This window comes from Podarcis pityusensis (assembly GCF_964106645.2).
Source record: "Podarcis pityusensis genome assembly, chromosome: W".
Classification (NCBI taxonomy): domain Eukaryota; kingdom Metazoa; phylum Chordata; class Lepidosauria; order Squamata; family Lacertidae; genus Podarcis; species Podarcis pityusensis.
In genome coordinates, this window is record NC_138045.1 from 37430032 (window position 1) to 37718389 (window position 288358).

Sequence of the window (288358 nt, forward strand, 5' to 3'; positions counted from 1 at the left end):
TTCACCTTGAGACCCGCCGTCTGGAAACGGTGCAGAACGGTGCGGAGGCGGTCCTCAAACTCCTCTGGTGTGGGGCCGGCAATCAACACATCATCGAAGAAGGGGGTGACGCCAGGAATCCCTTTAAGGAGAGAGTCCATTATATTCTGGAATATGCCTGGTGCCACGCTGACACCGAATTGCAGCCGCTTTACCCTGAACGCTCCTCTGTGCGTCACAATCGTCTGTGCCTCTGCTGTGGCCTCATCTACTGGCAGCTGTTGATATGCTTGGGCCAAGTCCAGCTTGCCAAAAATTTTCGACCCAGCCAGGGTGGCAAGGACATGGCTGACCACTGGCACTGGGTATGCGTGGGCCGTGAGGGCCTTGTTTATGGTACATTTGTAGTCTGCGCAGATGCGGACCGAACCATTAGGCTTGACGGGTGTGACGATTGGGGTTTCCCAGGGAGCATTAGGCACCGGCTCCAGCACTCCTTGCTCTACGAGTCGGTCCAATTCCTCGTCTATACGGGGTTTCAAGGCGAACGGGACCCGGCGGGCCTTGAGCCTGACCGGTCGTACTGCGGGGTCAAGCTGTAGCGCAATGGGGGGGCCCGTATACTGTCCCAATTTCCCATCGAAAACCCCTGGAAATTCCTTGCATATGGCGTCCACGTCCACTTGTAAGCTAGTGTGGTTCACCCCGGTGACAGCTAGCCCCAGTGGTCCAAACCATGCCAATCCCAGTAAGCTAATGTAGGGGCCCTTGACCACAAGCAAGTCCAGTTGCCGCGTCCGCCCTCGGTATTGCACCCTGAAGGTCCCCACCCCCATTGTGGGGACCTTACGTTTCTGGAAGTCCCGGAGGGTGAATGGGGCCGGCCTGAGTTTGGGACCCCCAGTGGGACACAGTTTCCTTAAGGTCCTTGCCGAGATTATGGATAGAGTTGAACCCGTGTCAAGCTCCATGCGGCATGGGGCCCCCTCTATCTGTACCTCTACATAAATTTTCTCTACGTTGGGGTGGGGCAACTGGTATACCTGGAAGTCCGTGAGCTCCGTCGAGTTGCCTTGGTGCGTTGGGCCCCGGGACCTGGGGCTCTTGGATTGGTCATCTGATGCCTGGTGTCGGGTGGGCCGAGCCCGACACACCCGGGCGATGTGTCCCGATTTTCTGCACTGCCTGCACTCTGCGTTGCGGAAACGGCAGGTCCTCCTCTCGTGACTCTCCCCGCAGCTTGCGCAGTTCCCTCCTTCTCGTCGAGGCAGCTGTGGTCTGTGCGCTGCTTGAGTGCGCTGCTGTACTCGGTGCACCTCCTCCCTGTCGGATCCTGAGTCGTCGGTGAGGTCTTCATGGTGGACCCTCGGTTGGGATGGCAGGCTCGGCCGTGCCTCTTGGGTCGACCTCTCGGCAGCTTCTGTTGCCAGGGCCTCCTCCAGAGCGACCTGGAACGTTAGGTCCTTCTTAGCGTAGAGGCGCCGTTGCAGCTTCTCATCCTTCAGGCCACCGACGAGGCGGTCACGAAGCATGTTCTCCAGCTCTGAGAAGTTGCAGAACCGGGCGGCTTGGTGGAGAGAGGTCACAAACCCAGTTATGGTTTCCCCAGGGGCTTGCCGCTTTGCGTAGAAGGCATTTCGACGAGCCACCACTGAGGGCTGCGGCGAAAAGTGCCCCTTCAGCTGTTCCATTATTGTTTTGTATGGAACAGTAGCGACGTCTTCAGGCGCAAGGAGAGCCCGGGCGATTTCAAACGTCTCCTCTCCGCAGACGCTGAAGAATATCGCCCTCTTCTTGGCGTCTTCTTCGTCGGTGACCCCTTTGGCTTCTAGGAGGAAGGTGAAACGGGAGGCGTACGCTTCCCAGTCTCCAGATGCTGGGTTGAATGGCGAGAAGCTGCTGTTGGCTGCCATTCTGAGTTCCTTGTGCCCCGGAGCTGAAGCCTGGATACACGGTGCGAGGCAGCGGTGCGGCAGTTGGCGGTGCTGCGGTGCTGTGTGTGGCAGTCAGCTCAGCGGGATCCCATCCTCGTCGCCAGTGAAATAAGCTCAGAGTCGCAAAGTGATTTCATGCTCTTTATTCCGCTCATAGTGGTGAGGAGGAATGAATAAATGTCCCCTCACAGTATCTGCTTTATATACATTATTTACACAATGGGCTGCACATGATTGGCTAATTCTGGAATTCTACTGTAAGCCAATCAGGTTGTGGATTCACTTCTATCTGGAGCAGGATTGGGTGGTTCCTGCCAACCAATCATACTGCTGCATTGTTCTAGGACCAATCAGACTGCTGCATTCTGAATCCTATTGTTCTAGGACCAATCAGACTGCTGCCTTTTGGATCCTATTGTTCTAGGACCAATCAGACTGCTACAGTTTGGATCCTATTCAACTCAGTACATAACAAGTCTCAAAGCGGCTAACATTCTCCTTTCCCTTCCTCCCCCCCAACAAACACTCTGTGAGGTGAGTGGGGCTGAGAGACTTCACAGAAGTGTGACTGGCCCAAGGTCACCCAGCAGCTGCATGTGGCAGAGCGGAGACGGGAACCTCCTGGGAGGAGCAACACTTTTCTGACGGGACAGAAGCGCACGACTTCCCCCTCCCACTTGCCGCCCGCCCCAGTCTTTGCTCAGTTTAGCGGCTCATCCCAGGTGGGAATTCGGGTGGCGCTGCTTGCAAAAGGAGAAGTGGCTGGTGCTAGCGGAACCTCCCATTGTTCTTCTCAGGTAGGACTTCCGGGATCCAGACGAACGTTTTACCAAAAAGTATGGCTCGGCTACTGATTTCCCATTTAAAGGATGGCAAAAAAGCCTAAGTTTGGAGGACAGGTGAAAAAACCCACGAATTACATTTAAAGTTCTGCAAGATGCAAAGGAAAGCTTGCGTTTTAAACTTGTATTTTACAGCTTGTTGCTTGGTGCGGTTAACGGAATGGGGATATTGAGAAAGAAGAGACTTGGAATTAGAAGGTTAGGATTTCAGGGTTAGATGGCTTGGATATTTGTGGTAGATCAAGTCAGAGTAAATGCGCACCTTGAGAACCACTGTATTAGACGTGCGTGGTGTATTAAGAATCTGAAAATAGATATAAAGTTAGTTTATACACAAAGACTCTATTTTGGGTTTCACCAGAAGACACTTTTTATAGACAAAAGGGTGACGGATAAAGAGAAATGGTTTCTATTGAGAGTTCTTAAAGTGGAAACGGGGAGATTGTAAAATTTAAACAAGGGGTTTCTTTTTTACACTTAATAAAAGAGGGTTGGGGTGTTGTTTATGGGTTCTTTTTCTGGGGGGGGGTTGCTGTTGCTGATGATAATTTTTTATCTCTTTAGTTTGGATTATATGATTTACGTGGAATCTTACTATTTATGTGGATTTTTTTTCAATTTCGTTGTGTACTTTTTGATATTTTGTTCATTGTTTACGACTAGTTTTCTTATGTTTGCACTTATGGAATATTTTATTTTTTTTGTAAGCTGCCTTGCACATGGTTTGAAATTTGGAAAGGCAACATACAAATAAATAAATGATTGACTGATTGATTGAGAGATTCTAGTTGGAAATGAAGACTTGGGGTATGGAAGAGTGGAAGACGGGTTTTGAGATACAATTGTGCACATCATGTGATATCAAAAATGTACAAACTTTTGTTGAAATCCTAAATGGAAGAGGAACAGACTAAAAAGTGCATGATTAAAGGGGCAAGATTCTCTCTTTTTTTGGTTATATTGTACAGTTGGAATAGTGGGAACATATGTGGACTAAAGAGTTAAAATATACATTGAGTTATGACTTAAAATAGACTTTTAAATATATATATATTTAAGTATTGTTGGTATCTAACTCCCGAGAAGTTATTTAGAATACATTAAAACATACCAAATGTTTGTTGGAAATGTCTGCTTTAACGCCTCATTGCTGAGCAAAAAACAGTGTTCTTGGCCGTTCCTGTGGCATACACCCCTCCCCCCTTTTCTCCAGCTGGACGGCTTGTCTTTGGGGCGTTGAGGCAAAGCACAGCAGCGGGGATCCCCTCCCCCCCCCACTTTGTGGGAGAGCTTGCTTGCAGATAGGGATAGTGCACGGTTGGAGAGCCTTTTATTTGTAATCGCTCTGGTTGCTTAGAAGGGTAGTTGGTGGATGAAGTTAATCAAGCCAACTTTAATCGTTTAACCTGCCAGAAAAAGGGCCAGTTTAAAACAGCGGCTGTCTGGTTCACAGAGTTCCTGAACAAGCATGCATGGAAACACCGGTTTCTATAATAACTGAAATGTGCTTCATTTGCAACTAAGTAGAGCCTCTTTGCTAAGGCAGAGCACAATCCACAGCTTCAGGCAAGGCCATTTATATACCCAGAATCCAGAGCAGCCTTTTCTCATACTCCTCTGAAGTACCACCACTGCAACCCCAGCGCTTGGCCTTCTGGCACCTGCAGGCTAGGGAAAGAGCTCTTTAGCACCCTGGGGTGGAGCTCCTTCTCAGCAATAGCACTGTCTGCTCATTCCCAACTTCTTCAACCAGTGCCTCTGTGCCTTCTGTAAATGTCTGGAGTAAATGTCTAGCAGGAAGTGTCTGTCCTCTCCAGGATGTTGAAATACTGAAGAAGGCGCCCAAGGAAGCCGCAAGGAAGAGGTATTTTTGAGAACCCTGTCTTCACAAATTCCAGGGACATGGCCCTCCCGGTGTTAAGGTGGGGAGGTGGGGTTGGGAGTTTGCAGATAAGAGTCCAAAGTTAAAAATGTAAAGGCTAATGGAATTCTATTTAAAAATCAAAAGTCGCTGTGGTGATTCAAGTTATAGTGTGAGACAAAAGACAAGATGGAAAAGAAAAGATAAGGAAGAGAGAAAATAGATAGAGAGAAAAAGAAGAAAGAAAGAAAAAGAAAAAGAAAACACAAAAAATCCTACTGAAAATGGTTTGTTTGTTTGTTTGTTTGTTTGTTCAGAAAAGAGAAGGGGGGGAAAACACCATTGTAATAAGTAAATAGAAAAAGTGGGGGAAAGTGGGGATGGAAAAGTAGATATATATAGAATTCTTTAATGAGAATTTTTTTAAAAAAACTTAATTTGAAATGGGAACAACCCGCCCCATCTGTGCACCCCAGCGGTCTGTGCATGAGCTGGAAGCCAGCGGCCCAGCCAGCAGCTGACATTGGGAGGTCCAACCAAAGACCTTGGTGGTCCGATATGCTTTTCTCACGCTGCCCTCTGTTGTAAACCAAATCTGCCCTTCGTCCCTTATGGGGTATGCAAGAGCCCGTATAGAGTCCTTAAGTGGGTTCCCTATTGGTAGGAGAAAATAACAGAGATCAACCAGAGAATATTGAGAAGCAAAGCAGCTAGTAAGCCTGATCTTTATTAAAGCTGTTGCAACAGGGTGCTCCCCTCACACGCAGGAGGAGGGAGGAGGGCCCACAACAAAGGTGTGCCCACCCTTATATAGACATTTTAAATTGCCCGCCCTGGAGTCCAAGACCAGCCCCAGAAACATCATACATACATCACAGAAGGGGTGTAGCCCAAGACCACCCCCCAGATACATCTCGCCTACATCATAGAAAAGGCGGTCTACATCAGAAATCTGAGTGCGTTGTTTATCTCCTGTCTGGCAGGTTACCTGTTAATGGTCACTTGATTGGATTACCTGGGGAACCTGGCCAGTCCTCTGAGATGGTAATCACTTAATTCCTGGGACAATGGGAAGGTTCCCTCTCCCTCCTTGGAGAGAAACATTTGGTCAGTTTGGGAGTCAAAATGGTTTCAGGACTGTATTCCTCTGCTGCTCCAGACATGTGGTTTCTATATTTAGGCACGTGTTTGCTTGGTCCATTTATGAACATTTATGACCTATCTAAGACCTTCAAATTCTTATAAGACCATCCTCCAGATGCATCTTGGAAGCAGGCTGCTGGTGCAACAGCCCTCCCCAAGCTCGGAGCGCTGGGGATGAGGGGCCTGCGGCTCTCCAGAGGCTGCTGGAGCCTGGGGACCACATCTGGAGCGGAAGAGGCGCGCCAAAACTCAACTCCTCACCTCGGTCTGGTTCCTACTTCAGCGAGAACTTCTTGGTTTATGCTACAGATGGGTAGCCGTGTTGGTCTGCCATAGTCGAAATAAAAAAATTCCTTCCTGTAGCACCTTAAAGACCAACTAAGTTAGTTCTTGGTATAAGCTTTCGTGTGCATGCACACTTCTTCAGATACACTGAAACAGAAGTTACCAGATCCTTCTATATAGAGAGAAGGTGGGGAGGGGTATTACTTAGAAGGGTGGTGGGAATCGGAGATTGGCAGATAGCTGAGATGAGCCTGTTGACGACTCTTAACGACTGTAATAGGTCTTACAGGAAAAGGCAAGGGGTGAGAAGGTGAGAAATGGCTTAGTCATGTATAATGAGATAAGAATCCGATGTCTCTGTTCAGACCAGGTTTCTCCATTGTTTTAAGTTTGGTAATGAGTTGTAATTCAGCAGCTTCTCTTTCCAGTCTATTTCTGAAATTCCTTTGTAGTAAAACAGCTACTTTGAGATCTTGTATAGAATGTCCTGGGAGATTGAAGTGTTCTCCTACTGGTTTCTCTGTTTTGTGATTCTTGATGTCAGATTTATGTCCGTTTATTCTTTGGCGTAAGGTTTGGCCTGTTTGTCCAATATAGAGAGCTGAAGGACACTGTTGGCATTTGATGGCATACACAATGTTAGACGATGAGCAATTAAATAGTCCCGAGATGGTATGTGTGATGTTGTTGGGGCCAGTAATGGTGTTGTCCGGGTGTATGTGGCAGCAAAGTTGGCATCTGGGTTTATTGCAGGCTCTGGTGCCAGTGTCCGTGTTAAGTCTGGTTGTAGTATTATTGTGGGTTAGGAGTTGTTTAAGATTGGGTGGCTGTCTGTAGGCAATGAAAGGTCTTCCTCCCAGAGCTTGAGAAAGAGAACTGTCATTGTCCAGGAGAGGTTGTAGATCTCTGATGATGCGTTGAACTGTTTTAACTTGGGAGCTGTATGTGATGACTAGTGGAGTTCTGTTATTTTCTTTTTTGGGTCTGTCTTGCAGCAAGTTCTCTCTGGGTATCAGTCTGGCTCTGTTGATCTGTTGTCTAACTTCATCTGCTGGGTATTTTAGTTCTGAGAAGGTTTGCTGTAGATCTCTTAGGTGAGAGTCTCTGTCTGTAGAATTGGAACAGATGCGGCTGTAACGTAGTGCCTGGCTATATACAATGGACTGTTTGGTATGTTTGGGATGGTAGCTAGAGGCATGTAGATATGTTTGTCGGTCAGTTGGTTTACGGTATAAGGTGGTGTCTATGTGTCCATCCTGTATTTTTATAGTAGTGTCCAAAAAATGTATTTCTTGCATAGATTGATTCATTGTAAGGTTGATTGTGGGGTGAAAATCATTGAATTTCTGGTGAAAGGTGTCCAGGGTCTGTTGACCATGTGTCCAGATGATAAAAATATCGTCAATGTATCGTAGGTACAAGAGAGGTTTGAGTGGGTAGGAGTTTAGGAAACGTTGTTCTAAATCTGCCATGAAGATGTTGGCATACTGTGGGGCCATGCGGGTGCCCATTGCTGTGCCGCTGATCTGAAGGAACAGGTCATCACCGAATTTGAAGTTGTTGTGGGTAAGGACAAATTGGCAGAGTTTGGTGGCAAGGTCCGCTGTGGTTTTATCTGAAATGGTGTTCCTTATAGCTTGTAAACCATCGTTGTGTGGGATGTTGGTATACAGAGATTCCACGTCCATAGTAGCTAGTATAGTATTGTTGGGAAGATTATTTAAAGATTGTATTTTCCTCAGAAAATCTGTGGTGTCACGTACATAGCTGGGAGCACTGATGGCATATGGTTTCAGAACAGAGTCCATATAACCGGAGACACCCACTGTAATAGTGCCAATACCTGAAATGATGGGGCGTCCTGGATTTCCTGGTTTGTGTATTTTAGGTAGAAGATAGAAAGTTCCTGGTCGAGGTTCTGTTGGTGTGTTGGTGAGGATCTGTTCTTGGATGTGTGGGGGTAGCTCCTTAACAATCTTGTTCAGTTCTTTCTTGTATTCTTGTGTGGGGTCTGAGTCCAATTTTGTGTAAAAGGCGGTATTGGAAAGTTGTCTGCGAGCCTCCTGAATGTAGTCAGTTTTGTTCATGATGACGACAGCTCCCCCTTTGTCTGCTTCTTTAATTATAATGTTTGGGTTGTTTCTGAGATTATCTATGGCTCTCCTTTCAGCATGGTTTAGATTTTGTTGTAAGCGATGGTGTTTTCTGGTTACATCTGTTTGGATTCTGTGGCGGAAGCAGTCAATGTACAAGTTTATGCTGTGTAATTTATTGGTTTCTGCATTCGAAAATGGTGAGCCGCCTTGGGTTCCTTGGCCAGAAAGGCAGTGCGTTACAAATTAAATCATTCAGAAAGCTGGGGAAGGGACCTCCCAGCAAAGTCCCACCAATTCCTGCAAGCCGGTCGACGGGAAATGAGAATGGGGAGTTCAGGTGTGGTCGACCCCCCGTGGCCCGTCGCTCGCCGGACTGGCAGCCAACATGGCCGTGGGCTCCCCCTCTCTGCCACCTTGGGAAGTCCTCTGCCTACCGCTGAGTTTCCTCGGTGCCGCTAGCAAAGATGTTTCCGGCCTCTGTTATCTCCACCTCCCCGCGTCTCCAGCAGCCAATGATCGCTCGGGATCGGCCGCCGAAGAGTGAACCAGAAGCGCTTGAGGCTGCGTGCATCGAGGTCTGCGAGCACCCCTGCGCAATTATGCGCCATGCCAATGATGCCCTGATTCCTCGCGTCACTCCTGCTCTCGCGCACATCCTTCCTCTTCTTTTGAGCCCTTTAAGAGCGGCTGGTGTCAGCGCCCCCTCCCTTTCCTCTAGTCCTCCCAAATCACTACACTTTCATGTTGCCTTTTGGCGGGTCTGGGTAAAAGGCGGATCTACACGGATCCTCATGGATCCGCCACTTTTTTAAAAATAACTCCAACAAATGCAGTGTCAAATCACACCTAGAAGGCACGCCTACAAACTGGACTATAAAAAACGTTGATACAACACTTTGCCACGCTGCAGCACCACAAAAACATGGATCTGAGGCACGGATCCTCATGAATTCATATGATTTTTATATTGAAACAAATTAAAAACACCATGATACTGTAGACCACATCTTAGTCTGTAGGCAGAACCAAAAAAATCACGCATCCACTGTTTCGTGGTGCCGCAGTGGCGCAAAAACATGGTTAAAAAATACAGATCCTCATGAATCCTCCTGATTTTTGCACTAGATCAGCCCAAACTCACCGTCAAATTACATATCATGTCCAGGGGCATAGCCTGCACCACAAAAATCACGGATCCACGAGTTCCTGGCCATACCGTGGACCAAAAACGTGGTTTTGAAGCATGGATCTTCATGGATGGATCACGCTTTTTGCATTGGGCCATCCCAGACTCACTGTCAAATCACACATCATGTCCATGTGCACAGCCTGCACCACAAAAAACTCGGATCCACGGCTTCCTGGCCATACCGTGGCCCAAAAACGTGGTTCCGAAGCATGGATCCTCATGGATCCTCATGATTTTTGCAAAAGACCAGCCCAAAGTCACTATCAGGTCAAACATCATGACCAGGGGCACAGCATCTACCACAAAAATCACTGATCCATGGCTTCCTGGCCATACCGTGGCCTAAAAACGTGGTTCCGAACCACGGATCTTCACGGATCCTCACGCTTTTTGCATTGGGCCACCCCAAACTCACTGTCAAATCACACATCATGTCCATGTGCACAGCCTGCACCACAAAAAACTCGGATCCACGGCTTCCTGGCCATATCGTGGCCCAAAAACGTGGTTTTGAAGCACGGATCCTCATGGATCCTCACGCTTTTTGCATTAGGCCACACCTAAATCACTGTCAAATCACACATCATGGCCAGGGGCACAGCATCCACCACAGAAAACTGAGATCCACGGCTTCCTGGCCACTCCATGGCCCAAAAACGTGGTTTTGAATCACAGATCCTCATGGATCCTCACTCTTTTTTCATTGGGCCAACCAAAACTCACTGTCAAATCACATATCATAGCCAGGTTCATAGCCTGCACCACAAAAAACTCGGATCCACACCTGCCTGGCCATACTGTGGCCCAAAAACGTGGTTCCGAAGCATGGATCCTCATGATTTTTGCACTGGGTCAGCCCAAAGTCACCATCAGCTCAAACATCATGTCCAGGGGCACAGCATCCACCACAAAAAACTAGGATCCACGGCTTCCTGGCGACACCGTAGCCCAAAAACGTGGTTTTGAAGCACGGATCCTCATGGATCCTCACGCTTTTTGCATTGGGCCAACCCAAACTCACTGTCAAATCACATATCATGTCCAGGGACACAGCATCCACCACAAAAAACTAGGATCCACGGCTTCCTGGCGACACCGTAGCCCAAAAACGTGGTTTTGAAGCACGGATCCTCATGGATCCTCACGCTTTTTGCATTGGGCCAACCCAAACTCACTGTCAAATCACATATCATGTCCAGGGACACAGCATCCACCACAAAAAACTAGGATCCACGGCTTCCTGGCGACACCGTAGCCCAAAAACGTGGTTTTGAAGCACGGATCCTCATGGATCCTCACGCTTTTTGCATTGGGCCAACCCAAAGTCACTGTCAAATCACACATCAATGTCCAGGGGCACAGCCTGCACAACACAAAACTCGGATCCACGGCTTCCTGGCAACACCGTGTACCAAAAACTTGGTTTTGAAGCACGGATCCTCATGGATCCTCACGCTTTTTGCACTAGATCAGCCCAAACTCACCTTCAAATCCCACATCATGGCCAGGGGCACAGCCTGCACCACAAAAATCACGGATCCATGGCTTCCTGGCGACACCGTAGCCCAAAAACGTGGTTTTGAAGCACGGATCCTCACACTTTTTGCACTGGGCCACCCCTAAATCAATGTCAAATCACACATCATGCCATGGGGCACAGCTTGCACTGCAAAAAACTCGGATCCACGAGTTCCTGGCCATACCGTGGCCCAAAAACATGGTTTCGAAGCATGGATCCTCATGGATCCTAACGCTTTTTGCATTGGGCCACCCCAAACTCACTGTCAAATCACACGTCATAGCCAGGAGCAGAGCCTGCACCACAAAAATCATGGATCCACGGCTTCCTGGCAACACCATGGCCCAAAAATGTGGTTTTGAACCACGGATCCTCAAGGATCCTCACTCTTTTCACATTGGGGCTCCCCAAACTCACCGTCAAATCACACATCATAGCCAGGGGCATAGCCTGCACCACAAAAATCACAAAAATGACCTTACCTGCACTGTTAATGTCACCACTGCAATATTATTATTAGAGCCGATAGGAGAATATATGACTACCATATTTTTCGCTCTATAGGGTACACTTTTTTCGCTCCAAAAATTAAGGGGAAATGTGTGTGCATCCTATGGAGCGAATGCAGGCTCCTTGGCTTCAGCGATAGCAACACGAAGCCTCCGAAGCGCAGAGGAAGCGCTCCCTCCACGCTCCAGAGGCTACGCGTTGTTTTCGCTGAAGCCTGGAGAGCGAGAGGGGTCGGTGCGCACCGACCCCTCTCACTATCCAGGCTTCAGGGATAGCCGCCTGAAGCCTTTGGAGCACAGCGCAAGTTCCCGCTGCACTCCGAAGGCTTGCGGATAGCCGCCTGAAGCCTGGAGAACGAGAGGGGTCGGTGCACACCGATCCCTCTTGGTCTCCAGGCTTTGCTGCGCTGGAGAGGCGCTGCACAGTTTTTCCTCCCTGCGCAGTGCCCCTTCAGTGAAGTGGGAGGAGAAATGGAAGGGGCTCCGTTTCTCCTCCCGCTTCGATGAAAGGGTGCTGAGCGGAGAGGGGGAGAATTCCCCCCCCCCCGTTCTCCCCCTCCTATGGTTCGGTGCTTCCTATGGTCCGGTGCGTCCTATAGAGTGAAAAATACGGTATATATTGTACCAAGATATGGTTCATCTTCAAGAACAGATCAAATACATGCCAAAGTATTAAAGAGGAGAAAAAATATGAAACTGCTTACATACTGTCAACTAATATCCAGATTCAAGAAAGACTGTATGGCAAACAGTTAAATCAGTTAAAAGACAGAATTTGAGTCCATCATAACAGAGTTCTACCTTTTGGGTAAAATTTATAAACTATTACTCAAATATGACACCAAGCCCGAACAAGCAAAACCTTATATGACAAAATGGATGCAAAAATTTTAAGAGCAGTTCACAGTGGAACAATGCGAACAATTATGAATAAAGGAATAAAATTTACTGCAAGTTAAGCACTAAAACAAAATTGGTACAGTGGAACCTCGGGTTGCAGACATAACCCGTGACTGAGGCACGTTCGCAACCCACAGAGTTCGCATCCTGAAGCGCCACGTCTGCACAGGCACCGGTGAAATTTGGCGCTTCTGCGCATATGAAAGCGGCGAAACCCGGAAGTAACCCGTTCCGGTACTTCCAGGATTCCCGTGGTCTGCAACCCAAAAACACGTAACTTGAAGCGGCCGTAACATGAGGTAAGACTGTACAAAAATGTTCTTTCAATGGTATATAACTTTGAAAAATATACAGAAGATGAATAATGCAATGAATGGACATTGCTGGAAATGTGATAGACCTTAAGGAATCTTCTTCCATTTATGGTGGACCTGTGAAAAGACATTTATGGTGGACCTGTGGAACGGGCAGCTCACGGAAGAACCCCGACCAAACCTAAGAGGAGGCGTGTAGTGGTGATAGGGGATTCCCTACTGAGGGGAACAGAAGCAGTGATCTGTGGGCCTGACAAGATGTCTCGGGAAGTGTGCTGTCTCCCCGGGGCTAAGATCCAAGATGTAACTGAACAACTGCAAGGAATCATAAAACCCACTGACAAATACCCCTTCCTCTTGGTTCATGTGGGAACCAATGACACTGCAAGCAATAGCCTCCAGAAGATCAAAAGAGACTACGAGGCTCTGGGCAGGAAATTGAAGCAATTAAATGCACAAATTGTCATCTCATCTGTCCTCCCAGTTGAATGACGTGGCCCAGGGAGAGAGGGGAAAATAGTGGAAGTGAACAGCTGGCTTCGCAAATGGTGTAAACAGGAACAGTTTGGATTCTTAGATCACGGACTGCAGTTTCTTGAAGATGGACTTCTGGCAAGCGATGGGCTGCACCTCACAACGGTTGGGAGAAATGTTTTTGCCAAAAATCTCAGAAACCTCATCAGGAGGGCTTTAAACTGACTAATGTGGGGGAGGGAGACAGTGCTCCTGAAGGTAGGAGTCTATCAATTGATGAAGATGATCATCCAAATGTCATAGACCAAATGGAGCCAACAGCACACAGACCTAGTGGTGGGAGGAAAAAATCCTTAAATAAGAGATACGGGGGAATGATTAATGGACTTCAATGTCTGTACACTAATGCACAAAGCATGGGAAATAAACAAGATGAGCTTGAGCTCTTGGTACAGCAAACTAAATATGACATAATAGGCATCACTGAAACCTGGTGGGATAAGTCCCACGATTGGAATGTAATAATGGAGGGATACAATCTATTTCAGAGAAACAGACCAGACAAGAAAGGAGGAGGAGTGGCGTTATATGTCAGGGATGTGTATACCTGTGAAGAGATCCAAGATTTAGAACCTCAAAGCCAAAGTGAGAGCATTTGGGTCAAAATTAAGGGAGAGAAGAATAACAGTGACCTCATTGTGGGAGTTTACTATAGATCCCCAAGCCAAACGGAGGACATAGATGATGCCTTCCTGGAACAGATGGCCAAGCATGCAAAAGGAAGGGAGATAGTAGTAATGGGGGACTTCAATTACCCGGATATTTGTTGGATGTCAAACTCAGCCAAGAGCATAAGGTCAAACAGATTCCTCACTGGCCTTGCAGACAACTTCATTGTCCAGAAAGTGGGAGAAGCGACAAGAGGAACAGCCATTTTAGATCTGGTCCTAACCAATGTTGATGACCTGGTTAGTGGGGTAGAAGTGGAAGAATCATTAGGCGCGAGTGATCATGCTCTTCTGAAGTTTACTATACAGCGGAAAGGAGCAGCCAAGCATACTAGGACTCAATTTCTTGACTTTAAGAAAGCTGACTTCATAAAACTTAGGGAAGTGCTGGGTGAGATCCCATGGACAGTAATACTAAAAGGAAAGGGAGTTCATGATGGCTGGGAGTTTGTTAAGAGGGAGATAGTAAAAGCACAACGTCAGGCAATACCAATGAGACGGAAACATGGAAGGTGCCTAAAGAAGCCAGGGTGGCTATCTAAAGAACTTTTAACTGAGTTAAGATTAAAAAAGGATGTGTACAAAAAATGGAAAAGGGGGGAAACCACCAAAGAGGAATTCAAACAAATAGCCAGCACGTGTAGACACAAAGTCAGAAAAGCTAAAGCACAGAATGAACTCAGGCTTGCTAGAGAGGTTAAAAGCAACAAAAAAGGCTTTTATGGGTATGTTCGTAGCAAAAGGAAGAACAAAGAAACAGTGGGGTCACTCAGAGGAGAAGATGGTGAAATGCAAACAGGGGACACAGAAAGGGCTGAACTCCTCAATGCCTTCTTTGCCTCAGTCTTCTCCGATAAAGAAAACAATGCCCGACCTGAAGAATTTGGAGCAAATGATTCAGCAAAGGAAACACAGCCCAGAATAACTAAGGAGATAGTACAAGAATACTTGGCTAGTTTAGATGTTTTCAAGTCTCCAGGGCCAGATGAACTGCATCCAAGAGTATTAAAAGAACTGGCAGATGTGATCTCAGAACCACTGGCAGTCATCTTTGAGAATTCCTGGAGAACAGGTGAAGTCCCGGCAGACTGGAGGAGGGCAAATGTTGTCCCTATTTTCAAAAAGGGGAAAGAGAGGACCCAAATAATTACCGCCCAGTCAGTCTGACATCAATACCAGGGAAGATTCTGGAGCAGATCATTAAGCAAACAGTCTGTGAGCACCTAGAAAGGAATGCTGTGATCACCAATAGTCAGCATGGATTTCTGAAAAATAAGTCATGTCAGACTAACTTGATCTCGTTTTTTGACAGAATTACAAGCCTGGTAGATGAAGGGAATGCAGTGGATGTAGCCTACCTTGATTTCAGCAAGGCATTTGACAAGGTGCCTCATGATATCCTTGTAAAGAAGCTGGTAAAATGTGGTCTTGACTATGCTACCACTCAGTGGATTTGTAACTGGCTGACTGACCGAACCCAAAGGGTGCTCATCAATGGTTCCTCTTCATCCTGGAGAAGAGTGACTAGTGGGGTGCCACAGGGTTCTGTCTTGGGCCCGGTCTTATTCAACATCTTTATCAACGACTTGGATGATGGACTCAGGGGCATCCTGATCAAATTTGCAGATGACACCAAACTGGGAGGGGTGGCTAACACCCCAGAGGACAGGATCACACTTCAAAACGACCTTGACAGATTAGAGAACTGGGCAAAAACAAACAAGATGAATTTTAACAGGGAGAAATGTAAAGTATTGCACTTGGGCAAAAAAAATGAGAGGCACAAATACAAGATGGGTGACACCTGGCTTGAGAGCAGTACATGTGAAAAGGATCTAGGAGTCTTGGTTGACCACAAACTTGACATGAGCCAACAGTGTGACGCGGCAGCTAAAAAAGCCAATGCAATTCTGGGCCGCATCAATAGGAGTATAGCATCTAGATCAAGGGAAGTAATAGTGCCACTGTATTCTGCTCTGGTCAGACCTCACCTGGAGTACTGTGTCCAGTTCTGGGCACCACAGTTCAAGAAGGACACTGACAAACTGGAACGTGTCCAGAGGAGGGCAACCAAAATGGTCAAAGGCCTGGAAACGATGCCTTATGAGGAACGGCTAAGAGAGCTGGGCATGTTTAGCCTGGAGAAGAGGAGGTTAAGGGGTGATATGATAGCCATGTTCAAATATATAAAAGGATGTCACATAGAGGAGGGAGAAAGGTTGTTTTCTGCTGCTCCAGAGAAGCGGACACGGAGCAATGGATCCAAACTACAAGAAAGAAGATTCCACCTAAACATTAGGAAGAACTTCCTGACAGTAAGAGCTGTTCGACAGTGGAATTTGCTGCCAAGGAGTGTGGTGGAGTCTCCTTTTTTGGAGGTCTTTAAGCAGAGGCTGGACAACCATATGTCAGGAGTGCTCTGATGGTGTTTCCTGCTTGGCAGGGGGTTGGACTCGATGGCCCTTGTGGTCTCTTCCAACTCTATGATTCTATGATTCTATGAAAAATATACAGAAGATGAATAATGCAATGAATGGACATTGCTGGAAATGTGATAGACCTTAAGGAATCTTCTTCCATTTATGGTGGACCTGTGAAAAGACCAAAAAGTTTTAGAGGAAAGTTCATTTCGAAATGAAAAAATGTAAAAAAAAAACCCTTAAATTTGCATTGGACCCCAAAACTATGCTGTTGGGAATGACTCCTTCAGCTACTGTATTGTGAAATCATCAGTCGAACTATTTAGTTATATGACCACAGCAGTCAGAGTGGTGTTGGCCAACATAGGGAAATCTGACATATGTCCTGAAATAGATGCATGGAAAGAGAAACTATCAGAATATGCAGTAATGGCAAAACTCGAGAATTTAGTAAATAATTGACTCATCTTTATAATTTGTATACAACTTAACAGAACTGTAACAAAATGAACATCTGTAAGGATTTGTATAATAGACCTTAGTTACAAAAATATTTCCTGTTTAAAAATAGAAGCTTTGTGTGTATATGATAAAGAAAGAAATATATAGTAGAAGAAATCTTGTCTGTCTGATCTAGAAATGAAATCATATTTTAAAATAATTCTTGCTTTAGATTTTTATAATCATATATGGTATTTCTCCAATAGCAAACTACCTAGAATTGGAAATAATATTTAGTACACTAACCTTTGTTTAACTCTTGATAAATGTCAGCTTGCTGAGTTATTTTGTACGATTGTGATTCAATGTTATATTTGCGCTCAACAAGGGAAACCCACATGACCTGAAGGTGTTGCTGTGCAATGCTAGGTCAATGATTCATAAGACCACTGCCATCCATGACTTGATCGTGGATGGAGGACTTGACCTGGCATGTGTAACAGAGACTTGGTTGGATGAAGCAGTTGGTCCTGTCCTAGCTGCTGCTTGCCCACCAGGTTTCTCTTACACACAGCAACCCAGGTCATGTGGGCGGCGGGGGGGGGGGGGGTTGCAGTGATTTTTAGGAAGTCACTAGCTTGCATTAGGTGTCCTACTGGGAAGACCCAGTTCTCTGAGTGCATGTTCTGGAAGCTGGGCAATAGGGGCAGTACAGGATTCCTTTTGGTGTACTGACCTCCCCGCTGCACCAAGGATTCCCTGCCTGAGCTGCTTCAGGTCATGGCGGATGTTCTCCTGGAGATACCTAGTTTGGTTGTCCTAGGGGATTTTAACATCCATGCCAACATGACCTTACAAGGGGCTGCTTGGGACTTCATGGAAAGCATGGCCTCCATGGGGCTGTCCCTGAATAAGTTTGGCCCAACTCATAGTCACGGACATGCCTTAGACCTAGTGTTCACCTCTAGTGACATGGGTGATATGACACTAGGTAAAAGTGAAACAAAAGAAGTGCCATGGTAAGATCACTTCCTGGTGCAACTGGACTTCTCCGTGACCCTTCTCCTCTGCAGGGAGGTGGGACCAATGCGGATGGTCCGCCCCCGCCACTTAATGAATCCAAATGGTTTCCAGAGAGTGGTAGGGCATGCTTTATCCCATGTTGATGGCCTTTCAGCTGATTCCCCTGGTGGCCTGCTGGAATGCGGAGTTAACCAGGGCTATCGACCGTCTGGCTCCGAAGCACCCTCTCTGACTGCATGGAGCCCGGACAGCCCCGTGGTTTTCTTTGGAGCTGAGGGTGAGGAAGCAAACGCTGAGACGGCTAGAGTGCCGGTGGCAGAAAACTCATTCTGAATTGGACCGGACACAGGTTAGAGCTCAATGTCGAGCCTACCAAGTGGCGATAGCGACGGCGAAGAAGACTTTCTTCACCGCCTCTATTGCATCTGCAGAAAATAGTAGCAGGAGACTCTTTCAGGTGGTTTGCAATTTAACGGAACCACCTTTACCACCGGGGCCTTGTAAAGACCCCAAGATCTCCTGCAACGATTTTTCAAATTTTTATGCAGATAAAGTTGCTAATATTCGGAAGGAAGTAGACACCACCGTGGGAGCAGGGCTGGGGCGGGAGAGTGCTAGAGCCCTGTCTGGTCAAGTTGCATGGAATCAATTTCAATCCGTTACCCCCGAGAATGTGGACAGGCTGCTTGGATGTGTGAAACCAACCACCTGTCTCCTTGATCCTTGCCCATCCTGGCTAATAAAAGCAAGCCGGGAAGGGCTGGCCGATGGGCTCTGCAGGGTGGTGAATGCTTCCCTCTGTGAGGGGGCATTCCCAGACCTGCTGAAAGAGGCGGTCATTAAACCGCTTCTTAAAAAAACATCTTCAGACCCGGCCAGTATGGCCAACTATCGCCCAGCCTCAAATCTTCCATTCTTGGGCAAGGTGATTGAGCGGGTGGTTGCTGAACAACTCCAGGCATGCCTGGAGGATGCAGACAATTTGGATCCCTTCCAATTGGGATTCAGGTCTCATCATGGGACTGAAACTGCCTTGGTCGCACTGGTTGATGATCTCCGGTGGGCTAGGGACAAAGGTGAGAGCTGTTTCCTAGTTCTGCTGGATCTCTCAGCGGCTTTTGATACAATCGATCATAACATCCTTCTGGACCGTCTAGAGGAGCTGGGAACTGAGGGCACTGTTATACAGTGGTTTCGCTCCTTCCTCCTGGACTGTGTCCAGAAAGTGGTGGTGTGGGATGAGTGTTCAGACTTACTTGTGGGGTGCCTCGGGGTTCCGTCCTCTCCCCCATGCTTTTTAACATCTACATGAAGCTGCTGGGAGAGATCATCAGGGGGTTTGGGCTTGGTGTCCATCAATATGCGGATGATACCCAGCTCTACCTCTCTTTCAACTCAGAACCAGTGAAGGCGGTGAAGGTCCTGTGTGAGTGCTTGGAGGCGGTTGGAGGATGGATGGCAGCTAATGGATTGAGGTTGAATCCTGACAATATGGAAGTTCTGTTCTTGGGGGACGGGGTGGGCTGGTGTGAAGGACTCCCTGGTCCTGAATGGGGTAACTGTGCCCCTGAAGGACCAGGTGCGCAGCCTGGGAGTCATTTTGGACTCACAGCTGTCCATGGACGCACAGGTCAATTCTGTATCCAGGGCAGCTGTCTACCAGCTCCATCTGGTACGCAGGCTGAGACCCTACCTGCCCAGAGACTGTCTTACTAGAGTGGTGCATGCTCTTGTTATCTTCTGCTTGGACTACTGCAATGTGCTCTACGTGGGGCTACCTTTGAAGGTGACCCGGAAACTACAACTAATCCAAAACGCGGCAGCTAGTCTGGTGACTGGGAGTGGCCACCAAGACCATATAACACATGTCCTGAAAGACCTACATTGGCTCCCAGTACATTTCCGAGCACAATTCAAAGTTTTGGTGCTGACCTTTAAAGCCCTAAATGGCCTTGGTCCAGTAGACCTGAAGGAGCATCTCCACGCCCATCGTTCTGCCCAGACACTGATGTCCAGCACCAAGGGCCTTCTGGTGGTTCCCTCACTGCGAGAAGCAAAGCAACAAGGAACCAGGCAGAGGGCCTTCTTGGTAGTGGCACCTGCCCTGTGGAATGTCCTCCCATCAGATGTCAAAGAGATAAACAACTACCTGACATTTAGAAGACATCTGACGGCAGCCCTGTTTAGGGACGTTTTTAATGTGTGACTTTTTAATGTATTTTTATTTCATTTTTTTGGAAGCCACCCAGAGTGGCTGGGGAAACCCAGCAAGATGGGCAGGGTACAAATATATTAGTAGTAGTAGTAGTAGTAGTAGTAGTAGTAGTACTTTGTAGGATTTGATAATCTTTATAGGTCTCTTAAATTTCTAATCTATCTATCTATCTATCTATCCCCTCCCCCTTTTCCCTTTCTGTACTTCCCTATCCTTATAAAATTGAATATATATATATATATATATATATTTAAAATTTACGGCTCCACAGTTTTCTGGGTCGCCCCATATTCATTACCCAACCACCTATGCTGCTCATGGCCAGATCACTTTGGGGCACTGCCATGCTGTAAAAAGATTCTCATGAAGCACAGATCCCCATGGATCCTTAGGATTTTTATGTTTGGTCACCCTGAAATCACTATCAAATCACACATGATGTATATGACCACAGAATGAACCACAAAAACCACAGAGCACAGCCAAGGAACAAACACTATATTAAATACTTTAATCCTCATGGATCGGCATGATTGTTAAATGGACTCCACCAAATTATATTGTAAGATCACACCAATGTCCATGGAATGACCGAAATACAAACGCTATCTGAAATGGTTCTGCATTAGCAAGAACATTGTATTAAAATGACATTCATATTCATAGCTTCCACTGTGAAGAACTGCACCTGGAAATTTTTGACGCTGCTAAACCTCAAGAATATCCAAGGCAGAGATTGTGATGATCTTACCTGTGAATGTAAATTATCAAACCAACTAGATGGAGACCACCAAAGTAACTATGAAAAACAATCACCTGTCTTGCGTCAATTCAGCTACAAATGGTTTTGGGACAAAAGTTGGTTGCTTGGGGGGGGGGTGGTAATTATAAATGGAGGTTTAACTGCAAGTTTTCCTTGCCAACAGATTTTGTCAGTGCAAACTTTGAAATAGGGGGTTTCCAACGTGGTGCCCATGGGCATCATGGTGCCTGCTGACAGCTTTCCTGGAGTCCACCACGTGTTTTTAGAAAAAGAACAGGATTAGCGGTGAATTGTGCCCAGCATGACTTCAGATTGTTCATAGTACATTTGATTGACTGCAGGGGCATATGAAGGGGCAGCGGGGTGATGGTGCCCCGGGGTGTCATGCTGGGGGGAGAGTGACAGTACGGTCGCTGTACTGGCTGCCGCTTGTGCGGCAAATGTACAGGCAGCCCCTCTCGCAGTGACCGTATGGCCCATACGGGCAGCTGCTCTCGCGGTGACTGTACAGGCTGCTGCTCGTGTAGTGTCCGTACAGGCAGCCCCTCTCATGGCGGCCGTACAGGCTGTATGGGCAGCCGCTCTCCTGGCGACCATACGGGCTGCCGCACACGCGGCGTCCATACAGGCTGCCAGGACATTGTGTGCGCACCCATCATCCAGGACTTGTTACCATATTATAGCTGCCACAAAATCTATCGGCATGCCACCAGAACCAGGGAAGCCTTGCCAGTTGCAGCTCACACAGTTGAAGTGAAATAAAAGACAGAAGAGTAGATCGGGAAGAAAGTTCCCCAGACTGCAGGAAAAGATAACAGTAGCCCCAGTATCTGATTCATTGCAGGCTGCTGAGGGGTTTGACTCCTTAAGATCACCAACTGACTATGAGACACCTGGAAAGCACTCAGCCTCAGATGACCTCCACTCCAAAAAGTGGGAAAGAGGATTTAACAGTGACCAATATTGATTCTTTTGATAGCAGCCCCATATTCTCAACACAAAGTGAGAAGTGTGTAATGGGTTTAGGGGTTGCTCGTGCATAAGTTGCCGCCACTCCTGGCTAGGTTACCTGGTTGAACCCTTTCTGTCTGGACAGCCTCTAGCTTCATGGCTGTCTCAGTCGCTGGCAGAATCCGTCAGTGGGCGTTTCTTGAACTTCTTCCAGCAAAGAAGTTCTTTGACGCCAAGTCTCCTCCTACTCTCTCTGCGCGGAAGTCTTCTGCGCAGGGAGGGTGTGGGCAGCAGAGTACCCGTACTCTCTCCGCTGGTCTCTGGCGAGGAGTCTTGGAGCCTCCTCTCCGATTCCCCCATCTGCCCCCCTTCTCCATTGGTGTTACGCTGATTTCCTTCCCCAGCAGATGGGCTGCCTCTCTCCCTACTGGGACCCTCTCCGGCATCCCTCTGGAGCCTTCCCTCCGCCTCTAGCTCCGATGGCAGTTCCCTGACAAAGTGTTTGGACAAATCACTGATTTGTACATCAGTTCCCCCATGGCACAACTGTACCTTCCCCACACTCAGTCTACAAACCATGGGACTTGTGGGTTCAGTTGGCAACATCTGTGTGTATGACTATGACATAAACACACTGAAAGGATCAAACTGGATAAATGATCGCATAATAGATGCCTTTCTTGCCTCCAGGGTGATCATGGCCAAAGAGCTAGGTCACAATGGAACAATTTTCCCACTTACCGTACTTGCCACTTCATGCAGATATGTCAAAGATTGCCAGTGCAAGCTCTGAAGAACTGTTTGAGATTTGGAGTGCTAAAGAAAGATGTTTTGATTATTCCAGTAAATGACAGAGAAGTCCACTGGATACTGATAGTAATCATTTTTAAAAAGAAGACCATGCTCTATCTAGATTCCAAACATGGATTGAACCACTCTGTGATTGATGCAATAACATCCTTCTTAGCATGTCTGTATGAGATGGATTCAAAATATCCCTACAGTTTTGCGGCTGGTCCATTTTTGCACCAACTGATATACCCAGGCAAGGTAATTCCAGTGACTACGGTCCTTTCACATGTACCATTGCCCATCTGATTGCTTCTGCTGCCCAATTACAGTTCATACAAAAGGATATGGCTGCCATTAGACCCTGGATTGCAAAAGAAATAATACAGCTCTGTGGGAAAACCTATTCTGAAGGACAAGACAAATATTTTCAACTGGAAATTGATGCTGTTCCTCCCAAGAAGAGACAAATCTTGAACGAGAGTTACATTACTGTGTCTCAATCATGCCCAGAAGGATGGAAGGATACACTAACCTATTGCTCAGATATTTTACCTTCCTTGTTTGAAGGCTGCTGGTCACTATGTTTCTTGAAGGAACGGTGCAGAAGGCCCAGTGGTGACCTAACTATGGTTTACTGTGAAGGAAACTGCAAGGACTGGTACCACTGCTTTCGCATAGGCATTGATTCAGAATATCTTCCAGAGGTTTTCGTGTGTCCAGACTGTCAATCCACTGTGGCCAAATAGATTTTGAAACTGTGAACTGTCATATTCCACAGGTTGGTATAATACAGCAAAATCCAAACATATAGTTTTCATCATCATGGCAGGGATGGTCCTTTTCCATAGAATTCCTATTTATGGAGTTAGTTTTTATATCCTGCTTTTCTCTACTTGAAGGAGTCTCAAAGTGGCTAAAAATCTCCTTTCCCTTCCACCCCCACAACAGACACCTTGTGAGGTAGGTGGGGCTGAGAGAGTCCAGAGAGAAGTGTGGCTGGCCCAAGGTCACCCAGCAGCCTGCATGTGGAGGAGCGGGGAAGCGAACCCAGCTCACCAGATTAGAGTCCACCGCTCTTAACCACTACACCACAGAAACGTATCTCTTAAAACTCTGGAGCAAGCCGTTCAGTTCAGCCTCATAGTGATACTGATTTGTGGAGGGAAGGTTGGTGATGAGCAAGATCTGTTCCCATTTCCCAACACAGAGACCATAGAGCAGTTTCTTTTGGGGGCTGAACCTGCAGAGTGTTTCTGTTCAGAATTTCTGTGGCAGAAATTGGCTAAGTGCCTTTATAAACATTCAGCTTCTCAAATCGTACCCCATCATGAAACTTTCAGGTGTAGCTGTTGGAGGTGGAGGGCAGAGAAGGTGCTATTCCTTACCTCCCTCCTCCCAACCCCATGATCAGTTGCCCAATGGGCTGAATTTCAGGGCTTTTGCATGTAAAGGGCAAGCTTGTTCTTTACTTGTTTAGATCTTTAAACTTGGGAACAGATATTTGGCTCCATGACCAAAAGGGTCAGCTTCTAGAGGACTGGAAAGATCATGATTGTACTTCCCCTACCCTCAGCCCTAACCCCGTTGAGTATTTTTTGTTATGAGACTGAGTGTTTGGGGCTGATGCTGTAGCATTGTTGTCTGGGGGCTTGATGGAAAAACAGAAAAGTGACCCTCACCTAACTCTCCAATGCCCTTCAACAAGAATGCTGTAGGAAATATTGCTAAGCCCAAAGGGAGGCAAGAATTTGCTTCAGCTCACCTTGTTAATGGCAGAGCAAAAGCTATGCGTGTGTCATTCTCAATCAGTCTACTTTCAGGACTGATTTTAGAACCCTCTTATATCAGGCCACATGGTCACTGGAGGTGGCCCCATCATGCAAACATGACTATCCACACAGGGACCATCTATTTTTATTTTTTTCTGATACTGGATTTTAAGTTACAGTTACATCTTTTAAAACAGCTGTCAGTATATCACACTGTATTCCACTTGCCTTCCAAAGGAACACGTGGCTCTCCCCACATAGCGGGTTAGGTTGAAACTGCTGATCCAAAGTGATCAGTAATTTTTACAGTAATTACAATCCTGCTTTCCCTTGTACCAGCTTACCTTGACTTCAGTAAGGCCTTTGAAAAGGTCCCCCATGATATTATTGCAAAAAAAACTAGTAAAATGTGGGCTAGACAAAGCTACTGTTAGGTGGATTTGTAATTGGTTGACGGGCTGAACCCAAAGAGTGCTCATCAGTGGCTCAACTTCATCCTGGAAAAAAATGACTATTGGGGTTCCACAAGGTTCTGTCCTGGGCCTGGTGCTATTCAATATTTTTATAAATGATTTGGATGATGGAATGGAGGGCGTGCTAATCAAATTTGCAAATGACTGCAAACTGGGAGGGGTTGCTAATACACCGGAGGGCAGGGTCAGAATTCAAAATGACCTGAATAGCCTAGAGAGCTGGGCCAAAACCAACAATATGGAGTTCAATAGGGAGAAATGTAAGGTACTACACCTGGATAGAAAAAATGAAATGCACAGGTGGGGGACACTTGGCTTGACAACAGTACCTGTGAAAGGGATCTGGGAGTCTTAGTCGACCACAAGCTGAATATGAGTCAACAGTGTGATGTGGCAGCTAAGAACGCCAATGCAATTCTGGGCTGCATCAATAGGAGTATAGTGTCTAGATCAAGCGAAGGAATGCTACCACACTATTCTGGTTGGTCAGACCACACCTGAAATATTGTGTCCAGTTCTGGGCACCACAGTTGAAGAAGGATATTGTCAAGCTGGAGCATGTCCAGAGGAGGGTGACCAAAATGTAAAAGGTCTGGAATCCAAGCCCTATGAGGAGAGACTTAGGGAGCTGGATTTGTTTAATCTAGAGAAGAGAAGATTAAGGAGTGACATGATAGCCATGTTTAAATATTTGAAGGGATGTCATGTTGAAGAGGGAGCAAGCTTGTTTTCTGCTGTTCTAGAGACTAGGATGCAGAATAATGGATTCAAACTATGGGAAAAGAGATTCCACCTGGGCGCGGTAATCCAGTCAGGGAAAAAGGGAGGCATACTATGTTTAGGGCACCGTTTCCAGCCCCTTCCCCTTTTCGGGGTGAGCATAGTGGATCCTAAAAAGGGCTGCTCAGTCATGGATACAGCTGCTGAGCTGCTCAACTGCCTCATTCCTTGAGTCAGAACGACTGACCGCCCATGTGTCGGTTCATGACTAGGGGCTTCACATTCCTGCCCCCGTAGCCATTTAGTGATCGCCATGGGGGGAGGGTTTGGGGGAGGTGGGTTGGGTTTTTGGAAGACGCCTGTGCGTGAATTTGTTTTATGTGTGTAGATCAGTGCACGCTGACCAACGCACAGTCTTCGCAGTAGGGCTCTGTTCTGATGGCATGAGTAGTCACGACGAACTGGTGGATCCTATCTGCTGCAGCCTTCATCCGCCTTCAGAGCCATTGTAACACACTGCTTGTTATCACCCGCCTGTTCTGCCGTTGAGGACTTCTTGGATCATTCTTTGTCTAGCTCCTTCCCTGTTATGTACTAAGCTTGGATCCTAGAACAATAGGCAAGTAGGATCCTAGAATGCAAGAACTGATTGGCTTGCAGGAAAAGACCAATCAGGCTCCAGGAGGGAAGCAGAATCAGCCAGTCAGACGAGACTCATTGTGTAAATAATGTATATAAAAGCCTGAGGTTTTGGGGGGGAAATTCAGTCACTGTTTTACAAGCTGCAATAAAGAGCATGAAATCACTACAGGACTCTGAGCATATTTAATTTTCTTTGACCTTACCACCTCGGGTGACCCTGCTGGGAGCACGAGATTCCCAACGGCTTCGCTCACAAGGGTCATAGGAATGTGCAAGCGCACTCACCATGACAAGTGAGAGAACTGAGATAGATTGCACTGAGCCCTGGTCTCGTTAGACAAAGCGTTCCACCAAAAAGGCTCTGGCTCTGATTGAAGACAGCTGGATATGTTTTGGGCCAGGGACCACCAGTAGGTTGCTGTTAGATGAGCGTCATACTCATGGGGGGTGTATTGGAAGATAATTCCCACAGATAAGAAAGGTCACAGCCTGTTTAGGGCTTTAAAGATTAGCACCAAAACATTGAACCTGATTCGATACTCCATCTGGAGCCAATCCAGCTGATGAACAACCAACTGAATGTGGGCTCTCTACAAAGTCCAAGTAAGAACTCATGCATCTGCATTTTAGACCATTTGGAGTTTCTGGAGCAGTCTCAAGGGTAGCCCTGCATCTCTCTCTCTCTTTCTCACTCTCTCTCTCTCTATCACATTTATACCCTGCACTCCCCGGCTCAGGTGTACAGCAAGTTAAAGTAGTCTAGTCTGAAGGTGACTACTGCATGGATCACCATGGCTAGGTTGGAAAGGGACAGGTACAGTACCGATTGCCTAACCTGACATAGATTCAAAAAATCCTGTTTGGCTACATTTGTGACCAATGCCTCCATAGAGACAGAAGCATCCAGGATCACAAAGGGACTCCTGATGGCAGCTACAGGTGACTATTGCACCCCATGAAGAGCTGGGAGCTGGCAAATCGAACTGAAATCATTCTGGCCCAGCCATTAGGCGCCCATCTTTAATGGATAGAGATTCAGCTGACTCCGTTTCCTCCATCCCAGCACACCCACCTAAAAATTGGCCAATATATCCAGGGTAGCATCTGGCCAGGGCCATGAAGCAGTAGATCCATGATGTTTGTGGTCAGATCTGTGGTTATGTACAAGATATTTGAATAAAGGGTGAATTTTGGGTTCCCCAATGCAAAAAGTGTGATGATCCATGAGGATCCGTGATTCAAAACCATGTTTTGGGGCCATGGAGTGGCCAGGAAGCCATGGATCCGAGTTTTCTGTGGTGCAGGCTGTGCCCATGGCCATGATGTGTGATTTGACGGTGAGTTTGGATTGGCCCAATGCAAAAAGCGTGATGATCCATGAGGATCTGTGCTTCAAAAGCACGTTTTTTGGCCATGGTATGACCAGGAAGCCGTGGATCCTAGTTTTTTGTGGTGCGGGCTGCGACCATGGCCATGATGTGTGATTTGACGGTGAGTTTGGGTTGGCCCAATGGAAAATGCGTGAGGATCCATGAGGATCCATGCTTCAAAACCACGTTTTTGGGCCACGGTATGGGCAGGAACCCGTGGATCCGAGTTTTTTGCGGTGCAATCTATGCCCCTGAGCATGATGTGTGATTTGACAGTGAGTTTGGGCTGATCTAGTGCAAAAAGCGTGAGGATCCATGAGGATCCGTGCTTCAAAACCACGTTTTTGGGCCATGGAGTGGCCAGGAAGCTGTGGGTCCTAGTTTTTGTGTTGCAGGCTGTGCCGCTGGACATGATGTGTGATTTGACGGTGAGTTTGGGCTGATCTAGTGCGAAAAGCGTGAGGATCCATGAGGATCCGTGCTTCAAAACCACGTTTTTGGGGACTTCTGAGGTGGCGCCATCGGCAATGGCGGACTCCCTCTGATCTGGAGGGACTAGCTCCGTGCAAAACGGGTCTTTTCCGCTACGGCGAAGCGGGGACCCTTTCAAAAATCACAGGCGGATGAAGCCTGTGACCATGGGACTCGGCGGGCACCCTTAGCGCCCCCCCAACCCGCAAAGGAACCCACTAACGGGCTCCGAAGCGAAGAGGGGGAAGTGGCGCGGTGCTGAGAGTCAACTGCTTTTTCCGTGGAGCGAAGCCGCATAGCCGTTGCCGGAGAGCGCTGCCTTTTTCCTGGGACAATTTGGCTTCTAAAATAATCACCCGTGAGTACTTAAATTTCGGACAATTGGACTTTAAATAAGGACTTGCGAGCAGAAAGGAATTGGACTTAAAATTTATTTTAATTTGGCACTGAAACGGGAAGATCTAAACAGGAAGTCAGCCTTCCGTTTTTTTTGTAGACAGAATAAAGCAAAGACAAGGTAAACTAGAGCTCAGAAAATTGCTTCTAAAAGATTAACTTTCATCATTTAAAATTGTTGAACCCCCCTTTGGAAGCAGGAGAAGAAGGGGGATCTTTTTCGGACTGTTTAAACCTGCAGAAGTGAGTTTAAAGTAAAGTAACTTTCCACTGTCCTGATCCTGGAGCGGGGTGTCAGACTGACGTTTGAAGCTCATTGACCAGAGACAAACGTTTTTGACAGATAGCTAAAAGAAGAGAAACATAGTGACGCCACTGTTCCCTTTCGCATTTTAAAGGAACAAATATTGACAAAATATCTCAAAAAGGAAACTTTGTTGCTAGATTTGTCCTTAAAAGAAAGAACAAATAGAAGTTTTCCCCCTAGAGGGAGACTGTGAAACTGTAACCAATTCCAGGGAGCTTGCAGCTGTTACAGATTACAATCGTGGGAATAGACTTGTGACCTTGTAGGACAATGTATTCAGAAGCTCTGTTGTGTGCTCTCTGTAAAACAAATGCCCTACTGGAACAGTTAAATGAGAAGACGGATTTGATGACTAATGCGGTCAGAATTTTTGAACAGGCAGTGGGAAACTATATGGAGCCCACCCAGGAATTAAAACAGGAGTGTGCCCTGACAGAACAGATGAGAGAAGAGGATGTTGCTGAATCTTGGGTGCCAGAGATGGAGGGAGCTGCGGCCCTGCAGGAACATGAGCTTTTGGATTTGACAAATGAACTTGGAAAAAGCCAGATTTGGAAAGTTAAAGTTTGGACTGGTTTGGAAATGGGGGGTTGGATAGACCCCCCTATGCAGGGATGTTTGGACTTTCCAAGTCTGGCAATGGGCCATGAGATGTTTGGGGCTGTGGGGGCTCTTAATTTTAGAGGGATTCTGAAACATGTTTTTAAATACCACATGGAGTTTAGTCTGGACTATGGAAAAGGGGCTGATTTGTTGAAAAGGGTCAAAAACATTACCAAGCTGGAGTTCCCACGAGTGAAAGGAGAATATGAAGAAGAGCCGCGGAAGGGACATGGAAAAGCCTTAAGGGCCTTGGATATAAGGTTACCAGGTTAATGCGCTAGATCAATGGGATAAAAAGGACTGACAAAACCCGGGACCAGGAGGAAGGGACGCTGGATGAAGATTGGATTGTTTTTATTTCTTTTTTTTTATTACTAGGATTGTTTTATAAAATTGATGAATGTTAGAAAAATGTTGGAACGAAATTACTTGGCTCTAGTAAAAATGTTTAAAGAATTAGGTAAGAATATTATGGTTATGAGAAGTTGGTAAAAATAAGATTTAAGTTTTAAGTTTTAAGGTTTTCTATAAGATAAGATGAAAATAGATTAAGGTAATGTAATGACAGAATATTATGAAATATGGAAAGGATTTGCTGCGATAATTAATAACCAGGATACAAAAAAGGGAGGAGAAGGAGGTCAAAGAAAGAAGGTAATGAAAGTTGAGGATTCGAGAATGATGGCTTTGTTTTTGTCTGTTTGTGGTGTATTTTTGTTTTTTTGAATTTGTATTGTTTGATGTGGTTTGTTTTTTCTTTGTTTTCTTTTTTTCTTTTTTTCTTTTTCTGCTTTGTTCTTTTTTGTAATTCTAAATTTTTTTCAATAAATATCATAAAAAACCCCCACGTTTTTGGGCCACGGTATGGCCAGGAAGCCGTGGATCCGTGATTTTTGTGTTGCATGCTGTGCCCCTGGCCATGATGTTTCATCTGATGGTGACTTTGGGCTGATCTAGTGCAAAAATCATGAGGATCCATGAGGATCCATGCTTCAAAATCACGTTTTTGGGCCACGGTATGGCCAGGCAGGCGTGGATCCGAGTTTTTTGTGGTGCAGGCTGTGCCCCTGGCTATGATATGTGATTTGACAGTGAATTTGGGGTGGCCCAATGCAAAAAGCATGAGGATCCATGAGGATCCGTGGTTCGGAACCACGTTTTTGGGCCATGGTATGGCCAGGAAGCCGTGGATCCGTGATTTTTGTGGTGGATGTTGTGCCCCTCACCATGATGTTTGATCTGATGGTGACTTTGGGCTGGTCTTGTGCAAAAATCATGAGGATCCATGAGGATCCGTGTTTTTTAACCATGTTTTTGCGCCCCTGCGGCCCCATGAAATAGTGGATGCATGATTTTTTTGAAGCTGTCTACAGAGTAAGACATGGTCTACAGTATCATGGTGGTTTTATTTAATTTGAAGGAAAAAATCATATGAATTCACGAGGATCTGTGTAGATCCGCCTTTTACCTTTTCCCCCTTTTGGCCTCTGTTGTTGAAGGAGCTCTTTTTAAGAGATCCGGGGTGGCATAGTGATTAGTTTGTCAGACTAGGACCTGGGAGAGACCTGGGTTCAAATCCTCCCACTTGGCCTCGAAGCTCCCTGCATGTGGCATTAGAGGCCAGTCCATGGAAGCCAACTCCTAGGGGTCGAGGTCCCTTTCCCCACCCCCTAATAAAATATTTGGGTGGGACAGTCGATTATGCGGGAAGGGGCTTACCTGCCCTCCCACAATATTTCATACAAGTTGCCCCCCCCCCCGGGCCAGTCACTGCTTGTCACTCTAGCCTACCTCACAGGGTTGTCGTTGGGATTAGATTGCGCCACTCTGGACGCCACGTGGATGTCACATTGAGCTCCTCCAAGGAAAAGAGGGGATATAAATGCACTTAATGAATGAATAAATAACACCCGACCAGGGTGTCGTGTTGAAATGTGTGCCCCTCCTTCTCTTTTGCTCCCTTTTTCGTGCACCCATTTGCTCCACGCAGAATAATAGAAGAACAGAAGAACGTGGGGCGGTTGCCTTTTGCCAAGTCAGAGACTCCTGGTCTATAGAGCTCGGAATTGTCTCCACTGACTGGCAGCATCTCCTCATAGTCTTCTCCCAGCCCTGCTTGCTGGAGATGTCCCTGGGGACTAAGCCTGGGACCTTCTGAACTATAGCCCTTCTCCGCCCCTCACGGCGACCCCTGGTGGATAAAGCCACGCGAAGGCCAGTCGCAAGGCATCACAGGGTATGGGCACTCTGCATGCACTCAAAGGCACTGCAATGGCATTGCAAGAGAGTGTTGCGATGGGATTCAATCGGGAAGGGAGAACCCTGTACCTCTGCCACGTTAAGCTCCTTGGAGAATGAGGTGGGATACAAATGCAAACAAAGAAATATTTTGGACTACAACTCCCATCAACCACCATCAGCTGGGGCTCAAAGTTTCATCACAGCTGCTCCGCCAAGGCACAGAACAGAAGAATCTGGCGGACACTGGTGTCCATCTAAGTGGGGGCACTTCACCACCGAGCAGATCTCCCCCCCCCCCATGGTGTCTGCTGTCAGAGGGGGCTCTGGCCAGGCAGGTTCTGCACAATGGGCGTGCCCAAGGGACTCCAGTGAGGCCCGCATCCCAGTCCACTGCTTGGCTGGACACTCAGTACTGCTCAGGATAGGAGGCTATTTCCTTGCAATGGTAGAAGAAGCTGAGCACCCGATTTAAACAAAAAATTAATAAACAATGTAGTATGTAATATGCATAGCATGTATCCAGGAAAAATAGAGCTTGCAAATTTTCTAATACACATGGGTCATCACTTCTTATTGCTGAGAATAAATTGAGGATCTTGTGTGACATTGTAATGTTTACGATTATGATTATATTTAGACCCTGCCCACCCAGCTGGGTTTCTCCAGCCACAATTGTATATTGCCACAGAAAGAAATATTAAAAATTAAGAAGTTTAGTTGTTTGCCCACAAATCTTTCCCTATAGACCAATATTTGGATTCTTCTTGAACATTCTCCACAGTTTGAGGAAGTTCCAGGCAGCTGTAAAAGTTATAAACAGTTCCATGAAGTTTTAAAAAGTGCTCATAGTTATGAGTAGTAACGTTACATATACGATGTTTCCAACTTTTTATTTTGGGGTGACCTTTTTCCATAACTGAGAATACTTAGTCCCTTTTCCAGTGTTTCTAAGCAAAAGTGCATCCCTTTATGATACAGGAAACTGTTTTGGGGGAAGAAAAGAAAAGTCAACAAGTTACACCCCTAGTGCCCACACAAACACACAGACACACCTTCTTAGCACTGCCTGCTTTCATCCACATGCCTTGGGATATGTATAGAGGGTGCTTCTGAGCATGTACAAAGTACCCCCTCCCCCATACACGAAAACCCTGTCTCCACCGGCTTATCCCACAGCTCACCCATCAGCATGCCTGAGTCTGGATGTGCAACTGGAGAGGGTGAGGGGTGTGTAGAAAAACAGTCACCCTGAACCAAATTTGAAAATTGCAATGGATAGAGAGGGGGGAGGATTAGATTCTCAATTATACTCTCTATTGCTTCATGTAGGTTACCAATGGAACCCCTGAAAAAGATATGGCACACAAACGATTCCCAAGGATGGGAATGAAATTTGGGAAGCGCAGCCCTTAAAATCTGCTTCCAGATTTCTTTGGGGAAACTCCTTGAAACTATTGTACAGATGGGAGAGCAGGAGCTGGTCGCTCGCGCATGCGCCTGGCAGGGACCTGGCCTCGTCGTGAGCAGCAGAGCTTCCAGCCGTGGAGCTCACGGCGGACTCCCGAGAAGGGCACGGAGGCTGCAGCGCCTGCTGTCGCTTACTCCAAAGTAAGTGTGTACGCACTTACCTGGGACTAGTTGGCCCGATCTGACTCAGTGCACTTACTTCTGAGTAGACATTTAGGGGAGGGTGTGAAATGTTGCGTGTGCCTGTTGCGCTCGGTCCTCAGCGCCAACAAGGAGAGGGAGCTTTCTTGCGGGAAAATCGCCAGGAAAGTGTTGTTCTTATTACACCTGTTGCTTGAGAGAACTGCCAGCACGGCAAGGAGGCAAGGTGCGCGCCCAAAGGGCGGCAGACCCGTGTATGGCTGCGCGTGTGTGAATGTGAAGTTGCGTGCCGTGGGCGAGAGACGAGACCTGCAGCCAGGGAGAAAGTGTGGTTCCCACAGGCTTTCTCATGGGAAGCGGGCAAGGCAGGGGAGAGGCGCTTGCCCTCCGAGGATGCAGCAGGACATGATACAAGAGCGAGCGCGCCAGGCACAGACGGCAGCAGCGGCTCCCTCCGAAAGCGAGGGGCAGGGATTCCTTTTCTGAGGGTATAGGCAGCAAGGAGCCAAAGACAGCTCCTGAGCGTGCAAAGGGAAGGCAGGGTGGTGTGGCGGATAGAGAGCTGGCCTGAGACCTGGGAGGCTGAACGTGGGGGCCGACCTGATCTTACTCAGAGCCTGCAGTTCTATGATTCTTGGAGAGCAGGAGAAGAACTTTTCCCTACCCACTTTCTCAATGCCATCCATAATTTTTTAAAAAAATCTTATATATATCGTACAACAGATCTTCTCATCTTATACAATATTTTAGACTTCCGTCAACACCTCTGATGATTTCCCATTCTTTATCACTTATTCTGCATTTCTTAATTTCTAGATTACATTTAATTATCCTTAACTAATAATGCTTTTCATAGACTTTTTTGCAGTATTTCAAACTATCCACCTTACCAAACTTCTTGCAGTCCTACTAGCGTAATCTGTTCATCACAATTACTTTTCAAATAGTTCATATATTTACTCCAGTCTTCTACGAATCTCTGATCCCGCAGGTTTCGAATCCTTCCTGTTAATTTATCTAATTCTGCATAGTCCATCAGCTTCACCCTCCATTCTTCTTTCGTTGGTAGTTCTTCTTGCTTCCATTTTCGTGCCAATAATATTCTTGCTGCGGTCATTGCATATAAAAACAACTTACAATCCTGTCTATTAATATCCTCTCCTACAATGCCAAGTAAAAATGCTTCTGGTTTCTTAATCAATGTCTGTTTCAACATCTTTTTCATCTCATTATATATCATTTCCTGGAAGCTTTTCACTTTTTTACATTCCCACCACATGTGATAAAAAGGTCCTTCCTTTTCTTTACATCTCCAACATTTATTACTTATTTTATACATTTTAGCTAATTTTACTGGGGTGATATAACACCTATACATCATTTTCATCACATTTTCTTTCAAAGCATTGCATGCAGTAAATTTTAATCCTTCCTTCCACAGTTTCCCCCAATCTTTTAACTGTATATTATACCCAAAATCTTTGGCCCAGTGTATCATAACCGACTTTACCTCTTCATCTTTCAAATGCCATTCAAGCAGCAATTTATACATTTTAGACAAACATTTTAATTATTATTCAATACATCAATTTCAAATTTTGATTTGTTATCATCAAATCCCTTTCCCCTCAAATCCTGTTTAAACATTTCATTGACTTGGCGATAGTGCAGCCAATCACTTACATATTCTTTAACCTAAAAGAATAACCACTTTAACCCAAGTGGTTAGCACGCTGTCCACCAGCCCAAAGAGTGCTGGATTGTCTGTGTGCCGCTTCTTCTCTTATGGTAGTCTGTTGTAACATACACAGAGCTACTCTCTCAACCGGAAAGGAGAGTAGAACACTTCAAAATGAATAAATTAATCAGCCACAGGTTTGCTTGATCTATAAGTGATACGTTGTGGTCTTAATATTGATCCCTTAATTGGTCTAGGGGTTTTCAATTCAGCTATGCAGTTGTTCCTCGCAATATTGACTTGATAAAATGCTTATGACGCTGAGAGGTAGTGCCTGGCCCATGGTCACTCAGTGAGCTTCATGGCCTGCTGTGGATTTGGACCCTGGTCTGCCCAGTCTTAGTTCAACACTCTTAGCACTACCTTTTACTGAAGAAAATAAACTTGTTCAGAAACAGCATAGTCAAAGAGCATACACCGAGTGCTCCTAGCAGCCTTCTTCGTCTTCCCAGAGGCACAGCTCTTAGTTACTGATTAACTGGAGTCCTGGAGCCGCTCCGTCTGCAACAGCACAACATACTGGCTGAGACACACACACTCTACACACAGACTGAGGCCCACAGAGATGGCTGGTTACATTTATAGGGAACCCAAGATGAGTCCTGAGTCACAGTGACGCAGCATTTGACTCCTAACACTTAGGCTTGACAGATTTGTGTAGCCCTCGTAGGCCGCGCTGCCTAGGCCTGGCCTGCTTCTGCTCTCAAGAACCTTTGTCTCCTGACAAAACCTCAGCCCTGTCCTTAAGCGCTTAGCCATATTCTTGGGTCTTGGGACAAGAGCATGCAGCTAAAGTGTCCCATCCTTGCTGCTCCTCACCAGTTCAGAGTCAGGCAGGTCTTTGGCCAATTTGTGGCGATGCATCAACTTTGATGTGATGGAGAGAAGTGAAGCTACTGCGGAACCATTGCTCTGCCAAGTCCTCAAGGGGCGGTACAGAGTTCTCCTCCCTCCCACTTAGTCCCACAGCCACGCTGAGAGGCAGGGACTGGGCATTCAGTGAGCTTCACGCCTAGTGTGGATTTGGACCCTGGTCTGCCCAGTCTTAGTTCAACACTCTTGCCACTACCTGTCAGAGGAACTGGCAAAAAGCCACAGGAAAAGATTTTGCAAGGATACAACAGTCTCTCAATCTGTGCACTTTTGCCCATGCTAGACCCAAGCAATGCTTATGCAGCTGCAGTAAAAGAGCCAGGATGCTTCCTTGGATGTTTGAGCATGGGCCATACTGGAGATCTAACTCCTTTTTGTGTCTCTCCTCCTGCTGTAGGTCCGAGGGCGGCTTCCAAAGAAGCTACTGGGTAAGTTTGTTTTACTTAAAGTCTTTGGAAAAGAGGTGGACAATATTGCCGCTGCTTCTGTGCAGTCGCTTTGACTGTGAGCCCGATCGAGATGCACAACAGTGCACTGCCGCCTTGGGCAAACGAGAAGCTATGGAGGGATCATGCAACTTTTTGTTCTTTTCAAAGTTTGCACTTCAAGACTTTTATTTTTTAAAAAAATCCCCTTTGCAAATTCGAGAAGTTTCCCCATGTTGTGCCTCAGCATTTGACGCTGCTTCTGTGCAGCCTCACCAGTGCACTGTGCTCACTGGAAAGACTCCCTTAAAAATCCATTCTTTGCCAAACTCATTTTGGCACCAATGCTCTCCCTGACAACAACAACAACAACAACAACAACAACAACTTATTATTTATACCCCGCCCATCTGGCTGGGCTACCCCAGCCACTCTGGGCGGCTTCCAACAAAATATGAAAATACAGTAATCCATCAAATATTAAAAGCTTCCCTAAACAGGGCTGCCTTCAGATGTCTTCTAAAAGTCTGGTAGTTGTTGTTCTCTTGGACATCTGGTGGGAGGGTGTTCCACAGGGCAGGTGCCACCACCGAGAAGGCCCTCTGCCTGGTTCCCTGTAACTTGGTTTCTCGCAGCGAGGGAACCTCCAGAAGGCCCTTGGAGATGGACCCAGGTGTCCGGGCAGAACAATGGGGGTGGAGACGCTCCTTCAGGTATACTGGACCGAGACCATTTAGGGCTTTAAAGGTCAGCATCAACACTTTGAATTGTGCTCGGAAACGTACTGGGAGCCAATGTAGGTCTTTCAAGACCAGTGTTATGTGGTCTCGGCAGCCGCTTCCAGTCACCAGTCTAGCTGCCGCGTTCTGGATTAATTGCAGTTTCCGAGTCACCTTCAAAGGTAGCCCCATGTAGAGCACATGGCAGTAGTCCAAGCGGGAGATAACTAGAGCATGCACCACTCTGGCGAGACAGTCTGCAGGCAGGGAGGGTCTCATCCTGCGTACCAGATGGAGCTGGTAAACAGCTGCCCTGGACACAGAATTGACCTGCGCCTCCGTGGACAGCTGAAGGAGAAAAATAATAATTTCCTTAATAACAATTTAAATAGCGTATTTAACTAAAACAATAAAATTATAGCATATGTATCCATGTTTGTTAACTAATGTGGTTAAACGTGTTGGGTTTTTTTTGTTGAGTTTTAGCACACATGAAAGACTTAAAACAAATACTTCTTTCCTGATGAATAGCCTTTGGACTATAATGTAACTTAAATAGAAAACTATCTTTAGAAAGATCTTTCCTCCAAAAGCATTTTATTTTAAAAATCCAATTTAAATAAAAAACAGATGTTTTAATTATTCTTTTTTAAATCATTGATTTTTATCCACCCTGTTGGGTGTACACATTGAATGTGTCATACCTGGAAAATACCTCTTGCAAGAGCAGCCATAGGAGGTGCGCTCTAGTAGAGGCAACTCCAATGATTTTCATTTAAGATTTCCCATCGTCCTCAGCTTGGCTATGTGCCCTGGTTCTTCTTGAAGAAGAGACATTCATCATGAGTTCTTCCCTTCTCCTTATCAGACTCTTGTATAAAGAGGACTGTCAAGGTAGGGAAAGATGCTCCACCTCGTAATAATCCTAATTGTTTTAGCTAATCTCTTGGCTGAAAGATAGAAAACAAATCTTGGTGTGCCTGCTTCTTAGCCTAATCCTGTTTCTTCCCACGTGAATGCAGTTCTATAGAGTAACACGAAAGACACCCTAACTCAGGCTTCCTCAACCTCGGCCCTTCCGATATTTTGAGACGACAATTCCCATCATCCCTGACCACTGGTCCTGCTAGCTAGGGATCATGGGAGTTGTAGGCCAAAAACATCTGGAGGGCCGAGGTTGAGGAAGCCTGCCCTAACTCCTCAAGGTGTTGAACTTGCTCCCAGCTTCGGAGTACCTGCTATAAAAGAGACAACTCTAAGAAAGTCACGGTGCTCCAAAGCGTCACCAGTTGCATCAAGTTGCTTTAGAGAGAGCATTCATGATCATCCTTATCACATTACAGAATTGCTTGGCGACTAAGCAGGGAGCAGCACACGGAGATAAGGGGGAAGCAAGTACTCTGCAGCCTGTGCCTCTCCCATCCCTGTGCATCATGAGTTCAACAAGTACAGAATGTAATGCAACCCAGCACAGCAAAAGCAAGAGGGGCAGTCGCAACACCTCCGCAAGACCTCCTCATACTCTGGACAAGATGATGGTGGGAACTGCTTCTGAACCCTGTATCCCCTCCTCCTCCTCCGCCTCCTCCTCTGCCTCCTCCTCCCTGCCACATAGCCTTAATGATAGAAGTATGGATGTGGAAGTAGTTGACCTCACTTGCGAAACTTCAGAACCTCTAGTTGTTGATCTTACGCAAGACGATTCTCTTGTGCTTGTTGGAGAGAGTGGGCAGCAGCCCGATAGAGAGTTCAGACGTCAGCCATTGTCTGACAGCCTCATATTTAGTGGTGGTGGTGGTGGTGATGATAGCAGACACACACAGAGTGGTGCTCTTGCCACTAGAAAGCTCCCCAGAGAAGTCGGAAGGAGGGAATTTGCAAGATCCTCAGGCACTTTGAGTTGTGGAATTTGCATAGACAGCTTTGCAGAGATTGTGCAAAGCGGACGGCTTATAGTGTCAACAACATGTGGCCACATCTTCTGTAGTCAGTGCCTCAGCAATTTTCTTAGGTATGCTAACTTTTGCCCAATTTGTAGGGGGAAACTCACTCCAAAGGAGTATCATCCAATTTATATGTGAAGACATGGGTGTTCCTGAACATAGTCTAATGTGGCCTTCATAAACATGAGTGAACGCCAAAGAACACACCAAGTACAGTATATATGACTTCAATATGACAGTTAGCAATTTCACTTTTTCCCAGTTGGCCTCCTTATAGTCCAGTTGTACTGTTTCAGCTTCGTTTTGCTTTAAGGTTTTTGCAGCTCACATTTTTTGAGGTCTGTAGATGTTTGAAGAACAGCTTGGAGGGTATGTCTGCTGCTGCCACATTGCTTTGTGCCGATATCTCATTTCTGTTCTAGTTCTATTGCTGCTTTGAGAAAAGACTGATGTTGAGTGAACTCATCTATTCATTATTAGGCTATTCATAGTCATCTATGATAATACAACCTGCAGCTTCTTTTTGCAATTTGCCTTGTAAAAAACCAAAGCCAACCACTCACCGGTGGAAGTCTGTTCCACATCTACTTGTTTTCTAGTGGCAAACCCCTCTTTCTGTTGCTGTAGCCCTAATAAAGACCAAGGTTTATACAACACTGTGGCTCATTTCTAACGCTGCATGCATAAATGGTTTATTACAAAGAACTCTGGGTGGTCCGAGCCTTCTCTTGAAGAGAATACAGCCATCGTGTTAGATCTGAGCAGCTTTTCCTGTCCAGGCATATGCTTAAGGAGCAGTTCATAGTGGAGTCCGTGAATAAGTTAAAAACCAAGGTTTTGGAGAAAAATTTAACACCAATGGAGAGAGAGAGGTTTCAGAATGAGACACGCTTAACAGTGGTTAAGAAAGTGAAATACCTGGGGATTAACATGACAGCCAAAAATGGGAACTTATTTAAAGATAATTATGAAAAATGTTGGACGGAAGTGAAAAAAGACTTAGAAATCTGGTCAAATTTGAAGCTTTCACTGCTGGGCCGTATTGCTGCGATAAAAATGAATGTATTGCCTAGAATGTTGTTTTTGTTTCAGACATTGCAAATTGTGGACAAGATGGACTGTTTCAAGAAGTGGCAGAGAGATATTTCTAGATTTGTCTGGCAGGGCAAGAAGCCCAGAATAAAATTTAAAATACTAACAGATGCAAAGGAAAGAGGTGGATTTGCCCTGCCAGACTTTAAACTTTATTATGAATCAGCAGCTTTTTGCTGGTTGAAAGAATGGCTGCTTCTTGAAAACACTGACATTTTGGATCTAGAAGGTTTTAACAATGTATTTGGATGGCATGCATATCTGTGGTATGATAAGATCAAAGCACATAAAGCATTTAAAAATCATATTGTCAGGAAAGCTTTGTTTAATGTTTGGATAAGATATAAGGACTTATTGGAAAATAAAACCCCAAGGTGGCTGTTGTCAATATCATCAGCTCACAGGCAGAGGTACCTGGCCTCCCCCGAGGCAATTGAGCGAGATACTGTGTGTTTACCGTCCGTCTGCGACCCCGGCAGGCTAGGTAAACAAACCCGGCGATCCTCCTCAAACGTGAGAAGAACACACCCTCCTCCTTCTCTCCCTCCCTGCACTCCCCCAGGGAGGGGAAGAAAGACAGACAGGAGTCCTTTCTACATGTTTTATTCCTGTCACTCAACAGTACATAGAAATGTGACTGCACCCTTCAGACTCCATCAGAAGAGTCACACACTCCTCCCCTGTACTTCCAGCACAGGTCAGATGACACACTGAGCTAACATCCGGTGCTCAGTACAGAGAATAGGCTCCACCTTTTCTCCAACAGTACATCTGCACTGTTTTGCATTCCAGCCATCTGGAGCTGGCTTTTGCCTTAATGCTTTTTCCTGACATCCTCCCCCAAAAGCATCAATTGGCAAAACATGATCCAGAGAAGAGAACAAACAGTTGTTATACATATAACAGTCCCCTGTTGTTTCAGTTCCACCCTTGGAACTCCCCACCACTGGTTTCACCAGTGTACCTCTCTGGTTGTCTGGCCTCCAAGGAATGAGTGCTTCTGCATTACCTTGGCTAGCTACCCTCTGTTGTGTCTTTGTCTCTGACTTAGACACTGCTTTAACCTGCTTTGAGTTGTTAACAATAGCAACACATGCAACAGCTAAGTTAGCAACCTCTTTTGAGTACCTCTTTGGTGGTACACCCTTTGTGACTCTCTCAGACCTACGTATGAGGTGCTGATCCTCTGTGCTCACTGGTTCAACCTTTGGACTCTGTTGAGAACCAGTAGCTATCAGTGGTTCTTCCTTCACCTGTGAAGGTCTATCCATTGTGTGAGATTTCCTCTCAATGACTGTTACAACTGAACTCTCTGAGCTATCACTGTCATCATCATCAGTACCACTGTAATCTGTGACATCAGAAAAATCATCATCATCATCTGAATCGTTTCCTGTGGGAAATGTCTGTACTATCCGCTCTTGCTTTGGAGCACTCTCTAGGAACTTTGTGAGAATCACCTGACCAGATTCAGACAAAATTACTCTGTAGAGACCCTTTTCATAACCCACAAAAATGCCTCTGGCATTCTTTACTCCACCTGGAGCTTCTGTTCTCACATGAGACCCGAAAACCTTAAAATAGACAACAGAAGGTTTTCTATTGAACAGCTTCTCAAAAGGAGAACATCCCAACTCTGTTGAGACTTTTCTCAACCACACATGAAGATAGGACGCTAGCGATTCGGCCCAATATTCATGTGGCAAATGTGAACTCAGCAATTGCGCATTCATCCCCTTTTGCAATTCTTTGTTCACTCTTACACAGACCCCCCTGTTCCACGCTTCTTGCGAAACTGCAACTTTGTGGTCTATCCCTTTTCCATCCAGGAACTTCTGAAACTTCTGTAACAGAAAAATTTGCTTCTCATCTGTGAAAAGACAATCAATGTTAGCATCATGCATATTTTTAACCTTGTCACAAAACTCCTGAAACTTTTCTAAAGTTTCTTGCGGTTTCTCCATCATATAAACCCAAGAATAATTAGTGAAACAATCCACACACAAAAGGTAATACTTTGCACTGCCTCTAGATGGTTCTAGAGGACCAATCACATCAGCATACACCCACTGAAATGCTCTGTCGACCTTCTTGGTCTTGGTCACCTTCCTGGTGCTCACACTAGTCACTCCTGCAAGAGAGATTTCGTTAGAATCAGAAGAATTACATTTCATGTAATCACTTTGATCAAAAGTCAATAAATACAGTCCATCTTTCTCTTTGGCAGTAAGAAACAGTTCTCCATCTTTGTAGATCTTACAGCTTTTAGCATCATAGGACAGTTTCAGTCCTTTCTTTGCAATCTGCGACACGCTCAGCAGATTAAATCTCAGATCTGGAACCAGGTAAACATCACTTATAGTCAAGTTCAGACTCTCAAGATACACAGTTCCAATTCCAGTCGCTTCCAACTCCTGACCGTTGGGCTGTTTCACAGTGAAGCTTTGCTTCCTCAACGTCGAAAATAGTCCTCTGTGTGGGCATAAATGTTTTGTACATCCAGTGTCGATTATGAACGAGTTCCCAACATCTGGCGTGGTTCCTTTCGCCATCATAGCCTTTGCAGGTTTCACCTGGCACTTAGTACGGCTTTTGCCTGACGCCTCAGGCTTCGTAGAGCTGCTCTTTGCTCCTCTTGACTGGCGCGGCTTCTTACAGTTTCGCTGTAGATGCCCAGTCTGTCCACAATTGTAGCATCGGACAGCACTCAATGCTACACCATGCTCCCTAGTAGCATCAGCAGTGGGGGAATTAGAACTCTGTTCTTCCCTCCCCCTGTCAGCAACACCCATTGCACCTTGTTCAGGAACACCAACAGTTCCAACAACCACAGTTCCTGCACTCTCCCCTCTGGGGTCAAAGCTCTCCTCAGCTTTCGATGAGCTCTTAGGAACTTGGCCAGCATCATCTTGGCTCACCCCTTCTGGGGTAGTTATCCATCCAGACCCTGATGAATAACTGTCTCTGGTCAGGGAGGTGGGTTAGACAAGTCTCCCCCTTTGTTGGCATCCATCTTGAAGCCAAGCCTCCAGCTCACACTGTCAAACAAACTGTAAAATCCAACAGTTGTTTTTTCTTTTCTCACGCAGCAAACTGCAAATTGTTTACGCTCTTTGCACCTGGCAGCTAAACTCAGGCTGCTATTGAAAGTCCCTTCCAAGGGCACGTAAACTTTGTAGCCAAAACATTCTCTGGTTTTGTTTCGCTTTCCCAGGCTGACACTCACAGTCCAGCCCCTTTGCCAGTAACTTTCCAACTTTCCGTTACTTAGCAACAATGCATTTCAATAGGACATCTTATCTTAACCACAAGAATTTGTGGAATGCAGGCCTCTTCTCCCGGAGCTGTATTTTTCCAAGACGCAGCTCCCCGTGAACCAGTGAATTTATCAGACTGCGTTCACACTTTTAGCCCGAAATGCAGCATACCTTGAACTTTGTTGCTCTGGAAAACACCTCTTCTTTCCACCAGCTGTCCGTTGAGCCTCTGGCTACTTTCAGACGCTTCTCTTCCTCCTTGGAGCAGAGGAGGACAATCTACCAGCCTCTCATGCAGATGTCCGATGAATCGCAACCATCCGAAGGCTGCCATATGTCAATATCATCAGCTCACAGGCAGAGGTACCTGGCCTCCCCCGAGGCAATTGAGCGAGATACTGTGTGTTTACCGTCCGTCTGCGACCCCGGCAGGCTAGGTAAACAAACCCGGCGATCCTCCTCAAACGTGAGAAGAACACACCCTCCTCCTTCTCTCCCTCCCTGCACTCCCCCAGGGAGGGGAAGAAAGACAGACAGGAGTCCTTTCTACATGTTTTATTCCTGTCACTCAACAGTACATAGAAATGTGACTGCACCCTTCAGACTCCATCAGAAGAGTCACACACTCCTCCCCTGTACTTCCAGCACAGGTCAGATGACACACTGAGCTAACATCCGGTGCTCAGTACAGAGAATAGGCTCCACCTTTTCTCCAACAGTACATCTGCACTGTTTTGCATTCCAGCCATCTGGAGCTGGCTTTTGCCTTGGTGCTTTTTCCTGACAGCTGTCTCCGATGGAAGCGAAAGCTCTGAAAAAGCTCAATATGGAGGTCAAATGGCCGAAATATTGGGAAATTTTAGAACAAGATGGAGATAGATTGAAACTGCAGAGTTTTGAAAAACTAAAAAACAAAGTGCGAGACTGTCTTCATTATTATCAGATAATGGAGGCATACAATTTGGACAAGAAAATCGGCTTCCAGGTGGAAAAATCAAAATTAGAAACAGAATTGTTAGAACCCAAAACTAAGATTTTGTCAAAGATGTATAACTTGCTGTTGAAATGGAACACTTAGGATGAAACGGTGAAATCTGCTATGATTAAATGGGCACAAGATGTTGGACATAACATAATGATGGCTGACTGGGAACAGTTGTGGACCACAGGTATGAAGTTTACGGCATGCAATGCCTTAAGAGAAAATATTATGAAAATGATATACAGGTGGTACATAACCCCAGTCAAGCTTGCAAAAATCTACCATTTGCCCGATAACAAATGTTGGAAATGTAAAGAAACTGAAGGTACATTCTTTCACCTTTGGTGGACGTGCCCAAGGATTAAGGTTTTCTGGGAGATGATTTATAATGAATTAAAAAAGGTATTTAAATATACCTTCTTGAAGAAACCAGAGGCCTTCCTCCTGGGCATAGTCGGCCAATTGGTGTTAAAGAAGGATAGAACTTTCTTTATGTATGCTACAACAGCAGCAAGAATACTTATTGCAAAGCAGTGGAAGACACAAGACCTACCCACACTGGAAGAATGGCAGATGAAAATGATGGACTACATGGAATTGGCGGAAATGACTGGCAGAATCCGAGACCAGGGAGAAGAGTCGGTGGAAGAAGATTGGAAGAAATTTAAAGACTATTTACAGAAATATTGTAAAATTAATGAATGTTAGAATGATGTTGGATTGGGCTTCCGGAGGCGGCGCGAAACAGCAATGGCGGTCCTCTTCGGTCTCTGAAGAGGGGCTCCGCAGGAAAGGGTCGTCCGCTGCGGCACAGCGGTGACCCATCAAGAAAAACCACAGGCAGAGTGAGCCCGTGGCCGTGGGACTTGGCGGGCACCAGGAGCGACCCCAAAAGCGAAGAAGGGACCCCGTAAGGGGCTCCGGAAACGTGGAAGGGGGAGCGGTGCTGTGAGTTCATCGCTCTTTCTGCGGGAGCGAAGCCGCGCGGCTGCTGCTGATGAGCGCCGACCTTTCTTCTTGAAACATCAGGCTCTAAACTACTTACTCGTGAGTAAGGATTATTCATTTTGGGACTTAAAATTTTAAATTTGGCTGAAAGCGGGAGACGATAAACAGGAAGCCCGTCTCCCGGCAGTGCTTTAAAGATCAAAGGCAAAGAGCTTAACAAGATGGAAGCAGTTTTAAAGGATTATAAATTTGGGACTATCGTGTGTTGAAGGAATTGGCTTACAAAAGGGAAAAGAAAAGACTTTTATTTCTAAGTGTATTGGACTTTAAATGGGACTTTCCTCCCCTTTTTGGATTATAAAGAAATAAAACACCAAACCTCGGACTGACAGGAGAAAAAGAGAGCTGTCATTGCGGAAACTGTATTTAAAATAGAAACTGTTACAGTTGAGTGTTGCTGGCAAGATACAATTAAAGAAACTGTTATTGGCACCTTTTTTGTGAGACATTGTGGCAATTTGGGAACAGCTCTGCAAGTTAAAAAAAGTTTATGAAGAACTTTTGGTTAAATTGTTTGGGACTGCAGGGACTTTAATGGCGGATAAATTTCTTTCCTTTCTATGAACTACAGTAATACTCCCCCTAGTGGAGTTTTGGATTTACAAGTGCCTGGGAACAAATTTTATTTTGACTCTCTGTGGCTTTGCTATTTACACTTTGGAACTGTCCTTCCCATGGGACAATATATAATTTGACCTTGACTCATAGACAGGTGTGGAATGAGTGGCCAACCGAAAACAAGATCTGCTAAAACGAAAGCAAGACAAGCCCAACTTGTACAAACAACTTTGACTACTCAGTCACGTAGATCATCTGTCCCAGCTGTTTTGGGAGCACAAGAAAAGGAAGTTGCACAGCCTGCATCAGAGGATATGGCTGAAGGAGGATCTGATACCTTCTTAAAACAAATGCTAGATCAATTTGCAATTTTGAATAAGAAGGTGGATGACCAATCGGCAAAAATTGATCAAGCCACATCCTCTATTACTAAATTATCTGACCAAGTTGCACAACATACACAAGTTATTGGGAACCTTAAGGAAGCAACTGTGGAAAATCGGAGATTGGCTGAGGCAGCAAATGAAAAAGCAGAACAAGCAAACCAGAAAGTTGAGGCTATAAAAGGGGAGGTAAGGCCACTACACAAGCACATCAGTGATCAGCAGGCCTACCTGGCTATGGTGGAATTGAGAAACCGGGAAAATAATCTGAGATTAAGAGCTATCCCAGAGCTTGAACAGGAAGATTTAATTGGTTATTTGACAGCAGAATTTTCTAAGTTCTGGGGTATAGAAGAGGACAAAGATTTTAAGATTACAACTGCGTTCAGATTGGGAAGAGTCGTGAAGAGGGACAGGCCCAGAGACTGTTTGATTATTTTGAGATCCAAGCAGGAGAGAGACAAAATATTAGGCCTTCACTTTAAGAAATCACTTGATATTCAAGGCAAAAGAGCAGAATTTTACAGAGATATTCCTAAACAACTTTTGGACCTCAGAGCCACATACACAGAACTAGCAAGACTACTGAGAGGTAACGCGATTCCATATAGGTGGGAGTTCCCCCAAGGCTTATCTTTCAACTTTAAAGGAAAGAAAGTTAAAATTAAAACAACAGAAGATAACCAGAAGTTCCTGCACGACCACGGAGAAGACCTTCAAAAGGGAGCAGCAGCTTCTTGGCCACCGCCATTGCCTGGAATAGCACCGACACCTACACCCTCGGGTTCAGAAGAAAAGGAAGACACCCCACTATAGGAACAACAGATTGACCCACGATGTCCCTGCAGCTGTACAGTTGGAACATAAATGGCGGGAATTCCCCGGAAAAAAGACAGAGGATTTTCCATATTTTGAAAAAAGAACAATTGGATATTATTTGTTTGCAGGAAACGCATGTGACTAGACTCCACAGGAAAGTGCTAATTAACAAAAGATTAGGTCAAGAATTTATTTCATCAGACAGAGTTAAAAAAAGAGGCGTGGTAATCTATGCAAAGGAGAACTTGTCACCGAAATTTTTATTTAAAGATGAGCAAGGAAGAATTTTGGCAATTGAAATACAAACACAGGGAGAAAAATTTTTGATATTAGGGATTTATGCACCAAATGAGGGGAAATCGGAATTTTACAAGAAGCTGCATGAGACAATGCTGGACTATCTGGACTATACCAACATCATAATGATGGGTGACATGAATGGGGTGGTTTCTACTCACATGGATAAGTCACAAAATCAGAACTTAACTAAAGACGGCAGACTACCGAAAACTTTTTTTGAACTAACTGACAACATGGACTTAATTGACATTTGGAGGACAAAGAACCCCTTAGGTAAAGAAGGAACATTCTTTTCTGAGGCCCACCTGACATGGACAAGAATCGACCAAATATGGACGACTAGAGGGCTGGCACCCAAGACTAGAAAAGTGGAAATCTGCCCAAAGACTTGCTCCGACCATAACGCCTTGAAAGTGGAATTGAGACTTACTCCAACCGGTTCTTTCAGATGGAAAATGAATGACACCCTACTAAGAGATCAGGAGATTGTAAAGAAGGCCCAAAAAACTTTAAAAGACTACTTTGAAATTAACCTGAACACTTCGGTGGAAAAGAGAATAATCTGGGACGCAAGCAAGGCAGTAATGAGAGGGTTTCTGATACAACAGAACACAATTAAGAAAAAACTCTGGAATGGAAAAAAGGATAAGATATTAGAGAAGATAAGAGACGGTGAGAAAAAATTGAGATTAAAACCAAAATCAAAAGAGGTTTTAAGAGAAATCAAATTCCACCAAGCACAATATGCGAAATTGATAAACCAAGAAGTGGAATGGAAAATTAAACAAATGAAACAAAGATCATTCGAATCAGCGAATAAATGTGGAAAACTGCTAGCATGGCAGTTGAAAAAGAGACAAAAACTGAATTTCGTTACAAATCTAGAGGTGGAAGGGAGAAATATTCAGAAACCAGAAGAAATTAGAAAGTGTTTCCAGAAATATTTTTAAAAACTTTATACACAAGGGCCTCAGGAAGTGTCTGAGATAGACCAATTTTTAAAAGTTAATGGTTTATCAAAACTATCTCAGGAGAAGAGGACAATCTTGAACTACAGAATAACACAACAGGAAATTGAGGGTGCCATTCAGAATATGCAAATAGGCAAATCTCCAGGCCCAGATGGACTTACCTCCAAGTATTATAAGACATTAAAAGACTACTTGATACAACCACTAATGGAGGTTTGTAATCAGATTATGGAGGGGAGGAGGGCACCGGAAACGTGGAAAGAAGCTTTCATCACATTGATACCTAAATTGGAAACTGAAAAGACTCAGCTTAAGAACTACCGTCCCATCTCACTCCTAAATGTGGATTACAAAATTTTTGCTGATATTTTGGCAAGCAGATTTAAAAAAATACTTAATGAAGTAATTCACAAGGACCAGGCGGGCTTTCTCCCAGGGAGACATCTGAGTGATAATACCAGGAACATTATTGATATTTTGGAACTTTTACAAACTAATATCAATACGAAAGCTGTGTTGATTTTTATTGACGCAGAGAAGGCCTTTGATAACATTTCTTGGATGTTTATGAAGAGAAACTTGGAAGGGATGGGAGTGGGTCGGGGGTTTGAAAATGGAATAGAAGCAATTTATTCTGAGCAAAAAGCTAAACTGATAGTGAACAATGTGGTGACAGATGAGTTCAAAATTGAAAAAGGGACACGACAGGGGTGCCCCCTATCCCCTTTATTATTTATTTCAGTCCTGGAGGTGCTATTGAACATGATCAGGGAGGACCGGTCGATACAAGGAATACAGGTTGGAGTGAAACAATATAAATTGAAAGCATTTGCAGATGATTTGGTTTTGACATTACAGGAGCCAGAATCTAGTACAAAAAGAGTATTAGAACTGATTCATGAGTTTGGTCGGGTGGCGGGATTTAAGTTGAATAAGCAAAAAACCAAGGTTCTGGGAAAAAACTTGACATTTTCAGAAATAGATGGGTTCCAGAAGGAGACAGAACTAAGCGTGGTAAAAAAAGTGAAATACCTAGGGGTTCATTTGTCTGCTAAAAATTTGAATTTATTTAAAGATAATTATGAAAAATGCTGGTCGGAAATCAAAAAAGATTTGGAAACCTGGTCAAGATTGAAACTTTCCTTGTTGGGTCGAATTGCAGCTATAAAAATGAATGTATTGCCGGAAATGTTATTTTTGTTTCAGGCCCTACAGATTGTGGACAGAGTGGAATGTTTTGGAAAGTGGCAGAAGGATATATCTAAGTTTGTCTGGCAGGGCAAAAAGCCCCGGATAAAGTTTAAAATACTAACTGAATTGAAAGAAAGAGGAGGGTTTGCCCTGCCGGACCTGAGATTATATTATGAAGCTGCGGCCTTCTGCTGGATGAAGGATTGGTTACTTCTTGAGAACACCGATGTCCTAGATCTGGAAGGGTTTGACAATGCTTTTGGTTGGCATGCATATTTGTGGTACGACAAGGCAAAGGTTCATAAAATGTTCAAAAATCATATTGTCAGAAAATCAATATTTATGGTCTGGACAAAATATAAGGACTTACTAGAAGGTAAGACTCCGAGGTGGCTATCACCAGCAGAGGCTAAGGCCTGGAAAAAACCCAATATGGAGGTTGGTTGGTTGAAATATGGGGAAATTATAGAAAAAGTTGGAGAAACTTGGAGGCTGCAGAGTTATGAGAAATTAAAGAATAAGGTGCAAAATTGGCTTCATTATGCTCAAATTCAAGAGGTTTTTAAAGTGGATAAAAAAAGAGGTTTCCAGGTGGAAAAATCGAAACTAGAGACAGAATTGTTGGAACCAAAGACCAAGGTACTTTCGAGAATGTATAACTTACTGCTTAAATGGAACACTCAGGATGAGACAGTCAAATCAGCAATGATAAAATGGGCTCAGGACATTGGGTACAACATTATGTTTGAAGACTGGGAAAGGTTATTGTCAGGGAACTGCCATCGGAAGGAAGGGAAGTGAAAGGGCTCACACAGGTTGGGAGAGACTCAGCAGCTGAAGAGGGAACCAGTAGGGGGAGAGGAGCTGAGCTGAGGGAAAGGGAGCTGGAGGGATGGCTCAGAGACACTTCCAGCGAAAACAGTGGGGAGGTTTCAGGACCTCCTGTAGGGACACCCACTCCTCGCCGGAAACTGTCACGCAGAGAGTCCAGAAGACGTGTTTCCGTTAAGGAGCTTTTATGTTGGAAGCGATTCCAAAAGCAACCACTGTCGGAATCTGCCAGCGACTGACGGAGCCATGTTTAAGGGGCTCCGTTACAGACAGAGGTTTGCAAACTTGACCAAACTCTGAGGGACTAGGATTTTACACACAAGCAGCTCATCGTCCCATCACAGCATTCCGACAGTCTTCGTGAGCAGCTTGTGCAGGAGAAGGCATCATGAGCAACCCAGCCGGAACCGGAGAAGCAGGAGCTGGAGCGGGTCCAAGCCTGGAAGAAAGGTACCGGGTGTTGGAGGTCCAGCTAGCGCTGCAGACGGCGAGGCTTGAGGAGAGGAGGGCTCAGGATGCAGACAAAAAGGGGAAAGACACCCAGCTCGTCAGAAAGGTACCAGGATTGGTGCAGAAGTTTGGGGGGGAGCCCAAAGACTATCATGGCTTTCGGACAGAGATGCAATATGCCCTCAATCTGCAGTTTGATGAATTCCCTGACGAGGAATCACGAGTGGCTTTCGTGATTGGGCATCTTGAAAAGGGGGCGAGAGACTGGGTTAGACCCCTGATGGCAGCGAATAGTGACGTCCTAAAGGACACGATGAAGTTCTTTCGCGCCATGGATCTGATGTTTTCCAGCGATATTGAACAGGGAGTGGTCCGCAGACAGTTAATGGCTTGCAAACAGGGGAGCCGATCTGTCCGTGAGTACTGGACTGAGTTCACCATGTTGATCCATAAATTGGGGTGGGATCTATCGGCGGAACCCATTCAAATGCTCTTTGAAGAAGGGCTTTCTTCGGCTGTGAAAGACGAACTTTCCCGGGCGCCCAGGGCGGAGTCTATGGACCAGCTGACCAAATCAGCGCTGACCATAGGAGCGCGCCAGGAGGCGAGAGCATTGGAGAGGCGGGAAGGGAAGGGGGAACGTTGGAAGGAGTTCCGCATTCCAGACATTCCAGAGCCAACTTTCCCGCCGGCAGAGCCGATGGAAATCGGAACAGCGCGCGCGCGCGCAGTTTCAAAGCCCAGTGAGGGGGGAAAGAAGGAGGGAAAAGGCGCCCGGAAATGCTATCTCTGCCAACAGCCAGGTCACTTTGCCAGAGTCTGCCCCCAGAGGAAGGAATGGCAAGGGATGGTAGGAGCTGTGGAGGGAAGAGAGGAAGAAATACCGAAGCAAGTAAAAGCCAACGCCTGGCTGCCACCGTCGGGGCACAGCAGCCAGGCCAAAGAGCAGTGAAAGTGCCCACGCCAGAACCTCCTAAACCCGCCCTAGTGATAGAAGTGGCGCTAGAGCTGCCAAACGGACACCCTCTAAAGATAAAGGCGCTGTTGGACTCAGGCAGCTCCTGCAATTTCATGAGCAAAGAGTTTGCAGCTGAACACCAGATACAGACGATCCCTTTAAGCAACCCCCTGCAGGTGACCACGATCGATGGCAGGGAGCTGTTGGGAGGAGAAGTCAGCTTGCAGACCGTCCCAATGATAATGAAGGTGGCAAGGCACACCGAACTGATAGCGTTTAATGTGGCCACCTTGGGAGGAGCTCCCATTATATTGGGGATGAGCTGGCTAGCGTTACATGATCCGCTGGTGGGCTGGCATCAGAGAGTGGTTTCTTTTGGTTCAGCACATTGCTTAGAACACTGCAAAGAGGGAAAGGGTTTGGCAGGGGCCCAAGCCACCCTAGCAGGGACTGAAGTAACGGAGAACGTGAAGGTACCACGACAATACGCAGATCTCCGCGACGTCTTCAGCGAAAGGGAAGCTGACCAACTACCCCCGCATAGACCCTTTGACTGTCAAATCAATTTACTCCCTGGGGCACAGCTCCCTGTAGGCAAGCTGTACGCCATGTCAGACAGAGAGATGCAGGAGCTAAGAGAGTTCATTGACAAGAACCTGAAGAGAGGGTTCATCAGAGAGTCCAGGGCGGTGGGGGGCAGCCCAGTGTTTTTTGTGGATAAAAAAAACACGAACAAGCCGAGGCTTGTGTGTGACTTCAGGGCCTTAAATGCAGTGTCAGAACCAGTGGCTTTCCCTATGCCCAGGATTGACGACATTTTGACAAGGGTCAGGAAGGGAAAGATTTTTACTAAACTGGACCTAAGGGGGGCGTACAACCTGATACGAATAAGGAAGGGGGATGAATGGAAAACCACCATGTTCACCCCTTTGGGGGCATTTGAATATTTAGTTATGCCCTTCGGCCTACAAGGAGGCTCCGCGTGCTTTCAATCGTTTATGAACCACGTCCTGGGGCCTTTGCTTTACAAGAATTGTGTGGCCTTCTTAGACGACGTGTTGGTGTATTCTGAGAATGAGGAGCAGCATGTGAGAGACGTCAGAGAAGTGTTGAGCAGGCTGCAAGCCAACCAGCTGTGGGTGAAACTGGAGAAGTGTCAGTTTCATACCAAGGAGGTGGAATTCCTGGGGTATCGCCTGTCAGACAAGGGATTGGCCATGGATCCCGGCAAGGTCCAGGCGGTGCTGGAATGGAAAACACCCAAAACAAGGAAGGATGTGCAGAGGTTCCTAGGATTTGGGAACTTCTATCGTAAGTTCATCCGAAACTTTGCCCACCTGACGGCGCCCATTACGGACTGTCTCAGCAGTAAGAAGAAGTTCGTTTGGACTGAGGAGGCGGAGCGAGCATTTGAGGAACTAAAAAGGGCCTTCGCCTCGGAACAACAACTCCTGCATGTGGATTTACAAAAACCGATGAGAGTGGAAACTGACGCATCAGACAGAGCTATTGGGGCGGTGCTTCTGCAGCCAGGGAAGGAGGAGTCAGAGTGGAGACCGTGTGCCTTTTTTTCGCGAAAGCTGAACAAATCCGAGAGGAACTACACGGTGTATGACCGAGAACTACTAGCCATTCATGAGGCGTTCCGGAGATGGAGGCACCTGCTAATTGGCGCACAACATAAGGTGCAAGTGTGCACTGACCACAAGAACCTAGAGTATTGGAGGACGGCACGAGTGCTCAACCAACGGCAAGTGAGATGGGCCCAGGAGTTCTCCAAATTTAACTTTGAGATTTGTTACGTGCCAGGCCCAGAGAACATTAGGGCGGACGCTCTCTCACGCAAACCTGAATATTTGGAGGGGGAGGGAGCACCCGAAGAGAGACATGTCATTCCAGAGGACCGCTGGGTGTGTGGGGCGGCATTGGTGGGACAAAGAGAACTGGTAGAGGAAACAGAGAATGATGAATACGCCCAGAATAAGCTCAGAGGTCTTAGGGGTGAGGGAGAGGAACCAGGGGGTTTCGAGGAAAGAAATGGAGCTTTGTATTACAAAGGGGCACTGTATATCCCTGAAGGAGACTTAAGGGGGAGGGTACTCAAGCAGTTGCACGACAGCCCCACGGCGGGGCATTTTGGACAACACAAAACCATGTGGTTGGTCACCAGGGAATTTTGGTGGCCTAAGGTGAGGGAAGATGTACGGGAGTATGTAAGAGGGTGTGAGCAATGCCAGCGAGCCAAAGGGGAGAGGCGGGCACCGGCGGGGCTATTAGAACCCTTACCAACCCCAGAACGACCTTGGGAGGCAGTGTCGATAGATTTTATGACTGATCTGCCGAAGTCCAAGGGGAAAACAGCCATCATGGTGGTGGTAGACCTACTAACAAAGATGTGCCACTTTGTAGCCTGCTCGCATGCAGTCACGGCGGAAGAGACAGCGAAGTTATTTGTAGAACACATTTTTAGGTTGCACGGAGTGCCATTGAGGGTGGTCTCAGACCGAGGAAAACAATTTACTTCCAGGTTCTGGAGGAAGCTCATGAGCTTACTGCAGGTGGAGGTCAACTTTTCGACTGCCCGGCACCCTGAAACCAACGGGCAGGCGGAAAGAGCAAACGGGGTCCTCCAGCAATACCTGAGGTGTTATGTCAATGACAGAGAGAATGACTGGGTAGAAAAGTTGGCGCTGGCGGAATTTGCCTACAACAATGCCGAGAATGTGTCCACAGGGATGAGCCCCTTCTTGGCTAATTATGGGTGTCATCCCAGGGCTTTCCCAGGGGGAGAAGGGGAGAGATGGGGTGTCCCGGCAGCCGAGCATTTTGTAGAAGAAATGGAAGCAATCCATCGTCAGCTCCAACTCAACTTAGAAAGGGCGAAGGAAGAATACAAGAGGCAGGCAGACAAGAACCGAAGGGAAGGTGAAACCATAAGGGTGGGAGATAGGGTGTGGCTGTCAACCCAAGGGTTGCCGTTCAAAGGAGGTTGTAAGAAATTAAGACCCAGGAGATTGGGTCCCTTTGAGGTCATTCAACAGGTCAACCCAGTGGCTTTCAGGCTCCGGTTACCCAACCACATGAAACTGCACCCAGTATTTCACAGGTCGTTACTGTCACCGTATGAGGGGGGACGAGAAGGGATGGCCACTCGGGGACCGGTCATAGAAGAAAGGGAATGCAGCAGCCATGTGGCAGAAATCCTCGACGCCAGATGGAAGGGGGATCAGGTGGAGTATTTGGTAGCGTGGGAAGGAGAACCGGAGTCAGAAAACACTTGGGTAATGGCAGAAGATATCAATGACGAGGTATTGATAGAAACGTTCCATCAAAGGTTCCCAAGGAAACCTCAGCCTGTGGAGAGGTTCCGGAGGGAATACTTTGGGACCACCGATGAGGAGGAGGAGTTGGAAGGATTCTCGGAATCGGAAGGGGAAGGGGAGATGGACTCTGAGGAGGAGGAGTACTTCGAGACCAGGAACCGCAACAGGTGGAGAGAAGTGTTCGGGACATCGGAAGATGAAGGAAGTTCATTCCGGGGTTTTGCCTCCTCACCGCCCGTAGAGGAGGGGGCGAGAGGGGATGAAGGGGGCCCTGGAGGGGAGGTGGATGTCAGGGAACTGCCATCGGAAGGAAGGGAAGTGAAAGGGCTCACACAGGTTGGGAGAGACTCAGCAGCTGAAGAGGGAACCAGTAGGGGGAGAGGAGCTGAGCTGAGGGAAAGGGAGCTGGAGGGATGGCTCAGAGACACTTCCAGCGAAAACAGTGGGGAGGTTTCAGGACCTCCTGTAGGGACACCCACTCCTCGCCGGAAACTGTCACGCAGAGAGTCCAGAAGACGTGTTTCCGTTAAGGAGCTTTTATGTTGGAAGCGATTCCGAAAGCAACCACTGTCGGAATCTGCCAGCGACTGACGGAGCCATGTTTAAGGGGCTCCGTTACAGACAGAGGTTTGCAAACTTGACCAAACTCTGAGGGACTAGGATTTTACACACAAGCAGCTCATCGTCCCATCACAGTTATGGACCACTGACATGAAATTCACGGCATGTAATGCCTTGAAAGAAAATATTATGAAAATGATATACAGGTGGTACATGACCCCAGTCAAGCTGGCTAAGATATATCATTTGTCTGATAATAAATGTTGGAAGTGTAAGGAGGCTGAAGGGACATTCTTTCACCTTTGGTGGACTTGCCCAAAAATGAAGGTTTTCTGGGAAATGATCTACAATGAGTTAAAAAAGGTGTTCAAGTACACCTTTCCCAAGAAACCAGAGGCCTTCCTCCTGGGCATTGTCGGCCAGAAGGTGTTAAAGAAGGATAAAACTTTTTTTATGTACGCAACTACAGCAGCAAGAATTCTCATCGCAAAATACTGGAAGACTCAGGATTTACCCACACTGGAAGAGTGGCAGACGCAATTGATGGACTATAAGGAGCTGGCCGAAATGACTGGCAGGATCCGAGATTTGGGAGAAGAAGCAATGGAGGAGGATTGGAAAAAATATAAAGATTATTTACAAAAATTTTATAAGTTATATGAATGTTAAGAATTCGCATGATTAGGGAAATCTAGCTCCAGCAATAAGATTAAGGTATGGTAAGCTAAGTTATATGAATGAAAGGATTAAATGTTTAAAATAATATTATATATGTTTTTAGTGTAAATAGACAATAAGTATTTTAAACATAAATTATAACTATCTGAAAGAGCAAAAGAATACACGAAATAAGGTTATAATTTGCTGAAAAATTTTATTGTAAAGAATGCACGGTGAGGGAGACGTGGGGAAGTCCGGTTGGTTATGGAAAAGTGTTTTGAAAAGATGATTTTTTCTTCTTTTCTTTTTTCTTCTTTGTTATCTCTTTGTATATCTGACTTTGTATCTCTATCTGGAAAAAGCGCAATAAAAAATATTTAAAAAAAAAAAAAAGAATGATGTTGGATTGAAGTTAAGTGGTTTCTAGCTGTAATGGTATAAAAGAATATGGAAAAATTAGATTTTCAATACGTAAAAACTCAATGCTATAATATATTAAGATTAAAGATCAGGATAAAATAAGGAGGGAAAGGAATTGCTGAACCAATAAATTGAACTGGAATACAAAAAAGGGAGGCATGAGGAGGTCCGGGAAACAAGTAAATGAAAGATAAGTGATGAAAAGATGGAATTGTTTTTAATTGTTTTCTTTTGTATTTTGTATTCTTCTTTTCTCTATTTTTTTTTTTATTCTTATCTATGTAACCTTTTTTTGAAACTTTAATAAATATCATTTTTTAAAAAAAAGTTCATAGTGGAGTCCGTACCAAGGTTGCCACGTGGGGCAGAATCCAATCGAGATGAGCTAAGCCATTTATGTGAAACACTCCTCAAATGATTGGAAGAGGATAAAGTAATTCTCTGCTTTTCAGAAAAGCTTTGCTGTGGGGAAGCTGCATCCATAGGGCTATGGATGCAGCAATCATGTAAGACTTGAACCTCGCATGATGAAGTCAACTTGAGTTGCGGTGACTCCCTTTCTCAGCCCTGTCACGTAGTCATAGTGGAACTATGAATGGCTTGACCTGTTGAACTTTTGGATGCTGCTGTACTAATAGGTCTAATTGCTTTAAAACGTTTTATGTTGATAACTCTTAAATGAAAGACTTTCTCTTAAATGTATAAAAAATGCCTTCCAGTAGCACCTTAGATACCAACTAAGTTTGTTCTTGGTATGACACTTCTTCAGATACATGAGCACACAAAAGCTCATACCAATCACAAACTTAGTTGGTCTCTAAGGTGCTACTGGAAGGCATTTTTTTATTTTGTTTCAACTACGGCAGACCAACACGGCTACCTACCTGTATTTTACCTTGAAAATACAGACATTTTGGATTTAGAAGGTTTTAACAACGTATTTGGATGGCATGCATATTTATGGTATGATAAGGTCAAAGCACATAAAGCATTTAAAAATCATATTGTCAGGAAAGCACTGTTTAATGTTTGGATAAGATACAAGGATTTATTGGAAAATAAAACCCCAAGGTGGTTGTCACCGATGGAAGCGAAAGCTCTGAAAAGGCTCAATATGGAGGCCAAATGGCCGAAATATTGGGAAATTTTGGAACAAGAAGGAGACAAATTGAAATTGCAGAGTTTCGAGAAACTAAAAAACAAAGTGAGAGATTGGCTTCATTATTATCAGATAATGGAGGCATATAATTTGGATAAGAAAATTGGCTTCCAGGTGGAAAAATCAAAACTAGAAACAGAACTGTTAGAACCCAAAACTAAGAATTTGTCAAGAATGTATAACTTGCTGTTGAAATGGAATACTCAGGATGAAACGGTGAAATCTGCTATGATTAAATGGGCACAAGATGTTGGACATAATATTATTTTTGCTGACTGGGAACAGTTATGGACCACAGGTATGAAGTTTACGGCATGTAATGCCCTAAGAGAGAATATTATGAAAATGATATACAGGTGGTACATGACCCCAGTCAAGCTTGCAAAAATCTATCATTTGCCCGATAATAAATGCTGGAAATGTAAAGAAACTGAAGGTACATTCTTTCACCTTTGGTGGACGTGCCCAAGGATTAAGGCTTTCTGGGAAATGATATATAATGAACTGAAAAAGGTATTTAAATATACCTTCTTGAAGAAACCAGAGGCCTTTCTTCTGGGCATTGTCGGCCAATTGGTGCCAAAGAAGGACAGAACTTTTTTTATGTATGCTACAACAGCAGCAAGAATACTCATTGCAAAGTATTGGAAGACACAAGATCTACCCACTTTGGAAGAATGGCAGATGAAGGTGATGGACTATATGGAATTGGCAGAAATGACTGGCAGAATCCGAGACCAGGGAGAAGAGTCGGTGGAAGAAGATTGGAAGAAATTTAAAGACTACTTACAGAAATATTGTAAAATTAATGAATGATAGAACGATGTTGGATAGTAACTAAGTGGTTTCTAGCTGTAATGCTTTAAGAGAATATGAAAAAAAAGGGTTATAAATGGGTTAAAATCTAATGGTAAGGATTTGCTGAACCAATAAATTGAAGTGGAATACAAAAAAGGGAGGTACGAGGAGGTCCGGGAAACAAACTAAAGGAAAATAAGTAACTGGAAATATGTGTGTTTTTAATTGTTTTTATTTTGTATTTTTCTTTTTTCTTTTTCATTTTTACTGTAATATTTCAAAAAACCTAATAAATATCTTATATAAAAAAAAATATGAATGGCTTGACCTGTTGAACTTTGGGATGCTGCTGTACTAATAGGTCTAATTGCTTTAAAACGTTTTATGTTGATAACTCTTAAATGAAAGACTTTCTCTTAAATGTATAAAAAATGCCTTCCAGTAGCACCTTAGAGACCAACTAAGTTTGTTCTTGGTATGAGCTCTCGTGTGCATGCACACTTCTTCAGATACATGAGCACACAAAAGCTCATACCAATCACAAACTTAGTTGGTCTCTAAGGTGCTACTGGAAGGCATTTTTTTTATTTTGTTTCGACTACGGCAGACCAACCTACCTGTATCTTAAATGTATGCCAGCCAATCTTCCGTTGGTAGAAAACATGGGCTATCCAGCTAATCAGCAGCATCTCACCAGGCCTTAATCGGCTGCGGTGAGTCTCATAATATTTCCCCCCATGTTTCTTGTTTATTCGATTTTAAGGCGTCTCGTAACATAGTGAAACCTCACCCGTGACAGCTTGGAGGGCCAGTGTTACGCTTCCAGTTCAGCACTGGATTGAACACCTTTTTAAAAAGGGAGGCTTCCTTAGTCTCCCCACAGCCTGCTGCAGGGGCCTAGCTGCACACACCCCATATTAGACTTGCACATAGCCTGTCAATCATGTGGCATGGTTAGGACTTCCACAGATGGCATTGTCTCCGTGAACATGAGCTGTGGGGATCAAATACTCTGTGCAAATGCGTCTGGTCTTACCAGAACCTATATGCATCCCCCAGCTTTCGAGGGGAGCTTAAGACAGAGTGCTCAACGGAAGGTCATTTCCATTCATCCCTACCATCACCGTTTCTGTTCTGTTTGCACAGGCACTCTTACTGAAGAACAAATGACACTTTGCCCAGGGAGGGACCTTGGTAATATGGTGCCCTCCTGGTGCCTTCCCAAAGCCAGGCAGGGGAGGGGTCAGGCTTGGGGAAGGATGCACAAGGCTCTGGTGGGGTCCTAGAGCCCTCTCATCTCAGTCCCAAAGCTGGGAGAGCGCTAACTAGGCTTGGGGAAGGAGGCAGGAAGGCTCCCTTCTGGCCCCCCACATCCTGTGCAGGGGAAGAGCTTCACTGCCCTAAATCCACCTCTGCTTTGCCTCGTGTTTCAGTCACCATGAAGGCATTTTACCCATTGGAGAAAGTTGCACAATGTATTTTGGAGGTCACTTCTCTGAGTCGTGATGGGAAAAACTGAATTCCTGTGCAGAATCCTTAATGCGCACCAAACTGGAGGGGTACAGCAAGCACTACTGTTGGACGATGCTGTATGGAACCTAACACTTCACCAGTCTAGTCGTTGCATAAAAGTTCTATCAAAACTATGTGTTCGGGTGCCTCGACCCTTACACAGTTTCCTGAATCCTTGCAGTGATCGGTTTTTTGGGGGGGTGGGGGTGAGTTGTCTGGTGGCAGATGAAAAACGGCACCCAAGTTAGCAAAATGCAGTAACCAAAGCTACATCTGCATAATGGACTGTTCTTGACGGTAGGCAGCAATTGCCATGTGATACCATGACAAGGATAGGAGAATATTTAGCAAGTGAGTCAGAGCTTACAGTTGCCATATTCAGATGGGTTATTACATGCTCTTGTTTGACTTGAGACTGGACACCTCCCCCACAGGACACTACACTATTACTTTTGGGGTACATAAATAACAGGTGGAATAATTGGCAGAATTCTCTGCTAGGTTTTGTGACCTCTGCCATTTCCCAAGGACAGGGTCACAGACATCTGAATACAATTTACCTGCATTTAATAAGAAACGAGTTCTTAAAGGACTGTCAGTGTTTATTTGTGGTTTTCCTTTGGTGATGTAGATATAATTCATGTTTGTGAGGTGCCCCCTCCCTTTTTACGTGCTCCTGGCTCCTAGTCAAGTAACCAGTTCATGTTCTGTAATTCACACAGAATTCTTCAGCACCACAGGGCAGGTGTATCTGGTACTGAACACTTTTTGCCTGAACAGATTTCAGAAAAACACAACAGCTCTTGGTATTCAACGTTATCTGTTGAGTTACTCTACTCTGAATGCCCTTGCTTAGTTAATCGAGTCCACTTTTCTGCATCAACAAAACACACTTTGCATCTTAAACAAAACTCCCATCAGGATTCCAGTAGGAACCAGTTTGGAAAGAGGGGACCCAAACCCAGTGGGTCCATTTTTGCTTGCGCTAGAAGACGTTGCTGAACTCCCTTAATCATGGTGAGTGCAAGGGTGTTGTAATCTCTGTATTCACACATCACCATCGACTTTCTGACTTACGGTTGCAAGATGCTTGTGACCATTGCTTCATTTCTCCCCCTTTGCTCCTGGGACAAGTAGGATAAACAAACCTGGAAGCTTTGTTTTCCCCATTACACCTGGTCATGGTTTGTTGCTTCCTAACGAGCCACAGTCAGCAGGCCAGCCATAAGCAGGGACTTCAGATTGGCTGGCAATTGTTGCTTATTATGATAAGGCCACAGTCCCGGGTTCAGACGTGATGTGGTGCCAAGGCCTTGTGCTTTGCTTCTCCTGCTTGCTCCAAGAGAGAACAGCATGAGGAGCAATTGGGCAGCATGTGCTACATAATGCATTATAAAATGACTCATGATGGCCGCTGTATGTTTACAGCGTCTAGGAAGCTGCTTTGTATGCAATCAATCACAGTCTTCACTTAGACTAATGTGCATAATAACAAATCACCATTTCACAGGAAATGCATGTTTTAATGCTCCCTAATGGCAAACTCCTTGCTTGTAGAAATATCTTTTTAAATCCTATCCAAATGGCATGTCCTTGTCTCAGCTCCTTGTCTCGGCTCCTAAATTACCATTACCGAAATGGAGATCTAGAAAATTTCCACTTCCTTTTTTTTTTTATAAGATATTTATTGAACTTTTCAAGATATTACAAAATAAAAATAGAAAAAAGAAAAATACAAAATAAAAATAGTTAAAAACAACTCAATCTTTCCGTTACTTATTTTTCATTAGCTTGTTTCCCGGACCTCCTCACGCCTCCCTTTTTTGTATTCCAGTTCAGTTTGTTGGTTCAGCAAATCCTTCCCCTCTTTGTTTATCCTAGTCTTTAATCTTAAAATATTGTAACGTTGAATTTTTACCTGTTAGTAATCCATTTTTCATATTCCCTTATAGTATTACAGCTAGAAACCACCTACTTTCTATCCAACATCATTCTAGCATTCGTTAATTTTACAATATTTTTGTAAATAGTCTTTAAATTTCTTCCAATCTTCTTCCACCGACTCTTCTCCCTGGTCTCGGATTCTGCCAGTCATTTCCGCCAGTTCCATATAGTCCATCAACTTCATCTGCCATTCTTCCAGAGTGGGTAGATCTTGTGTCTTCCAATACTTTGCAATGAGTATTCTTGCTGCTGTTGTGGCATACATAAAAAAAGTTCTGTCCTTCTTTGGCACCAATTGGCCGACTATGCCCAGAAGAAAGGCCTCTGGTTTCTTCAAGAAGGTATATTTAAATACCTTTTTAAATTCATTATAGATCATCTCCCAGAAAGCCTTAATCCTTGGGCACGTCCACCAAAGGTGAAAGAATGTACCTTCAGTTTCTTTGCATTTCCAACATTTATTATCGGGCAAATGATAGATTTTTGCAAGCTTGACTGGGGTCATGTACCACCTGTATATCATTTTCATAATATTTTCTCTTAAGGCATTGCATGCCGTAAACTTCATACCTGTGGTCCATAACTGTTCCCAGTCAGCCATCATTATGTTATGTCCAACATCTTGTGCCCATTTAATCATAGCAGATTTCACCGTTTCATCCTGAGTATTCCATTTCAACAGCAAGTTATACATCTTTGACAAAATCTTAGTTTTGGGTTCTAACAGTTCTGTTTCTAATTTTGATTTTTCCACCTGGAAGCCAATTTTCTTGTCCAAATTATATGCCTCCATTATCTGATAATAATGAAGCCAATCTCGCACTTTGTTTTTTAGTTTCTCAAAACTCTGCAATTTCAGTCTATCTCCCTCTTGTTCCAAAATTTCCCAATATTTCGGCCATTTGGCCTCCATATTGAGCTTTTTCTGTGCTTTTGCTTCCATCGGTGACAGCCACCTTGGGGTTTTGTTTTCCAATAAATCCTTATATCTTATCCAGACATTAAACAATGCTTTCCTGACAATATGATTCTTAAATGCTTTATGTGCTTTGACCTTATCATACCACAAATATGCATGCCATCCAAATACATTATTAAAGCCTTCTAAATCCAAAATGTCTGTGTTTTCAAGAAGCAGCCATTCTTTCAGCCAGCAAAAAGCTGCTGATTCATAATAAAGTTTAAGGTCTGGCAGGGCAAATCCACCTCTTTCCTTTGCATTCATTAATATTTTAAATTTTATGTTGGGTGTAGTGAAGGGTTAACCTTCTGTGTCTCGAGGCTGAGAGGAGGCGCTTACAAGGGAAGTAAGCCAGGACGTGACGAAAGCAGCTTGGAATGCTGTGAGCTGAGTGAAAAGTGAAAGCAGCTTTGTTCCGCAGCTGCTGCTGAGAGAGAAGGATGCAAACAGGGAGCAAAATGCAGCTGCAATCAGATGGTGTAAATGAACTGTAAATATGCTATTTTTGAGCAAATAAAGTGCTACTAGGAAAGAAGAAACGTGTGGGACTGTTTTACTGCTCTTTCTACACGGACGCTGTGCAATTCTGCTAATTGCTTTACGACCTGCAGAGGCTCGCAGGGGGAAGTGTGCTGGACGACAAGAGTAAAGCAATAAATCTATCTTAACATGGTTATGGGTCAACGTGAAGCGTGTAAGAAAGGGCTTTGAAGCTTTATCTGCTGGTCGTCAGTTTGATCGACTGCCAGAGACTTCAAAGAGTCAGATCGGAGGAGGCTGACGAGAGGGAGCTAAGAGCCATGACGTCCGGAGGTTTCCAGTTTGGCTGAGTGAGTACCTTTGGGAAAAGCCAACAGAAGGGGGCAATGGCTCAGCCCTGTGAACATGGCTTTGAGCTTAAACTGCCATGTCAGAAACTGACTAGCCAAAATTGGCTGCAGTGGAGCTTTCAAGTGGAGCTTTTGCTGGTGGGGGAGCAGCTGTAGAATGTAATTCACCCCACACAGAATGCAGCTGGGAAAGCAGAGGCTGATGGGGCTGCAGAGCAAAGTGAAGTGGAGAAGTGTGTGCTTGCTTTTTTGGCAGAAAGTGTGGATGCTCATCTGGTGCCTGTTGTCCTGGGTGCAAGAAGGCCAGAGGCCGCTTGGCTAGCACTCCAAGAAGCTTGTGGAGCTGGAGTGGGAAGCAAGGGCCGAGAAGGGGCTGCATCCGAAAGGGAGAGGCAAGATGGCGCCGGCCACATTCTTGAGTGCCGATACACAGCTGGGCGGAGCTGTGAGCCCCCACAGGGGGGCGAAGGGACTGTTGCTGTTGCTGTTGTTGTTGCTAGCAATGCTGCTTGTGCTTTTGTGGAGCCTGGGAGCTGTGTGGATGCTGCAACGTCTCTGTGTGAGGAACCTGAAGTGAGGCCAAGTGTTGGGAGCCCTTTACCCTTCAGAGGGGGTGCAGAAAAACGTCCTGGAGACCCTGTGAGCAGTGGGGGGGCAGTGAGCAGTGAAAGCTCAGAGATGCCTCTTTCTCCAAAAGCTGCCAAGAGTTGTTTACGTCGTGAGTCGGAGCCTGGGAAGCTGAAAAGGGCTAGAGGCTTCAAGGTCAGCCACCTGCAACAAGTAGAGATAAGAGCTTCAGAGTTGTGTGGGAACGCCGAGACAAGTCCAGTCTCCATGGCAACTGAGAGAGTTGCATCTACGGAAGCTGTCAAGGTCGTGGGCAAGTCTTCCTGCCGGGGGGAGTCTGTTGCCATGACAACCAGAGAGGACATCTGCAGAAGCCCCAAGGAGGGGGGTAGTGAGGAGATTGTTGCCCTGGCGACCCAGGAATGTAAACAACAAGACTTTCTCATTATAATCATTGACAGTGGTGCCTCAAATTCGTTGGTGCCATCTCCTGATCTTTTGAGGAATTGCAGGACAGTAAAAACTGAGAAGTATGTTACGTCTGCAGGTGGAAGCAGAAAAAAGCTGACAGAGACAGGACTGTTCTTCTGTCCTTTTCTTAAGCATGAAGTCAAAGCTTATGCAGTGCCCGGTTTAACTAACTGTTTGTTAAGTGTGCATGATCTATTGATTGATAATTTTCAAATTTCTTTTTCAGGTGACAAATGTGAATTTTCCAAGGATGGGAAACACGTGTACACAGTGCAGTCTAAAGATAATTTGTTTGCTGTAAATGTGCCTTTTTCCACAGGAGAGGATGACACCGAAGATGCGAAGGGCCAATGTGTGAATGTAGCGCCCCACAATGGTTGTTCTCATATTTGGCACCGACGCTTCGCTCATTTAAATTGGAAATTTCTCCAGAAAGCACCAGAGCTGACACAAGGGTGCAAATTTAATGTTTGTGACAAATTTCTAGATTGCAATGCATGTAAACAGGCGAAAGTTGTGACATGCTCATATCCAAAGTCAGAGAGGCAGACCACGCAACCCTTTGAATTAATTCATGCAGATTAGTGTGGACCAATGTCTGTTGAGTCACTGGGAGGTTCGAAGTATTCTCTGCTTTTGATTGATGATTTTTCGAGGTCTGCTTGGACCTTCTCTCTGAAAACGAAAGGGGAGGCGGCTAAAATGATCAGGGATTGGATCACCGCAGTTGAGGTAACCTTTTCCACCAAAGTTCATGGTTTTCAAAGTGACAGAGGTGCTGAATTCACTGGTTCTGCTTTACAGGATTTCTTTAGGGAGAAGGGGATTAGCCACAGACTGACCACTCCTTACTCTCCGCAACAGAATGGGGTCGCAGAGAGAAAGAACAGGACGGTGCAGGAAGCTGTGTCTGCGATCCTGTGGAACGCAGGGCTACCCCAGAAATTTTGGTCGGAGGCCTGGCACTATGTGGTCCGTGCCGAGAACAGAGTGTACAACTCTCGTGTACGAAATACACCGTATTTCTTACTTCATGGAGAGAAGCCCAAGGTGCACTACCTTCGTGTGTTTGGTTGTGAGGCTTGGGTGCTTATTCCAAAGGCTCTACGCAAGAAAGGTGAGCCAAGATCTAAAAGAATGATCTTTGTAGGGTATGAGCCTGGCTCAAAGGCCTGGAGGTTTTCGTACCCAAGTGGAGACCAGTCTAGGTTGGTTATCAGCAATAGCGCTGAGTTCTGTGAGCAAGCTGGTTGGAAACGTCTGCACGCTAATCCAGACGTGATTCCACAGCAGTTCTATGACTCAGACGAGGAGGAGGAGGAACTTGGAGCTGGGAACCACGGTCCAGAGGGACAGAGTCCAAGGCAGGGACAGCTCAGGATCCCTCAGAGGGGGGAACCTAGAACACCTCCTCAGGCAAGTGTCAAGTTTGAGCCAAAGAGTGAGCCTTCTTCACCTGCTGGACCAGCTGTAAGGCCCAAGAGGCGCAGCAGGTCAGAGGGGGAAGACACTGAAGTTGAGGATGATTTAGCTGGACCCAGTGAAGCGGCAGGGTCACCAGGAGTCACACTGAGGAGATCAGCGAGGACAAGGAGGCCTCCTGATCGGTACGACGCTTCAGGCGTCTGGGTAGGTTCTGCAAGATGTGAACCTGAATCCTTCGAGGATATTCAGAGTTTACCTGAGGAAGAAGCAGGCAAATGGCACAGGGCAATGGACAAAGAGATGAAGTCCATGAAAGATCTAGGTGTGTTCTCACTCACTGAGTTGCCACCGGGAACGCAGGCTGTGAGTTCCAGATGGGTTTACCGCTTGAAACCCACTGACGCTGGAGAGCCGCAGTATAAAGCCAGGTTAGTTGCTCGAGGATTTACTCAGAGGAAGGGAATACACTTCACGGAGGTGTATTCGCCAACGTCACGAGCGGAGACTCTGAGAATGCATTTAGCTTGTGAAGCACAGAGAGGCTGGAAGGTAAACCACTTTGATGTGGATGTTGCCTACCTTAACTCAGATCTCCAGGAGGAGCTGTACATGATTCCTCCTCCGGGGTTTGAGAACTCAAGGCAGGATGTTGTGTGAAGATTGCACAAATCCATCTATGGATTACGTCAATCTGCTAGAAACTGGAACATGTGCCTGAATGAAGCTTTGGAGAAGCTAGGTTTCAGGAAGAGTCTTGCTGACAGTTGCCTGTTCCTTAGAGGATCAGGAGACTCACAGGAACTGGTGTTGTTTTTTGTTGATGACGTGCTTTTCGTCTCAGAAACAGATGAACAGGCGGAGACGTTTGCCAAAGAGCTAGGTAAACGATTCAAGCTTAAACAGCTTGGTGCTGTCAAAACCTATCTAGGTGTCAATGTTGAGCGTGCACAGGATGGAAGTTTTTTGCTCAGCCAGAGAGGTAAAATTGAGCAATTGCTTCAGAAAATGAGGATGAGTGATTGTGCAGGAGTGAGAAGTCCTATGGAGACTAGTTTTGTGAAGGACAGCCAGCAAGTAGAACGCGCTGCGTTCGAAAATACTGAAGTGTTTCAATCAGCTCTAGGGAGTTTGTTGTACTTGTCCCAGTGGAGCAGACCTGATATAGCGTTTGCTGTCAATCTGCTCAGCAGGGAGGCATCAAACCCTAGTGTGCAAGCCTGGAATGGCATCAAGAGAGTTCTGAGGTATTTGCAGGAGACCAAAGACTTTTGTCTTAGGTTGCCAGCACAAGGAGAAGTCAAACTGACTTGCTTTGTGTTTTTTTTTTTTTTTTTAAATATTTATTGGGGTTTACAATAGAAATAAACATAATAAACAGTGTAACATATATCTTAACATAATTTCACATTTTCTTTGGACTTCCTCACATCTCCCGCTCCCACTTTCATCGTTATAGCATTTTGCCAGCAATTTATTATCTTATTTGCATTCTTATATCCCATCTATATATTTATAATCTTATAATTCTCAAAAAAGTTCATATTTTCTCAATTTCACTTATTATCTTAAATCATCTAGTTTAGTGGTGCTCAATTATTTGTGATCTAGCATCCTGCTTAACATTCACTCAAATTACAATGTTTTTGTAGATAATTCTTAAATTTCTTCCAATCCTCCTCCATCTTCTCTTCTCCCAGGTCCCGGATTCTGCCGGTCATCTTGGCCAGTTCCATATAGTCTATCAGTTGCATCTGCCATTCTTCCAGTGTGGGTAGATCTTGAGTTTTCCAGTGCTTTGCGAGAAGTATCCTTGCTGCTGTTGTTGCATACATAAAAAATGTCTGGTCCTTCTTTACCACCCCTTGGCCGACAATGCCCAAAAGAAAGGCCTCTGGTTTCTTAGTGAAGGTATACTTAAATACCTTTTTCAGTTCATTATAAATCGTTTCCCAGAACGCCTTCACTTTAGGGCAGGTCCACCAGAGGTGGAAGAATGTTCCTTCACTCTCTTTACATTTCCAACACTTATTATCAGACAGGTGGTAAATTTTTGCAAGTTTGACTGGGGTCATATACCATCTATATATCATTTTCATTACATTTTCTTTCAAAGCATTGCATGCAGTAAAGTTCAATCCAGTACTCCACAACCTTTCCCAGTCCTCAAACATAATATTATACCCAATGTCCTGTGCCCACCTTATCATAGCCGATTTGACCATTTCATCTTGTGTATTCCATTTTAACAGCAAGTTATACATCCTTGAAAGTACCTTAGTCTTTGGTTCTAACAATTCTGTTTCTAATTTCGATTTCTCCACCTGGAACCCTAGTTTCTTGTCATTTTTAAAAACTTCTTTAATCTGAGCGTAATGTAACCAGTCTCGCACTTTATCCTTCATTTTCTCCAAACTCTGCAATTTCCAATTGTCTCCGTCTTTTTCTAATATTTCCCAATATTTAGGCCATTTAGCCTCCATATTGGGTCTTTTTCGGGCCTTAGCTTCCAAAGGTGAAAGCCACCTTGGAGTTTTATTTTCCAGCAAGTCTTTATATTTTGTCCAGACATTAAACAGTGATTTTCTGACAATATGGTTCTTAAAGGCCTTATTTGCTTTAACCTTGTCATACCATAAGTATGCATGCCAACCAAAAGCATTGTTAAACCCTTCCAAATCCAACACGTCAGTGTCCTCAAGAAGTAGCCAGTCTTTTAGCCAGCAGAACACTGCGGCCTCATAATACAACTTTAGATCTGGCAGGGCAAAGCCCCCTCTTTCTTTCGCATCGGTTAATATCTTAAACTTAATTCTGGGCTTTTTGCCCTGCCAGACAAACTTAGAAATATCTCTCTGCCACTTCTGAAAGCACTCCGTCTTGTCCAAAACCTGAAGTGTTTGAAACAAAAACAACATCTTTGGCAATACATTCATCTTAATAGCAGCAATTCGGCCTAACAAAGAAAGTTTCAATTTTGACCAACTATCTAAGTCTCTCTTAATTTCTGCCCAGCATTTTTCATAATTATCCTTAAATAGACTTAGATTTTTTGATGTTATGTTTACCCCTAGGTATTTTACTTTTTTAACCACATTAAGTTCTGTCTCTTTCTGAAACCGTTCTGACTCTGTATCTGTTAGTTTTCCCCCAAAACTTTAGTTTTCTGTTTATTCAATTTAAATCCAGCCACCCGACCAAAATCATTAATCAGTTGTAATACTCTTTTCGTACTAGACTCTGGCTCCTGCAAGGTCAAAACCAGGTCATCTGCAAAAGCTTTTAATTTGTATTGTTTCTGTCCGACCTGGATTCCTTCCACCAACCGGTCCCCTCTGATCATATTCAATAGCACTTCCAGAACCGAGATAAATAACAAAGGGGAAATAGGGCAACCTTGTCGTGTTCCTTTTTCAATTTTAAACTCCTCTGTAACCACATTGTTAACTATCAGTTTAGCTTTCTGCTCTGAATATATCGCCTCAATCCCATTCTCAAAACCCCGTCCCACTCCCATTTCTTTTAAGTTTCCCATCATAAATTTCCAGGAGATGTTGTCAAAGGCCTTCTCCGCATCTATAAAAATTAAAACTGCTTTTGTGTTTATATCTGTTTGCAAAAGTTCCAAAATGTCAATAATGTTCCTTGTATTAGCAATCAAATGTCTACCTGGGAGAAAGCCTGCCTGGTCCTTATGGATTACTTCATTTAAAACTTTTTTAAGTCTACTTGCCAAAATGTCTGCAAATATTTTGTAATCCACGTTTAAAAGAGAGATGGGACGATAGTTCTTAAGTTGTGTCTTTTCAGCTTCCGTCTTTGGTATTAATGTGATAAACGCTTCCTTCCACGACTCCGGTGCCCTCCTCCCCTCCAAAATTTCATTGCTGACCTCCATCAAAGGTTGTATCAAATAGTCTTTCAATGTCTTATACTACTTGGAGGTCAGCCCATCTGGCCCTGGAGATTTGCCCAGTTGCATGTTCTGAATGGCTTGTTCAATCTCTTGTCGTGTTATTTTGCAATTCAGGATTGTCCTATTTTCTTGTGACAGTTTTGATAGTCCATTTTTTGCCAAAAATTGTTTAATCTCAGCCTCGTCTTGCGGCCCTTGAGTGTATAATTTTTTAAAGTATCTCTGGAAACACTTTCTAATGTCCACAGGATTCTGAATGTTTTTTCCTTCAATCTCTAAATTTGTAACCGTATTTAATCTTTGTCTTCTCTTCAACTGCCAAGCTAGCAGTTTTCCACATTTATTCGCCGACTCAAACGTTTTTTGTTTCATTAATTTGACCTTCCATTCTATTTCCTGATTTATCAATTTAGAATATTGCGTTTGATAAAGTTTAATTTCTCTCAGAGTTGGCTGTGACTTCGGATTTAATCTTAACTTCTACTCTAATTCTTTTATTTTATCCAGGATCTTGTCTTTTTTCTCATTTTGTGTCCTTTTCTTTACAGTATTCTGTTGTATCAAGAATCCCCTCATTACAGCTTTACTTGCGTCCCAGACAATTCTTTTTTCCACCGTAGTATTCATATTTATCTCAAAATAGTCCTTCAAAACTTTTTGGGCCTTCTTGGTAATTTCCTGATCTCTGAACAAATTGTCATTCATCTTCCATCTGAAAGAGCCGGTTGGTAGTAGTATCATATCCATCTTTACTGCATTATGGTCGGAACAGGTCTTTGGGCAGATTTCCACTTTTCTGGCCTTAGGTGCCAGGCCTCTAGATATCCATATTTGGTCGATTCTTGTCCAGGTCAGTTGGGCTTCAGAAAAGAATGTTCCCTCTCTTCCTAGTGGGTTCTTTGTCCTCCAAATGTCAATCAAGTCCATATTGTCTGTCATTTCAAAAAAAGTTTTAGGTAGTCTGCCGTCTTTTGTGACATTTTGACTTTGTGACTTGTCCATGTTAGTTGATACGACCCCATTCATATCTCCCATCATTATGATGTTGTTGTAGTCCAGATAATCCAGCATAGTCTCATGCAGCTTCTTGTAAAATTCCGATTTCCCTTCGTTAGGTGCATAAATTCCTAATATCAAAAGTTTCTCTCCTTGGTGTTGTATCTCAATTGCCAAAATTCTTCCATGTTCATCTTTAAATAAGAATTTGGGTGACAGGCTCTCTTTCGCATATATCACCACACCTCTCTTCTTCACTTTGTCCGAAGATATAAATTCCTGGCCCAATCTTTTATTTATTAACACTTTTCTGTGGAGCCTTGTCACATGTGTTTCCTGTAGGCAAATAATGTCCAATTGTTCTTTTTTAATATATGAAATATTTTCTTCCTTTTTTCCGGAATGTTACAGCCATTTATATTCCAGCTCAACAGTTGCAGAGACATCCTGAATTAATCTGATTATTTTTCAAGGGGTGGTATCTTGTTCACAGGATCTTCGGGTTCCACAGGTGCTGGTACTGCCGTTGCTCCAGGCCCAGGAGGTAATTCAATTCCTTTTTGAAGGTCCTCTCCGTATGTAGACAGAAATTTGTCTCTCTCTTCCGGTGTTCTAATTTTGACCTTTTTCCCTCTAAAGGTAAAGGATATTCCTTGGGGGAATTCCCACCTAAAAGCAATTGCGTTGCTCCTTAATAATTTGGCAAGTTCAGAATAGGCGGCTCTAAGGTCCAACAGTTGTCTAGGAATATCTTTGTAAATTTCAATTCTTCTGTCCAAAATGTCCAGTGACTTTCCGTAGTGTAGGCCCAAAATCTTGTCCCTTTCCTCCTTTGATCTCAATATTATCAGGCAGTCTCTGGGCCTCTCCTTTTTTATAAATCTTCCAAGCCTGAAGGCTGACACAATTTTAAAATCCTTTTCCTCTAAATTCCAAAACTTGGAGAATTCTTTGGTTAAAAACTCAGCTAGGTTTCCTTCTTCTGCTTCTTGTAGCGACCTAATCCTCAAATTATTCTCACGATTTCGCAGTTCTATCATAGAGAGATAAATCTGATGTTCCCCTACTTGTTTGGTGAGTGGTCTTACCTCTTGTTCTAAGTTTTCTAATTTTTGTCTGGTATCCTCAGCCAATTTCCGATTTTCTGCTGTAGCCTCCGTCAACTGTCCAATTGCCTGTGTGTTCTGTGCCACTTGTCCAGTTAATTTATTTAGGCATTCTGTATTTTGGTCAATCTTAGCCGTTTGCTCATCTGCTTTCTTGTCCAAAGCTTCCAATTTTTCAAAAATTTTCTCTAAAATAGAAGCAGATGCTCCTGAGGCCATATCTTCCAATTGTAACTGCTCTATTTCTCCCTCTTTTGCCTGTGACAAGGCAACTTCTTCTACTTCTGAAGGCAGAGTAGGTACAGATGATCTACGTGTCTGTGAGGCTGAGGTTAGAGTTGTCAAAGTTGTTTGTCTAACTCTTCCTCTTCTTCTTGTGCCACTCATTCCAACGTTATCTATCAGTCAAGGTCACACTGAGTTATTCCCATGGGAATAGAGAGGCCCAGAGAAAGCAAGCAGCCGGGGAATCGAAAGTAAATGTAAAGCCACTGTTTTAAATCTCCAATCCTCTAGAGGGAGCTTAAGATGTCTTTCAGAGTCTAATTTAATGTCCAAGAACCTTCAAATACAAGTATTTAGCAGAGTTGATATTAATAGTCACTTTGTTTCAAACAGTGCTTACTGGTCTCCAAAAAATGTTTCAAATTAGGAGGTCTAAGTACCCTCAGATTGTTGCAAGTTCCAATACACAGTATCCAAATCTGCAATACTGACAGCTCAGTCTCTCAGAGCTCAGGCAGTTCCGGACCCTGGGTTTCACCTTTTAATTGTAATCCAATAAAAGAAGGAAAGTCAAATGCAAATAATAATTCCAAGTCATAAACTTAAAGTCTTTACTTTAAATTGCAGGTTCAGTGGGTGCTTAGATCAGTAAAATTAAAAGTTCTTTTTTCAGCCTCCACTCCTCCAGCTCTTTGCTTTTTAAAGTTCAATGGCAGCGGAAGACGGACTTCCTGTTTCCACGTCTCTCCGCTCTCAGCCAAGTTCAAAGCTTTTAATTCAGCTTTTAGTCTCAAATTTAAAGTGTTTCAGTCTTTACTCACGAATAGGTTGATTTTGATTCCGGATCCAGAATTTGCAGGAAAAGGGATCAGCGCTCACCGGCAGCAGCAGCGCGGCTTCGCTCCGCAGATTGCGAAACGGCTCACAGCGCCGCCAGCCCCCTCCACGCTCCGGAGCCCCTTACGGGGTTCCTTTGACGTTTGGGAGGTCGCTTCTGGCGCCCACCGAGCCTCGAGACCACAGGCTCTTGCCGCCTGTGGGTTACCGGAGTGGGTCTCCGCTTCGCCGTAGCGGACGACCCAGTTTCTGCGGAGCCTCCTCTTCACAATTAGAAGAGGACCGCCATTGCCGTTCGCGCCGCCCCCGGAAGTGAAACTGACTTGCTTTGTGGACTCGGATTGGGCTAATCTTGAAAATCGCAAGTCTGTGTCTGGCCTAGTGGTGAAGTTTGGGAACTCAGTAGTTGGATGGAGGTCCAAGAAGCAAAGTCTGATAGCGCTCTCATCCACTGAGGCTGAGTTTAGTGCTCTTTCAGAGATGTGCAGAGAAGTAGAGTTCTATGCTTGTTTGGTGCAGGAACTCTGCGAAGTGGATTGTCTGCCGATACGTGTTTTCGAGGACAATCAACCATGCCTGCGTTTGGCAGAGTCAGGTCAGTTCAAGGCCAGAACTAAACACCTAGACATTCGCTTTCGGAATGTGTGCCAAAGTGTTCAGGAGGGATTAGTTGCGCTGAAGTATTGTCCCTCTGCCAAGAACCTAGCTGATGGGTTCACGAAGCCACTCACCTTCCAAAGACATGGGGAGTTTTGTGAAGGTCTGGGTTTGGGACGACCAAGGGTCGATTCTCCCCTCAGGCGCGAGACAAGAGGGGGTGTTGGGTGTAGTGAAGGGTTAACCTTCTGTGTCTCGAGGCTGAGAGGAGGCGCTTACAAGGGAAGTAAGCCAGGACGTGACGAAAGCAGCTTGGAATGCTGTGAGCTGAGTGAAAAGTGAAAGCAGCTTTGTTCCGCAGCTGCTGCTGAGAGAGAAGGATGCAAACAGGGAGCAAAATGCAGTTACAATCAGATGGTGTAAATGAACTGTAAATATGCTATTTTTGAGCAAATAAAGTGCTACTAGGAAAGAAGAAACGTGTGGGACTGTTTTACTGCTCTTTCTACACGGACGCTGTGCAGTTCTGCTAATTGCTTTACGACCTGCAGAGGCTCGCAGGGGGAAGTGTGCTGGACGACAAGAGTAAAGCAATAAATCTATCTTAACATTTTATTCTGGGCCTCTTGCCCTGCCAGACAAATCTAGAGATATCTCTCTGCCACTTCTTGAAGCAATCCATTTTGTCCACAATTTGCAATGTTTGAAACAGAAACAACATTCTAGGCAATACATTCATTTTTATCGCAGCAATACGGCCTAGCAATGAAAGCTTCAAATTTGACCAAATTTCTAAGTCTTTTTTCACTTCCGTCCAACATTTTTCATAATTGTCTTTAAATAAGTTCCCATTTTTAGCTGTCATATTAATCCCAAGGTATTTCACTTTCTTAACCACTGTTAAACCTGTCTCATTCTGAAACCTTTCTCTTTCAATCACTGTTAAATTTTTCTCTAAAACCTTTGTTTTTAACTTATTCAGTTTAAATCCTGCAACTTGACCAAATTCTTGAATCAATTCCAAAACTCTTTTAGTACTAGATTCTGGCTCCTGTAATGTCAATACTAAATCGTCTGCAAAAGCTCTCAATTTATACTGTCTAGCTCCGACTTGTATACCTTTGACCAACTGGTCCCTTCTAATCATATTCAACAAAACCTCCAGGACTGATATAAAAAGCAATGCGAAATTGGGCAGCCTTGTCGTGTCCCTTTTTCTATCTTGAATTCCTCCGTCACCTCATTATTAACAATTAACTTGGCCTTTTGTTCAGAATAAATTGCACCTATACCATTTTCAAATCCTTCACCCACCCCCATCCCCTGTAAGTTCTTCTTCATAAAGCTCCAAGAAATATTATCAAAAGCTTTCTCCGCGTCCACAAATATCAAAACTGCCTTAGTGTTGATATTCACTTCTAGTTTTTCCAAAATATTAATTATATTCCTCAAATTGTCAGACAAGTGTCTACCCGGGAGAAAGCCCGCTTGGTCTTTATGAATCTCTTCCATCAACACTTTTTTCAATCTCTTGGCCAAAATATCTGCAAAAATTTTGTAATCCACATTAAGTATTGATATGGGGCGGTAGTTCTTAAGCTGAGTCTTTTCAGTCTCTGTTTTCGGTATAAGTGTAATATACGCTTCTTTCCATGACTCTGGTGCCCTTTTTCCTTCCAATATTTCATTGCAGACTTCTTTTAGAGGTTGTACTAACCACTCTTTCAAGGATCTATAGTATCTAGAAGTCAGCCCATCTGGTCCTGGAGATTTGCCTAGTTGCATGTTTTGAATGGCACCTTCTACTTCTTGTTCAGATATTTTATAGTTCAACATTAATTTACTTTCTTGAGAGATTTTTTGTAGTCCATTTATCTTCAAAAATCGATCTATGTCAATTTCTTTCTGTGGCCCTTGTGTATATAATTGTTTAAAGTACCTCTGGAAACTTGTAGAGGTGCAGCCCCTGATAATCCAGATGGTCCAGAAGGACCAGATGTTGAAGCTCTTCGCTGCGACCCAGTATCTGTACGAAAGGATCTGCCAGACCTGGTAGTTTTTTCCTGAATCAACTCTAACTTTCCTCTTCCATCTGCCATAACACTCTAATTAGAATCCAAGGTCAGTCCCACGGCTAGGATTTGTTTTGAAGTGGAAAATTCCCCTGGCCCAGTTGTCATTGTAGCAATGTCAAACCTCCTCTAGGGGGACACGGTAGCAGTCAAAACTTGTAACTTTGAAAAGAAAAAAACCTTTATAAATCCCCCAATTCACAAAAAGACGACAGTTTCAATTGCACTTAATCTCCAGTTACTTTAAAACCAAAAAACCCTTTTTGTATTCTAGTTTAATAGTTATTTCAGCAAATTCTTTCCATCTTTCTCAATTTTTGTTATACAATTTATCTTAACAATTTAACCTAATAATTAAATCAACAAATCCTTTCCATCTTTCCCCATATTCTGTTATTCAAATTATCTTAATTTATTTAACCTTATCTTACCCCTAAGTACCTTAAGACTTAAATCTTAGTTTTCAAATATACATAGCTCCTGATAACATTTCTGCTAGAGTCGTATAGTTTCATTCCCACATTTTCCCTAATATTCATTAAGCTGATTCCAAAATAAAAAATTTCCATTATAAATTCTCTTTCAATCATCATCCAGTGTCTCTTCTTCCTGGTCTCAGGTCGTGTCAGTCCTTACTGTCCATTCCATCTAGTCCATCAACCTGGAAGCCTTATGTCCGAGGCCCTTAAGTCTCTTCCATGTCCCTTCTGCAATTCTTCTTCATCTTGTTTGTGCTTACCCTTTTCCTTGTCTTTTGTTGGTCTCTGTCTTAGTTTCTTTCCTTTCTCATTGAGGAGTAGGTCTCTGGGGAATTCCAACCCAAAATTGTCTCCATCACCCTTCATCCAGCTCGCCCATTCCCCACAGTCCCACTCCCCACAGTCCTCGATATAATCCAAAATGTATTTGAAATCAAATTTCAAGATCTCTCCAGAGCTAGGAATCTCCTCATCTCCAGACTCCCCTTGGCCCACTCCAACTTCAATCTTCAATAACAGCGGCTTATGCTCCTGTAGGGCCTCGGGTCTCTCCATTTGTACTATTTGAGGTGCAGCCGCATCCTCCTCCATTGTCATCTGCACTTGCCCAGTCAGTACAGATTCATAGGTTGGTTCCTGAATGATTTCTGTATCAATGTTCCCTGTTTGTCCACAGTTATTAACCACAACAGTCAAATCCATTTTCTCATTCATCAAGTCCATCTTCTCATGCATCTGTTCCAGCAAAGCATTTGTCTTGCATAGAGCAAGCACCCAGTCTTCCTCCCAGCTCATCTTTGTTCAAGGTCAGAAAAGACTGTTCCCACGGTCTTAATCTCACAGATATTGGGTCTCAAATATCCTACAGCAACAATTTAGCAAGCTCCCTCTAGAGACAAACTATTTGTATCCATTATTTTTTTTTGAAGACAAAGGAAAGTTACTTTCATTTTTTCAGATATTTCAGATGTTTTTTCAGATATTTTGTTTCTTTAAAATGCAAAAGGCAACATTAGAATCAACTTGTTTCTCTTCATTAACTATCTGTCAAAGTGTTACGTTCACAGTCAATGAACCTCTCCAACAGTTTCTGTCTCTGACACCCCGTTCCCAGGTTAGAGACGGTGGAAACTTATCCTTCTTCACTCCCTCTCCTGCTACGGTTAAACAGGGTTCCCCCCCCTTTTCTCCTACTTGCAAGGGGGGTTTCAGTAATTCTGAATGAAGGAAATTTAGTCTTTTTTGACAGCTTCCCAGCTTTAGCTTGCAAAATTTTTGCTTTAGTCTATATACAAAAAAGCGGAAGGCGGACTTCCTGTTTGCACCTTCCCGCTTCGATACCAAATTAAACAATTTCTTGATCCAATTTTCCGTTTCTACTCACGGGTACTTGTTTTAAGTCCAATTGTCCACAGGAAAAAGTCAGTGCTCTCTGGCAATGGCTGTGCGGCTTCACTCTGTGAAAGTAGCAGTCAGTTCGTAGCACCGCACTTCTCACCCCACTTCGCTCCGGAGCCCCAAGATGGGATTCCCTGTGAGTAGGGGGGCGCTTCTGGTGCCCTGCAGAACCCCACGTTCCCAGGCTTCCTCCGCCTGGGATTTCTAGCGGGTCCCCACCTTCGCCGCAGCGGGAAGACCCAGTTTCCACGGAGCCCGTTCCTCTGGTCGGAGGAACTCCGCCATTCACCAATGGCGCTGACCCGGAAGTGCAGTGCTCCACATTTTATAGCACATGCCTCATTAATACTCCCACAGCCACAGATAGAACCAACAGTCCTCCAATCAATCCAGGAGGGAGAGGGGGATTGACAGTTAACGAAACACCGTGGGACCGCCCTCCCCGCTTGGGGTGCGGTTGGTTGGGTTTTATCTTCTAGGGATACTTACCCTATCAAACCTTCACCTCTTCCCCTTACCATTTTGACCCAGGAGTCCTGGCCCAGGGATGACTTGTCAGTGAGGGGATGTTACTGTTGGGATACTGCCAGGGAGACAAAAGCCATCATGCCCCCATGCCGTCTCCGGACGATCCATCGATCTCCCGTAGATACAGTATCAGTCAATTAGCGACACGAGCCTCAGAAATAACATGCCACATTCCAAGGCTGGTGCACGCTCTTTCAGCAGAATTCGCACAACGAAAGGTGCACTCAGGAGAGCATTATTTACAACTTTATTCAGCGTTGATCAGAACAAAGAAAAAACATGACTGCCTGCTTGCGTGTTCAGACGCAGAGAGAGAAAATAAAATCTATGTACAAAACATAAACTTCCTGTGAACAGGAAATACGCAGGCTGTGACACAACAACCTGCTCCCTTCTTAAGGTGGAATGGAAATATCCTAACAGTTACCCCTCTATTGGGGAGGCTAGTATGGGGTCTGGGATTCCCACTATTGAAGGGCTAGGGAGGAATGGCGGTGGGGCTAGATATCACTATCGGCGAAGGGTTTTGAGATGCAGTGATGCTCGAACCCCTTCCAATCTACGCCCCATCCCAAGATACGAGGGTAGGGCGAGCAGGGATTACCCACCTCCGTCATTGGTGTTGTGCAATGCTAGGTCCATAGGCAACAAAACCGCCACCATGGGTGACTTTTTTGTCTCGCAGGGGATTGACCTGGCTTGCGTGACGGAGACCTGGGTACGGGAAGGCGAAGTAGTCTCCCTACATGAGATAACACCCCCAGGCTTCTCTGTCCTCCATCAATCGCGGACTGTGGGTCGGGGGGGGAGGAGTAGCATTGCTAATCCCAGAGGATTGCTCTTTCAGAGCTCTGCCAGCACCGGCAATCTCCGGCATTGAATGTGTTGGTCTCGTGTGGGGCACCAAGGAGAGCTTGGCTGTCTGGCTGGTGTACCGACCACCCAGCGCACCAGCAGCCACCCTGTCAGACCTGTTGGAGGTGGCGGCGGGCTGGGCCTTGGAGTTCCCAAGCCTATTGGTTTTGGGAGACTTCAACGTCCATGCCGATGCCGCCCCCTCCTCACAGGCTCTGGACCTAGTGACTTCCATGGCAACACTAGGGCTCTCCCAGTTTGCTTTGGGCCCCACTCATCAAGCAGGCCACACACTGGATCTGATCTTTGGTGCTGGCATAGATGTGATCATGCTCCCCCCTGTGGAAGTGCCATGGTCTGATCACTACGCTCTGAAAGCCAAGATTGACTTCCTGCTCCTCCCCTGCTCGGGTGGCGAGCCTATTTGGGCTCGCCCGCGAAGGCTGATGGGTCCTGATAGATTCTGTCAGGCCTTGCGGGACCCTGCTCCTCCTGGCGACTCATTAGATGACCTTGTCGAGGACTGGAATAACCGGCTCTTGGCAGCCATCGATGAGATCGTGCCTAAGCGCCCTCTGGGACCCCGTCAAAACCGGGCCCCTTGGTTTACTGAGGCGCTCCGGAAAATGAAGCGGGATCTCAGACGGCTAGAGCGGGTATGGCGACAGACTCGTGACGGAGCTTCAAGAACATCTTATAGGACGCTTATGAAAGCCTATGAGATGGCTATGCAAGCTGCTAAGAAATCTTACTTCGCAGCTTCCATTGCATCCGCTAGCTCTCGCTTTGTCAGCAGCCTTTGACATGGTCAATCATGATCTTCTGGACCACCGCCTCGCCGAAGTGGGGATATAGGGCATAGCTGTGCTCTTTTATCTCTGGTCGGGGACAGAGGGTGGTGCTAGGGAGGGAGATGTTGTCGTGCCACTCCTTGGTGTGTGGAGTGCTGCAGGGCGCAATCCTCTCCCCGATGCTTTTTAACATCTTTATGCGCCCCCTTGCCCAGATTGTCCCAAGCTTTGGGCTGAGCTGTGACCAATATGCTGATGACACTTAGCTCTACCTGCTGGGAGTCCAAGATGGCGACGGCTTGGCAGGCAGGCAGGCTTCGGAGCTCCGCAGATAACAGGACTGTAGTTGGCGTTGACTGTCACCCAGGGAAGTAGTTTTTCCTTTTTTACTTCTCTACTTTTTAACTTCCTGAGATTCTGGCAGCACCTTCTTGTCTATGCTGTGGGAGACATCCTGGGCAAGTTCTGTGAAGCATCCTGGGCAGGCCGCCAGCTGCTAGCTATTAACCGCCAACTCCCTTCTATACCTTGTTCCTGAAACTCCTGGCAGCCTCCACACAGAGAAGCTCTTAAATTGAACAAACTGAGCACTTTCTATTCTTTTCTCTCTTTTTTGGTTGGGGAAACCTCTCCCTGTTTACTCCCCACGGTGACGCTATGCCTGCTAGTAAACGCCACAGGGACCCAGAGGATGTAGCTCTCTCACCGGTTCCCAAACAATCTAAAATAGAGGACTTTTTTAACAAATCTGCTTTTACAGTTCCAACAAAAAACCGGTTTTCTCCTCTTGAAGATGATTGTGAGTGTGGGGAGAGTATTCAAGGTGAGAGCGTGGAACTGGATCCAGCAATGGGGCAAGCTGATCCTGTGCTCCTCAGAGAGGAAGGAATAACAAGTAGGGAGAGCACCCAATTAACTCTAATTGCAAGAACGGTTGAGCATATCTTCCAGCAAATTAGAGGTATTGCCTCTCAAATAACCCAGTTATCCAAAGAGGTCCACAGTTTATCAGTAAATAACAAGCAGGCATCAACAGAACACCATCGTACCAAAGGAAATTGGCGACAACAAGAGCAGACCCCTAAGCTCAACATAGAACGTGCAGAGGCTCTTAAAACAAACTCTTCTTATTTAATCTTCCAACCAAAAAAGATCTGCATGACAATTTGTGGAAAGCCAGATCAAACTCCTAGCTGGAAAGGTGCCCAGCGTTCCAAACGACATTTATCAGACTTACTTGGCATGGGACTTACAGAGATCGACCTCGTTAAGACTGAACTCTTGAGTACCACAAATCAAAGCCAAAAAATTATGTTAACTTTTTCCTCTACTAGACTGCCCTCACTGATTCACAAGCTGAAATTCAGATTGTCAAGCAGAGGAGTTTTTCCAACCCGGGTATTTCGCAATTCTATTGTTGCACCCTTATGTAAGATGAGGACTGCTGCATCAGAGGGGCTCACAAAACCAAAGCCTGGACCCCCAATGGAAGTAATGACATCACAAAAAAACTTGGCAGGTGGGGAGGAAACAGACATGCCTGAGTTGAATCCGCAGGATCATGCCCAACATCAAAATAACCAGGTGAGCCAAAAGGAACAGCCGATTCCTCTAGACAATCATCTTCAGGAATCTGAGCACTCTGTAAATCCTTTGGAAGAGGATTTTCTCAGCTCCTTTAGGAATCTCCCTCAGGAAGAGCAACAAACAGTTATCAAGAGGCTTGATCTTATGAGCCAGACATTGAAAGAGATTAAAGAACCGGAGGCAGAGATTGATAATAGATCCAATGGCCACAACAGAATGATAACTATGGAACCACCGGAGTATTGGACAAAGATGAGATATTTAGAAGAGGAGGAGTCAGGAAATACACCCAAGAAATCCCCATTGGCAAACAATTTGCAAAGAAAAGGCCCAGTGATTACAAATGTGAGCACTTTATGTACAACGACTGAAATAATCGAACATCTGGATTATTCCACTAGCATTAGCAATAACCTGTTGCCTCAAAAACTGGTAAACTCCGAGAGCACATCGGCCAACAATTGACTAAGAGTAAATCATTGTAAAACAATTAAACTTCTCTCATGGAATGTAACAGGGTGGACGAACAAGATCCAAGACAGTGATTTCTGTTCTTATCTACAAACACATGATATCATCTTTCTTCAAGAAACATGGGCAAAAGAGGGCACTATGGTTGAATTACAGGGTTTTACAAGTTACACTCAACCAGCTCTTAAAACTCTAAAGTATGGAAGGCCTAGTGGGGGGCTGGCGGTGCTGGTGTCAACCTCTCTTAATGTATCAATTCAACAGTGTCCCTCGTTGACCACCCCTAATTTTTTAGTGTTGTCCCTTTCTGATAGTCTCCTGAGAAATACTTATTGCATATGTGTGTATATACCTCCAGTAAAGTCTTGTGGGGAACTGAGATCATATTGGGATAAACTTGACCAACTACTCAAAAGTATAGACTCTCTGTCACCTAACCCTTGGTTTATCTTGGGAGGTGACTTCAATGCCCGGATCGGCCTTGTTTCCCCACAAAATACAATATTATCTGGTCTAAACTTGGAGGACGAACCTGAAATCTGTCAGAGGGCAGCAATGGACACCACCCCTAATCGCGCTGGGAAACATCTTTGTTATGCCTTTTGTTATGCAATGGGCATGGTCAAGGGGATCAAGAGGGTTATTTTACTTTTATCTCCCCCAGAGGATTTACTAGCACCATAGATTATATCCTAACATCTAATAATGTGCCAGTTAACCGAGATACCTTCAGGATAATTCCCAGAGCTGAAAGTGACCACTTTCCACTTGAGTTATCTCTGACATTATTCTTTTCTCCTGTCTTTCCTAAATTATTGGATGAAACAGAATATCTGATACTTGGAAATAGAAGGTTAAAATGGAATGCACAGGTCCAAGAAAAAATGATTCAGATCCTGGATTCCCATGAATTTGCTCTATTAAAGGGGGAAATGTTGTTAGAAACAGGAAACGTAATTGGACTTTATGAGAACATAATCAACCGAATGCGCCCACTGATGACCACAGCTAGTGTGATAAAAAACAACAAGTTTAAGAGACAGACTTGGTTTGATAAGGAATGTCAGAATAGCAAAAAATGCCTAGCTAGGGTACTTAGAAAATTGAAGTTAAAACAGGATAAGCACAATCTTGCCCTACAAGCTGAGGTAGCCCAGTTACGAAACAACTATAAATTATTACTTAAAAGCAAGAAACAAATATATTATGAACAACAGTGGAAAGAATTGGGAGACACAGCACTTCAGAAGGACTCACGGAAATTTTGGCATCTGGTTGCCCAAGGCACCAATGGGCTAGGCTACTCGTTAGAAGCATCTGTCCAAGGAAAGGATTGGGTGACATATTTTACAGAAATATATCGCCCCTGTCCTGACCTACCCCCACAAGTTTACTATACTCAGTTATCAGAACTGCCAGAATGGCCAGACCCAATCAGATTAAGAAGCTAATCGCAAGCCAACTAGCTAATAAAGCTCCAGGAGAAGACATGATCCCAATGGAGATCTATAAGATAAGACCTGATTTCTGGTCACCCATTTTTGCAAAATTGTTTTCATACATTAACAGCTCAGGTCATATACCTGAAGGGTGGAAGTTGAGTATAATTGCCCCAATATATAAAAAGGGCGATAAGAAAAACTCTGCCAATTATAGACCCATTAGTTTGTTAGATGTAGCCTCCAAACTATATGCCAGGCTCCTTCTTGGGAGACTAGAAGAATGGGCAGATACAAATAAGGTGATATCTGAAGTCCAGGCAGGTTTCCAAAGAGGGAAATCCACATTGGACCAGTGCTTTGTGCTGAACTTTCTGCTATGTAAATACATCCATAATTTGAAACAAAAATTATATGTTGCTTTTATCAATCTAAAGTCAGCTTTTGATACGGTCCCAAGACACGCATTGTGGCAAAAATTGGAAAAGACAAATATAGACCTCCGTCTATTATTTCTCATCAAAACATTATATACTGACACATCAATACAAGTAAAGGTGGATCTGGCTGGCCATCTCACCACTAGAATTAAGACCACTGCTGGAGTCAAACAGGGATGCATTTTGGCACCTTTCCTGTTCAATTTTTATATTAATGACATGGTTAAAGAACTGGAGGGCCTACAGTTTGCCCCTGTCACAATTCTCAACCAAAAACTCTCAGTTTTAATGTATGCTGATGACCTAGTACTTGTATCTAGAACTCAGGTGGGCCTGAGACGGCTGCTTGCAAAATTAAGTTCATATTGCATGAGGAATGCTTTATCTATAAACTATGATAAGACGCAGGTCATTGTATTTGGGAAGCGTTCTAAAAAGCATGTTTGGCACCTGGATGAACACATCATAAACCAAGTAAATACGTTTAAATATCTGGGATTGATTTATTCAGAAACGGCCTCTTGGAATACACAGCTATCCAATATTAAATTGCAAGCCTTTAAATCAGCAAAAGCCATTCTGAAATTCGCTTCATGTAAAGGTGGAAATCTGGTCAACCCAGCTCTATCTGTGTATAAAGCAAAAACAATGGCCCAGATTTTATATGGTGCAGAGGTTTGGGGTACCTCAAAGGTCTGGAACCCCCACAGAATTATTTTTTAAGAGTTCTTTTAGGTTTACCCAAAGACGTGCAATCTGCCATGGTCAGGTTGGAAACTCGCATGTTGAGCATAGAGAGCCAAATAGATAAAAGAATTCTCTGTTACTGGTTTAGAGTTCAACAGATGGACAACACAAGGCTACCAAAAAAATGCCTGATTGAGCTCTCAAATGGATTACCCTTTAAAAACTGGGTACATCATGCTGCCCAACTGATGGGCAAATATGACCTCTCAGTGACTGAGATTAAAGAACTCCCCTTATATTCACAGAAAAATATTTTTAAACGAACCATAAGGGCAGTGGCAACTAAAAACGATCTAAACTCTATGTGCACATCTACATGTGCCCCATTGTATTTTAAACTTAGAGAGGTCAATGAACACATATCTTATTTTAATGAATTGACTTTTGCACAGCTTCGAAAAGCTTTTACAGAGCTACGACTAAATACAATAAGCTCTGCTTATAGAGATGGGAGACACAGAGGCATACCAAAAAACGAACGTGTTTGCATTAGGGGATGTTCTGAAGTAGAGGACCTTATGCATTATATCTTGCACTGTCCGTTATATAATGATGCAAGAAAAAGATTTTTGGTACCTATAATGACAGGTACCTGGCCAGAACCCCCTTGATATGATGTTATATCTCCTTGCAGACACAGATAAGTATGTGACCTGGCGGGTAGCACATTTTGCAACTGCTGCTAGGAAAATTAGAGCAAATTATATAGCCAAGGTAGCCATTAACTGTAAAGGAGATGAATTTATTTGATCCTATCTATCTACCTCAGGCTATGCTCTATCTTTGTCACCAAACTCTGAGTATAAATTGCACACTGTATTAATTGATATTGTTTTTAACATTAGTGACCATGTGATGATTTTAGCTTATGAATTTTATTGTTTAATGTTTTTATTTGTACATTGGGGTACTTTTATAGCTTTGTTTAGAGTATGTAATGTTTTAATAATATAAATGTTTTAAGTCTTTTTTTTTACCAATTCAGTATATTTTCTTTTAATTGTCAAATATTTCTGTGTACATTGCGGCAGCCTTTGGCTATGTGCAATAAAACTGACTGAGACTGAGACTACCTGCTGATGGATGGCCACACCGACTCGGCCCCGGGCACACTGAGCAGATGCTTGGAAGCTGTGGCTGGATGGTTTCGTGGGAGCTGATTGAAACTAAATCCTTCGAAGACAGAGGTCCTATGGCTGGGTTGGGATGGCATGGGGATGAGGGACCAACTCCCTTCTCTTGTGGGGGCTCTATTAGTGCCATTGCCTTCTGTTAAGAGTTTGGGTGTAATCCCTGACGCCTCCCTTTCCATGGAGGCGCAGGTTACAGCAACAGCCAAGTTGACATTTTTCCACCTTCGCCGCATCAAGCAGTTGGTCCCTTACCTTTCCTGCCCCGACCTGGTAACAGTGATCCATGCGACGGTCACCTCCAGGCTTGACTACTGTAATTCGCTCTATGCGGGGCTGCCCTTGAAGTTGTCCCAGAAACTCCAGTGGGTGCAGAATGCTGCAGCGAGGCTCCTCACGGGGTCTCTGCCATGGGAGCATATTCACCCAGTGCTTTTCTAGCTGCACTGGCTCCCGGTGGAGTACAGGGTCAGATTTAAGGTGCTGGTTTTGACCTTTAAAGCCCTTCACGGCTTAAGACCTACAGGACCGCCTCTCCCGGTATGCCCCACGGAGGACCTTAAGGTCCATAAATAGCAACACCCTAGTGGTCCCGGGCCCTAAGGAAGTTAGATTAGCTTCAACCAGAGCCAGGGCCTTTTCAACACTGGCTCCGGCTTGGTGGAACGCTCTGTCTCATGAGACCAGGGCCCTGTGGGATCTGATTTCTTTCAGCAGGGCCTGTAAGACAGAGTTGTTCCGCCTGGCCTTTGGCTTGGAGCCAATTTGATTCCCTCCCCCTCTTTCTTTTTCCTTTCTCCTCCTGTGATGAGGCTGCATTTTAAAGTTTCAATATTTTAATGCTGTATTTTAATCTTGTTTTTAAGTTGTATTCATTCAACTTGTTCTAATTATTGCTTGTTAGCTGCCCTAAGCCTGGCATTGGCTGGGGAGGGCGGGGTATAAATAAAAATTATTATTATTATTATTATCTGGGCACAGATATCCTTGTAATCCTGGTTTCGGTGCTCAAAGTCTTCCACGTGGGCAGCAAGGTGGTAATTGACAACGCAGAAGCTGGTATTGTTGCAGACAAGCCTCACGGCCACACACCCCTTGTTACCCTGCAGGGGCGGAGCAAAGATGGCTGTTAGTGAGCAAGCAGGAAAGAGGGGGGAACTGGTTGGCAGAGATTAGAAAAACAGATAGACAGACAGAAAGATCGACGTAGGGAATTCCACTGTCAGGGTCTACTCCCCATCTTCCCCATGATGCCTGTGCCCACTGTCTCCCTCATCACTTCCTTGATGCGGCTGAGCTGGTCCTTCCTGACAAAGATGAGCACCAGCTGCACCTAGAAGATGCAAGGTACTGGGATGTCTACCAGCTCTGTTCATTGCTTGCTGTCCTGGGCCGGCTGGATGCAGATAGGAGTGGCAGGTGGCACCAACTGGGGATCCCCCAAGGGAAGAAGGCTCAGAGCCAGGGAACTGGTGGGGGGACGACGACACTGAGTCATCCAAGGGAGAAGAGGGAGCAGACTGTGAGCAAGAGGAGGCGTTGGAAACTGAAGAGGCAGGAGGGCAGGAAGATTCTGTGGCAAACAGCAGTCCAGAATCCGAGGCAGAAGTGGAGGCTGGAGGCGGGGGTCAAGAGGCAGAGATCAGGCAGGCTGCTGAAGAAGCCAAGGGGTCTCCCCATCCTGCTGCGATCAGCTCCCCTCCCTGCAGGTCTCCCACAACACAGAGAAATTAAGAGGATGGAGCAAAGACAGGCAAGGTGTCAGAGTCTCAGGTTGCTTGGGAAGGACCAGGGGGAGGTGGAGACTTCAGAGAGTGGTGGGAGGGTAGCAACCTTCAGCCTTCACAACTACCTCACTGGGGCAAGACCTGTTGGGAAAGGTTTCTGTGATCACGAGGCCTGCACGGTTTGGGTTTCTTTGAATAAAGAATGTTGGCTTCTTTTGAATAAAACACCACTGACACCAGGTGTTTTTTATTGCTGACCTCCTCCTCCTCCTCACTCCAGCTCCTGACAGCTGTCTGGCTGCTGAAGAAATTGGTGGGGTTGGACTTACTTTATTGTACTTGGATTTGGAATGCAAAGCCTTTTCCACAGCTGTCAGCTGTTGGGATACTGCCAGGGAGACAAAGTCCATCATGGCCCCCAAGCCGCCTCCAGACGTCCATCGATCTCCCGTAGACACGCAGTATCATTCAATTAGCGACACGAGCTTCCAGAAATAGCTTGCCACAGTCCAGAGCTCATGCACGCTCTATCAGCAGATAATGCAAAGCGAAAGATGCACGCAGGAGAGCATATTTATTCAGCGTTGATCAGAACAAAGAAAACATGACTGCCAGCTTCAGTGTCTCTGGCACAGAGAGAGCGAAAGCATAGACACAACATAAACTTCCTGTGAACAGGAAATACACAGACTCTGTGACACCAAAGCCTGCTCCATTTTAAGGTGGAACAGAAATATCCTAACATCCTCCCCCTTTCCGTGTAACCTGTAGTACCTTTGGTTCAATCCAATTGCAACCTCTGTACATAAACCTTAAGTTGTTCTCTGTTAACAAACCTTAGACAACAGATCTGCAGGAATTTCATTTCCTGGCATGTAGGACACCTGAATGAGTCCTTTCTGAATACACTCTCTTGCATGATGTAACTTAATCTGCAAGTACTTCATTCTTTGCCTGCAACTCTCTGAGTTCAGCAAAGCCAAACAGGATCTATTGTCTTGATACACTTGTATAGGACATTTCACAGAAACTCTGATGTCCTTAAACAGTTGCATCAACCATTCACAATCCATGAGTGAAAATGACAGTGCATTGAGTTCTGCTTCACAGGAACTTAAGCTTACTCTCGTCTGCTTCTTGCACAGCCAGTCAAACAGACAGTGGTTGTACATGTAGCATACTCCAGATGTCCTTGTACCATCTGTCAGTGTTTGTAAAAAGCAAAAAAAAGAAGGAAAGGGTTCTGACCTCCCTTTGTCTCCTCAGCCTGGTCCTTGGACCCTTGTCTGCATAAAAGAGTCCACGAGAACATCCTTGCAGAGCTTTAATCTTAAAAGTTTTTTTGTGCAAAACATGACTGAATAACTATACACACCAGCACTAACCAACCAACCCAACCTCCAGCCTCAGCACAAACTAACATTTTTCACTTTATATATACAACCTGCTGCAGACCGCTGAGTCATGCTGACCCAGCTTTATTCGCATTAAAGAAACAGCGGCCATTTTAGCCGTGACACCCCTTCTGTTTCTTAAATGCGAAAAACCCCACCAGAAACAATACATACATACATGCATTATATACATAAACCCAGTTTAGTCATCAATTCATTATGACATGTTGCTGGCAAAGGCTTGGTAAACAAGTCAGCAATATTATCTTGTGATTGACAGTACTCCAGTTTGATTACCCCATTCTGTACACAATCTTTCACATTTGCATGCCGGATAGCAATATGTTTTGGATGCGGATTTCATTATTTCTGAGCCCGCTAATGCAATGCACGATTGGCTATCTTCATACACTTGGATAGGCAAATCTACTTTACAATCTACCGTATTTTTCGCCCCATAGGACGCACCGGCCCATAGGACGCACCAAGTTTTTTGGGGGGGAAATAAAGAAAAAAAAATTTATTTCCCCCCAGGCTCTTGTGGGGCCGGCAGGGGGGAGAAGCACTCTTCTCCCCGCCGCCCGCCTGCAGACCAGGTCCAGGGACAGCGGGAAGACGTGCTGCGCCTCCCAGCTGTCCCTGGAGCTTGCGGGGCAGGCAGCGGGGAGAAGCGCTCTTCTTCCCACCGCCCGCCTGCAGACCAGGTCCGGGGACAGCTGGAAGACGCGCTGCGCCTCCCAGCTGTCCCCGGAGCTTGCGGGGCAGGCAGCGGGGAGAAGCGCTCTTCTCCCCACCGCCCGCCTGCAGACCAGGTCCGGGGACAGCGGGAAGACGCGCTGCGCCTCCCAGCTGTCCCCGGAGCTTGCGGGGCAGGCGGCGGGGAGAAGCACGCGTCTCCCCGCTGTCAGCCTCCAAACCACATCGGGAGACAGCGGGATGGCGGCGTTCCGCCTCCCCGCTGTCCCCCGACCTTGTGGGGCTGGCGCTGCGGCTCTCCTGAAGCCTGGAGAGCGAGAAGGGTTGGTGCGCATCGACCCCTCTCGCTTCCCAGGCTTCAGCGAAAGCCTGCATTCGCCCCATAGGACGCACACACATTTCCCCTTCATTTTTGGAGGGGGAAAAGTGCGTCCTATAGGGCGAAAAATACGGTAGATCTTTTAGTATCTGTATAAACCACTTGATTTCATTGCATGCTAGCGACAGGCTCCCATATTCTGCCTCACAGGATGAGGTCGCAACAAATCCTTGTTCCCAGTCAGCAAACATAATATTATGTCCAACATCTTGTGCCCATTTAATCATAGCAGATTTCACCGTTTCATGCTGGGTATTCCATTTCAGCAGCAAGTTATACATTCTTGACAAATTCTTAGTTTTGGGTTCTAACAGTTCTGTTTCTAATTTTGATTTTTCCACCTGGAAGCCAATTTTCTTGTCCAAATTGTATGCCTCCATTATCTGATAATAATGAAGCCAGTCTCGCACTTTATTTTTTAGTTTTTCAAAACTCTGCAGTTTCAATCTATCTCCATCTTGTTCTAAAATTTCCCAATATTTCGGCCATTTGACCTCCATATTGAGCTTTTTCAGAGCTTTCGCTTCCATCGGTGACAGCCACCTTGGGGTTGAGCCACCTTGGGGTTGAGGCCGCTGAGTCATGCTGACCCAGCTTTATTCGCATTAAAGAAACACCGGCCATTTTAGCCGTGACACCATCCATGGTGTCACTTCCAAAACTTGCATCTGCAAAGATTTCAAGACCTCCAGTCTTCTGACTGGTGAACCTCAGCCTGTAGTGCATAGTCCCTTTCAAATAGCGGGCTATGCGCTTCAGAGCTTTCCAATCCTGAACAGTAGGATTGTTAGCATGTCTGCTAAGCAGGTTAGTGCTTACAGCTATGTCAGGTCTTGAGCATCTAGCAATGAATGCCTAGAATGCATCTGTACAGCGTAGTGTCAGAAAACGCTTCAGCAGTACTATCTACCTGGTAACCTGTCACCATTGGTGTGTCTGCTGGGTTTGCATCAACCAAATTCAACCTGGTTAATACATCAGCAATTTTCTGTGTTTGGTGTACCAGAAAATTACCTGCTTAGTCCCTCTCCACCTGCAGAGAAAGATAGTTGGATACCTCACCAAGATCCTTCATGTCAAAGTGCTTCTTCAGTTGACTTCCGGAGTCAGCGCCATCGGTAATGGTGGAATTCCTCTGACTAGGAGGAATTTGCTCTGTGGGAACCGGGTCTGGCCGTCACGGTGAAGGCAGAGACCCTTCAAAGATCACAGGCGGGTGAAGCCTGTGAACGTGGGATTCGGCGGGCACCTTTTGCACCCCCCCTTACTCGTGAGGAACCCCGATTTGGGGCTCTGGAGCGAAGCGGGGTGTGTGGCGCGGTGCTGTGAATCGACTGCTTTTTCCACGGAGCGAAGCCGCACAGCCGTTGCCGGAGAGCGCTGACTTTTTCCTGTGGACAATTGGATTCTAAAAGTATCTACCCGTGAGTAGGATAAATTAGAAGATCTTAAGGGGGGGGAGATTTAAATTTGGCACCGAAACGGGGAGGCTTAAACAGGAAGTCCGCCTTCCGATTATGTAAATAGATCAAAGCAAAGAGACTGTAAGCTAAAGTCTCGGAGAATCGATTGGAAAAGACGAATTCTTCAGTGTTAAAAAGAAAGTGAATTCCCCCCCTTTGGAAGCAGGAGAAGAGGGGGGAAGTTTAACTATATATACCTGCAAGAGAGAGAGGGAAAGAAGCTAAAATTCCACCGCTCAGAACCTGGGAACGGGCTGCCGATAGGACAATAAGACTGCTGTACTTTGAAATGCGTCTTGACTGTGAGTAGACCATCCGCTGACAGTTAACTGAGTAAGAGAGATACATTGTTTTTGCTGCCCACTTTTGACCTTAAAAAGGAGAAAAGTAACTGTAAATGGAAACTAAATTTTGCATTTGAGTTGTGTTTTAAAAGGAGTTATTTTGGATTAATGCAAGAGCAGACATTAACTGTTTCCCCCTAGAGGAAGCTTTTGAAACTGTTACAAGAGTTGGTTCAGTTTTGGAATTTTCCACTGTCAAGATAAAGCTGTGTGACTGTGGGACCGACCTTGGGTTCTTTTTGTCTTAAAAAAAAAAAAAGTGTTATGGCAGATGGGAAAGAAAAAGTAGATCCATTATTCCCAGACAAAACAACAAGGTCTGGGAAGAATTGGCTAAGAAGAGCATCAACATCCGGCCCTTCTGCTTCATCTGTTTCATCTGCCTCATCTGTGGCTGCACCAACACAACCAAAAACAAGAGGAATGTCATCAGAAGAAGCCCTAGCTCTTGCATTGAGTAAGATAAATGAATCTTTGGAACAACTTAATAAGAAAGTAGATACTACAAATGCAACAGTGGATGGTACAAATGCAAAAGTGGATGACACAAATGCAAAAGTGGACACTGCAGTTACCAAAATTGACGCAAATACAGAAAGTATAAATAGTCTGGGACAAAAGGTGAATGCCAATACAGAAACCATTGAGAAACTGATACAGGAATCCAATTCGACACGACAGACTGCAGAGGAAGCTAAGGAAAAAGTTCATAGAATCATAGAATCATAGAATCATAGAATCATAGAATCATAGAATCATAGAGTTGGAAGAGACCACAAGGGCCATCGAGTCCAACCCCCTGCCAAGCAGGAAACACCATCAGAGCACTCCTGACATATGGTTGTCAAGCCTCTGCTTAAAGACCTCCAAAGAAGGAGACTCCACCACACTCCTTGGCAGCAAATTCCACTGTCGAACAGCTCTTACTGTCAGGAAGTTCTTCCTAATGTTTAGGTGGAATCTTCTTTCTTGTAGTTTGGATCCATTGCTCCGTGTCTGCTTCTCTGGAGCAGCAGAAAACAACCTTTCTCCCTCCTCTATGTGACATCCTTTTATATATTTGAACATGGCTATCATATCACCCCTTAACCTCCTCTTCTCCAGGCTAAACATGCCCAGGTCTCTTAGTCGTTCCTCATAAGGCATCGTTTCCAGGCCTTTGACCATTTTGGTTGCCCTCCTCTGGACACGTTCCAGTTTGTCAATGTCCTTCTTGAACTGTGGTGCCCAGAACTGGACACAGTACTCCAGGTGAGGTCTGACCAGAGCAGAATACAGTGGCACTATTACTTCCCTTGATCTAGATGCTATACTCCTATTGATGCAGCCCAGAATTGCATTGGCTTTTTTAGCTGCCGCGTCACACTGTTGGCTCATGTCAAGTTTGTGGTCAACCAAGACTCCTAGATCCTTTTCACATGTACTGCTCTCAAGCCAGGTGTCCCCCATCTTGTATTTGTGCCTCTCATTTTTTTTTGCCCAAGTGCAATACTTTACATTTCTCCCTGTTAAAATTCATCTTGTTTGTTTTGGCCCAGTTCTCTAATCCGTCAAGGTCGTTTTGAAGTGTGATCCTGTCCTCTGGGGTGTTAGCCACCCCTCCCAATTTGGTGTCATCTGCAAATTTGATCAGGATGCCCTTGAGTCCATCATCCAAGTCGTTGATAAAGATGTTGAATAAGACCGGGCCCAAGACAGAACCCTGTGGCACCCCACTAGTCACTCTTCTCCAGGATGAAGAGGAACCATTGATGAGCACCCTTTGGGTTCGCTCAGTCAGCCAGTTACAAATCCACTGAGTGGTAGCATAGTCAAGACTGCATTTTACCAGCTTCTTTACAAGAATATCATGAGGCACCTTGTCAAATGCCTTGCTGAAATCAAGGTAGGCTACATCCACTGCGTTCCCTTCATCTACCAGGCTTGTAATTCTGTCAAAAAATGAGATCAGGTTAGTCTGACATGACTTCTTTTTCAGAAATCCATGCTGACTATTGGTGATCACAGCATTCCCTTCTAGGTGCTCACAGACTGTTTGCTTAATGATCTGCTCCAGAATCTTCCCTGGTATTGATGTCAGACTGACTGGGCGGTAATTATTTGGGTCCTCTCTTTTCCCCTTTTTGAAAATAGGGACAACATTTGCCCTCCTCCAGTCTGCCGGGACTTCGCTTGTTCTCCAGGAATTCTCAAAGATGACTGCCAGTGGTTCTGAGATCACATCTGCCAGTACTTTTAATACTCTTGGATGCAGTTCATCTGGCCCTGGAGACTTGAATACATCTAAACTAGCCAAGTTTTCTTGTACTATCTCCTTAGTTATTCTGGGCTGTGTTTCCTTTGCTGAATCATTTGCTCCAAATTCTTCAGGTCGGGCATTGTTTTCTTTATCGGAGAAGACTGAGGCAAAGAAGGCATTGAGGAGTTCAGCTCTTTCTGTGTCCCCTGTTTGAATTTCACCATCTTCTCCTCTGAGTGACCCCACTGTTTCATTGTTCTTCCTTTTGCTACGGAGATACCCATAAAAGCCTTTTTTGTTGCTTTTAACCTCTCTAGCAAGCCTGAGTTCATTCTGTGCTTTAGCTTTTCTGACTTTGTGTCTACACGTGCTGGCTATTTGTTTGAATTCCTCTTTGGTGGTTTCCCCCCTTTTCCATTTTTTGTACACATCCTTTTTTAATCTTAACTCAGTTAAAAGTTCTTTAGATAGCCACCCTGGCTTCTTTAGGCACCTTCCATGTTTCTGTCTCATTGGTATTGCCTGACGTTGTGCTTTTAGTATCTCCCTCTTAACAAACTCCCAGCCATCATGAACTCCCTTTCCTTTTAGTATTACTGTCCATGGGATCTCACCTAGCACTTCCCTAAGTTTTATGAAGTCGGCTTTCTTAAAGTCAAGAAACTGAGTCCTAGTATGCTTGGCTGCTCCTTTCTGCTCTATAGTAAACTTCAGAAGAGCATCATCACTCGCGCCTAATGATCCTTCCACTTCTACCCCACTAACCAGGTCATCAACATTGGTTAGGACCAGATCTAAAATGGCTGTTCCTCTTGTTGCTTCTCCCACTTTCTGGACAATGAAGTTGTCTGCAAGGCCAGTGAGGAATCTGTTTGACCTTATGCTCTTGGCTGAGTTTGACATCCAACAACTATCCGGGTAATTGAAGTCCCCCATTACTACTATCTCCCTTCCTTTTGCATGCTTGGCCATCTGTTCCAGGAAGGCATCATCTATGTCCTCCGTTTGGCTTGGGGATCTATAGTAAACTCCCACAATGAGGTCACTGTTATTCTTCTCTCCCTTAATTTTGACCCAAATGCTCTCACTTTGGCTTTGAGGTTCTAAATCTTGGATCTCTTCACAGGTATACACATCCCTGACATATAACGCCACCCCTCCTCCTTTCTTGTCTGGTCTGTTTCTCTGAAATAGATTGTATCCCCCCATTATTACATTCCAATCGTGGGACTTATCCCACCAGGTTTCAGTGATGCCTATTATGTCATATTTAGTTTAGTTACTTCAGTGGAATTTAAGGTAACACAATTAGAAACAGAGAAAGTTCCAGACCTGCAGAGGCAACTTCATGACCATAAGCTGACGCTTTCTATGATTGAGCTGAAGGAGAAACAGACAAATTTGAGGATCAGAGCTGTACCTGAACTGGAGAAGGACAGTTTAATAGACTTTCTCATGCAGGAACTTGCAGTATTTTGGGAGCTGGATTTGAAACAAGAGGAATTTAAAATAGTGAGGGCCTTTAGACTGGGAAGAGGGGGGAAGAAAGAGAAGAACAGAATAAGAGACTGCTTGATTACCCTCAGATCCAAAGAAGAGAGAGACAGAATTTTGGGTTGGCATTACCAGAAGACATTGGTAATACAACAGTCAAGAGTGGAAATATTTAAAGATATCCCAAAATATCTTTTGGATCTCAGGTCCAATTACGGAGATTTGGCCGCCCTGCTGAGAAGGAACCAGATCATCTTTAGGTGGGAATTTCCCCAAGGCCTATCCTTCAGCTTTAAAGGAAAGAAAATAAAAATAAGATCAGTAGAAGATAAAGCAAAGTTTTTGAATAGATACGAGGAAGATCTGCAGAAGGAACTTGGAAAAGAGTCAAGAGCATTGGACAGAGGATCACCAGACAGAGGACTAGAGCAAAGAGCATTGGACAGAAGACCACCAAAAAGAGGAATAGTGGACATTGCAACACTACCTTTTGGACTGGACCGACTAGCGACACCGACACTACCAACAGAAGAAGAGCAGGCATTGGGTGCAGTTGGAGGAAAATCAGACTAATCACATCATGGCACTGCAAGTATTAAGCTGGAATGTGAATGGACTGAACTCCCCGGAAAAAAGGCGGAGAGTCTTTCATTTATTGAAAAAAGAACAATTGGACTTGATTTGTTTGCAAGAAACACATGTGACAAGGCTACATAGGAAGATATTGAGTAACAAAAGACTGGGCCAAGAATTTATTTCATCAGATAAAGTCAAAAAAAGAGGAGTAGTCCTTTATGTAAAGGAGAGCCTATCACCGAAATTTATATTTAAAGATGGCCAAGGAAGATTTGTTGCAATTGACATTCAATCACAAGGAGAGAAATTTTTGATAGTAGGCATCTATGCACCAAATGAGGGGAAATCAGAATTTTACAAGAAGTTACATGAGACTCTGATGGACTATATGGATTACAATATGATTTTGATGGGGGACATGAATGGAGTGGTCTCTACAAATATGGACAAGGCATTAAGAAAGGTAGTTACCAAGGATGGTAGACTACCGAAAACTTTTTTTGATATGACTGACAATATGGATTTAGTTGACATCTGGAGAATGAAGAACCCTTTGGGAAGAGAGGGAACTTTCTTCTCTGAGGCCAAAATGACATGGACAAGAATTGACCAAATTTGGGTAACTAGAGGGTTGGCTCCGAAGATTAGAAAAGTGGAAATCTGCCCTGAAACTTACTCCGATCACAATGCTGTGAAGATGGAAATGAAACTAACAGCAACTGGTTCCTTTAGATGGAGGATGAATGACACTTTGTTTAGGAACGAAGAAGTGACTAAGAAGGCCCCAAAAAACCTTGAGAGATTATTTTGAGATAAAAATGAACACCATTACTGAAAAAAGAGTAATCTGGGACGCAAGTAAAGCGGTTATGAGAGGATTTCTGATACAACAGAATGCAATTAAGAAGAGAGTTCAAAATGAGAAAAAAGACAAGATTTTGGAGAAAATAAAGGAAGGAGAGAAGAAATTGAGAGTGAAACCAAAGTCGCAGAAGATCCTGAAAGAGATAAAGTTATATCAAGTACAATATATGAAAATGATGAACCAGGAAATAGAATGGAAAATTAAACAGATGAGACAAAAGGCATTTGAATCGGCAGACAAATGTGGGAAACTGCTGGCTTGGCAAATGAAAAAAAGACAAAAACTTAATACCATTACAAATTTGGAAGTGGAAGGAAAGAATATACAGAATCCAGTGGAGATCAGAAAGTGCTTCCAGAGGTACTTTAAACAATTATATACACAGGAGACGCAGAAAGAAATGGACATTGACCGATTTTTGAAAACAAATGGACTACAAAAAATCTCTCAAGAAAACAAACTAATGTTGAACTACAAAATAACGGAGCAGGAGGTAGAAGGGGCCATCCAGACCATGCAATTGGGCAAATCTCCAGGACCGGATGGTTTGACCTCAAGATATTATAGATCCCTGAAAGAATGGTTAGTACAGCCATTAAAAGAAGTTTGTAATGAAATATTGGAAGGGAAAAGGGCACCAGAGTCGTGGAAGGAAGCATATATTACACTTATACCGAAAACAGAGTCTGAGAAGACACAGCTTAAGAACTACCGCCCCATATCTTTGCTTAATGTGGATTATAAAATTTTTGCAGACATTTTGGCTAAAAGATTAAAAAAGGTACTAGTAGAAGAAATTCATAAAGACCAAGCGGGCTTTCTTCCGGGCAGACACTTGTCTGACAATACGAGGAACATAATTAATATTCTAGAAAAACTACAAGTGAATATAAATACTAAAGCAGTTTTGATATTTGTGGATGCGGAGAAAGCCTTTGACAATATTTCCTGGAGTTTTATGAAGAAGAATTTACAGGGGATGGGGGTTGGCCAAGGTTTTGGAAATGGTATAGGTGCAATTTACTTAGAACAAAAGGCTAAATTAATTGTGAATAATGTAGTGACGGAAGAATTTAAGATAGAGAAAGGAACACGACAAGGTTGCCCAATCTCTCCATTGCTTTTTATATCGGTCTTGGAGGTTCTCTTAAACATGATTAGGAGGGACCAAATGCTTAAAGGTATACAAGTCGGAGCTAAACAGTACAAATTGAAAGCATTTGCCGATGATTTGGTATTGACATTACAGGAGCCAGAATCTAGTACCAAAAGAGTACTGAAACTGATTAAAGAATTTGGTCAGGTAGCGGGTTTTAAGCTGAACAAGATGAAAACTAAGGTTTTAGAGAAAAATCTAACAGTGACTGAAATAGAGAGGTTTCAGAAGGAGACAGGATTAACATTGGTTAAGAAAGTGAAATACCTAGGGGTCAATATGACTGCCAGGAATGTGAATTTATTTAAGGATAACTATGAAAAATGCTGGATGGAAGTGAAAAAGGATTTAGAAATATGGTCAAATCTGAAGTTATCATTGCTAGGCCGAATTGCTGTGATAAAAATGAATGTACTGCCAAGGATGCTGTTTTTGTTTCAAACATTGCAAATTTTGGATAAAATGGATTGCTTCAAGAAGTGGCAGAGAGATATTTCTAGATTTGTCTGGCAGGGCAAGAAGCCTAGAATAAAATTTAAGATATTAACCGATGCCAAAGAAAGAGGTGGATTTGCCCTGCCAGACTTTAAACTTTATTATGAATCAGCCGCGTTTTGCTGACTGAGAGAATGGCTGCTTCTTGAAAATACTGACTTGCTGGACCTAGAAGGTTTTAACAACGTATTTGGGTGGCATGCATATTTGTGGTATGATAAGGTCAAAGCACATAAAGCGTTTAAAAACCTTATTGTCAGAAAAGCACTGTTTAATGTTTGGATAAGATATAAGGACTTGCTTGAAAATAAAACCCCAAGGTGGTTGTCACCAATGGAAGCGAAGGCTCAGAAAAAGCTCAATATGGAGGCCAACTGGCCGAAATATTGGGAAATTTTGGAACAAGAGGGAGACAGATTAAAACTGCAGAGTTTTGAAAAACTAAAAAATAGAGTGTGAGACTGGCTCCATTATTATCAAATAATGGAGGCGTACAATTTGGATAAAAAAATTCCCTTCCAGGTGGGAAAATCAAAACTGGAAACAGAGCTGTTAGATCCCAAAACTAAAAAGTTGTCAAGAATGTATAACTTGCTGTTGAAATGGAATACCCAGGATGAAACGGTGAAATCAACTATGATTAAATGGGCACAAGACGTAGGACATAATATTATGATGGCTGACTGGGAACAGTTATGGACCACAGGTATGAAGTTTACGGCATGTAATGCCTTAAGAGAGAATATAATGAAAATGATCTACAGGTGGTACATGACACCAGTCAAGCTTGCAAAAATATATCACTTGCCCGATAATAAATGTTGGAAATGTAAAGAGACTGAAGGTACATTTTTTCACCTTTGGTGGACGTGCCCAAGGATTAAGACATTCTGGGAGATGATTTATAATGAAATGAAAAAGGTATTTAAATATACCTTCCTGAAGAAACCAGAGGCCTTTCTCCTGGGCATGGTTGGCCAATTGGTGCCAAAAAAGGATAGAACTTTCTTTATGTATGCCACAACAGCAGCAAGAATACTCATTGCAAAGTATTGGAAGACACAAGATCTACCCACCCGGGAAGAATAGCAGATGAAGGTGATGGACTATATGGAATTGGCGGAAATGACTGGCAGAATCCAAGACCAGGGAGAAGAGTCGGTGGAAGAAGTTTGGAAGAAATTTAAAGTTTATTTACAGAAACATTGTAAAATTAAGGAATGTTAGATGGATGTTGGAATGTATGTGGTTTTAGAAGAAATGCTATAAAGGATTAAGAAAAAACAGGTTGTTAAATGGTGAAAGGAGGGAAGGTAAAGTTACATTATATTAAGATAAAATATAGGACAAAAACTGGAAAAGATGGAAAGGATTTGCTAAAATAGCTAACTGAACTAGAATACAAAAAAGGGAGGTGTGAGGAGGTCAAGAAAATAAGTAAATGAAAGATAAGTTATGGGAAGATTCATTGTATTTTTTTTCCTTTTTTGTTGTTTTCTTTTCCGTATTGTGATGTGATGTTCTGTTTTTGCTTAATATGCTGTTTTTTTATTTTTCCTTTTTACTTTTTGTAACCTTTCAAATCTTAATAAATATTAATTATTATTTTTTTTAAAAAAAAAGATGAACGTGACTATTGGTTCGCTTCCTCGGCATCCCAGAACTGTGAAGGTTGCCTCAACTGTTGAGCAACACAGCTAAGCAAGAAGGAGTGGAGTGTCTCCGGGGGGAGCATAGCTCCCATTCCCTTCCAAACACACAGACAGGACAGTGTGGTGGCACCCAGGGAATAGTTGCAGCAGCCGGATGGCTGGCTGAAACACACACCATTGCACTCTTTTTGAATGGGATTCAATCTGAATCAGCCAGTTAGTGAACTTGGTGCTCCTGCGCAACAAACCCACTACAAAATTGCTCTTCCCCGCACACTTCCAGGTCCCTCCAGCTGGGCTTTTTGAGTGTGATGGCTTGTTCTCACTCCAGAGCAGTTTGTGTTTAAGCTGAAGGTCAGCAGGAAAGCAAGGGAGACTAAAAAAAATTGCATTTGTTGATATAATAAGGTTTTAATAACTCTAATAATGACTAACTGTGTGGAAATGACTGGAAAAAGGGGGAAAAGGAAAATCAAGGCTTTCGACTCTTGGTTTCCTGGAAGATGATCAAAAGACTCCCCTGGACTAGAAGAGACATCTCATTAACAACTGGAGAAATGCCAAAGAGCTTTGGATATCTGCTTGGGAAGTTTCTGATGCAGTATTAATTTAACAAGGAGCCAGGAGTGAAACCGAAAGTAGACTGACCAGCTAGCTGAATCCAATTATATTGCTATGGGGTGGGGGGAAACCTCTAACATTGTTCTTTTCGATACTTGTAGTTCCAGAGTGAATTGAATAGGTGGGGGGGGTTGGAGGAGCGGAGGAAAGAAGAGCTAACTTGTCCGTGGCTAGGGGGCGCAATCTGGACGGTTCTGCTGGGGCGCAAGATCACCTAACTACTGCTCTGCGCCTCTGGACCGGGGTGGATGGTGCTCACTGGGACCAGGAGGGTGGAAGGCAAGGAGGCTAACAGTAGCTGGTGCCCGAGCCAAGGAGTGGCAGAGCAAATGCGTTCTGTATCTGAGATGGAGTGGGAAGGGGCTGGCGGCCACCGCAGCCATCCTCTCTCTGCCCTCATGGAGCGGCCAGAATCCACTGGGCAAATGCTCATCTTGCCAGAGTCTGGGTCTTCTGCTGTTGCTCTCTCAGAAACCGTGCCCAGGTGAGATGTTTCGTTTTTCGCAGCTGCTTCATCCCTGAGGAAGTTGGAGGTGACGCAACTCCTGCATCTCTGAAGTGGGAAGGTTTGGAGGTATTTCAAATTCCCCCCTTCTCCCTTGGCTCCCTGGAAAGAAGGCATCTTTACATTTTGAGCACATTTCAAGGGCCAGGAGCCAAGCACCCCTTCCTGAGGGGGAGAAGAGGCCCAGAAAAGATGAGCCCTTCCCAGCCCAAAGGCGTTCCCCTGAGATTCAGCTTCCGGGCTATGGCTAACCAGGTTAGGAGCAGGAATATTGGGAGCGGGAAGGAACTGATGTCATCTGCCAGAGCAGCTGGCTAATTGAAGGGAATGAGGTGATAACAAGGCTTTCAAAACTGAACTCTTGTTTGCGGCTGATTAGCATAGAGGGAGGTGGAGAACAAGGGCAATCGGAAGCAGACTCTGGGTAGTTGGTTCCTTTTCTTTGTTCGGGTTCCTAGGTCACACCAGCAGTTTAAATGGCAACACTCCTTTGCAAGATTGGCCGCCTTTTTAATTGTTTGTTATTGAAAATCAATAAAATGATAAGTTGCCCCTGCCAAAGGGTTGCATGACATCTGGCTGAAGACTTTTGGTGCTAAAAGTTGAAGCTATGCTGCGGTGTGTGTGTGTGTATGTGTTTGTGTGTGTCCGTCTGTCCATGTGGCTGCTGTGTATTCAACATTCCACCCCCTCCAAAGCATCCTAAGAACCTTAGTTTTCCTTTCACAGTGCTACGATTCCCAGCACCCTTAACAAACCATTGTTCCCAGGACTTTTTGGGTGTGGGTGGGTGGAGATGTGCTTTACGTGTGCGGTGTGCAGGCATATCCAAGCACATGTGTTTGGGGATTCCAGACTAACTCTTATGCTTTTCTTCCTTAGACCAGCTTGACGTTGAAAAAGAGGCTCTCTGCGTTGAGGAACACACGCCATTTCACAGCGAAGCAGAACACGGGCTGAATGGTCACTCTGCCATTGCATTTGGTGAAGTCAGACTGGCTTTGCAAAGGAGCTTGCCCCTGAAGCCAGTTGGTTGCCTGCCTGTGGCTGGCTGGCGGCTTGGCATCACCAAAACACAAAGAGACAGCCCCATGCAACCTCACACCCAAATATTTCTGCCCATGCTTCAGACATGCAGCCCTAAGAGCAGCTCTGACTCCCACTCTAGGCCCCTCTGCCCCAGTCTTCCTCCTGATGTAGGCTACAGGATCTGGGAAGTCTGATCCAGCTTTGAGGTGTGGTTCCATATGGCCGTTAGTACTGTTGTGTTTTTGCCAGAGAGCCATGTGGTAAGGAAGATCTCCAAGTATGCTTCCTAGGGACTCCACTTTAATCCTCAGATGTGCCCACAAAGGCATGATCCAGCACCCTCATGCCACAGCTGCCTCTGGAGTGACCCTCCCTCTGGTAAGAGGCGTGCCTCACAGCTGAGTGCTTGGTTGTTTGTGTAGGGCGGAGGCTGGGAATCTTGTGGGCTCCCAGATATTGCCAGATCCAATGGCCTTCTGCCTCAGCCAGCATGGCCGACGGTCAGGGGTGATGGAATCCAACAACATCTAGAGGGCCACACAATTCTGCATCCCTGGTCTAGTGAATTTGAGGTTCTTGGTTTCTCTCCCTCTGCCCCCTTTTGCCTGGAAAAGCACTTTGGCAGATTCCTTTGGAGGATTTGGGTGTGACAAGCTGTAGCAGCGCACTGAATAAAACAACTTTGAGAAGCTGGAACACCGGGCTGTTTTTCCCCCCTAATAAAAATATTCACTGTGCAGTTCACAGGCACAAAACACAATGTTGATATTGTCCAGGAAATGGGTTTTCAGTTGGAGGGCATGGCTTGTGTGAGAGCATGTTTTGTGGGATAACCAGTCTCATATAACCAACATGCTTCAGTCTAATTAGTGCATGAAGGGTTAACACCATAGAGTAAGCTGTCCTGCCATCTTAGCCATGTCTCTTCCCCTTACCTTGGGAGTGAGTTCTGATCTATTCTGGTATTCACTTCTTCAGCGTTTAATGTACTGTAGGTTTTTCCTGATTTTATGGTTTTATCTTTCTGTAAACGGCTTTGATGTTTCTTACCATCTGGTGTGTATAAATTTTATGAAATAAATCAATAATTTTGAATAAATAAATAAATAAATAAATAAATAAATAAATAGGAAGATGTAAAACCACAACCTCCGAAATGAAAGCTACTGTGCCTCCGAACGGATGTTTTTGCCTGGAGGGGGGCCGTATTCTGCAATGTGCTATCGATGCAATAATAGTGCAGCTTTCTAATGGACTGTAATGGTTCTAGGGGTTGCTCGTGCGTAAATCGGCGCCCCACCTGGCTGGGTTGCCTGAGTGAACCTTTTCTGTCCGGACAGCCACTCGCCCGTGGCTGTCTCAATCGCTGGCAGAATCCGTCAGTGCGCGTTTCTTGAACTTCTTCCAGCACAAAAGTTCTTTGACGCCTAGTCTCTGCCTAGTCTCCCTGCGCAGAAGACTTCTGCGCAGGGAGGGTGTGGGCAGCGGAGGACCCGTGCTCTCCCAGCTGGTCCCCGGCGAAGAGTCATGGAGCCACCTCGCCGATTCCCCCATCTGCCCCCCTTCTCCACTGGTGCTATGCTGATTTCCTTCCCCAGAAGATGTGCTGCTTCTCTCCCTCCCGGGACGCTCTCCGGAATCCCTCTGGAGCCCTCCCTCTCCCCCTGGCTCCGATGGCAGTTCCCTGACATGGACTGTCCACGCAAACATCATTCTGCTTTCTCAGTTGCTCTGCAATGCTTCGCCAGGGTTACCACATCATGGCCCCCTGGGGGTGCGCTCCTGTGTTGTAGCTCAGCAAAAGCAGGACAAAATTGTTGGATTATGCCGGACAAGAGTGTAAACAGAGGCTAAACATGGAGCCTGGCACGCCTCCTTCTTGCGCAGCTTTGCTGTTGTCCGTGCTGATCCAACCCTCCTTCCTGCCTCTCTCTCCTGCCGGTAGCAGAGCGAACACAGCGGTGAGAAGCAATTGCAACAGTGTGGGTAATAACTCAGAACAGATACAAGGCATTCCTTATCTTCTCTTGCCTTTAATCATGAAGTTTAACAGCATAAATTCAGACCTGGCGAGAACTGACACATTCTCCCTCTCGCATAGCGTCCCAGAGGCAGACTGAAACACTTAGCGTCAAACCACTCCCTTAAGTGTTTCTAACCACGCCTCAGGAAAGAGACGTCACCAGAACTCTTTAACTCTATGAGTTCTGAAACCATTAACAAAAATTCCTCTAGTACGGCTCACAGTGAGGGCTGCTGAGAGTTGGGAGAGATTTCAGAGGCCAAAGAATTTGCTTTTCTGCTCAGTACAGGGGATCTTGCCAGCTCTTCACCCCTGACTGGCCGAAGATGCCCATCTCTCATCCAGGCAGCTCCACAGCGTGCCTGGATGATGACTCAGATGGAGCTGGACACACCATTCCTGAAGGATGCAATAATCTTGCAATTGTGGTGGACCAACTACATGTCATTTTGCTTTGCAAGTTGTTCTGTGATGCGTCCCCTGTGCTACTATATTATTATCAGCCAGAGGGGCCCTCTTGAGCTATAAAGTGCAACAAATCCCCCCCCCCCCCAATAACATTTAGGTGGATTTAGGGGAGTGCAACTGGTTTGGTCACACTGGCGTGAAGCCTTGCGGGCCCCACAGGGGACACCGCAACTATGATGTTGAATAGACGTTGAGAGGCGTGGGGGCACTGAATTTTGGCATCGTACAGGGCTCCCCTGGAATTTGAGATGCCATGGTTCACCACTGAAGAACATTTGTGGTATGAACAAGGTACCTGGTTTCAGCTGGAAGTTAGGGGGCACTGGTTGGAAGGGCCGGAGTATGTCTGTCCCGAAACCTTTACAGGCACGAACAGTACTGAATACAGTCTTGCATATAACTGCCCTCCTACTGTCATGAATAGAAACAATCATGAATCGACAAAAACGGGCATCTGGAAGGAACCACTATGCCAACAGGATGTCGGACTGAATGGGCCTTGGCCTGACCCAGCAAGGCTCTTCAAATGCGCTTATGTTCCCCTGACTTTGGGGACGCCTTGCACGAGTCTCACCCGTCTCATGGCTATTCTTCTAGTGTGGACCAGTTCGACAAGCTCTCCCCCGAAAGCAGGTGCACCATCCAGAACATGCTGCCACTGTACCTGAGGAAGAAAGCGAACACAGACCAGGAGGCAGGGACTTCTAGGGGAAGCGAAGCCTTCATGCGGGAAGCCTTGACTCCTCACGTGCTCCCCGGGATCAGCTTCGACCCCACCACCCAGTCTTCTGCTGGTGTCACTCTTCCCCCTGGCCCAGAACAGGAGGCTCCTTCCCAACACGCAGAATGCCTTGCACGTGATCGATGGGCCTGTGCTCACTGTGACATAGGCAGGGCTGGATTTATGTATAGGCTAAGTAGGCAGAAGCCTAGGGCCTCTAGATCTAGGGGGCCTCGCCAGCCTGCCCGCTCCCCAGCGCCGCAGACATTCTTCCCTCTCCCCAAATTGCAAACCCAAGACTTCATGCAGGGCATTTCTCCCCCATTTCAAGGACATTTTGCTTCAAAAGGAAAGGTGGACTTGGAGAAGGCAAACAAAATGCGAGGGAGATGGTGAAAGATACAGGAAATTGAATGCAGATTTCCAAAAAATAGCAAGGAGAGACAAGAGGGCCTTCTTAAACGAGCAATGCAAAGAAATAGAGGAAAACAACAGAATGGGAAGAACCAGAGATCTGTTCAAGAAAACTGGAGCTATGAAAGGAACATTTCATACAAAGAGTACCATAATAAAGGACAAAGGTGGAAAGAACCTAACAGAAGCAGAAGACTTCAAGAAGAGGTGGCAAGAATACACAGAGGAATTATACCAGAAAGATATGGATGGCTCGTACACCCCAGGTAGTGTGGTTGCTGACCTTGAGCCTGACATCCTGGAGAGCAAAGTCAAATGGGCCTTAGAAAGCACTGCTAATAACAAGGCCAGTGGAAGTGATGATATTCCAGCTGAACTATTAAATTTTGTTAAAGATGATGCTGTTAAGGTGCTACACGCAATATGCCAGCAAGTTTGGAAAACTCAGCAGTGGCCAGAGGATTGGAGAAGACCAGTCTACCTCCTTTAGAGGAAAAGGCCTTGAGGGGAGGACCTGTTGCCTCCACAATCCTTCCTAAACGTGCATAAGCTGAGAGGCAATTGTCCGGTAAATGTGGTGCTGTGGGGAGGCAGGAACATTTTCCTGCAGTTAAGTATTTTCTAAGTTCCTTTCCCGAAACTTCCCCAAACGGTTCTGAAGCCTCTCTAACCTCAGAAGTCTTTTTCTCTCTCAGGAATTCTGGGATTCGAGGATAACTTCATGGAGAAGGAAAGAAACCTGCAGAATCAGCAAATGAGTGCCCGCCGGGAGCCTCCACCCCCACCGCTGCCACCAAGCAGGCTGTAAGTTGCCTTAGAGGTGTACTGTGCCCTCCCGCCTCCTTGCTTTTAAGGACCACTTGAGTTCTGTTCTCATCTCCCTGAGGCGTATCCGTGACAAGGAGAGCATGAGCAAGAAGCAACCCCAATGACCCACACTATGTGCCAGCTCTTTGTGCCTTCCACACATACGCAGTCCGGACAGAGAGAGGGACTCATCCAGCACGTCCTCGCCAAGAGAGAGAAGGAATATGTCAACACCCAGAATTTCAGGTCAGATCATGCAAAAGTGCAAAGACCAGTGGAACCTGTATCAGAGTTGGGGCTGGAGAAAGCGACATCTACATGACAGCTTTATTGTTGGGTGCCAGGCAAAGTCTGTTCTGTTCACTCAGGCCACATGGGTGGGTAATGGAAAGTATTAGTTGTGGTGGACAATTTTCCTTGGTGCCACATACTGAACCGTGGCTTCATTTTATGAGCAGGACGGCAGCCTCTCCTCCAGGTTTGCACACCTCTCCCCCACCCCAAGCCTATTGGGAAGCTTCCACTTGGATTTTAAATTAACCACAGTTTGGTATGTCCAGATCCTATGGTGGTTCATTTTACCAGCTTTGTAAACCCACGATTGGAAGTTGGCGTGTTTCAATGAGCCATGGTTCAAATGAAGCGGTTTGTGCAGCTTCAGACATTGTGACAAGATGCAGTTAATCCAAAACTGAAGCAAAACCTTTGGAACTCCTCCTAAAAGCTGTGCTGGAGGACAGGGAGGTGTGACCCCCCCCCCAAACACTTGGTGTGGGTCATCCTTATAATGCTAAGCTTACTACTTCAAACAAAGTTTTTGCTTTGGTTATTTCCTCGTACTGTTAGTAGTAAGGTAAAGGTAAAGGGACCCCTGACCATTAGGTCCAGTCGTGGCCGACTCTGGGGTTGCGGCGCTCATATCACTTTATTGGCCGAGGGAGCCGGCGTGCAGCTTCCGGGTCATGTGGCCAGCATGACTAAGCCGCTTCTGGCGAACCAGAGCAGCACACGGAAACACTGTTACCTTCCCACCAGAGCGGTACCTATTGATCTACTTGCACTTGGACGTGCTTTCAAACTGCTAGGTTGGCAGGAGCAGGGACCGAGCAACGGGAGCTCACCCGTCACGGGGATTCGAACCGCCGACCTTCTGATCTGCAAGTCCTAGGCTCTGTGGTTTAGCCCACAGCGCCACCCATGTCCCACTGTTAGTAGTACCCAGTGGCCATTTGTTTTTCATGTCTGCTTTTATGATATGTTTATCAGTATGTGGTTAGCAGCTTCAGATCCTACTGTTTTACAGAGGCTGTTTAGCTTGCTCTTTTTACCCCTTTACTAGACAGGCTGTATTTCTGTGCTGTTTTCAGAGTTGGGAATGCCCATTCCTTCATGGCCAGCATGAAAACACAGAAGGCTAGCCATTTAGGAGGTTTGCAAAGAGGACAAGGGTGTTACGGGGTAATCTTCTAGCAAACAAGCTTGGCACAGCAGATCTGAGAGGTGGCTTTCTGCTCCCGGAAAGCCAGCCTGGAAACCAGGTTGCCAGGTGAAGGAAGAATGGAGAGATCAACCAACTCACTTGCCTTCAAAGAATTTCTGGTTGCCTGTGGCTACTGGGATAGTGCTTAGATATCAGGCTGGCTGACACATCTTAAAAAATACAAGGAAAAAGCTTTTTTTCTTTCATTAGCAAAGCTCCTTTGGGGCCCCGGATAGCTAAGCTGAGGAAGAAGTGGCTGGCATTACTTGTTTGTTCTTGGTCCTGATCTTGCCTGCCCTTGTAATCCTACCTGCCACACACTCCTGTTGTCTTTGCATATTTAACCAGCACGTCTGTTCTGATTGGAGTCCTATTCCTGCAGTTCCACATCCTTCTCTTTGGCACTTGGGCATTCGGTTCCAGGAGCTGGACCTGAGCACAGAGGCTTTCTTCTACTTGGACTCGACAAAGGAGCAAGAGTGGCTGACAGCTGTGGAAAAGGCTTTGCGTTCCAAATCCAAGTACAAGAAAGTAAGTCCAACCCCACCCATTTCTTCAGCAGCCAGACAGCTGTCAGGAGCTGGAGTGAGGAGGAGAAGGAGGAGGAACAGGTCAGCAATAAAAAACACCTGGTGTCAGTGGTGTTTTATTCAAAAGAAGCCAACATTCTTTATTCAAAGAAACCCAAACCGTGCAGGCCTCGTGATCACAGAAACCTTTCCCAACAGGTCTTGCCCCAGTGAGGTAGTTGTGAAGGCTGAAGGTTGCTACCCTCCCACCACTCTCTGAAGTCTCCTCCTCCTCCTGGTCCTTCCCAAGCAACCTGAGACTCTGACACCTTGCCTGACTTTGCTCCATCCTCTTAATTTCTCTGTGTTCTGGGAGACCAGCAGGGAGGGGAGCTGATCGCAGCAGGATGGGGAGACCCCCTGGCTTCTTCAGCAGCCTGCCTGATCTCTGCCTCTTGACCCCCGCCTCCAGCCTTCACTTCTGCCTCGGATTCTGGGCTGCTGTTTGCCACAGAATCTTCCTGCCCTCCTGCCTCTTCAGTTTCCAACACCTCCTCTTGCTCACAGTCTGCTCCCTCTTCTCCCTCTGACGGCTCAGCGTCGTCTTCCCCCCACCAGTTCCCTGGCTCTGAGCCTTCTTCCCTTGGGGGATCCCCAGTTGGTGCCACCTGCCACTCCTATCTGCATCCAGCCGGCCCAGGACAGCAAGCAATGAACAGAGCTGGTAGACATCCCAGTACCTTGCATCTTCTAGGTGCAGCTGGTGCATCTAGTCGGAATGATGTTGCTCATCTTTGTCAGGAAGGACCAGCTCAGCCGCATCAAGGAAGTGATGAGGGAGACAGTGGGCACAGGCATCATGGGGAAGATGGGGAGTAGACCCTGACAGCGGAATTCCCTACGTCGATCTTTCTGTCTGTCTATCTGTTTTTCTAATCTCTGCGAACCAGTTCCCCCCTCTTTCCTGCTTGCTCACTAACAGCCATCTTTGCTCCGCCCCTGCAGGGTAACAAGGGGTGTGTGGCCGTGAGGCTTGTCTGCAACAATACCAGCTTCTGCGTTGTCAATTACCACCTTGCTGCCCACGTGGAAGACTTTGAGCACCGAAACCAGGATTACAAGGATATCTGTGCCCAAATAATAATAATAATAATAATAATAATAATAATAATAATAATAATTTTTATTTATACCCCACCCTCCCCAGCCAAGGCCAGGCTTAGGGCAGCTAACAAGCAATAATTAGAACAAGTTGAATGAATACAACTTAAAAACAAGATTAAAATACAGCATTAAAATATTGAAACTTTAAAATGCAGCCTCATCACAGGAGGAGAAAGGAAAAAGAAAGAGGGGGAGGGAATCAAATTGGCTCCAAGCCAAAGGCCAGGCGGAACAACTCTGTCTTACAGGCCCTGCTGAAAGAAATCAGATCCCACAGGGCCCTGGTCTCATGAGACAGAGCGTTCCACCAAGCCGGAGCCAGTGTTGAAAAGGCCCTGGCTCTGGTTGAAGCTAATCTAACTTCCTTAGGGCCCGGGACCACTAGGGTGTTGCTATTTATGGACCTTAAGGTCCTCCGTGGGGCATACCGGGAGAGGCGGTCCTGTAGGTCTTAAGCCGTGAAGGGCTTTAAAGGTCAAAACCAGCACCTTAAATCTGACCCTGTACTCCACCGGGAGCCAGTGCAGCTAGAAAAGCACTGGGTGAATATGCTCCCATGGCAGAGACCCCGTGAGGAGCCTCGCTGCAGCATTCTGCACCCACTGGAGTTTCTAGGACAACTTCAAGGGCAGCCCCGCATAGAGCGAATTACAGTAGTCAAGCCTGGAGGTGACCGTCGCATGGATCACTGTTACCAGGTCGGGGCAGGAAAGGTAAGGGACCAACTGCTTGATGCGGCGAAGGTGGAAAAATGTCAACTTGGCTGTTGCTGTAACCTGCGCCTCCATGGAAAGGGAGGCGTCAGGGATTACACCCAAACTCTTAACAGAAGGCAATGGCACTAATAGAGCCCCCACAAGAGAAGGGAGTTGGTCCCTCATCCCCATGCCATCCCAACCCAGCCATAGGACCTCTGTCTTCGAAGGATTTAGTTTCAATCAGCTCCCACGAAACCATCCAGCCACAGCTTCCAAGCATCTGCTCAGTGTGCCCGGGGCCGAGTCGGTGTGGCCATCCATCAGCAGGTAGTCTCAGTCTCAGTCAGTTTTATTGCACATAGCCAAAGGCTGCCGCAATGTACACAGAAATATTTGACAATTAAAAGAAAATATACTGAATTGGTAAAAAAAAAAGACTTAAAACATTTATATTATTAAAACATTACATACTCTAAACAAAGCTATAAAAGTACCCCAATGTACAAATAAAAACATTAAACAATAAAATTCATAAGCTAAAATCATCACATGGTCACTAATGTTAAAAACAATATCAATTAATACAGTGTGCAATTTATACTCAGAGTTTGGTGACAAAGATAGAGCATAGCCTGAGGTAGATAGATAGGATCAAATAAATTCATCTCCTTTACAGTTAATGGCTACCTTGGCTATATAATTTGCTCTAATTTTCCTAGCAGCAGTTGCAAAAAGTGCTACCCGCCAGGTCACATACTTATCTGTGTCTGCAAGGAGATATAACATCATATCAAGGGGGTTCTGGCCAGGTACCTGTCATTATAGGTACCAAAAATCTTTTTCTTGCATCATTATATAACGGACAGTGCAAGATATAATGCATAAGGTCCTCTACTTCAGAACATCCCCTAATGCAAACACGTTCGTTTTTTGGTATGCCTCTGTGTCTCCCATCTCTATAAGCAGAGCTTATTGTATTTAGTCGTAGCTCTGTAAAAGCTTTTCGAAGCTGTGCAAAAGTCAATTCATTAAAATAAGATATGTGTTCATTGACCTCTCTAAGTTTAAAATACAATGGGGCGCATGTAGATGTGCACATAGAGTTTAGATTGTTTTTAGTTGCCACTGCCCTTATGGTTCGTTTAAAAATATTTTTCTGTGAATATAAGGGGAGTTCTTTAATCTCAGTCACTGAGAGGTCATATTTGCCCATCAGTTGGGCAGCATGATGTACCCAGTTTTTAAAGGGTAATCCATTTGAGAGCTCAATCAGGCATTTTTTTGGTAGCCTTGTGTTGTCCATCTGTTGAACTCTAAACCAGTAACAGAAAAATTCTTTTATCTATTTGGCTCTCTATGCTCAACATGCGAGTTTCCAACCTGACCATGGCAGATTGCACGTCTTTGGGTAAACCTAAAAGAACTCTTAAAAAATAATTCTGTGGGGGTTCCAGACCTTTGAGGTACCCCAAACCTCTGCACCATATAAAATCTGGGCCATTGTTTTTGCTTTATACACAGATAGAGCTGGGTTGACCAGATTTCCACCTTTACATGAAGCGAATTTCAGAATGGCTTTTGCTGATTTAAAGGCTTGCAATTTAATATTGGATAGCTGTGTATTCCAAGAGGCCGTTTCTGAATAAATCAATCCCAGATATTTAAACGTATTTACTTGGTTTATGATGTGTTCATCCAGGTGCCAAACATGCTTTTTAGAACGCTTCCCAAATACAATGACCTGCGTCTTATCATAGTTTATAGATAAAGCATTCCTCATGCAATATGAACTTAATTTTGCAAGCAGCCGTCTCAGGCCCACCTGGGTTCTAGATACAAGTACTAGGTCATCAGCATACATTAAAACCGGGGCCGAGTCCGGGGCCGAGTCGGTGCGGCCATCCATCAGCAGGTAGAGCTAAGTGTCATCAGCATATTGGTGACAGCCCAGCCCAAAGCTTCAGACAATCTGGGCAAGGGGGCGCATAAAGATGTTAAAAAGCATTGGGGAGAGGTTTGCGCCCTGCGGCACTCCACACACCAAGGAGTGGCACGACAACATCTCCCTCCCTAGCGCCACCCTCTGTCCCCGACCAGAGATAAAAAAGCACAGCCATTTACTGGCTATGCCCTGTATCCCCACGTCGGCAAGGCGGTGGTCCAGAAGATCATGATTGACCATGTCAAAGGCTGCTGACAAATCTAAAATAATCAGCAGTCCTGACCCGCCTCGATCCAGTTGTCTACGTAGATCATCTGTTAGGGCAACCAGAGCCGTCTTGGTCCCGAAACCAGGATGGAACCCGGACTGAAATGGACCTAAAGCCGATGTTTCCTCCAGAAACCTACCAAGCTGATCAGCAACCGCTCTCTCAATTACCTTACCCAGATATGGAAGATTTGAAACTGGCCGGTAATTGGATAGGTCTAAAGGATCTAGTGAAGTTTTTCTTTAAGAGCAGACACACCACTGCTTCCTTCGGGTCCCCTAGGAATGTCCTCATACCAAGGGACAAATTGATAATTTCAACCAGGGGGGTCCGTGCAACATCTGGACATGCCCTAATCAGCCAAGACGGGCACGGATCGAGGAGGCAGGTGGTGGGCCTACCAGCTTGGAGGAATCTATCCACATCAGCAGGGAGTAGCCGATTGAAATGGTCCAACACTGGACCCGAAGACAGTCAAGGGGCCTCCAGTTCAGTCACTGTGTCTAAATTGGCAGGGAGGTCATGACGTAGCAACAGGACTTTCTTCGCAAAAAAGCTTGCGAATGCCTCACAGCTGTGGGTCAAATTTGTGCTTAAATTTGGTTGTCCTCCTAAGGACATTATCGACTTAATTATTCTAAAAAGTTGTGCCGGGCGAGAGCTAGCGGATGCAATGGAAGCTGCAAAGTAAGATTTCTTAGCAGCTTGCATAGCCATCTCATAGGCTTTCATAAGTGTCCTATAAGATGTTCTTGAAGCTCTGTCACGAGTCCGTCGCCATACTCACTCTAGCTGTCTGAGATCCTGCTTCATTTTCCGGAGCACCTCAGTAAACCAAGGGGCCTGGTTTCAACGGGGTCGCAGAGGGCGCTTAGGCGCGATCTCATCGATGGCTGCCAAGAGCTGGTTATTCCAGTGTTGGGTTGAAATCACGACAGACGAATGGTGGGTGTCAAAGGAGAGACGTCTGCCGGGGCAAGCCCCGGGAACTCTCTTTTATTGAATATTACAAACATTGCCACAGGTGTGCTTGTGGCTGATTGGTTGATACAAACACAAAGCATCTTGTTGCTGATTGGTTAACATAGGTACAAGGCGGGAATAACATATTACATTAATCACTGATAGTTCAAAGACTGGGAAACGGAGCTGGAACTAGACAGGCATGAAACCTCCTAATTAAATTATAACTAAAGATTGATATTGAGAGAACATAACATGAAGGAATACAACAATCACGTTCCGTAAATGTGGTCAGCAATGCATTAAGAACAGGTCAGGATACACTGTTTCATGAACTCAATGGGAACTGTTCAGAACATTCTCAGACTCTTGTGCAGAAGCAGAGAAAAGATTATGAGCGAGACTTCCCAGAATGCAAGAGGAAAGGAGCAAGAGTTCTCATAGTAAGCATAGAAAGATTTCATAGTAAGACTTCCCACAATGCCACAGTTATGAGAGAAACTGCAGAAAGAAAACTTCCCTTCATCTCCCCCTTTCTTTTCTTGTTTGCGAGGCATTCCAGGTGGATAAGGCAAAAATACTTCGGGATTAGTGGTGTGCCAGCGAATGCCCGAAATAAGCCTGCCAGGGTCGATGGGACAAAAATACTTCAGGATACGTGGTTTGCCAGCGCATGCCCAAAATAAATCCGCCCACATCTCCCCTAAGGTTTACTGTTGGTGTTGCCATTTCGCAATGTAAGCAGCAAGGAGTTTGCTGGGTGGTGGAGGGGGGGACAGAAGCCGGGAGAAAAGACTCATGAGGCTAGGAACGCATTGAAGGAAACAGCATAGTAAAATAAGAATACAAATTATGAAAATAGCATATTGAAAGAGACTACGAAGCCAAGTAAAGTTAGGCAGCCAAGCAGTAAGCCACTGGGTGAAAGAATCCCAGAGGCCAGAAAATCCAACGTCCTGTTTAATGTGATGTGTAAGATTTTGCAAATGAGAGATTTGGCTTTGAATGGCTCTAGAATTGTCAGTAATATTGAAACAGCACATGTCATTCACTTGTTCACAGCCATAATGATGAAGCATCAGCAAGTAATCTATCGCGGCGCGGTTCTGTAAAAGCCCATGCTGGAGTTCACTTCGCTCTTTATTCAGAAGGTGAAGGGCTTGAGAAGTATAGTTCAGCGCTTTTGCTGCAGAACAAGCTAGAGAATTAATATTTCTACTATTGCGTACAGCCAATCCAGGAACTCCTAAGAGAGAGACAGCTAAAGAGATATATTCAGACCTACTGAGAAGAGAGACAAAAGCATCACAATCATTAGTCAATTCAATAGAGCGGCGATAAAATGATGGACAAACGGCTTAAACAGCAAGGTGTGCCATGGCTGATGTTTGCTGGAATGTAATTAAACGTATAGCCAGGACACGACCAGAAGATTTCCAGTTGAGGGGAAGTGCAAGCTTACTCAATTAATTGAATGGTAGCTTGTAATTGCCGTAGCAAGTCTCTTCCCCACAGATTGAGGTGGATTTTCAGCACACAGGGCTGGATGTAAGCAATGGTTTCAGAGCTATCAGGCAGAGAAACAGGCAGCCACTGTACGCTTTTGGAAGAGGTTTGGGGGCCACCCACACCCCAGACTGCAGAGGCAGACTCAAGGGGCCACGTGGGGTCCCAGCAACTACTAGAAATTACAGAAACGTCTGCGCCTGTGTCAATCAAGCCTTCCAGCACAATACCATTGATTTTATACTTACGAAGAAGTTTCTTCTCACCAATCCTCTGGACTACAGCTAACAGCTGTGGAGGGAAAGAAGAGAGCTCGTGCAAATTAGTATCCATAATAGAAGCAGTAGGATGAGAAGGGAGCACCACCAAATGCGCCCAAGACTCACCCTTTTTTAATTGCATGGGCATATGGCTCCAGAGTTGAACCATTATTGTGCCTACATAGTCAGGATCCAGAACTCCAGGAATAACCTGGATTCCTTCCTTTGCCGCAGAAAATTTGGGTAAAATTAAACCTGCGACTTTAGGAGGCAGGGGACCTGCCAATTGAGTTGGCATAAGCACAATTTCACCAGGTAGAACAGAGTCTTTGGTCTCTTGATTGATCAAATCAATGGCAAATTCAGAGGATGTGTTCTTTGAAAAGTTTGCAGCAGCAGAAATTAAAGGTGGAAATCTCTCTAATTTTCCTGGCCCGAGAGAGAGGCCGGGATGCAGTTTCCCGAACTCCTGCATTGATTAGCCCAATGATAGCCTTTGCCACATTTCGGGCACTTTTTAGAAGGTTTAGCCTTAGAGGCAGAACCATCCTTGTGTGCCCCCCCGCCAGGGGCTCTGCATTGCTTGGCAAAATGGCCTGGGCGCTTACAATTAAAGCAGTTACCAGTAGGCTTAGAGGTTGCTTGGATTGCGCCGGCAAGCAAAGACATCGCATGGCTCTGGCTACCGACATCCGCACAAGCTTGAATCATATCGGCCAGTTCATATTTAGGGCGATGTATGATTGACTGCAAAGCTTTCTTGCAATCAGTGTTTGCATTTTCAAAGGCCAATTTTTTCATCAATTCATTTTGAGCAGTGGTGTTATCAATCTGCCTAGTGACTGATTCTTTCAATCTATCTATAAACTGATGGTATGGCTCCGAATGCTGTTGCTTAATATTTACAAAGGAGCTCAGCGGTTACCCAGAGACAGGGACTTTCCGAAAGGCGCGTTGTACACAGGTCGCGGTGCGAACAAAATGTACAGGTGTCAGTGTTGCTTGGGCAGTTATATCAGCAAACTGACCAGCACCATAAAGTTCATTGGCAGTATGTTGAGGATCAGACAGGGCCGATGCGCTATGCTTAAATTCACTCTCAAACACCACATACTGAGCAGGGGACAAAAGCATGCGCATCAGGTCTTTCCAGTCCTGAGGTAGTATATTGTAACCAGTTGCTATGCCTTCTAGCATTCCTGTCACATAAGAGGATTTTAGACCAGAATCAGCAATGGCTTTCCTTAATTCTCTCATTACAGAATAAGGAAGCGATTCATAAAAAACCTGCTGTTGAGCAGTTCCAGGGTTTGAATAGGTGATAGGGAAAGCAGACGGCATTTCACCTGGCCACTCAGACTCCTCCTCTAAGGACAGGAGCCCTTTCTGCCTGGCCAAAGAGAGCGCAGCGCGCACAGCTCCTATAGAGCAAACAGGGGCTGTGGCAGACGGAGAAGGGATGGGGGGGGAGGAATCAGGCTGAGGTGGAGGGATGGGGGGGAGGATGCAGGCTGAGGAGGGTGAGACGCAGGGGGGGATTGGCTGGGCTGCAAAGGAGAGAGAGGCAAAAGTTTAGGGTAGGGTGGGGGAAGTGCAGGTGCCGAGGGAGACACCTTGGGTCCGAAGAATTGGGGTCCTAATTTAGCAACGGCGTCTGCACATTTCTGCCAAGTGAGCAGACAATGAATCGGAGCCCTAGGTTCTGCAAAAAGGGTCTTTCCGATCTTTTGCCAAGTCTCTACCTCCAAAGAACCAGCCTCTGGATAAAAGGTGCATTGGCAATTAATCTCACATAGCAATTGTTCAATTTCTTTTAAGGAAATATTAACACCCAACGCTCGCTGTCTAACTAAATAAAGCAATTCTTTAGCATGCTCTTTCTGGAATTTAGTCAATTCCCCTCCCATACTCACGAAGTAGCGCGCTGAGACTTTTCCAGTCGGGTGAAGTATGAGGTTTGGCTGCGTAAGGGATCTGGCACGTCGGGGGTCACCAGATGTTGGGTTGAAATCACGACAGACGAATGGTGGGTGTCAAAGGAGAGACGTCTGCCGGGGCAAGCCCCGGGAACTCTCTTTTATTGAATATTACAAACATTGCCACAGGTGTGCTTGTGGCTGATTGGTTGATACAAACACAAAGCATCTTGTTGCTGATTGGTTAACATAGGTACAAGGCGGGAATAACATATTACATTAATCACTGATAGTTCAAAGACTGGGAAACGGAGCTGGAACTAGACAGGCATGAAACCTCCTAATTAAATTATAACTAAAGATTGATATTGAGAGAACATAACATGAAGGAATACAACAATCACGTTCCGTAAATGTGGTCAGCAATGCATTAAGAACAGGTCAGGATACACTGTTTCATGAACTCAATGGGAACTGTTCAGAACATTCTCAGACTCTTGTGCAGAAGCAGAGAAAAGATTATGAGCGAGACTTCCCAGAATGCAAGAGGAAAGGAGCAAGAGTTCTCATAGTAAGCATAGAAAGATTTCATAGTAAGACTTCCCACAATGCCACAGTTATGAGAGAAACTGCAGAAAGAAAAATTCCCTTCATTCCAGTCCTCGACAAGGTCATCTAATGAGTTGCCAGGAGGAGCAGGGTCCCGCAAGGCCTGACGGAATCTATCAGGATCCATCAGCCTTCTCGGACGAGCCCAAATAGGCTCACCACCCGAGCAGGGGAGGAGCGGGAAGTCAATCTTGGCTTTCAGAGCGTAGTGAACAGACCATGGCACTTCCACAGGGGGGAGCATGATCACATCTATGCCAGCACCAAAGATCAGATCCAGCATGTGGCCCTCTTGATGAGTGGGGCCCAAAGCAAACTGGGAGAGCCCTAGTGTTGCCATGGAAGTCACTAGGTCCAGAGCCTGTGAGGAGGGGGCGGCATCGGCATGGACGTTGAAGTCTCCCAAAACCAATAGGCTTGGGAACGCCAAGGCCCAGCCCGCCGCCACCTCCAGCAGGTCTGACAGGGTGGCTGCCGGTGCGCTGGGTGGTCGGTACACCAGCCAGACAGCCAAGCTCTCCTTGGTGCCCCACACGAGACCAACACATTCAATGCCGGAGATTGCCGGTGATGGCAGAGCTCTGAAAGAGCAATCCTCCGGGATTAACAACGCTCCTCCTCCCCCCCCCCGACCCACAGTCCGCGATTGATGGAGGACAGAGAAGCCTGGGGGTGTTATCTCATGTAGGGAGACTACTTCGCCTTCCCGTACCCAGGTCTCCGTCACGCAAGCCAGGTCAATCCCCTGCGAGACAAAAAAGTCACCCATGGTGGCGGTTTTGTTGCCTATGGACCTGGCATTGCACAACACCAATGACGGAGGTGGGTAATCCCTGCTCGCCCTACCCTCGTATCTTGGGATGGGACGTAGATTGGAAGGGGTTCGAGCATCACTGCATCTCAAAACCCTTCGCCGATAGTGATATCTAGCCCCACCGCCATTCCTCCCTAGCCCTTCAATAGTGGGAATCCCAGACCCCATACTAGCCTCCCCAATAGAGGGGTAACATCCCCTCACTGACAAGTCATCCCTGGGCCAGGACTCCTCGGTCAAAATGGTAAGGGGAAGAGGTGAAGGTTTGATAGGGTAAGTATCCCTAGAAGATAAAACCCAACCAACCACACCCCAAGCGGGGAGGGCGGTCCCACGGTGTTTCGTTAACTGTCAATCCCCCTCTCCCTCCTGGATTGATTGGAGGACTGTTGGTTCTATCTGTGGCTGTGGGAGTATTAATGAGGCATGTGCTATAAAATGTGGATCACTGGCCAACAAAGAGCCAGCTTCGAGTTTGGAAGATCTGTCCATCCTGTCTCGCCAGCAGTGCAGTAGAGAAGGTTGATCATTCTGATAATTTTTTGGAACATTAGGCAAAGGTCCAGATGTAGATTGGGTGCTGGATTTCTCCAGATTTTCAGCAACGTAGAGTTCTTTAGGTGTTGTTGCCATAGAAATGTCGGAGGCGCCAAATTCCTCATCTACTTCGGTGTCGCTTGAAAAGGAACAGGGAGTTGCACTGATGTCTTTCTTGTAAATCTAGGCTTACAGAATTCTTTTCTTCCTTCGGGCAGTTAGTATTTCTAGTGTTAAGCTTGCTTTCCCTTGTCCTCATTAGCTTTGACTCTATGCAAGGAACCAATTGCCTCCTTGTTTCGTCCTTAAATACCCTCACTGGGCGGAGAGAGTGGAACCACCATAGAGTATCCTTTAGCTCCATGAGTCGAGATGGGAGGGCTGATGACCTAAAGGTCATAAATAGGCACGTGATGGTTCCCAAGGTAGGCAGGAAGTGGAAATTTTCTAGATCTCCATTTCGGTAATGGTAATTCAGGAGCTGGGACAAGGAGCTGAGACAAGGACATGCCATTTGGATAGTATTTTAAAAGATATTTCTACAAGCAAGGAGTTTGCCATTAGGGAGCATTAAAACATGCATTCCCTGCGAAATGGTGCTTTGTTATTATGCAGATTAGTCTAAGTGAAGACTGTGATTGATTGCATACAAAGCAGCTTCCTAGACGCTGTAAACATACAGTGGCCATCATGAGTCATTTTATAATGCATTATGTAGCACATGCTGCCCAATTGCTCCTCATGCTGTTCTCTCTTGGAGCAAGCAGGAGAAGCAAAGCACAAGCCCTTGGCACCACATCACGTCTGAACTCGGGACTGTGGCTTTATCATAATAAGCAACAATTGCCAGCCAATCTGAAGTCCCTGCTTATGGCTGGCCTGCTGACTGTGGCTCGTTAGGAAGCAACAAACCATGACCAGATGTAAAAGCTTCCAGATTTCTTTCTCCTACTTGTGCCAGGAGCAAAGGGGGAGAAATGAAGCAATGGTCACAAGCATCTTTGTGGCTGATTAGCTGCTCTCCCTGTGCAAAGGTCAGAGGGGGCAGGGTTTCTGTTGAGGCAGGTGATTAGCTGTGGGAGGAGCTTATCAGAGCTTGCAGGGCAGTTTGATCCATCTTTTAGATTTAGGGGAGCTAGTCTCAAACGTTTGTTGGGGGAGACCTAGGTTTTTTGGGGGGGAGTTATTTGTCCTGTCTTCATGCTTTTTATGATGGAGGACCGCTGTAGCCACCCCCAACGACACGTTCTCAAGATGGAGGGGGAGGGAACAGCTGCAGTCGCCTGCGGTTCCTGTGCAATGTTTGCCATCTTGCCAAAGGTTGCAGGCAGCTTTACCTGCAGCAATTGCATGTTGATTGCCCTCTTACAAGACAAAGTCCAGCAACTGGAGGAACGTGTAGCTACGCTCCAAAGAATTAGAGAGCTGGAGCTCTTCTTAGAAGCAACAGAGCACACCGTCTCCACCAAGGAGGAGACAGGGGACTCCCCTGAGAAGGAGGCTAGTTCACCAACACAGGAGCCAGATATATGGAGAAACGTGACTCAAAGAAGTAGGAGGCCCAGGGTTCGCTCTGATTGTTTAGAAATACACAATCGCTTTGAGGTCCTCTCCCCTAGCATGGAAGACGAAGAGCAGACTCCATTTGAGGATCTCTCCCTCATTACAATCGATCAGGTATATGAAGACGAGCAGCAAAGTCAGTCCTCAGGGAATATGCAGGCACCTTGGAACGGACAGCTCACGGAAGAACCCCGACCAAACCTAAGAGGAGGCGTGTAGTGGTGATAGGGGATTCCCTACTGAGGGGAACAGAAGCAGTGATCTGTGGGCCTGACAAGATGTCTCGGGAAGTGTGCTGTCTCCCCGGGGCTAAGATCCAAGATGTAACTGAACGACTGCAAGGAATCATAATGCCCACTGACAAATACCCCTTCCTCTTGGTTCATGTGGGAACCAATGACACTGCAAGCAATAGCCTCCAGAAGATCAAAAGAGACTACGAGGATCTGGGCAGGAAATTGAAGCAATTAAATGCACAAATTGTCATCTCATCTGTCCTCCCAGTTGAACGACGTGGCCCAGGAAGAGAGGGGAAAATAGTGGAAGTGAACAGCTGGCTTCGCAAATAGTGTAAACAGGAACGGTTTGGATTCTTAGATCACGGACTGCAGTTTCTTGAAGATGGACTTCTGGCAAGCGATGGGCTGCACCTCACAACGGTTGGGAGGAATGTTTATGCCAAAAATCTCAGAAACCTCATCAGGAGGGCTTTAAACTGACTAATGTGGGGAAGGGAGACAGTGCTCCTGAAGGTAGGAGTCTATCAATTGATGAAGTTGATCATCCAAATGCCATAGACCAAATGGAGCAAACAGCACCCAGACCTAGTGGTGGGAGGAAAAAATCCTTAAATAAGAGATACGGGGGAATGATTAATGGACTTCAATGTCTGTACACTAACGTGCAAAGCATGGGAAATAAACAAGATGAGCTTGAGCTCTTGGTACAGCAAACTAAATATGACATAATAGGCATCACTGAAACCTGGTGGGATAAGTCCCACGATTGGAATGTAATAATGGAGGGATACAATCTATTTCAGAGAAACAGACCAGACAAGAAAGGAGGAGGAGTGGCGTTATATGTCAGGGATGTGTATACCTGTGAAGAGATCCAAGATTTAGAACCTCAAAGCCAAAGTGAGAGCATTTGGGTCAAAATTAAGGGAGAGAAGAATAACAGTGACCTCATTGTGGGAGTTTACTATAGATCCCCAAGCCAAACGGAGGACATAGATGATGCCTTCCTGGAACAGATGGCCAAGCATGCAAAAGGAAGGGAGATAGTAGTAATGGGGGACTTCAATTACCCGGATAGTTGTTGGATGTCAAACTCAGCCAAGAGCATAAGGTCAAACAGATTCCTCACTGGCCTTGCAGACAACTTCATTGTCCAGAAAGTGGGAGAAGCAACAAGAGGAACAGCCATTTTAGATCTGGTCCTAACCAATGTTGATGACCTGGTTAGTGGGGTAGAAGTGGAAGGATCATTAGGCGCGAGTGATGATGCTCTTCTGAAGTTTACTATAGAGCAGAAAGGAGCAGCCAAGCATACTAGGACTCAGTTTCTTGACTTTAAGAAAGCCGACTTCATAAAACTTAGGGAAGTGCTAGGTGAGATCCCATGGACAGTAATACTAAAAGGAAAGGGAGTTCATGATGGCTGGGAGTTTGTTAAGAGGGAGATAGTAAAAGCACAACTTCAGGCAATACCAATGAGACGGAAACATGGAAGGTGCCTAAAGAAGCCAGGGTGGCTATCTAAAGAACTTTTAACTGAGTTAAGATTAAAAAAAGATGTGTACAAAAAATGGAAAAGGGGGGAAACCACCAAAGAGGAATTCAAACAAATAGCCAGCACGTGTAGACACAAAGTCAGAAAAGCTAAAGCACAGAATGAACTCAGGCTTGCTAGAGAGGTTAAAAGCAACAAAAAAGGCTTTTATGGGTATCTCCGTAGCAAAAGGAAGAACAAAGAAACAGTGGGGTCACTCAGAGGAGAAGATGGTGAAATGCAAACAGGGGACACAGAAAGGGCTGAACTCCTCAATGCCTTCTTTGCCTCAGTCTTCTCCGATAAAGAAAACAATGCCCGACCTGAAGAATTTGGAGCAAATGATTCAGCAAAGGAAACACAGCCCAGAATAACTAAGGAGATAGTACAAGAAAACTTGGCTAGTTTAGATGTATTCAAGTCTCCAGGGCCAGATGAACTGCATCCAAGAGTATTAAAAGAACTGGCAGATGTGATCTCAGAACCACTGGCAGTCATCTTTGAGAATTCCTGGAGAACAGGCGAAGTCCCGGCAGACTGGAGGAGGGCAAATGTTGTCCCTATTTTCAAAAAGGGAAAAAGAGAGGACCCAAATAATTACCGCCCAGTCAGTCTGACATCAATACCAGGGAAGATTCTGGAGCAGATCATTAAGCAAACAGTCGGTGAGCACCTAGAAAGGAATGCTGTGATCACCAATAGTCAGCATGGATTTCTGAAAAAGAAGTCATGTCAGACTAACCTGATCTCGTTTTTTGACAGAATTACAAGCCTGGTAGATGAAGGGAACGCAGTGGATGTAGCCTACCTTGATTTCAGCAAGGCATTTGACAAGGTGCCCCATGATATTCTTGTAAAGAAGCTGGTAAAATGCGGTCTTGACTATGCTACCACTCAGTGGATTTGTAACTGGCTGACTGACCAAACCCAAAGGGTGCTCATCAATGGTTCCTCTTCATCCTGGAGAAGAGTGACTAGTGGGGTGCCACAGGGTTCTGTCTTGGGCCCGGTCTTAGTCAACATCTTTATCAATGACTTGGATGATGGACTCAAGGGCATCCTGATCAAATTTGCAGATGACACCAAACTGGGAGGGGTGGCTAACACCCCAGAGGACAGGATCACACTTCAAAACGACCTTGACAGATTAGAGAACTGGGCCAAAACAAACAAGATGAATTTTAACAGGGAGAAATGTAAAGTATTGCACTTGGGCAAAAAAAAATGAGAGGCACAAATACAAGATGGGGGACACCTGGCTTGAGAGCAGTACATGTGAAAAAGATCTAGGAGTCTTGGTTGACCACAAACTTGACATGAGCCAACAGTGTGACGTGGCAGCTAAAAAAGCCAATGCAATTCTGGGCTGCATCAATAGGAGTATAGCATCTAGATCAAGGGAAGTAATAGTGCCACTGTATTCTGCTCTGGTCAGACCTCACCTGGAGTACTGTGTCCAGTTCTGGGCACCACAGTTCAAGAAGGACACTGACAAACTGGAACGTGTCCAGAGGAGGGCAACCAAAATGGTCAAAGGCCTGGAAACGATGCCTTATGAGGAACGGCTAAGGGAGCTGGGCATGTTTAGCCTGGAGAAGAGGAGGTTAAGGGGGGATATGATAGCCATGTTCAAATATATAAAAAGATGTCACATAGAGGAGGGAGAAAGGTTGTTTTCTGCTGCTCCAGAGAAGCGGACACGGAGCAATGGATCCAAACTACAAGAAAGAAGATTCCACCTAAACATTAGGAAGAACTTCCTGACAGTAAGAGCTGTTCGACAGTGGAATTTGCTGCCAAGGAGTGTGGTGGAGTCTCCTTCTTTGGAGGTCTTTAAGCAGAGGCTTGACAACCATATGTCAGGAGTGCTCTGATGGTGTTTCCTGCTTGGCGGGGGTTGGACTCGATGGCCCTTGTGGTCTCTTCCAACTCTATGATTCTATGATTTTATCTTGCAACCGTAAGTCAGAAAGTCGATGGTGATGTGTGAATACATAGATTACAACACCCTTGCACTCACCATGATTCAGAGTAGAGTAACTCAACAGGTAACGTTGAATACCAAGAGCTGTTGTGTTTTTCTGAAATCTGTTCAGGCAAAAAGTGTTCAGTACCAGATACACCTGCCCTGTGGTGCTGAGGATTTCTGTGTGAATTACAGAACATAAACTGGTTACTTGACTAGGAGCCAAGAGCACGTAAAAAGGAGGGAGGGGGCACCTCACAAACATGAATTATATCTACATCACCAAAGGAAAACCACAAATAAATGCTGACAGTCCTTTAAGAACTCATTTCTTATTAAATGCAGGTCAATTGTGTTCAGATGTCTGTGACCCTGTCCTTGAGAAATGGCAGAGGTCACAAAACCTAGCAGAGAATTCTGCCAATTATTCCACCTGTTATTTATGTACCCCAAAAGTAATAGTGTAGTGTCCTGTGGGGGAGGTGTCCAGTCTCAAGTCAAACAAGAGCATGTAATAACCCATCTGAATATGGCAACTGTAAGCTCTGACTCACTTGCTAAATATTCTCCTATCCTTGTCATGGTATCACATGGCAATTGCTGCCTACCGTCAAGAACAGTCCATTATGCAGATGTAGTTTTGGTTACTGCATTTTGCTAACTTGGGTGCCGTTTTTCATCTGCCACCAGACAACTCACCCCCACCCCCCCCAAAAAACCGATCACTGCAAGGATTCAGGAAACTGTGTAAGGGTCGAGGCACCCGAACACATAGTTTTGATAGAACTTTTATGCAACGACTAGACTGGTGAAGTGTTAGGTTCCATACAGCATCGTCCAACAGTAATGCTTGCTGTACCCCTCCAGTTTGGTGCGCATTAAGGATTCTGCACAGGAATTCAGTTTTTCCCATCACGACTCAGAGAAGTGACCTCCAAAATACATTGTGCAACTTTCTCCAATGGGTAAAATGCCTTCATGGTGACTGAAACACGAGGCAAAGCAGAGGTGGATTTAGGGCAGTGAAGCTCTTCCCCTGCACAGGATGTGGGGGGCCAGAAGGGAGCCTTCCTGCCTCCTTCCCCAAGCCTAGTTAGCGCTCTCCCAGCTTTGGGACTGAGATGAGAGGGCTCTAGGACCCCACCAGAGCCTTGTGCATCCTTCCCCAAGCCTGACCCCTCCCCTGCCTGGCTTTGGGAAGGCACCAGGAGGGCACCATATTACCAAGGTCCCTCCCTGGGCAAAGTGTCATTTGTTCTTCAGTAAGAGTGCCTGTGCAAACAGAACAGAAACGGTGATGGTAGGGATGAATGGAAATGACCTTCCGTTGAGCACTCTGTCTTAAGCTCCCCTCGAAAGCTGGGGGATGCATATAGGTTCTGGTAAGACCAGACGCATTTGCACAGAGTATTTGATCCCCACAGCCCATGTTCATGGAGACAATGCCATCTGTGGAAGTCCTAACCATGCCACATGATTGCCAGGCTATGTGCAAGTCTAATATGGGGTGTGTGCAGCTAGGCCCCTGCAGCAGGCTGCGGGGAGACTAAGGAAGCCTCCCTTTTTAAAAAGGTGTTCAATCCAGTGCTGAACTGGAAGCGTAACACTGGCCCTCCAAGCTGTCACGGGTGAGGTTTCACTATGTTACGAGACGCCTTAAAATCGAATAAACAAGAAACATGGGGGGAAATATTATGAGACTCACCGCAGCCGATTAAGGCCTGGTGAGATGCTGCTGATTAGCTGGATAGCCCATGTTTTCTACCAACGGAAGATTGGCTGGCATACATTTAAGATACAGGTAGGTTGGTCTGCCGTAGTCGAAACAAAATAAAAAAAATGCCTTCCAGTAGCACCTTAGAGACCAACTAAGTTTGTGATTGGTATGAGCTTTTGTGTGCTCATGTATCTGAAGAAGTGTGCATGCACACGAGAGCTCATACCAAGAACAAACTTAGTTGGTCTCTAAGGTGCTACTGGAAGGCATTTTTTATACATTTAAGAGAAAGTCTTTCATTTAAGAGTTATCAACATAAAACGTTTTAAAGCAATTAGACCTATTAGTACAGCAGCATCCCAAAGTTCAACAGGTCAAGCCATTCATATTTTTTTTATATAAGATATTTATTAGGTTTTTTGAAATATTACAGTAAAAATGAAAAAGAAAAAAGAAAAATACAAAATAAAAACAATTAAAAACACACATATTTCCAGTTACTTATTTTCCTTTAGTTTGTTTCCCGGACCTCCTCGTACCTCCCTTTTTTGTATTCCACTTCAATTTATTGGTTCAGCAAATCCTTACCATTAGATTTTAACCCATTTATAACCCTTTTTTTCATATTCTCTTAAAGCATTACAGCTAGAAACCACTTAGTTACTATCCAACATCGTTCTATCATTCATTAATTTTACAATATTTCTGTAAGTAGTCTTTAAATTTCTTCCAATCTTCTTCCACCGACTCTTCTCCCTGGTCTCGGATTCTGCCAGTCATTTCTGCCAATTCCATATAGTCCATCACCTTCATCTGCCATTCTTCCAAAGTGGGTAGATCTTGTGTCTTCCAATACTTTGCAATGAGTATTCTTGCTGCTGTTGTAGCATACATAAAAAAAGTTCTGTCCTTCTTTGGCACCAATTGGCCGACAATGCCCAGAAGAAAGGCCTCTGGTATCTTCAAGAAGGTATATTTAAATACCTTTTTCAGTTCATTATATATCATTTCCCAGAAAGCCTTAATCCTTGGGCACGTCCACCAAAGGTGAAAGAATGTACCTTCAGTTTCTTTACATTTCCAGCATTTATTATCGGGCAAATGATAGATTTTTGCAAGCTTGACTGGGGTCATGTACCACCTGTATATCATTTTCATAATATTCTCTCTTAGGGCATTACATGCCGTAAACTTCATACCTGTGGTCCATAACTGTTCCCAGTCAGCAAAAATAATATTATGTCCAACATCTTGTGCCCATTTAATCATAGCAGATTTCACCGTTTCATCCTGAGTATTCCATTTCAACAGCAAGTTATACATTCTTGACAAATTCTTAGTTTTGGGTTCTAACAGTTCTGTTTCTAGTTTTGATTTTTCCACCTGGAAGCCAATTTTCTTATCCAAATTATATGCCTCCATTATCTGATAATAATGAAGCCAATCTCTCACTTTGTTTTTTAGTTTCTCGAAACTCTGCAATTTCAATTTGTCTCCTTCTTGTTCCAAAATTTCCCAATATTTCGGCCATTTGGCCTCCATATTGAGCCTTTTCAGAGCTTTCGCTTCCATCGGTGACAACCACCTTGGGGTTTTATTTTCCAATAAATCCTTGTATCTTATCCAAACATTAAACAGTGCTTTCCTGACAATATGATTTTTAAATGCTTTATGTGCTTTGACCTTATCATACCATAAATATGCATGCCATCCAAATACGTTGTTAAAACCTTCTAAATCCAAAATGTCTGTATTTTCAAGAAGTAGCCATTCTTTCAACCAGCAAAAAGCTGCTGATTCATAATAAAGTTTAAAGTCTGGCAGGGCAAATCCACCTCTTTCCTTTGCGTCAGTTAATATCATAAATTTTATTCTGGGCTTCTTGCCCTGCCAGACAAATCTAGAAATATCTCTCTGCCACTTCTTGAAACAGTCCATCTTGTCCACAATTTGCAATGTCTGAAACAAAAACAACATTCTAGGCAATACATTCATTTTTATCGCAGCAATATGGCCCAGCAGTGAAAGCTTCGAATTTGACCAGATTTCTAAGTCTTTTTTCACTTCCGTCCAACATTTTTCATAATTATCTTTAAATAAGTTCCCATTTTTGGCTGTCATATTAATCCCCAGATATTTCACTTTCTTAACCACAGTCAGACCTGTCTCATTCTGAAACCTCTCTCTTTCAATCGGTGTTAATTTTTTCTCTAAAACCTTAGTTTTTAGCTTGTTCAGTTTAAATCCTGCCACTTGACCAAATTCTTGAATTAATTCTAAAACCCTTTTAGTGCTAGATTCTGGCTCCTGTAACGTCAATACTAAGTCATCTGCAAATGCTCTCAGTTTGTACTGTTTGGCTCCGACCTGTATACCTTTAACCAACCGTTCCCTTCTAATCATATTCAGCAGAACCTCCAGGACCGATATAAAAAGCAGTGGGGAGATTGGGCACCCCTGTCGTGTCCCTTTTTCTATCTTAAATTCTTCCGTCACCACATTATTTACAATTAATTTAGCCTTTTGTTCAGAGTATATTGCACCTATACCATTTTCAAAAACTTGGCCTACCCCCATCCCCTGTAGGTTCTTCTTCAAAAAGCTCCAAGAGATATTGTCAAAAGCTTTCTCCGCATCCACAAATATCAGAACTGCTTTAGTATTACTATTCACTTCTAGTTTTTCCAAAATGTCAATTATATTCCTCAAATTGTCAGACAAGTGTCTTCCCGGGAGAAAGCCCGCTTGGTCTTTATGAATCTCTTCCATCAATACTTTTTTCAATCTCTTGGCCAAGATGTCTGCAAAAATTTTGTAATCCACATTAAGTAACGATATAGGGCAGTAGTTCTTGAGCTGAGTCTTTTCAGTCTCTGTTTTAGGTATAAGTGTAATGTTCGCCTCTTTCCATGACTCTGGTGCCCTTTTCCCTTCCATTATTTCATTGCAGACTTCCTTCAAAGGTTGTAATAGCCACTCTTTCAAAGATCTATAATATCTAGAAGTCAGCCCATCCGGTCCTGGAGATTTGCCCAATTGCATATTTTGAATGGCACCTTCCACTTCCTGTTCAGATATTTTATAGTTCAGCATTAATTTACTTTCTTGAGATATTTTTTGTAATCCATTTGTCTTCAAAAATCGGTCTATGTCCATTTCTTTCTGTGGCCCTTGCGTGTATAATTGTTTAAAGTACCTCTGGAAACAGTTTCTAATCTCAGTTGGGTTATGTATATTCTTTCCTTCCACTTCTAAGTTTGTAATAGTATTTAATTTTTGTCTTTTTTTCATTTGCCAGGCCAACAATTTCCCACATTTATTAGCTGATTCAAATGTTTTTTGTCTCATTTGTTTAATTTTCCATTCTATTTCCTGATTCATCATTTTCATGTATTGTACTTGGTATAATTTTATTTCTCTCAGAATCTCCTGCGACTTTGGTTTTGCTCTCAATTTCTTCTCACTTTCTTTTATTTTCTCCAAAATTTTAACTTTCTTCTCATTCTGACTTCTCTTCTTTATTGCATTCTGTTGTATCAGAAACCCTCTCATGACCGCTTTACTTGCGTCCCAGATTACTCTTTTTTTCTACATTAGTGTTCATATTTATTTCAAAATAGTCTCTCAACGTTTTTTGGGCCTTTTTATATACTTCTTCATCTCTAAATAAGGTGTCATTCATCCTCCATCTGAAGGATCCGGTTGATATTTGTTTCATCTCCATCCTTACCGCATTATGGTCGGAGCAGGTTTTTGGGCAGATTTCTACTTTCTTTATCTTTGGTGCCATTCCTCTAGTTATCCATATTTGGTCAATTCTAGTCCATGTCATTTTGGCTTCAGAAAAGAAGGTTCCCTCTCTTCCCAAGGGGTTCTTTACTCTCCAGATATCCACTAAGTCTATATTGTCTGTCATCTCAAAAAATGTTTTCGGTAGTCTACCATCCTTGGTAACTACCTGTCTTTGTGCCTTATCCATGTTTGTAGATACTACTCCATTCATGTCCCTCATCAAAATCAAATTATATTCCAAATAGTCCAGTAAAGTCTCGTGCAACTTTTTAAAGAATTCAGATTTCCCCTCATTCGGTGCATAAATTCCTACTATCAGGAATTTCTCTCCTTGAACTTGAATTTCAATTACCAAAAATCTTCCTTGGTCATCTTTAAAAATTAATTTCGGCGATAGTCTCTCCTTTGCATATATCACAACTCCTCTTTTTTTAACTTTGTCAGATGAGATAAACTCTTGTCCCAATCTTTTATTAATCAGTAGTTTCCTGTGTAGCCTTGTTATATGTGTTTCTTGTAAACAAATCAAGTCCAATTGTTCCTTTTTTAATAGATGAAAAACACTTTTTCTCTTTCGAGGGGAGTTCAAGCCATTACAATTCCAGCTTAACAGTTGCAGAGCCATGATGGGGTTACTTCACTTTACCTCCAACTGCACCAAGTGTCTGTTCTTGTTCTATAGGTAGTGTCTCTTTCTCTGGGCCGTGCAATCCAAAAGATAAGTTTGCTATGTCTAGTATGCCTTTTGGCTCTTCTCCAGATTCCACTTCTTTCTGTAAGTCTTCTTCGTGATCTTTCAAGAACCTGTCCTTGTCATTAAGTGATCTTATTTTTATCTTTCTTCCTTTGTATTTAAAGGCTAGGCCTTGAGGAAATTCCCACCTGAAAAAAATTCTATTTCTTTTCAACAGGGCAGCTAGGTCTCCGTAGTTCAACCTTAAGTCCAAAAGATGTTTTGGAATGTCCTTAAATATCACCACACTTGAGTCGTAGATTTCCAAAGTCTTTTGATAGTGCAAATTCAAAATTTTGTCTCTCTCTTCTTTTGTTCGAAGGGTAATCAAGCAGTCCCTCGCCTTATTCCTGCTTTGTCCTCTTCCAAGTCTAAATGCATTCACCATCTTGAATTCTTCCTTCCCCAAGTCCTGTTGCCAAAAGTCTGTAAATTCCTGTGTAAGAAAGTCAGCCAGGTTATCTTTCTCCCGTTCTGGTACAGCCCTGATTCTTAAATTTCTTTGTCTCTCTTTCAATTCAATTATAGACAATGTCAAATCGTGGTCCTCCAATTTCTTATATACTGGTGGTATCTTCTCTTGAATAGCAGTTGCAATATCTTTTGCTTCTTCAGCTATCTTTCGGGTCGAAGCAGATTCCTGTAATAATTTTTCGATAGACTCTGTATTGGTGTTCACCTTCTGTCCCAAATTATTAATACTTGTAGTGTTCAAATCAATTTTACCTGATGCTTCAGCTACTTGTTTATTAGTCTCAGCTACCTGCTTAGCTAAATTTTCCAAAGATTCATTAATTTTTCCAAGTGCATGTGCCAAAACGTCTTCGGACGACATAATTTTTGGTTTGACCTGTGGGAGTGCAGCCCCTGATGTTCCAGATGCTCCAGATGTTGAAGCCCTTCGCTGCTGCGCAGTATCTGTCCGATAGTATCTGCCAGACCTAGTAGTTTTTTCCTGCGCCAGCTCTATCTTTCCTTTCCCATCTGCCATAACACTCTCATGAGAATTCAAGGTCGTTCCCACAGTTGAAAGTTTGTTTTAGAATGGAATTTTCCTCTAACCCAGTTGTTATTGTAACAATGTCCAGCCTCCACTAGGGGGACACAGTAACAGCCAAAGTTTGCAACTTTTAAGAACAAAGATGGTCTTTATAAGTCCCCCAATTCACTTAAAAACAACAGTTTCAATGCACTTGAACAGTTACTTTGAAGCCAGGAGAAGTCCAGAAACACTATATCTCTTCTGCAGGATTAGCTGTCAAAAATCCTCTGGTTACCGATAGGCTTTCCACTGAACGGCATTCCTTATCTAGGGGCAGTCCGTTTCCAGGTTTTAAGCAGCAGATTTAAGATTCCTTTCCACCTTTTCTTTGCAGGTAAATACAACTCAAACCTTCCCCCCTCCTCTCCTGCAATCCGGAGGGGAGACCACTTTCCAGATGTTAAGATTTAATCTTTTTTCCGGACGTCTCTCTATGTTTCCGCTTTACAGTCTCTTTGCTTTGAACTATCTACAAGAAAGGAAGGCAGACTTCCTGGTTATACCTTCCCGCTTCAGTGCCGAATTAGCTGTTTTTTCTCCTTTTAAATCCAATTTAATCCTACTCACGGGTAGTTGCTTTCGAAGTCCAATTATCCCAGGAAAAAGTCAGCGCTCTCCGATAACGGCTGTGCGGCTTCACTCTGCGGAAGAAGCAGTCGACTCTCAGCACCGCACCGCTCACCCCGTCCCGCTCCGGAGCCCTTAAAAAGGGTCCCTTCGCAACTTGGGGGGGGGCGCTAATGGTGCCCGCCGAGTCCCCACGTTCACAGGCTTCCCCTGCCTGTGATTTTTAAAGGGTCCCCGCTTTGCAGCAGCGGTAAGACCCGATCCCGCGGAGCTGGTCCCTCCGAGAATCAGAGGGAATCTGCCATTAGCGATGGCGCTGACCCGGAAGTCCCCAGGTCAAGCCATTCATAGTTCCACTATGACTACGTGACAGGGCTGAGAAAGGGAGTCACCGCAACTCAAGTTGACTTCATCATGCGAGGTTCAAGTCTTACATGCTTGCTGCTTGAAACATGGCCCTATGGGTGCAGCTTCCCCACAGCAAAGCGTTTCTGAAAAGCAGAGAATGTGGGAGTCATAAAGCCATGGCAAAGGCTTGTAATATTGCAGGGTGCCCCCTGACCTCGGCTGACCAGCACTCTGAGCTTTACAATGTATTGGAATGTATTAACCTTAAATGCAGTTGTGTTTCCTCTGGGCAGTGATGACCCTATATGGTGTTGGGGGCAATAAAAGCCTTGACCGGATGAGGTAACGTGAGACATTGGCAAACAGCCATGCGGCTGGAGAGAGACAAAGAATAAATAAAGAAGCTACAGGAGGAGAGGGAAGTACGAAAGGAGCTGCTCCTACCATCATGAAAATATTGCTGGCTCTCTGTGTCTTTATTTTATGCTAAACTCCGCCACTTGTAACGGCTGACTCCGACAAGTGGTGCCCCGTGTGAGGCTGAATAAAAGAATACGTCTGAGGCTTTTAAAAGAAAACCGTGTGAGGCAACTTAAAGGAAACAGTCTGAGGCAGACTAAGAGGATTTTAAAAGGAAACCGTGTGAGGTTTTTTGATCCTAGCAAAGGATATCATCGGCTTACCACGCCCGGCAAGGGTTTCAGGCGCTAATCATCTTCGGATCCCTGGTGAGTTCGATCCCTCTTTTTTTTATCTTGATTTTAGAAAAATGGGCAGCTCTTTGTCTGCTCCCCAACAGAATTTTTTAAAAGACTTAAAATTTCTCCTCTCCTCCAACAAATTGGAAGTTCCAGAGGGTGATTTGATACAGCTCATTCTGGCCATCGAAGAGCATTCCCCCTGGTTTCCTGCAGATGGGACTTGGGAATTAAAACTTTGGGACAAGATTGGGGCACATTTCCATGGGCACCCCAGCATAGGTGTTCGGATTCTAAATGCATGGTGCAAGGTTCGTTACGCCATGGACTCTTTATTACCAAAAAAATCTCCATGGCTGCAGTGCCAACACAACCTTCAGCTTCTTTAATTCAGCCTGCTGTGCTGCCATCTGTTCCAATACTTGCTTTGCCAGCAGCTCCAGACCCCAAACCTCCGGACTACAGTTCCTCACCAGAGGACCCAATCCTGCAAAAATACCGTGGTCTGGCTGGCAATGATCCTAATCTTTCAGCGGCAGAACCAGCTACTCCTTTTCAACGTGCAGTTCTTGCCTGTTCCTTAATTCAGGATACTATGGCATTCCCTGTTATTGTGCCCCCTGCTGGTGCCCCAGCAGGCACGCAAGCCCAACACCAACCTTTTGACTTTAAGATCTTGAGAGAGCTGCAACAGTCAGTAAAGGCCAATGGACTCCAAGCCCCATATACGCAGGCGCTTTTAGAAGCCACATTAGCCCAGCTCTTGGTTCCAGAGGACATCAATCTTTTGGCCCATACAGTGTTACCCCCATCAGCTGGTGTTTTGTTTGCCCACGAATGGGAAACTGCCTGCCGTGCTTATGCTCCAGCCTTGTTACAACAAGCCAGAGGAAATAATCCAAATGTTACCCTCGCAGACGTCACAGATGCCATGATGGGGCGTGGTCCCTTCGCTCAAGCTTCAGTGCAAGCCACACTGCTGCAAATCTTATTGAGGGACACTGCTCTCGCTGCTAAACAAGCAATGAGAAAAATCCCAGAACCCACCAGTATTCAATCAAGGTGGGGTTCAATCAGGCAAGAGGCAAGAGAATCATATCCTTCCTTTATGGATAGGCTGCTTACAGCAGTGAGTCGGCAAATTGAAAATCCTGAAGCCAAACAAATAATTATCAAACAATTGGCCTTTGAAAATGCCAATGAGGATTGTAAACTTGCATTGCGACCGATAATACACAATCCTGCCACAGACACAGCAGCCATGCTTCGCATTTGTCAGTCTGTAGATACAGCCACCCACAAGGCTCATCTGCTGGCAGCAGCGCTAAATGAAAACCAGCCTGTAGCCACCGATACAACTTGTTTCCAGTGTGGCAAACCAGGATCACCGATACCCCAGTGGGGGTAGAACAGTGGCCTCTACCAAAAGAAAAATCCGCAGCAGCGGCACCAGCTATCTCTGACCAGCTTATTTCTGAACTTTCGGCCACATTGAACCATCTTCATCCCACTGGCTACAGCAGACAGGGAACCATTTGCTTTTACATTGCCAGCATATAACAATTTGCAGCCCACCCAGCGATATCAGTGGGTTGTCCTGCCTCAAGGCATGCGGAACTCCCCTACACTTTGTCAACATTTTGTGGGTGAAGCATTGAAACCTTTCCGCATGCGCCACCTAGAGGTGCTGCACACGAGCTGCATCTGGCAGTGTTTGCCTTCCTAACCATTTGCCTTGCCATCCTTTGCTGCACCGTTATGCAAGGAAGAGAAGCAGACGACCAGTCCAGTTGAAACCACCATATTTCACCTCATCGGCTGGCAAGCAGCTGTTGTCAGCTTCCTACTCTGGCTGGCAGTATCCACGGCTCAGCCACTTTTGAACTAGAAGAACAGTGTTGTTGAATAAGACTTTTAGGGGAGAAAATTATCCTAAGATATGGAGGGATGATATTTTTGTACAAGATATGATTATGTTTGCCAGTTTACTGCATGCTTCTAAATGTTGGGTGTGTATGCCAGTCATTCAGGCATAATGCTTCATGGTGTGCCTGTCAATGGATCTTTTCAATTTACTAATATTATATCCCCTAAGCAAACTTTTTGGCCTCCAGTACAATTGACGCTCCATGAGCCTGCCCCCATTTATTTTCAAATTAAGGAGGGGAAAGAATCATGGGGCATATATCCAAACTGTCAATATACATTGAATTTCACTTTTAATATCTCTTGTTCTCTTACAGGAACATACAGTGACCAATCTCAGTGCTATAGGAGTAACACCAGTGCATGGCTAATAAACTAGCAAGGAAGCCTACCATGCAGCTTGGAATCAGAATTCTTATATTCTTGGCTTCCGGATGGAAGTTGGCTTCGACATTTATTGATTTTAGTGATCATTATAGTAGTTATTTGCATTATTTTGTGTTGCTGTATCCAATGTATTCCTTCTTTAATTTCTATATGTACTGCATGGTTCTCCAGTCCGCGGCCCGCTTCCGGTGTCAAAGAGTCGCTTATCGCGCTCGATATAACCGTATTGGTACTGATATATATGGCTCTGAAATAAAATAAAGAAAGAGGGCATGTGGGAGTCATAAAGCCATGGCAAAGGCTTGTAATATTGCAGGGTGCCCCCTGACCTTGGCTGACCAGCACTCTGAGCTTTACAATGTATTGGAATGTATTAACCTTAAATGCAGTTGTGTTTCCTCTGGGCAGTGATGACCCTATATGGTGTTGGGGGCAATAAAAGCCTTGACCGGATGAGGTAACGTGAGACATTGGCAAACAGCCATGCGGCTGGAGAGAGACAAAGGATAAATAAAGAAGCTACAGGAGGAGAGGGGAGTACGAAAGGAGCTGCTCCTACCATCATGAAAATATTGCTGGCTCTCTGTGTCCTTATTTTATGCTAAACTCCACCACTTGTAATGGCTGGCTCCGACAAGAGAATTACTTTATCCTCTGCCAACCATTTGAGGAGTGTTTCACATAAATGGCTTAGCTCATCTCCATTGGATTCTGCCCCACGTGGCAACCTTGGTACAGACTCCACTATGAACTGCTCCTTAAGCATATGCCTGAACAGCAAAAGCTGCTCAGATCTAACATGATGGCTGTATTCTCTTAAAGAGAAGACTCGGACCACCAAGAGTTCTTTGTAATAAACCATTTATGCATGCAGCGTTAAAAATGAGCCACAGTGTTGTATAAACCTTGGTCTTTATTACGGCTACATCAACAGAAAGAGGGGTTTGCCACTAGAAAGCAAGTAGATGTGGAACAGACTTCCACCGGTGAGTGGTTGGCTTTGGTTTTTTACAAGGCAAATTGCAAAAAGAAGCTGCAGGTTGTATTATCATAGATGACTATGACTAGCCTAGTCTTGAATAGATGAGTTCACTCAACATCAGTCTTTTCTCAAAGCAGCAACAGAACTAGAACAGAAATGAGATAACGGCACAAAGCAATGTGGCAGCAGCAGACATATCCTCCAAGCTGTTCTTCAAACGTCTACAGACCTCAAAAAATGTGAGCTGCAAAAACCTTAAAGCAAAACGAAGCTGAAGCAGGACAACTGGACTATAAGGAGGCCAACTGGGAAAAAGTGAAATTGCTAACTGTCATATTGAAGTCATATATACAGTACTTGGTGTGTTCTTTGGATTTCACTCATGTTTATGAAGGCCACATTAGACTGTGTTCAGGAACACCCATGTCTTCACATATAATTGGATGATACTCCTTTGGAGTGAGATGCCTCCTACAAATTGGGCAAAAGTTAGCATACCTAAGAAAATTGCTGAGGCACTGACTACAGAAGATGTGGCCACATGTTGTTGACACTATAAGCCGTCCGCTTTGCACAATCTCTGCAAAGCTGTCTATGCAAATTCCACAACTCAAAGTGCCTGAGGATCTTGCAAATTCCCTCCTTCCCACTTCTCTGGGGAGCTTTCTAGTGGCAAGAGCACCACTCTGTGTGTGTCTGCTATCACCACCACCACCACCACCACTAAATATGAGGCTGTCAGACAATGTTTGAGGTCTAAACTCTCTATCGGGCTGCTGCCCACTCTCTCCAACAAGCACAAGAGAATCGTCTTGCGTAAGATCAACAACTAGAGGTTCTGAAGTTTCGCAAGTGAGGTCAACTACTTCCACATCCATACTTCTATCATTAAGGCTGTGTGGCAGGGAGGAGGAGGCAGAGGAGGAGGCGGAGGAGGAGGAGGGGATACAGGGTTCAGAAGCAGTTCCCACCATCATCTTGCCCAGAGTATGAGGAGGTCTTGCGGAGGTGTTGTGACTGCCCCTCTTGCTTTTGCTGTGCTGGGTTGCATTGCATTCTGTACTTGTTGAACTCATGATGCACAGGGATGGGAGAGGCACAGGCTGCAGAGTACTTGCTTCCCCCTTATCTCCGTGTGCTGCTCCCTGCTTAGTCGCCAAGCAATTCTGTAATGTGATAAGGATGATCATGAATGCTCTCTCTAAAGCAACTTGATGCAACTGGTGACGCTTTGGAGCACCGTGACTTTCTTAGAGTTGTCTCTTTTATAGCAGGTACTCCGAAGCTGGGAGCAAGTTCAACATCTTGAGGAGTTAGGGCAGACTTCCTCAACCTCGGCCCTCCAGGTGTTTTTGGCCTACGACTCCCATGATCCCTAGCCAGCAGGACCAGTGGTCAGGGATGATGGGAATTGTCGTCTCAAAATATCGGAAGGGCCGAGGTTGAGGAAGCCTGAGTTAGGGTGTCTTTCGTGTTACTCTATAGAACTGCATTCACGTGGGAAGAAACAGGATTAGGCTAAGAAGCAGGCACACCAAGATTTGTTTTCTATCTTTCAGCCAAGAGATTAGCTAAAACAATTAGGATTATTACGAGGTGGAGCATCTTTCCCTACCTTGACAGTCCTCTTTATACAAGAGTCTGATAAGGAGAAGGGAAGAACTCATGATGAATGTCTCTTCTTCAAGAAGAACCAGGGCACATAGCCAAGCTGAGGATGATGGGAAATCTTAAATGAAATTCATTGGAGTTGCCTCTACTAGAGCGCACCTCCTATGGCTGCTCTTGCAAGAGGTATTTTCCAGGTATGACACATTCAATGTGTACACCCAACAGGGTGGATAAAAATCAATGATTTAAAAAAGAATAATTAAAACATCTGTTTTTTATTTAAATTGGATTTTTAAAATAAAATGCTTTTGGAGGAAAGATCTTTCTAAAGATAGTTTTCTATTTAAGTTACATTATAGTCCAAAGGCTATTCATCAGGAAAGAAGTATTTGTTTTAAGTCTTTCATGTGTGCTAAAACTCAACAAAAAAAACCCAACACGTTTAACCACATTAGTTAACAAACATGGATACATATGCTATAATTTTATTGTTTTAGTTAAATACGCTATTTAAATTGTTATTAAGGAAATTATTATTTTTCTCCTTCAGCTGTCCACGGAGGCGCAGGTCAATTCTGTGTCCAGGGCAGCTGTTTACCAGCTCCATCTGGTACGCAGGATGAGAACCTCCCTGCCTGCAGACTGTCTCGCCAGAGTGGTGCATGCTCTAGTTATCTCCCGCTTGGACTACTGCCATGTGCTCTACATGGGGCTACCTTTGAAGGTGACTCGGAAACTGCAATTAATCCAGAACGCGGCAGCTAGACTGGTGACTGGAAGCGGCTGCCGAGACCACATAACACTGGTCTTGAAAGACCTACATTGGCTCCCAGTACGTTTCCGAGCACAATTCAAAGTGTTGATGCTGACCTTTAAAGCCCTAAATGGTCTCGGTCCAGTATACCTGAAGGAGCGTCTCCACCCCCATTGTTCTGCCCGGACACCTGGGTCCATCTCCAAGGGCCTTCTGGAGGTTCCCTCGCTGCGAGAAGCCAAGTTACAGGGAACCAGGCAGAGGGCCTTCTCGGTGGTGGCACCTGCCCTGTGGAACACCCTCCCACCAGATGTCCAAGAGAACAACAACTACCAGACTTTTAGAAGACATCTGAAGGCAGCCCTGTTTAGGGAAGCTTTTAATATTTGATGGATTACTGTATTTTCATATTTTGTTGGAAGCCGCCCAGAGTGGCTGGGGTAGCCCAGCCAGATGGGCGGGGTATAAATAATAAGTTGTTGTTGTTGTTGTTGTTGTTGTTGTTGTCAGGGAGAGCATTGGTGCCAAAATGAGTTTGGCAAAGAATGGATTTTTAAGGGAGTCTTTCCAGTGAGCACAGTGCACTGGTGAGGCTGCACAGAAGCAGCGTCAAATGCTGAGGCACAACATGGGGAAACTTCTCGAATTTGCAAAGGGGATTTTTTTAAAAAATAAAAGTCTTGAAGTGCAAACTTTGAAAAGAACAAAAAGTTGCATGATCCCTCCATAGCTTCTCGTTTGCCCAAGGCGGCAGTGCACTGTTGTGCATCTCGATCGGGCTCACAGTCAAAGCGACTGCACAGAAGCAGCTTCAATATTGTCCACCTCTTTTCCAAAGACTTTAAGTAAAACAAACTTACCCAGTAGCTTCTTTGGAAGCCGCCCTCGGACCTACAGCAGGAGGAGAGACACAAAAAGGAGTTAGATCTCCAGTATGGCCCATGCTCAAACATCCAAGGAAGCATCCTGGCTCTTTGTTAGGATATTTCCGTTCCACCTTAAAAGGGAGCAGGCTTTGTGAGTAACAGAGTCTGCGCATGTCCTGTTCACAGAATGTTTATGCTTGCTGTTTCCTTTCGATTTCAGTCGGGTCGAGATGCTGACTCAGAACGGTCATGTTTTTCTTTGTTCTGTTCATCGCTAAATAAAGTCTGTAAATATGCTCTTCTGCTCTTCTGCGGTGCAAGCTTTCTGGCTGTGTTTCTGCTGATAAAGGATGTGCACGAGCCTGGAATGTGGCAGTCTATTTCTAAGGCTTCGTGTCGCTAATTGCTGGATCTGCGTGGCTACAGAGATCGATGGACGTCCGGCAGCCGGCATGGGGGCTCAGATGGACGCTATCTCCCTGGCAGTATCCCAACAACAAGGTTTCGGGCCCAGATTCACAGCACCAACAGGAGAGTAAAGCTGCAACAGACTGCGTCTGAGAGGTATGTCAAAAGCGAAAGAGAGGTTTTTCTCTGTTTACCTCGGAAGGAGCCTTTGGAACTCCGGCAGATTAATGGCTCTGGGAGCCAAGCCAGAGAGTTCGTGATTAATGAGCTGCCAAGATAAGAAGTCTTTGAAGGCATAAAGGGCTCCCGGCTCAAAGGAAAAGCTGAAATGGAGTTTTTCCAAGCTTCAGAGGCCACTCACTGCCCTAAATTACATGGGCAGAATTATGAAACCTGGGCAAAATGGTGTGAATCTTTGCTGCGTCAGTTTGGGGTGTGGCATACCGTATCTGAGCCCCCCCCCCCCAGTTCCTCTGACAGAGAAATGGGAGGCCGAAAATTTGAGGGCGATAGACGTAATCGTCTTGTCCGTCTCTCTGGAGGAAATAAAAACGCTAGCTGGCAATCTGACTGCACGAAAGATGTGGCATGCTTTGATGAAAGCTCACATGCCAGTCATCCCAGCCCAGAGTTTGACTGCATCGGAGGTCCTAGCTGTTTCCCAGAATGCGAGTGAATGCAGGGATGCTGAGGGCACCGGTTGCAAGCTGCAGGGGGAGCTGACCGTCACGTCATCCCAGGCAGCATTCCAGCCTCCAGGGGGAGCCAAGGAGTCGGCAGCTGAGAGCTCTGTTTCTCGTGGGAACCAAGGTCATCGTCTTTGCAGAGGCCGGAAGGCCAGAGGTAAACAAAGACAGATGCCTGCAGATGGCCAGAAGCAGAGGGAGGGTGAAGAGCCCGCGCCAGGGAAAAACAAAGCGTTGTTTGCTGGCACTGCTTCACCAAAGGCTAAAGGCACGTCTGCTGACCAGAAGCAGGGGGGCAAGCTGCAAAAGCCCACGCCAGTGGAAAACAAGGCTATGTTTGCTGGCACTGCTTCACCAAAGGCTAAAGGCACGTCTGGTGGCCAGGAGCAGCAGGGGGGCAAGCTGCAAAAGCCCACACCGAAGGAAAACAAGGGTTTGCTTGCTGTAAAGACTGCTCCAACAGCCAAAGGCAGATTTATTGTCGATTCAGGTGCGACCCGCCACATTTCGAAGGACCGCCATCTCTTTATCTCCTTCAAGCCTCAGGAAGGTGAGTTCCACCTGGCTGACGGAAGGACGTTGCAAATCGCAGGAGAAGGGACTGTGAAACTTGCAAGTCTGCACACTACCATCAGTAATGTACTTTATGTTCCGGGAGCTGCTAGCAATTTGCTAAGTGTCCCACAGCTTACTGGGCGTGGTTTTCAGATTTCCTTCAAGAGGAGCGTCTGTGTCATCAGTAAAGGCAAAGAGGACTATTTGCATGCAAAGTTTATGGATGGTTTGTTCCATATAACTTATGATGACACTGCTGTTGTATCTAATGCTGATTCTTGTTGTGTTGCACAAACTAACAAAGTTCTTCATGCAGGTTGCATTCACGATGCGCATCGAAAGTTTGGTCATCTCTCTTGGAAGGCACTGGCCAAGATGCCAGAGGTGGTTGAGGGTTTGAACATCAAACCCTGTAAATTTCACATGAAATGTGTATCTTGTGCAGAGAACAAGGTGAAGGTTGCTCCAAAAGGCAAGGAATCTAGCAGGCAGGCTTCCAAACCCTACCAGCTAGTGCATGCAGACCTGGTTGGTCCACTTACGCCCTCTTTAGGAGGAGCAAGGTACTTCATGGTTCTAATTGATTCTTTTTCCAGGTACATTCATGTGTTTTTGCTCGAACAGAAATCGCAAGCGTTTCCGAAGTTTAAGGCATTCTGTGCTTGGTTGGAGAATGTGCACGGTAAACGTATTGGTTCTCTGTTTACCGATCGAGGCGGGGAGTTCACTTCTCAGCAGTTTGAAGCTTTCCTGACTGAGAAGGGAATCCAGCATGACATGTCAACGCCCAGATCGCCATGGATGAATGGGCTTGCGGAGTGAGCAAATCAGACATTGCTGCAAGGAATGAAAACCTTGTTGCATGATGCCAATCTCCCTGATACATTTTGGGGGGAGGCTTTGGGGAATTTTGTTTACACTTTTAATCGCAGGTTGTCATCACCCATTGGCTGTACCCCCTATGAGAAGATGTTTGGCAAAAAGCCCAACATCAAGCACATGAAAATCTTTGGTTCTGACATGTGGGTACACTCCCCACAAACCAACAAGCTTGGGAAGCGTGGGGCACATGGTTTGTTCATGGGGTACGAAAAAGGTGCATACAGGGTATGGATGACTAACTCTAAGTCCATTAAGTTCACAAGGAGTGTTGAGTACAATCCTAAGTGGGGGGAAAATGTGGGAATTTTCCAGAGTTACCCAGAGGAGGATGAAGGTGATGTCAAGCAAGCAGCTAAAGCTGAGGAAGCAGCTGAGGATGAGGATGATGATGATGATGATGATGATGATCAGAGTTCGGATTCTAGTTCAGTGGGCGGTGCTGCTGCTGGTGTCAGTGACAGTGATGACACAGCAGACTACCAGAGCACAAAGGCCTCAGTCAGACCATCTGATGCGTCTGACAATGAACTGGAAGAACCACTGTTCACCATTGGTCAATTTTCTCCTAAGAAGGAGGAGATGAGTCCAGAAGACTTGCGTCTAGTACGTAGGTCTGAAAGGGCGACCAAAGGCAGACCTCCAAAGAGGTATGCTGATGAGTTTGCTAAGACAGCAACTGCTGTTCTTAGTAGCTCAGAGAAGGTGTGGGAACCTTCAAGCTTCAAAGAGGTTCAGGAGTTAACCTCTAAAGATGCTGAGCCTTGGCTTAATGCCATGAAGGCTGAAGTTGATTCCTTGAACAGGAACCAAACTTGGGAACTGGTACCGGTAGTCCCAGGAATGAGACTGGTTGGCAGCAAATGGGTCTTCAAGGCCAAGACAGACCAGAATGGCAAGGTTGTCAGACACAAAGCCAGATTGGTTGCCAGAGGTTTTTCACAGGTACCAGGACAGGATTACCACGAGACCTACTCACCCACAGTCAAATATGAGAGCATTCGGCTGATGCTCAAGATTGCTGCGGAGGAGAAACTGCATGTTTCCCACCACGACATTAATACAGCTTTTTTGTACGGGATTTTGGGGGAGGAGCTGTTTATGCTTCCACCTGATGGGATGGAGATACAGAAGGGAATGGTCTGTAAACTGCGGAAATCCTTATATGGTCTCAAGCAGAGTGCCAGGTGTTGGAACACAAAACTCACTGAGACGTTGCTTTCTCTAGGTTTTCACCAGGGCAAAGCTGATCCATGTGTGTTTGTCAAGGAGGAGGGGCAAAACAAACTGTATTGTTTATGTTTTGTTGATGATCTTCTGATGTTTTGGAAGAATCAGGCTTTTTACCAAAGCACCCTAGCTCAGCTGAAGGAGCACTTTGACATGAAGGATCTTGGTGAGGTATCCAACTATCTTTCTCTGCAGGTGGAGAAGGACCAAACAGGTAATTTTCTGGTACACCAAACACAGAAAATTGCTGATGTGTTAACCAGGTTGAATTTGGTTGATGCAAACCCAGCAGACACACCGATGGTGACAGGTTACCAGGTAGACAGTACTGCTGAAGCGTTTTCTGACACAACGCTGTACAGATGCATTCTAGGCAAGCTGAATTTCATTGCCAGATGTTCAAGACCTGACATTGCTGTAAGCTGTAATCTGCTTAGCAGACATGCCAACAATCCTACAGTTCAGGATTGGAAAGCTCTGAAGCGCATAGCCCGCTATTTGAAAGGGACTATGCACTACAGGCTGAGGTTCACCAGTCAGAAGACTGGAGGTCTTGAAATCTTTGCTGATGCAAGTTTTGGAAGTGACACCACGGATGGTACAAGCACTTCTGGAGTATGCTACATGTACAACCACTGCCTGTTTGACTGGTTGTGCAAGAAGCAGACGACAGTGAGCCTAAGTTCCTGTGAAGCAGAACTCAATGCCCTGTCATTTTCACTCATGGATTGTGAATGGTTGATGCAACTGTTTAAGGACATCGGGGTTTCTGTGAAATGTCCTGTACAAGTGTATCAAGACAATAGATCTTGTTTGGCTTTGCTGAACTCCGAGAGTTGCAAGCAAAGAACCAAGTACTTGCAGATTAAGCTACATCGTGCAAGGGAGTGTATTCAGAAAGGACTGATTCAGGTGTCCTACATGCCAGGAAATGAAATTCCTGCTGATCTGTTGTCTAAAGTTGTTAACAAAGAACAACTTAAGGTTTATGTACAAAGGTTGCAATTGGGTTGAACCACAGGTACTACAGGTTACACGGAAAGGGGGAGGATGTTAGGATATTTCCGTTCCACCTTAAAAGGGAGCAGGCTTTGTGAGTAACAGAGTCTGCGCATGTCCTGTTCACAGGATGTTTATGCTTGCTGTTTCCTTTCGATTTCAGTCGGGTCGAGATGCTGACTCAGAACGGTCATGTTTTTCTTTGTTCTGTTCATCGCTAAATAAAGTCTGTAAATATGCTCTTCTGCTCTTCTGCTGTGCAAGCTTTCTGGCTGTGTTTCTGCTGATAAAGGATGTGCACGAGCCTGGAATGTGGCAGTCTATTTCTAAGGCTTCGTGTCGCTAATTGCTGGATCTGCGTGGCTACAGAGATCGATGGACGTCCGGCAGCCGGCATGGGGGCTCAGATGGACGCTATCTCCCTGGCAGTATCCCAACACTCTTTTACTGCAGCTGCATAAGCATTGCTGGGGTCTAGCATGGGCAAAAGTGCACAGATTGAGAGACTGTTGTATCCTTGCAAAATCTTTTCCTGTGGCTTTTTGCCAGTTCCTCTGACAGGTAGTGGCAAGAGTGTTGAACTAAGACTGGGCAGACCAGGGTCCAAATCCACACTAGGCGTGAAGCTCACTGAATGCCCAGTCCCTGCCTCTCAGCGTGGCTGTGGGACTAAGTGGGAGGGAGGAGAACTCTGTACCGCCCCTTGAGGACTTGGCAGAGCAATGGTTCCACAGTAGCTTCACTTCTCTCCATCACATCAAAGTTGATGCATCGCCACAAATTGGCCAAAGACCTGCCTGACTCTGAACTGGTGAGGAGCAGCAAGGATGGGACACTTTAGCTGCATGCTCTTGTCCCAAGACCCAAGAATATGGCTAAGCGCTTAAGGACAGGGCTGAGGTTTTGTCAGGAGACAAAGGTTCTTGAGAGCAGAAGCAGGCCAGGCCTAGGCAGCGCGGCCTACGAGGGCTACACAAATCTGTCAAGCCTAAGTGTTAGGAGTCAAATGCTGCGTCACTGTGACTCGGGACTCATCTTGGGTTCCCTATAAATGTAACCAGCCATCTCTGTGGGCCTCAGTCTGTGTGTAGAGTGTGTGTGTCTCAGCCAGTATGTTGTGCTGTTGCAGACGGAGCGGCTCCAGGACTCCAGTTAATCAGTAACTAAGAGCTGTGCCTCTGGGAAGACGAAGAAGGCTGCTAGGAGCACTCGGTGTATGCTCTTTGACTATGCTGTTTCTGAACAAGTTTATTTTCTTCAGTAAAAGGTAGTGCTAAGAGTGTTGAACTAAGACTGGGCAGACCAGGGTCCAAATCCACAGCAGGCCATGAAGCTCACTGAGTGACCATGGGCCAGGCACTACCTCTCAGGGTCATAAGCATTTTATCAAGTCAATATTGCGAGGAACAACTGCATAGCTGAATTGAAAACCCCTAGACCAATTAAGCGATCAATATTAAGACCACAACGTATCACTTATAGATCAAGCAAACCTGTGGCTGATTAATTTATTCATTTTGAAGTGTTCTACTCTCCTTTCCGGTTGAGAGAGTAGCTCTGTGTATGTTACAACAGACTACCATAAGAGAAGAAGCGGCACACAGACAATCCAGCACTCTTTGGGCTGGTGGACAGCGTGCTAACCACTTGGGTTAAAGTGGTTATTCTTTTAGGTTAAAGAATATGTAAGTGATTGGCTGCACTATCGCCAAGTCAATGAAATGTTTAAACAGGATTTGAGGGGAAAGGGATTTGATGATAACAAATCAAAATTTGAAATTGATGTATTGAATAATAATTAAAATGTTTGTCTAAAATGTATAAATTGCTGCTTGAATGGCATTTGAAAGATGAAGAGGTAAAGTCGGTTATGATACACTGGGCCAAAGATTTTGGGTATAATATACAGTTAAAAGATTGGGGGAAACTGTGGAAGGAAGGATTAAAATTTACTGCATGCAATGCTTTGAAAGAAAATGTGATGAAAATGATGTATAGGTGCTATATCACCCCAGTAAAATTAGCTAAAATGTATAAAATAAGTAATAAATGTTGGAGATGTAAAGAAAAGGAAGGACCTTTTTATCACATGTGGTGGGAATGTAAAAAAGTGAAAAGCTTCCGGGAAATGATATATAATGAGATGAAAAAGATGTTGAAACAGACATTGATTAAGAAACTTGGCATTGTAGGAGAGGATATTAATAGACAGGATTGTAAGTTGTTTTTATATGCAATGACTGCAGCAAGAATATTATTGGCACGAAAATGGAAGCAAGAAGAACTACCAACGAAAGAAGAATGGAGGGTGAAGCTGATGGACTATGCAGAATTAGATAAATTAACAGGAAGGATTCGAAACCTGCGGGATCAGAGATTCGTAGAAGACTGGAGTAAATATATGAACTATTTGAAAAGTAATTGTGATGAACAGATTACGCTAGTAGGACTGCAAGAAGTTTGGTAAGGTGGATCGTTTGAAATACTGCAAGAAAGAATCATAGAACTGCAGGCTCTCACCAAACTCTCTCTGTGTCCCGTAATGTCCGTGACTCTGCTCTGAGTAAGATCAGGTCGGCCCCCACGTTCAGCTCTCTAACCGCCACACCACACTGCCTTCCCTTTGCACGTCTGTCTTTGGCTCCTTGCTGCCTATACCCTCAGAAGACGAATCCCCGCCCCTCGCTTTCGGAGGGAGCCGCTGCTGCCATCTGTGCCTGGCGTGCACGGGTGGCTCACGCCTCTTGCGTGCTCGCTCTTGTATCATGTCCTGCTGCAGCCTCGGAGGGCAAGCGCCTCTTCCCTGCCTTGCCCGCTTCCAATTCAGTTTGTTAATCCAGCAATTCCTTTCCCTCCTTTTTAATCCTGATCTTTAATCATAATATATTATAACATTAAATTTTTACCTATTAAAAACCAATTTTTCCAATTCTTTTAACCATTACTGCTAGAAACCGCTTAACTTCAATCCATCATCATTCTAACATTCATTAATTTTACAATATTTCTCTAAGTAGTCTTTAAATTTCTTCCAATCTTCTTCCACCGACTCTTCTCCCTGGTCTCGGATTCTGCCAGTCATTTCCGCCAATTCCATATAGTCCATCATTTTCATCTGCCATTCCTCCAGTGTGGGTAAATCTTGTGTCTTCCAATACTTTGCAATAATTATTCTTGCTGCTGTTGTAGCATACATAAAGAAAGTTCAGACATTTAGGGGAGGGGGTGAAATGTTGCGTGTGCCTGTTGCGCCAACAAGGAGAGGCCAGAAGTAAGTGCATTGAGTCAGATTGGGCCAACTAGTCCCAGGTAAGTGCGTACACACTTACTTTGTTTTTTTTTTTTATAAATGATTTTTATTAAGGTTTCAATAAAAAGTTAGACAGAAAAACATAAAAAAGAAATACACAAATACACAATACATAATCCAAAATCCAAAATCCATATGTGTAGATACCACTCCATTCATGTCTCCCATCAAAATCATGTTGTAATCCAAATAGTCCATCAAAGTCTCATGCAACTTCTTTAAAAAATCAGATTTCCCTTCATTTGGTGCGTAAATTCCTACTACCAAAATTTTTTCTCCTTGTGTTTGAATTTCAATTGCCACAAATCTTCCTTGGTCATCTTAAAAATAAATTTCGGTGATAATCTGTCCTTTGCATAAATCACAACCCCTCTTTTTTTAACTTTGTCCGATGAAATAAACTCCTGACCAAGTCTTTTATTTATCAATAATTTCCTGTTTAATCTTGTTATATGTGTTTCTTGTAGGCAAATCAAGTCCAATTGTTCCTTTTTTAATAAATGAAACACAGATTTCCTTTTCTGAGGGGAACTGAGACCATTACAATTCCAGCTTAGTAGTTGCAGGGCCATGATGTAATTATTTTGGTTCTCCTCCAACAGCACCCAGTGCCTGTTCCTGTTCCGTCGGTGGTATCACGTTTTTCAGGCGGTCTTTTAGTTCCAGAGATAGTCCTGGTGTGTCTAAAGTTTCTCTTACAGTTGCTCTTAATTCTCCTGTAAGTTTCTTCTGTAGGTCTTCTCCGTGGTCTCGCCAAAATTTGTCTTTGTCGTCTTCCGATCTTATTTTTCTCTTCTTTCCTTTGTAACTAAAGGATAGGCCTTGAGGAAATTCCCACCTAAAGTTAATTCCGTTACTTCTCAACAGAGTAACCAGGTCTTTGTAATTAGACCTAAGATCCAGAAGGTGTTTTGGAATATCCTTGAATATCTCCACTTTTGACTGTTGTATTTCCAGTGTCTTCTGGAAATGCAAACTCAAAATCTTATCTCTCTCTTTTTTTGTTCGGAGAGTGATCAAACAATCTCTCACCTTCTTTCCCCCTCCTTTTCCAAGTCTAAAAGCATTCACTATTTTAAAACTGTCTTTCCCCAAATCTGGATTCCAAAAATCTAAGAATTCCTGCGTAAGAAATTCAACTAAATTGTCTTTCTCCACTTCAGGTACAGCTCTGACCCTTAAGTTCACTTGTTTCTCCTTCAACTCTATCATAGACAGGATTGACTTATGGTCTTCAAGTTGTTTATGTAGCGGTGGTATCTTCTCTTGAACCTCTGCAACAGTAGCTGTAGCAATTTCTTTAGCCTCTTCGGCAATCTCACGTGTCGAAGCAGATTCCTGTAATAATTTCTGAATAGTTTCTGTATTAGATTTACTTTCTGTCCCAAATTATTGATACTTGCTGTATTTTGGTTAATACTTGTCGTATTTTGATCAATCTTATCCGATGCCTCTGCTACTTGTTTACTTATTCTATCCAAAGATTCATTAATTTTAGCCAGTGCCTGAGCAAGGGCATCGTCACTTGCCATACCTTTAGTTTTAGGTTGTGCCGATGAGGTTGCTGTTGGGACTCCAGGGGGGCCAGATGTCGAAGCTCTCCTTTGCAATCCACCGTCTGTGCAATATAGTCTGCCGGACCTTGTTGCTTGTAACAAATCTAACTTCTCTTTCCCATCTGCCATACCCCTCTAGATAAAACTCAAGGTCAGTCACACAGTCAGAGTCAAGTTTGTTTTGAAATGGAGAGTTCCAGGAAAACAGTGTGAGAAATTTCCTCAGGCCAGCTGCAGTTGTAGCTAGTTCCAAATTCCACTAGGGGGACACTGTAACAGTCATAAAATTCTTAAAGTAGTTTACTTCTCCCTTAAGTCCCCCAATTCACCAGAAAGATAACAATCTATCTTAGACAGTTACTTTAGGACCAGGAGATACCTATCAACAATATTGTATCCAAATTGTATTTCAGATGCAGGGCTAGCTGTCAAAATACGTTCAAAGACAGTACATTCTCTTAGGCTTTTTACTGTCACTGGGAACCCGTTCCAGGGGGTTTGAGCGGTGGTTTTTCTCTCCTCTTTCTCACCTCTTCTTGGGGAAATAACGTTCAAAACTTTCCCCCCTCTTCCCCCAAATTGAGGGGGGAAAAACCCGGTTAGATGATCGGATTGTAATCCTTTTACGCGTCTTTTAAAGCTTCCGCTTTCAAGTTCAATGCTTTGTTCTATCTACAAGAGCGGGAGGCAGACTTCCCTTTTATACCTCTCCGCTTCGGCCAATTACTTTCAATTTTTTTACAGTTCCTTTAATTACGTAGTAATCCACTCACGGATCGTTATTTTCAAAGCCAAATTGTCAAGGAAGAAAGGCAGCGCTCTCCGGCAACAGCTACGCGGCTTCACTCCACAGAAGAAGCAGACGACTCACAGCACAGCGCCACTTCCCCGCTCTGTTCCGGAGCCCGTTGCCGGGTTCCTTTGCAGATTGGGGGGGCGCAGACAGTGCCCGCCGAGTCCCAGGGTCACAGGCTTCACCCGCCTGTGGTTTCAGGGGTCCCCGCTGCGCCGAAGCGGTATCCGACCCTATTTCTGTGGAGCGGATTCCCTCCGAATCAGAGTGAATCCGCCATTACCGTTGGCGCCACCTCCGGAAGTCCTCAAAACTCTGCAGTTTCAATCTATCTCCATCTTGTTCTAAAATTTCCCAATATTTCGGCCATTTGACCTCCATATTGAGCTTTTTCAGGGCTTTCGCTTCCATCGGTGACAGCCACCTTGGGGTTTTATTTTCCAATAAGTCCTTATATCTTATCCAAACATTAAACAAAGCTTTCCTAACAATATGGTTTTTAAATGCTTTATGTGCTTTGACCTTATCATACCACAGATATGCATGCCATCCAAATACATTGTTAAAACCTTCTAGATCCAAAATGTCAGTGTTTTCAAGAAGCAGCCATTCTTTCAACCAGCAAAAAGCTGCTGATTCATAATAAAGTTTAAAGTCTGGCAGGGCAAATCCACCTCTTTCCTTTGCATCTGTTAGTATTTTAAATTTTATTCTGGGCTTCTTGCCCTGCCAGACAAATCTAGAAATGTCTCTCTGCCACCTCTTGAAACAGTCCATTTTGTCCACAATTTGCAATGTTTGAAAGAAAAACAACATTCTAGGCAATACATTCATTTTTACCGCAGCAATACGGCCCACCAGTGAAAGCTTCAAATTTGACCAAATTTCTAAATCTTTTTTCACTTCAGCCCAACATTTTTCATAGTTATCTTTAAATAAATTCCCATTTTTTGCTGTCATATTAATCCCCAGGTATTTCACTTTCTTAACCACAGTCAGACCTGTCTCATTCTGAAACCTCTCTCTTTCAATCGGTGTTAAATTTTTCTCTAAAACCTTAGTTTTTAGCTTGTTCAATTTAAATCCTGCCACTTGACCAAATTCTTGAATCAATTCTAAAACCCTTTTGGTACTAGATTCTGGCTCCTGTAACGTCAATACTAAATCATCTGCAAATGCTCTCAATTTGTACTGTTTGGCTCTGACCTGTATACCTTTAACCAACCGGTCCCTTCTAATCATGTTCAGCAAAACCTCCAGGACCGAAATAAAAAGCAATGGGGAAATTGGGCAACCTTGTCGTGTCCCTTTTTCTATCTTAAATTCTTCCGTCACCACATTATTTACAATTAATTTAGCCTTTTGTTCTGAGTAAATTGCACTTATACCGTTACTTCTCAACAGGGCAACCAGATCTGTATAATTGGACCTAAGGTCCAAAAGATATTTCGGAATGTTCTTAAATATCTCCACCTTTGACTGATGTATTTCCAAAGTCTTCTGGAAGTGCAGACTCAAGATTTTGTCTCTCTCCTCTTTTGTTCGAAGGGTGATCAAACAGTCTCTCACCCTGTTCTTCTTCCCTCCTCTTCCAAGCCTGAAAGCACTCACTATCTTAAAGTTATCCTTCTCCAAATCTGGGTTCCAAAAGTCTGCAAATTCCTGCGTAAGAAAGTCAGTCAAGTTGTCTTTCTCAAGTTCAGGTACAGCCCTGATCCTCAAATTCGTTTGCTTCTCCTTCAATTCAATCATAGACAATATTGACCTGTGGTCTTCAAGTTGCTTGTGTATCGGTGGTATCTTCTCTTCTACAGCAACTGCTATTTCCTTTGCTTCTTCAGCTGTCTTTCGGGTCAAAGTAAATTCCTGTAGCAATTTCTCAATAGTTTCTGTGTTAGTATTTACCTTCTGTCCCAAGTTGTTGATACTTGTGGTATTTTGATCAATTTTTACTGATTCTTCAGCTACTTGTTTACTTAGTTTTTCCAGAGATTCATTAATTTTACCTAGTCCCTGAGCTAAAACACCTTCGGATGCCATTCCTTTGGGTTTAGATTGTACCAATGCAGCCCCTGTTGGTAAGCCAGAAGGACCAGATGTTGATGCTCTTCGCTGCAGCCCAACGTCTGGGCGAAATGATCTGCCAGACCTCGTTGTTTTTTCCTGAAGCAAATCTATTTTCTCTTTTCCATTTGCCATAACACTAGATAAGGCCCAAGGTCAATCCCACGACCAGAATATGTTTTGAAGTGGAAAATTCCCCTGGCCCAGTTGTTATTGTAACAGTTTCAAACTTCCTCTAGGGGGACACAGTAGCAGTCCGAAGTTGTTACCTTAAAATAAATAACCTTTTTTCTTTTAATCCCCCAGTTCACAAAATAAAGGACAGTTTCAATTTTCAGTTATTTTCCAGTTACTTTGAAACCAGGAGAAGCCAGCCAGAAATATTGTATCCCACTTGTATCTCACATGCAGAGTTAGCTGTCAAAAAGTACTTTCACCAACAGCGCATTTCACAGTATGGCATTCTTATTGTTCATTGGCAGCCCGTTCCCAGGTTTTAAGCGGTGGATTTTAGCTTCCTTTTCTCTCTTTTTACAGGGAAATACAGTTCACACCTTTCCCCCCTCCTCTCCTGCAGTCAAGGGGGGAAATCGCTTGTTTTGATGATAGAATTATAGTCCTTTTCAAGCGTCTTTCAAGGTTTTAGCTTACAAGTTCATTGCTTTACTCTATTTACAAAGAACGGAAGGCAGACTTCCTGTTTATGCCTCTCCGCTTCGGTATCAAATTACTTCTTTATTCTTTGTTCTCCTTTATTTCCCAAATTAGCCTACTCACGGATAGTTGTTTTGTAGTCAAATTGTCACAGGAAAAAGGTAGCGCTCTCCGGTAACGGCTGTGCGGCTTCGCTCCACGGAAGAAGCAGTTGACTCACAGCACCGCGCCGCTTCCCCGCTTCCCCGCTTCACTACGGAGCCCATAGTCAGGCTCCTTTGCAAATTGGGGGGGGGGCGCAAAAGGTGCCCACCGAGTCCCATGGTCACAGGCTTCACCCGCCTGTGATTTTTTCGAGGGTCCCCGCTTCGCCGTAGCGGAACAGACCCGATTTCGGTAGAGCTGGTCTCTCCGGATCAGAGGGAGTCCGCCATTACCGATGGCGCCACCCCGGAAGTCTCTTGTGTTCTATAGCTTTTAGCCCAATATTGATTGATGGGGAATGGAGGCTTATTTTGGGATGGTTTGTGGTGCACAGCCCTGTCTTGTCTTGTCCTCGTGAGTGTGTGTGTTTCAAGGGCTTTTTGCTTGTTCACCGGGATCCTTCAGAAGGAAGAGACAAAAGAGTAGTGGCATTTTAGGACAACATAACAAAAACTTATGCAGGCATAGTCTATTTCATCAGAAGCATATAGGAGACTGAGGAGGTTGATTGATAGTTCGAGGTATTCGTTGAGGCTAAGGCACCTGAAAAATCATATCACCCCTTATATACCCAATGGATGGCTCTGCTCTGCAGATGCAACTGTTAGCATGTCAAGTGGCATGATGGTGCTTTGAATGCATAAAGCAGATGCGGCCTAACTTGCACAGTTGCAGAATGAACTGAATTGAGCTGGAAGAAGCAGGACTACATGGGATGTAGAACGCTATACAGGAAATGGCTCTGGGTGGCCCACTGGGAGAGGCACATGATGCAGAAAGCGGCAGTTTCAACCCATTCATGGGAAAGAGAGCTCTGAAATCCTGGAGAGCAGCTGCTGGCTGTGGCAGACCATACAGAACTAGATGGCCCAGTGGGTCTGCAGATGGCGGCTTCCTGCAGGTACCATCTTATCGGGGGTCCCTTCTCTGCTATCTTTTCAATGCCTACTTCCTCTTCCTCTTTCAAGAAGCCTTCTAAGGAGAGATTTTTCTTAGTCTGCTTCTGTGTAGGAACTGTTTTTGGATGTTTTGGTTGTTTAACTGTTGTGTGTTTGCTGCCCTGGACTCAGTCGGCTGACTTCCCAGATTGAATACAAAGATGCAACTGTTAGCATGTCAAGTGGCATGATGGTGCTTTGAATGCAAAAAGCAGATGCGGCCTAACTTGCACAGTTGCAGAATGAACTGAATTGAGCTGGAAGAAGCAGGACTACATGGGATGTAGAACGCTATACAGGAAATGGCTCTGGGTGGCCCACTGGGAGAGGCACATGATGCAGAAAGCGGCAGTTTCAACCCATTCATGGGAAAGAGAGCTCTGAAATCCTGGAGAGCAGCTGCTGGCTGTGGCAGACCATACAGAACTAGATGGCCCAGTGGGTCTGCAGATGGCGGCTTCCTGCAGGTACCATCTTATCGGGGGTCCCTTCTCTGCTATCTTTTCAATGCCTACTTCCTCTTCCTCTTTCAAGAAGCCTTCTAAGGAGAGATTTTTCTTAGTCTGCTTCTGTGTAGGAACTGTTTTTGGATGTTTTGGTTGTTTAACTGTTGTGTGTTTGCTGCCCTGGACTCCTTTGGGAGGAAGGGTGGGATATAAGGATGCCGAGTAGTGCCTCCTGCCCATACCTGAAGGTTTTGTGGAGGCGCCATAGCCTCAGTGTGTCAGCACCTGCACTGCATGCAGAAGGTCCCAGGTGCAGTCCCTAGCACCTGCAGTTAGAAGCTCAATGTAGGTAGGAGCCTCTCTCTGCCCACGACCTTGGAGAGCTCCTGCCACTCAGGGTGGAAGTGGGCAATACTGGGCTAAATGGATCAATAAGGTTTAGGATCAGGGACTTCCTTCTCTTAAATGAGCTACCTTCCCAGGTGGATGAGCCCCACTGCTCGTCACTTCCCTCTACAGCACGGGCAGAAACCCCCTTCTTGACTGTTGGACCCCCTAGTGGTCTCATCTGCTCAAGTGTCCGGAGCGTGGCTGTCAGGGCTGATTCAGCTGCAGTTCAGCATCAAAACTCAGAGATGAGCAGTAAGGTGGACTCTTTCTTCAGGGAGACAAAGCCCGAGAGAGAAACTCCACAGGCAGAACTAGCCCCAGTTGCCAGAAAGGAGGATCTTAGCCTCCTCCTAAGGTAGGGCTATCATACATCAACAGCTTCTGGGTCTTCCTTTAAGAAGCTCAACAATTTGGGGGTCTTCCTAAAAATAGCTCCACAGTTTTCGGGGTGTCTTGGTTTCTACTTTTAGAAATATGGCATCCCTAGCCTAAGGCTCCTCCTCAGTCGGCTGACTTCCCAGATTGAATACAAAGATGCAACTGTTAGCATGTCAAGTGGCATGATGGTGCTTTGAATGCATAAAGCAGATGCGGCCTAACTTGCACAGTTGCAGAATGAACTGAATTGAGCTGGAAGAAGCAGGACTACATGGGATGTAGAACGCTATACAGGAAATGGCTCTGGGTGGCCCACTGGGAGAGGCACATGATGCAGAAAGCGGCAGTTTCAACCCATTCATGGGAAAGAGAGCTCTGAAATCCTGGAGAGCAGCTGCTGGCTGTGGCAGACCATACAGAACTAGATGGCCCAGTGGTCTCACTGGGTTTTCAAGCCAGAACACAGCTTCAGCGCCCCCAGAACAAACCAATTTTTAATTCCCCAAACTCTTACTAATCAGAGTTTCGTTTTTAAAGCGACAGTAGTTCAAAGCATTGACTAGGGGCTTTTCAATGTTCAAAGGCACTTTGGATGCCTTGACATGCAATCCTTACAACAACCCTGCAGAGCAGTTCAGTGTTATCTCGAGTTGCAGAATAGTGAGGCGCGATGCCGAGGCGGACTCAGGGTGGCCCACCTAAGGAGTTCATGGTAGGGGGACCTAATGAGGCCAAACTCTGTCTTCTGCAGCCCAGTCCTACATATGGTAATAAACAAAAATCTGCCCTTATTCCCTTATGGGGAACACAAGAGCGCTTCTAGAGTCCTTTGTAGGTTCTCCATCGCTCGGAGAAAATAACAGAGGCCAAGCAGAGAAGATTGAGAAGCAATCATGCTCTTCTGAAGTTTACTATACAGCGGAAAGGAGCAGCCAAGCATACTAGGACTCAATTTCTTGACTTTAAGAAAGCCGACTTCATAAAACTTAGGGAAGTGCTGGGTGAAATCCCATGGACAGTAATACTAAAAGGAAAGGGAGTTCATGATGGCTGGGAGTTTGTTAAGAGGGAGATAGTAAAAGCACAACTTCAGGCAATACCAATGAGACGGAAACATGGAAGGTGCCTAAAGAAGCCAGGGTGGCTATCTAAAGAACTTTTAACTGAGTTAAGATTAAAAAAGGATGTGTACAAAAAATGGAAAAGGGGGGAAACCACCAAAGAGGAATTCAAACAAATAGCCAGCACGTGTAGACACAAAGTCAGAAAAGCTAAAGCACAGAATGAACTCAGGCTTGCTAGAGAGGTTAAAAGCAACCAAAAAGGCTTTTCTGGATATGTTCGTAGCAAAAGGAAGAACAAAGAAACAGTGGGGTCACTCAGAGGAGAAGATGGTGAAATGCAAACAGGGGACACAGAAAGGGCTGAACTCCTCAATGCCTTCTTTGCCTCAGTCTTCTCCGATAAAGAAAACAATGCCCGACCTGAAGAATTTGGAGCAAATGATTCAGCAGAGGAAACACAGCCCAGAATAACTAAGGAGATAGTACAAGAAAACTTGGCTAGTTTAGATGTATTCAAGTCTCCAGGGCCAGATGAACTGCATCCAAGAGTATTAAAAGAACTGGCAGATGTGATCTCAGAACCACTGGCAGTCATCTTTGAGAATTCCTGGAGAACAGGCGAAGTCCCGGCAGACTGGAGGAGGGCAAATGTTGTCCCTATTTTCAAAAGGGGAAAAAGAGAGGACCCAAATAATTACCGCCCAGTCAGTCTGACATCAATACCAGGGAAGATTCTGGAGCAGATCATTAAGCAAACAGTCTGTGAGCACCTAGAAAGGAATGCTGTGATCACCAATAGTCAGCATGGATTTCTGAAAAAGAAGTCATGTCAGACTAACCTGATCTCGTTTTTTGACAGAATTACAAGCCTGGTAGATGAAGGGAACGCAGTGGATGTAGCCTACCTTGATTTCAGCAAGGCATTTGACAAGGTGCCCCATGATATTCTTGTAAAGAAGCTGGTAAAATGCGGTCTTGACTATGCTACCACTCAGTGGATTTGTAACTGGCTGACTGACCGAACCCAAAGGGTGCTCATCAATGGTTCCTCTTCATCCTGGAGAAGAGTGACTAGTGGGGTGCCACAGGGTTCTGTCTTGGGCCCGGTCTTAGTCAACATCTTTATCAATGACTTGGATGATGGACTCAAGGGCATCCTGATCAAATTTGCAGATGACACCAAACTGGGAGGGGTGGCTAACACCCCAGAGGACAGGATTACACTTCAAAACGACCTTGACAGATTAGAGAACTGGGCCAAAACAAACAAGATGAATTTTAACAGGGAGAAATGTAAAGTATTGCACTTGGGCAAAAAAAAATGAGAGGCACAAATACAAGATGGGTGACACCTGGCTTGAGAGCAGTACATGTGAAAAAGATCTAGGAGTCTTGGTTGACCACAAACTTGACATGAGCCAACAGTGTGACGTGGCAGCTAAAAAAGCCAATGCAATTCTGGGCTGCATCAATAGGAGTATAGCATCTAGATTAAGGGAAGTAATAGTGCCACTGTATTCTGCTCTGGTCAGACCTCACCTGGAGTACTGTGTCCAGTTCTGGGCACCACAGTTCAAGAAGGACACTGACAAACTGGAACGTGTCCAGAGGAGGGCAACCAAAATGGTCAAAGGCCTGGAAACGATGCCTTATGAGGAACGGCTAAGGGAGCTGGGCATGTTTAGCCTGGAGAAGAGGAGGTTAAGGGGGGATATGATAGCCATGTTCAAATATATAAAAGGATGTCACATAGAGGAGGGAGAAAGGTTGTTTTCTGCTGCTCCAGAGAAGCGGACACGGAGCAATGGATCCAAACTACAAGAAAGAAGATTCCACCTAAACATTAGGAAGAACTTCCTGACAGTAAGAGCTGTTCGACAGTGGAATTTGCTGCCAAGGAGTGTGGTGGAGTCTCCTTCTTTGGCGGTCTTTAAGCAGAGGCTTGACAACCATATGTCAGGAGTGCTCTGATGGTGTTTCCTGCTTGGCAGGGGGTTGGACTCGATGGCCCTTGTGGTCTCTTCCAACTCTATGATTCTATGAAAGCAGCTAGTAAGCCTGATCTTTACTGAACTGTTGCAACAGGGTGCTCCCCCCACACTCAGGAGAAGGAGGAGGACTCCGAACAAAGATGTGCCTGCCCTTATAGAGACATTTTAAATTGCCCGCCCTGGAGTCCAAGACCACCCCCCAGATACAGCATACTTACATCACAGAAAGGGCGGTCTACAACAGACAGCTGAGTGCGTTGTTTACCTCCTGTCTGGCAGGTTACCTATTAGTGCTCACTTGATTGGGTACCCTGGGAGCCTGGCCAGGCTTTTGTAATGACAAATACTTAGTTCCTGAGCCAGGTCACAGGCTCAGCCTATGTAGGAGTGCAAATATCCAGAGATATAGTGCTCAGATGGGATTACTATGAGGAAGTATAAAAGACCCTGATGTTGGGAAAGGTGGAGGGCACTAGGAGAAGGGGACGACAGAGGACGAAATGGTAGGACAGTGTTCTCGAAGCTACCAGCATGAGTTTGACCAAACTGTGGGAGGCCTGGCGTGCTCTGGTCCAGGGGGTCACGAAGAGGCGGACATGACTAAACAACAACAACAACAAAGCTCTCCATTCCTTTTCTGCACCAAACTTGATTATCGGAGGACAGGAAAATACTAGCAAAAGAAAAGGGGGGAAAAGCTGACCTTGTCTTGTGTTTCTTTCCTGGAATAAGAAAATAATGAAGAGACACGAGAATTCTAAGGTGCCAGAACAAGCTTTGCTGGCTACTGGTAGTAAACAAACCAGAAGAGACAGAAGATGACCGACTTTCCATTGAAGAAGCCTTGACCCGTTTGAATAAAGGTAAGAAGAAAGATAGGGCTCAGTGCTTATGCCCCAATCCAGCAAAGAAGAACAAGACATGTAAATCAGCTCCAGTATGTTTGTCTCTTGCTGGATCACGAACTGGGAATAAAGCTGGTGCATATCTGAGGGTTAGTACTGAACTGCATTGTTTCCAATATGATGTGCTTCTGAATGGGTACTCCTCTTCATCTTTTAGCTCATCAAGCCATACTTTAAAATGGTGTTTACATCTGACTAGGGTTGGGTAAGGTCCTTACCGTCAGGATGCTAATACTTGGATGCTCAGTTGAGGTTTATCCCCTTCTCTTCAGCTGTTTAAGGACTGCCCCTCTTTCTGATTTACTGCCGCTGAACTTTGTGCCATCTGCAGATTTCAACATGCTTCTACTTAACCTGACCCAAACCATTGGTTGGCTTTCATTGAGTTCTGTGGACACAGTAAAACAAAGCTGCCATCTGGTTTCTCTCGGGATGTTCGGATTGTTGAACACAGATTTGCTCTCCACCGTAACCATGTCTCTCAGCATACCACTTTATTTCCCCCCAGATAGGTAGCTACTATTCACTTGTAGGAAGATGTGCTTATTTAGATTACAACATTGCAGCGGGAGCAAAAGCCACCTTTCTTCTCTCAAGAGGGTTAGTCGAGTTTCTGTTGTTACGGAAAAATCCAGGTAGGAGGCTGCTAAGAGCCCGTGGGTCCCTGCGGAACAAAGAAGGAGTCCAGCCACCAACCGGAGCAAATAGCGGAGACCAAAGTTTATCGCGCAACAGGTTCAGAGAGGAATTGAACCCTGAGAACGGGGTGACAAGGACTTTTAAAAGTTCCTATCTTATCCCAGCAGACAGTTCGCTAAACATCACCACTCCATCAGAAAAGGGGAGGGTTATACATGATTAACATAGGAGGTATGTGTTGGGGTAACATGCAAATACAGGATATGTCTTGGGAAGTACATTCTAAGCACCTACTGCAAGAGGACAATAGAACTTTGGTTTGCATAGTCTGCCGCCTGGGTAAGTCCGGAGGAGAGCTTTTGCCCAGCGATTGACACATACGGGTAAAGTACCTTCCTGTGAGGAGGTGACCTCCCGCTTGGGGAATTCTGGCAGGGACCCATGGGTTCCCAAATCCTTGGCCAATGAAGCAGACTGGCGGTGGAATAAAGAGAATCAGTGAAACCAGTGGTTTTCTATGAATTTTAAAAGTGTTTTTAGGCTTTTTTAAAACAGACGGTTCTTTTCGGAAGTGGCCTGGCCTGACACTGCTACATTGTATCTAGCTGGACCATAAAGAAGGCCGATCGCCGAAGAATTGATGCTTTTGAATTCTGGTGCTGGAGGAGACTCTTGAGAGTCCCATGGACTGCAAGAAGATTAAACCTCTCCATTCTGAAGGAAATCAGCCCTGAGTGCTCACTGGAAAGATAGATCCTGAAGCTGAAACTCCAATACTTTTGCCACCACATGAGAAGAGAAGACTCCCTGGAAAAGACTCTGATGCTGGCAAAGATGGAGGGCACAACAAGAAGGGGACGACAGAGGACGAGATGGTGGGACAGTGTTCTCAAAGCTACCAGCATGAATTTGACCAAACTGCGGGAGGCAGTGGAAGACAGGAGGACCTGGCGTGCTCTGGTCCAGGGGGTCACGCAGAGTCGGACACTACTAAACGACTAAACAACTTCTAGTTTTGATTGGATTAACAGGGTAACGAGGTTTCGATTGACTCAGTCCATTGTTCTCGCAGCGGGAGCTGTCATCACCTTGTCAGCGCTCAGTGGAGCGTGCAAAACAGCTGGAGCTGAGCTGCCTCTGCAGAGCCATGGCATTGCTGCGATTGGCTGAAGGGCTACATTCAACGCCATCTGATTGGCTAGAGTGCATCCTCATACAAATACATTGTTCATTCATGAAATACATTGATCGTGTATAGCATCGGGATATGGGGTCAGAAATGGCGCTTTCTTCTCGGGGTTTTGGACTTTTGTGCGGTGCTTGGTGCAATGTTGTGATGGGGCGACGGGAGCCCTAGTGTGGCAGGGTTCCCTTGAGGTCATCGCCTCGGGCTCTACATCTCTTACTCGGGAGTAAGACTTTGTTCATATGCCCCCCCCCCAATTCCGTAACACTCTTCATATGGACTTCATGGAGTGTGCACTCTTGCAGGGTCTGCTTCCAGAAACTACTATTGCAGTTGTATATATTTTGGCAGAAATGGTTTACAAATATGCACAATGGCAAGCAGGCAGACAGGAACAGTTACAAAGCAGCCTTTGTCCTGCCTAGCCTGGAAGCTGTTTCCAACTAGTGAACTAGAAACCTTTCAGCAACCTTTACAGCCATCTACAAACCCCGAAGTTTGTATTTTCTTGAGCTTTCTCTAGAGAAGGGGCTATTTTGTATATTGGAGCAGAATAGTGTATTAGCTCTCATGTTTCGTGTAAAGCAAGCCCTTGTTAAGTACCGTCAGCTGAATTGGGCTTGTGCCCAGATCTTAGCACACTAACCGATAAAACAGGTGAGGGCAACCTCTGGCCCTCCAGACGTTGCTGAACTACAATTCTCATCATCCTGCCCATTGGCAATGCTGGCTGGGGCTGAGCAATTTCAAGGAAGCTTTCGACTTGCCCCGACCTACACCTACCTACCCACTGAACGAAGGAGCAAGAAAGCAAAAGGCAAGTTCAGCATTCCAGAGTTTTCCAAATGCCATGGCATCTCAATGGGGCTTCCTTGCCAATTGATGGTAAAGCAAGCCATTGGACAGGCCATCATGCATGAGGACGGTTTTTCGAATGGATTTGAATCACACTTTGCCTTTTTTCTAATTCAAGATAGTGCCTCACGGAAGCAGGGAGCTTTGCAGAGTCCTTTGGAGACTGTGGAAAAGATTGCGCAAGAGAGAGGCTTGGCACCAGAAGAAATTCAGAACTTGCTGAACATCGCACTCAGTGCCAAGCTTGGTAAAGAAAACATGTTTTGGCTTCTCTTTCCCCTTGGCAGCAAAGTATGTCAAAGTAGCTGCATTCCCTTGCCTTCTCCCTTAACAAGAACTGGGGCTGCTTCGAGCTTGTGAGAAATTATCAAGAGTGAAGATGTTCAGAATGTTAAGCAGTGTCTTTCAATGTCTTGCAGGCACAGTGATAAGCACTAGGCTACTGAAGAATCTGATTCCCATTTCCGTAATAACAGAGGATTCTCTTCTTTCAGCTGTGTCTTGGCTCTGTGCTCGCAAGTGTTCTAGTGACTTTCAGGTAACTTGGAAAGCATGGTAATGATGTCTTGGTTCTGAAGAATGATATTTCCCCCAGTCTGACTTAGTTATCCTGGTGATGATTCAGCTAGATGTTGTACACGCTGACCATATTCCAGAAGGGGTTTGTTGTCTTGGCCTTCCTTTGGCTTACTGAGATCTGTCTTCTCCCTATAGGTGCTCATTCTAAAATGGATAATTGTAACGTTTGACTTCATTGATCAGAAGGAAAATATGAATGCTCTCTATGGTTTCTTCTTCCGCTTCTTACAATATGAGAAATTGGTAAGATAAAAAGGAATGTGTTATTTTGAAGGAACTCGCTTTTATTCTGACATTAACCCAAATCAAACAATAAAGCGTACTTTCCGACCACACAACAGGACACCATGTGAAAAGTGGGGCCTTACAAAAACCTCTCCCATTTCCTTCCCTTTCCTGTCTTGTTCCTTCCCAATGGGCGCCGGTCGCAGCGCCCCCCGGGTGCACGGCATGTTCAGGCAGGCAGGCAGGCAGGCAGCTATCCGATGTTGATCCCGCCCGTTCCTCCCTCCACCCCCCTCAAAGACAGCCAAGCAGGCAGCTATCCGATGGAGGGAGGGGGGGAATCCTGTTCTGCATAGCTATCAATTCGGGTGTGATAGTCTTATGTTTGCATACTTATGGGAAAATAAAACTAATTTATTTTAGAGCTTGTATTTGTGTGTATTCATGGTATCATTTGTAGACCCAGTAGATGGCAGTGTGGTGTGGAGAGTGTTTTTGGCAGCTCGTGAAAGGATAGAGGGTGGAACGTTGACCGTTCAAAGGCACTATAAGCAAGATATATATGTCGGAATTCAAGCCTACATCAGTAGTAACTGGCACCTCTCCAGGCACCCAGCTTGATCTCCTGTTGACCTCCCTGTCTGCATTCCCCAGCAAGATTCAGGCTAGGTTGCGATAGGCGATTCTTCTCAGCGTGAGAAGAACACCCCCCTCTTTCCTGCCCCCCCCGGCAGGGGAAAGAGATAGACAGAAATGTATTTACATGCCTTTATTTCTGTCTTTGCAGCAGTACAGAAAACATGACTGCTCTCTTCAAGCTCCAGCAGTCAAGAGACAAACACTTCCTGTACTTCCTGTACAGGAACAAAAGGAAGAGCTCATATTACACTCTGAGCTAATTCCGGTGCTTCGCACTGTGAATTGACTGTCCCTCTGTTTCCCACGGAACAGTCCCAACATTCCATCATGTGATGTTTTCAAGCTAGCAGCTCGCAGCTGCATTGCTTCTATATCGTAACATACTCCCCCATATGAATCAATGTGCGCTGCGAGCAAAGCTTGATCCAGAGAAGAAAACAAACAGTTGTTATAACACTCCCCTGTTGTTTAGTTCCACCCTTGGAACTACCCGCCACTGGTTTCCCCAGTGTATCTCTCTGGTTGTCTGACTTCCAAGGAATGAGTGCATCTGCATTACCTTGGCTAGGGAACGTAGTGTTACGCTTAGCAACTCCCTGTTGTGTCTTTGTCTCTGACTTAGACACACCTTTAACCTGTCTTGAGTTATCAACAATAGTAACACATGCAACAGCTGAGTTAGCAAACTCTTTTGAATACCTCTTGGGTGGTATGCCCTTTGTAACTCTCTCAGACCTGCGTATGAGGTGCTGATCCTCTCTGCTCACTGGTTCAGTCTCAGGACTCTTTGGAGAACCAGTTCCAATAGTAAACAGTGGTTCATCCTTCACTTGTGAAGGTCTAGCCATTGTGTGAGATTTCCTCTCAATGACTGTGTCAACTGAGCTCTTCGAGCTATCACTGTCACGCTCAGTACCACTGTAATCAGTAAAATCATCATCATCATCTGAATCGTCCTCAGTGGGAAATGTGTGAACAATTACTCTCTCCTGTTCAGGAGCACTCTCTAGAAATTTTGTGAGAATCACCTGACCAGATTCAGACAAAATTACTCTGTAGAGACCCTTTTCATAACCCACAAAAATGCCTTTTGCATTCTTTACTCCACCTGGAGCATCAGATTTTACATGAGACCCAAAAACCTTAAAATGGGCAACAGAAGGTTTTCTTTGGAACAGCTTCTCAAAAGGAGAACTTCCCAAATCTTTTGTGTTGGGTGTAGTGAAGGGTTAACCTTCTGTGCCTCAAGCCTGAGAGGAGGCGCTTACAAGGGAAGTAAGCCAGGACGTGACGAAAGCAGCTTGGAATGCTGTGAGCTGAGTGAAAAGTGAAAGCAGCTTTGCTACACAGCTGCAAACAGAGGGATAAGATGCAGCTTGAATCAGATGGAATTTCTTGATTGTAAATATGCTACTTTTGAGCAAATAAAGTGATATTAGGACAGAAGAAACGTGTGGGACTTGTTTTACTGCCCTTTCAACACGGACGCTGTGCAATTCTGCTAATTGCTTTACGACCTGCAGAGGCGTGCAGGGGAAGCGTGCCGGACGCCGAACAATAAAGCAATAAATCTACCTAACAAGGTTATGGGTGAACGTGAAGCGTGTGAGAAAGGGCTTTGAAGCTTTATTTGCTGATCGTCAGTTTGATCGACTGCCAAGCAAGACTTCAAAGGGCAGATCGGAGGAGGCTGACGGAGTGGGAGCTGAGAGCCACGTCGTCCGGAGTTCCCAGTTTGGCTGCTGAGTGAGTACCCTTTGCAAAAAGCCAACAGAAGGGAGGCAATGGCTCAGCCCTGTGAACATGGCTTTGAGCTTAAACTGCCATGTCAGAAACTGACTAGCCAAAATTGGCTGCAGTGGAGCTTTCAAGTAGAGCTTTTGCTAGTTGGGGAGCAGCTGTGGAATGTAATTCACCCCACACAGAATGCAGCTGGGAAAGCAGAGGCTAAGAGGGCTGCAGAGCAAAGTGAAGTTGAGAAGCATGTGGTTGCTTTTTTGGCAGAAAGTGTGGATGCTCATCTGGTGCCTGTTGTCCTGGGTGCAAGAAGGCCAGAGGCCGCTTGGCTAGCACTCCAAGAAGCTTGTGGAGCTGGAGTGGGAAGCAAGGGCCGAGAAGTGGCTGCATCCGAAAGGGAGAGGCTAGATGGCGCCGGCCACATTCTTGAGAGCCGATACACAGCTGGGAGGAGCTGGGAGCCCCCACAGGGGGGCGAAGGTACTGTTGCTGTTGCTAGCAATGCTGCTTGTGCTTTTGCTGAGCCTGGGAGCTGTGTGGATGCTGCAACGTGTCTGTGTGAGAAACCTGGAGAGAGGCCAAGTGTTGGGAGCCCTTTACCCATCAGAGGGGGTGCAGGAAAACGTCCTGGAGACCCCGTGAGCAGTGGGGGGGCAGTGAGCAGTGAAAGCTCAGAGACGCCTCTTTCTCCAAAAGCTGCCAAGAGTTGTTTACGTTGTGAGTCGGAGCCTGGGAAGCTGAAAAGAGCTAGAGGCTTCAAGGCTGGCCACCTGCAGCAAGTAGAGATAAGAGCTTCAGAGTTGTGTGGGAACGTCGAGACAAGTCCAGTCTCCATGGCAACTGAGAGAGTTGCATCTACGGAAGCTGTGAAGGTCGTGGGCAAGTCTTCCTGCCGGGGGGAGTCTGTTGCCGTGACAACCAGAGAGGACATCTGCAGAAGCCCCAAGGAGGGGGGTAGTGAGGAGATTGTTGCCCTGGTGACCCAGGAATGTAAACAACAAGACTTTCTCACTGTAATAATAGACTCTGGTGCCTCAAATTCGCTAGTGCCATCTAGCAGTCTTTTGAGGAATTGCAGGACAGTAAAAACTGAGAAGTTTGTTACGATTGCCGATGGAAGCAGAAAAAGGCTAACAGAGACAGGACTTTTCTTCTGTCCTTTCCTTAAGCATGAAGTCAAAGCTTATGCAGTGCCCGGTTTAACTAACTGTTTGTTAAGGGTGCATGATCTACTTATTGATGGTTTTCAAATTTCTTTTGCAGGTGACGAATGTGAATTCTCCAAGGATGGGAAACACGTGTACACAGTACAGTCTAAAGATAATTTGTTTGCTGTAAATGTGCCTTTTTCCACAGGAGAGGATGACACCGAAGATGCGAAGGGCCAATGTGTGAATGTAGCACCCCACCATGGTTGTTCACATATTTGGCACCGACGCTTCGCCCATTTGAATTGGAAATATCTCCAGAAAGCACCAGAGCTGACACAAGGGTGCAAATTTAATGTTTGTGACAAATTTCTAGATTGCAATGCATGTAAACAGGCGAAAGTTGTGACATGCTCATATCCAAAGTCAGAGAGGCAGACCACACAACCCTTTGAATTAATTCATGCAGATTTGTGTGGACCCATGTCTGTTGAGTCACTGGGAGGTTCGAAGTATTCTCTGCTTTTGATTGATGATTTTTCGAGGTCTGCTTGGACCTTCTCTCTGAAAACGAAAGGGGAGGCGGCTAAAATTATCAGGGATTGGATCACCACAGTTGAGGTAACCTTTTCCACCAAAGTTCGTGGTTTTCAAAGTGACAGAGGTGCTGAATTCACTGGTTCTGCTTTACAGGATTTCTTTAGGGAGAAGGGGATTAGCCACAGACTGACCGCTCCTTACTCTCCGCAACAGAATGGGCTGGCAGAGAGAAAGAACAGGACGGTGCAGGAAGCTGTGTCTGCGATCCTGTGGGACGCAGGGCTACCCCAGAAATATTGGTCTGAGGCCTGGCGCTATGTGGTCCATACGGAGAATAGAGTGTACAACTCTAGTGTATGAAATACACCGTATTTCTTACTGCATGGAAATAAGCCTAAGGTACACTACCTTCGTGTGTTTGGTTGTGAGGCTTGGGTGCTTATTCCAAAGGCTCTACGCAAGAAAGGTGAGCCAAGATCTAAAAGAATGATCTTTGTAGGGTATGAGCCTGGCTCAAAGGCCTGGCGGTTTGCGTACCCAAGTGGAGACCAGTCTAGGTTGGTTATCAGCAATAGCGCTGAGTTCTGTGAGCAAGCCGGTTGGAAACGTCTTCATGCTAATCCAGACGTGCTTCCACAGCAGTTCTATGACTCAGATGTTGAGGAGGAAGAGGAACTTGGAGCTGGGGACCACGGTCCAGAGGAACAGAGTCCAAGGCAGGGACAGCTCAGGATCCCTCAGAGGGGGGAACCTAGAACACCTCCTCAGGCAAGTGTCAAGTTTGAGCCAAAGAGTGAGCCTTCTTCACCTGCTGGACCAGCTGTAAGGCCCAAGAGGCGCAGCAGGTCAGAGGGGGAAGACACTGAAGTTGAGGATGATTTAGCTGGACCCAGTGAAGCGGCAGGGTCACCAGGATTCACACTGAGGAGATCAGCGAGGACAAGGAGGCCTCCTGATCGGTACGACGCTTCAGGCGTCTGGGTAGGTTCTGCAAGATGTGAACCTGAATCCTTCGAGGATATTCAGAGTTTACCTGAGGAAGAAGCAGGCAAGTGGCACAGAGCAATGGACCAAGAGATGAAGTCCATGAAAGATCTAGGTGTGTTCTCACTCACAGAGTTGCCACCGGGCAAGCAGGCTGTGAGTTCCAGGTGGGTTTACCGCTTGAAACCCACTGACGCTGGAGAGCCGCAGTATAAAGCCAGGTTAGTTGCTCAAGGATTTACTCAGAGGAAGGGAATACACTTCACAGAGGTGTATTCGCCAACGTCATGAGCGGAGACTCTGAGAACGCTTTTAGCTTGTGAAGCACAGAGAGGCTGGAAGGTAAACCACTTTGATGTGGATGTTGCCTACCTTAACTCAAATCTCCAGGAGGAGCTGTACATGATTCCTCCTCCGGGGTTTGAGAATTTAAGGCAAGATGTTGTGTGGAGATTGCACAAATCCATCTATGGATTACGTCAATCTGCTAGAAACTGGAACATGTGCCTGAATGAAGCCTTAGAAGAGCTAGGTTTCAGGAGAAGTATTGCTGATAGTTGCTTTTATTTGAGAGGTTCAGGAGCAACACAAGAGTATTTGCTGATTTGGGTTGATGACGTGCTATTCTTCTCAGAAACAGATGAACAGGTGGAGAAGTTTGCCAAAGAGCTAGGTAAACGGTTCAAGCTTAAACAGCTTGGTACTGTCAAAACCTATCTAGGTGTCAATGTTGAGCGTGCACAGGATGCAAGTTTTTTGCTCAGCCAGAGAGGTAAAATTGAGCAATTGCTTCAGAAAATGAGGATGAGTGATTGTGCAGGAATGAAAAGTCCTATGGAGACTAGTTTTGTGAAGGACAGCCAGCAAGCAGAACGTGCTGCGTTCGAAAATATTGAAGTGTTTCAGTCAGCCCTAGGGAGTTTGTTGTACTTGCCCCAGTGGAGCAGACCTGATATAGTGTTTGCTGTCAATCTGCTCAGTAGGGAAGCATCAAACCCTAGTGTGCAAGCCTGGAATGGCATCAAGAGAGTTCTGAGGTATTTGCAGGAGACCAAAGACTTTTGTCTTAGGTTGCCAGCACAAGGAGAAGTCAAACTGACTTGCTTTGTGGACTCGGATTGGGCTAATCTTGAGGATCGCATGTCTGTGTGGCCTAGTGGTGAAGTTTGGGAACTCAGTAGTTGGATGCAGGTCCAAGAAGCAAAGTCTTATAGCGCTCTCATCCACTGAGGCTGAGTTCAGTGCTCTTTCAGAGGTGTGCAGAGAAGTAGAGTTCTATGCTTGTTTGGTGCAGGAACTCTGTGAAGTGGATTGTCTGCCAATACGTGTTTTCGAGGACAATCAACCATGCCTGCGTTTGGCAGAGTCAGGTCAGTTCAAGGCCAGAACTAAACACCTAGACATTCGCTTTTGGAATGTGTGCCAGAGTGTTCAGGAGGGATTAGTTGCGCTGAAGTATTGTCCCTCTGCCAAGAACCTAGCTGATGGGTTCACGAAGCCACTCACCTTCCAAAGACATGGAGAGTTTTGTGAAGGTCTGGGTTTGGGACGACCAAGGGTCGATTCTCCCCTCAAGCGCGAGACAAGAGGGGGTGTTGGGTGTAGTGAAGGGTTAACCTTCTGTGCCTCAAGCCTGAGAGGAGGCGCTTACAAGGGAAGTAAGCCAGGACGTGACGAAAGCAGCTTGGAATGCTGTGAGCTGAGTGAAAAGTGAAAGCAGCTTTGCTACGCAGCTGCAAACAGAGGGATAAGATGCAGCTTGAATCAGATGGAATTTCTTGATTGTAAATATGCTACTTTTGAGCAAATAAAGTGATATTAGGACAGAAGAAACGTGTGTGTGCTGGTCCCGGGGGTAAGGTACCGTGAGTGTAGCAGAGTCCACACGAAGAGGGGTGAGGTCCGATGCAGAGAGCCGGGCGGGGAACAGGAACGCTGGAACAGAAGGCCGAGCAGGGAACAGGAGTACCGGATAGTCAGGAACAGGAAGCCGAGCAGGGATCAGGAACACAGGAAGGTCCGAAGCCAACAACGACGTTGCTCCCGCAACCTGGGGCCGGGCTGACTGGGCTTTTATCCTCTTCTAAGGCCAGGGGCGGTCCCGGTCCCCAGGAGCCCCGCCTCCTCTGGCCTTAAGGCGAGCACTCCTCCTGGGGGCAACCAGTTCCCTTCGCCTCTCTGCCCTAAGCCTCTGCAGATCAGGAGAGGCCGAAGGGTTACTGGGCCCTGGAGGAGGCTCACCTGTGGCCACTGAGTCATCAAGCCCCTCTGGGGCCAGAAGGGCTTCACCTGGGGCCAGCTCCTGATGCACTGCCACAGGTGCAGGCTCTTCAGCATCTAGGCCTTGCCCCAGTTCAGCCGGCCCTGGAGGCGGGGACTCCTGTGCAGGCTGGGATTCCTCTGTTTCATCCTCCGAATCGGAATCCCAGGCCATCACAGTGTGGGACTTGTTTTACTGCCCTTTCAACACGGACGCTGTGCAATTCTGCTAATTGCTTTACGACCTGCAGAGGCGTGCAGGGGAAGCGTGCCGGACGCCGAACAATAAAGCAATAAATCTACCTAACATTTTGAAACCTTTCTCAACCAAGTGTAACAATAACACAATAAAGATTCAGCCCAATACTCATGTGGCAAATGTGAACTCAGCAATTGCGCCTTCATCCCATTTTGCAATTCTTTGTTCACTTGCACACAGACACTTTTGTTCCATGCTCCTGCAGAAACAGCAGTCTTGTGCCTTATGCCTCGCTTATCCAGGAAATCCTGAAAATCCTGTAAAAGAAAAACTGGCTTTTCATCTGTGAAAAGACAATCAATGTTAGCATCATGAACACTTTTAACCTTATCACAAAACTCTTTAAACCTTTCTAAGGCTTCTTGTGGTTTGTTCATTATGTATATCCACACATAATGAGAGAAATAATCAACACACACAAGATAATATCTTGCATTGCCTCTAGATGGTGCTAGAGGACCAATTACATCAGCATACACCCGCTGAAATGCACTGTTAACTTTCGTCGCCTTCTGGACGTTTTTCTTCACACCTGCAAGAGAAATCATGTTAGATTCAAATGCATTACAATTATTGCAATCATTTTGATCAAAAGTCAATAAATACAGTCCATCTTTCTCTCTGGCAGAAAGATACAGCTCTCCATCTTTGAAGATTTTGCAGCTTTCTCTATCATAGGACAAAATCAGTCCTTTCTTTGTGATCTGCGAAACACTCAGCAGATTGAACGTCAAATCAGGAACCAAATAGACATTGTTTATAGTCAAGTTCAGACTCTCAAGATACACAGTTCCAAACCTGGTCGCTTCCAGCTCCTGGCCATTGGCCTGTTTCACAGTGAAGCGCTGCTTCTTAAACGTAGAAAACAGTTCTCGGCGCGACGTCATGTGTTGCGTGCAGCCCGTGTCCAGGACAAAAGCGTTTTCCACTACTGGTGTGGCTTTTAGTGACATCAAAGCCATAGCTGGTTCCACCTGGGACTTAGTATGAGTCTTGCCTGACTCCTCAGGCTTTGCAGAGCTCTCTTTGGCTTCTTTCTGCTGACGTGGCCTCTCACAGTTCCTCTGTAGATGCCCAGGCTGGCCACAATTGCAACAACAAACAACGTTCAGAGCTTCAGCTTGCTCTTCCCTTGCAATAGCAGTGGGGGCGCTACTGTCAGAAATCAAGTCTTTATCAGGAGAAACTGGCAACTCTCCCAGGCACCCGGCTTGGTCTCCTGTTGACCTCCCTGTCTGCTTTCCCGGCAGGATCCAGGCAGAGGTCGCGATAGGCGATCCTTCTCAGCATGAGAAGAACACACCTCTCTTTCCAGCCCCCCCGGCAGGGGAAAGAGATAGACAGAAACTTATTTTCATGCCTTTATTTCTGTCTTTGCAGCGTTAAAAAACAACATGACTGCTCTCTTCATACTCCTGCAGTCGAGAGTGAAACAAAACCTGTACTTCCTGTACAAGAGCAAAAGGAAGAGCTCATATTACACTCTGAGCTAATTCCGGTGCATTGCCCTGTGAATTGACTGTCCCTCTGTTTCCCACGGAACAGTCCCAACATTCCATCATGTGATGTTTTCAAGCTAGCAGCTCGCGGCTGCATTGCTTCAATATCGTAACATACTCCCACATATGAATCAATGTGCGCTGCGAGCAAAGCTTGATCCAGAGAAGAAAACAAACAGTTGTTATACATATAACACTCCCCTGTTGTTTCAGTTCCACCCTTGGAACTACCCGCCACTGGTTTCCCCAGTGTACCTCTCTGGTTGTCTGACTTCCAAGGAATGAGTGCATCTGCATTACCTTGGCTAGGGAATGTAGTGTTACGCTTAGCAACTCCCTGTTGTGTCTTTGTCTCTGACTTAGACACACCTTTAACCTGTCTTGTGTTGTCAACAATAGTAACACATGCAACAGCTGAGTTAGCAAACTCTTTTGAATACCTCTTGGGTGGTACGCCCTTTGTAACTCTCTCAGACCTGCGTATAAGGTGCTGATCCTCTCTGCTCACTGGTTCAGTCTCAGGACTCTTTGGAGAACCAGTTCCAATAGTAAACAGTGGTTCATCCTTCACTTGTGAAGGTCTAGCCATTGTGTGAGATTTCCTCTCAATGACTGTGTCAACTGAGCTCTTCGAGCTATCACTGTCACGCTCAGTACCACTGTAATCAGTAAAATCATCATCATCATCTGAATCGTCCTCAGTGGGAAATGTGTGAACAATTACTCTCTCCTGTTCAGGAGCACTCTCTAGAAATTTTGTGAGAATCACCTGACCAGATTCAGACAAAATTACTCTGTAGAGACCCTTTTCATAACCCACAAAAATGCCTTTTGCATTCTTTACTCCACCTGGAGCTTCAGTCTTCACATGAGACCCAAAAACCTTAAAATGGGCAACAGAAGGTTTTCTGTGGAATAGCTTTTCAAAAGGAGAACTTCCTAAACCTTTTGAAACCTTTCTCAACCAAGAGTAACAAAAACACAATAACGATTCCGCGTAATATTCATGTGGCAAATGTGAACTCAGCAATTGTGCCTTCATCCCATTTTGCAATTCTTTGTTCACTTGCACACAGACACTTTTGTTCCATGCTCCTGCAGAAACAGCAGTCTTCTGCCTTATCCCATTCTTATCCAGGAAATCCTGAAAATCCTGTAAAAGAAAAACTGGCTTTTCATCTGTGAAAAGACAATCATTGTTAGCATCATGAACATTTTTAACTTTGTCACAAAACTCTTTAAACCTTTCTAAGGCTTCTTGTGGTTTGTTCATTATGTATATCCACACATAATGAGAGAAATAATCAACACACACAAGATAATATCTTGCATTGCCTCTAGATGGGTGCTAGAGGACCAATCACATCAGCATACACTCGCTGAAATGCTTTGGTTACTTTTGTCATCTTCTGGACGTTTTTCGTCTCACCTGCAAGAGAAATCATGTTAGAATCAGATGCATTACAACTTATGCAATCACTTTGTTCAAAAGTCAACAAATACAGTCCATCTTTCTCTCTGGCAGAAAGATACAGCTCTCCATCTTTGAAGATTTTGCAGCTTTTTCTATCATAGGACAAAGTCAGTCCTTTCTTTGTGATCTGCGAAACACTCAGCAGATTGAACTTTAAATCAGGAACCAAATACACATTGTTAATAGTCAAGTTCAGACTCTCAAGATACACAGTTCCAAACCCAGTCGCTTTCAGCTCCTGGCCATTGGCCTGTTTCACAGTGAAGCTTTGCTCCTTAAACGTTGAAAACAGTTCTCGGCGTGACGTCATGTGTTGCGTCGCTCCAGTGTCCAAAATAAAATAGTTTTCCACTTCTGGTGTGGCTTTTAGTGACATCAAAGCCATAGCTGGTTCCACTTGGGACTTGGTACGACTTTTGCCTGACGCCTCAGGCTTTGCAGAGCTTCCCCTAGCTCCTTTCTGTTGACGTGGCTTCTTACAATTCCGCTGAAGATGCCCAGTCTGTCCACAATTGTAACAATGGACAACGTTCAAAGCAACAGCCTGTTCTTCACTAGCAATAGCAGTGGGGGTGTCAGAACTCCGAGCTTCTCTCCCCCTGTCTTTGACATCTATTGCAGCAAGGCGATCTTTCTCATTGAGAATCAGGGCACAAATTCTCTCCGTCGTAAGATCTCGGGCAGGTAGAGAACCAAGCTGACTTGCAACCGTTTTATAAGTCCGATTAAGGCTGTTAATAATCATGAAGCAGAATATCTCTTCCTGAAGAGGGAAATTGTGTTGCGCCATCTGCTGGCATAAGAATTTCGTCTCTGTCAGATGCGCTTGTACATCTCCATCAGGCGCTAGCCTCAGATTGGTCAGTTTTTCAAAATGCAGCAACGCTGAAGAACCAGCATCTCTTTGATGTATTCTACACAGCGTTTGCCAAATCTCACGTGTGTATTCCAAATCCTGAATATGCAAGAGTTGATCATCTGAGATACACAGAATTATGGCCGTCCTGGCTCTCACATTCTGTGAATTCCAACCTGGCGTTGGTGCAGCAGGGATGGGGTTATCAATCACCCCAAAAATCCTCTGATTCTGAAGCAGGGCTTTCATCTTTACAGACCATGAGGAATAATTGTCATTAGTCAGTGGAGGTGGGTAAGGTAAGCCTCCCCCCTTCTTGGTATCCATTTTGAATCCAAGCCTCAGCTCTCACTCTCAAGCTCAAGCCTGCACCTGGCAGCTAAACGCAGGCAGCTCCGGAAAGTCCCTCCAAGAGCAGTGAGACAACAGACAAAACAAACGCTGTAATTTCTACCAGTGTTTTTCCAGCCTTTTACAGTCCCAGCCCCTCCTCTGTTGGCTAGTAAATTTCCACTTTCTTTCAAGCTAACTATCTCCGAAGTAGCTGAAAAGATTGACGTCTCGTTGCTTAGCAACTGGCTTATCAAGACTTAGGAATGCGAAATATGCAGGCTGTTTCTCCGTGCTGTTTTCATCCAAAAGCAGACACTCAGTGAACCGAAGAATGCTTCAATTCGCGTTCACTCTCACAGCCATAAAATCACCATACCTTGAAGGAATCCGTTGCTCAGCAAATACACCTTCTCTGGTGCTCAGCCGTCCTTGTAGCTTCCATCCGCCCGCTACCACATTCTTTCTTTATCTCCTTGCAGAGGATGAAGTACGATCCATCAACCTCTCTGGCTGCTTTCATGGATCAAAACCATCGGCTCCGTGCTACCAGATGTCAGAACTCAAGCCTTTATCAGGAGAAACTGGCAACTCTCCCAGGCACCCGGCTTGGTCTCCTGTTGACCTCCCTGTCTGCTTTCCAGGCAGGATCCAAGCAGAGGTCGCGATAGGCGATCCTTCTCAGCGTGAGAAGAACACACCTGTCTTTCCTGCCCCCCCCCGGCAGGGGAAAGAGATAGACAGAAATGTATTTACATGCCTTTATTTCTGTCTTTGCAGCGTTAAAAAAAACATGACTGCTCTCTTCATACTCCTGCAGTCGAGAGTGAAACAAAACCTGTACTTCCTGTACAAGAGCAAAAGGAAGAGCTCATATTACACTCTGAGCTAATTCCGGTGCGTTGCCCTGTGAATTGACTGTCCCTCTGTTTCCCACGGAACAGTCCCAACATTCCATCATGTGCTGTTTTCAAGCTAGCAGCTCGCGGCTGCATTGCTTCAATATCGTAACAGCTACAACTCCGAGCCTCACTCCCCCTGTCAGCAACATCCGTTGCAGCAAGAACAGGAACATCAACAGCAACAGTTCCTTCACTTCCCCTTTTGGGGTCAAAGCTTTCCTCAGCTTTCGATGAGCTTCCAAGAATTTGGCTTTCGCTTTCTTGGCTCTTTCTCTCTGGTGGTGCAGCCAACTCTTGGTTCTTGCTTCCCATCCCAGCTCCACAAGCTTTACGGAGTGACTCCCAAGCGACCCTTGGTTCTTCAGCACCCAACAGAATTGGCTCAAGATAAGCTTCCACATTCTCAGCCAGAATTCTGATCACACGTTGCTTAAGCTCATTTTGAACTTCAGCCTTCTTCCCCTGTGCATGTACAGCAGCAGGCAGTGGGGAATGCACTAAGTGCCAAAGTTGTTCTCCCACCAGCAAATATTCCATAGCAAAACACCACTGTTCCCAGTTTTGACCACTCAGCTTCTAACTGAATAAGGCCATCTTTATTCCAAGCCTCAGCTCTCAGGCACACGCTGGTAAAATCCAATAGGTGGTTGTTTACTGCCTTGCCAAGTTTTAAGTACTGAGATTATTAATTTATCTGCATCTGGTTATTATTATCTTTCTCCCTGTCCTGACCATTTATATTTATATTCTTTCAATTTGGCTGGTCTATTTACTTAACCGACCTGGAACAATATACCAGAGAAAAGGCCGCCGTCCATGGGACAGAGGGTCATTGATGAATGATAATCCAGCTTTTACCTAGGGTTTTAATAGGCCATAAGATTATACGGTAACTATATTTGTAATGTATTTTTGTCGGTGTTTGTCCTTTGATGCTATGGCCTGTTGGCTACGCAAATAAAGTCCTTGTTGTTGCCTTGCACCTGGCAGCTAAACTCAGGCTGTCTTGAAAGTCCCTCCAAGAGCAGTGAGATAACAGACAAAACAAACGCTGGAATTTCCCCTCAGTGTTTTTCCAGCCTCTCACAGTCCCAGCCTCACTTCTGTGTTGTAATTTTCCACTTTCTTTTCAAGCTAACTGGCTCAGAAAAGTACTGACGTCTCGTTGCTTAGCAACTGGACTTGGCAGGCTTGAGCAGCAAACCTTATCAGTCCCAGGAATGTGAAATATGCGGGCTGTTTCTCCGTGCTGTTTTTATCCAAAAGCAGACACTCTGTGAACCGAAGAATGCTTCAATTCGCGTTCACTCTCACAGCCATAAAATCACCATACCTTGAGGGAATCCGTTGCTCCTGGCTTATCGGCAAAAACGCCTCCTCCGGTGCTCAGACGTACTTGTAGCTCCCATCCGCTCGCTACCATATCTTCCTTTATCTCCTTGCAGAGGATGAATACGATCCATCGACCTCTTTTGCTACTGCATGTAGCAAAACCGTCCTCTGCTACCAGATGTCGGAATTCAAGCCTATATCAGTAGTAACTGGCAACTCTCCAGGCACCCGGCTTGATCTCCTGTTGACCTCCCTGTCTGCATTCCCCAGCAAGATTCAGGCTAGGTCGCGATAGGCGATTCTTCTCAGCGTGAGAAGAACACACCCCCTCTTTCATGCCCCCCCCGGGCAGGGGAAAGAGATAGACAGAAACGTATTTACATGCCTTTATTTCTGTCTTTGCAGCAGTACAGAAAACATGACTGCTCTCTTCAAGCTCCAGCAGTCAAGAGACAAACACTTCCTGTACTTCCTGTACAGGAACAAAAGGAAGAGCTCATATTACACTCTGAGCTAATTCCGGTGCTTCGCACTGTGAATTGACTGTCCCTCTGTTTCCCACACAACAGTCCCAACATTCCATCATGTGATGTTTTCAAGCTAGCAGCTCGCAGCTGCATTGCTTCTATATCGTAACAATATATACATATGTCCACATTGTCCTAGCTATGTTTTCCCATAAAAGTATACACTCGAATACATTCAAATCAAATACATTTAGAACAAGTGATTGTTACATTTAAGGAACATTCTCTAGGCGATGAGATTGGGGGGAAATACAAAAACCCATTCGGATACATTTGGATACATTTAGAAAAGTACAGCATTTTGAGGAAAAATACATTTGAGTCGAAAAATACATTCAGATCCATTCTTAAAGTCAATGAGAAAGATATAGCAAAAAGGATACAATTCGATACAGCGAAAAAGGATCCATTCCCCAAGGCACCGTTGACCTTCTTGTAGGGTGTGAAGGCAGAATACAATCTATTTGATATTGGTAGGGTCCTTCTCCTTCATTCCCCTCTCTGACCCTGACTCTCTTATGACACAGGGACCATCCCAGAGTGTGGGCACAACTTCTGCCGGTCTGGCCTGATCCAGTGCAGCGGGGCAAAAAGGAGGCTGGCTTCCTGTCCTCAAGGCCGAGTTGGAGTCCAGAGAAGGAGCCTCGTCCGCAATCGGCAATTGGCTACCTTTGTCGAAGTAGCCAAGACTCTCAGTCTTCCAGAGGGAAAGGAGGAAGGAGGAAAAGGAGGAGTCTGTGAGAAGCACCAGGAGCCCCTGAAACTCTTTCGCAAGGAGGATGAAGCCCCCATCTGTGTTGTTTGTGCTCACCCTCCCCGCGGGAGGGAGGAGGAGACCCCGAACCAAGTCCTTATATAGACATTTGAAATTGCCCACCCTGGAACCCAAGACCACCCCTCTATACATCATACATACATCACAGAAGGGGCGGCCTACAACAGACTCCTGTCTGGCAGGAAACCTGTTGATGGCTTTACCTGTCTGTTGATGGGTTTACCTGCATATTCTTTTGTGATGAGAACTACTTACGGTATTTATGTATGTGTTCGTATCTTAGACCTTCTAATTCTCCTAGCACCAGGAATTGACCAGATGGTGCAGGATGCCCCCCCCCAAGTATCTGTTGGAAGCAGATTTAGGAGTGGGGGGTGGAAGCACCTACTGGTGGGGAGCACACTTCTTCTGGGGATGCTTCCTCCTCGTCCTCCTCTTCCCACTTCTCCCTGGGGCCTCAAGATGAGAAGTCAGGCTGGAAGTCTCCTTGGAGAAGACAAAGGAGCAAGCATGGCTGCCTTTCCTCTTCTCCAGACCAGCTAGTTGGACTAGAAACCTTTCCCATCCCAGTTCTGCAGTGGTTTTCAAGCAGTGTGCTGTGGCAGCTGGGGTGCCTTGAATGATGGTCAGGGGTGCCGCGGGAGACACTGGCCTCCGTCCCTCTTTCCTTCCCTCCCTCCTCGGATGCCATCTCTGCCTCCCCAAGGCTTGCCCAGCTGTTCTCCCCCAGAGAATGGTGCCTCTAGGGCTGGCCAGGGGGTGTGGGCTGCCAGGAGCTGAGGCGGCCTCAGAGGAAGCAAGTCAACTGGTGAGGGACCCTTGCTGTTGGGAATGGACAAGCTTTTACCACAGCTGCAACAGTGTGAGCTCTGACTGCAGTAAGCAGGTCGGGGCATACACCGGTACTGTGAGGGGCAACGTTTGGCTAAACGACCCCTGAAAAGGCTTGGAAGGAAGCTCAAGTCAAAGGAACTTCGGCAGTGTCTGTTTGGAGTCCCGGCACCCCTCGCTGAAGGAAAAACGGCTGAGGTGGGGGAGGAATCCAGGCACAGAGAAGAACATCTAACAGACCGGTGAAAAGCCTCACATCACTGAAGCAGCGACAAGATGGTAAAATCTCTATTTCTATATCAAAATAAACGTAAAGTGGTAGCAGCAGTAATAAAACCTAAAAGGAAATAAGACAAGGGGGGAAAAGGGAACCCAGGAGGGGGAATACCTCACAGAGCGAGTAAACCCAAAACAAGATAAAGAGTAAAAATAGCGGAGGAGAAGTAATGCTACCACAAAAGTAAAGGGAAGACAGAAGAACAGAAAAAAATATGGAAAGAATGTAAAGAAATCACTCAGATTGCAATTAAACTATTTGAAAAGCAGACTATCTGAAATGGACTTACTACAAAGTGCAAAGCGGTGCAGGCTGCCTGTTGTTGGAGCTGGGTGGAGTAAAGCAGCTGCTTTGAATCTGAATGTCCTTGAAGGAAAGATAAAGGAGGGGAATTTCACAGATAAGATAAGATGGCGTCGCGGGTCTGAAGACGCTGAGTAATCATCAAGAAGGAGGAAGTGACGAAGACAAAATAGTGAAAGAGAGGGTTAAAGGAGGGCAGAAGCTGGCAAGCTGAGTAAATAAGAACACAGTGACACCCAGTGGACAAGTAGGAAAAGCAGTAATAAAGGAAAATTGGAACAATAGAAGGACATCTGGTGGTTGAAAAAGAGAACGCAAAATGTCTCATGCAATTAAAAAACAGACTGGAACTGGAAGTCAACAGCAACAATTAAGAAGAAACTCAGGCCTTGAAGAAATGGATTTGAGGGAGCTTATTATTAGTTTGAAACTGGACGTGGGAGGATTGAGAAAAGAGCTGGAAGAAAAAATCAATACAATTGATGGGAAATTGGAAAAATTAGAAAACACAATGAAAAAAAATTAAAAAGAAAATGAAGAAATAAAGGAAAAATTAACAGAAGTTCTAGAAGGAATGAAGGAGACAGATAAGAAAGTGCAAGAAATTAAGAATAAGAATCAACAAATGGATGAGATGGTGAAGAAAATTAGCAAATAACAAAGGGAACAAAGAAAAGAAATGGACAAATTGAAAAAGGAGATGGAGGAACAAAAAGCAATCCAGGAAGCTACCGGGGATGTGCTAGCAATGATACAGATGCAGATTAAAGAGAAGACCTTGAGATTCAGAAATGTTCCAGAAGAGGAGAAGGAGGATATTTGGAAGAAGATGATTGAAACTTTAGCAAAGTGGCTATATTTACAGGAAAAAGACATAATAGAACAGACAGAGAAAATCTTCAGAGTGAACTCAAGAAAAGCAAAAATGAACAAATGGCCGGCAGACTGCATCATTGTATTCACATCAAATTGGATGAAAGATAAGATCCTCCAAGTAAAGAGTAAGAACAAATTAACCATAGATGGAAAGGAAATAATAATTTTACGAGAAGTCCCACCTAGGCTGATAAAAAAGAGACAGCAATTCCAGTGTCTAACAAAAGCACTAAAGGCCAAATCAATATCTTTCAGATGGGAATACCCAGTTGGGATTTCCTTCAACTTCAAAGGAAAAAGAAGACGATTTGAGACATTTGAGGAAGCAGATATGTTTTGGAGGAAGTATCGAGGAGAATTAGGAGGCGGGAAAAGTGAAGTAAGAAATGAGGAAGGAAGAAAGGGAGAGCTATCGGATGAGGCGGAAGAAGAAGAAAAAGCTCAGCAAAGGGTGGAAGGATAAAGAACTACGCCAGTGGTAAATAATCAGACCAATAACTATTACAAAACCCTTCTCCTTTACCACTGCAGATAACTTAAACTCTTTCCATTAACTTTATAATTTGTTAACTAATAAAGAATGAAATTTAAATTGTTACCATGGAACGTAAATGGTTTAAATAATAGGAGGAAGAGGCAGAAAATAGAACGTATCTTAGAGAGGCAGAAGTGGGACCTTGCTTGTTTACAAGAAACCCACATCAATACTAAGCATAAAAGACTATTGGTAAAACCATAGTTAGGGGAAGAATTCATCGCATCTGATGTAAGAAGAAACAGGGGGGTTGTAATGTATGTTAAAAGCAAATATGAACCAGAATTGTTATATGAAGACAAAGAGGGGAGGATTGTAATAGTCAAAATATCACTAGAGGGGGAACCAATTGTAGTAGCGGGAATCTATGGATCAAATAAAAGAAAATCAGAATTCTATGTTAAAGTAAGATCATTATTAATGGAATATATAGATATGAGAATTATTGTGTTAGGGGATTTAAATGGAGTAATGGAACCAGAATTGGATAGATCGCAGAAGAAGAGGGGGGGGGGGAAATGAAGGGAAGTTGCCAAAAAGCTTTATGGAAATGGTAAAGATTTTTGATTTAGTGGATATATGGAGATATAAACATCCTGTCGAAAAGGAGTTCACATATTTCTCAGAACCAAAAAATTCGTATAGTCGAATCAACAGTATATGGATTACTAAGGATATGACAATTGAAGCAGAGAATGCCGAAATTTTGCCAAAAACACTTACAGATCACAATCCAGTATCATTAACTCTTAAAGGAAAAGAGGAGAAAGGGGGGAAAAGGTGGAGAATGAATGTTTTCTTATTAAAAAACGAAAAAGTAATACAAGGAGCCAGAAAGTTGATGAAGGAATATTTTGAAAACAATTGGAGGAAAGGGACAGATGTTAAAACAGTGTGGGATGCTGGGAAGGCGGTTGTTAGGGGATATTTCATACAACAAAACTCAATAGCATATAAGAATAAAGAAAAAAAGAAAAGGGAGCTTTTAGAAGAAATTAAAAGGAAGGAAAAATTGGCCTATGCAAGCAAAAATAAAGAGAGATTAAATCAAGAAATTAAATTACTGAGAGTAGAATATGATAAAATTACAGAACAGGAGGTAGAACAACAAATCAAATTTTGGAAATATAAAAATTTTGAATGGGCAAATAAGCCAGGCAAGATCCTTGCCTGGCAACTAAAGAAACAAAGAAATGAAAAATTAATAAATAAAATAAAAGTAGAAGAGAGGACAATAAGGGATATGACAGAAATTAAAAAATAATTTGAAAAATATTACAAAAAATTATATCAAAAAGATGAAGTGCCAATAGAAGAAATAGAGGAATATATAAAGAAAAATAAATTAATAGAGATAGCAGAAGAAGACCATAAATTATTAAATAAACCAATATCAACCGTAGAAATTAAGGAATCAATTCAAAAATTAAAAATAGGGAAATCCCCAGGTCCAGATGGCATACCAGCAGAATACTACAAAGAAATGTTAAATGAATTAATCGACCCACTAAAAGAAGTAATAGAGGAAGCAGTAGAGAAGGGGAATATTCCAGACTCTTGGACTCAAGGGTATATAACACTCCTGCCAATTGCGCCTCCCCTACTCGCGGGGAAACCCGGTTTCGGGGATCCGGAGCGACGTGGGGTGAATGGTGCGGTGCTTCGAATCGACTGCTCTTTTCACGGAGTGAAGCCGCATTGCTGTTGCCAGAGAGCGCTGACTTTTTCCTGTGGACAATTGGATTTTAAACAATTGCCCGTGAGTAGAACGGAAAATTGGACTATGAAATTTCTTAATTTGGCACCGAAGCGGGAAGGTCTAAACAGGAAGTCTGCCTTCCGCTTTTGTAAATAGATTGAAGCAAAGACATTGCAAGCTAGAGTCTGGAAAGTCGTTTGTAAAGGACTAAATTTCCATCAGTTAAAATTACTAAACCCCCCTTGGAAGCAGGAGAAGAGGGGGGAATCTTTTTAGACTGTTTAAACCTGCAGAAGAGAGAGTAAAGAAAGGTAAATTTCCACCGTCTTGAACCTGGGAGCGGGGTGTCAGGACAGACGCTTTGGGGAAGTTCATTGACTGTGGATAAAACGTTTTTGACAGATAGTTAAAAAAGAGAAACATATTGATTCCAATGTTCCCTTTTGCACTTAAAAGGAACAAAATATCTGAAAAACGAAAGGAACTTTGTTGCTAGATCTGCTTTCAAAAAGATGGATACAAATAGAAATTGTTTCCCCTAGAGGGAGCTTGTGAAACTGTTGTTAGAGTCGATCTGGGGAACTTTGCAGCTGTAGAGATTAAAGATCGTGGGACCAGACTTTGACCTTGAACAAGAATGTGCCCAGAAGAAGCCTTAGTGCTTGCTTTTTGCAAGACAAGCGCTTTACTGGAACAGCTACATGAAAAGATGGATTTGATGACTGTTGCAGTTGGAAATTTTGGACAAACAGTGAATGCCTATATAGAACCCACTCAGGAATTAATTCAGGAATGTGCTTTGACAGATCAAGTGGTGAAGAAGATAAAGGAGGAGGTTGTTGCTGAACCTCAAGTAGCAGAAATGGAGAGAGCTGCGGCCCTGCAGGAACATAAGTTGTTGTTTTCGATGACTGAACCTGGAGAAAGTCAGATTTGGAGAGATGGAGTTCTGTTTGGTTTGGAGATGGGAAGCCGGACAGATCCCCCCATGCAGGGATGCTTTGGCTCATCGAATCTGGCTTTGGGCCAGGGGGAGTTTGGAGTTGTGGGGGCCCTTAACATTGGAGGGATTTTGAAACATGCCTTTAAATATCATATGGATTCCAGTGTCGACTATGGAGAATGGGCTTACTTTATTGGAAGACACAAGAGTTACCCACACTGGAGGAATGGCAGATGAAAATGATGGACTACATGGAATTGGCAGAAATGACTGGCAGAATCCGTGACCAGGGAGAAGAGTCGGTGGAAGAAGACTGGAAGAAATTCAAAGATTATTTACAGAAATATTGCAAAATTAATGAATGTTAGAGTGATGTTGGATTAAAGTTAAGTGGCTTCTAGCTGTACAGGCCAAGATTAAGGATTAGGAGTAAAAAGGTTAAAAGAATGGAAAAATTGGTTTTTAATAGGTAAAAATTTAATGTTATAATATATTAAGATTAAGGATTGGGATTAAAAAGGAGGGAAAGAAATTGCTGGACTAACAAACTGAATTGGAATACAAAAGAGGGAGGTATGAGGAAGTCTGGGAAACAAGTAAATGTAAAAGAAGTTATGAAAAGACGGAATTGTTTTTAACTGTTTTTTTCCCCCTTTTATCTTTTTGTATTTTGTATTGTGTATTTTTCTTTTTTCTTTTTAAATTTTTCTTTTTTATTAATGTGATTCTATTTTTTGTGAAACTTTAATAAATATTAATTAAAAAAAAAAAGAGAATGGGCTGACTTGTCGAGAAGGGATAAAGATATTCTCAAGTTGGAGTCTCCTTGAGAGAAAGGAAGGAAATTAAGAATAAGATCAGCAGAAGATAAAGTACAGGTATAAACATGAAGAAGACCTGCGGAAGGGACATGGAAAAGACTTAAGAGCCTCGGATAGAAGGTCACCAGGTTGACGGACCAGATGGATGGGATAGAAAGGACTGACAAAACCCGAGACCAGGAAGAAGAGATGATGGATGAAGATTGGAAGAAAGTTAAAAAAATTCATTTAGAAAATCATTGTAAAATTAATGAGTATTAGAAAAATGTTGGTGTCAGGGAACTGGCATCGGAAGGAAGGGAGGTGGAAGGGCTCACACAGGTTGGGAGAGACTCAGCAGCTGAAGAGGGAACCAGTAGGGGGAGAAGAGCTGAGCTGAGGGAAAGTGAGCAGGAGGGATGGCTCCGAGACACTTCCAGCGAAAACAGTGGGGAGGTTTCAGGACCTCCTGTAGGGACACCCACTCCTCGCCGGAAACTGTCACGCAGGGAGTCCAGAAGACGTGTTTCCGTTAAGGAGCTTTTATGTTGGAAGCGATTCCGAAAGCAACCACTGTCGGAATCTGCAAGCGACTGACGGAGCCATGTTTAAGGGGCTCCGTTACAGACAGAGGTTTGGAAACATGACCAAACTCTGAGGGACTTGGATTTTACGCACAAGCAGCTCATCGTCCCATCACAGCATTCCGACAGTCTCTGTGAGCTGTGTGTGCAGGAGAAGGCATCATGAGCAACCCAGCCGGAACCGGAGAAGCAGGAGCTGGAGCGGGTCCAAGCCTGGAGGAAAGGTACAGGGCGTTGGAGGTCCAGCTAGCGCTGCAGATGGCGAGGCTCGAGGAGAGGAGGGCTCAAGATGCAGAGAAGGGGAAAACCACCCCGCTCGCCAGAAAGTTGCCAGGATTGGTGCAGAAGTTTGGGGGGGAGGCCAAGGACTATCATGCCTTTAGGACAGAAATGCAATATGCCCTTAATCTGCAGTTTGATGACTTTCCCGACGAGGAATCGCGGGTGGCTTTTGTGATTGGGCACCTCGAAAAGGGGGCGAAAGACTGGGTGAGGCCCCTGATGGCAACAAACAATGACATCCTGAAGGATACGAGGAAGTTTTTTCGTGCAATGGATTTGATGTTTTCCAGCGATATTGAGCAGGGAGTGGTACGCAGACAGTTAATGGCGTGCAAACAGGGGAGCCGATCTGTGCGTGAGTACTGGACTGAGTTTACCATGTTGATCCATAAATTGGGGTGGGATCTATCGGCGGAACCCATTCAAATGCTCTTTGAAGAAGGGCTTTCTTCGGCTGTGAAAGACGAACTTTCCCGGGCGCCCAGGGCGGAGTCTATGGACCAGCTGACCAAATCAGCGCTGACCATAGGAGCGCGCCAAGAGGCGAGAGCCTTGGAGAGGCGGGAAGGGAAGGGGGAACGTTGGAGGGAGCTTCGCATTCCAGAGATTCCAGAGCCACCGTTCCCGCCAGGAGAGCAGATGGAGATTGGAACAGCGCGCGCGCGCGCAGTTTCAAAGCCCAGTGAAGAGCGGAAGAAGGAGGGAAAGGGCGCCAAGAAATGTTATCTCTGCCAACAGCCAGGTCATTTTGCCAGAGTCTGCCCCCAAAGAAAGGAATGGCAAGGAATGGCGGGAGCTGTTGGGGAGAGGGAGGAAAAGGTACCGGAGCAAGTAAAAGCCAACGCCTGGCTGCCACCGTCGGGGCACAGCAGCCAGGCCAAAGAGCAGTGAAAGTGCCCACGCCGGAACCTCCTAAACCCGCCCTAGTGATAGAGGTGTTACTAGAGCTGCCTAACGGACACCCACTAAAGATAAAGGCGCTATTGGACTCAGGCAGCTCCTGCAATTTCATGAGTAAGGAGTTTGCTGCTGAGCACCAGATACAGACTATCCCTTTAAGTAACCCTTTGCAGGTGACCACGATCGATGGAAGGGAGCTGCTGGGAGGAGAAGTCAGCCAGCAGACCGTCCCAATGATAATGAGGGTAGCAAGACACACTGAGCTAATAGCGTTTAATGTGGCTACCTTGGGAGGAGCTCCCATTATTTTGGGGATGAGCTGGCTGGCGTTACATGATCCGCTAGTGGGCTGGCATCAGAGAGTGGTCTCCTTTGGGTCAGCACATTGTCTAGAACACTGCAAAGAGCGGGAGGCTCAAGGAGGGGCCAGAGCCACTCTAGCAGGGACGGAAGTAACGGAGAAGGGGAAGGTTCCCCAACAATACGCCGACCTGAGCAACGTCTTCAGCGAGAGGGAGGCAGACAAACTACCCCCACATAGGCCCTTTGACTGTCAAATCAATTTACTCCCTGGGGCACAGCTCCCTGTAGGCAAGCTGTACGCCATGTCAGACAGAGAGATGCAGGAGCTAAGAGAGTTCATTGACAAGAACCTGAAGAGAGGGTTCATCAGAGAGTCCAGGGCGGTGGGGGGCAGCCCAGTGTTTTTTGTGGACAAAAAAAACACGGACAAACCCAGGCTTGTAGTGGACTTCAGGGCCTTAAATGCAGTGTCAGAACCAGTGACTTTCCCGATGCCCAGAATTGATGACATTTTGACAAGGGTCAGGAAGGGAAAGATTTTTACTAAACTGGACCTGAGGTGTTATGTCAATGACAGAGAGAATGACTGGGTAGAGAGGTTGGCGCTGGCGGAATTTGCCTACAACAATGCAGAGAATGTGTCCACAGGGATGAGCCCCTTCTTGGCTAATTATGGGTGTCATCCCAGGGCATTCCCAGGGGGAGGAGGGGAGAGATGGAGCGTCCCGGCAGCCGAGCATTTTGTAGAAGAAATGGAAGCAATCCATCGTCAGCTCCAACTCAACTTAGAAAGGGCGAAGGAAGAATACAAGAGGCAGGCAGACAAGAACCGAAGGGAAGGTGAAACCATAAGGGTGGGAGATAGGGTGTGGCTGTCAACCCAAGGGTTGCCGTTCAAAGGAGGTTGTAAGAAATTAAGACCCAGGAGGTTGGGTCCTTTTGAGGTCATTCAACAAGTCAACCCAGTGGCTTTCAGGCTCCGGTTACCCAACCACATGAAACTGCACCCAGTATTTCACAGGTCGTTACTGTCACCGTATGAGGGGGGACGAGAAGGGATGTCCACTCGGGGACCGATCATAGAAGAAAGGGAATGCAGCAGCCATGTGGCAGAAATCCTCGACGCCAGGTGGAAGGGGGATCAGGTGGAGTATTTGGTAGCGTGGGAAGGAGAACCGGAGTCAGAAAACACTTGGGTAATGGCAGAAGATATCAATGACGAGGTATTGATAGAAACGTTCCATCAAAGGTTCCCAAGGAAACCTCAGCCTGTGGAGAGGTTCCGGAGGGAATACTTTGGGACCACCGATGAGGAGGAGGAGTTGGAAGGATTCACGGATTCGGAAGGGGAAGGGGAGATGGACTCTGAGGAGGAGGAGTACTTCGAGACCAGGAACCGCAACAGGTGGAGAGAAGTGTTCGAGACATCGGAAGGTGAAGGAAGTTCCTTCCGGGGTTTTGCCTCCTCACCGCCCGTAGAGGAGGGGGCGGGAGGGGGTGAAGGGGGCCCTGGAGGGGAGGTGGATGTCAGGGAACTGGCATCGGAAGGAAGGGAGGTGGAAGGGCTCACACAGGTTGGGAGAGACTCAGCAGCTGAAGAGGGAACCAGTAGGGGGAGAAGAGCTGAGCTGAGGGAAAGTGAGCAGGAGGGATGGCTCCGAGACACTTCCAGCGAAAACAGTGGGGAGGTTTCAGGACCTCCTGTAGGGACACCCACTCCTCGCCGGAAACTGTCACGCAGGGAGTCCAGAAGACGTGTTTCCGTTAAGGAGCTTTTATGTTGGAAGCGATTCCGAAAGCAACCACTGTCGGAATCTGCAAGCGACTGACGGAGCCATGTTTAAGGGGCTCCGTTACAGACAGAGGTTTGGAAACATGACCAAACTCTGAGGGACTTGGATTTTACGCACAAGCAGCTCATCGTCCCATCACAGTTGGAATGAAATTATTTGGCTTTAGTAGAAATGTTAAAAAGAATTATGTATAAATATGTTATGCTAAAAAGAATTAGGTATAAATAAGACTTAAGTTTTAAGCTTTAGGGTTTTTTATGGTAAAATAAGGTTAAAATAGATTAAGGTAATTTAATGACAGAATATTGTGAAAGATGGAAAGGATTTGCTGAGATAATTAATAACTAGAATACAAAAAAGGGAGGTGTGAGGAGGTCGATGAAACAAGTTAATGAAAGATAAAGATTTGGAAATATTGGATTTGTTTTTAAATTTTTTGTTTATTTTTATTTTTGATTTTGATGTATTGTGTGTTTTGTTTTTTCTTTGACTTTTGTTTTTATTGACTTGTATTGTTCAATTTCTATTTTTGTCTATCTTTTTTCTTTTTTCTTTTTTCTTGTTTTCTTGTTTCTTTCTTTCTTTCTCTGTAATTTTAAATTCTCAATAAATATCATATATATATATATATATATATATATATATATATATATATAAAACGCTCCTGCCAAAACAAGGTATGGATTTGGAATCTGTCTCAAATTATAGACCCATTTCATTGTTAAATTCTGATTATAAAATTTATGCAGTATAATTGGCTAACAGGTTGAAAAGAATTATAGGAAAAATAGTACATAAAAATCAGGCTGGATTTGTGGAAGGTAGACAAATAAAGGATAATATCAGAAATATAATAGACATAATGGAATATCTACAAGTAAGAAGACACAAACAAGCAGCCTTGATTTCAATCGATACGGAGAAGGCTTTCGACAAAATCTCATGGGAATTTATGAAAAAACTATTAAAAGAATTGTGTCTGGGTGAAAAATTCCCAAAAGGTATAAATGCAATATATAACCAACAGAAAGCAAAAATTATTATTAATGGAGAGTTTGGAGAAGAAATCAACATCTTTAAATGTACAAGACAAGGATGCCCCCTATCCCCAATGTTATTTATAATAGTATTAGAGGTTCTATTAAAGAAAATAAGGCAGGACAACCAAATAAGAGGAATAGCAGTTGGTGAAAAAAGATACAAGTTAAGAGCCTTTGCAGATGATGTTATGATCACAACAGAAAATCCCCTACAATGTACACCTAGAATATTGGAATGCATAAACGAATATGGCAGATTAGCAGGATTCAAATTAAACTATGGGAAAACCAAAATACTAGTGAAAAATATGGAAGAAAAAGATAAAGTGAAATTACAAGAAATTACAGGATTGGAAATTAAAAAGAAAATAAGGTATCTTGGAATAAATTTAACAACAAACACTACAGATTTAAGTAATGAGAACTATGGGAAAACATGGAATGAAATAAAAAATGACTTGCAAGTATGGGGGAAATTAAATCTTTCCTTACTAGGGAAAATATCGGTAATAAAGATGAACATATTACCAAGGATGATGTTTTTATTTCAAAGTATCCCAATACTAGGAGGAGATAAATGTTTTAATAACTGGGAAAGAGATTTGGCTAAATTCATATGGTCAGGGAAAAAGCCAAGAATAAAACACAAAATAATGATAGATAAGAAGGAGAGAGGAGGATTTGGTCTCCCAGATATGGGGTTATATCACGATGCGGTGGGTCTGACCTGGCTAAAGGAATGGATCAAATTAGATGACTCGGATGTATTGGATTTAGAGGGAGTAGAGACGAGATTTGGATGGCATGCCTATCTAATAGATGAAAAGGTGAGAGTACATAAAGGCTTCCTAGGGCATATAATCAGAAAATCTATATATAAAATATGGGAGAAATATAAAAGACTCCTAGAACCGAAAACTCCCTGGTGGGCATCGCCAGCAGAAATTGTCGCAGTGAAAAAATTAAATATGAAAGAAAACTGGGCTACCTATAAAACTGTATTAAAGGAAGAAAACGGAGAATTGGAATTAAAGGATTACACAGAAATTAAAGCTCATATTAGTGATTGGTTCCAATATATTCAAATTAAGTATAGATTAGCGAAAGACAAAAAGTTAGGATTTGAAAAAGAAATATCAAAAAATTTGATAAATACTTAATACAAGGGAATGGACAGGCAAGTCCCAGGCCCCTGGGGGGCAGCGGGGGCAGCTCAGAGACCAAGAGGAGGACTCCTAAGGAGAGGGGAGAGGAGAGGAGGCTGAGAGAGCACTCCGCAAGGGAGGCTGTTGGAGAAAGGGGGAGGGGAGGTAAGCTGGGCAAGCAAGGGGGGACCTAACTGGTCTCCTGAGCCCCACAGGGGTGCCACAGAAAGAAGGGAGTGCCACAGAAAGAAGGGAGTTGGTCCAGGGAGCCGTGGACCCGAAAAGGTTGAAAACCTCTGTACTTTTATTTCCTCCAGTCAATTACTTTGCTATTATAGCAAGGCCACTGGACCCAAGAAGCCAGTATAATATTCATCTCCTCTCTTTGTGTCTCAATCAAAGCTGAGTTTTCCCTTTTCTTGTCAGGGAGAGATCTGTCGCAGCCTGGAGATTCAGAGGAAAGAGAGAGGGGAAATTCTGGCCTATCAAGCAGACCTGGACAAGGAAAGCAAAGACCTCCTTGGAAGTGTCACTCTTGTTACTAGTGAGGGAACAAGCACTTCAAGAAGCAAGTCCGGACTGAGGAGGGATGGGGAAATCTGCCCATTTCAACTTCTCCCCATTTCTCCTTTTCCCATATCGGTTTGCTATTTATTTATTATTCTGAAAATGAATCAAATGCTAGGGTGGCTACCTTCTCGTATAAAGATGTTGATACGTGCTTTACCCTCATAAATACATTTTTTGTGAACATTACCTGGCTGGGTCAACCTTGAGAAATTCAGAGGTGTGAATTTCAAAAGATTGCTGTTTTGGTCTCCATATTTTTCCAAGAATTGCAAATTAGTTAAGTTCACCTTTGAATGCAGCTAAATGGAGTTTATTTCCCATTGTTGTTTATTATGTGAAAAGCAGTCAAGGAGAAGCCTGAGGACTTGTGAGCTGAGAGGGTGGAACCAGTTCAATTCAAATCCTAATTCTCTTGCTGATGTTTTGAAGGCTGACCATCTTCCTCACTCCGACCTCCTCAGAACCGGAGAGGCTGAAGACTGTGGAGAAGTTGAGACAACTGCGCCAGTTCCTGGAAGAAGAAGAAGAAAAGCGTCTGCTGAATCATGTGGAAGAGGTGGAGAAGGAGATTGCAGGGAGAAGGGATGAGCAGCTGGCCAGACTCTGCAGGAAACTCTCCTCTCTTGAGAGGATCATCCAGGTGATGGAGGAAAAGGGTCAGCAGCCAGCGAGTGAACTGCTGCAGGTAAGACGGCTCCAGGAAAAGGCTGCCTCCCATCCTTTCTGTGCCCCTTTCATGTACGCAAGGAGTGTAGGGGCTCAGTTGACGGAGCCTCGAGTCAGCTTTGTAATGGACAGGAACACCCCAGAGACCTGGGATGCTGAACTCACCTGAATGCCGACTAGAGATTCTTCAGTCTTCTTGAGGGAAGGGGAGGGGATTTTCTGCTCCTTGCTGATGATTTGCCTCCGAATGCCTTCCCGCTGGGCAATGCTGCCTTCCTGCCCTGCCCTGGGCTTCGCCAAGGATGCAGTCAGGCCTCCTTCTGACATGAGCCAGTCTCTTGACCAAGCTTCTCTTCCCGTTCCCTCCACAACTTCTGGGTGGATCCCCTTCCCCATAGATCCTGATCGGCCCCAAATGGTGCTCGGTCACAGTGACCAAAGAGCAAGACAGAGGGACTCATCCAGACTGCGCCATCTTCTCCACTCACAATCCCATATGGCCAGACGTACAAGTGCTTCTGAACGCCCTCTTTAAGGAGGCTGAGAAGGCTGACATACTGGCAAAGGCAGGAAAAGCCCTTTTACGGAATGATTACCAGATGTCCCCGTCTCCCGGGGACAGTCCCCGGATTTACAAATCTGTCCCCAACAAAATCCGTCCCCCGGAATGTCCCCGGATTTCATATAAGGCCCCCAGATTTATATTTTAAGTGTTGTAGATTTATTAGTAGGGAAGGAATGTTGCGTGATTGGTTCAACGGCCCAAGACACATCATATGGGGATTTCTGACTAGGCAAAATGGCGGGTGCCAGGGCAATGAGCAGCTCCTGAAGCCAGCCAGAGCCAAGTGCACTACCAGGCTGGCTCCGGGCTGCTGAGACTGCCGCCTGTGCTGCCACTGCCGAGGGGGAAGCAGGGATGCCCGGCGCGTCAACTGGGGGAACCGCTGACACACACCCCCGGACCCAAATCGAGGCTGGAGTGAGAGCGCCTGGCCACGTGGCCGACTGCCCAGCGGCGCTCCAGGGCCAGTAAAAACCCCGGAGCCAACCCAGGGGGAAGGAGAAGGAAGAGAGAGAAAGAGGAAGGAGAAAAAAGAGGGGAGCCCCGACCTTGCCGCGCTGCTGCCGCTGAGGAAGAGAGGTAGGAGAGCACCAGGAGGGCAAGGACATGGGGCTGAGCCCAGGCCCGACCCGAGTCTACTCCAGGGCAGATAGCACTCCAAGAGATCAGGCTGGGGCCCAGAGGAAGGCCAGGTGACAGAGGAGACCCAGAAGAGAAGGTATTACTTCTTATTTTTTTAAAAAATGATTTTTTAAAAATAACATTTTTTTCTCTTTTGGGGGAAAAAAGTGTCCCCGGATTCTTTGAAATAAATTTGGTAACTGTCAAGGCTGCCTCAAGTCTCAGCTCACAAAAGACCAACGCCTATCTCTTCTTATATACAAAAGTGTTTATTGCAGTTCATTGTTTGCTTCACATCCGAGGCGCGCAGCCCTACGTCTGCTAGGCTTAGACCGCTGAAGTCCCCTCTGAATCCGTCCCTCCCCTGCACCAGTTTAAGAGGCTTGCGCTGCTCCACCTCTTTCTCTCTTTCCTTTTCCGCAGGGTCTTTCTGCCCGCTGGGGTTTCGCCCCTCCTGGATTCCTCTGACGCGGAATCAGACTGCTCTTGCCCCCTCCTGCGGGCTTTGGGACCTGGCCCCTCCTCTGGGCTCCCTGTACTTCCGCGCGCCTCTACATTTGAACTTGCCGTGCGCGCCCAACCTCTAACCTTCCTTTTAACAGCTACACTACTCCCTTCACTACTCCCCTCCCCTTCCAGGAGGGTGGCTTGCTCCGACCTCCCCCCTTTCTCTGCTGCCGGAGCCGCTTCCCCTGATACACTGAAACCTCCACCCCCTTCGCTGCACTCTGGCGGGGAGGCTGGTCCTGACGCCCAGCTGCCACTTTGGGATCCCCCGCTGGCCCCCTGCTCCTGACACGTCCCCCCTGGGGCTCCCCTGGCCTTGACCACCGGCGCCCCCTTCTGGGAATCCTCTGATTCGCTGGAAAGACTCATGGAATCTCTTGAGTCATTGTCATCCTCTTCCTCGCTGTCCTGGGATTCATCCCCATCGCTCTCCATCTCCTGCCTACCCTGTGCCTCTGTCCCTGAACCCCTGACAGTAACCTTACCTTAAATCCTAAGCTTCTAATTTCAAGTCTCTTCTTTCTCAATATCCCCATTCCATTAACCGCACAAAGCAACAAGCTGTAAAATACAAGTTTAAAACGCAAGCTTTCCTTTGCATCTCGCAGAACTTTAAATGTAATTCGTGGTTTTTTTCACCTGTCCTCCAAACTTAGGTCTTTTTGCCATCCTTTAAATGGGAAATCAGTAGTCAAGCCACACTTTTTGGTAAAACATTCGTCTGCATCCCGGAAGTCCTACCTGAGAAGAACAATGGGAGTTTCTGCCAGCGCCAGCCGCTTCTCCTTCTGCAAGCAGCGCCACCCGAATTCCCACCTGGGGTGAGCTGCTTGGCGCACTAAACTGAGCCGCCGGAGAAAGACTGGGGCGGGCGGCAAGTGGGAGGGGGAAGTCGTGAGCTTCTGTCCCGTGAGAAAAGTGCTGGGCTCTGTCTCTCCAGTTGCGCTTCCTTGGTGCAGAGGTGGACTATAGCAGCTGGGCTGGGCTGCCAGAAAGCCCATCAAGGCCACAGGCTGCTGGCATGACTCATCCCGGCTTTATCATCTGAGGAGAAAGGGTGCGTGGTCTTAAATGCTGGCCTTGGCAACTTGGCTGAGCTACCTTGGGCCAGTCCTTGGGCCAGCTTAGCCTCCCTCACAGAGGGTTGTTCTGCAGATACACTCAGGAAAACACCCGAGGCATGAAGAAGAAGAACGAGGAGAGTGGGGTCTGGAAAGGGGGGTGGGGAGCGCTCCCACCCCAGCCGCTCCAGGATGGGAAGTGCGTCCCAGGGGAAGCGGGATTCAGGCGGAGGAGGACGTCGGGTTGGGTGGGGGTTGCCAGGAGTAGCACGATGTCCCTCCAACCCCCGGCTTCCACTCTCTTTTTTTAAAATAATAATAATAATATTTATTACTTTTTCAACAATTTAAACACTACAAAAAAAAATAGACAATACAATAAAATACAAAAGCAATACATAACACTAACACATTAAACTAACAAAACAAAACAAAACAAAAACAGTTTAAAACACATCAAACAGTTTCAATATCTTATTTTTCATTCACTTATTTCAATTACCTCCTCACACCTCCCTTTTTGTCTTCCACTTCTGTTAATTGTTTCAGCAATTCCTTTCCATCTTCCTCTGCTTTCTATCCTTTAATTATCTTAACACATTCTAACCTTATTTTTCCCTTTAATACTCTATTAATCTATTTATACTTAATTCCTTATAACATTTCTACTAAAGCCATATAACTTCATTCCAACATTTTCCTAACATTCATTAATTTTACAGTATTTCTGTAAATAGTCTTTAAACTTTTTCCAGTCTTCTTCCACCGACTCTTCTCCCTGGTCTCGGATTCTGCCAGTCATTTCCGCCAATTCCATATAGTCCATCAACTTCATCTGCCATTCTTCCCGGGTGGGTAAATCTTGTGTCTTCCAATACTTCGTGATGAGTATGCTTGCTGCTGTTGTTGCATACATAAAAAAAATTCTATCCTTCTTTGACACCAATTGGCCAACCATGCCCAGGAGAAAGGCCTCTGGTTTCTTCAGAAAGGTATATTTAAATACCTTTTTCATTTCGTTATAGATCATCTCCCAGAATGTCTTAATCTTTGGCCATGTCCACCAAAGGTGAAAGAATGTACCTTCAGTCTCATTACATTTCCAACATTTATTGTCGGGCAAATGATAAATTTTTGCAAGCTTGACTGGTGTCATGTACCACCTATAAATCATTTTCATTAAATTTTCTCTTAGGACATTACATGCCGTAAATTTCATACCTGTGGTCCATAACTGTTCCCAGTCAGCCATCATTATGTTATGTCCAACATCTTTCTTTTTTTAAAATAATATTTATTATATTTCCAAAAATAATTTTTATATTTAATAATAATAATATTTATTATTTTTCCAAAAACACTAAAAAAAAAGAAGAAAAGGGGAAAAAAAGAAAAAGAAAAACAATACAATACAACACATCAAACCTACAAAACAAGACAAAGACAATAAAATGGATAATGGAGGCATATAATTTGGATAAGAAAATTGGCTTCCAGGTGGAAAAATCAAAATTGGAAACAGAACTGTTAGAACCCAAAACTAAGATTTTGTCAAAAATGTATAACTTGCTGTTGAAATGGAATACTCAGGATGAAACGGTGAAATCTGCTATGATTAAATGGGCACAAGATCTTGGACATAATATTATGTTTGCTGACTGGGAACAGTTGTGGACCACAGGCATGAAATTTACGGCATGTAATGCCCTAAGAGAGAATATTATGAAAATGATATACAGGTGGTATATGACACCAGTCAAGCTTGCAAAAATCTACCATTTGCCCGATAATAAATGTTGGAAATGTAAAGAAAACGAAGGTACAGTCTTTCACCTTTGGTGGACGTGCCCAAGGATTAAGGCTTTCTGGGAGATGATATATAATGAATTGAAAAAGGTATTTAAATATACCTACTTGAAGAAACCAGAGGCCTTTCTCCTAGGCATAGTCGGCCAATTGGTGCCAAAGAAGGACAGAACTTTTTTTATGTATGCCACAACAGCAGCAAGAATTCTCATTGCAAATATCTACCCACAAGATCTACCCACCTTGGAAGAATGGCAGATGAAGGTGATGGACTATATGGAATTGGCGGAAATGACTGGCAGAATCCGAGACCAGGGAGAAGAGTCGATGGAAGAAGATTGGAAAAAGTTTAAAGACTATTTACAGAAATATTGCAAAATTAATGAATGTTAGAATGATGTTGGATAGAAACTAAGTGGTCTTTAGCTGAAATGTTATAAGGGAATATGAAAAAATGGTTTATTAATAGGTAAAAATCTAAAATTACAATATTTTATGACTAATGATTAGGATACATAAAGAGGGGAGGGATTTGTTGAACTAATAACTGAACTGGAATACAAAAAAGGGAGGTGTGAGGAGGTCCTGGAAATAAGCAAATGAAGGATAAGTAATGGAAGGAATGAATTGTTTTTAACCATTTTTACTTTGTATTTTTTCTTTTTTCTGTTTTTTTTTTGTCTTGTAATATTCTGAAAATCTTAATAAATATCTTATAAAAAAAAAAGACAAAGACAATAAAATAAGTCAAACAATTTCATTATCCCATCTTTCATTCACTTATTTCCACGACCTCCTCACACCTCCCTTTTAGTATTCCACTTCTCTTAATTATTTCAGCAATTCCTTTCCTTCTTCCTCTGTTTTCTGTCCTATAATTATCTTAACTCATTCTAACCTTATTTTTTCCTTTAATACTCTATTAACCTATCTGCACTTAATTCCTTATAATATTTCTACTAAAGCCATATAACTTCATTTCAACATTTTCCTAACATTCATTAATTTTACAATATTTCCGTAGATAGTCTTTAAACTTTTTCCAATCTTCTTCCACCGACTCCTCTCCCTGGTCCCGGATTCTGCCAGTCATTTCCGCCAGTTCCATGTAGTCCATCAACTTCATCTGCCATTCTTCCCGGGTGGGCAAATCTTGTGTCTTCCAATACTTCGTGATGAGTATTCTTGCTGCTGTTGTTGCGTACATAAAAAAAGTTCTATCCTTCTTTGGCACCAAATGGCCGACCATGCCCAGGAGAAAGGCCTCTGGTTTCTTCAAGAAGGTATATTTAAATACCTTTTTCATTTCATTATAAATCATCTCCCAGAATGTCTTAATCCTTGGGCACGTCCACCAAAGGTGAAAGAATGTGCCTTCAGTCTCATTACATTTCCAACATTTATTTTCAGACAAATGGTAAATTTTTGCAAGCTTGACTGGTGTCATGTACCACCTATAAATCATTTTCATTAAGTTTTCTCTTAGGGCATTACATGCCGTAAATTTCATACCTGTGGTCCATAACTGTTCCCAGTCAGCCATCATTATATTATGTCCAACATCTTGTGCCCATTTAATCATAGCTGATTTCACCATTTCATCCTGGGTGTTCCATTTCAACAGCAAGTTATACATTTTTGACAAATTCTTAATTTTGGAATCTAACAATTCTGTTTCCAATTTTGATTTTTCCACCTGGAAACCAACTTTTTTGTCCAAATTATATGCCTCCATTATTTGATAATAATGGAGCCAATCTCGCACTTTATTTTTCAATTTTTCAAAGCTCTGCAATTTTAGTCTGTCTCCCTCTTGTTCCAGAATTTCCCAATATTTCGGCCATTTGGCCTCCATATTGAGTTTTTTCTGTGCCTTCGCTTCCATTGGTGACAACCATCTTGGGGTTTTCTTTTCTAACAAATCTTTATATCTCATCCATACATTAAACAATGCTTTTCTGACATGATTTTTAAACGCTTTATGTGCTTTTACCTTATCGTACCACAAATATGCATGCCAACCAAATACGTTATTAAAACCTTCTAGGTCCAACACATCAGTGTTTTCAAGTAGCAGCCATTCTCTCAGCCAACAAAAAGCAGCTGATTCATAATAGAGTTTTAGGTCTGGCAGGGCAAATCCACCTCTTTCTTTAGCATCAGTTAATATCTTAAATTTTATTCGAGGCTTCTTGCCCTGCCAAACAAATCTGGAAATATCTTTCTGCCACTTCTGGAAACAATCAATCTTATCCAAAATTTGTAATGTTTGAAACAAGAACAACATCCTTGGCAGCACATTCATTTTTATCACAGCAATTCAGCCTAACAATGATAACTTCAAATTATTAGCTTCCACTCTCCAGGCAGGCGCCCAACGTGGCCAGCTGGCAAGGGCTCTTTCTTACTCCAGCCTTGGCGTGCAGATCCCGGGTTCAGCCCCAGATCCAGGTTCTGCTACTATGAGGGAGAAAACATCGCTCTGCACCTTTCCCACATCATGCATACTTCTATGATGTCCCCACTTTCCCCCCTCTCGCAAAGCCCAAAGCCTCCTACATTGTAAGCCTTCCTTACAGGGGAATCATCAGAACCACCTGTGCTACAGAGCTTCTGGCTGAAAGGCGACTCATGGAGATTTGCAATGACTGCTGCAATGCACCCCTCATGATTCAGATTGTATCATTATAGCGTCATTGTGTTTATTTGTTCTTGATATATTAAATTTGTATAATCTTAGAAGCGGTGTGGCTGTGAGTACCATGAAGGGAGCCTGCACTTTGTGATTTGCAGGTTAGGAAGGAGGAAGAGGCAAAGGTCCTTTCCCCAGTCAAACATGTTTGCACCCAGGGTGTTTCCAGACTGTCAGTATTTTGTGGGAGGGATTCAGGTCCAGCCCAGAACTTCAGCTTTTCCAATGAGAATGGATTAAAGCACTCTAACCATTCCCTTAGTAGAATCTAACCACTGTTGTAAGTTTGGAAGCGTGTGGAACAGGAGATTGATGTGTTTCTTACATCATCTTCAATGGCTAGACTTCACTCCGAAGGGGGCTCCCAAGCCAAAGTGGATGGGCATTGCCCTACAATTGGTGTGTGTGATTGATTATGCAAGGAGGGGCTTACCTCATGTTAGCAACCCTGGTGGAGGTCAAGCATTATTCTCCCACCGTTCCTCCATGGAGCTCAAGGGTCTTCCCCCTCCTCATTTTATGCTCACAACAACCCTGTGAGGCAGGTTAGGCTGAGAGGCAGGAACTGGCCCAAGCTCACCCAGACAGCTTCATGGTTGTGTGGGGATTTGAACCCTGGCCTTCTAGGTCCCAGCCCAACACTCTACCCACTACACCACACAGCCAGTCAGGAGTCCAATTCCCAGAAGCCTCAGCCAGTACTGCCCTGTGATGCTGGAGCTGTGGAAATGCATTGCCACCCATTGGGACTCTTTTTCTGCTTCAGCAAGACGGTCTCCTAGGTTCTTCTTGAGGGCTTTTAGGCCAGAATAAATGAAAGTCCATTGGACAAATAACAGCAGGAACCTAGGCAAATGGCTAGAGGAGAGGATTGCTGATGGCTCTAGATATAATGACTAGGCTCTGCCTCCATTGCTGGAGGCAGTGGTGCCTCTGCATCCTAGTTGCTAGAAACCACAGGAGGAGAGAGCGGTCTTGTGTGCGAATCCTCCTTGTGGGTTGGCCTCTGGGTGAACAGGATGCTGGACTGAATGCTGGACTGAACGGGCCACTGGCCTGATCCAGAAGACTCTTTGGACGGTCACTGCTGAGGATCTCATGAGAGATCTTCCACGGTGCAGCAGGAAGGGTTTTGGAAATGGGATGAAGGACATTGCAAGACGTTGGCCAGTACAAACGTTTAGATCGTCATGCACTTTCCCAGCTGCACACAGATGGTGAGGTTTAACTCTGCTGAAAACAGATCATTTGCATTCTCACACAACTGAGAAAGAGGAAGGATAATGGCAAAATAAAGTAGCTTCTCCTTTTTTTAAGAATAAATAAATAAATAATAAAATAACGTAGTTTCTCCTAGTCCTCTAACTCCGTCCAAAAGATTATTGGTATAGGAGCTCCAGAGTGGCTGGTGAGAGCCATGTGGTTGAGCTGGAGCAACTAGCTCAACTCTCTCTGTAAGCTGAGTTTCTCAGGTACACTGGGCGTGAGGGGACAATAGCCTTGACTACCTATTTCCTCCCAGGGTAAGGGGAAGAGACATGGCTAAGATGGCAGGACAGCTTACTCTATGATGTTAACCCCTTCATGCACTAATTAGACTGAAGCATGTTGGTTATATGAGACTGGTTATCCCACACAACATGCTCTCACGCAACCCATGCCCTCCAACTGAAAACCCATTTCCTGGACAATATCAACATTGTGTTTTGTGCCTGTGAACTGCACAGTGAATATTTTTATTAGAAAAGAAAACAGCCTGGTGTTTCAGCTTCTCAAAGTTGTTTTATTCAGTGCGCTGCTACAGCTTGTCACACCCAAATCCTCCAAAGGAAACTGCCAAAGTGCTTTTCCAGGCAAAAGGGGGCAGAGGGAGAGAAACCAAGAACCTCAAATTCACTAGACCAGGGATGCGGAATTGTGTGGCCCTCTAGATGTTGTTGGATTCCATCACCCCTGACCGTCGGCCATGCTGGCTGAGGCAGAAGGCCATTGGATCTGGCAATATCTGGGAGCCCACAAGATTCCCAGCCTCCGCCCTACACAAACAACCAGGCACTCAGCTATGAGGCATGCCTCTTACCGGACGGAGGGTCACTCCAGAGGCAGCTGTGACATGAGGGTGCTGGATCATGCCTTTGTGGGCACATCTGAGGATTAAAGAGGACCCCCTAGGAAGCATGCTTGGAGATCTTCCTTACCACGTGGCTCTCTGGCAAAAACACAACAGTACTAACGGCCATATGGAACCACACCTCAAAGCTGGATCAGACTTCCCAGATCCTGTAGCCTACATCAGGAGGAAGACTGGGGCAGAGGGGCCTAGAGTGGGAGTCAGAGCTGCTCTTAGGGCTGCATGTCTGAAGCACGGGCAGAAATCTTTGGGTGTGAGGTTGCATGGGGCTGTCTCTTTGTGTTTTGGTGATGCCAAGCCGCCAGCCAGCCACAGGCAGGCAACCAACTGGCTTCAGGGGCAAGGTCCTTTGCAAAGCCAGTCTGACTTCACCAAATGCAATGGCAGAGTGACCATTCAGCCCGTGTTCTGCTTCGCTGTGAAATGGCGTGTGTTCCTCAACGCAGAGAGCCTCTTTTTCAACGTCAAGCTGGTCTAAGGAAGAAAAGCATAAGAGTTAGTCTGGAATCCCCAAACACATGTGCTTGGATATGCCTGCACACCGCACACGTAAAGCACATCTCCACCCACCCACACCCAAAAAGTCCTGGGAACAATGGTTTGTTAAGGGTGCTGGGAATCGTAGCACTGTGAAAGGAAAACTAAGGTTCTTAGGATGCTTTGGAGGGGGTGGAATGTTGAATACACAGCGGCCACATGGACAGACGGACACACACACACACACACACACACACACACCAGCATAGGTTCAACTTTTAGCACAAAAAGTCTTCAGCCAGATGTCATGCAACCCTTTGGCAGGGGCAACTTATCATTTTATTGATTTTCCATAACAATTAAAAAGGCGACCAATCTTGCAAAGGAGTGTTGCCATTTAAACTGCTGGTGTGATATAGGAACCCGAACAAAGAAAAGGAACCAAATACCCAGTCTGCTTCCGATTGCCCTTTTTTTTTTTTTTTTTAATTAATATTTATTGAAGTTTCACAAAGAATAAAATCACATTGATAAAAAGAAAAATCTGAAAATAAAGAAGAAAAGTACACAATACAAAATACAAAATAGAAAAAGATAAAAGAAAAAAGAAAAACAGTTAAAAACAATTCTGTCTTTTCATAACTTTTTTTAGATTTACTTGTTTCCCAGACTTCCTCATACCTCCCTCTTTTGTATTCCAATTCAATTTGTTAATCCAGCAATTTCTTTCCCTCCTTTTTAATCCCAATCCTTAATCTTAATATATTGTAACATTAAGTTTTTACCTATTAAAAACCAATTTTTCCATTCTTTTAACCTTTTTAATCCTAATCCTTAATCTTGATATATTTATAACTTTGAAGCCTGTACAGCTAGAAGCCAGTTAACTTCAATCCAACATCACTCTAACATTCATTAATTTTGCAATATTTCTCTAAATAATCTTTAAATTTCTTCCAATCTTCTTCCACCAACTCTTCTCCCTGGTCACGGATTCTGCCAGTCATTTCCGCCAATTCCATGTAGTCCATCATTTTCATCTGCCATTCCTCCAGTGTGGGTAGCTCTTGTGTCTTCCAATACTTTGCGATGCGTATTCTTGCTGCTGTTGTAGCATACATAAAGAAAGTTCTGTCCTTTTTTAACACCGATTGGCAGACTATGCCCAGGAGAAAGGCCTCTGGTTTCTTCAAGAAGGTATATTTAAATACCTTTTTTAATTCATTATATATCATCTCCCAGAAAGCCTTAATCTTTGGGCACGTCCACCAAAGGTGAAAAAAAGTACCTTCAGTTTCTTTACATTTCCAACATTTATTATCGGGCAAATGATAGATTTTTGCAAGCTTGACTGGGGTTATGTACCACCTGTATATCATTTTCATAATATTCTCTCTTAAGGCATTACATGCCGTAAACTTCATACCTGTGGTCCATAACTGTTCCCAGTCAGCAAACATAATATTATGTCCAACATCTTGTGCCCATTTAATCATAGCAGATTTCACCATTTCATCCTGAGTATTCCATTTCAACAGCAAGTTATACATTATTGACAGATTCTTAGTTTTGGGTTCTAACAGTTCTGTTTCTAATTTTGATTTTTCCACCTGGAAGCCAATTTTCTTGTCCGATTTAAATGCCTCCATTATTTGAAAATAATGAAGCCAGTCTCGCACTTTGTTTTTTAATTTTTCAAAACTCTGCAATTTCAGTCTATCTCCATCTTGTTCCAAAATTTCCCAATATTTCGGCCATTTGACCTCCATATTGAGCTTTTTCTGAGCTTTCGCTTCCATCGGTGACAGCCACCTTGGGGTTTTGTTTTCCAATAAATCCTTATATCTTATCCAAACATTAAATAAAGCTTTCCTGACAATATGGTTTTTAAATGCTTTATGTGCTTTGACCTTATCATACCACAAGTATGCATGCCATCCAAATACATTGTTAAAACCTTCTAAATCCAAAATGTCAGTGTTTTCAAGAAGCAGCCATTCTTTCAACCAGCAGAAAGCTGCTGATTCATAATAAAGTTTAAGGTCTGGCAGGGCAAATCCACCTCTCTCCTTTACATCTGTTAGTATTTTAAATTTTATTCTAGGCTTCTTGCCCTGCCAGACAAATCTAGAAATATCTCTCTGCCACCTCTTGAAACAGTCCATTTTGTCCACAATTTGCAATGTTTGAAACAAAAACAACATTCTAGGCAATACATTCATTTTTACCGCAGCAATACGGCCCAGTAGTGAAAGCTTCAAATTTGACCAGATTTCTAAATCTTTTTTCACTTCAGCCCAACATTTTTCATAGTTATCTTTAAATAAATTCCCATTTTTTGCTGTCATGTTAATCCCCAGGTATTTAACTTTCTTAACCACTGTTAAACCTGTCACATTCTGAAACCTCTCTCTCTTCATTGGTGTTAAATTTTTCTCTAAAACCTTAGTTTTTAACTTATTCAATTTAAATCCTGCAACCTGACCAAATTCTTGAATCAGTTCTAAAACCCTTTTAGTACTAGATTCTGGCTCCTGTAACGTCAATACTAAATCATCTGCAAATGCTCTCAATTTGTACTGTTTAGCTCCGACCTGTATACCTTTAACCAACTGGTCCCTTCTAATCATGTTCAGCAAGACCTCCAGGACCGATATAAAAAGCAGTGGGGAGATTGGGCACCCCTGTCATGTCCCTTTTTCTATCTTAAATTCTTCCGTCACCACATTATTTACAATTAATTTAGCCTTTTGTTTTGAATAAATTGCACTTATACCGTTTTCAAAGCCTTGGCCTACCCCCATACCCTGTAGGTTCTTCTTCATAAAACTCCAAGAAATGTTGTCAAAGGCTTTCTCCGCGTCCACAAATATCAAAACTGCCTTAGTATTTATGTTCACTTCTAGTTTTTCCAAAATATCAATTATATTCCTCAAATTGTCAGACAAGTGTCTACCCGGGAGAAAGCCCGCTTGGTCTTTATGAATCTCTTCCATCAACACTTTTTTAAATCTCTTGGCCAAAATGTCTGCAAAAATTTTGTAATCCACATTAAGTAATGATATGGGGCGGTAGTTCTTAAGCTGCGTCTTTTCAGTCTCTGTTTTCGGTACAAGTGTAATATAAGCTTCTTTCCACGACTCTGGTGCCCTTTTCCCCTCCATTATTTCATTGCAGACCTCTTTCAAAGGTTGTACTAGCCATTCTTTCAAGGATCTGTAATATCTAGAAGTCAGTCCATCCGGTCCTGGAGACTTACCCAATTGCATGTTTTGAATGGCACCTTCTATCTCCTGTTCAGTTATTTTATAGTTCAACATTAATTTATTTTCTTGAGAGATTTTTTGTAATCCATTTGTTTTCAAAAATTGATCTAGATCAGTTTCTTTCAGTGGCCCTTGTGTATATAGCTGTTTAAAGTACCTCTGGAAACAATTTCTAATCTCAGCTGGGTTCTGTATATTCCTTCCTTCCACTTCTAAATTCGTAACTGTATTTAATTTTTGTCTTTTTTTCATTTGCCAAGCCAACAGTTTCCCACATTTGTTACCCGACTCAAATGTCTTTTGTCTCATTTGTTTAATTTTCCATTCTATTTCCTGATTCGTCATTTTCATGTATTGTACTTGGTGTAGCTTTAATTGTCTCAGAATCTCTTGGGATTTTGGATTTGTTCTCAGTCTTTTTTCACTTTCCTTTATTTTCTCCAATATTTTATCCTTCTTCTCATTTTGAATTCTCTTCTTTACTGCATTCTGTTGTATCAGGAACCCTCTCATAACCGCTTTACTTGCGTCCCAGATTACTCTTTTTTCCACGTTGGTATTCATAGTTATCTCAAAATAGTCTCTCAAGGTTTTTTGGGCCTTCTTTAGCACTTCTTCATCTCTAAATAAGGTGTCATTCATCCTCCATCTGAAGGAGCCAGTTGGTATTAGTTTCATTTCCATCTTAACAGCATTGTGGTCGGAGCAAGTTTTCGGGCAGATTTCCACCTTTCTTGTCTTTGGTGCCATTCCTCTACTTACCCATATTCGGTCAATTCTTGTCCATGTCAGTTTTGCTTCAGAGAAGAAGGTTCCCTCTCTGGCGAAGGGATTCTTTGTTCTCCAAATATCAACTAAGTCCAAGTTGTCTGTCATCTCAAAAAAAGTTTTTGGTAGTCTGCCGTCCTTAGTGACTACCTGTCTTTGTGCCTTGTCCATGTGTGTAGATACCACTCCATTCATGTCTCCCATCAAAATCATGTTGTAATCCAAATAGTCCATCAAGGTCTCATGCAACTTCTTAAAAAATTCAGATTTCCCCTCATTTGGTGCATAAATCCCTACTATCAAAAATTTTTCTCCTTGTGTTTGAATTTCAATTGCCACAAATCTTCCTTGGTCATCTTTAAAAATAAATTTCGGTAGTAGTCTGTCCTTTGCATAAATCACAACTCCTCTTTTTTTTACTTTATCCGATGAAATAAACTCCTGACCAAGTCTTTTATTTATCAATAATTTCCTGTGTAACCTTGTTATATGTGTTTCTTGTAAGCAAATCAAGTCCAATTGTTCCTTTTTTAATAAATGAAACACAGATTTCCTTCTCTGGGGAGAGTTCAAACCATTACAATTCCAACTTAATAGTTGCAGGGCCATGATGTAATTATTTTAGTTCTCCTCCAACGGCACCCAGTGCCTGTTCCTGTTCCGTCAGTGGTATCACCTTCTCCAGGCGGTCTTTTAGTTCAGGAGGTTAACTTGGTATGTCTAAAGTTTCACTTACAAGTGCTCTTAACTCTTCTGCAGCTTCCTTCTGCAGGTCTTCTCCGTGGTCTCTCCAAAATCTATCTTTGTCGTCCTCTGATCTTATTTTTATCTTCTTCCCTTTGTAACTAAAGGATAGGCCTTGGGGGAATTCCCACCTAAAGATGATTCCGTTGCTTCTCAACAGGGCAACCAAATCTCTATAATTGGACCTAAGGTCCAAAAGATGCTTCGGAATGTCCTTAAATATCTCCACTTTTGACTGGTGTATTTCCACAGTCTTCTGGAAGTGCAGACTCAAGATTTTCTCTCTCTCCTCTTTTGTTCGGAGGGTGATCAAACAGTCTCTCACCCTGTTCTTCCTCCCTCCTCTTCCAAGCCTGAAGGCACTCACTATCTTGAAACTATCCTTCTCCAAATCTGGGTTCCAAAAGTCTGCAAATTCCTGCGTAAGAAAATCAGTCAAGTTGTCTTTCTCAAGTTCGGGTACGGCCCTGATCCTTAAATTCGTTTGCTTCTCCTTCAACTCAATCATAGACAATATTGACCTGTGGTCTTCAAGTTGTCTGTGTATCGGTGGTATCTTCTCTTTTACAGCAGTGGCTGTAGCAGTTGCTATTTCCTTTGCCTCTTCAGCTGTCTTTCGTGTCGAGGTAGATTCCTGTAGTAATTTCTGAATAGTTTCTGTGTTGGTATTTACCTTCTGTCCCAAATTATTAATACTTGTAGTGTTTTGGTCAATTTTGCCCGATGCTTTGGCTATTTGTTTACTTATTCTTTCCAAAGATTCATTGATTTTACCTAGTGCCTGAGCCAAAGCATCTTCAGCTGCCATTCCTTTGGGTTTAGGTTGTGCCGATGAGGCTACTGTTGGTAATCCAGAAGGGCCAGATGTCAATGCTCTTCGCTGCAGCCCACCGTCTGTGCGAAATAGTCTGCCAGACCTCGTTGTTTTTTCCTGTAACAAATCTATCTTCTCCTTTCCATCTGCCATAACCCTCAAGATAAAACCCAAGGTCAGTCTCACGATCAGAATTTGTTTTGAAGTGGAAAATTCCCCTGGCCCAGCTGCTATTGTAACAATTTCAAACTTCCTCTAGGGGGACACAGTAGCAATCAAAAAGTCTTAGAGTAATTAACCTTTTTCCTTTAGCCCCCCAATTCACAAAAAGGGTGACATTTTCAATCTCAATTGTTTACAGTTACTTTAAAACCAGGAGAAGCCAGCCAGAAATATTGTATCTTACTTGTATCTCAGATGCAGAGTTAACTGTCACAAAGTACTTTCAGCAGCAGCGCATTTCACAATACGGCATTCTAACTGTTCACTGGCAACCCGTTCCCAGGTTTGAGCGGTGGATTTTAGCTTCTTTTTCTCTTTTTTTTTTGCAGGGAAATACAGTTCAGACCTTCCCCCCCTCCTCCCCTGCAATCAAGGGGGGGGGGGAAATCACTTAATTTGATGTTAGAATTATAATCCTTTTCCAACGTCTTTCGAGGTTTCCGCTTACAAGTTCATTGCTTTACTCCATTTACAAAGAACGGAAGGCAGACTTCCTGTTTATGCCTCTCCGCTTCGGTACCAAATTAATTCTTAGTTCCTTTGTTTCCGAAATTAGCCTACTCACGGATCGTTGTTTTGCAACCAAATTGTCCCAGGAAAAAGGCAGCGCTGTCCGGTAACGGCTGTGCGGCTTCGCTCCACGGAAGAAGCAGTTGACTCACAGCACCGCGCCACTCCCCCGCTCCGCTCCGGAACCCGTAATCGGGCTCCTTTGCAAGTTGGGGGGGCGCAAAAGGTGCCCGCCGAGTCCCACGGTCACAGGCTTCACCCGCCTGTGATTTTTGAAGGGTCCCCGCTTCGCTGTAGCGGTGCAGACCCGATTTCCGCAGAGCCGGTTCCCTCCAAGTCAGAGGGAATCCGCCATTACCGATGGCGCCACCCCGGAAGTCCGACAGTTGTTTATTTTTATATAGTTGTTTATTTCTTTGGCATCTGGTGGGAGGGCGTTCCACAGGGCGGGCGCCACTACCGAGAAGCCCTCTGCCTGGTTCCCTGTAACTTCGCTTCTCGCAATGAGGGAACCACCAGAAGGCCCTCAGCGCTGGACCTCAGTGTCTGGGCTGACCAATGGGGCTGTATTGAAGCACAATAGGGGGTGGCGTAAGGACTTTGCACAGATGATCGATGGTCAAGAAAAGGCAACCTTTGTGCTGTTTTATGTCAGGAGTTGGGAATTCTAGAAGTAGTACTCCTTTTTGCACGTTCTTACTTCCTGGAAAACTTCACTTACTAATTAATTATGTTAAGCGAGGCAAATGTTAGGTCAGGAAGCTCAGCGCAATATACCTGAAGGAGCATCTCCACCCCCATCCTTCAGCCCGGAGGTCCTCCTCCGAGGGTCTTCTGGTGGTTCCCTCCCCGCGAGAAGTGAGGTTGCAGGGAACCAGGCAGAGGGAGGGCCTTCTCGGTGGTGGCAGCCTCTCTGTGGAACACCCTCCCTACAGGTGGCAAGATGAGCAACTATCAAACCTCTGGAAGGCAGCCCTTTATAGGGAGGCTTTGAATGTTTGTTGTTTTATTATGCTTTAATATGTGTTGGAAGCCGCCCAGAGAGGCTGGGGAAACCCAGTGAGGTGGGTGGGGTACAAATGACACAATTACATTTATAGCCCCCATTTCCTGCAAGGAGGTCCAGTTGGTGTGCAGAGTTCTCCCCCCCCCCCCATTTTATCCTCACAACAACCCTTTGAGGTAGGTTAGGCTGAGCGTGAGTGCCTGGCCCAGGGTCACCCAGTGAGCTTCAGGGCTGAGTTTGAATGCCTGCCCCCAGCATTCCTCCTCTGCAAGGCCTGCCTCCTCCCATGACAAAGTCTGCTCACACACTCTCAAGCCCCCATGGATGGCTGAGGCAGGTAAGGTTGTCTGTGTTGGAGGAGGGCAGGAGCAGGCAAGGTGAGCCATGCCCCCAAAGGAGGCAGCTGCAGCAGCCCCCTCCTCCTGCTGCCCTCCAGGAACAGGGCGGGGAGGGACCAGCCCCCAGGAAGGACATGTTTGCCTCCCTCTGCAGTGCTCACAACAAGAGGGGAATGAGGCCACCCAGGCCCTCTGGAGCACAGAAGGGCTCACCATCCTTGACTTTCCCCCTTCAACTGCCTTTTTACCCAATCCCTCATTTTGAGGAAGTCTCCTCTTTTGAAGTCAAAAGTTCTGGATTTCCTTAGCAATTGTCCACTTCCATGCTGTGTATGTTGAATTTGATAGCACTGTGGTCACTGTTCCCATTTGATTCAACCACACCTACATCTTGTCAGTTGAGAGCATCAGGCAGAGCACCCAGCACCTACCGAATCTTTTTTTATTCCAGCAGGTCTTTTTAACGGAAGTCTGATGTCATCAATGTTAACTTTTTCTGCAATGTATTCTCGTATGTCACTTCAGAGATGATTATATTCAAGTGGTGTATAAGCTGTTTAAATAGTAAATGGTTGAATGCAATTTTAAAAATAATAATTGTATAACAAGGGGGAAAGCATACTTGTATCTGACCATATCTTAATGGACACAGACTTTGATAAATAGCATCCTAGCCATAGGCTAATTTTGTGGATTTGAAATCCATATGAACTCTAGTATGCTGTCGGGGGAAGAGGGAGGGGGAAGAGGAAGGATGTGGTTGGCTGAAATGAAGTCTGATCCTGTACAGATAAATCACTAGTGGAAGCACCAACAGAAACGTGTACATATTCCACACGATCATGAGGAAGCCTGAATCTGGGCAGGACCTTGTCTCTTTGCCTGTCATTTGTGGCTACTCCACCCAGGTCTGAGACACCTTCCGGAGTGAAACAGTGATGGGGGGGCGGGGGAGGCAAGAGGAAGGAGCCGTCTAAACCCCTCTGCGGGTACATTGAAAACAGACTCCTTTTGTCTGAATCTTCCCCGCGCAAAGATGGGTCTGTATGCATTTTGAGCAGAGGAGGAGGGTCTGAGGAACTGCCCACCACTGCGGTGTACTGTTCCCAGGATAGGTAAAGATCATTCAACAGTTTTCAAATCGAAAAAAGGTGTTTCATTTTGAGACCCTTTGTAACACCATCTAGTTCATTTAACCACAACCTACGACCCTTGAGGTTTTTACTGAAGCAAAAGGATTGATTCCATCCCTGTATCAAACAGCTGTGATTTGAGGATCGTCTGTTTCATAGCAGCTTCTGTGCCCCTTCCCTCTGCTGCATTTGGCATGGAATTGCCGGTGATTTCCCCAGGAGTAAAAAGGCCTCCCTACTCTGGGCTTATTCTTGGGAATTACTTTGCAACAAAGAAGAAAGCTTTTCGTCTTCTGTTTCTTCTCGTTTTTATGTTTTCAAAATGCTTGATATCTGACACTGATTTCTGTATATTGTGTTTTCTTTGTTTTTCAAGCTTTCATAAAAAATAGCCTTTGAAACCAGCTGGTACAGTGGTCAGAAGACTTGCCTTCGTGTCCACAGAATGGAGAAGAAAAGTTCGCCCAACGAATCCCTGGGTGCGACCCCAGAGACCTCCGGCTCCCACCTGGCTGAGCCTTCTCATTGCCAGCTCACTTTGATGCCCTCTGTTCCCAGAGATACCACTGGAAGAGCTGCTTCCCTTAGCCAGGAAGCGTCGGGGTCCCAGCAGCCTTCCCAGCAGGCCTCCCACATTTCCTCCTCCTTGGGCAGTGCTCCATTGCAGGTCCCCGAGCAGCTTTCCGAAGAAAGGCCCCATGGCACTGGCCAAAGTGCTTCCCTCCCATCTCTGAATGAGGTTTCTTCTTCCCAGTGCACCACCCAGGGAACGGGTCACCAGCTTGCAGCGACGTTCTCTAGCCTGCAGTCTGGGAGTAGGAAAAGTATGATCAGCTTTGAGGGCATCTCCTTTGAGAGTGCTCTCCAGGGGACCCAGGCTGTTTCCTCTACCTCTAAGTCTCCAGACGGGTCTGTCCCAGCTCCGAGCACAGCTGATCTGGCTAAAGGCGGCCAGGGGCAAGGCCAGGTAAGTCCAGATTGAGAGGTAGGGAAAGGGCTTTGAGGCTGTAATGCCCTCCTTGAGTCTCTCCAGCTGGTTTGGACAACTGCCCCCATCCCTGCCACCTGGCCATACCGCCTGGGCCTGGTGAGAGATGGAGCCCCAGAACACCTGGAGTGCACCAGGCTGGGGAAGGATGTCGTGAGGTGGAAGGCAAAAGGAAGGCAGACAGCCCATCCCGGGGTCGGTCCTTTTCCTCCTGCGTGCCACATTTCCGAAAGGCAGCTTCTAGCTTAATGGCTCACCTGAGCCGCCATCCTTTAAACTGGGGAAGCAGCAGCGGCTCATCAGAACTCACAAGTTAGGAAGTCCTATGTTATAGTGCCCATCTTCTTGTTATGTCCTGTTGGTGGGGAGAATCGTGCCGTTTTCCTGTGGGTGGGCAGCCAGCCAGCAGCAGGCTGGCAGATGGGCCCAGGGAAATGGCTTTGTTGGGGGAGCCTCAGAACTCGTCCTCTGCATGTTTGTTCCCTGTTGCCCCAAAGTGGGAACTGTCATGCAATTCAGGCTTGTGGCACACAGGTAGAGAAGGGGAGCCGTTTGTCTCTTCAGATGCCTGGGAGAAGAGAGCAGTGGGTGGGGGCAGCCTCTGCTCCCCCTTCTAGAAAGGAGGCCTTTGCCAACATGGGTGCTATTCTGCTCCATATGCGGAAAGTGTTTATCCATCATGGATTTGGGGGGATGCTGCTGCCAGCCAATATGGGCTTTGAAGGATATTTTTTTACTGTAGGCCTGTTTATTCTGCTGCATTTCAATGTTTGCCTATTTTCTGACCTAGTTGTAAAGTACCTTGAGATTCCCACATAAAAGGTTGCAGGTAAATACTCTAAAAATAAGAACTCCCCCCCCCCCATCATGTCACAAAGTCAATTGACACAGAGCCTAAAATAATGCCAACGAGCTCTTCTACCTGGAAGTGCAACATCAGCCCTTCAACACATCAGCATGAGGTGCAGTTGTCACACGGCTACGACTCATAAGCCATGAATGCAGGTCTGAATAGTGCCCCTTTGGAAACCCCCACCCTCCATGCAGAAAAAGAGCATCTGCCCCTGAATTCCTTTCAGTATAAAGTGTATGAATGACAGGCAGCTAAAAAACTGTCTCCTCGGCTATTTGGCTCATGTTTCTCATAGAACACTTTGTGGGAGAGCTTGCTTGCAGATAGGGATAGCGCACGGTTGGAGAGCCTTTTATTTGTAATTGCTCTGGTTGCTTAGAAGGGTAGTTGGCGGATGAATTTAATCAAGTCAACTTTAATCGTTTAACCTGCCAGAAAAAGGGCCAGTTTAAAACAGCGGCTGTCTAGTTCACAGAGTTCCTGAACATGCATGCATGGAAACACCGGTTTCTATAATAACTGAAATGTGCTTCATTTGCAACTAAGTAGAGCCTCTCTGCTAATGCAGAGCACAATCCACAGCTTCAGGCAAGGCCATTTATATACCCAGAATCCAGAGCAGCCTTTTCTCATACTCCTCTGAAGTACCACCACTGCAACCCCAGCGCTTGGCCTTCTGGCACCTGCAGGCTAGGGAAAGAGCTCTTTGGCACCCTGGGGTGGATCTCCTTCTCAGCAATAGCACTGTCTGCTCATTCCCAACTTCTTCAACCAGTGCCTCTGTGCCTTCTGTAAATGTCTGGAGTAAATGTCTAGCAGGAAGTGTCTGTCCTCTCCAGGATGTTGAAATACTGAAGAAGGCACCCAATAGCCCTAAGACGGGGGCGGATACAGTACTTAAGGATGATCAAGCATTGCGTATGAAGGTCCAGGAGCTTGAAGAAAAACTCCAGCTGTTGTCAGCAACACTCCAGGAGCCGCAAGGAAGAGGTATTTTTGAGAATCCTGTCTTCACAAATTCCAGGGACATGGCCCTCCCAGGGTTAAGGTGGGGAGGTAGGGTTGGGAGTTTGCAGATAAGAGTCAAAAGTTAAAAATGTAAAGGCTAATGGAATTCTATTTAAAAATCAAAAGTCTCTGTGGTGATTCAAGTTATAGTGTGAGACAAAAGACAAGATGGAAAAGAAAAGATAAGGAAGAGAGAAAGGAGATAGAGAGAAAAAGAAGAAAAAGAAGAAAGAAAGAAAAAGAAAACACAAAAAATCCTACTGAAAATTGTTTGTTTGTTCAGAAAAGAGAAGGAAAAGAAAAAAAAAACATTGTAATAAATAAATAGAAAAAGAGGGGAGTGGGGATGGAAAAGTAGATATATATATATATATCTATATAGAATTCTTTAATGAGAAATTAAAAAAACCTTTTTTAAAAAAAGAGAAAAAGAGAAAAATGAGTAATAATAATGAAAATGAGTAAATGAGTAAGAAGTGAATAGAAATGGATGAATAATGAGTAATAATAATAATAATAATAAATTTTATTTATATCCCGCCCTCCCCAGCCGAAGCCGGGCTCAGGGCGGCTAACAACACTAAAATAGTGCAACATTATAAAAACATCAAAGAATTAATTAAAATCAAAATTGATGGCAACCATAAACTAAAGTATTGTAAAGATTGCCAAAGGAGGGAGTCAGGCTGCGCCCTGACCAAAGGCCTGGTGGAACAGCTCTGTCTTGCAGGCCCTGCGGAAAGATGTCAAGTCCTGGAGGGCCCTTGTCTCTTGTGACAGAGCGTTCCACCAGGTTGGAGCCACAGCCGAAAAAGCCCTGGCTCTAGTTGAGGCCAGCCTAACCTCTCTGAGACCTGGGACCTTCAAGATGTTTTTATTTGAAGACCGTAAGTTCCTCTGTGGGGCATACCAGGAGCAGATATTTTGGCGAAGAGATTTAAAAAAGTGTTGATGGAAGAGATTCACAAAGACCAAGCGGGCTTTCTCCCAGGAAGACATTTGTCTGACAATTTGAGGAATATAATTGATATCTTGGAAAAATTAGAAGTGAATATAAACACTAAAGCAGTGTTGATATTTGTAGACGCGGAGAAAGCCTTTGACAATATTTCTTGGAATTTTATGAAGAAGAATCTACAGGGTATGGGGGTAGGCCAAGGTTTTGAGAATGGTATAAGTGCAATTTATTCAGAACAAAAGGCTAAACTAATTGTAAATAATGTGGTGACGGAAGAACTTAAAATTGAAAAAGGGACACGACAAGGTTGCCCAATTTCCCCACTTCTTTTTATTTCGGTCCTGGAGGTTCTGCTGAATATGATTAGAAGGCACCAGATGGTTAAAGGTATACAGGTCGGAACTAAACACTATAAATTGAGAGCATTTGCAGATGACTTAGTATTGACGTTACAGGAGCCAGAGTCTAGTACTAAAAGGGTTTTAGAACTGATTCAAGAATTTGGTCAAGTGGCAGGATTTAAATTGAACAAGTCAAAAACCAAGGTTCTAGAGAAAAATTTAATACCGTTTGAAAAAAAGAGGTTTCAGAATGAGACAGGTTTAACAGTGGTTAAGAAAGTTAAATACCTGGGGATTAACATGACAGCAAAAAATGGGAATTTATTTAAAGATAATTATGAAAAATGTTGGTCAGAAGTGAAAAAAGATTTAGAAATTTGGTCAAATTTGAAGCTTTCACTGCTAGGCCGTATTGCTGCGATAAAAATGAATGTATTGCCTAGAATGTTGTTTTTGTTTCAAACTTTGCAGATCGTGGACAAAATGGACTGTTTCAAGAGGTGGCAGAAAGATATTTCTAAATTTGTCTGGCAGGGCAAGAAACCCAGAATAAAATTTAAAATACTAACGGATGCAAAGGAAAGAGGTGGATTTGCCCTGCCAGACCTCAAACTTTACTATGAATCAGCAGCTTTTTGCTGGTTGAAAGAATGGCTACTTCTTGAAAACACTGACATTTTGGACCTAGAAGGTTTTAACAATGTATTTGGATGGCATGCATATTTATGGTATGATAAGGTCAAAGCACATAAAGCATTTAAAAACCACATTGTCAGGAAAGCGCTGTTTAATGTTTGGATAAGATATAAGGATTTGTTAGAAAACAAAACCCCAAGGTGGCTGTCACCAATGGAAGCGAAAGCCTTGAAAAAGGTCAATATGGAGGTCAAATGGCCGAAATATTGGGGAATTTTGGAACAAGACGGAGATAGACTGAAATTGCAGAGTTTTGAAAAACTAAAAAAAAAAGTGCGAGACTGGCTTCATTATTATCAGATAATGGAGGTATTTAAATTGGACAGGAAAATTGGCTTCCAGGTGGAAAGATCCAAATTAGAAACAGAATTGTTAGAACCCAAGACTAAGAATTTGTCAAGAATGTATAACTTGCTGCTGAAATGGAATACTCAAGATGAAACGGTAAAATCGGCTATGATTAAATGGGCACAGGACGTTGGACATAACATTATGTTTGCTGACTGGGAACAGTTATGGACCACAGGTATGAAATTTACGGCATGTAATGCCTTAAGAGAGAATATTATGAAAATGATATACAGGTGGTACATAACCCCAGTCAAGCTTGCGAAAATTTATCACTTGCCTGATAACAAATGTTGGAAATGTAAAGAAACTGAAGGTACATTTTTTCACCTTTGGTGGACGTGCCCAAAGATTAAGGCTTTCTGGGAAATGATATATAATGGTAATCAAATCAAATCAAATCCGTTTATTGTGAGGACCATGCCTGTACACAAACATCAACACAACAATAGTTAAAAAATATTAAAATTCATTACATACTACGCCAACAAAACCTTCATCCCACAAAATAGAAAGAGAGGGAAAACAAGCAACGAGTTAAACAGACGATGAAGGGGTCTTTACACTGTCATCCATAGAAATGATATATAATGAATTAAAAAAGGTATTTAAGTATACCTTCCCTAAGAAACCAGAGGCCTTTCTCCTGGGCATAGCCGGCCAAATGGTGTTAAAAAAGGATAGAACTTTCTTTATGTATGCAACAACAGCAGCAAGAATACTCATCGCAAAGTATTGGAAGACACAAGAACTTCCCACACTGGAGGAATGGCAGATGAAACTTATGGACTATATGGAATTGGCGGAAATGACTGGTAGAATCCGTGACCAGGGAGAAGAGTCGATGGAGGAAGACTGGAAGAAATTCAAAGACTATCTTCAGAAACATTGCAAAATTAAGGAATGTTAAAGGGATGTTGGACTGAAAGTAAGTGGTTTCCAGCTGCACAGGTTAAAGTTAATGATAGATTAAGATTAAAGATCAAGATTAAAGATGTTTAAAGAAATGGAAATTTGATATTAAAAGGGAAAATTTTTACGTTATATGATATTAAGATCAAGGATTAGGTTTAAAAAAGTTGAAGTTATATATTTTAACATTTTACTAAATTTAAGATTGGGATTAAAAAAGTGGAAAAGAAACTGCTGGACAAATAATTTGGATTGGAATACAAAAGAGGGAGGTATGAGGAAGTCCAGAAAATAAGTAATTTAAAATTGGATTTTAAAATTGTTTTTAATTGTTATGCTTTTTGTTTTGTATTGTTGAGTTTTGTATTGTTTTTTTGTGTGTTGCTTTTTTCTTTTGTTGTTTAAAGCTTTAATAAAAATTATTTTAAAAAAAATAAAATACAGTTATCATCCACGACTGTTTCGGGATGTGCTGCCGGCATCCGCGGTCCCTGCGGTGATGAAGTGGCTTCAGGAGCTCCAGTCCCAGCAACAGCTATTGATGGAGCAACTGCGCCAGGCCAAGGAGGCATACAAGGCCCAGGCTGACCGCCACCGCCAGGTGGGGCCAGAACTCCACGTCGGTGACCTGGTATGGCTCTCCACTCGCCACCTCCACCCCTCTCGACCTTCGCGGAAGCTGGACGCCCGTTTCACCGGCCCGTTTCCTATCGTGGACCAGGTCTCACCTGTGGCATTCCGTCTCCAGTTGCCTGCAACCCTGAAGGTTCACTCGGTATTCCACAGGTCCCTTCTGAGTCCGGTGGCCCCACCCGACGAGTTCCACCTGAACCATCCCCGACCGCAGCCAGTTTGGGTTCAGGGGGAGCCAGAGTACGAGGTGGAACGCATTCTGGACTCCCGATATCGCAAGGGAAAGCTGCAGTATCTCATAGACTGGAAGGGGTATGGACCGGAGGACCGTTCCTGGGAACCAGCAGCCAAAGTCCACGTGCCTGCCTGCCTCCGAGATTTCCATGCGGCGTACCCCAGCAAGCCGGGTCCAGACCCTTGATTGGGGGGGGGGGGCTGGGAGGGGGGATGGTGTGATGGCCTGGGAATCCGATTCAGAGGCTGAACCGGAGGAATCCCAGCCTGCACAGGAGTCCCCGCCTCCAGGGCCGGCTGAACTGGGGCAGGGCCTTGATTCTGAAGCGCCTGCACCTGTGCCGGATCCTCAGGAGCAGGCACCACGTGAATCCACTCTGGCTCCGGAGGTGGTTGAGGACTCAGTGCCTACAGGTGAGTCTCCCCCTGGGTCCAGTAACCCTTCAGCCTCTCCTGAACTGCAGAGGCTCAGGGCAGAGAGGCGAAGGGAACTGGTTTCTCCCAGGAGGAGTGCTCGCCTTAAGGCCAGGAGAGGCGGGTCTCCTGGGGGCCGGGACCGCCCCTGGCCTCAGAGAAGATAAAGGCCAGTCAGCCCGGTCCCAGGTTGCGGAAGCAACGTCGTTGATGAGCTGTTTCGGCCAGCATCCAGTCCTGTTCCCCCAGAGTTCCTGTCCTTGCCCGGCTTCTCGCTGTGGACCCCGCTTCGCCCGAGGAGGACTGTCTGCCGACCCTCAACTCAGGTCCTGGACCTCGCCCCATGGTAACCTCCCCCCCTGGACCAGCACAGCCCATTTTCTTGCCAAAAAGAATAAAAATACAGCATATGGTTGCACATACCAGGCACCAATTTTAATGGTGGTTCTTTGGCTTTTCCTTCAGGTGAGGAACACGAGGAGGAGGAGGAGGAGGAGCAGCAGCAGGAGGAGGAGAAGAAAAATAAAGAAAATGGGGGGGGGATATATATTTCCCTATATATTTCTATTCTTAGTTCTATGTATTGCTTCTTTATTTAATAAAATTTATTTTAAAAATCCTGAAAAGTGGTTTACCAAAACAAAAAACAAAAAAACAACCACAGCAGTCAAATCAAGAAAAATTAACAATCCTAAGCGACCTCCACTGTTAAAGGTACAATGCCTCTGTATACCAGTTGTGGGAAATCACAAATGCAGTGAGTGCTCTTCCACTCAGACTTCTGGCTGGCCACTGAGAATAAGATACTAAATGATATTTGGTCTGGGATGAAAAAGAAGATGGCGACGAGGTAAGACGCATTTGCCGGAGTTCATCTCGAATCCTCCCTAAAATTTGTGCTGTGGCTCCCAGCCTTTCAAGTTTTTGCTGAAGATTGTATCAGGGTGTTGGAGCCCATGCCAGGAGTTCACATTGCTAATAACTGTAAAGCCTGCATCGTAAATCAGCTTTAATGAGCAGATAATTGCATTCTCCGGCAGCCTTAGAAGCAGCCTTCGACTTACTGGTTTTCCGCCAGCTCACATCCAGTTGTATTTCTATTTCTACTACCTTTTATTATCTTTTAAGCACTGCTATTTTAAAAGACTCATAACGATGGGCCAAGGCAAACGCCTAAGGGATTGTGACGAGGCTCTGCCCTCCCCAAGAGCCAAACAATTAAAAATCGACCCCCCCGTGTCTGACAAACGGAGTGACCCCATTGAACTCTGCTATAGGGTGAAAACTCAGAACCGTTTCTACCCTCTAATGTCTCAAGAAACAATGTCAACACCAGAGGAATTATTTTTACCTCAGACTAAAACTGCGGACGGCAAGCTTGGAGGAAGAGGGAGTGTCCCATTCAGGGTGGTGCAGGACGCTGGAACTGAGGACTGCGCAAGACAAGAACAACATGAACATCTCCATCTTGTGGTCAGAACCCTTAATTGCATATTCAAGAAGATTGATGTGCTAGCCTCCCAGTTATGTAACCTCGAACAGAAAATGGATAACTTCTGGTCAAAGTTTAAACCAACTGTAGATACGGGGGAATTGAAGTGCCAGAGGTCCTTGCCTTCTACCAAAAAAAGAAGTGTGATCCCTAAATATAAACCAAATCCTGCACTGAAACATCAAGCATTGTCCCTGCAACCTAAGAAAATCTGCCTAAACATTGGGGCAGGGTCACCAAGGTGGCTTACTCTGAGTGGGGTTAAAAAGCACCTAAGCAATCTCCTAAACATAGAAATCTCACAATGCGATCTCATTGCAGTATTACCTTTGAACCAGCACCTCGGGCAACAGAAAGTGATGCTTGCGTTTTACTCTCCAAGGATCCCTTCAGCTATCATCAGGCAGAAACCACTCTTGGCAAGGTACGATATCATCCCAACAAGAGTTTTTATGGATAGCATGATCCACCCCCTCCTACTTGCTGGTCACGGTACGGAGTGGACTCTGTCGGAGAGGTCGGGAGTACCTCGGGACATCGAGCCTCCTCTCCTGGAGGATATCCATCCGCACCGAAACTGGACTCACCCTACGTCCCCACGAGCTCTAAAGAAACCCACTGGCGCAAGTAATTCTCTGACCCCGCCGGAGGAAAGAGAGCTTTTAGCCACCTTTGGCGACCTTCCACCGAGAGAACAACAAGAAATAATTGATAGACTAGAAGTACTTAATCATCAGCTCATACATGTCCAGAAGAATGGAAAAGTCCTGCCCACTTTTCAGGATAACTCTGCCAGCTTTTCGGAGTCGTGGTTTAAGGAAGCAGGAAGTCTTCCATACCTTAGTCCAGCTCCTAAACCCATGCCTCCCCCACTTGTGGGCAAAACCCACCGACGCTTGGCAGACCCAGGTTTTGCCTCTCAAGTTGGCCCCTCATCCCAACTCTTGATAAATTTTGACTCGCCCTCCAAGAGTCCCCCGCTGAGGAGTGTAACTCAGAGTTCCTTCCACCAAAACAACTCCTTACCATCTAATCCATCAATGCCGGAACTGGAGTCCTCATACTCCCCTGAGCGGCATAGACCCGACATACAAACGGTACCAGTACGCCGAACATCCCCTGTACCTTTGCCAGCATCAGGTCAGGGGAGTGTCCCACCTACATCAAAAAATGGCCCGGATTTGATTGAAGACCCGACCGGACATATAAACCAAATGGTTTCATCGGCGACCTTTAGACCTTGCGGTGGGGCAGTCTCAGCAAATCCTGTGGAGTTTCCCACTGAAGTGTCCGCCCTTGGGTTAGCCAGCGGGAGACCCGTTTTGTCGCCCCAGTCAGAATACCTCACTACCAACTTCAAGACTAGGTACCTTCAGCAGGTGCCTGCTATGCAAAGTAAAATAACTGACTTTTTCGTGGGGTCTGCCTTGCCTCCAAAGGACTCACATCCCTCCCCGAAATGACAGCGAATTGGTTACAACAGGAACTCCCCCCTATCAGTCCTCAGCTGGAACATTGCGGGCTGGAGGGGGAAAAAACTTGACCCAGAATTCTTGGAGTATATTAACCTGTTTCATATCATCTTGTTCCAAGAATCGTGGGAAGTAGAGAGAATTGATCTAAATGGCTTTGAGCTTCTAGAACTCCCTGCCTGCCCCTCCCTGAAAGGAGGCCGCCCTAAAGGGGGCCTAATAATAGGCATCTCCCTCAACTTACATTCTAAATTTACTCTAGTACAGGCCTTGCCTCCTTACGCCCTTACCGGGCTGATTGCGGGGGAAAAGATCTCACTTCTAGTTACAAATGTTTACTTGCCACCCGGGGGTTCTTCCTCCGAACTGGGCTCTAAATGGGGCTCGCTAGAAGAGCATTTGCTCTCATGCTATGTCAAGTTTCCTAACACCCCGGCCATAATAGGTGGCGATTTTAATGCCCGCACAGCAGCAAATTGGGACTCGCTGACCAAAGCCAAATGGTGGGTTACCCCAAACCTTGATAATTATGATCTGGAACATATCATGAGGAGAACTTCTAAAGACCAACGAGTTAATGAGGGTGGAGTATTCCTCTACCAAATGGCCATCCGTTTAAATCTGGTCCCCCTAAATGGCACATGCCTCCCTGATATTCCAGGGGATTTCACTCACCTGAGTGTTAAATCAAACAGCGTCCTCGATTACCTGCTGGTCTCCAGTGATCTACTTAAGTGTATTTCCACCTTTAAGATCGAGAATGTACAATCTAGTGATCATCTTCCCCTTGTAGCCAAGCTTTCCCTGAATTGGCAGTCGGAGGCCTATAGACATGCGACCCAGATGGTAACCAACGTATCTCTCCAAGTAAGAGGAATCAAATGGTCGGAGACCCAGGCTCAAAGGTATCAGGAATTCTTTCAAAAAGAAATCCTCGGGCCCCATCCCTACATAGGCTCTGCCTCAGACGAGCATAGCATAGTGTTGAAACGCTTCCACCATCATACGACTGATCTTACGTCCTTCTTCAGGTTACCACCCAAAATATTAAATCGAAACGAGTATACTTACGGTGCCCCCTGGTATAACTCTCAGTGCAAACAAGCAAGACAGCGCCTTCGTGCTATATATAATGTATATAAGACCTCCGATGCATCTACTCTGCCAGCTAGTTATGCACAAGCCAAGCAAGTTTACAAACGCACACAGAAAATTGCCAAACGTGAGTGGCAACATAATCGCTGGCAGGCCTTGATTACTGCTTCAAAATCACATAGATCCAGGGAATTCTGGTCTCTGATTAACAGAAGGGTGAGGAAATACCCAAGGGCAGTCATCCCTGCACCGACATGGGAATTGTTCCTGAAGAAATGTTTCTCACAGGCAGATGCTCCCTCCGACCATCTGATGCATCTGTTTTCCCACCTACCTATTTGGCCTCCCACCGATCCTGACGAAATAGCCAAGCTAATAGCCCAGCTGAAATCGGGCAAAGCCCCAGGGCCCGACCTGATCCCTGCTGAAGCCATCAAACTACACCCAAAATGGTGGGCTGGCATCTTGGCCAAAACCTTCGACGCAATCAACGCTTCTGGTCTCATCCCCAAAATATGGAAGGAGGCCATTATAGTACCAATTCATAAAAAAGGTTCTCCAATGGAGCCGGAAAATTACCGTAACATCAGCCTCCTTTCGATCATAGGGAAAATTTATGCCAGCTTTTTGCTGACAAAACTATTGCGATGGGTAGATGAGACTAACCAGATTGGCCACGAACAAGCAGGGTTCAGAATTAAACGCTCTACAACTGATCATGCGATAGTTCTTTACCATCTGGCACGGAAGTACTCCTCCCCTCCCCGGGGCTACCTGTGTGCTGCTTTCTTAGATCTTAAGGCAGCCTTTGACAGCGTTCCTAGAAATATTCTTTGGGAGAAACTTGCGAAACAGGGCATCGATAGAAGACTCTTATGGCTTATAAGTCAGCTCCACGAAGGTACCCTTGCCAGAGTGAGACTTACTCCTGCGGGCGACCTCACAAATTCGATACCAATAAACAAGGGAGTGCGCCAAGGATGTATATTGGCTCCCTGCCTATTCAATCTATTCATCAGCGACATGCGAGCACCCCTAGTCAACTCATCTCCAAGTACACATGCGCCTAGACTAGCGGATTACCGCTGTCCACTCCTTTTATATGCGGACGACGCGGTAATTCTATCTTATACACGTGTTGGACTAACCAGAGCTCTGAAGATCTTTGCCACGTATTGTCAACTCAACCAATTAACCATCAATCATGCTAAATCTAAGATTCTGATTTTCGCCAGAAGTCGGAGATTATACGAATGGAAGCTTGGTGGAGCAAAAATAGAGCAAGTCCTAAAATTTCAATACCTAGGAGTTATTTTTCAATACAATTTGGGGTGGAAAGCACATATTCAACACCTACTTAACAAGGCCAAAACTCTGTCATATGCGCTCCTCCGATTTTTCTTTTCGGATGGAGCTTTGCATGTTCCCTCGGCCCTAAAGGTGTTCAAGGCAAAAGTGGTTCCCGTGCTTGCTTATGCTGCCCCGCTCTGGGCCGTGATGACAGACCTTGCTCCTCTTGAGACTCTGCAAAACCAATTCCTACGTCGGCTCCTAATGCTCCCCCTGTGCGTAAGCAACGCAGCCATGCGACTAGAATTGAAGATCGCATCCTTAGAAACTTGCCTGTGGAAGCAAGTCTTCAACTATTGGTTATCATTGTGGCATAGATTACCAGACCATTACCTTGCCCAATGCTTATGGCGAGATGAATTCTCCAGCCTTTGGACCAGTAGAATTCATGCCAAACTCCTGAGCTATGGAATCTCTCCCTTAGATTCCCTAAAACTAGATCAAATCACTGCTCAAAGACTGATCCGCCAAAGACTGGATGACATCGATTTACAGCGAAATTATATGCTGGGGGGAGGTGTTTGTTCGCCCCAGAACATTGGTATCACTTTAACTTACTGCGTTCCATCATACCTCTCCTCCCTTTCGACTGTTGCCCATAGGCTGGCCTTCACCAAAGCGAGGTTTAATGTTTTTCCCTCCAATGTCCTGAGACATAGATTCTCAAAGGGCCAAGCCTCCGCCATGTGCGAATGTGATAAGGAGACGCCGGAGTCGCTTCAGCACATTATGTTCACTTGCCCCTTATTCAAGGTGCCACGGGCAAATTTGTTGGGATCAATCATACAGAAACTAGAGGGTACTCCACCAAAATTCCACCTTGCCCAAATCTTGCAGGATAAGGATACCCATACGACCCTGAAAGTGGCTAGGTTCCTGGTCGCTGTCCTTACCCAAAAGCGTTGCCAAGGAGCACCACAAGCTAATTAAGGCGTAGTATGCCATTCCATCTTATAGTATTTTATTGTTATAGTAGTGTTTTAGCGGCTGTTTTTTCCCATGTGCACAGGCTGTTATTTATGTCTTGTTTTTATCTGTATGGGCCTACGGCCGTAATAAATTATTATTATTATTATTAAATTATTATTATTATAACAATCCTACTTCAAAACATACAAAAACTAAAATATTAAAAGAGATGAAAATTACTTCAACTTCCTAAGCTTCTAGGTATGCTTGCCTAAACAAGAATGCTTTTAGCAGGTGCCTGAAAAGCGTCTAGCAAAGGCAAGTGCTTTGTTGCAAGAGGCGGGGAGTTCCAAAGGGCAGGTGCTGCCACACTAAACCATGCAGTACAGATATTCTGCGGAACCTGTGGTAGCGCTTGAAACTGTTAGAATTCCAGCTCCATGATTGCAGTCATGGGATTGTTGTCTATGTTTTGACTCCACAGAGTGGGAAGTGACGGCGACAGGATGTTTGTGTTCCTGTGTTCCGTGAAGTGGGACTATTGTCCTTTGTTCTTTTTCTCTTTGCTGTCTGATGCTAGAGAGAGAGGGAGCCATGTTGCAGTGCTCCGTGTGTGTGTTGATATGTAAATAAAGCCGAATAGCCAAAATGCTGAGTTGCTGAGGTCTGTCACGCATGATGCACAAACTCTGCGGATCCCTAAGTCTGCCGGTGTCGCTTGGCATCGGTCGCTGTGATGTTCGGGCTGAAGAAAGCTTATGAAGCTCCCAAACGATCGACCAGGAGGAAGGGAACATGCCAGTCGGGCACGTGTCTCTGCCAGGGTGCTACTCGAGTGTAGGCTGAACTCCTGACAGAAACTACGGAAGGGGAGGTTTTAGTCATGGGGATTTCACCATGCTCTGAAAAGGAAAACATTGATTTCAACAGCAGGCTTGCACAGCAGCAATCTACTCGCCTGCGAGTCTCATCATGATCAGTGGGACTTCTTCCCGAGCCGGCGGTGCATAAGATGGGCTGCACCCCTTGCACCCAACTTGTACCTAAAACTCTGCACAAGCCTGCGCCAGAGAAGAGTGGAGCTGGAAGGGACCCCTGAGGGTCATCAAGCCAACCCCCTGGGGCAATGCAGGAATCTCAAGTAGACTATCCCTGACCGATGGCCCCCCGTCTTCTGTTTTTCCTCTCAGCCAGGACCCACAACAACGGAGACTGGAGGTGGGGGGAAAGATAAATTTTGACGAGGGAAAGGCAATGGGGCCGATTTGTCAGGCGCACACAGGCACAGCTTGAAGACTTTACGCAGAGAGGAACCCCACACGGGAGACACAGATACACAAGCACACAGAAGTCAATAACCCAAGAGTGGCTTCTAAGTGGGGGGTTGGCTGAGGACAGGGTGGGGCGGAAACATGTGGTGCTTTGCAGAGGGGAGGCAGAAAGCGTTTGTCAGAGGGAAACTCACTTTCCCTGTTTAGAAACCGGCCAAGGTCCCTTCTGCATTTGCAGCGCTGCCCCCAAAGTGACCCTTTCAATCCACTTGGTAGTCCAGCTGTAGGCGCTGCTCTTCCAGGCAGAATGAAAGGCGCCCCCACCGATCCCGCTTTTTTCCTCTCCCCTTCCTGCCCCCCTCCGTTCTTTGCTCACCTGCCTCCTTCCCGTCCTCTCCCCTGCCTGCCTCCTCCAGCCGGGAGCGCCCACCCACGACTCCCAGATTCCCAAGCCACCAGTGAATGTCCCCCCCCCCCCCCCGCAGGATGACACCCAGTGCGGACCGCCCCCACCCTGCTCTGCCACTGCTCTGGAAGAAGCTGCTCTGCTGAGAGCAGGACATCTCTGAAGACTCGGCTGGGGTTCTGTAATCTCTGGTGATACATCCCACTGGCTGAGGTGTGTTGAGCTGCAGACTGACTCCCACAAGTCACCAGCTGAGAGGTCCATGGTCCAGATGCCACTACACCCATAGGTGCTGAAAAGTACCAACTTGAATGGCTCTGAAAGGAAATCAGACAAATTCAATGTTGAGATTTCTATGCTGTCCATCGGACTGGGTTGCCCCAGCCATTCTGGGTGCTCCCAGCAAATTGAAACATCCAAAACATTAAAACACACCAAAATCTTTCCTGTACCGAAGCCAATTGGATTGACTGTTGAATCTTCTTCCAAGTACTTTGGAAAGGACAGGAGCTTTCCCTGCACTTGAGAGCAGTCAGCTAACGTAGGGGTACAGGACAGACCACAGGCCACAGGCCACTCCCAGCTCAACCCCCTCACCTCAGCATCGGCCGCCTGAGGCAGCTGCCTCACTCTGGCTCATCAGAGGTCCGGCCCTGCTTGGGAATATGAGTGGGAGAGGGCCATTGCACTCAGGTCCTGCTTATGGGCTTGTTGTGAGCCTCTGCTGGGCAACTATGGGGAACAAGGTGCTGGACTAGATCATCCATTGGTCTAATCCAGAAGGACTGTTCTTTCATCCGGGGTGGACTGGAGGCAACTCCAACTTGCAAAAAGCCCTGGAACACCAAGAATTGCAGACTCCCTCACTAGCAAGCAAATGAGCTATTGCTTCGCTTCTTAAACCAAAAGAAAAAAACAAACCCACGTCCAGTAGCAAACAGACCAATGAAAGTTGCATTTTTGGGTGGGTAGGAAGGGTGTCATTTTCCTTTGGCTGATTTAGGTCCTCGGCTTTTAGACTCCAGAACTGGCACAAACAGGGATGGAACTCTGCTTCAGTTCAAAGGGAGGTATGATTGGCAGGCAAGGTGACACAGCCAGTTATGTGGAAGGGAGGAGGAGGAGGGTGGGGAGGTCACAAGGGAGGAAAGAGCTCTGCACCTCAGCTCGGAATTCTTTTGGAAGAGTGGAGGGGAACAGAGGAAACCTTTCTTCCCTTTCAGTCTTTTCTCTCCCCCCCTCCTTTTTCCTTTCCCCCCTTTTTTAAGAATATGCTATACGGAATTTCCGAGGGGGAAATTCGCTAGGGATCTCGCCTTCCCCAGAAACCCCTCCACATACCTAGGGCGTGAGACAATGAGCTCGAGAAAGCCCTTTCCTTCCCCTGTCGCACCAAGCACCACATCTTTTTTTATTAATGAAAGACCCTGCTTCCCTCTTTCTGGTATGAAACCATATCAATATGAACGGGGACCTGGGCATGAACTCTGTATTTACATACTGCTGCGTATAGACCAATCAAAAGCATCCGATTTGGACAGCTAGCCAATAGCGGATAGCGGCCTCTAGTGGACAGAATCTTTCTTGTGCCGCTGCCTGTTTCAGTTCTGCGGAGCAGCGGAGCTTCGCCAGCTTGACTGAGCTCCTGAGTGGCAACCAGCTGAGAGAACAATGGACTCAGTCCATCAAAAGCCCATTAAGTGGTTTCTATTGCAAAAAGTGATCCTTTGTTGCAAGAAATCTGTCAAGCCACTTCCCTTATGGACTGCCGGCTTAGGAAAAGCCCCTCACTTCAGAAAATCCTCGAAAATCAACCCCCTGCATCGATTTCCTCCATTCCAATGCCATTCTTGCCCTTAAGGAAAGGACTCTTTCCCCCTCCATCTCCCGCCATAATCCCTCAAGCGTGAGGACACCCAGGGAAGTGCCCAAAGGTGACAATTACTGAGCAGTTACTTGGCCAAAGAAACCAAGAGCCCATCCCCAGACTTGCCCCAGGGTATGGATGTGCAGGAGGGACGCAGGTGGCGCTGCGGTCTAAACCACAGAGCCTAGGGTTGCCGATCAGAAGGTCAGCAGTTTGAATCCCGCGACAGGCTGAGCTCCCGTTGCTCGGTCCCTGCTCCTGCCAACCTAGCAGTTCGAAAGCACGTCCAAGTGCAAGTAGATCAATAGGTGCCGCTCCGGCGGGAAGGTAAACGGCGTTTCCGTGCGCAGCTCTGGTTCGCCAGAAGCGGCTTAGTCATGCTGGCCACATGACCCGGAAGCTTTATGGCGGCTCCCTCGGCGGCCAATAAGGTGAGATGAGCACTGCAACCCCGAGTCGGTCACAACTGGACCTAATGGTCAGGGCTCCCTTTACCTTTAGCTTTACTTAAGAGGTGCCTGGACATGCTTACCTGTGTTAAGCTTGTACTGAGTGAGAAGTCTGGACATGTTTGCCTATGGCCTGTCCACCATCCCTCAGACCTGTGGGAATGTTCAGGATGCAGGAGAGGATATATTGTCTAATTATATCCTTATCCAACTTGTGTTAACAAGTTCCATAATCTAGCAGAGTAACATTCCCCTCTTCTAAAATTTGCAGCGGATGCGTTTGCTCAGGCTCGCTAAAGCCTCTTTAATAACTCTTCTGATATTTTCCCCTTATTCCCTCATAAAAGATAAGACACGACACAGTCTTCTATAAAAGTATAAAAAGAGTTTACTCACATTCTGTTCACAATCGGATCCCAGAAGGCAGACTTAGCTTAGAAAAGTAACATACACTTGAAAACTATTCCATAAGAAGACAGTCCCTTTGTCCTCTCTTGGCTGGAGGCCAAGAGGGCATCTTTGGCTAAGCAGATGTTGCTTCTTCGATGCATGTGGTGAAAGAGAGAGAGAGAGATGGCTGCCCTGCCCTGTGCTTTTGTCGTTACCTGCACAGGTGAGGCCACACCCACCTTTAGTCACACGTAGAGGAAGTTTGTCCCAGCCCAGAAGGAAACAGGAAGTTTACCTGCTGGCTGGACAAACATTCCTCCCCATGTGTAAACATGTGCACTCTAGGAATGTTGTACTTGACTGCTCTTGTGTTTCACATCCCACAAGAGCATGTGGTGGGCCGGAAAAAATATAGTAGCCTCACACCCCGGAATTTTCCTCATCAATGCCAACTCACCCATAGAGGCAGAACAGGAAGCCAGCCCTCCAGGACTTGCTCTTCTGCTGTAAACATGGTTAAAGTTGAGCTGCAGCTAGTAAGACCAAGCACTGGGCACCTCTCACAGAATCAAACGCTAAAATTGGGTCGAGTGCTTCTCTCCAGAACCTCTTTCCAGGATTATGGCTTCACATGCCTCCTTCTAATAGCAAATTCATCTGGGGAGACCCGACAGACGGCGGCCAAACACATGGAAAGCACATTTGGTGGTGGGGAACAAGAGTGTGCTGCTCCACAAACCTTAAAAAGCACCCTTTCCAATGGCATGGCACTTGGATGACCCTGTGGTTCTACCCCTGGGGCTGAGGGTGATGAAACAATTACTGAGACAGCTAAAGTGCTGGTGGTAAAAAGCCCACTTCAAATGAGACCAAACACGGGTTAGAGCTCAACGTTGAGCCTAACAAGTGGCGATAGCGACGGTGAGGAGGACCATTGTTGTTGGATCTGTTGGTGAAAACAGTACCAGGAGACTCTTTCAGGTGGTTCATAGTCTAACAGAACCAGCTTTGCCATCAGGGTCTGATACAGAGTCCAAGATCTCCTGTAATGACTCCTGTCATGAGTTTTTCTGCAGATAAAAAGAGGTAGACTCCACGAAGGTAGGAGGGTGCCAGAGCTCTGCCTAGTCAGAGACATAGTATGCCTTGCCAGTTCCCACGTGGAGGAGGGGGTAGGAGGGAGGGAAAAAGACGGAGTATGCATGCGCATTCGACTGCCTAATGGCATCCACATCACCCAGGGGATCACAGCCACAGAGATAAGAAAAGAAGAGCCACCCCACTTACCTGATCGCATGGACAAGCCGTTGTCATCGGACCCCAGTGATGGAAGCGTGCAGCTGTATTGAGGCAGCACCAGGTGCTGAAATTGTGCACCTCTAACAATTTAGTGCCTAGGGGAAACTGCCCCTGTGCCCCGCAGCCCACTACGCCACTGGGTCTAGTCAAGTAAAGTGAAGTTGATCTTCCACTGTGGGTTACTTTTGTTCAAAGCAAGATTCCTCTGGAGGGAGAGGATGTTGCAAAGTAAGTCAGAGGCAAAGCAGCCCAAAGCCAGGTTCTGTGTTTGCACACATGATTTGCAGTGAGCCAAGGGCTGAATTGCTGCTGTTGTTTCATAGCCCAGAACAGCAGGTGTAGGCGAAAGGTCTAAAGTTAGACAACCAGGTCTTGGTCAAGGCATCCGCTGACCAGCAGGCCATAGAGAAGAGGAACGTCAGCATTTCAACTCTGAGTCAAAAGTTTGGCTTTTGCTATTTTTGGACACCCTTGGTCATGAGCCAAGTGTGATTCTCGAACTCTGAATGCTGACTTTGCCAAATCCATACAGGCCCTTTTCATCTCTCATGCTTAGGAAGTAGCAGCCACAGCTCAGGAGAGGATTTTTCATTTGCTCCTTTTCCATGGGGTGGGGAAAACTCAACACTTTTAATCTTGTCTTATTTTTATGCAAATTGGGTGGTCCAAAACAAGGAGACTTATATCTGCACCCTCTCTTAAGCACAGATGGCCTGCAGGAGAATTTCCTGTCCTTCAAAGTAAAACTGAACTTTTTTGGCAGTGCAACTGCAGGGAAGGCATTGTCTGCCACCTTTGCATTGAAGGCAGAGCTTGGGGGGGCAGGAATGTTCAGCAGAGGGCAACCAAAATGATCAAGGGGCTGGAGCAACTCCCAGATGAGAAGCTAAAACATTGGGGGCTTTCTAGTTTAGGGGGGAAATGAGTAAGGGAGGACACGGTCAGGGGTACACGCATAGTGCAGAGAAAGTGGAATGCGATCAGTTTTTCATCCCTCCATAATTCCACAACCCAATGGGGCCATCCAATTGTGGGTTACTGGGTGGTTGTTGTTTTGATTTTGATTACAGTCGTACCTTGGAAGTTGAATGGAATCAGCTCCGGGAGCCAAAACGTTCAAGAACTAAGCTGTTTGAAAACAAAGGTATAAGAGCAAAAAAAGAGGACAGCCTGAGGCACTGCCAGCCCAAGCTGGGAAAAGAGGTGTGCGGGGTCGCCACTGCCATGCCCCTTTCCCCAGCTCGGGCTGGCAGGGGCCATGACAGGCAGAGCAGCCCAATCCCGAGCCACCTGAGCCCGAGACCCCAACAGCTCCCCCTCAACCTGGACATTTCCTTTAAAATGTAAAAAATTGCCCAGATAGGCATGTTGGTCCCCCAAAAGAGGACATGTCCGGGTTTCCCCAGACATATGGCAACCCTAAATTGTGGTGGAAGATGACCCTGAAAATACTGGCAAAGCCTTGTATGGTACAGCACGGAAAGGGGAACTAGAATAAAGGACTGAAGGGGCTGCATTAGTGAGGTTGTTAGAGCAAGTTTCCTTGGAATGAGGCTTCACTCGTGGCTAGAGTGGAGTTATTTAGCAGAGTTGTCCCTAGTTGGAGCCAAGCTCTGGGAAACAGTCACGCCGATGTCTACGTCAGCTGGGGCTGTTGCAAGCCAACGTGAAGCTGAGGAGCGTGTGCTTACTTTTTTGGCTGATAACGTGAGTGCTGATTTGAGGCCTATTGTTCTGGATGCAAGGAAGCCTGAGGTCGCTTGGGTAGCTCTCCAGGAAGCGTGTAAAGCTGGGGGCGCAAGCAAGGGCCGGGAGATGGCTGCATCAGGACAGGAAGAAAGGCAAGAGAGCACGGAAAGCCGGTGCACAGCTGGGAAAGGCTGTGGGATCCCTGAGGGGGGCGAAGGGACTGTTGCCACTGCTGCTGCTGCTGGTTTAGCAGAGTCTAAAAGCTGCGTGGGTGATGCAACATGTCTGCGTGAGGAGCTTGGAGAGAGGCAAGCTGCTGGGGGCCCTTTACCCATCACTGGGGGTGCAGGAAAGCGTCCTGGGAGCCCTGGGAGCAGTGGGGGGGCGGTGAGCAGTAAAAGCTCAGAGAAGCCTCTTTTTCCAAAGGCTGCCAAGAGTTGTTTGCGTCGTGAGTCGGAGCCTGGGAAGCTGAAAAGTGCTAAAGGCTTCAAGGCCAGCCATCTGCTGCAGAGGGAGATACGTGCTGCAGAGTTGTCTGGGAACTCTGAGATAAGTCCAGTCTTCAGAGCAACGCAGGAAGTTGCGGTTACGGACGCTGTCAAGGACAGGTGCAGCCAGACGTTTGTTGGCATGGCAACGCTACAGAGCAATGCCAGCAGGGACACAACTGTGAAGTGGGTGTTGGACTCAGGAGCGAGTCATCACCTGATAACGCCATCTGCTGGGGAGCTGCGGAATTGCAGAGCTGTTTTAGCTGGAATGACTTTTACATTAGCTGACGGGACAAAACGAAATGTATCTAAAGCTGCAAATGTATATGTTTCTGTTTTGCAGGCGGAGCTGGAGTGCTTCATTGTACCAGGGATGAAGTGTTGCCTGTTATCGATTTCTGCTCTGGCGAAGCAGGGATACAAAATTTGTTTTGAAAATGATACCTGTTCCATTTTCAGAGGGGGGAGGCAACTTGTCAACGTGGAGAGCAAGGACAATCTCTTTGTTCTGGAAACACCTCTGGAGGGTGGTGGGAATGCAGGGAAAGCACAGGCGCAGTGTGCTAGTGTTCCCAGCCATGATTCATGTGTTCATGTATGGCACAAGAGAATGTCTCATGCTTGTCTGGAGGATGTTAAAAGGTTGCCGGGCTGCACCAAAGGTTGTAAAATCACGCCATGTGAGGGATCCCTAGTGTGCAGGGCATGCAGCAAGGTTCAAAGGTGCAGGTTTCCCGGGGTAAAGAGGGTAACCACAAAACCTTTTGAGTTGATTCACACAGACCTTACAGAGCCAATGAAGTGTGAGAGTCTGGGTGGGGCCAGGTATCTGCTAATGATAGCGGATGATTTTTCTCAGGTTTTATGGTCTTTTTCTCTCAGGTCGCAGAGAGAGGCGGCGCAACTCATCCAGGATTGGGTTGCGGAGGTAGAACTAAGGTTCTCCACCAAGGTGCAAGAGTTCAGGAGCGACCGTGGGTCACAGTTCACTGGGTCTGCTCTGAAGGAGTTCTTCAAGGAAAAGGGAATTCGTCACCAGGTGACGGGTGCAAAGTCTCCTCAAGAGAGAGGCGTGGCAGAGCACAGGAGTGAAGCACTGGCTGAAGTTGTCAGGGTTTTACTGTGTGACTCTGGGCTGCCTCAGAGCTTTCGGAGTGAGGCTTGGAAGTTTGCCAGCTTTATTTTTAACAGGTCCTACAATCACGATGTAGGTGACACACCGTATTTTCTGTTGCACAAGAGAAAGCCACAGGTGCATTTCTTCCGTTCGTTTGGTTCCAAGGCTTCAGTGCCAATACCAACAGCGCAACGGAAGGAGGGTGGTCCTAGGTACCAGGACATGATCTTTTGTGGGTATGATCCTGCAACAAATGGGTGGAAGTTTGCATACCCAGAGGGTGATCAGACCACGCTGCTGGTCAGCAAGCATGCTGAGTTCTTTGAGCAGGGTGGTTGGTCACAGCCTAGGTATGGTTCTGATTTTCTCTCAGAATGTCTGTCCGATTCTGAGGGGGAGGAAAGGGAGGAAGAAAGGGAGGAAGGAGAGGCAGAGGCGGAGCCTGTTGCTGAAGACCAGGTTGCTGATGATGGTCAAGCACAGGGGTGGGTTTCTCCACAGGTTAAGAGAGAACCCAAGAGTGAGCCTTCATCTCCTGTTAGCCAAGTGCAGGAGGCCCGAAGACGCAGCAAGTCAGAGGGGGAGTCTTCTGAGCTTGCTGGAGACACACTTGCTGACCCCAGTGGGTCAGGAGGAGCGCCCGAGGTTGTGCTCCGGCGGTCAACTCGGACCACAAAGGGGATTCCACCGGAGAGGTTTCAGGTCACCAGTGCGTGGGTTGGTTTCGCACAGTGTGATTCTGGGAGTGTGGAAGGGATTCAACAATTGCCTGGGATAGATGCCAGTGGGAGGCAAAAGGCAATGGGAGGTGAGTTGAACTCAAAGAGGTCTGTAAATAGGGGTTCACAGTTTCCCTCAGGATTCGTGACGAGAGGGGGTGTTAATGGTTTCAGAACTCACAGAGTTAAAGAGTTCTGGTGACGTCTCTTTCCTGAGGCGTGGTTAGAAACACTTAAGGGAGGGGTCTGACTCTGAGTGTTTCAGTCTGACTCTGGGACGCTATGCGAGAGGGAGAATGTGTCAGTTCTCGCCAGGTCTGAATTTATGGTGTTATTCTTCATGATTAAAGGCAAGAGAAGATAAGGACTGCCTTGTGTCTGCTTTGAATTTATTACCCCACTGTCTGCAATCCGCTTCTCACCGCTGTGTTTCGCTCTGCTACCGGCAAGAGAGAGAGGCCTGAGGAGGACTTTTGCAGGAGGCACGGATAGCTTGGAAGCAGAGTTACGCAAGGGAAGTGTGCCAGGCTCCATGTTCAGCCTCTGTTTACACTCTTGTCCGGCATAAACATCAGAGGTGGCAACTATGACCCTTGCTTGGTTAATTCAACAATGGAATCCTCCATTAGATTTTCACCCTTGCAGACTAGCTCCTAAACTCACAAGGCTGAGGGACTAGGCAATACCAAGGCTATTTCAAAACCAGTTTTTAGGTGCATGTAGCTTTGTGTTCTATAGCTTTTAGCCCAATATTGATTGATGGGGAATGTGTGGGAATGTTCTGGGGTGCAGGAGAGGATATATTGTGAGATTATATCCTAATCCAACTTGTGCTAAGTTCCCAAAATATCAGCAGAGTTTATAACATTCCCCCTTTTAAGTTCGCAACGGTAACGTCTGCACAGGTTCGCTAGAACCTCTATAATAATTACTCTGGTAATTTCCCCCTTTTGATCCCTCTTAAAATACAAGACATGACACAGTCTTTACAAAAGAGTTTACTCACGTTCTGTTCACAATATGATCCCAGAAGGCAGACAGGCTTAAAAAGGTAAAATACATTTAGAATCTATCTTATAGGAAGATAGTCCTATCCTCCTCTCTTGGCTGAGAGCGAAGAGGGCATCCTGCTTCTTCAAAAGATGAAGATGAGAGAGGCAAGAGGCAAGAGGCAAGAGAGAGAGATGGCTGCCTGCCCTGTGCTTTTATCATTTACCTGCACAGGTGAGGCCACACCCACCTCTGGTCACATGCAGAGGAAGTCTGTCCCAGGAAGTTTACCTGCTTGCTGGACAGACATCCCTCCCCATGTTCTAAGATGTACACTCTAGGAATGTTGTCATTGACTGCTCCTGTGTTTTACATTCCACAGAATGGAGGCTTTTGGGGGGATGGTTTGTGGTGCACAGCCCTGTCTTGTCTTGTCCTCGTGTGTGTGAGTGTGTGTGTGTGTTTTTCCAAGGGCTTTTTGCTTGTTCACCGGGATCCTTCAGAAGGAAGAGACAAAAGAGGAGTAGTGACATTTTCCTGCAGGTACCATCTTATCGGGGGTCCCTTCTCTGCTATCTTTTCAATGCCTACTTCCTCTTCCTCTTTCAAGAAGCCTTCTAAGGAGAGATTTTTCTTAGTCTGCTTCTGTGTAGGAACTGTTTTTGGATGTTTTGGTTGTTTAACTGTTGTGTCTTTGCTGCCCTGGACTCCTTTGGGAGGAAGGGTGGCATATAATGATGCCGAGTAGTGCCTCCTGCCCATACCTGAAGGTTTTGTGGAGGCGCCATAGCCTCAGTGTGTCAGCACCTGCATTGCATGCAGAAGGTCCCAGGTGCAGTCCCTAGCACCTGCAGTTAGAAGCTCAATGTAGGTAGGAGCCTCTCGTTGCCCAAGACCTTGGAGAGCTCCTGCCACTCAGGGTGGAAGTGGGCAAAACTGGGCTAAATGGATCAATCAGGTTTAGGATCAGGGACTTCCTTCTCTTAAATGAGCTACCTTCCCAGGTGAATGAGCCCCACTGCTCGTCACTTCCCTCTACAGCACGGGCAGAAACCACCTTCTTGACTGTTGAACCCCCTAGTGGTCTCATCTGCTCAATTGTCCGGAGCCTGGCTGTCAGGGCTGATTCAGCTGCAGTTCAGCATCAAAACTTAAGAGATGAGCAGTAATGTGGACTCTTTCTTCACAGAGACAAAACCCGACAGAGAAACTCCACAGGCAGGACTAGCCCCAGTTGCCAGAACTGAGGCAAGATAGGGCTATCAGACATCAACAGCTTCTGGGTCTTCCTTTAAGAAGCTCAACAATTTGGGGGGCTTCCTAAAAATAGCTCCACAGCTTTCGGGGTGTCTTGGTTTCTACTTTTAGAAATATGGCATCCCTATCCTAAGGCTCCTCCTCAGTCGGCTGACTTCCCAACAGTCGTGGAGGGGCTCTCTGTGCCTTTTGTTCTGCTCCATGTAATGCCTCCCTTGTTCCTGGGGACGGAGGAGGAGGGGAGAAGGGAACAGTGGACATGGCAGGTGCCTGGGGATCTGTTGCAGCCTCAGCCGCCACCTCCTCCTCCTCCTCAGCTGCCTCAGTCTCACTTAAACCTGTTGCTTGTTTAGCCTCCAAGCCATCTGCTCCCCATTCTTCTTCTTCTTCTGACCTGTCTCCTGCATCCCACCAGCAGTCTCCAGGCTTGGAGCCTTCCCACTTTGATGCTTCCCTGGGGGGTTCAACAACTGCCTTCCTCCTGCAGGTCCAACAGTCCCCTCAGTACAAGGACCCATTGTTTCTCCATGTGCATTTTCAGCAGCCTCCCATGTGACTGCCAGTGATATCATTTTTCCCATCCTCAGATTTTGCCCCACCCCCGGCAGCCTAAAATTCTCATTAACTTATATCTAAAAAGGAAATAAGACATCTCCAGCTGAGCAAGACTTGGTATTTTCCCCTCTTCAGATATCTCTGGATCTTCAGCTGCGGAGGAGAATTGCCCACGGTCCTTTCAAAATTTCCAATGTATTCGTAGGAACATCACCTGTCTTGGGAAAAAGGAAGGAACAAATGTCTCAGATGCAAGCCCTTTCAATCTGGAATTGCTATTCTTAACTCCATGTGGCTGGGGTATTCTGGGGCTTCTGTACCTTGAACTAATAATTTCTTGTTTGCATGTTCTACCCCAGCTGCTGCTCCCTGTTTAGTTCAGCTGAGGGATTAATTATGCGTTGTCATTTGATTCGTCAGGGTCTGTTCCATACATGCCGGGTGGATAAAACGACTAATTCATGTCATGTCTAACTGGTTTGAGCGAAAGGCTTCTCAGAAGCTAGGGCATGTCATAAAATACGGCAATGAACAAAAGCGGGGGGAGGGTGGACATTAAAATCAGTCCAAAGAATTCAAATGTCTGGGTGCTCAAGAAATATTTAAATGATAGCACAGAGCTGTTGGCATAAAAAAGGTCTTCAAGAGATGCCTGAAAGTCAGCATTTCATTACAGATCAGCCTTCCCACTGATTCAGTCACTTGTGCAGACAGCTCAACTTCTGCAACCAATGACCTCCTGCAGAGTGTAGCCACAAAAGAGAGTTTTGGGAGGACTGTAGGACAGGCTTGCAGTTCATTCAGGGCAGAAGCAATGGGAGAAGGGCCATAGCTTAGTGGTAAAGCAGCTGCTTACATGCAGAAGCTTTCAGGTTCAATCTGTTGTATCTCCAGGTAGAATGTCCTCTGTCTGAAACCCTGGAGAGTTTTTGCCATCCATTGTGGACAAGACTGAGCTAGATAGAGCTATAATGGGACTCAGTATAAGGCAGCCTCCTATTGTCCCAGCAACAAGCCTTTGTCACGCACAGAGGACTCCTTAAAGACATGAAATAAATAAAGCTGCCCTGGAAAGGGATGCTGAAAATGAGTCAAAATTAGACAGCCCTGGGAGAACAAAACACTCGGACACAGTGCCTTTAAAGCATGTCAAGGGGCATGATGGTGCTTTGAATGCATAAAGCAGATGCGGCCTAACTTGCACAGTTGCAGAATGAACTGAACTGAGCTGGAAGAAGCAGGACTACATGGGATGTAAAACGCTATACAGGAAATGGCTCTGGGTGGCCCACTGGGAGAGGCACATGATGCAAAAAGCGGCAATTTCAACCCATTCATGGGAAGCAGAGCTCTGAAATCCTGGAGAGCAGCTGCTGGTTGTAGCAGACCATACAGAACTAGATGGCCCAGTGGTCTCACTGGGTTTTCAAGCCAGAACACAGCTTCAGCGTCCCCAGAACAAACCAATTTTTAATTCCCCAAACTCTTACTAATCAGAGTTTCGTTTTTAAAGCGACAGTAGTTCAAAGCATTGACTAGGGGCTTTTCAATGTTCAAAGGCACTTTGGATGCCTTGACTTGCAATCCTTGCAGAGCAGTTCAGTGTTATCTCGAGTTGCAGAATAGCGAGGTGCGATGCCGAGGCGGACGGAGTTCATGGTAGCGGGACCTAATGAGGCCAAACTCCGTCTTTTGCAGCCCACTCCTGCATATTGTAATAACCAAAAATCTGCCTTTATTCCCTTATGGGGAACACAAGAGCCCTTCTAGAGTCCTTTGTAGGTTCTCCATCGCTCGGAGAAAATAACAGAGGCCAAGCAGAGAAGATTGAGAAGCAAAGCAGCTAGTAAGCCTGATCTTTATTGAACTGTTGCAACAGGGTGCTCCCCCCCACAGGCAGGAGAAGGAGGAGGACCCACAACAAAGATGTGCCTGCCCTTATAGAGAAATTTTAAATTGCCCGCCCTGGAGTCCAAGGCCACCCCTAGACACATCATACCTACATCACAGAAAGGGTGTAGCACAAGACCACCCCCCAGATACATCGTACCTACATCACAGAAAGGGCGGTCTACAACAGACATCTGAGTGCGTTGTTTACCTCCTGTCTGGCAGGTTACCTGTTAGTGCTCACTTGATTGGGTACCCTGGGGAGCCTGGCCAGTCTTTTGTAATGACAAATACTTAGTTCCTGAGCCAGGTCCCAGGCTCAGCCTATGAAGGAGTGCAAATATCCAAAGATGTAGTGATCAGATGGGATTACTATGAGGATTTATAAAAGACCCTGATGCTGGGAAAGATGGAGGGCACTAGAAGAATGGGATGATAGAGGATGAGATGGTTGGATAGTGTTCTCGAAGCTACCAACATGAATTTGACCAAACTGCGGGAGGCAGTGGAAGACAGGAGGGCCTGGCGTGCTCTGGTCCAGGGGGTCACACAGACTTGGACACGACTAAACGACTAAACAACTTTTAGTTTTAATTGGATTAACAGGGTAACAAGGTTTCGATTGACTCAGTCCGTTGTTCTCGCAGCGGGAGCTGTCATCACCTTGTCATCGCTCAGTGGAGCGTGCAAAACAGCTGGAGCTGAGCTGCCTCTGCAGAGCCATGGCAATGCTGTGATTGGCTGAAGGGCTACATTCAACGCCATCTGATTGGCTAGAGCGCATCCTCGTGCAAATACATTGTTCATTCATCAAATACATCGATCGTGTATAGCATCGGGATACGGGGTCAGAAATGGCGCTTTCTTCTCGGGGTTTTGGACTTTTGTGCGGTGCTTGGTGCAACGTTGTGACAGGGCGAGGGGAGCCCTAGTGTGGCAGGGTTCCCTTGAGGTCATCACCTCGGGCTCTATGTCTCTTACTCGGGAGTAAGACTTCGTTCATATGCCCCCCCCCCAATTCCGTAACACTCTTCATATGGACTTCATGGAGTGTGCACTCTTGCAGGGTCTGCTTCCAGAAACTACTATTCCAGATGTATATATTTTGGCAGAAATGGTTTACAAATATGCACGATGGCAAGCAGGCAGACAGTAACAGTTACAAATCAACCTTGGTCCTGCCTAGCCTGGAAGCTGTTTCCAACTAGTGAACTAGAAACCTTTCAGCAACCTTTACAACCATCTACAAAGCCCGAAGTTTGTATTTTCTTGAGCTTTCTCTAGAGAAGGGGCTGTTTTGTATATTGGAGCAGAATAGTGTATTAGCTCTCATGTTTTGTGTAAAGCAAGCCCTTGTTAAGTACCGTCAGCTGAATTGGGCTTGTGCCCAGATCTTAGCACACTAACCGATGAAACAGGTGAGGGTAACCTCTGGCCCTCCAGACGTTGCTGAACTACAATTCTCATCATCCTGCCCATTGGCAATGCTGGCTGGGGCTGAGGAATTCCAAGGAAGCTTTCGACTTGCCCCTACCTAAACCTACCTACCCACTGAACGAAGGAGCAAGAAAACAAAAGACAAGTTCAGCATTCCAGAGTTTTCCAAATGCCATGGCATCTCAATGGGGCTCCCTTGCGTGGCGAGTTCCCGCCCCCCACCAGGATAAATAAAGACACGAGACACCATAGTTTAAGGTTAAATGGGTGAATTAGGCCACAACTTTATTGAATTCAGGAATGAGAGGCATTGGCTTAGGCATTGGTCCTAACGACTATCCGGCTCCAGCCCATTTGCTGGAGACACGGGGAAGGGTTAACACTATATCGGGGGAGTCTCCCGCCGAGGCACGTCGACTAGGAGCTCCCCCGGGTCACCGCTCGGGGGCGTGCCTTTGGCCCACACCTCCATAGGCTTCGGACAGGGCCACGCCCCCCGGAGTCCTTTAACAGACCACCCTTCGCTCACTGGGGGGAGGTGATGGCGTTCCTCCCCCCCCACATCCTCTTAACCCCTTCTTACCAATGCCTACCGCCACACGAGCAATCGCTCGCCGCCAATACTCTCATGCCTGAAACCAATCCCTTACCCCCTTTGCTATATCAGTAAGCCACATGTCATTTCCCGCATCCGAAAGATGCACGCCATCAAGCCGGTAGAGGGCCTTGCAGTTGCCCGGGTGGTCAATGACCCACCCACCCAGGGCTGCCACTCTACGCACCACCGCCCGATCCAAGGCTTTCCTAGCCCTATTTGTGGCTATCGGGCACCTGCTCTCTCTCCAAACCCGGCTTTCCATCAACAAGGCCCCAAGAATGGTGATGTTTGGATAAGAGGCCTTAAGTTCCTCAAGGTCACTAAAGAGATGCCACATCAAGTCGACTGCCTTTCTGTAAGCTAAATCCTTTTTGCCTAATTGGATAACTAAAGCATCTGGGGGGCCCACCGCTGCCGCTCTGGCCCTAATTGCGGACAACATTCCGGCCCAGCGCATTCCCCTCCGAGAGATCCAAGATATATTGATGTAGTTAAGGTGCGGCCCGAGACCGGAATTGATGGCGCGGACCCTGGCCCAATGCACAATGCTGTGCCCGATTATCCAGATGCGCGCCCTCATAGCTCCTGTCCCCGTTAACGGCATGGTTTCTATCCCAGTGGACAGTGCAGGGCCTATAATCCAAATGTGCACCACAACGTCACCTGAAAGCAAAAGAAGGTAACAAAGCCAGGTCAAGTATACTGTGAACAATCACAAGGTCTTACGAATATATCCCTTAAATGCATCAGACTTCCACTGCCCCCAAGTCCTTCATCCTTTCAGCTGAGAGTCAGAAATGCAGAGCTGTGGTGGCGGCCCCAATCCTAAAGGAGTTAGCTGCGAATTCAGCTGAGGATAAACCGCAGGCAGCAATCTTCCTTTGCATAATGCGCGGAATGATGCCATGCAAGGCGGGAGCCATCCAAATGTATAAGGAATGGACCTGAGACGGATGCCGTGCAAGGCAGGAGCCATCCAAAAGTATAAGGAATGGACCTGAGACGGTTGGTCTCACGTACATGAAATGTTTAGTGTCCTTTACTGCTGATCGGTTTTGGAACATTGGACATGCAGGACTAAATTGGATCTGAACAAGGTCAGGTCTCTCAAACTAACCCCGGGCAGCGGATTCTGGTTGGCCCTTACAAACCACTTCACCAATGCGCATAGCGCCAAAGGCAATGGAGTATGCAGCTGAAAATAACCGGGCCTTGTCCTCGGACCAACAGATACTTCTTATTTTATTTTCTTATTCTTATTCTTATTTTAATTTTATTTAATTATTTATTTATTTTGGAATTGGCATAGAATGTCATAAGGGCCTTCTACCATCACTTTTAGGAGGCTGCAGCCTGCGCCAGCCCTACAACAACAACAACAACAACAACAACAATAATAATAGTAATAATAATAATAATAATAATAATAATAATAATAATAATAATTCATTATTTGTACCCCGCCCATCTGGCTGTGTTTCCCCAGCCACTCTGGGCGGCTTCCATAGAAACCAAACATACACTAAAATATCACACATTAAAAAAAACAAAAAACTTCCCTGAACAGCAGCCCTACAGTGCCCTTCACGCTAAGAAGTCTATGGATTAAACACCTTACAGAAAAAGGGAGATTGCCGCCTACTGGATGTTTAAGAGTCTTTGCTGCACGACCCAGCACCCACCAATGTACCAAGTATTGCAGAGCTTCAGCCTTGGTAGGAGGTGTGTCAAGCCTAGGATTTTCTAATTTGCCTTGAGGTGTGTCAAGCCTAGCATTTATTCATTCATTCATTTATTATTTATTAATTTATTATTATTATTATTATATTTATTTATTTATAAATTTGCCTTGGAACTCCATAAAGTCCAACCAAGCCTTTTTATAAGATCTAAGCGTGGACGGGGCTCCTGAAGCTAATACTCCCTTCAGGACATCACGTTCCCAAGGCTCCAAAGGTGCACCCGGAAAGGCTGTGGCAATTTGCTGCGCCTGAGCATCTGTGATGTCATTGTTAACCCTAGGGGTAAATTTGGTAGAGAAATAGATGTTTAATTCTAAGCACAAAAGGACAAAGGTCCGGGGCAGATCTGCCACACTAGGAGAGTGCGATAATTGCTTTGACAGGACACTGACAACCGTTTGATTGTCGGTCCAGAAGCGTGATTCCTGAACTCGTCAGCACGCAAATGCCATTGTACTTTTCCAGGAACTTCAACCCAACCTTCAGGTCTGACTTGACCACTTTAGATAGGCGCACTCAGTGTTGCGGAGCACGCAGTCCCGCTGACAGCTTAGCCAATCGCCCACAAAAGGGGCGGCCAGGGGACACTACCCAGCATGCAAAGTTGAGGTGACTGAAGCATGAATTGACTCAGGCCAAGGGTGATCTTCTTGAGGGGAAGAAGTTGCAGAATTAATGCTAGCCTCTCCCTTGGTAGGCGGGATGTCTGTGCAGTTGTGTCCAATTCAATATCCAAAATAGGTTATGGTCAAAACTGGACCCTCTGTTTTTTCTGCCACCAAAGGAACCCCAAGCTCCTCAGCCTGGGAGGTAAAAGCCTCTAAAGGAGAAGCACAATCAGGGCTATTACTAATGATGGGGGGGGAAGAGTTATCGAGGTAATGGGTCACCCCTTCAGAACCAGTTCTAAAGCGAAGAGCCCAATCAAAAATTGCACTAAATGACTCAAAGGCTGCACAAGCTACTGAGCACCCTATCGGCATAGATTTATCTATGGAATAAGCCCCCTCAAATCTAAAACCTAGCCATAGAAATTCCTCAGGGTGAATTGGCAGGAGACGGAAAGTCGACTCAATGTCGCACTTAGCCAAGAGCGCGCCCTTGCTGAACCTGCGCATACGCTTTATAGCCTGATCAAAAGAGGCATACTTCACAGAACAAAGCTTCTGTGGTATTGCATCATTGACTGAGCCACCTCTAGGGTAGGGTAGGTTGTGGATCATAGGATACTCTCCGGGAGTCTATGGGGGGACAATGCCTAAAGGTGAAATGAGTAAACCCGCTATAGGTGGCTCCCTGAAGGGGCCGGCCACCCTCCCGGCCAGAAATTTCTTTAATTTCTGTTTTGCAATAGCTGGCATTTCCCAAACTGATTCTTTGGTTTGGGGGGGGGGGGGTTTCCCTGAGTTAGGGGGTAATGAAACGAGGATCTTGAAGCCATAAGAGAAACTCTTTCCCAGGGTACTTTGCTGCCTCTATTTTAGGGTATTTATCAAGAAGGGTTCTAAGAGGTGAGAGCTTAACAGAAGAGAAAATCACAGTCAAGGGCCAAATTCATACCAGTTTGTGGCTGTTCTTTTTGGCGGGTCTGTGAGCTTTTCAAGACCCCTGGTGGAAATGCCCCCTGCTGCCCGGAAAGGCTGTTTACCTTTAAAACATGAAGACGCTGGGTGGTTACCTAGGCATTTCTCACATTCATGCGCATACTTACAATTTGGCCCCTGGCACACACCCGTGTTGTACTCCCAGCAAACCTCATGGTGAGGGACTCGCTTAGCTTCAAATTTTCCAACTTTCCTTTTTCCACATAGGGACCCATATGCTCCATCCAGTAATTCTGGTCGCTCGGAACCCAGCAGGTGGTGGGCAGCAGGAAGCTTTTTTGAATCGTCCTCGGCAACAGAAGGCTTACTTCTTTTGTTCTTCTTGGCCGAATGCTTCTTCTTACTTAGACTTCTTTCTCCCTTGCCCATCATTGGAGACTGGTGCTGTTCTGCAGCCGCTGCCACTTCCTGTTGCCCCTGCGTCTCTTCGTCCGATGATGTTTCGGAGCCCCCTTCCGCGGTAAAGACTGAGGTTGTGAATGCTGTAGAATACTGGGAAAGTCTGGGGTATACTGAGAGTCAGAAAGGTTATAATTGTAAGCATGAGCCCTGCCTCCCGAGGATCTGTCATTGGAAACCCAGGGACATGTAGACTGTAATTATGTGTGAGGATGCATAAATGGATTGCTACCCGAATGTGGAACCCTAAATAAGGAGGCCAAAGTGCAAGGGAGCTCCTCATTTCTGGACGGAAGTACTCACTATTTGGGAAGAGGCCGCAGTGACCATGGGCCTGAATTGTTGGTAAAAGGTTTCAAAAGCAGAGGAAACACTGACTAGGCCTGTGGGTTGCAGGGCACAGGAGGCTACCCTGACCCATCTCGGACACGGACCCACTGTTGAATCATTGGCTGCTCTCAGCACTGCCGCGGTGGCCGCGGAGGTGCCGGGGCGGTCCACAACATTAGGTGGCGTATCCGGGATGCATTCTTGGGTGAGCGCCAGAGGTACCGCTGCCACCTGGTCTGCGGGCCTATATTGCCTATAAAATGTCTAAAAAGCACTGAACAACTGTGCCAAAGCCTGTGGGTTACTAGGCACTACGAAGGCCTGGGACCCCTCCTGGTTCCCTTGTGCCACCTGTAGCCGGAGGACCCCCCCCTCATTACATCGTAATGCACAAGCACCACACACACCTCCCACCTCCCCGAACTGGGAGATGCCCCTTCTAGAGGGGCATCACCCCAACGAACGATAGCCTTCCGTAAATAAGGAAGCCCTAATTTCGCGTAGAACTCCTTTATTTTCGTGTATTTTCCTACAACGTCCCACTTCGCCCTATCTTTATCATGAGTAGACCGGCCGCCTGAACTCCGGGTCAGTCGGCTGCCGTTTCAGCCAATCAGTGTTACCGAACAGCGCCTCTTGTGGCGGCCACGCTGGTACTGCAGGCAGCAGGCTCTCGCTTCTCTGTCTTTGACAGCCTCCTAATACAAAGTTTCCGAGTTCAATTGACCGTGACTGATTTAATCAAAATGTTGAAATAAAAAAATTCCTTCCTGTAGCACCTTAAAGACCAACTAAGTTAGTTCTTGGTATAAGCTTTCGTGTGCATGCACACTTCTTCAGATACACTGAAACAGAAGTTGCCAGATCCTTCTATATATTGAGAAGGTGGGGAGGGGTATTACTTAGAAGGGTGGTGGGAATCGGAGATTGGCAGATAGCTGAGATGAGCCTGTTGACGACTCTTAACGACTGTAATAGGTCTTACAGGAAAAGGCAAGGGGTGAGAAGGTGAGAAATGGCTTAGTCATGTATAATGAGATAAGAATCCGATGTCTCTGTTCAGACCAGGTCTCTCCATTGTTTTAAGTTTGGTAATGAGTTGTAATTCAGCAGCTTCTCTTTCCAGTCTATTTCTGAAATTCCTTTGTAGTAAAACAGCTACTTTGAGATCTTGTATAGAATGTCCTGGGAGATTGAAGTGTTCTCCTACTGGTTTCTCTGTTTTGTGATTCTTGATGTCAGATTTATGTCCGTTTATTCTTTGGCGTAAGGTTTGGCCTGTTTGTCCAATATAGAGAGCTGAAGGACACTGTTGGCATTTGATGGCATACACAATGTTAGACGATGAGCAAAAGATGTTGCTCATCAATCAAAATGTTGCAAACCGTTTCCTGAAAGGTGAAAGTGCTTTGAACTTCAACGACAGTATTCTTCATAAATTCACCATAAATCAACCATATATCGGATTTTCACCGGACCACTTTTATTCTGCTCCATATCACAAGGACTGTCAAAGGGGGGTGGTTTGATACCAGTCAGCCATAATCCCTTGACCGAGCAGGCACGTACTCTGCAGCCCTTCCCCAGTTGACACAGCAACCTTGATAGTCGTCTTGATGGGCTCAGACGAAGGACTATCAAAGACACAATGAACTGCATACACTAGTGTATTCAACACGGACTATGACAAAGGGACCGTGACCGGATTCCCCTCAGGGGGCAGGAAACTGCGCCTTTCCCTTTGTTTTCTGAAAATGACTCATGGGGAGGAAGGGAGGGGGCTCCCGCCAGGTGTCGGGATACTCAGATTACCTGTGCGACCCCTCCCCTGACTCCTCCTGTTCTTAATGTAGTCATGATGTAAATATGATGTATTTCTAGGGGTGTAACTTAGGGGATTAGGAGCTAATAAAAGTTGGGGTCTTCTTTTGTTCTGGGCTTCCATCTTGCTTCACCTCGTGGGCGGTGGGAGTCCTGTCGCGACAGTCTTTTCTTCAATAAAGACCAAGCCTACAGGCTGCTGATTTGCTTCCAATTTGCTCTGGTTGGTGTCTTGATTTTGTCCAAGGGAGCCCTCGGATTTTCCGGTAACACACCCCAGATATAGCGGCATTCGCTCGTTCTCTTGAGCAGACATAGTTTGATACCCTTAATTAGCCTGGTTCTGTAAAATCAACGCCAACTAGCTTGGATTATATGCGTGAGCTGCGAGCAATATCACGGTAGTTCAATATTGTCTGCACTGTTAAGTTTAAAGGACCCGAAGATTCCTAACTAATCTCCAACAAATTGTATTTAGCTACAAACAATATCACTGTAGCTCAGTATTATCTGCACTGGATAGCAGTCCAAAATACCAGCCCACACCTCAAAGCAATGTATTTAGAGGAATACTGAGTCTATAATAAACAGAAGAGAACCTTTGATAATGTAAGCAGCTATGCAGCAAGCTAGAGGTAGAATTATAAATTGTAACCCAGCAATACAGCAGTGAAAAATGATAAATTGACTTATGCAACAAACCTATAAGCAAAGCAAAGCTCCCAAGAGCCCTTAAGCACTATTATCAAAATCAACCAAATGAATTAAATTGCCAGATTAAATATATACTTATAAACTAACAGATGAAATACCAGAAAGAGATGAACGTGGAAGAGGCATGAGCTATTTACTTTAGATTCCCTATAAACCTGTATGCAAAGATTATTTTACAGGCGAAGAAGCCCTTTAATAAATCAAATGATATAAAACCCGGATCTCTTTTTCCTTATAACTATGAATTGACTATACCAAATTATAAAACTTAATGCTTAGGCAGAGAGTAAATGACACAGCTCCTCAGAGCACCGCAAGCTGAATGAAATAATTTGAATTCCAATATACTGTGCACTAATGCTTCAATTCGATTTAAATGCGTTTCGTAAATTCCCAGAATGAAATTCTCAAGAGTGTAAGTATAAACAAAAGCAGTCAAATTAATTAGAGGATATCAATTCTAAGATCAGCCTAGCCAGAGACGCTGTAGCCAGCTCTATACAAGCTTATGCACCAAGAGGAGGGGCTCCCTGCAGCCCCTTGTGCGCTCTTATTTAAGCTAGGCTCTTTTAATTGCGCCATCATCCTTTGTTTATATTGCTTATGTTTATTTCCTTTGTTTATATTGCTTTTGAATTTAAAACCAACGAGAAAGTGAGGGGCACTCGAAAAGGAGATAGCTCCCACGTGGTTTTGCCTCTCCTAAAATGTCTGCCGCCGCAAGGCCACATGGGCAATCAAAATGACGGCCGTAATGCGTTCCCGTTGCCTAGCGACAATGAACATGTGCGAAAACACTTAACGCTAGCCCTTTAACACTGAAAAATTCCGCAGCCTCAAGAGCAAAACCTGCAGGCATTCCCCACGTACCCCTTATGAACGTTAATTATTCCCCTGGTTTTCTCGCCGGTTAAGCTTAAAAGGGAGGGTTTGTAAAGTTACTTCCCACGTGGAATGCCTATAGTAAAATGGCGGCCGCCCGGAAGGGCACGTGGGCGGATGAAATGGCGGCCGGGGCGCGCTGGTTGCCCGGCAACGGCGCAGCTGCTTCCGAGGCTTTCCAAGTCTAAACTTCCGCGTGAAAATAAAACAGCCTATAGAGGAAGTGATGCTCTGTGGAAGCCACTCACCCCGTCAAGAATGCTGCTGAAATGATTATTTAACAAGAAATTCTGCCCCTCACCCCGGCAAGAAAATGAAACACAACCTGCACAAAACGCAGCCTGCTCTCCTCCCGCAGCTGCCCTTCCGCCTAATTGCACCACGCTCCCCTGCACAAACCCCTAGCTAAAACCTGAAGCCCCAACAGCAAAACCTGATTGGATGGGTGCGCTGCGTCCTCTGTGGAAATAACGAAGAGGAGCCAAACGTTCTTCCTTGAGCTCCTTGCAGAACAGGCAGTCAGCAGCCGAGGGCAAGCAACGGATCAGCAGAAAAAGCTCCACAAAGCTGAATAAATTCCTCTGAAGGGGGCATGCAGCAGCCGGCACGGCAAGCTCCTGAGGGCAGGGAACTTGCACCGAAACACACAGAGCTCCCTGTAAAACTGTAGACGTGAAAGAGATGCTGGAAGGAAAGCACACAAACACACACACAGTGATTTTAGCTCAATTATAGCTCCGGTGTTAAACTGCAGCAGCTGGAATGGAGCGCAAAGGGGGAAACCCCCAGAAGGAGGAAAGCCCCAAATTGGTTTCAGCTCCAAAACTAGAGATAACAACTCCTGAACATCAAGCAGTTTAGAAATCAAGCAACACCAGCAGCGAATGCTGGAAATTCTCGGTAAAAGACAGGGAGCTTTTTCTGTGAAGCTACAGCATATTCCACGAGGTGCCCTGCAGCTCAAGAACAAAGAAGCAAGGCAGGAACGCTCCAGGCAACGCAGATAAGATCTCCGACAAACAGGAACAGCTGCTATGCGGGAAACAAACGTGGGGGCTAGCCGGCGAAAAGAGGGCGAGCCCCCTCTGCGACACGGCCATTCCCTGCTCTCGCGGGGGCTGAAACCAGCCCCCGCTCACGTGGGGGGGCGGGCGTGAAGCCCGCAACCCCACCTCCTGGGCAGGCCGGAAGTGGCTTTGCCAATTGATGGTAAAGCAAGCCATTGGACAGGCCATCATGCATGAGGACGGTTTTTCGAATGGATTTGAATCACACTTTGCCTTTTTTCTAATTCAAGATAGTGCCTCACGGAAGCAGGGAGCTTTGCAGAGTCCTTTGGAGACTGTGGAAAAGATTGCCCAAGAGAGAGTCTTGGCACCAGAAGAAATTCAGGGTCTGGGTAAAAGGTGGATCTACACGGATCCTCATGGATCCTCCACTTTTTAAACAATAACTCCAACAAATGCAGTGTCAAATCACACCTAGAAGGCACGCCTACAAACTGGACTATAAAAAACGTGGATCCAACACTTTGCCGTGCCGCAGCACCACAAAAACATGGATCTGAGGCACGGATCCTCATGAATTCATATGATTTTTATATTGAAACAAAATAAAAACACCATGATACTGTAGACCACATCTTAGTCTGTAGGCAGAACCAAAAAAATCACGCATCCACTGTTTCGTGGTGCCGCAATGGCGCAAAAACATGGTTAAAAAACACGGATCCTCATGAATCCCCATAATTTTTGCACTAGATCAGCCCAAACTCACCGTCAAATTACACATCATGTCCAGGGGCACCACCTGCACCACAAAAATCACGGATGCACGGCTTCCTGGCCATACTGTGGCCCAAAAACGTGGTTCCGAAGCACGGATCTTCATGGATCCTCACACTTTTTGCATTGGGCCCCCCCAAACTCACTGTCAAATCACATATCATAGCCAGGGGCACAGCCTACACCACAAAAAACTCGGATCCACGCCTGCCTGACCATACCGTGGCCCAAAAACGTGGTTCCGAAGCATGGATCCTCATGGATCCTCATGATTTTTGCACAAGACCAGCCCAAAGTCACTATCAGATCAAACATCATGGCCAGGGGCACAGCATCTACCACAAAAATCACGGACCCATGGCTTCATGGTGAAACCGTGGCCCAAAAACGTAGTTCTGAACCACGGATCCTCACGGATCTTCACGCTTTTTGCATTGGGCCACCCCAAACTTACTGTAAAATCACACATCATGTCCATGGGCACTGCCTTCACCACAAAAAACTCGGATCCACGGCTTCCTCGCCATACCGTGGCCCAAAAACGTGGTTTTGAAGCACGGGTCCTCATGGATCCTCACACTTTTTGCATTAGGCCACACCTAAATCACTGTCAAATCACACATCATGGCCATGGTCACAGCCTGCACCACAAAAAACTTTGATGCACGGCTTCCTGGCCACTCCATGACCCAAAAACGTGGTTTTGAAGCACGGATCCTCATGGATCCTCACGCTTTTTGCATTGGGGAACCCCAAATTCACCCTTTATTCAAATATCTTGCACATAACCACAGATCTGACCACAAACATCATGGATCTACTGCCTCATGGCCCTGGCCAGATGCTACCCTGGATATATTGGCCAATTTTTAGGTGGGTGTGCTGGGATGGAGGAAACGGAGTCGGCTGAATCTCTATCCATTAAAGATGGGCATCCAATGGCTGGGCCAGAATAATTTCAGTTTGGTTTGCCAGCTCCCAGCTCTTCATGGGGCGCAATAGTCACCTGTAGCTGCCATCAGGAGTCCCGGTGTGATCCTGGATGCTTCTGTCTCTATGGAGGCATTGGTCACAAATGTAGCCAAACTGGAATTTTTGAATCTATGTCAGCTTAGGCGATCAGTACCGTACCTGTCCCTTTCCAACCTAGCCATGGTGATCCACGCAGTAGTCAGCTGCAGACTAGACTACTTTAACTTGCTGTACACCTGAGCCAGGGAGTGCAGGGTATAAATGTGATAGAGAGTGAGAGAGAGAGATATGCAGGGCTACCCTTGAGACTGCTCCAGAAACTCCAAATGGTCTAAAATGCAGATGCATGAGTTCTTACTTGGACTTTGTAGAGAGCCCACATTCAGTTGGTTGTTCATCAGCTGGATTGGCTCCAGATGGAGTATCGAATCAGGTTCAATGTTTTGGTGCTAATCTTTAAAGCCCTAAACAGGCTGTGACCTTTCTTATCTGTGGGAATTATCTTCCAATACACCCCCCATGAGTGTGACACTCATCTAACAGCAACCTACTGGTGGTCCCTGGCCCAAAACATATCCAGCTGTCCTCAACCAGAGCCAGAGCCTTTTTGGTGGAACGCTTTGTCTAACGAGACCAGGGCTCAGTGCAATCTATCTCAGTTCTCTCACTTGTCATGGTGAGTGGGCTTGCACATTCCTATGACCCTTGTGAGCGAAGCCATTGGGAATCTCGTACTCCCAGCAGGGTCACCCAAGGTGGTAAGGTCAAAGAAAATTAAATATGCTCAGAGTCCTGTAGTGATTTCATGCTCTTTATTGCAGCTTGTAAAACAGTGACTGAATTTCCCCCCCAAACCTCAGGCTTTTATATACATTATTTACACAATGAGTCCCGTCTGACTGGCTGATTCTGCTTCCCTCCTGGAGCCTGATTGGTCTTTTCCTGCAAGCCAATCAGTTCTTGCATTCTAGGATCCTACTTGCCTATTGTTCTAGAATCGAAGCTTAGTACATAACAGGGAAGGAGCTAGACAAAGAATGATCCAAGAAGTCCTCAATGGCAGAACAGGCGGGTGATAACAAGCAGTGTGTTACAATGGCTCTGAAGGCGGATGAAGGCTGCAGCAGATAGGATCCACCAGTTCGTCGTGACTACTCATGCCATCAGAACAGAGCCCTACTGCGAAGACTGTGCGTTGGTCAGCGTGCACTGATCTACACACATAAAACAAATTCACGCACAGGCGTCTTCCAAAAACCCAACCCACCTCCCCCAAACCCTCCCCCCATGGCGATCACTAAATGGCTATGGGGGCAGGAATGTGAAGCCCCTAGTCATGAACCGACACATGGGTGGTGGATACAGATTCAGTCGTTCTGACTCAAGGAATGAGGCAGTTGAGCAGCTCAGCAGCTGTATCCATGACTGAGCAGCCCTTTTTAGGATCCACTATGCTCACCCCGAAAAGGGGAAGGGGCTGGAAACGGTGCCCTAAACATAGTATGCCTCCCTTTTTCCCTGACTGGATTACCGCGCCCAGGTGGAATCTCTTTTCCCATAGTTTGAATCCATTATTCTGCATCCTAGTCTCTAGAACAGCAGAAAACAAGCTTGCTCCCTCTTCAACATGACATCCCTTCAAATATTTAAACATGGCTATCATGTCACTCCTTAATCTTCTCTTCTCTAGATTAAACAAATCCAGCTCCCTAAGTCTCTCCTCATAGGGCTTGGATTCCAGACCTTTTACATTTTGGTCAGCCTCCTCTGGACATGCTCCAGCTTGACAATATCCTTCTTCAACTGTGGTGCCCAGAACTGGACACAGTATTTCAGGTGTGGTCTGACCAACCAGAATAGTGTGGTAGCATTCCTTCACTTGATCTAGACACGATACTCCTATTGATGCAGCCCAGAATTGCATTGGCGTTCTTAGCTGCCACATCACACTGTTGACTCATGTTCAGCTTGTGGTCGACTAAGACTCCCAGATCCCTTTCACATGTACTGTTGTCAAGCCAAGTGTCCCCCACCTGTGCATTTCATTTATTCTATCCAGGTGTAGTACCTTACATTTCTCCCTATTGAACTCCATATTGTTGGTTTTGGCCCAGCTCTCTAGGCTATTCAGGTCATTTTGAATTCTGACCCTGTCCTCTGGTGTATTAGCAAGCCCTCCCAGTCTGCAGTCGTTTGCAAATTTGATTAGAACGCCCTCTATTCCATCATCCAAATCATTTATAAAAATATTGAATAGCACCAGGCCCAGGACAGAACCTTGTAGAACCCCAATAGTCATTTTTTTTCCAGGATGAAGGTGAGCCACTGATGAGCACTCTTTGGGTTCAGCCCGTCAACCAATTACAAATCCACCTAATAGTAGCTTTGTCTAGCCCACATTTTAGTAGTTTTTTTGCAATAATATCATGGGGGACCTTTTCAAAGGCCTTACTGAAGTCAAGGTAAGCTGGTACAAGGGAAAGCTGGTACAAGGGAAAGCCACGTGTTCCTTTGGAAGGCAAGTGGAATACAGTGTGATATACTGACAGCTGTTTTAAAAGATGTACCGTATTTTTCGCACCATAGGACGCACCGGACAATAGGACGCACTTTGTTTTAGAGGGGGGAGAACAAGAAAAAAAAAAATTTCCCCTCTCTGCCCAGCGCCCCTTCAGTGAAGCAGCAGAAGGCGCTGCACAGAGAGGAGGAGAACTTTCCCCCTCTTGTTTTCCCGCTCTAAAACAAGGTGCCGTTTAAGGTGCGTTCAGGCGGCTACCTTGGAAGCCTGGAGAGCGAGAGGGGTCGGTGTGCACTGACCCCTCTCGCTCTCCAGGCTTCAGGTTCCTTTCAACCTGCTCTTTGGGGCTGGCGGGGGGAAGCCCACCACCAGCCCCAAAGAGCAGGTCAGGGAGCAGCGGAAAGGCGCAGCGGAGAGGCTCCTGCCATAGCCGCGCGTCACCTCTCCAGCCGGGAGAGGGTCGTGGGGGGCTTCTTTAGCCCCGCGCACGCTGTCCCGGCTGCAGAGGTGACGCGGGGCTGTAGAGGCTCCTGCCATAGCTGCGCGTCACCTCTCCAGCCGGGAGAGGGTCGCGGGGGGCTGCTTTAGCCCCGCGCGCGCTCTCCCGGCTGGAGAGGTGACGCGCGGCTATGGCAGGAGCCTCTATAGCCGCGCGTCACCTCCCCAGCCAGGAGAGGGTCGCGGGGTGCTTCTTTAGCCCCGCGCGTGCTGTCCCGGCTGCAGAGGTGATGCGGGGCTGTAGAGGCTCCTGCCATAGCCTCACGTCACCTCTCCAGCCGGGAGAGGGTCGCGGGGATATGGCATCTTCGCTCCATAGGACGCACACACATTTCCCCTTCATTTTTGAAGGGGAAAAAGTGCGTCCTATAGAGCGAAAAATACGGTAACTGTAACTTAAAATCCAGTATCAGAAAAAAATAAAAATAGATGGTCCCTGTGTGGATAGTCATGTTTGCATGATGGGGCCACCTCCAGTGACCATGTGGCCTGACATAAGAGGGTTCTAAAATCAGTCCTGAAAGTAGACTGATTGAGAATGACGCACGCATAGCTTTTGCTCTTCCATTAACAGGGTGAGCTGAAGCAAATTCTTGCCTCCCTTTGGGCTTAGCAATATTTCCTACAGCATTCTTGTTGAAGGGCATTGGAGAGTTAGGTGAGGGTCACTTTTCTGTTTTTCCATCAAGCCCCCAGACAAGAATGCTACAGCATCAGCCCTAAACACTCAGTCTCATAACAAAAAATACTCAACGGGGTTAGGGCTGAGGGTAGGGGAAGTACAATCATGATCTTTCCAGTCCTCTAGAAGCTGACCCTTTTGGTCATTTTGGTCATGGAGCCAAATATCTGTTCCCAAGTTTAAAGATCTAAACAAGTAAAGAACAAGCTTGCCCTTTACATGCAAAAGCCCTGAAATTCAGCCCATTGGGCAACGGATCATGGGGCTGGGAGGAGGGAGGTAAGGACTAGCACCTTCTCTGCCCTCCACCTCCAACAGCTACACCGGAAAGTTTCATGATGGGGTTCGATTTGAGAAGCTGAATGTTTATAAAGGCACTTAGCCAAATTCTGCCACGGAAATTCTGAACAGAAACACTCTGCAGGTTCAGCCCCCAAAAGAAACTGCTCTATGGTCTCTGTGTTGGGAAATGGGAACCAAACTTGCTCATCACCAACCTTCCCTCCACAAATCAGTATCACTATGAGGCTGAACTGAACGGCTTGCTCCAGAGTTTTAAGAGATACGTTTCTGTGGTGTAGTGGTTAAGAGCGGTGGACTCTAATCTGGTGAGCTGGGTTCGCTTCCCCGCTCCTCCACATGCAGGCTGCTGGGTGACCTTGGGCCAGTCACACTTCTCTCTGAACTCTCTCAGCCCCACCTACCTCACAAGGTGTCTGTTGTGGGGGTGGAAGGGAAAGGAGATTTTTAGCCACTTTGAGACTCCTTCAAGTAGAGAAAAGCAGGATATAAAAACTAACTCCATAAATAAGAATTCTATGGAAAATGACCATCCCTGCCATGATGATGAAAACTATATGTTTGGATTTTGCTGTATTATACCAAACTGTGGAATATGACGGTTCGCAGTTTCAGAATCTATTTGGCCACAGTGGATTGACAGTCTGGACACACGAAAACCTCTGGAAGATCTTTTGAATCAATGCCTATGCGAAAGCAGTGGTACCAGTCCTTGCAGTTTCCTTCACAGTAAACCATAGTTAGGTCACCACTGGGCCTCCTGCACCGTTCCTTCAAGAAACATAGTGACCAGCAGCCTTCAAACAAGGAAGGTAAAATATCTGAGCAATAGGTTAGTGTATCCTTCCATCCCTCTGGGCATGATCGAGACACAGTAATGTAACTCTCGTTCAAGATTTGTCTCTTCTTGGGAGGAACAGCATCAATTTCCACTTGAAAATATTTGTCTTGTCCTTCAAAATGGGTTTTCCCACAGTACTGTATTATTTCTTTTGCAATCCAGGGTCTAATGACAGCCATATCCTTTTGTATGAACTGTAATTGGGCAGCAGAAGCAATCAGATGGGCAATGGTACATGTGAAAGGACCGTAGTCACTGGAATTACCTTGCCTGGGTATATCAGTTGGTGCAAAAAATGACCAGCCGCAAAACTATAGGGATATTTTGAATCCATCTCTTACAGACATGCTAAGAAGGATGTTACTGCATCAATCACAGAGTGGTTCAATCCATGTTTGGAATCATAGAATCATAGAATCATAGAGTTGGAAGAGACCACAAGGGCCATCGAGTCCAACCCCCTGCCAAGCAGGAAACACCATCAGAGCACTCCTGACATATGGTTGTCAAGCCTCTGCTTAAAGACCTCCAAAGAAGGAGACTCCACCACACTCCTTAGCAGCAAATTCCACTGTCGAACAGCTCTTACTGTCAGGAAGTTCTTCCTAATGTTTAGGTGGAATCTGCTTTCTTGTAGTCTGGATCCATTGCTCCGTGTCCGCTTCTCTGGAGCAGCAGAAAACAACCTTTCTCCCTCCTCTATGTGACATCCTTTTATATATTTGAACACGGCTATCATATCACCCCTTAACCTCCTCTTCTCCAGGCTAAACATGCCCAGCTCCCTTAGCCGTTCCTCATAAGGCATCGTTTCCAGGCCTTTGACCATTTTGGTTGCCCTCCTCTGGACACGTTCCAGTTTGTCAGTGTCCTTCTTGAACTGTGGTGCCCAGAACTGGACACAGTACTCCAGGTGAGGTCTGACCAGAGCAGAATACAGTGGCACTATTACTTCCCTTGATCTAGATGCTATACTCCTATTGATGCGGCCCAGAATTGCATTGGCTTTTTTAGCTGCCGCGTCACACTGTTGGCTCATGTCAAGTTTGTGGTCAACCAAGACTCCTAGATCCTGTCTACACGTGCTGGCTATTAGTTTGAATTCCTCTTTGGTGGTTTCCCCCCTTTTCCATTTTTTTGTACACATCCTTTTTTAATCTCAACTCAGTTAAAAGTTCTTTAGATAGCCACCCTGGCTTCTTTAGGCACCTTCCATGTTTCCGTCTCATTGGTATTGCCTGACGTTGTGCTTTTACTATCTCCCTCTTAACAAACTCCCAGCCATCATGAACTCCCTTTCCTTTTAGTATTACTGTCCATGGGATCTCACCCAGCACTTCCCTAAGTTTTATGAAGTCGGCTTTCTTAAAGTCAAGAAATTGAGTCCTAGTATGCTTGGCTGCTCCTTTCCGCTCTATAGTAAACTTCAGAAGAGCATGATCACTCGCGCCTAATGATTCTTCCACTTCTACCCCACTAACCAGGTCATCAACATTGGTTAGGACCAGATCTAAAATGGCTGTTTCTCTTGTTGCTTCTCCCACTTTCTGGACAATGAAGTTGTCTGCAAGGCCAGTGAGGAATCTGTTTGACCTTATGCTCTTGGCTGAGTTTGACATCCAACAAATATCCGGGTAATTGAAGTCCCCCATTACTACTATCTCCCTTCCTTTTGCATGCTTGGCCATCTGTTCCAGGAAGGCATCATCTATGTCCTCCATTTGGCTTGGGGATCTATAGTAAACTCCCACAATGAGGTCACTGTTATTCTTCTCTCCCTTAATTTTGACCCAAATGCTCTCACTTTGGCTTTGAGGTTCTAAATCTTGGATCTCTTCACAGGTATACACATCCCTGACATATAACGCCACTCCTCCTCCTTTCTTGTCTGGTCTGTTTCTCTGAAATAGATTGTATCCCTCCATTATTACATTCCAATCGTGGGACTTATCCCACCAGGTTTCAGTGATGCCCATTATGTCATATTTAGTTTGCTGTACCAAGAGCTCAAGCTCATCTTGTTTATTTCCCATGCTTTGCGCATTAGTGTACAGACACTGAAGTCCATTAATCATTCCCCCGTATCTCTTTGTCAGAGTTGCTTCCAGATCCTAGCTCACAGAGGATCACGCTAGCCAGCGATCATTAAATAAAAGTCTTTATTGAGTTACAGTTTTCATTCTCAAGCTGCTGCGTGCAACCCTACGTCTAATGGTTAGATCGGCGAAGCTCCATCTGAGTCTCCGCCCCTTGTACACCAACTTAATATCCTAGCCTTGCTCCACCTTTTCCGCCTGACTGTTCTTCTCTGGGTCCCTCTGCCCCCCGGGGTCTCTTCCTTCCGGGATTCCTCTGACGCTGACGCTGACCCCCCTGACTCTTCTCCCTCCTTTCGGCGGGCTTTAGGACCTGGCTCCCTTTCCGGGCTGCCTACTGCGCCACCTTCCTGTGCATTTGAACTTGGTGCGCGCGCCCAACCTTCCACCTTCCGTCTGACCGTTTCTTCACTCCCCGATGGAGGTGTGGCCACTCCTGACTCGTGCCCTCCCCCCTGTTGTGAGCTGCCAGCGCTTGATCCCTGGCGCCCTTCCTCTTCCCTGCTCTCTGGCGGTGACGCTGGTCCCGATTTCCAACTGCTCCCCTCTGAGTCCCCTCTGGCTCTATCTTCCTGGGGTGTCCCCCTAGGCTCCCCCCTTGCCCTGGCCACTGGTGCTCCTTTCTGTGAATCTTCTGATTCACTGGAAAGACTCGGAGATCTCGGGTCGTCGTCATCACTCATCTTTTCTTCTGCCTCCTCCCCCTCGCTCTCTGTTTCCTCCCTTGCCCTTGCCTCTGCTCCTGAACCCCTGACACTCTTATTTAAGGATTTTTTCCTCCCACCACTAGGTCTGCGTGCTGTTTGCTCCATTTGGTCTATGGCATTTGGATGATCATCTTCATCAATTGATAGACTCCTACCTTCAGGAGCACTGTCTCCCTCCCCCACATTAGTCAGTTTAAAGCCCTCCTGATGAGGTTTCTGAGATTTTGGGCATAAACATTCCTCTCAACCGTTGTGAGGTGCAGCCCATCGCTTGCCAGAAGTCCATCTTCAAGAAACTGCAGTCCGTGATCTAAGAATCCAAACCGTTCCTGTTTACACCATTTGCTTTTTTTTTTTTTTTTTAAAGCAATTTATTGGGTTTTACAATAAAAGTAAACATAATAAACAATATAACATTTGTCTTAACATAGTTTCACATTTTCTTTGGACTTCCTCACATCTCCCGCTCCCACTTTCATCGTTATAACATTTTGTCAGCAATTTATCATCTTATTTAAGTTCTTATATCCCTTCTATATTTCATAATCTTATAATTCTCGAGAGGAGCTAAATTTTCACAATCTTACTTATTTTCTTAAAAAACTTCTAAATTTAGTGGTGCTCAGTTATTTTAATCTAGCATCTTATTTAGCATCACCATTTGCGAAGCCAGCTGTTCACTTCCACTATTTTCCCCTCTCTCCCTGGGCCACGTCGTTCAACTGGGAGGACAGATGAGATGACAATTTGTGCATTTAATTGCTTCAATTTCCTGCCCAGAGCCTCGTAGTCTCTTTTGATCTTCTGGAGGCTGTTGCTTGCAGTGTCATTGGTTCCCACATGAACCAAGAGGAAGGGGTATTTGTCAGTGGGCTTTATGATTCCTTGCAGTCGTTCAGTTACATCTTGGATCTTAGCCCCGGGGAGACAGCACACTTCCCGAGACATCTTGTCAGGCCCACAGATCACTGCTTCTGTTCCCCTCAGTAGGGAATCCCCTATCACCACTACACGCCTCCTCTTAGGTTTGGTCGGGGTTCTTCCGTGAGCTGTCCGTTCCAAGGTCGCCTGCACATTCCCTGAGGACTGACTTTGCTGCTCGTCTTCATATACCTGATCGACTGTAATGAGGGAGAGATCCTCAAATGGAGTCTGCTCTTCGTCTTCCATGCTAGGGGAGAGGACCTCAAAGCGATTGTGTATTTCTAAACAATCAGAGCGAACCCTGGGCCTCCTACTTCTTTGAGTCACGTTTCTCCATATATCTGGCTCCTGTGTTGGTGAACTAGCCTCCTTCTCGGGGGAGTCCCCTGTCTCCTCCTTGGTGGAGACGGTGTGCTCTGTTGCTTCCAAGAAGAGCTCCAGCTCTCTAATTCTTTGGAGCGTAGCTACACGTTCCTCCAGTTGCTGGACTTTGTCTTCTAAGAGGGCAATCAACATGCAATTGCTGCAGGTAAAGCTGCCTGCAACCTTTGGCAAGATGGCAAACATTGCGCAGGAACCGCAGGCGACTGCAGCTGTTCCCTCCCCCTCCATCTTGAGAACGTGTCGTTTGGGGTGGCTACAGCGATCCTCCATCATAAAAAGCGTGAAGACAGGACAAATAACTCCCCCCCCAAAACAAACAAAAACAAAAACAAAAAAAACTAGGTCTCCCCCAACAAAAGTTTGAGACTAGCTCCCCTAAATCTAAAAGATGGATCAAACTGCGCGCGCCACTAGAAAACCCTTTTTGCGCATTCTTCAGCTGCTGCCCTGCAAGCTCTGATAAGCTCCTCCCACAGCTAATCACCTGCCTCAACAGAAACCCTGCCCCCTCTGACCTTTGCACAGGGAGAGCAGCTAATCAGCCACAAAGAAACACACACACAAGAAAACCCTTTTTGCTCCTTCTTCAGCTGCTGCCCTGCAAGTTCTGACTGCTGTGGTGATATAACTAAATAGTTCGACTGATGATTTCACAGTACAGTAGCTGAAGGAGTCATTCCCAACAGCATAGTTTTGGGGTCCAATGCAAATTTTGGGTATTTTTTTTACATTTTTTCATTTTGAAATGAACTTTCCTCCAAAGCTTTTTGGTCTTTTCACAGGTCCACCATAAATGGAAGAAGATTCCTCAAGGTCTATCACATTTCCAGCAATGTCCATTCATTGCATTATTCATCTTCTGTATATTTTTCAAAGTTATATACCAATGAAAGAACATTTTTGTACAGTCTTACCTCATGCTACGGCCGCTTCAGGTTACGTGTTTTTGGGTTGCGGACTGCGGGAATCCTGGAAGTACCGGAACGGGTTACTTCCGGGTTTCGCCGCTTTCACATGTGCAGAAGCGCCAAATTGCGCCAGTGCCTGTGCAGACGTGGCGCTTCAGGATACGAACGCTGTGGGTTGCAGATGTGCCTCGGTCACGGGTTATGTCTGCAACCCGAGGTTCTACTGTACCAATTTTGTTTTAGGGCTTAATTTGCAGTAAATTTTATTCCTTTATTCATAATTGTTCTCATTGTTCCACTGAACTGCATGGTTGCTGAACAACTCCAGGCACGCCTGGAGGATGCGGACCATTTGGATCCCTTCCAATCGGGATTCAGGCCTCACCATGGGACTGAAACTGCCTTGGTCGCGCTGGTTGATGATCTCCTGCGAGCTAGGGACAAAGGTGAGAGTTGTTTCCTGGTTCTGCTGGATCTCTCAGCGGCCTTTGATACAATCGACCATAACATCCTTCTGGACCGTCTAGAGGGGCTGGGAGCTGGGGGCACTGTTATACAGTGGTTTCGCTCCTTCCCCCTGGGCCGTGTTCAGAAAGTGGTGGTGGGGGATGAGTGTTCAGACCCCTGGGCCCTCACTTGTGGGGTGCCTCAGGGTTCCGTCCTCTCCCCCATGCTTTTTAACATCTATATGAAGCCGCTGGGAGAGATCATCAGGGGGTTTGGACTGGGTGTCCATCAATATGCAGATGATACCCAGCTCTACCTCTCTTTCAAATCAGAACCAGTGAAGGCGGTGAAGGTCCTGTGTGAGTGCCTGGAGGCGGTTGGAGGATGGATGGCGGCTAATGGATTGAAGTTGAATCCTGACAAGACAGAAGTATTGTTTTGGGGGGACAGGGGGTGGGCTGGTGTGGAGGACTCCCTGGTCCTGAATAGGGTAACTGTGCCCCTGAAGGACCAGATGCGCAGCCTGGGAGTCATTTTGGACTCACAGCTGTCCATGGAGGCGCAGGTCAATTCTGTATCCAGGGCAGCTGTCTACCAACTCCACCTGGTACGCAGGCTGAGACCCTACCTGCCTGCGGACTGTCTCGCCAGAGTGGTGCATGCTCTAGTTATCTCCTGCTTGGACTACTGCAATGCGCTCTACGTGGGGCTACCTTTGAAGGTGACTCGGAAACTACAACTAATCCAGAATCCGGCAGCTAGACTGGTGACTGGGGGCGGCCGCCGAGACCACATAACACTGGTCTTGAAAGACCTACATTGGCTCCCAGTATGTTTCTGAGCACAATTCAAAGTGCTGGTGTTGACCTTTAAAGCCCTAAACGGCCTCGGCCCAGTATACCTGAAGGAGCGTCTCCACCCCCATCGTTCTGCCCGGATGCTGAGGTCCAGCGCCGAGGGCCTTCTGGCTGTTCCCTCATTGCGAGAAGCAAAGCTACAGGGAACCAGGCAGAGGGCCTTCTCGGTAGTGGCGCCCGCCCTGTGGAACGCCCTCCCATCAGATGTCAAAGCGATAAATAACTACCTGACATTTAGAAAACATCTTAAGGCAGCCCTGTTCAGGGAAGTTTTTAATCTGTGATATTTTACTGTATTTTTGGTTTCTATGGAAGCCGCCCAGAGTGGCTGGGGAAACCCAGCCAGATGGGCGGGGTACAAATAATAAATTATTATTATTATTATTATTATTATTATTATTATTATTATCATTATTATTAAAAATTTTGCATCCATTTTGTCATATAAGGTTTTGCTTGTTCGGGCTTGGTGTCATATTTGAGTAATAGTTTATAAATTTTACCCAAAAGGTAGAACTCTGTTATGGTGGACTCAAATTCTGTCTTTTCACTGATTTAAATGTTTGCCATACAGTCTTTCTTGAATCTGGATATTAGTTTCACTGAAGGGGCGCTGCGCAGAGAGGAAAAACTGTGCAGCGCCTCTCCAGCGAAGCAAAGCCTGGAGAGCAAGAGGGATTGGTGTGCACCGACCCCTCTCGTTCTCCAGGCTTCAGGCGGCTATCCGCAAGCCTTCGGAGCACAGCGGGAACTTGTGCTGCGCTCCAAAGGCTTCAGGCGGCTATCCCTGAAGCCTGGAGAGCGAGACCCCTCTCGCTCTCCAGGCTTCAGCGAAAGCAACGCGTAGCCTCAGGAGCACGGAGGGAGCGCTCCCTCTGCGCTTCGGAGGCTTCGTGTTGCTATCGCTGAAGCCAAGGAGCCTGCATTCGCTCCATAGGATGCACACACATTTCCCCTTAATTTTGGAGGGTAAAAAGTGTGCCCTATAGAGCAAAAAATACGGTAGACATATATTCACTTATCGGCTCTAATAATAATATTGCAGTGGTGACATTAACAGTGCAGGTAAGGGCATTTTTGTGATTTTTGTAGTGCAACTCATGATTTTTGTGGTGCAGGCTGTGCCCCTGGACATGATGTGTGATTTGACAGTGAGTTTGGGGTGGCCCAATGCAAAAAGCATTAGGATCCATGAGGATCTGTGCATCAAAACCACGTTTTTGGGCCATGGTATGACCAGGAAGCCGTGGTTCCGAGTTTTTTGTGGTGCGGGCTGTGACCCTGGCCATGATGTGTGATTTGACAGTGAGTTTGGGTTGGCCCACTGGAAAATGTGTGAGGATCCATGAGGATCCATGCTTCGAAACCACGTTTTTGGGCCACGGTATGGCCAGGAACCCGTGGATCCGAGTTTTTTGCGGTGCAAGCTGTGCCCCATGGCATGAATTGTGATTTAACAGTGATTTAGGGGTGGCCCAGTGCAAAAAGCGTGAGGATCCATGAGGATCCGTGCTTCAAAAGCACATTTTTTGGCCATGGTATGACCAGGAAGCCATGGATCCTAGTCTTTTGTGGTGCAAGCTGTGCCCCATGGCATGAAGTGTGATTTGACAGTGACTTTGGGTTGGCCCAATGCAAAAAGCGTGAGGATCCATGAGGATCCGTGCTTCAAAACCATGTTTTTTGGCCATGGAGTGGCCAGGAAGCCGTGGATCCGTGATTTTTGTGGTGCAGGCTGTGCCCCTGGCCATGATGTTTGATCTGATAGTGACTTTGGGCTGGTCTTGTGCAAAAATCATGAGGATCCATAAGGATCCATGCTTCGGAACCACGTTTTTGGGCCACGGTATGGCCAGGCAGGCGTGGATCCGAGTTTTTTGTGGTGCAGGCTGTGCCCCTGGACATGATGTGTGATTTGACAGTGAGTTTGGGCTGGCCCAATGCGAAAAGCATAAGGATCCATGAGGATCCATGCTTCAAAACCACGGTTTTGGGCTGTGGTATGACTAGGAAGCCATGGATCCTAGTTTTTTTGTGGTGCAGGCTGAGCTCCTGGCTATGATGTGTGATTTGACAGTGATTTTGGGATGGCCCAATGCAAAAAGCGTGAAGATCCATGAGGATCCGTGGTTTGGAACCACGTTTTTGGGCCACGGTATGGCCAGGAAGCCGTGGATCCGTGATTTTTGTGGTGGATGCTGTGCCCCTGGCCATGATGTTTGATCTGATGGTGACTTTGGGCTGGTCTTGTGCAAAAATCATGAGGATCCATGAGGATCTGTGTTTTTTAAACATGTTTTTGCGCCCCTGCGGCCCCCCGAAACAGTGGATGCGTGATTTTTTTGATGCTGCCTACAGAGTAAGACATGGTCTACAGTATCATGGTGGTTTTATTTAATTTGAATGAAAAAATCATATGAATTCACGAGGATCCGTCTAGATCCGCCTTTTACCTTTTTCCCACAATTACATTTATAGCCCCCATTTCCTGCAAGGAGGTCCAGTTGGTGTGCAGAGCCCCCCCCCCATTTTATCCTCACAACAACCCTTTGAGGTAGGTTAGGCTGAGCGTGAGTGCCTGGCCCAGGGTCACCCAGTGAGCTTCAGGGCTGAGTTTGAATGCCTGCCCCCAGCATTCCTCCTCTGCAAGGCCTGCCTCCTCCCATGGCAAAGTCTGCTCACACACTCTCAAGCCCCCATGGATGGCTGAGGCAGGTAAGGCAGGAGCAGGCAAGGTGAGCCATGCCCCCAAAGGAGGCAGCTGCAGCAGCCCCCTCCTCCTGCTGCCCTCCAGGAACAGGGCGGGGAGGGACCAGCCCCCAGGAAGGACATGTTTGCCTCCCTCTGCAGTGCTCACAACAAGAGGGGAATGAGGCCACCCAGGCCCTCTGGAGCACAGAAGGGCTCACCATCCTTGACTTTCCCCCTTCAACTGCCTTTTTACCCAATCCCTCATTTTGAGGAAGTCTCCTCTTTTGAAGTCAAATGTGACTGTTTTGGATTTCCTTAGCAATTGCTGGTGATTGCTGGTGATTTCCCCAGGAGTAAAAAGGCCTACCTACTCTGGGCTTATTCTTGGGAATTACTTTGCAACAAAGAAGAAAGCTTTTCGTCTTCTGTTTCTTTTCATTTTTATGTTTTCAAAATGCTTGGTTTCTGACACTGATTTCTGTATATTGTGTTTTCTATGTTTTTCAAGCTTTCATAAAAAATAGTCTTTGAAACCAGCTGGTACAGTGGTCAGAAGACTTGCCTTCGTGTCCACAGAATGGAGAAGAAAAGTTCACCCAACAAATCCCTGGGTGCGACCCCAGAGACCTCCGGCTCCCACCTGGCTGAGCCTTCTCATTGCCAGCTCACTTTGATGCCCTCTGTTCCCAGAGATACCACTGGAAGAGCTGCTTCCCTTAGCCAGGAAGAGTCGGGGTCCCAGCAGCCTTCCCAGCAGGCCTCCCACATTTCCTCCTCCTTGGGCAGTGCTCCATGGCTGGTCCCCGAGCAGCTTTCCAAAGAAAGGCCCCATGGCACTGGTCAAAATGCTTCCCTCCCATCTCTGGATGAGGTTTCTTCTTCCCAGTGCACCACCCAGGGAACGGATCACCAGCTTGCAGCAACGTTCTCTAGCCTGCAGTCTGGGAGTAGGAAAAGTATGATCAGTTTTGAGGGCATCTCCTTTGAGAGTGCTCTCCAGGGGACCCAGGCTGTTTCCTCTACCTCTAAGTCTCCAGAGGGGTCTGTCCCAGCTCCGAGCACAGCTGATCGGGCTAAAGGCGGCCAGGGGCAAGGCCAGGTAAGTCCAGATTGAGAGGTAGGGAAAGGGCTTTGAGGCTGTAATGCCCTCCTTGAGTCTCTCCAGCTGGTTTGGACAACTGCCCCCATCCCTGACCCCTGGCCATACCGCCTAGGCCTGGTGAGAGATGGAGCCCCAGAACACCTGGAGTGCACCAGGCTGGGGAAGGATGTCGTGAGGTGGAAGGCAAAAGGAAGGCAAACAGCCCATCCCGGGGTCGGTCCTTTTCCTCCTGCGTGCCACATTTCCGAAAGGCTATTTGGCTCATGTTTCTCATAGAACACTTTGTGGGAGAGCTTGCTTGCAGATAGGGATAGCGCACGGTTGGAGAGCCTTTTATTTGTAATTGCTCTGGTTGCTTAGAAGGGTAGTTGGCGGATGAAGTTAATCAAGTCAACTTTAATCGTTTAACCTGCCAGAAAAAGAGCCAGTTTAAAACTGCGGCTGTCTAGTTCACAGAATTCCTTAACAAGCATGCATGGAAACACCGGTTTCTATAATAACTGAAATGTGCTTCATTTGCAACTAAGTAGAGGCTCTCTGCTAATGCAGAGCACAACCCAAAGCTTCAGGCAAGGCCATTTATATACCCAGAAATCCAGAGCAGCCTTTTCTCATACTCCTCTGAAGTACCACCACTGCAACCCCAGCGCTTGGCCTTCTGGCACCTGCAGGCTAGGGAAAGAGCTCTTTGGCACCCTGGGGTGGAGCTCCTTCTCAGCAATAGCACTGTCTGCTCATTCCCAACTTCTTCAACCAGTGCCTCTGTGCCTTCTGTAAATGTCTGGACTAAATGTCTAGCAGGAAGTGTCTGTCCTCTCCAGGATGTTGAAATACTGAAGAAGGCGCCCAATAGCCCTAAGATGGGGGCGGAAACAGTACTTAAGGATGATCAAGCATTGCGTATGAAGGTCCAGGAGCTTGAAGAAAAACTCCAGCTGTTGCCAGCAACACTCCAGGAGCCGCAAGCAAGAGGTATTTTTGAGAATCCTGTCTTCACAAATTCCGGGGACATGGCCCTCCCAGGGTTAAGGTGGGGAGGTGGGGTTGGGAGTTTGCAGATAAGAGTCAAAAGTTAAAAATGTAAAGGCTAATAGAATTCTATTTAAAAATCAAAAATCACTGTGGTGATTCAAGTTATAGTGTCAGACAAAAGATAAGATGAAAAAGAAAAGATAAGGAAGAGAGAAAAGAGATAGCGAGAAAAAGAAGAAAGAAAGAAAAAGAAAACACAAAAAATCCTACTGAAAATGGTTTGTTTGTTTGTTTGTTCAGAAAAGAGAAGGGGGAAAAAACACCACTGTAATAAGTAAATAGAAAAAGTGGGGGAAAGTGGGGATGGAAAAGTAGATATATATAGAATTCTTTAATGAGAATTTTTTTTAAAAAACTTAATTTGGAGTGGGAACAACCCGCCCCATCTGTGCACCCCAGCGATCTGTGCATGAGCTGGAAGCCAGCGGCCCAGCCAGCAGCTGACATTGGGAGGTCCAACCAAAGACCTTGCTGGTCCGATATGCTTTTCTCACGCTACCCTCTGTTGTAAACCAAATCTGCAATTTCTTTTCCACTTTTTTAATCCCAATCTTTAATCTTAGTGTAATATAACATCAAAATTTTACCTCTTAAGTACCAAATTTCCATTTCCTTAGACTTCTTAAATCCTAATCTTTAATCTTACTGTAATATAACATTAAAATTTTACCTCTTAAGTACCAAATTTCCATCTCCTTAAACTTCTTTAATCCTAATCTTTAATCTTAATCTATCTATAACTTTATCCTGTACAGCTGGAAACCACTTATTTTCAATCCAACATCACTCTAACATTCATTAATTTTGCAGTGTTTCTGTAGATAATCTTTGAATTTCTTCCAATCTTCCTCCACCGACTCTTCTCCCTGGTCACGGATTCTGCCAGTCATTTCCGCCAGTTCCATATAGTCCATCAATTTCATCTGCCATTCCTCCAGCGTGGGAAGTTCTTGTGTCTTCCAATACTTTGCAGTAAGTATTCTTGCTGCTGTTGTTGCATACATAAAGAAAGTTCTATCCTTTTTTAACACCATTTGGCCGACTATGCCCAGGAGAAAGGCCTCTGGTTTCTTCAAGAAGGTATATTTAAATACCTTTTTTAATTCATTATATATCATTTCCCAGAAAGCCTTAATCTTTGGGCACGTCCACCAAAGGTGAAAAAATGTACCTTCAGTTTCTTTACATTTCCAACATTTATTATCGGGCAAATGATAGATTTTTGCAAGCTTGACTGGAGTTATGTACCACCTGTATATCATTTTCATGATATTCTCTCTTAGGGCATTACATGCCGTAAATTTCATACCTGTGGTCCATAACTGTTCCCAGTCAGCGAACATAATGTTGTGTCCAACATCTTGTGCCCATTTAATCATAGCCGATTTTACCGTTTCATCCTGAGTGTTCCATTTCAGCAGCAAGTTATACATTCTTGACAAATTCTTAGTTTTGGGTTCTAACAATTCAGTTTCTAATTTTGATTTTTCCACCTGGAAGCCAATTTTCTTGTCCAATTTAAAAGCCTCCATTATCTGAAAATAATGAAGCCAGTCTCGCACTTTGTTTTTTAGTTTTTCAAAACTCTGCATTTCAGTCTATCTCCATCTTGTTCCAAAATTTCCCAATATTTCGGCCATTTGACCTCCATATTGAGCTTTTTCAAGGCTTTCGCTTCCATTGGTGACAGCCACCTTGGGGTTTTGTTTTCTAATAAATCCTTGTATCTTATCCAGACATTAAACAACGCTTTCCTGACAATGTGATTTTTAAATGCTTTATGTGCTTTGACCTTATCATACCATAGATATGCATGCCATCCAAATACATTGTTAAAACCTTCTAAGTCCAAAATGTCAGTGTTTTCAAGAAGCAGCCATTCTTTCAACCAGCAAAAAGCTGCTGATTCATAGTAAAGTTTGAGGTCTGGCAGGGCAAATCCACCTCTTTCCTTTGCATCTGTTAGTATTTTAAATTTTATTCTGGGCTTCTTGCCCTGCTAGACGAATCTAGAAATATCTCTCTGCCACCTCTTGAAACAGTCCATTTTGTCCACAATTTGCAAAGTTTGAAACAAGAACAACATTCTAGGCAATACATTCATTTTTATCGCAGCTATACGGCCCAGCAGTGAAAGCTTCAAATTTGACCAAATTTCTAAATCTTTTTTCACTTCAGCCCAACATTTTTCATAATTGTCTTTAAATAAATTCCCATTTTTTGCTGTCATGTTAATCCCCAGGTATTTCACTTTCTTAACCACTGTTAAACCTGTCTCATTCTTAAACCTCTCTCTTTCAATCGGTGTTAAATTTTTCTCTAAAACCTTAGTTTTTAACTTGTTCAATTTGAATCCTGCCACTTGACCAAATTCTTGAATCAGTTCTAAAACCCTTTTAGTACTAGATTCTGGCTCCTGTAGCGTCAATACTAAATCATCTGCAAATGCTCTCACTTTGTACTGTTTAGCTCCGACCTGTATACCTTTAACCAACCGGTCCCTTCTAATCATATTCAGCAAAACCTCCAGGACCGAAATAAAAAGAAGTGGGGAAATTGGGCAACCTTGTCGTGTCCCTTTTTCAATTTTAAGTTCTTCCATCACCACATTATTTACAATTAATTTAGCCTTTTGTTCTGAATAAATTGCACTTATACCATTCTCAAAGCCTTGGCCTACCCCCATGCCCTGTAGATTCTTCTTCATAAAGTTCCAAGAAATGTTGTCAAAGGCTTTTTCCGCGTCCACAAATATCAAAACTGCTTTAGTGTTTATATTCACTTCTAGTTTTTCCAGAATATCAATTATATTCCTCAAATTGTCTGACAGATGTCTTCCTGGGAGAAAGCCCGCTTGATCTTTATGAATCTCTTCCATCAACACTTTTTAAAATCTCTTGGCCAAAATGTCAGCAAAAATTTTGTAATCCACATTAAGTAATGATATAGGGCGGTAGTTCTTAAGCTGTGTCTTTTCAGTCTCTGTTTTCGGTACAAGTGTAATATACGCTTCTTTCCACGACTCTGGTGCTCTTTTCCCCTCCATTATTTCATTACAGACCTCTTTCAAAGGTTGTATTAACCATTCTTTCAAGGATCTATAGTATCTAAAAGTCAAACCATCTGGTCCTGGAGATTTACCCAGTTGCATATTTTGAATGGCACCTTTTATTTCCTGTTCGGTTATTTTATAGTTCAAAATTAGTTTATTTTCTTGAGATATTTTTTGTAATCCATTTGTTTTCAAAAATTGATCTAAGTCTGTTTCTTTCAATGGCCCTTGGGTATATAATCGTTTAAAGTACCTCTGGAAACAATTTCTAATCTCTGCAGGGTTCTGGATATTTCTTCCTTCTACTTCTAAGTTCGTGATTGTATTTAGTTTTTGTCTCTTTTTCATTTGCCATGCCAACAATTTACCACATTTATTGGCCGACTCAAATGTCTTTTGTCTCATTTGTTTAATTTTCCATTCTATTTCCTGATTCATCATTTTCATATATTGTACTTGATATACCTTTAACTCTCTCAGAATCTCTTGAGATTTTGGGTTTACTCTCAGTCTTTTTTCACTTTCCTTTATTTTGTCCAATATCTTATCCTTCTTCTCATTTTGAATTCTTTTCTTTACTGCGTTCTGTTGTATTAGGAACCCTCTCATAACCGCTTTACTTGCGTCCCAGATTACTCTTTTCTCCACGTTAGTGTTCAAATTTATCTCAAAATAGTCTCTCAAGGTTTTTTGGGCCTTCTTAAGTACTTCTTCATCTCTAAATAAGGTGTCATTCATCTTCCATCTAAAGGAGCCAGTTGGTGTTAGTCTCATTTCCATCTTGACAGCATTGTGATCGGAACAAGTTTTCGGGCAGATTTCCACCTTTCTTGTCTTTGGTGCCATTCCTCTAGTTATCCAGATTTGGTCAATTCTTGTCCATGTCATTTTGGCTTCAGAAAAGAAAGTTCCCTCTTTAGCCATGGGGTTTCTTATTCTCCAAATATCATCTAAGTCCAAGTTGTCTGTCATATCAAAAAAAGTTTTCGGTAGTCTACCATCCTTAGTGACTACCTGTCTTTGTGCCTTGTCCATATATGTAGATACCACTCCATTCATATCTCCCATCAAAATCATGTTGTAATCCAAATGGTCCATCAGGGTCTCGTGCAACTTCTTAAAAAATTCAGATTTCCCATCATTTGGTGCATAGATTCCTACTATCAAAAAATTTTCTCCTTGTGTTTGAATTTCAATTGCCACAAATCTTCCTTGGTCATCTTTAAAAACAAATTTCGGTGATAGTCTGTCCTTTGCATAAATCACAACCCCTCTTTTTTTAACTTTGTCCGATGAAATAAACTCCGGACCAAGTCTTTTGTTTATCAACAATTTCCTGTGTAATCTTGTTATATGTGTTTCTTGTAAACAAATTAAGTCCAATTGTTCCTTTTTTAATAGATGAAACACTGATTTCCTTTTCTGAGGGGAATTCAAACCACGACAGTTCCAGGTTAATAGTTGCAGGGCCATGATGTAATTATTTTGGTTCTCCTCCAACGGCACCTAGTGCCTGTTCCTCTTCCGTCGGTGGTATCACTTTTTTCAGAAGGTCCTTTAGTTCCAGAGATAGTCCTGGTGTTTCTAAAGCTTCTCTTGCAGTTGTTCTTAGCTCTCCTGTGACTGTCTTTTGTAGGTCTTCTCCGTGGTCTCTCCAAAATTTGTCTTTGTCGTCTTCCGATCTTATTTTCCTCTTCTTTCCTTTGTAGCTAAAAGATAGGCCTTGAGGAAATTCCCACCTGAAATTAATCCTATTACTTTTCAGCAAGGTAACCAAGTCTTTATAGTTAGATCTGAGATCCAGAAGGTGTTTCGGAATGTCCTTAAATATCTCCACTCTTGTCTGGTGTATTTCCAGTGTCTTCTGGAAATGCAAACCCAAGATCTTGTCCCTCTCTTCTTTTGTTCGAAGAGTGATCAAACAGTCTCTCACCTTCTTTTCTCCTCTTTTTCCAAGTCTAAAGGCGTTCACTATTTTAAAACTGTCCTTTACCAGTTCTGGATTCCAAAAGTCTAAAAATTCCTGCGTAAGAAATTCGGCTAAATTGTCCTTCTCCACTTCAGGTACCGCTCTGACCCTTAAATTCACTTGTTTTTCTTTCAACTCAATCATAGACAGGGTTAACTTATGATCTTCCAATTGTTTATGTAACGGTGGTATCTTCTCTTGAACCTCTTGAACCTCTGTAACAGACGCTGTAGCAATTTCTTTAGCCTCTTCGGCAATCTGACGTGTTGAGGCCGATTCCTCTAATAATTTCTGAATAGTCTCTGTATTAGTATTTACTTTCTGGCCCAAATTATTTAAACTTGCTGTATTTTGATTAATACTTGTTGTATTTTGATTAATACTTGTTGTGTTTTGATCAATCTTGTCTGATGCCTCTGCTACTTGTTTGCTTATTCTGTCCAAAGATTCATTAATTTTAGCCAAAACCTGAGCAAAGGCGTCATCACTTGCCATACCTTTAGTTTTGGGTTGTGCCGATGGGGCTGCTATTGGAACCCCAGAGGGGCCAGAGGTCGAAGCTCTTCTTTGCAATCCACCGTCTGTTCGCAATACTCTGCCTGACCTTGTTGCTTGTAATGACTCTAATTTCTCTTTCCCATCTGCCATACCCCTTTAGATAAAACTCAAGGTCAGTCACACAGTTAAGTTCAAAATTGTTTTGAAGTGGAAAGTTCCAAAAGGACCGTGTGGGAAAATCCTCAGGCCAGCTGCAATTGCAATTGTAGCTAGTTGTAACAAATCCAGATTCCACTAGGGGGACACTGTAACAGTCATAAAGTTCTTAAATGCTTTACTTCTTCTTTAAATCCCCCCAGTTTATCAGAAAGATAACAATCTATCTTAAACAGTTACTTTAAGACCAGGAGATATCTATCCACAATATTGTATCCAAATTGTATTTCCAGTGCAGGACTAGCTGTCAAAATATATTCAAAGACAGTATCTTTTCTCCAACTTTTAATTGTCTCTGGGAATCCGTTCCCAAGGGATTGAGCGATGGTTTTTATCTTCTTTTTCTCACCTCTTCTTAAAGAAATAACATTCAAAGTTTCCCCCCCTTTTCCCTCAAGTTGAGGGGGGAAAGTCCTGGTTAGATGATTGGATTAAAGTCCCTTTATGCGTCTTTTTCTAAGCTTCCGCTTTCAAGTTCAATGCTTTGTTTTATCTACAGCAGAGAGAGGCAGACTTCCCTTTTATACCTCTCCGCTTTCGGCCGAATTCCCTTTAAATTTGTACAGTTCCAATTGCATAAAATCCTACTCACGGATCGTTGATTTTCAAAGCCAAATTTCCAAGAAAGAAAGGCAGTGCTCTCCGGTCACAGCTCGCGGCTTCACTCCACGGAAGAAGCAAACAACCCACAGCACAGCGCTCCTTCCCCCGCTCCGTTTCTGAACCCATTGCCGGGCTCTTTCACGGGTTGGGGGGGCGCCAAACGTGCCCACTGGGTCCCAAGTTCACAGGCTTCCCCCGCCTGTGATTTCAAGGGTCCCCCGCTACGCCGAAGCGGGATCCGACCCTGTTTTCCGTAGAGCGATTCCCTCCGATCCGAGGAAATCCGCCATTAACCGATGGCGCCACCTCCGGAAGTCCCCCTCTGCTGCTCCAGACATGTGGTTTCTATATTTAGGCACGTGTTTGCTTGGTCCATTTATGAACATTTATGACCTATCTAAGACCTTCAAATTCTTATAAGACCATCCTCCAGATGCATCTTGGAAGCAGGCTGCTGGTGCAGCAGCCCTCCCCAAGCTCGGAGCGCTGGGGATGAGGGGCCTGTGGCTCTCCAGAGGCTGCTGGAGCCTGGGGACCACATCTGGAGCGGAAGAGGTGCGCCAAAACTCAACTCCTCACCTCGGTCTGGTTCCTACTTCAGCGAGAACTTCTTGGTTTATGCTGTGTAATTTATTGGTTTCTGCATTCGAAAATGGTGAGCCGCCTTGGGTTCCTTGGCCAGAAAGGCAGTGCGTTACAAATTAAATCATTCAGAAAGCTGGGGAAGGGACCTCCCAGCAAAGTCCCACCAATTCTTGCAAGCCGGTCAACGGGAAATGAGAATGGGGAGTTCAGGTGTGGTCGACCCCCCGTGGCCCGTCGCTCGCCGGACTGGCAGCCAACATGGCCGTGGGCTCCCCCTCTCTGCCACCTTGGGAAGTTCTCTGCCTACCGCTGAGTTTCCTCGGTGCCGCTAGCAAAGATGTTTCCGGCCTCTGTTATCTCCACCTCCCCACATCTCCAGCAGCCAATGATCGCTCGGGATCAGCCGCCGAAGAGTGAACCAGAAGCGCTTGGTCTGCGCGCACCCCTGCGCAATTATGCGCCATGCCAATGATGCCCTGATTCCTCGCGTCACTCCTGCTCTCGCGCACATCCTTCCTCTTCTTTTGAGCCCTTTAAGAGCGGCTGGTGTCAGTGCCCCCTCCCAAATCACTACACTTTCATTTTGCCTTTTGGCCTCCGTTGTTGAAGGAGCTCTTTTTAAGAGATCCGGGGTGGCATAGTGATTAGTTTGTCAGACTAGGACCTGGGAGAGACCTGGGTTCAAATCCTCTCACTCGGCCTCGAAGCTCCCTTCGTGTGGCATTAGAGGCCAGTCCATGAAAGCCAACTCCTAGGGGTCGAGGTCCCTTTCCCCACCCCCTAATAAAATATTTGGGTGGGACAGTCGATTATGCTGGAAGGGGATTACCTGCCCTCCCACAATATTTCATACAAGTTGCCCCCCCCCCCGGGCCAGTCACTGCTTGTCACTCTAGCCTACCTCACAGGGTTGTCATTGGGATTAGGTTGCGCCACTCTGGACGTCACATTGAGCTCCTCCGAGGAAAAGAGGGGATATAAATGCACTGAATGAATGAATAAATAACACCCGACCAGGGTGTCGTGTTGAAATGTGTGCCCCTCCTTCTCTTTCGCTCCCTTTTTCGTGCGCCCATTTGCTCCACGCAGAATAATAGAAGAACAGAAGAACGTGGGGCAGTTGCCTTTTGCCAAGTCAGAGACTTCTGGTCTATAGAGCTCGGAATTGTCTCCACTGACTGGCAGCATCTCCTCATAGTCTTCTCCCAGCCCTGCTTGCTGGAGATGTCCCTGGGGACTAAGCCTGGGACCTTCTGAACTATAGCCCTTCTCCTCCCCTCGCGGCGACCCCTGGTGGATAAAGCCACGCGAAGGCCAGTCGCAAGGCATCACAGGGTATGGGCACTCTGCATGCACTCAAAGGCACTGCAATGGCATTGCAAGAGAGTGTTGCGATGGGATTCAATCGGGAAGGGGGAACCCTGTACCTCTGCCACCTTAAGCTCCTTGGAGAACAGTTGGTTAGACCATGGTGCTGATAACACCAAGGTTGCAGGTTCGATCACTGTATGGACCAGCTGCATATTCCTGCATTGCAGGGGGTTGGACTAGATGATCCTCAGGGTCCCTTCCAACTCTACAGTTCTGTTCTGTGAGAACGAGGTGGGATACAAATGCAAACAAAGAAATATTTTGGACTACAACTCCCATCAACCACCATCAGCTGGGGCTGAGGGGAATTGTAGCTCAGAAACCTCCGGGGTGAGGCCCAAGGTTTCATCACACCTGCTCCGCCAAGGCACAGAACAGAAGAATCTGGCGGACACTGGTGTCCATCTAACCCACCGGTATTGTCTGCTGTGCTGGCACCAGCTCTCCGGCCAAGGGTCCTTTTAAGGGGGGGGGGTGCCAGGGATTGAACCTGGAGCCTTTGGCATGCAAAGTGGGGGCACTTCACCACCGAGCAGATCTCTCCCCCCCCCCCATGGTGCCTGCTGTCAGAGGGGGCTCCGGCCAGCCAGGTTCTGCACAATGGGCGTGCCCAAGGGACTCCAGTGAGGCCCGCATCCCAGTCCACTGCTTGGCTGGACACTCAGTACTGCTCAGGATAGGAGGCTATTTCCTTGTGTAGCACCCTGCTTGTGGTTAACGCTTAGCTGGAATGAAATATTCAACGCAGCAATAGAGAAATTAAAATAATAATTTATTTGTCAGACAAATAAATGAGAGACACAGTGGTATATGGATACCAAAGCTCTGCCCACTCCAGCCCTGATGGCCAGCACTTATATTTCCTCAGCCCAGCCCCCTTGCTCCTCCTTTGGCTGCCTCTGTCCAATCAGCCTGGTTGAAATTCCTATTGGCTGTTTGCTAGAACCAATCATAAAAGATACACCCACTTCCTATTACCTTTTATGGGAGACAAAGAGCTATATTTCCTTCTATCCATAAATGGCAGACAAGTAGCCATATATCTTATATTTGCCTCGACAAGGCACCTTAATTACCAGATCATCTTTGCCCTATTGCCCTATTGCCCTATTACCCCTTCACTCCAAAACAGATGGCTAAAACACATGGCTCATGGTTTTAATTTTTATCTTAAACAGAGATCTTGGGTTCACCTTCTCACACACCATCAATGAAATAAGAATCTAACATAAGAACCTAACATTTCTTACTTTCTAAACCCTTTGCATAATTACATTAAGCCAATATATTTCATACATTAACATATATAGCTTTTTAGAAGGAAAGGAACTTAGTAAAAACAGTTTCCAAAAGCAACCCCTTAAATTTACACCCCCCCTTTCAAGCCAGCTGCTGTTCCTATTAGCTCTTGCCCTTTAACCTTATGAAAATATGGCTCAAGTCTAATGGGAGGCACCTAGTATTATTTTCTGTTAAACAATAAATCTCACTATTTACCAACTCTTAATTGTGTTTTTGCAGCTTGATTGTATTCTGTAATTTGTATGGTGAGTATGACCTTTTGCTCCCAGCCTGTAATTTCCTTTTACAACCCTGAGGTACTGCTATAGATCAGGGGGGCCCTTGATCAAGAAGATAAACAACTGCCAGAGTACTCCGCCAGCTGCTTAATGTCTGGCATGAAACATACAAACATTTGCAAATATATTTTTTAAGCTCATTTTAAAATACAAGCCTTGATCAGATGCCTCACTTGCAATGGTAGAAGAAGCTGAGCACCCGATTTAAACAAAAAATAAATAAACAATGTAGTATGTAATATGCATAGCATGTATCCAGGAAAAATAGAGCTTGCAAATTTTCTAATACACATGGGTCATCACTTCTTATTGCTGAGAATAAATTGAGGATCTTGTGTGACATTGTAATGTTTACGATTATGATTATATTTAGACCCTGCCCACCCAGCTGGGTTTCTCCAGCCACAATTGTATATTGCCACAGAAAGAAATATTAAAAAATAAGAAGTTTAGTTGTTTGCCCACAAATCTTTCCCTATAGACCAATATTTGGATTCTTCTTGAACATTCTCCACAGTTTGAGGAAGTTCCAGGCAGCTGTAAAAGTTATAAACAGTTCCATGAAGTTTTTAAAAGTGCTCATAGTTATGAGTAGTAACGTTACATATACGATGTTTCCAACTTTTCATTTTGGGGCGACCTTTTTCCATAACTGAGAATACTCAGTCCCTTTTCCAGTGTTTCTAAGCAAAAGTGCATCCCTTTATGATACAGGAAACTGTTTTGGGGGAAGAAAAGAAAAGTCAACAAGTTACACCCCTAGTGCCCACACAAACACAATGGAACCCCTGAAAAAGATATGGCACACAAATGATTCCCAAGGATGGGAATAAAATCTGCTTCCAGATTTCTTTGGGGAAACTCCTTGAAACTATTGCACGGATGGGAGAGCAGGAGCTGGTCACTCGCGCATGCGCCTGGCAGGGACCTGGCCTCGTCGTGAGCAGCAGAGCTTCCCGCCGTGGGGCTCACGGCGGACTCCCGAGAAGGGCATGGAGGCTGCAGCGCCTGCTGTCGCTTACTCCAAAGTAAGTGTGTACGTTGGACAAGTGGCAGGATTTAAATTGAACAAGTCAAAAACCAAGGTTTTAGAGAAAAATTTAACACCGATTGAAAGAGAGAGGTTTCAGAATGAGACAGGTTTAACAGTGGTTAAGAAAGTTAAATACCTGGGGATTAACATGACAGCAAAAAATGGGAACTTATTTAAAGATAACTATGAAAAATGTTGGTCTGAAGTGAAAAAAGATTTAGAAATTTGGTCAAATTTGAAGCTTTCACTGCTGGGCCGTATTGCTGTGATAAAAATGAATGTATTGCCTAGAATGTTGTTTTTGTTTCAAATCTTGCAAATTGTGGACAAAATGGATTGTTTCAAGAGGTGGCAGAAAGATATTTCTAAATTTGTCTGGCAGGGCAAGAAGCCCAGAATAAAATTTAAAATACTAACGGATGCAAAGGAAAGAGGTGGATTTGCCCTGCCAGACCTCAAACTTTACTATGAATCAGCAGCTTTTTGCTGGTTGAAAGAATGGCTACTTCTTGAAAACACTGTCATTTTGGACTTAAAAGGTTTTAACAATGTATTTGGATGGCATGCATATCTATGGTATGATAAGGTCAAAGCACATAAAGCATTCAAAAACCACATTGTCAGGAAAGCGCTGTTTAATGTTTGGATAAGATATAAGGACTTATTAGAAAACAAAACCCCAAGGTGGCTGTCACCAATGGATGCGAAAGCCTTGAAAAAGCTCAATATGGAGGTCAAATGGCCGAAATATTGGGAAATTTTGGAACAAGATGGAGATAGACTGAAATTGCAGAGTTTTGAAAAATTAAAAAAACAAAGTGCGAGACTGGCTTCATTATTTTCAGATAATGGAGGCATTTAAACTGGACAAGAAAATTGGCTTCCAGGTGGATAGATCAAAATTAGAAACTGAATTGTTAGAACCCAAAACTAAGAATTTGTCAAGAATGTATAACTTGCTGCTGAAATGGAACACTCAGGATGAAACGGTAAAATCGGCTATGATTAAATGGGCACAAGATGTTGGACATAACATTATGTTTGCTGACTGGGAACAGTTGTGGACCACAGGTATGAAATTTACGGCATGTGATGCCTTAAGAGAGAATATTATGAAAATGATATACAGGTGGTACATAACCCCAGTCAAGCTTGCAAAAATCTATCATTTGCCCGATAACAAATGTTGGAAATGTAAAGAAACTGAAGGTACATTTTTTCACCTTTGGTGGACATGCCCAAAGATTAAGGCTTTCTGGGAAATGATATATAATGAATTAAAAAAGGTATTTAAATATACCTTCCCTAAGAAACCAGAGGCCTTTCTCCTGGGCATAGTCGGCCAAATGGTGTTAAAAAAGGATAGAACTTTCTTTATGTATGCAACAACAGCAGCAAGAATACTTATTGCAAAGTATTGGAAGACACAAGAACTTCCCACGCTGGAGGAATGGCAGATGAAATTGATGGACTATATGGAACTGGCGGAAATGACTGGCAGAATCCGTGACCAGGGAGAAGAGTCGGTGGAGGAAGATTGGATGAAATTAAAAGACTATCTGCTGAAACATTGCAAAATTAAAGAATGTTAGAGTGATGTTGGATTGAAGATAAGTGGCTTCCAGCTGTACAGGATTTAAAGTTATGGATAGATTAAGATTAAGGATTAGGATTAAAAAAGTTTAAGGAAATGGAAATTTGATTTTTAAAAGGTAAAATTTTAATGTTATATTATATTAAGAGTAAAGATTGGGATTAAAAAAGAGGGAAAGAAATTGCTGGACAAACAATTTGAACTGGAATACAAAAGAGGGAGGTACGAGGAGGTCCAGAAAATAAGAACTTCCCACGCTGGAGGAATGGCAGATGAAATTGATGGACTATATGGAACTGGCGGAAATGACTGGCAGAATCCGTGACCAGGGAGAAGAGTCGGTGGAGGAAGATTGGAAGAAATTCAAAGATTATCTACAGAAACACTGCAAAATTAATGAATGTTAGAGTGATGTTGGATTGAAAATAAGTGGTTTCCAGCTGTACAGGATAAAGTTATAGATAGATTAAGATTAAAGATTAGGATTAAAGAAGTTTAAGGAGATGGAAATTTGGTACTTAAGAGGTAAAATTTTAATGTTATATTACAGTAAGATTAAAGATTAGGATTAAAGAAGTCTAAGGAAATGGAAATTTGCAACTTAAGAGGTAAAATTTTGATGTTATATTACACTAAGATTAAAGACTGGGATTAAAAAAGTGGAAAAGAAATTGCTGGACAAACAATTTGGACTGGAATACAAAAGAGGGAGGTATGAGGAAGTCCAGAAAATAAGTAAATTCAAAAACGGAAATGAAAAAGTGATATTGTTTTTAATTGCTCTGTTTCTTTTTTTCTGCTTTTTGTTCTTTTTTTGTGTGTTTTTCTTCTATTTTTGGATATCTGGAGAACAAGAAACTGAATTGGAATACAAAAGAGGGAGGTATGAGGAGGTCCGGGAAACAAGTAAACGTAAAAGAAGTGATGAAAAGACGGAATTGTTTTTAACTGTTTTTTCTTTTTCCTTTTTGTATTTTGTATTGTGTATTTTTCTTTTTATTGTTAATTTTTTTATTAATGTGATCCTTTTCTTGTGAAATTTTAATAAATATCATTAAAAAAAAAAAGAGAGAAGTAACGGAATCATCTTTAGGTGGGAATTCCCCCAAGGCCTATCCTTTAGTTACAAAGGGAAGAAGATAAAAATAAGATCAGAGGACGACAAAGATAGATTTTTGAGAGACCACGGAGAAGACCTGCAGAAGGAAGCTGGAGAAGAGTCAAGAATACTAGAAAGAGGAATTTTAGACATACCAAGACTACCTTTTGAATTAAAAGACCACCTGGAGAAGGTGATACCACCGACAGAACAGGAACAAGCACTTGGTGCAGTTGGAGGAGAAGTAAAGTAACTACATCATGGCTCTGCAACTATTAAGCTGGAATTGTAATGGTCTCAACTCTCCTCAGAAAAGGAAATCTGTGTTTCATTTATTAAAAAAGGAACAATTGGACTTGATTTGTTTACAGGAAACACATGTAACAAGGTTACACAGGAAAGTATTGATCAATAAAAGACTGGGCCAGAAATTTATTTCCTCGGATAAAGTTAAAAAAAGAGGAGTAGTGATTTATGCAAAGGAGAGACTATTACCGAAATTTATCTTCAAAGATGACCAAGGAAGATTTGTGGCAATTGAAATTCAAATACAAGGAGAGAAATTCTTAATAGTAGGAGTTTATGCACTAAATGAGGGGAAATCTGATTTTTTTAAAAAAGTTGCATGAGACCTTGATGGACTATTTGGATTATAATGTGATCTTGATGGGAGATATGAACGGAGTGGTATCTACACATATGGACAAGGCACAAAGACAGGTAGTCACTAAGGATGGTAGACTACTGAAAACCTTTTTTGAGATGACAGACAACTTGGACTTAGTTGATATATGGAGAACAAAGAATCCCTTGGCCAGAGAGGGAACCTTCTTTTCTGAAGCCAAACTGACATGGACAAGAATTGACCAAATATGGGTAACTAGAGGAATGGCACCAAAGACAAGAAAAGCGGAAATCTGCCCAAAAACCTGCTCCGACCATAATGCTGTTAAGATGGAGATGAAACTAACACCAACCGGTTCCTTCAGATGGAGGATGAATGATACCTTATTTAGAGATGAAGAAGTGATTAATAAGGCCCAAAAAACCTTGAGAGACTATTTTGAGATAAATATGAACACCAATGTTGAAAAAAGAGTAATCTGGGACTCAAGCAAAGCTGTTATGAGAGGGTTCTTGATACAACAGAATGCATTAAAGAAGAGAATCCAAAATGAGAAGAAGGATAAAATATTGGAGAAAATAAAGGAAAGTGAAAAGAAATTGAGAGCAAAACCAAAGTCGCAAGAGATTTTGAGAGAAATAAAGTTATATCAAGTACAATACATGAAAATGATGAATCAGGAGACAGAATGGAAAATTAAACAAATGAGACAAAAGACATTTGAGTCGTCTAATAAATGTGGGAAATTGTTGGCTTGGCAAATGAAAAAAAGACAAAAACTAAATACTGTCACAAATTTAGAAGTGGAAGGAAGGAATATACAGAACCCAGTTGAGATTAGAAATTGTTTCCAGAGGTACTTTAAACAACTATATACACAAGGGCCACAGAAAGAAATTGATGTAGACCGATTTTTGAAAACAAATGGATTACAAAAAATCTCTCAAGAAAATAAATTAATGCTGAACTATAAAATAACTGAACAGGAGGTAGAAGGTGCCATTCAGAATATGCAACTAGGTAAATCTCCAGGACCGGATGGACTGACTTCTAGATACTACAGATCCTTGAAAGAATGGCTAGTACAACCTTTAAAGGAAGTCTGTAACGAAATAATGGGAGGGAAAAGGGCACCAGAGTCATGGAAAGAAGCGTATATTACACTTGTACCGAAAATAGAGACTGAAAAGACCCAGCTTAAGAACTACCGCCCCATATCACTGCTCAATGTGGATTATAAAATCTTTGCTGACATTTTGGCTAAAAGACTAAAAAGAGTCCTAATGGAAGAGATACATAAAGATCAAGCAGGCTTTCTCCGGGGTAGACATTTGTCTGATAATGTGAGAAACATAATCAATATTTTAGAAAAATTACAAGTGAATATAAATACCAAGGCAGTTTTGATATTTGTGGACTCGGAGAAAGCCTTTGACAATATTTCTTGGAGTTTCATGAAGAAGAACCTACAGGGGATGGGGGTAGGCCAAGGCTTTGAAAACGGTATAAGTGCAATTTATTCAGAACAAAAGGCTAAATTAATTGTAAATAACGTGGTGACGAAGGAATTTAAGATAGAAAAATTGCTTTTTATATCGGTCCTGGAGGTCCTGCTGAACATGATTAGAAGGGACCAATTGGTTAAAGGTATACAAGTCGGAGCTAAACAGTACAAATTGAGAGCATTTGCAGATGACTTAGTATTGACATTACAGGAGCCAGAATCTAGTACTAAAAGGGTTTTGGAACTGATTCAAGAATTTGGTCAGGTTGCAGGATTTAAATTGAATAAGTTAAAAACAAAGGTCTTAGAGAAAAATTTAACTGCGATTGAGAGAGAGAGGTTTCAGAATGAGACAGGTTTAACAGTGGTTAAGAAAGTCAAATACGTGGGGATTAACATGACAGCTAAAAATGGGAATCTATTTAAAGACAATTATGAAAAATGCTGGGCTGAAGTGAAAAAAGACTTAGAAATTTGGTCAAATTTGAAGCTTTCACTGCTAGGCTGTATTGCTGCGATAAAAATGAATGTATTGCCTAGAATGTTATTTCTCTTTCAAACATTGCAAATTTTGGACAAAATGGATTGCTTCAAGAAGTGGCAGAGAGATATCTCTAGATTTGTCTGGCAGGGCAAGAAGCCTAGAATAAAATTTAAAATACTAACGGATGCAAAGGAAAGAGGTGGATTTGCCCTGCCAGACCTTAAACTTTCTTATGAATCAGCAGCTTTTTGCTGGCTGAAAGAATGGCTGCTTCTTGAAAACACAGACATTTTGGACTTAGAAGGTTTTAATAATGTATTTGGATGGCATGCATATTTGTGGTATGATAAGGTCAAAGCACATAAAGCATTTAAAAATCATATTGTCAGGAAAGCATTGTTTAATGTCTGGATAAGATATAAAGACCTACTGGAAAATAAAACCCTGTTATGTACTGAGTTGAATAGGATCCAAACTGTAGCAGTCTGATTGGTCCTAGAACAATAGGATCCAAAAGGCAGCAGTCTGATTGGTCCTAGAACAATAGGATTCAGAATGCAGCAGTCTGATTGGTCCTAGAACAATGCAGCAGTATGATTGGTTGGCAGGAACCACCCAATCCTGCTCCAGATAGAAGTGAATCCACAACCTGATTGGCTTACAGTAGAATTCCAGAATTAGCCAATCATGTGCAGCCCATTGTGTAAATAATGTATATAAAGCAGATACTGTGAGGGGACATTTATTCATTCCTCCTCACCACTATGAGCTGAATAAAGAGCATGAAATCACTTTGCGACTCTGAGTATATTTCACTGGCGACGAAGGTGGGATCCCGCTGAGCTGACTGCCACACACAGCACCGCAGCACCGCCAACTGCCGCACCGCTGCCTCGCACCGTGTATCCAGGCTTCAGCTCCGGGGCACAAGGAACTCAGAATGGCAGCCAACAGCAGCTTCTCGCCATTCAACCCAGCATCTGGAGACTGGGAAGCGTACGCCTCCCGTTTCACCTTCCTCCTAGAAGCCAAAGGGGTCACCGACGAAGAAGACGCCAAGAAGAGGGCGATATTCTTCAGCGTCTGCGGAGAGGAGACGTTTGAAATCGCCCGGGCTCTCCTTGCGCCTGAAGACGTCGCTACTGTTCCATACAAAACAATAATGGAACAGCTGAAGGGGCACTTTTCGCCGCAGCCCTCAGTGGTGGCTCGTCGAAATGCCTTCTACGCAAAGCGGCAAGCCCCTGGGGAAACCATAACTGGGTTTGTGACCTCTCTCCGCCAAGCCGCCCGGTTCTGCAACTTCTCAGAGCTGGAGAACATGCTTCGTGACCGCCTCGTCGGTGGCCTGAAGGATGAGAAGCTGCAACGGCGCCTCTACGCTAAGAAGGACCTAACGTTCCAGGTCGCTCTGGAGGAGGCCCTGGCAACAGAAGCTGCCGAGAGGTCGACCCAAGAGGCACGGCCGAGCCTGCCATCCCAACCGAGGGTCCACCATGAAGACCTCACCGACGACTCAGGATCCGACAGGGAGGAGGTGCACCGAGTACAGCAGCGCACTCAAGCAGCGCACAGACCACAGCTGCCTCGACGAGAAGGAGGGAACTGCGCAAGCTGCGGGGAGAGTCACGAGAGGAGGACCTGCCGTTTCCGCAACGCAGAGTGCAGGCAGTGCAGAAAATCGGGACACATCGCCCGGGTGTGTCGGGCTCGGCCCACCCGACACCAGGCATCAGATGACCAATCCAAGAGCCCCAGGTCCCGGGGCCCAACGCACCAAGGCAACTCGACGGAGCTCACGGACTTCCAGGTATACCAGTTGCCCCACCCCAACGTAGAGAAAATTTATGTAGAGGTACAGATAGAGGGGGCCCCATGCCGCATGGAGCTTGACACGGGTTCAACTCTATCCATAATCTCGGCAAGGACCTTAAGGAAACTGTGTCCCACTGGGGGTCCCAAACTCAGGCCGGCCCCATTCACCCTCCGGGACTTCCAGAAACGTAAGGTCCCCACAATGGGGGTGGGGACCTTCAGGGTGCAATACCGAGGGCGGACGCGGCAACTGGACTTGCTTGTGGTCAAGGGCCCCTACATTAGCTTACTGGGATTGGCATGGTTTGGACCACTGGGGCTAGCTGTCACCGGGGTGAACCACACTAGCTTACAAGTGGACGTGGACGCCATATGCAAGGAATTTCCAGGGGTTTTCGATGGGAAATTGGGACAGTATACGGGCCCCCCCATTGCGCTACAGCTTGACCCCGCAGTACGACCGGTCAGGCTCAAGGCCCGCCGGGTCCCGTTCGCCTTGAAACCCCGTATAGACGAGGAATTGGACCGACTCGTAGAGCAAGGAGTGCTGGAGCCGGTGCCTAATGCTCCCTGGGAAACCCCAATCGTCACACCCGTCAAGCCTAATGGTTCGGTCCGCATCTGCGCAGACTACAAATGTACCATAAACAAGGCCCTCACGGCCCACGCATACCCAGTGCCAGTGGTCAGCCATGTCCTTGCCACCCTGGCTGGGTCGAAAATTTTTGGCAAGCTGGACTTGGCCCAAGCATATCAACAGCTGCCAGTAGATGAGGCCACAGCAGAGGCACAGACGATTGTGACGCACAGAGGAGCGTTCAGGGTAAAGCGGCTGCAATTCGGTGTCAGCGTGGCACCAGGCATATTCCAGAATATAATGGACTCTCTCCTTAAAGGGATTCCTGGCGTCACCCCCTTCTTCGATGATGTGTTGATTGCCGGCCCCACACCAGAGGAGTTTGAGGACCGCCTCCGCACCGTTCTGCACCGTTTCCAGACGGCGGGTCTCAAGGTGAAGCGGGAAAAATGTCTACTAGGAGTGCCTCAGGTGGACTTTCTGGGATTTATGGTGGACGCAGAAGGGGTCCACCCGACTGGGGACAAGGTACGGGCCATTTGTGATGCCCCAGCGCCCAAGAGCAAGACTGAACTTCAGGCCTTCTTGGGACTATTGAACTTTTACCATTCCTTCCTTCCCCACAAGGCGGCGGTAGCGGAGCCCCTACACAGACTCCTGGACAAGCGGGCCCCTTGGGTGTGGGGCCAGCGCCAGGAGGCCGCATTCCAGGCAGTCAAGGACTTGCTTGTCTCAAACTCGGTCTTGGCACACTTCGACGAGAGGCTGCCGGTGGTGCTAGCATGCGACGCCTCACCCTATGGCATTGGAGCTGTCCTGGGGCACCAACTCCCGGATGGAAGAGAGGTACCGGTGGCGTACTTTTCCCAGACACTCAACACAACCGAGCGGAACTACTCGCAAATCGACAAGGAGGGTCTGGCAATCGTAAAGGGAGTAAAAAAATTCCATGATTTCTTGTACGGGCGGCCCTTCACCGTGGTGACTGACCACAAGCCGTTGCTTGGCTTGTTTGCCCCCGAAAAGCAGACCCCCCAAGTGCTGTCTCCTCGCGTCCTCAGGTGGTCAATTTTCCTTGCCAGCTACCAGTATGCACTGATTCACCGACCTGGGAAGGCGATGGGCCATGCGGACGCCCTCAGCAGGCTACCACTACCGGAAACAGGCCCTGACCCAGCACCTGCACAAGAGGTTATGAGCCTGGAGCTGCTTCCCGACCGCCCCATTCAGGCACAAGAAGTTGCACACCATTCCAAGAAAGATAGGGTCATCTCCCGGGTCCTGGACTGGGTGTGGAGGGGATGGCCCAGCAGCAGCCCCGGGCCAGAATTCGCCGGCTACACAACCCGCAAACATGAACTGTCGGCCCACAAGGGGTGCCTGTTATGGGGAAGCAGAGTCGTTGTTCCCCAGCCCCTCTGCAAAAGGGTCCTCACAGCCCTACACGAGACACATCCAGGGGTAGTAAGAATGAAGGCCCTTGCCAGGAGTTATGTGTGGTGGCCGGGGATCGATGGAGAGATAGAGGCCTGGGTCAAACACTGCCAGGCCTGCCAAGAATCCCGCCCAGATCCCCCAAGGGCCCCAGTCCAGTCCTGGGAGTCCGCCCGAGCACCATGGTCACGCCTGCATGTGGATTTCGCTGGCCCCTTTCAGGGGAAAACATTCTTCATAGTGGTGGACTCCTACACCAAATGGCTGGAAGTCGCACTGGTACCGTCCACTTCCACGTCCGCAGCCATCCGGGTACTACGCAGGCTGTTTGCAACCCACGGGCTCCCTGACACTCTCGTCTCAGACAACGGGACTGCATTTACGTCAGGAGAATTCCAAACCTTCACAGCGCAGAACGCCATCCGCCACATCCGTTCGGCGCCGTTCCACCCTGCCACCAATGGCCAAGCAGAACGCATGGTGCGGACCACCAAGGACACCCTTCGCCGCATGACGCAAGGGGACTGGGAGTACCGCCTTGCCACATTCCTTCTAGCACAGCACAGCACCCCCAGCTCAACGACTGGCCGGAGCCCCGCTGAACTACTAATGGGTCGGCGCCTTGCAATCAGATTGGACCGCCTTCACCCCGATAGAGCTCAGGATGAGGTAGTGGTGGGGGAAGGCAGGAACCCCCGGACCTTCGAGGCCCAGGACCCAGTGTACGCAAAGAATTTTGGGGCAGGCCCAGCATGGGTACCCGCCACAATCACCAGGGTCACTGGCCCCGTGTCGTACGAGGTGCTAACGGATGGGGGGCAATGCTGGCGCCGCCACTGCGACCAGATACGGCGACGATTCCCGGGAGAAAACCAGGAGGAGGACAGGTCAGAGGAGTCCCAAGGGAACAGCGGGGCAGTGAGGCCCATAGAGCAGGAGGGGCCAGCAGGAGAGGCAGAATCAGTAAATACAGAGAGGACCCGTGAGGCCGAAAGGACACCGGAACCAGAACCACGACTGAGCGAGCCGGTTGCACCAGACCAAACAGCCGCATCACAGCCAGCATCCTTGGAACACGAGCCAGAACCCGGAGCCCGGACCAGGGAACACCCCAGGCCACAACGCACACGTAGGCCGCCGGCATACCTTGAGGACTATGAATGCGACCTCCCGGGCAGGACTGGAACTTAGAGGGGAGGGGTGTTATGTACTGAGTTGAATAGGATCCAAACTGTAGCAGTCTGATTGGTCCTAGAACAATAGGATCCAAAAGGCAGCAGTCTGATTGGTCCTAGAACAATAGGATTCAGAATGCAGCAGTCTGATTGGTCCTAGAACAATGCAGCAGTATGATTGGTTGGCAGGAACCACCCAAT

At 45.4% G+C, this 288358-nt stretch overlaps 2 pseudogenes across 2 annotated transcripts; one reads left to right on the forward strand and one right to left on the reverse strand.

Moving 5' to 3' along the window:
- The first annotated feature begins 38124 nt into the window (after positions 1-38124).
- On the forward strand, positions 38125-38814 carry LOC308467720 (E3 ubiquitin-protein ligase RNF4 pseudogene; annotated as a pseudogene). The gene has a single exon. The product of its transcript is annotated as an E3 ubiquitin-protein ligase RNF4 pseudogene (transcript).
- Positions 38815-137332: 98518 nt separating this feature from the next.
- LOC308467671 (E3 ubiquitin-protein ligase RNF4 pseudogene) lies at positions 137333-138022 on the reverse strand (annotated as a pseudogene). Its single transcript has one exon. The product of its transcript is annotated as an E3 ubiquitin-protein ligase RNF4 pseudogene (transcript).
- Positions 138023-288358: the final 150336 nt, after the last annotated feature.